Source organism: Myxocyprinus asiaticus, chromosome 6 (assembly GCF_019703515.2).
Source record: "Myxocyprinus asiaticus isolate MX2 ecotype Aquarium Trade chromosome 6, UBuf_Myxa_2, whole genome shotgun sequence".
NCBI lineage: Eukaryota > Metazoa > Chordata > Actinopteri > Cypriniformes > Catostomidae > Myxocyprinus > Myxocyprinus asiaticus.
The window spans coordinates 48,914,433-49,183,612 of record NC_059349.1 but is presented as its reverse complement, the minus strand read 5'-3'; the positions used below and the strand labels follow the sequence as shown (position 1 = coordinate 49,183,612).

At 38.5% G+C, this 269,180-nt stretch overlaps 2 protein-coding genes across 3 annotated transcripts; both read right to left on the bottom strand.

The window, feature by feature from the left end:
* Positions 1–53,612: 53,612 nt before the first annotated feature.
* LOC127443190 (semaphorin-6B-like) lies at positions 53,613–233,054 on the bottom strand. The gene is made up of 17 exons (XM_051701780.1): positions 232,642–233,054; positions 127,521–127,644; positions 124,710–124,824; positions 121,224–121,284; positions 121,001–121,063; positions 109,453–109,551; positions 105,136–105,226; positions 103,740–103,859; positions 101,081–101,169; positions 97,292–97,509; positions 84,669–84,800; positions 83,038–83,187; positions 80,441–80,620; positions 74,675–74,815; positions 71,936–72,013; positions 71,573–71,631; positions 53,613–59,487 (listed from the first exon to the last, which is right to left on the bottom strand). The coding sequence occupies exons 2-17, from the start codon at positions 127,624–127,626 to the stop codon at positions 58,571–58,573; spliced, it is 2,619 nt and encodes an 872-aa protein (XP_051557740.1). The 5' UTR covers positions 127,627–127,644; positions 232,642–233,054; the 3' UTR covers positions 53,613–58,570.
* Positions 233,055–252,202: 19,148 nt separating this feature from the next.
* LOC127443172 (alpha/beta hydrolase domain-containing protein 17A-like) lies at positions 252,203–263,576 on the bottom strand. 2 transcript variants are annotated; one of them, XM_051701751.1, is made up of 5 exons: positions 263,401–263,576; positions 261,596–262,015; positions 261,213–261,407; positions 258,816–258,995; positions 252,203–256,630 (listed from the first exon to the last, which is right to left on the bottom strand). In XM_051701751.1, exons 2-5 carry the CDS (start codon positions 261,982–261,984, stop codon positions 256,411–256,413), a joined length of 984 nt encoding a protein of 327 aa, XP_051557711.1. In that variant the 5' UTR covers positions 261,985–262,015; positions 263,401–263,576; the 3' UTR covers positions 252,203–256,410. The 2 variants fall into 2 exon arrangements, with proteins under 2 accessions (XP_051557711.1, XP_051557712.1); XM_051701752.1 differs by having other exon boundaries at positions 261,596–262,005.
* Positions 263,577–269,180: the final 5,604 nt, after the last annotated feature.

The window sequence follows — 269,180 nt, the reverse complement described above, 5'->3', positions numbered from 1 at the left end:
ATTTAAAAAAAAAGGAAAAAAGAAAAAGGTATTTATATTTGCTTTTTTGCTTTTTTTTTTCAACTTGACCTTAATTACTGTAGCATAAATGGCCTTTCTGTGGATCTTGCAGGAACAATGTTTAATTTCCAGCAATTACTGCTGCATGCTTTTATTTTTGTGTGCATTTTATTAATAAACTTTGACTTGACTTAACTTGACTTGAGAATTCCAGCATTGAAGGATATCACAATGAAACATGATCTGGGTAATTAGGAAATGTACAGTAATTTGATGTTAGAACAGATAAAAGTTAAAATCCCAGCATTTAAAAAATAATATAAAAAATAAAAATAGGTGTTGTGTATAATCCACTATTATGCAAGCTGTTGACATATCCAAATGTCTTGCTGTGACATTCTTAAAGCAATATGCCAGGTTCAGTTCAAGTTAAGCTCAATCGACAGCATTTGTGGCATAATGTTGATTACCACAAAAATGAATTTTGACTCATCCCTCCTTTTCGAGGTAACAGTGAGACACTTACAATGGAAGTAAATGGGGCAAATTTTTGGAGGGTTTAAAGGCAAAAATGTGAAGCTTATAATTTTATAAAAGCACTTACATTAATTCTTCTGTTAAAACTCATTGTAACAGTTCAAGGATGGGCAAGGAGGAGGCAGAAACGGCTGAACAGTAAACATAAGGTTTAATGAAAAACTCAACTTAAAACAACATAAAACATAAGACAAACAGACACATACAACGCGGCCGTGTGCGTCTCTTTCTCTCTACCACTTAGCTCTCCCGCTGATCAGCTGATTCTGTGCCGGCTGTGCTCCATCACGGCCTTATTTGAGCTGTAAAGTTTTTTAAATCATAATTTTTTACAATCGTATTAGGGTATTGGGGTTTGTTGGCATTACAACATCATGGCAACAAATTTGTAAAATTGGCAACATCTTTACACAGAAAAGGTTAATAAGCGACTTTATCGCACTAAAATCATGTTAACACATATTAGTTATGTCATGTGTCTATACTTTTGAAATGGTGAGTATTTTAACATTTACAGATTGGACCCATTCACTTCTGTTGTAAGTGCCCCACTGGAACACAGATTTTGGCTTTTTTTAAAGGAGGGACAAGTCAAAATACATTTTTGTGGTCATCAATATTATGCCACAAATGCTAACAATTGAGATTAACTTGTATTGAACCAGAATATTCCAGCTGTAATAAAACGGACCCATTTAATTTCAAACGGTGGTTGAAAAAGTGATTTGAAAATATGCATTCAAATTGCACACAATGATACATTCAAGTTGGTTACTTAAACAATTCAATTATATCCAACATCTTATCAACATCACCGATTTATATATCAATGAGCTTGCTGAATCACTTGTTGTGTACAATACACTGAAAACATTCTAAATGTCATATTTAAATGTGTTTAAATGTCACATTTAAGTATCTGAAGTTGTAATGGAACACAGGTGTGTGAGTAAATGGCGGGAGGAAAGGGATTCTGGGAAATGTAGTCCGGGAAGGGGTTAATACTCAGGGGAAAGGGATTTCAAGTTTACAGATCTAGAGGATGTGACAGTACTCCCCCCTTTAGGGCCCCCTGTGAGCTTCCGGGGGGTCGGCCCTGAGGTCTAGGGGCTGGGCGGTTAGGGTGGGCTAAATGAAATTCAGTGATGAGAGAGGGGTCTAGAATGTCCTCTGCTGATACCCAGGACTGCTCCTCTGGTCCATAGCCTTCCCTATCCACCAGATATTGAATGAGTCTGCCCCGATGTCGAGAGTCTAGAAGAGTATTTACTTTGTAGGAGACATCCCCATCGAGGTCGAGGGGAGGTGGGGAAAGGTTGTCGGCAGAGGCTCTGGATGACTCAGCCACCGGTTTGAGGAGAGACACATGGAAGGAAGGAGAGATGCGGTAGTGAGGGGGCAGTTGAAGTTTGTAACAGACAGGATTAATTTGTTTGATGATCTTGAAAAGTCCAACATACCTGGAGGAGAGTTTTTTGCAGGGTAGCCGCAAGCGGAGGTCTCGAGTGGACAGCCACACTCGTTGGCCAGGACAAAGAGTAGGGAAAGGTCGACAATGCCGGTCGCCGTGTATCTTCTGTTAGTGGATGGCTCTCTGCAGGTGAATGCGGGCTGATTCCCAGACTTGGTTGCTGCGCTGCATCCAGTGGTTCACTGCTGGTAACACTGACGGTTCTCCAGACCAGGAAAAGAGTGGAGGTTGGTATTCCAGGACACATCGGAAAGGTGTTAAACTAGTAGATGAACTGTGTGAGAGACAAAAGGTGCAGAGATGGCGACCTACTTCTTGGTTGAGGCCTTCCGTCTGACCATTAGACTGAGGATGGTACCCGGATGTCAGGCTGATGTTGACATTTAGAAGTTTGCAGAACTCCTTCCAAATCCGTGAAGTGAACTGAGGTCCTCTGTCAGAAACGATGTTGTCTGGCAGACCGTAGAACCGGAACACATGATGGAAGATGGTCTCAGCTGTTTCAAGAGCGGAAGGTAGTTTCTTGAGAGGGATGAGATGGCAGGCTTTGGAGAACCTATCCACCACTACCATGATGGTTGTGTTCCCCTGAGACACAGGCAAATCTGTGAGGAAATCTACAGCAATGTGAGACCAGGGTCGTTGCGGAATGGGTAAGGGGTGGAGAAGTCCTGCTGGAAGAAGTCCGAAAGATTTAGTTTGGGCACAAATAGAACAAAACTTTACATGTAGAGCAACATCTCGGGACAGAGAAGGCCACCAGAATTTATTCTGAACCAACTGAGTGGTGCGGTTTTCACCTGGGTGACCGGAACTCAAGGAGGTATGGACCCATTGCATGACTTGAGGACAGAGCTGGGCAGGGACGTAGACATGGTCTCTAGGGCAAATGGGAGGGGGTCGTTCAGTCTGAGAGGCCTACTCTATGTCCTTCACGATGTCCCATTGAACAGGAGCAGCAATAACTGATTCGGGCAGGATGGTCAGAGTAGACTCAGGAAATTTAGGGGAATAAATCCGAGAGAGAGCATCAGCCTTAGCGTTCACTGACCCAGGAGAATATGTCACAGAGAAGTCAAACCTGGTAAAGGATAAAGCTCATCGAGCTTGTCTCGTGTTGAGTCATTTGGCGGAGAGTACATACTCCAGATTGTGATGGTCATTGAGGATGGTGAAAGGATGTTGTGAGCCCTCTAACCAGTGACGCCATTCCTCCAACACATCTTTCATGGCCAGTAGTTCACGGTTCCCCACGTAATAGTTTTGTTCAGCTGAATTGAGTTTGCGAGAGAAGAAAGCACAGGGATATATTTTGGCAGGGTTACCGTGTTGTTGGGAGAGGATGGCTCCAATACCAATGTTAGAGGCATCCACCTCCACGATAAAAGAAAGGGAAGGATCAGGATGATGAAGTACAGGTGCAGTGGTGAATCTTTCTTTAAGATCCTGGAAGGCCGTTATGGCTGGTGGGGTCCACTGGAGAGTTTTAGGTTTTCCTTTGAGGAGAGAAGTGAGGGGGTCTGCAATGGTGCTGAAGTTGAATCACCTGTAGAAGTTAGCAAAGCCCAGAAAGTGTTGGAGTTCCTTGGCAATAATCGGACGAGGCCAGTACTTGATGGCATCCACTTTGAGACTGTCCATGTGGGCCCCCTCAGGGCCGATCACATAACCCAGAAAGGTTGTGGTGGTGACATGAAACGCACACTTCTCTGCTTTGACGAAGAGGTGATTATCCTAGAGGTGTTGCAGAACTTGGCGTACATGCAGGATGTGAACTTCAAGGGAAGGTGAGAAAATCAAGATGTCGTCGATATAGATTATGAAGCATCGGTGCAGGAGATTGCAAAAAATTTCATTCATGAAGGACTGGAAGATGGACGGTGAGTTGGCAAGGCCATAAGGTATGACCCGATATTCGTAGTGAGTGATGAAGGCGGTTTTCCACTCGTCCCCTTCCTTGATGCGAATGAGGTTGTAAGCGTGGCACAAATCCAGTTTAGTAAAGACCTTGGCATCCCGTAGTTGTTCTAGTGCTGCTGGGACTAGAGGAAGAGGGTAGGGAAATTTGATGGTGATGGCGTTAAGGCCTCTATAGTCGATGCAAGGACGGAGTCCGCCATCCTTTTTCTCCACAAAGAGCCAGCCTGCTGCTGCTGGAGGGGTGGAGGGTTGAATGAAACCCATTTGCAGTCCTTCCTCAATGTAATCCTCCATGGCTTGTGTCTCAGGGATAGACAGGGGGTAGATATGGCTCTTAGGAGGTTGAGTGCCAGGCAGGAGGTCGATAGAGCAGTCAGTAGAGCGGTGAGGTGTTATTTGAATAGACTTAGCCTTAGTAAACACTGGCAGGAAGTCTTGGTAGACCACAGGGATGATGGGTAGCACAGAGGATTCAACAGGGCTGACACTGGTGGTGTGGAGAGAAATGGGTTGCACCGACTGCAAGCAGGAGGTAAAACAAGAGGTCCCCCACCGAGTAATTTCACCGTCAGTCCATGAAATGTGAGGATCGTGTCTTGCGAGCCAAGGGTAACCAAGTATCAGGGGATTCTTAGGAGTGTTGGTGACTAGAAGCTGTAGTGTTTCATGATGAAGGGCTCCCACTTGCAAAGAGACGGGTTGAGTGATGTGAGGTTTTGAGCCAGCGTGAAGTGGGTGACCATCTAGCGCTGTAACAGAGAGAGAAGGAACACAAGTGGCAGTTTCCAAAGATAACAGATAGCAGAGGTCAGAGTCAATGAAATTGCCTGCAGCCCCAGAGTCAATGAGAGCTTTGACGGAAATGGAATTCTGAGTGGAACTGATTCTTACTTCAACCAATAAATTCTGTTTTCCAACAGATAAGAGTCACAGGTACTCACTGGGGTATTGGTTGGTAAGGAGGGACGTGAAGAACAGGGGGATAGGAAATGGCCGGGCTCTCCACAGTACAAGCACAGTTTATTAAAGATGCATCTCTGACATTCCTCTCTTGACAAACTCGAGCGACCCAACTGCATGGGCTCATGTGGAGACGTTGTGAAAGAGGATGACATGGGAGGTGATTTTACAGCAGCCGGGGTGCGGCTCCGTCTCAAGTTGTCAAGCTTTATGGAGAGATATAAACTGATCAAGGGAGAGATTATCATCTCGGTTGGCCATCTCCACTTGTAGTTGGTGCGTGAGTCCATTGCAATCAATGGTTTTGAGGGGTGTATCAGCCCATCCTGTCTGTGCTGCGAGGGTACGAAACGTGAGTGCGTATACAGCGGCAGTGGAATTCCCCTGTGTGAAACGAATGATATGATCGTTCATGTCTTCTCCACCCACTGGTTTCTGAAAGACACCCTTAAAGTGAGAAATGAATGCTTAGAGAGTTACGTATCTCGCTATTACGATTCCATATAGCCGTCGCCCAGTCTAATCCATCACACTGACCTGGCATGCCCTTAAATTTCTCCGGGAGGGCGAGATGAGGGGCTCGGAAATTTTGCCGAAGTGGAGATGCCTCTGGGGGAGCGGTCAGCGATGGTGTGGGGGCTGGACTAGCAGCTTGTGCGGGTGACCTGGCTGGGGCAGCCGTACATAGATAACTCAGTACTTCCTCCATGGCAGAGGAAAGCTGTCCCAGTTGACGATGGTGTGCTGCCAATAATTCAGCTTGTGAAGAGAATGCGGCTTGTAGTGAAGAAAACTCAGCTGGATCTGAAGATGGCAAAGTCTTCTGTAATGCATCAGAGTTAGACACTGAGGGAAGATCCATGTGCAGAGATTATTAGCAGGGTAGTTAAACAGGTAGAGGTCAAACCAGGTAAGCAAATCCACACAAAGCAATAAATCCAATATAAGAGGCAAAAGGGTAAATCCAGGGAACAGGCTAAGGTCATAAACAGGTAGGCGAACAATGTAGATAAACACTCAGAAATGCAAGACAACAGGGTGAATTGGCAAGACTTCGCAGTGAAGTGAAGCCGGAGCAGAGAATATATACACAAGGGAGCTGATGAGTGAATGGAACACATGTGTGTGAGTAAATGGCGGGAGGAAAGAGATACTGGGAAATGTAGTCCGGGAAGGGGTTAATACTCAGGGGAAAGGGATCTCAAGTGGACAGATCTGGAGGATGTGACAGTAACAATTTTCATGTAATATTATATTTTTTTTTGCCAATGTGTGAATGGCTTGTAACGCAACTTAAAAAATGAGCCTTTCCCGGACTTCCTAAGTTGCCTATTAAAGCCTGTAGACTGATTTTCATGTGAAGGGAACGGGTTGGTTTTGCCGGGAAAATCCAAAGGATGCGACATTTATGCACACTCCTGAGAGCCTTGCCTCAGAGAGTAATAGCTTCTCTTCCTCTTTTCAACAGTGACAACAAACAGTCTGCAACACTAGGTAACGTTATCTTAGAGATGGAATCCAGCAAACGGCCGGCTCCCAGCACAACACTGACTCCTACACAAACTCAGAGTAAGTCCAAAAAAAAATAAAAAATTAGCTACTGAATCCCATCTGGCTAAGCAGGAACATTATCGTGGTCGAGCGAAAACTAGAGTGAACATCGGCAGGGCATTTGATTTTTGGTGGGACCTTCATTCGGTTTTGGGGATCAAAACCGACCCTGAACTGGCATTCTTCTTATTGGACAGGTAAGCTTACATAACTGAAAAGCATGTGAAATATAGTGCCATAAGGATTGATCTGTGTAATTTTAGCTAAACTACAATAGCACATGAAATGAATGCTAGACAATGTTCAAGATAATGCAAAAAGTCCCATTCATTAGTGTAACGTAACATGGTTTTACAGAAAATATATACATTCTATTATTATAAAACAATAGCGCATCGATATATCAAAATGACAGTTGTAATGGAATCACATCAATACTGAATTGTGTCAACATATTTATAATGTACAGTCTATTTCATAAACAGCTACTGTCATCATCCACCAAATTTAGCTAACAGCTATTGATAAAGCTGGCTAGCTAGCTAATGCCGAAATAGGCTATCATATAAATGCAGTCAATGTATCATGCAAAGAAAAGTGATTACTTCAAACTACAGACTTGCATAGTCAGACGTATATCCACACTTTGTTTTAGCCCTGTTTCAGCATCGGAGATTCAAATATAATATACAATCACAAAGTTTGTAGTAAAACAATCATAACTGTGTAATTTTAATTATGCTACCTCATCTGTCAGCATGATGTCGATGAATCATGTTCAGTCTCTTTGTATGTTACATCATTGTTTTGGCCGATGCTTGCTCGCTCGCATACCTATGGAGTGTTTGCACGAGCGTGAGCACAAGCAACAGGTAGCTGGCTGCAGTTCACTTAATGGCCAATGGTGTCATTAATAACAAGGGTTTCTGAATCTTACAACCTGCAGCTTTAACGAACAAAATAGCTTTCAACTGTGTTTGATATAATGGCAAGTGATTTTCTAGTACCAAATTAGCAATTTTGCATGATTACTCAAGGATAAGGTGTTGGAGTGATGGCTGCTGGAAATGGGGCCTGTCTAGATTTGATAAAAAATGACTTTTTTCAAATAGTGATGGTGCTGTTTTTTTACATCAGTAATGACCTGACTATACTTTGTGATCAGTTGAATGCCACTTTGGCGAATTAAAGTACCAATATCCTTCTGAAACATCAAAATCTGTACATTATTCTAAACTTTTGGCCACCAGTGTAAATGCATGCTCAAAGACACCCACTGAGGAGACATTTGAAGCTGTTTCTGCAAAGTGACTATTTTTTGTAATCAAACTGTACAGAGAAATATTACTAGGCATTAAAAATAATCCTGTAATAGTTATGGCGGATGGTTATGTAATCCTTGGAGGCCTGCTGTAGGCTTAAACAGACTAGTTATTCATTATTCATTCATTTTGGGGGGCCCATTAATCCTTGATTTGGCCCATATCTTTTGTGGCCCTTTAAACATCTTAAGGGGAAAAAAATGACGCTACATTGATCAAATTTTCACATTTCAGACAGCCACAGAATTTTTCCAGACACAAAAACCGAAGTCTGTCTGTTCTGCACACCAGCAACACAAGCCAAGCGTCTGAACATCAAATGATGAGCCAATATGTGAGAAGAAAATGAAAGAGCACAAATCCACATGTGTTTCCATGTGCATATGATTTGTGTGTCTTTCAAACTCATAAATGGCAGCAGTGAAAAGACGGCAGCGGCTGAGTGTGGAAAAGCTTGGTGATGCAATTCTCTGGCAGGGGCTCTTATGAAACACTGAGGAGATTACAGTAAGTAGGTTAGTGGAACAGCCAGAGAGCACACAGCATGCTGCGCTCTCCACTGCTCCCTATTTACCCCTGCTCCCCACCCCCAGTTGTCGCAGTCATCACTTTATCTCCTCTGCTCCAACAGTTTCATCGCTCTCCGTTTCTTGTGTCCATCTTGAGTCCTGGGAGATTTGCTCCTCTTCTTTTCCTCATCACCTCTCTTTTTGATACAACCTTATTATTATTACTATTATTATTTATGTCATTATATTTATGTAAAATTGTTACGCAATCTAAATTATTTGCAAAATTATTGTCATTTTTTGGGGGGGCTATTTCTATTTTGTTAGCAAAATGCATCTCAACATGATGAAATGTCATGTGTTGTGCTGGGATTTGCAGAATTCTTTGAATGACTATGTTTATTTCTATTCATTCAACAGACTGACCTGTTGCACCCCCTGCTAACTCTGTCTGTCTTTCATCTGTAACTGGTCCTGCTCGACTCGCTCCAAATGGGACTCGAACCGACATCTCTGACATGGGAGGCGCTAACAAGGAGGCTAAATGCTACAGCCTTTAGCGTCAGTCACTAGTGCACCTCTTGAGGCCAGGGGAGTGAGGTTTACACACTGCACAGTTACCTACCAGCTGGCTACCATTACACTCACCCCCCCAAACCTCACTCCCATCCAGGTCACAACACCACCGTAACCAGTTCTGCTTGACCTGCTCAGAGCAGGATTTGAACCAGCGTCTCTGGCATGGGAGGTGGGCGTACTAACGAGGAGACTAAAGGCTACACCTCTTGAGGCCAGGGGAGTGAGGTTTACACACTGCACAGCTACCTACTAGCTGGCTACCATTACACATCTGTCCACTCATCCTATCTCTCTGTCTGACTCTCTTATGCAATAAACATCAAGAAGCTTATCTATGCATACCATATAACAATTTTGTACAACTCTAATGAATGCCATTTATAAAGCGCTTTTAAAATGTATCCACCGTTCACCATTGTTACATTTAACAATGTCTTTTGTCCCATTAATGTTGAGTTCTCTAGCTTTTCTACATTCAACCTTTCCTGTGTTCTCTCATGCGTGCTCGGTAACTAATAGCAACAGCCGTGACTTTCTGACCCTAAACCTACGTAAAACGCACAGTTACAGAAAGGGTGGGGGCAAGGGCTCTGAGTGAATCCAAACGCATAGACAGGCTTTTATCTGTAGAAACAGGCAGAAAACAAAATGCACAATTATGATTCATGGTAAATGGATTTAAACAATAAGAAAATGTTTTGAAAACTGAACTGCAGCTGACAAGAAACATTTTCATAAGAACATCTGCAAAGATGTGTTTTGTTCTAACAATAAGTAGTTTCCATTGAACATGGATTGAATACATGACAGGCCAAAATTTTAAAGAGAGCTGCAATGAAAGATAAATAGAAGATAAAAAGATACAAAATATTGAAAAATAACTAAATATCACAGCATGATACTTGATGTAAAAAAAGTTTATTTTATACTTCTAAAACATTTTTTTCACTTCTGTTTTTGCAGTTCAGAACAACAGAACTCACATTTTACATGTGTATTGTATATAGTAGAACATCACAAATTCATATTATGTTGGGCAATTCCATGGAAATGTCAGCCACATCAATTAAAAATAAAGTTACCAAAGGAACAAAACGCCCTTTTAAAATTTATAGCGGTGTAATAGATAATGGACAATGTCGCCCAGACCGCTTATCTCTTGCTTACACAATGCTGTCTGAAGCACTAACTGAAGAGCTAATTGCAGTCTATTTTTAAATGCAGCCTTTCAAGCTTTTGTAATCGTGCAATTGTGATTTCAAACTTAAAGGTGCTCTCAGTAACTTTTGTCTTTGGGTCATCTTGGACTTACACTGACACCTAGTGGCGTGGATGCAGCATCATTCAAAATCAATAGTTTTCAGTTTCAGATGCCATTGTAGAAATGTAGTATTCACAGTCAGCCATGATTACTTCAATCAATGAGTGAAAGTGTCAAATAACAGGACGGTTACTGAGATTAAGCGAGTAGTATTCGGCTGGTCATGTGATTCTAACATGGCTGCCCCCATGTGCGGACCCTCTCCATGTAGAATAAAACAGCTTTTATAAGGTTACTGATATGACTAGAGTCTTCATTTTAATGTGAGTGGTCATGATTTCCTACATATATCGCAAAATATAAAAACAATTTGTTTAATGAATAAAAAATTACTGAGTGCATCTTTAACTCAATCAATCATGCAGCCTTAATGAATACCATACCAATATCTCAGAAGTCAAAGTTTGCTGTTTTTAAAGCATTTGGATGGTTTTACCTCATCATGTATAGGTAAGTGCCACTTTAACAAGTGTCACATAACAACAGTTTTTCATATCAGCGTTTTCATGCTTAAACTGATTTGCCGATGGTTTTAATTTGGTAATTAACTGGCCTATAAATTTTGGTGGCAGATACATCAATGCATCCCTACAAAAAAATCCCATTTCCCATAGACCCTCTGAAGACGTGACTCAAGCCATATCTTGGAACCAATATATCATATAAACTTAATTGGCCTTTAGCAACCATCTATCAACCCCTAGCAACCAACCAGATCACCACAGCAACCACAAACAATTGAAACAACATTCAGAACACCATTGAAACCACCTAGCAACCACCCAGATCACCTTGGCAACCACATAGCACCATGTTAACAACCACTCATATAATCATAGCAACCACAGAGCAACACCCTAGTAACCACTCACAACACCCTAGCATCTGCCGTTGAGTTTTGCCCTGACAAACACCACTCACATTTTCTAAAACGTATAGTGTAATAATGCAATCCTGCGACTTTTGTAAACGGGTTAAAGAAATATTAAAATAAAGGACTAGTTCACCCAAAAAATTAAGATATGACTTTATTTCTTGACTGGAACACAAGGGGAGATGCAGTGAAATTGAATGAGGATGCTAACTTTTAGACAGAAATTTAATTTTTGGGTGAACTATCCCTTTAAAAGTTGCAAAGAGCCCTTGATCAGTTGAGTGAGTGGATAGATTGAGAAACTTGATGTTGTGGGGAATAACGGATCGATGAAGTGACTGATTGGTAAACCCTCAAACTCGCTCTCCCGGTAACAAAGATGGAGGTTTGAGCCTTTGCAGGGATTATGCTTGATCCTGCCTTCGCATGGCGCCATAATCCGGCTCCCTCCTGCTCCTCTCTATCTCTCCCTCTAATCCCTTGCTTTTCTATGATTTCAAAAGCTTTCTAATCTCCACTGGCTTGAGCCTGCTTATCTGATGTGACTCCAGGCAACATACTACCAGGTCGGTGTGTCAGTGAAAACACACACTCTCTCACCTTGTGTTCTCTTCTCACCTCCCATGCTCTCTCTTATCCTATCCCCCTCTTTCCTTTCCTTTATTCCTCTCTGCATACCACCTCCCTCCATCTCTTTATTTTTGTTCTTTTAATTATAATGCTTAATTTCCACCTGTTTGCAGATCATGTGTGTGTAATGTTAAAGGGATAGTTCACACAAAAATGTTGTTATCATTTACTCACTCTCATTTAGTTCCAAACCTTTATGACACAAAAGGGGATCTTAAGCAGAATGTTAGTCTCAGTCACCATTCACTTTCATTGTATGGAAAGAAGCAATGAAACTGAATGGTGACTGAGGCTAACATTCTGCCTAACATCTTTTGTGCTCTACAGAAAGTCATACAGGTTTGGAACAACATAAGGGGGAGTAAATAATGAAATTATGAAATAATGAATTTTCTTTTTGAGTGAACCATCACTTTGTAATATTTTCTCATATCCCAGCTTACAGTAATATGCAGAGACAACTATAAGATAATCATTGGTAGGTTAATTTACCTGGAAGGTAAACATTGTTGTGCTATAAAAAACATTGCTTTGTGTTTTTGAGCATTCCAACCAGTCCAAAATTGGTTCAACCAATAGCATGAGTTTGGGGTGGGAGTATTTTTTTAACCAATAGCAGATGGATGAAGAGTTCTGTAAACCTGTTTGCAAACAGTAATTAAAAAAATTATGTTTGTAATACTTTTGATGTTGACATACTTTTTGCAATTTCCGCTTAATGTGCTGAAACAAATATAATATAGGCTCTCTGATGCTTTCTTTAATAAAAAAATTGTTTTTGTTGATTTTCTACTCTTTTATCCCTAATTTGGAATGCCCAATTCCCAATGCGCTGTAAGTCCTCGTGGTGGCATAGTGACTCACCTCAATCCGGGTGGCGGAGGACAAATCTCAGTTGCACCCGCGTCTGAGAGAGTCAATTCGCGCATCTTATCACGCGGCTTGTTGAGCGCGTTACCGCGGAGACATAGCGCGTGTGGAGGCTTCACGCTATTCTCTGCGGCATCCATGCACAACTCACCACGTGCCCCACCGAGAGCGAGAACCACATTATAGCGACCACGAGAAGGTTACCCCATGTGACTCTACCCTCCCTAGCAACTGGGCCAATTTGGTTGCTTAGGAGACCTAGCTAGAGTCACTTAGCATGCCCTGGATTCAAACTCACGACTCCAGGGGTGGTAGTCAGCATCTTTACTCGCTGAGCTACCAAAGCCCCCATTCTCTGACACTTTCTAAACATTGCTCTGTTTGTATGAGTGGCCCAACATGTGAACTTCTGACTCGAACAATGGAATGAGGAGGACAGTGTTTGGTAAACCTGTATAATTTACTACGAAACAGTTTTTTTCTACGTTTTTAAGTTTGCAAATTGCTTAATGCAGTTTGACATTTGTAGTTTGTCTTTGAAAGTTTTATATTTGCCAGGAAACATTATTAGCTGTATTTCCACGTTGCCGAGCGAGTGTGGTTTGAGTGTTAGTGTACATGCTCTGATGCATTGAGCAGTAGTCCAAATGTGATGCTTAAATTCTTCTCAGATCCACCCAAGCCATCTCCCCATCATTTTCTATTATCTCTTGACAATCCCATAATAAATAAATTTCAGCCATTTGATTAACTTCTGCCAGACTTTGCCACTGAATTAGACTGCCACCATTGCCTAAACCACACACACTCTCTCCAAAACCTCACCATACAAAGACATGTTAGAAAACCTGAACATACATAATGATTGACCCACAAAGAGCATTTCTGATAAGAAAAAATGCATGGACCGCTCCTCTGAAACCTTTCTTTCACCAATTCCAACATACGTATCTGTCTAGTAATACATTTTATGCATGGTATTTAAAAAAAAAAAAATCATTTACAGCAAATTTAATGATTATAGATTGAAAGAAATAAAAGAACTACAAGGAAAAATTGGCATAAAATAACATCTATTTCTTTCCATACACTACATAAAAACAGCGTGGCCTGGATACACCTTTGTGAATTAACTCTAAAAACACCACTGCACATTCTGATTCAGACTTTACACTTGTTAAATAACAGTAGCATTATCGTTATGTAATCACTATTTCAGACATGAAATACACCAACTCTGCAGCTGGGCAAAGCCAAATATGCTAGTTTGAGCGGTGAGGAATGATCTCTTCTGGCACTAGTTTAGATTAACCTCACCTGCACTACAAAAAATAGCTCTTTGGCTGAACTTGACTGAATCATTGACAATGATTCCAATCCACATGTTTGAAATAAGTTTTCCTAACTTAAAATCACTATGTAATTTCAACACAAACACTTTGTGTAAAAAGAACCTAGCTGAATTGGGTAAACCCAACAAAATTAGACATGTCATGTAGCTCAAATAAATCTCTTTTATTTCTTTATATACTTACTAGTGAAAGTGAATGTTAGCATGCTAAATACATGCTGGTTAGAAGCACTACAGAGTAATTGAGTAACTATGGTTAGCACAGCATTTGCTCAGTGAAGAGAGCAATCAATTTCATGTGTGACAGCTACCTGTCCTCATTGTTAGCTCAAGCTCCACTCTTCCCCATAATGGTAACTCCCAAAACTCCAACATAACAACAACTCTTCTAAATCTCAACATAACAAAATATTTAACACCAACAAGTATCCTCCTTAATATTAATATAAACACATAAAATAACACTTAATTTTAACATTTAATATAGTCCCATGCAAATCAATGCTACATTAACACCACAAAGTATTGATGTAGTCCCAACTCAAATGGATGAACTAAACTTGTATTTAAAAAATTGAAAGGTGCACTCAGTAATTCTTTCCTGACTAAAAAAGTTTAACTACTAAAGACATGAATTGTAATTTTGCAATATATGTAGGAAATCATGACCACTCCCATTAAAATGAAAACTCCAGTCATATCAGTAACCTTATAAAAGCTGTTTTATTCTACATGGAGAGGGTCTGCACATGGGGGCTGCCATGTTAGAATCACATGACCAGCTGAGTACTACTCTCTTAATCTCAGTAACCATCCTGTTATTTGACACTTAAATAATCATGGCTGACTGTGAATACTAAATTTCTACAATGGCATCTGAAACTGAAAACTTTAACTGATAATTTTAAATTATGTTGCATCCAAGCCGCTAGGTGTCAGTGTAAGTTCAAGACGACACAAAGACAAAAGTTACTGAGTGCACCTTTAAATGGGTAGAATGCAATGAAATCAAGTTGTGACAAAATGTTCTAGAATTGTACTTTTTAGTTAATTTTAATTAAATTGAACAGGCAGCAAAAAAAATGTTTTCTAGTGTAACACTGATTGAAAAATTGTTCAGTTTCAAAGTGAAACCAGCCTCATGAGACAAAACACATTTCTCTTATTAGCTGGCCACTGCAAACTTCCACAGAACTAGATGGTAAACAAAAGTAAACAGGATTATTTAAACATCAAAATGAGATTGCATTGTTGTAGGATTTGTAGTATGTCTGGCATTGCGCTTCAGTCAACAAAGGCTTTTCACAACAACAGTGCCTAAATTTCTTCTACCTTTAACTTTTCAAACAAAACAATACATATACTTTATAAATACAAATAACGGGAAGACAAAAATGAGGAAAGACATGGCAGTCACACCCATCGAAGGAGAGAAATCGAGCGAAAGACAGAGAATGAGTGAGTTTCGACACATTTTACAAACAGCAAAAACACAATATGTCACCAGAAAGGTGAACAAAAGCGTGATGATGTCTGCTTTGCAAGGCAAATTTCCCTGCAAATGTTCCGGTTGGCAGGAGAAACCAGATGCTTGCTAAGCCATTGAAAACACGTAAAAGGGCAGGAATGATGTTGCCGTGGAAACGGGTGAGTGAATCTGTTTACCAGTATTGAGTCACCCAGCATGTCATGCCATGTGAGACTGACCCATATAACAGCTTATTTTTTTCCCCCATACAATGAAAGTGAATGGTGACTGAGGCTAACATTAGCCTTCAGGTTTAAAACAACATGAGGGTGAGTAAATGATTACAGAATGAACTATCCCATTAAGATTCATCGTGAAGGCAACTTCTGCATGGGAATGCACAACCACATGTTATTCATGTTTTGTACTTGTTGCTGGAAACTTGCTGCACTGCATCTAGGCATGTAACATCACAAGAAGACAAAGAATTTGTAGCTATGATAAAATAAATAAAACTATGGCTCTTAAATCACTGAAAGGGAGAGAAAGAGACAGAGCAATATATAAACAGAAAGCAACTGGATCTAATATAATCAAGATATCATGAAACAAAGGCCATGGAAACAAGCATTCATCCATTTACAGATGAACTAGAAAGATGACAAAACTTTCTGTTTCATCTGTATCTGGTGGCCTACTTTTACTGTAACCCCCAACAGACCTGCTCTCACCCCCTATAGACAGCCACCATGGGGGCTCTAACTCACCCCTCACTGTTTTCCTGTCTGTCTGTCAGTCTCTTGTATGTGTATTAATTAAAAAACTCAGTGTTAAAGTAAAAAAAAGGCTTTATTGAGATGATTGTTGCCGTTTTTTAAGTGGCAAAGTTTCAGGTCTGTGTAATGCTTTACAGTTCATTTTTCAGACCACACCAATGCAAATGCAAAAAATAGAAAAATGGTTTGAATTAGATTTTTTTTTTTCCAGTTACTTCAAGAATGGATAACTGTCATTTTCTTCAATTTTACTTTTTCAAAATTGTGACTTTAGAAATGACTAATCACCAATTTTAAATTTTTTTGTCTTGCAATTTGTGCTGTGGGCTGTACCAGTAGTGCGGGGGAGTGGGTTAGGGAACGGACTGCATGTACATTGAGGAGCAGTTTACAAGGCATGCCCAAGGGTCAACAACCAAAGGCACACATTCCACCTTTGTCACATGGAGGGGTTGGCACGCGGGCAATAGCAAGAGAGTGGACAAAGCCAAGCGTGTCTCTACACTTTAAGTGGGTCGCGCAAGCATAACGTGTCTTGCTTTGCGTTGTTCGCTCCACTCAGTTTGATCTCTCGCTGGCTAGCAGAAGCTGGTACTGACGAATCACATCTGTGAGAGTCCTCCTGCCACTTGATTTGTTTGTATCAAGTTTATTTACAAAGCATAGGATACTAGCAATAAACAATGGTGACCTCTTCTGAAATGCTTTTCATTTCCTTTTAAATTTAGGGTTATTAATCTTTTCTTATGCATTAAAGTCTTTAAATGGAGTTTACTTGTCAGAAGGTGTGAGAGACAGGACCCAAAAGCAGAGGTAACAGTTCAATCAGATTTATTAATCAACACAAAGTTCTCTATTCAAACTAAGCATGCCCAGGAAATGTTTCTCCCCCGACATGAGGGCAGAGACTGAGGAATCCTCCTCTATAGGAACTGGGTGACGATCACAGGTGAAGCAGAAGGTAACCACACTTCTGAAACAACACAGCACCAAACATTAACATTGGCAATCACAATAACAATGATCCGACATCAGACATGACACACGAGGGGATTTAAATAAGTGGGAAACAAACAAGGGTCAGGTGCCGCTCGCAGCTGAACGTTGTAATGATCAGGGTTCCTATGGAAATGCTGATTCAGCATGCCAGTGGCACCTGAAACAGATGAGGGAAAAACATAAACACACTTTGACAAAAACAGACAAGGGACGATGCTACCACGGTCCTCATCAGACAAAACCCAACCTGACGGGTTGACAGGACCATGACATCATCGGAGAGTGCATGGTGGTAACACGTGCACGATGGTCCTAAACAGCCGGACCTGTGTGCTCACACAAAAGAGGTACACAAAACACAGAGGCAGGCCGATACTGTCACGGTCCCATCAGGCAGAATCCCAACCTGACAAGGTGACTGGACCGTGACAGTACCTCCCCTCGAAGGGACACCTCCTGGTTTCCCAACGGGAACATCAAACAAAAGAAAAAAGACAAACAACATGAACACTTAACAAAGAACAAGAAACGGGAAGGGAGGGAAACCAGGGAGGGAGTTCAAGGAAAAGGGAGGGGTCTGGTGGCCTGGGAGGGGGCCTCAGGGCAAGGGCAGGGTCAGGCAGCCTGGGGGGAGTCCTCAGGGTGGAGGCAACACAGGAATGGATGATGGCCACTGGGCAGGGGGCAAAGAACTGGGTGGCAACTGCTGAACAGGGTTCAGGCTCAGGGGGCGGAGCCATGGACAGTTCAGGTGTGGATGCTGATAGTGGCAAGGGAACGACCTCTGTGGTCGTGGGCACTGGCAGTGGCAGGGGAGCACCCTTCATGGCTGTGAACACAGGCAGGGACAGGGGAATGACCTCCATGGTCGAGGGCACTGGCAGTGGCAGGGGAACAGCCTTCAGCTGTGAACACAGGCAGGGACATGGGAATGACCTTCATGGTCGTGGGCATTGACAGTGGCAGGAGAACAGCCTTTGTGGCTGTGAACACAGGTAGGGACAGAGGAATGACCTCTGTGGTCATAGGCACTGGCAGTGGCAGGGGAACAGCCCTCATGGCTGTGAATACAGGCAGTGACAGGGGAGCAACCTCTGTGATCGTGGGTACTGACAGTGACAGGGGAACAGTCTCAGTGGCTGCGAGTGCTAGCAACGACTGAGGAACAGCCTCCATGGCTAGGAGCTCTGGCAGAAACTGGGGAATGGCCTCTGTGGCTGTGGAAGCTGGCAGCAGTAGAGGAGCAGGCATCTGGCTCCTCCTCCTCCTATATATATAACCACCTCCGCAAATCCAAACATTTACCATCTCCAACAGCCCGATTTGCCATCACGCAAGTATCAGTATGCAGCAACAGGTGAAAAATTGCTAACAGCATAGAAATTAAGAACTAAAGACAATTATAAATGTAAAGATAATTATAATAATCATCATAATATATAAGCCTAATAAATTCCCTTGTGTTCCCAAAAAATGCTGCCAAATGTGTGTTCTTATCAAATGTGTTTGTATTGCGTTTGTTAATACAGTTAATGCAGCCTAAAGAAAAGAAAATATAACTAAATTTTAGGTTCAAGGTGAACGTGTCTTGTATTACTTTATGATTTAATCACTTTCGTCTTTCTTTCTTTAATATGTTGTGGGTAGATGAGCAAAATTATTCGCGCATGAAATACATTTGGACAAGGAGCTCGCGAACTGGATTGAGCCTCGTCGCATTTTATGGATGGCGGGTGCTATATCACAGCCTGGGTGCACATAAAAAAAATGAACATTCATAAAATCGCTCGTAGAAAATGCTTTTAACAGCTAAGATCAATAGTTATTGGGAAACGAGTCCCAGAACTCTATGCATATGCATGTCTAGGAGAAGCACTTTCATTGCACTCATGAACAGCAGAGCTCACTGCGCACATATAAAATCAGTTGCGCATCGGCGGCTTTTCTTTCGTCTGTTCTTCAAAATATAATCAAGTTTCATCAAACACGCATCTTTGTTTCTAATTTCTTGTAATATATCACTCCGAGAAGTCTTACTGGTCGCCTTCCAAAGTGGCTGGTACATCAGCAAAATATTCTGCATGAAAAATCCGCATTTGGCGGGTGTTCATTTCAAACCTTGTTCACCAGAAGTAGGCTGTACGACAAATTCAGAAGAAAGGAAATCAAAATAGTGTCCTTGACTTCAAGCTTTGCAATCACACCCACACTTTCTGCTGGAAAATTATCTCTAGAAAGTTTTAAACGATCATGTGTTGGTGAATGGTTAGACACCCAGCGAGCCACTTGATTTATAACAAAGAGCCACATAGGTTCCCGACCCCTGATCTAGAGGATCAGGTGCATGTCGTTAAAAACACAAACATTTTGGCTTTCTCAGACAGTATTAAGTTGCTAACGTTAGTTGCCTTGCTAGATTAGGCTACGCCGGTCACAGTGGTCCGAGTCCGAGTCCGGAGTGATTCCATCCGACTCAGGGTGGAAAGCCATCCGGCCTGCCCACTTTTCTGGAGAGGAAGTCCGCGACAGTCATCTGTACCCCCAGCCTGTGGACCACCTCAAACTTAAACGGCTGAAGAGCCAGATACCAACGGGTGATCCACACATTGGTATCCTTCATGCGATGGAGCCACTGGAGTGGGGCATGGTCTGAACATAGGGTGAAAGCCCGTCCCAGGAGGTAGTAGCAAAAGGGTGAGGACCGCCCACTTGATGGCCAGACACTATTTTCTCAATGGTGCTGTACCTCACTATCTACTCCTCCCCCTCAACCAGCTGGGACAACATGGCTCCCAACCTCCTGTCCGACACATCGGTCTGTAAAACAAAAGGGAGAGAAAAATCAGGAGAATATAACAATGGCCCACCACAAAGCCAGCTTTCACCTGCATAAAAGCCTGTTGGCACAGCTCCGTCCACTGGACCGGGTCTGGGGCTCCCTTTCTAGTGAGATCAGTCAGCGGGCTGGTGACATCCGAATAATTAGGCACAAACCTTCTATAGTAGCCAGCCAGCCCCAGGAAATGTCTCACCTCCTTTTTGGTCTTGGGTCTCGGGCAGGCTGCAATCGCTGCGGTCTTATCAATTTGGGGATGCACATGCCTGCGCCCAAGTGGAACCCCAGATACCATACTTCCACCCATCCAGTTACACACTTCTTAGGGTTTGCCGTGAGTCCCGCCCATCAACTCTGTCCATAAGGTGCTGAAACGTAGCCGAGGCTCCAAACAAACCAAATGGTCACAAATTGGTGTAAGCCAAACGGTTTCCCCAAAGTGTGGAGTTTTGCTCTCAGGTCAAGAATGTTTTGACTTTCATTCTTACTAGTCGAAGGTGCCTCCTCCCAATTTTCTCTTAGGATGTCTAACACACATGCGGCTGTTGCCCATACAGAAGTTCAAATGGGGAAATTCCTGTGGAGGTTTATTGGTCCTCTCAAACTGCGAATAATAGGGGTTCGAGCTGCTTGTCCCAATTCTTAGCATCGTCGTGAACAAACTTACAAATCATATTTTTCAGGGTCTGAATAAGTCGTTCGACCAAGCTGTCCATTTGAGGGTGATAAATGCTGGTATGAATCAATTTAATCCCCAATAATTTGTACAGTTCACGTAGTGTTCGTGACATAAATGTAGTGCTTTCGGAATCCCCACTCGGTAGATTATTCTGAAGAGTGCCTCCGCAACACTACGTGCGGAGATGTTGCGCAGAGGCACTGTTTGTGGATATCCCGTTGCTTAGTTCACCAGAACCAACACAAAGCAATGCCCACGTGCTGTCCACTCTGATGGCCCAATGAGGTTTATACCAATTCTTTCGAAGGGGACCTCGATCAATGGAAGCGGGTGCAATGATGCTCTTTGGGTGGACGGCATTAGTACACCACCATTAGTACACCACCTGTGGACATCCCCGCGAATGACCGGCCAATAGAAATGGGCCATTAGGCAGTTCAGTGTTTTCTCTTGTCCTAAGTGACCCGCCATCAGATTATAATGAACCATCTGGAATAGCATTTCATGACGGCTCTTTGGTATTAACAATTGGGTTGTATCCTCCTTTGTCTGAGCATCCTGCGTCACTAAATACAACTGATCCTTAATAATCGAAAAATACGGATATGAGAGTGCAATGTTTGGCTGAATACGTTGACCATTAATCACTTTCACTTGGTCGAAGGCGTGCCTAAAGGTTTCGTCTCGCATCTGCTCCAGAGGGAAATCCCCTGCAGGGAATCCTCTAAGGGCAAAACTTCCCCCTCCCTTGGGTTAAACCCGAATCCGCCAAGGCCTGGTATGTACCCCCCTTAATACTCAAAGGTATGGAGTACATCCCAGCTCTTTTGGGGGTGGCTTGCGGCGTGTTATGGTCCCAGACCAATGTCCCCACCTCCATCACCGGGCATTGGTCCTGTAAATGCCCATGCTCCGTGCAGCTCCAGCAGGCCAGCCCAGACTTCACACCCGCGACAGTGGATTCATCAGCCTAGGAGTGTGAGCGAAGACAGAGAGGGGGAACTGGCAAGTTGTGCAGTCCCCGAAGCCGGGGAGCCGGTTTGGGGGGATCAGGATGGGATGAAGGGGAGGGAAGAGAAGGAGGAGAGTCAGGAGAGAGCAAGAGAAGGATCCTGGGGCTCACCAGCTCCCGAATATGCCGCCATATGGTCCTCTACCAGCTGGATGGCCGTCTGGAGCGACGCCGGGCGATGTCACAGGACCCACTCCGCCGTCAACCTCAGAAGCCGAGTAATAAACTGCTCCAGCACCACCAGCTCGATCACAGTCCTGATGTCACGTTTTTCAGCCAGCAACCACCTCTGGCAGGCGTCCCGGAGCTGCTGGGTGAAAGCAAATGGGCGGCTGTGCTCACCAAGGGTCAGTGAGCAGAAGCGTTGGTGCTGTTGCTCTAAAGTCTGGCTGACCCGCTGCAAGATGGCTTTCTTCAAATCTGCATACATCAGGAGGTTCTCCACTGGTAACTGCTGCACAGCGAGTTGGGCCTCCCCGGGCAACAGTGGTACCAAATGGACTGCCAACTGGATGCTTGGCCAACCGCAACCCATCTTGATGAGTGGAACATGGGGCCGCAGCCCTCTCCTTGGGTAGCAAGCTCCGGAGCGCCTGCCAGTCCTCCTCTTGGGTCTGGAAGGCGCGATGAACCACTGTTCTTGCTCTGCATGCAGCTCGAGGGGGGCCTGATGCTGTGACTTGTGGATGCTTGCGAGGTTCTTGAACACTTCCTCCAGAGGTGAGGATTCCATGCCGGCGTTCTTCCTCCTTCATCCAGGGTTTTGGCACTAGTGTAACAGGTTCGTCATTATGATGTAAGGAGGAAGCGAGAGACAGCGAGGTCCAACACAAAAGGTACTTTATTACTACAACGAAGGAAACTCGCTGAATTATTAACTCTCAACGTCCGTCTCTGTCTGCGTGCACACTCTCTCTCCCTCTCTGGCATCTCTTAAATCCATCTCCAACTCTCAATTCAATGACAAACAGCAGTTAGAGATAATCAATAACAGGTGATGATCCTCACTGTTCTCATCTCCTGATCTCGCTCTCCATTCACAACTTAACCACGCCCCCACCTCCACACTAGTCTTTCACACTTTAATGAAAATAATATAATGGGTCATTCCGACTTCTACATTTTCTCTCAGGGGATACCTCTGAACCCCTTGTAGTATCATTCCTCAGTCACAAGGGCTTCTTTGCCCCCATACTTTTGTATCTGAATGTAAAAAAGATATAAAAAATATGTAATCTGAATGTAAACATTTTCATACAAATATTGGACTGATGTTATTAAGCTTCAAAACTAACAGATGGCCTTTTAACATTCATATCCAACTGCACTCAATTGATAAACTCCATAAAATATTTTAATATTTTGGTAGAAGATCCCTCAGACTTCACTACTTTGTCTGTCTCTTGGCCCCCAATGCAGTTTTTTGGAGTATTTTACTTTTTAGGATTTATTTATTTTTTCTTCTGCCAAATTGGAAATAAAAAAACCTGCATATTGCAAATGTGAATATATATCGTGATAAATATCGATATCGAATGATTTGAAAAAGAATATCATGATAATATTTTTGGCCACATCGCCCAGCCTTAGGTGAAAATAAACTAATCAATGGAAATGTTCCTTTATCACTGAGGACCTTCATATAATTCCTGTCACCATTAAACTCCATGTAAACATCCGCTTTAATAGCCCTAAGAAATCTCTTACTGTAACATCTAGTTCTGAGGGCTTTAAACAAAACAGATATTGCTTCTTCAATATCCTGCAGTTGGGAACAAACCCTATAAAATCTGATCAATTGGGATTTAATAATTCCTCTAAAAGTATGTTTTGGGTGAAAGCCCCAAACATTTGTGCAGAAGTGCATGTGTGTCAGTCGATTTATAAAACTACCCAAACTTTTAATTCTCCTGAAAGACAGACAGCTAGATAGATAAATAGACAGACAAATGTGACAGATTAAAAAATTAATTTAGATACAAATCATGGTTTAATGTAATAAATCTCTCATCAAAGTAATACATTTCTATTTAAGGACAGACATTAAAGTTCCTGCTCTGTTTCTCTATGAATTTATTTCTGTCTCTTTTCCTGCTTTCTTTCTTTGCTCTCTCTCTCTCTCTCTCTCTATCTCTCTCTCTCACCTTTTGTTCTCTCCTGTCCTTCTTTCATACAATAGCACTCTGACCTTAAAAAAATCATCATCTTTCCATTTTGTCAGTCTCCATGGTTACAGCCTTGTTCTCTTCCTTTTATTACCATCATTCTCTTTCAGTTAAGACACTCTCCATCTCAGTATTCCCCCCCTATCTCTTGCTCTCGTCTTGAGACTCTCAAACTTCAGGGGTCAATCCGGGGTTACACTGTTTCATTTCATTATCCCCCCACTATCAGATTCAAGAGAATCACTGAATTCTATATGAGAGTAAGCAAGAAGAGAGACAAGATATTGGTGGAAAACAGCAAAGATCTAACGAGTCTCTGTGGTCAAGCCTTATGTAACAACCCTCTGCAGTGTGAGCACTAGGTTAGCATATGCACACAGTACTTGAGCTAATAGACTCCAAATCAGTATTCACAGTGATTGGTGCATACAGCAGGGCCATGTGAGCAGTCACAGCATATATGATAATCACCCGATGCTCTCTGACAGTGAGCAGACTGTTTCTACAAGAGAGAAAGAAAAACATTTATAACCCGTCAGCAGGAAAACACATATGGCAAGGTGAGTGTGTGATCATTTACAATGACACCACACAACACAACTGCACAAGATAGAAAGATAAATAGACAGACAGATGCATTGACAAGCAGATACACGAATGGGTAGACAGACATACATACATACAGACAGACAGACAGATAGACAGACAGACAGACATACAGACAGACAGGTAAATTAATGGGTAGATAGACATACAGACAGACAGACAGACAGTGAGAGAGATAGACAGACAGACAGAAAGACAGACAGAGAGATAGACAGACAGACAGAAAGACAGACAGACACACAGGCAGACAGACAGGCAGGTAAATGAATAGGTAGATAGACAGACAGACAGATAGACAGACAGACAGACAGACAGACAGACAGAAAGAATGACAGATATATAGATAGCCAGACAGACAGACATACATACATACAGACAGACAGATAGACAGGCAGGCAGACGGATGGACAGGCAGGTAAATTAATGGGTAGACAGAGAGAAAGAGAGACAGACAGACAGCCAGAAAGAATGACAGAGAGACAGACAGAGAGACAGACAGACAGACAGACAGTTAGATAGATAGATAGATAGATAGATAGATGTCTGTGATGCTAAGAACCTGTTAAATGCTACTGTAAATAAATCATTTCCAATAACACAACACAACTGCACCAGATAGAAAGAAAGATAGACAGACGGGCAGACAGACACAAAGCCAGATAGACAGACGGAAGGACGGGCGGACAGAAGACAGACAGATAGATCAAACTGTCAAATTCCTTGTATGTGTAACTTGTCCAAAAAACTAATTTTAAACTTCAGCTGAGCAAAGGAAATTCAAATAAATGTCAGATCTTGGATTTGCAGAATGGGAAAAATAGTGAAGCCTGTTCAGCAGATGAATCAAGTGAAACAGAATCAACAGGTGGTCAAAATATTTAATATGGATTTTTGGTGCTGAATTGTAGTTCTAAAAACATGAACTAATAATATGGCATAAACTCCTAAAATTTACATTGTGTAAATACTATGTGAGAGTGTTTTGAGAGTCTCTGCCCTGTTAAGCAATGGAAAATGGAAACTATCTTAAAGCAGCTTAAAACATACGTATGTGTAAATTCCTCAAAAAGAAAGTTGAGTAGATTGCAGCAGATTAGATGCTGAGAAACACAGAAGTAGCATAAATTAGCATAATTGGACTCAAGATGGCGGCGAGTATGGCTGCTGCGTTGCGAGCTCCGACACAACATTGTAGTGGGTTTTTTTTTTTTTTTTTTTTTTTTTTTTTTACAATTCTTATGTTTTTTGTATTGGATGTTGTCTGCCTTATTGTCTATGACAGACAAACACTTTTGGACATTGGTTCAGCAATTACACACCGTAAACCGGACTTCAAATTCCTCAATGCCAACCCGCTGTTTACAAACACACCAGCGGAGCCCAAAAGGAAAAGGGGAAACAGAGCCGGCGTTCTCATCAGAGTAAGACGTCGCGCAAATCGACCCCCACTACCCAGTATTCTACTGGAAAATGTTCAGTCTCTGGATAACAAGCTCTGCGAGCTGAGAGTGCGGCTCTCATTCCAACGAGAGATGAGGGACTGCTGCATTATGTGCCACTGAACCCGCGGGGTTCTCCGTGCACCGAGCGGACAGAGCGAAAGACCTCTCAGGTAAAAGCAGAGGTGGTGGTGTATGTTTTATGATCAACAAATACTGGTGTGATCAGAGGAACGTACATTCTATCAAGTCTTTCTGCTCTCCTGATCTGGAATTTCTCATGCTTCTGTGTCGACCATTCTGGCTACCGAGGGAATTCACAGGGGGTGAATTATCACTGCTGTGTACATCTCACCACAAGCCGACACAGACCGGGCACTCAAGGAACTGTGTTATAAGCAAGCAGGAAACCGCGCACCCTGAGGCCGTGTTCATTGTGACCGGGGACTTTAATAAAGCCAGTTTCAAATCAGTCGCACCAAAATACCACCAACACATCAGTTTCAACACACGAGGGGACCGGGTTTTGGACCGTTGCTACTCTCCCTTCCGGGACGGCTACAAATCCCTCCCCCACCCACCATTTGGCAAATTGGACCACTCTTCCATTCTGCTTCTGCCCGCTTACAGGCAGAAACTGAAACAGGAAGCACCCACCCTCAGAACGATCCAGTGGTGGTCAGACCAATCAGACTCTACACTACAAGACTGTTTTGATCACGTGGACTGGGAGATGTTCCGGTCTGCCTCTGATGATGACATCGAGCTTTACGCTGATAGCATAACTTGTTTCAACAGAAAGTACGTAGAGGACGTCGTTCCGACCAGAACAATACGGATCTACCCGAACAAGAAACCTTGGATTAATAGCAATGTTCGCGCGGCACTTGATGCGCGGACCTCTGCTTTTAATTCCGGCAATGCGGAGGCCAGTTATGCCCTCTGAAAAACAGACAGAACAGCAAAACGTCAGTACAGGAACAAGATTGAAGGACAGTTTAACACCACCAACTCTAGAAGCATGTGGCAGGGAATTAACATCATCACAGACTTTAAAAGGAATATAAACTCCGTTGCCTCTCTCCCAGATGAGCTAAATAATTTTTATGCTCGTTTTGAGGGAAATAACACTGCCCTCGTGGAGAGAGCTCTCGCAGCCAAAGCTACAGAGGTTAGTTCACTCTCCGTCTCTGTAGCGGAGAGTGCATTCCGGGCCGCGTCATCAGAGTGTGCACGAACCAACTGGCTGGTGTTTTTATGGACATTTTCAACCTTTCCCTCTCTTTGTCTGTAGTCCCCACATGCTTTAAAACGTCCACCATTGTGCCTGTTCCAAAGCAATCCAAAATCACTTGCTTAAATGACTGGCATCCTGTTGCTCTGACCCCCATCATCAGCAAATGCTTTGAGAGACTAATCAGAGATTACATCTGCTCTGTGTTGCCTCCCTCACTAGACCCATTGCAGTTTGCTTACCGCAACAACTGCTCCACTGATGATGCCATTGCATCTACAATACACACTGCTCTCTCCCACCTGGAAAAAAAAGAACACTTATGTGAGAATGTTGTTTGTAGACTACAGCTCAGCATTCAACACCATAGTGCCCTCCAAGCTAGATGAGAAACTCCGGGCTCTGGGCTTAAACAGCTCACTGTGCAGCTGGATCCTGGACTTCCTGTCAAGCAGATGCTAGGTGGTTAGAATGGGCAGCAACATCTCCTCATCACTGACCCTCAACACTGGAGCCCCACAGGGCTGTGTTCTCAGCCCACTCCTGTATTCCCTGTACACACATGACTGTGTGGCAACACACAGCTCCAATGCCATCATGCAGTTTGCTGATGATATGACGGTGGTAGGTCTGATCACTGACAATGATGAAACAGCCTACAGAGAGGAGGTGCACACTCTGACACACTGGTGTCAGGAGCACAACCTCTCCCTCAACGTCAGTAAGACAAAGAAGCTTGTGGTGGACTTCAGGAGAAGAGATAGAGAACACAGTCCCATCACCATTAATGGAACACAAGTGGAGAGAGTCAGCAGCTTCAAGTTCCTGGGTGTCCACATCACTGAGGAACTAATATAGTCCATCCACACTGAAGCCGTTGTGAAGAAGGCTCATCAGTGCCTCTTCTTCCTGAGACAGCTGAGGAAGTTTGGAATGAACCACCACATCCTCACACGGTTCTACACCTGCACTGTAGAGAGCATCCTGACTGGCTGCATCTCCACCTGGTACGGCAATAGCACCTCCCACAACCGCAAAGCACTGCAAAGGGTGGTGCGAACTGCCAGACACATCATCGGAGGTGAGCTTCCCTCCCTCCAGGACATATATACCAGGCGGTGTGTGAAAAAAGCTCGGAGGATCATCAGGGACTCCAGCCACCCGAGCCATGGGCTGTTCTCACTGCTACCATCAGGCAGGCGGTATCGCAGCATCAGGACCCGCACCAGCCGACTTCATGATAGCTTCTTCCCCCAAGCAGTCAGACTTTTGAACTCTTGATCTCCCATGATCAAAATACATCAGCACTGCACTTTATTACTCTTACTCTTATATCTTACTGTCATAAATATATTATTATTATATTATATTCTCTCTTAACTACACACTGGCAACTGACTATCAATCGGCAGCCTGAATGTCAATGCAGTACAATACAACCTACTGTACATTCTATATATACTATGTATACTTTTTTATTGTATAATGTGTATTCTATATTGTGTGTATTGTATACTGTACATTGTATGTTATTATTTGTATATTGTGTTGTGTGTAATTATGTGTATATTAGATTTTAAATTGTGTTGTAAATCTGATGTTTATTGTAAATTGGTATATGTCTCATCACTGTCACGACTTCTATGTTGCTTGGAACTGCACCCAAGAATTTCACATACTATTGCACTTGTGTATATGGTTGTGTGACAATAAAAGTGATTTAGATTTTTTTTTTTTATAACAAACCCATGTAAAAAAAAAAAAAAAAAAAAAACCCTCCAGAGGAAGGGATCATTTGAAACATGCTCCCAAAACAGAAAACACTATAAATGCTTTTCTCACAGCAGGCACACGTTTAGTAAATATATCTTGAGCAGAGGCTTATGTTTTTTTTATTTTTATTAATAATTCTTTATTGATTCAATGCATCAAATCAAATAGACACACAGAAAATACAAAATCAAACCACATGAAATCACAACTTTTCCCCTCAAACGTGTTCAGGAAAGATTACATCTTTTTGTTTTTTTTGACCAGTTGTCATTTTCTGCAAATAAATGCTCTAAATGACAAAATTTTTATTTGGAATTTTGGGAGGAATGTTGTCAGAAGTTCATAGAATAAAACAAAAATTTTCATTTTACTCAAAAACATACCTAAATCCAGAGAAACTAATAATTTTGCAGTGGTCTCTTAATTTTTTTTATACATATATATATATATATATATATATATATATATATATATATATATATATACAGTATATATATATAAAACGTTAAATCTAACTCTCATTATACTGTAGAGAGAATCTGATTGGACAAAAATCTGTGTAGTGCAAGATGAGTCATCAATATTTGTGTTACAATTTCCCAGAGGAGAAAGACTAAATTTTAAATGTGTTTATCTGCAAAAAGTTTGTTTTGTCAACTTTTACGTCAATTTTTCAGAGTCCACTACGTCATATGGGTGGCCTTGAAACAAACACACATGGACTAAAAGCCACAAACCTCCTATTTTAATTTTATGGGATGTGCACAACTGATGATGAATAAAACTACAGTTATCAACACAATATTACGTCCTTTTTATCAGATTTGTTTTTATTTTTATTTTTTTTTATTTATAAAAGCAATACACCACAAGAGTCTGTGCCCCTCAGTGAAAGAAAAAAAAAATCTTCCACTCTTCTACCAAGTAATATTGTTCATCAATGGCTACTGTGATTCCCAAAGCAACTTGGCACATTAATCTAAAAATCAAATGATAAGTAGCCACTTTTGTGCCTCTATTGGCTATTTTACAACAGCTTTGAACATGCCTCATGCATTCAGAATGTAAAGCCAGAACAATCTGTTTCATAATAACTTTTACATAAATACAAGCTCATCTTGACATTTGGCTGGACAATGCCACAAAAGTAGCAATCTAGCTCCAGGCCCTACATTTGTGGAGTATGATTGAGGTCCAAAATGCTCCTCTACCCCACTTTTACCTTACAATGACACACTGACATACCCCAAACAACAATATCACATTGATGGATATATAGGCAATTTTATGTACCTGATTCTCCTAAATAAGTGTACAGCTGACCTACTTTAGATGTTCTGTCCACGAGAATAGATGCAGTTCAGCAAAGGTCAGTCCTGAAAGACAGAAATTCGTCATCCATTTACACCCTCTTTCAATCACAGAGACCCCAGAGTCTGACCCTAGACTATGTCATAATTATTTACTGCTTTTTTCCCTGGCATTTCTAAGGATGAGAGAAAAGCAATTTTAGAAAAGAATAATAATAAAAAAAAAGAGTGGCTTGGAAAAACACTGCTTTGATTCACTACATTCAAACTGGAATGTGGCATAGGGACAAAATAAAGGAGAGAGAGAGATGGAGACAAAGAGGGAGTGAGAGAGAGAAAAACAGTTTTAGAAAGAAAGAAATTATGTTGTACTGTCTGAGGGGGATGTGTATAAAACTGACTGTAATTCCTCATGCTGCCAGCAGGAAGCGTTAGTGCCCTGATTCGAAGGTTTAAAAGGGATAGTTCACCCAAAAATAAAAATTATCTTATCATTAATTCACCCTCATGCCATCCCAGATGTGTATGACTTTCTTTCTTCTGCTGAACACTAACAAAGATTTTAGAAGAATATCTCAGCACTGTAGGTCCATACAATGCAAGAGAAATGTTTGCGAAAACTTTACAAAAAGGTCCAAAAAGCACATAAATGTAGCAGAAAAGTAATTCATATGACTCCAGTGGTTAAATCTGTCTTCAGGTGCGATATGATTGGTGTGGGTGAGAAACAGTTAAACATTTAAGTCCTTTTTTTTCACACTCTTCTTCTTTTGTTTTTGGCGATCCGCATCCTTTGTGCATATCGGCACCTACTGGGCAGGGAGGAGAATTTATAGTAAAAAAGTACTAAAGTTTTTATCTGAATTTTCATTTTTGGGTGAACAATCTCTTTAACTACTCTGCATCTTTCAGCCTCTCAAAAACATTTATTATTATTTTTTATTCTCTGTCCAATTATTTATTCTAAACACATGTTTTAAAAAATAATTCCCCTTTTAATTCTATATGTAGTTTTTTAAAGGAAGAACAAGCTTTGAGCTATTCACCATGGTGAGTTGTTTTTTTGTTACCATTAGTAGGAAAAGAAAGAATAACTGTCAAGACAATAAGTGTCAAGACAAGATTTAAAATATATATATCTATATATTTAAAAAAAGAAAAATTGTCTGAAATACTGCAGATATTGCTGACTTTTATGTGACAAATTGCTTGCTATGCTCCTCATTTGTAAATGTAAAATGTAAATAACTGGAAGTATAATAGAAAGAAAGAAAGAAAGAAAGAAAGAAAGAAAGAAAAAGAAACAAGAGACAGAAAGATAATTTAAGTAGCAATCAACCTGGTTTTATTAATGTGACATCTGAAGGTTTTTAAATTCTAAAGAAATAGAAGGATGGTTTACAGATTTGGGAATTCAATTATTTAAAACAGCTTAACTGGTACAGTAATATTCTTATACAGGACTTCTGTAATACTATTATCTTTTCCAATTTAAACATAAGAACAGCAGCTCACACACAATCATATTCATGGATAAATACTTTAAAAAGCACCATTAGGTAATGTAATACTTGTATTGAGACTGTAACACAACAATGGTACTGTTAATCATTATGAAAGCAAAGCACTTTGCTTTGGATTTATGGGCTTGAAGTAAATTATTATTTTCTATTTTTTTTTTACATAGGCCTACATAGCCTGCAAAACATACAATTTTTTTTTTTTTTCACATAACAGTATATTTAATGGACAATTGACTAAGGGATGTCGAATTTTGTTAATCAACTTAAAATAATCATTACTTATCTATGGCTACTTGCATCTCAAAATTTTAAGATGCTCTGATAGACTGCCTCAACACAACACTCTATGTTAAGACTTCCTGTCCTTCATTTAAAGATACATGACTGATTTTAAACCATTGTGTGTTTTAGCAACAGCACATTTCAACATGCTCTCTATCTAGCTTATTTTTCAGTGAAACTAGGGTGCCGCCATTATCAACCTTGAATGTGGACCACATCCGGTATCAGCCACTTCCAGCTATTTTAGCGATACAAAAATACCACATTATACTGCTGTATATTACAGGCTGGCAATAAATGTCATCATATTATTATCATTAATTATGATTTTCATAAACTCATTGGTTTTGAATGTATAGTAAACTGACACGCATATCTCGCATTCAGTATGGCTTATGAACATCGCCTTTGGAAATAAACAAATAAAGGCATCATCGGAGGTTATGCAGGTACATATAAATGGAGGTTTACATGAAGACAAGAAACACTGCATCTGGTAAACAATCTCGATAAAGAAAGAAGCAGATTTTATTATCGTCTCTTCGGTACAACACACAGCAACAAGTGAATGATTTACTTACTCTGTAACTATGAATGCTGAAGTTAGAAAGTTATCCGACATTAGGCCATCATTCTGCTGTACATCCTGTGGTTGTGTGATAGTTTATAAATTATATCACTAAATTCTGGTATTATTATCCTTCTGTTTATTTACATTGCAGTCAATAACAGTGGAACTTTTACACATTCGCCAGAAATGCAGCCGCTGCTTGCTTCTGTGTTGCAAAATATGGTGGATACACATGTGCACAGGTTGCAGACTCGTTCTTTACTGTAGCTACTGCAACATTTGATCAGTGGAGAAGAAATTACACACTTTAGCATTAAATGGACAGACACATTTACACTAAATACTATAAAAAAAAAAATAAAAAAAATACATCCTAATTTATATAACTGGGTCTGCATTTTGTTTTTTTGTTTTTTTAAATTATAAACCGGAACCCAAGGTCCTACTTGAAAAACTGACCGAACCCGGCGGACCTCTAATGTGAACTGCTCTGAGAGCGCTGTCAACAGTGTATTCGCGCGTGTACCCAGAACAACATGTTACTCCTCCAGCGGTTTGCTCCCGATCCACCCTCATTCTGAGGGACGATTCAGCCTCCCACGCCCTCCCAACTGCCTCTTGTGTGACTCCCGAGGGATCACACAAGGAGGCACGGTGGTGCCGTGAGGTCGAGCAGGATGAATTTGAGGTGGATCTCATGCTGGCACATGCCCCGTGAGCCCCTCAATCTCCATATACTGCGTCTATCCTGGTACAGTATGTGCGTGATGAGCTTCGGCCCTCTGCAGGAGTGCACGGCCTCATCATGTTCGGCGGTTCTGATGCTGGGAATGATGTTGGGCGATGGAGGGCGAGGAGCGTGCACGCACCACTGACAAAGGAGATGCTTCGCGTCCTATCAAGGGCGGTCGAAGAGCTCGGTCTTGAGTGGTCTTCTCCAGAAGAACCTAAAAAATCTCGCCTTGATGAATGGTTCTTGCAGTCTGGATGCCATCAAGCGACCGCATTACGCAGATTTGCCCCGCTCTTCCCGGAAGTTCATAACGAATTTACAAAATCCTGGCGCGTGCCCTATTCAGCTCACTCGCACAGTGATTCCACTCTCTTCAATAAAGTGGACCACGGGAAGACAAAGGTTATGCCCATCTGCCCCCTGTGGAAGAGGCGGTAGCAGTACATCTACCCGGGGAGTAGCAGGACGTGGAAATCACGCCCCATTCATCCTTCCAAGCAGTGTGGACTGACGTCTGCACTGGCTGTAAAAACATACTCAGCGGTGGGCCAAACTGATTCAGCACTCCATGCATTGGCAGTGCTCCAAGTTTTCCAAGCTAAGCTCCTCAAACAAATGGATGAGCAAGGCTACGATACAGAGACATTCAAAGAGCTCCGCACCGCTATGGACTTTGCGCTGCATGCCAAAAAAGTCACTGCACAAACGAAGGCAGCCGCCTCAGCACAAGCCCCGTGCCGAGGGGAAAACGTCTAGGTGATGTATGTGTGCAATCAGGGTTTGGTGAGTACATCACCTAGACATCTATCTGATGTGTTTGTTTACATCTGGAAGACGTGTATGTTGTTTGCTAATTTGAAACACGTCTATAAGATGTTTCATGAAGTTACTAAACATAAGTTTGGGAGGAGCGAACCCATCTAATCTTTCAATTAACAGCCAGAGTATATACTGTAATGAGCTGTTTACCTCTCTCCAGTCTCAGCTGTCTCCAGCATCCAGTCGTTCTATTGTCAACAGCTTATGTCAAGCCCTCTCCAGTTCTGGAAACCCTTTCTCCTGTAGATCTTCAAAAATTCAAAAATGTTCGAAAAGTTATACGAACTTTTCGTGAGTTCCCATAACCATCAAAACATTCCTCCTAAGAGCAAAACTCAGCTCTCATCCACCTCTTTCTCTCTCCTTTCTTGATGCTCCAGCTCCAGCTTGCTTGCCAGCCCATGCACTCACTTCTCCAGCTCCTTCCCATGCACTCGCCTTGGAACCACATCCATTCTCAACACACCTCCGCTCCCTAATCCTATCAGGTGCTGACCTAGATCTTCCTGCTCTGCTCACATCAGTCCCCACTAATTAATACCATCATTCCTTTGACTGCAGCCCCTTAACCATCAACCTAAAAAACCCAACCCCTTCTACAAAACGAGTGCTCACTCTCACAGAATTCTGCATAGATTTTGGTAGATTCATCGAAGTAATATGCTCTATTTTTCCCACAAGACACAAGGAGCTAAATGATTATCTCTCCATTATAGCAGAGCTCAGTCTCTCCTTCGAAGGCAGTCACTTTTACACGTACCATAAACTTTTCGCAGCAAAATGCGCCGCTCGCGTCGCCCATTGGAGCCAATGCCCATATTGGGGGGCACTCGACCTAGAACTCTACAGTAGAGTTTTCTTAGGATGTCGAAGCCTCTCTTGCGCCATCTGCAGATCCATAGTTCACACAACTTTGCTATGCCCCCAAATCAACCCAGATCCACCAACCCTTTCAGCAATGCCCCAAGCTCCTAAGTCTACCTCATATGTCCCCCATTCCCGGAACGACCACAACCAGACTCTCACATTTAACTCAAGCAGACAAGTGTGCAACAGCTTCAACAACTAAGGCTGCACCAGACAAAGGTGCCATTTCCTTCACATTTGTAATTTCTGTGGCGGAGCCCATGCCCGCTTTATTTGTCCTGTACGTCGCTCCTCTGCTAATCTCAATAATAAAAAAAGTATCTGTCTTCCCCTATTATTGATTCCACCTTAGCAACTGAACTAGAAAATCATCCAGATAAATTTTTTTACTTGTTTCAGGTCTGAAAAAAGGTTTCGACCCCAGCCTGGAAAGCCTACCCAACTCCAGTTTGACCTGCAACAACTTGCAGTCCACGACAGCCGAACCTGACAAAGTATAAGCCCTCATCAACAAAGAAATAGATTCTGGATTCATGATCGGTCCTTTCGATTCCCCACCCATTTGAATTGTACCGCATATGTCCAATTGGATTAGCCACTAGGAAATTCTCTGGTAAAAAAAAAAACGCTTTATCATCCCAGTATCAACAGTCTAATTCCACCAGATGAATTCTCCCTGCAATACCACAATATAGACCAAACTACCACCCTCATTTAAAACGCCGGGTTCGGAGCTTGGCTAGCAAAACTAGATATAATGTCAGCTTTTAAAGTTATGCCCATTCACCCCGATTTCTGGCATTTGTTCAGCATTCGCTAGCACAATCAATTCTACTTTGCAGTTGTTTGACTTCCGGCTGCAAAACAGTCCCAAAATATTTGACATGCTCTCTGAAGCCCACTATTGGATTCTACAAAACAATTATGCAATCCCCTACCTCATTTATCTCCTTGACGACTTCCTCGTCATTTCCCCAAGCCATTTTCCTGCAGAAAAACATTTAACAACCGTCCGAAAAGTCTTCTCTGAACTAGAAGTTCCCCTCTCTCCCGAGAAAACCTCAGGCCCATCTAAATCCCTGGAATTCCTCAGAATCCTCCTAGATTCCATCAAATTCCAAGCCTCCTTTCCCAAAGAAAAATAGACAGAATAATCGCCATTGTATCAAATCTGTTAGAAGCAACCAGGTGAAGAAAGCGCGATTTGCTTTCTCTCCAAGGCCACTTAAATTACGCTATGCGCATGATTCCCCAAGGCCGGCCTCTCATTTCCCACCTGCTTACATTCGCTACCTCAGCTCCAGGTCTAGACGACACCATTAATTTAAGCCCCCACTGCCAGGCAGACTTGAAACTCTGGACAATGTTCTTAAAGCAATGGAATTGGCTAACCTTTTTCTATGACAAAATTTTGTCATAACCTTGCGACGTTACCATGTTTACAGATGCCGCCCCATCCATACGTTTCAGAGGTTACCACAAAGGATGCTGGTTCGCCTCGACCTGGCCATCTGTGCTCACTTCTCCCCCCCAGTCTGCTGAATCGACTGCCCTGTTTGAGCTGTATCCCATCCTCGTAGCAGCCCATCTATGGGGTTCCGAATGGTCAACAAAAAACATTTAGGTCCATTGTGATAATTCTGCCACCGTCCACTGCATTAACAAAGGCCGTTCAAATACTTCAAAAATCATGCTCCTTCTGAGACGCCCTATTTGGATTTCCGCCTGCAACCAATTCACCATTAAAGCTGAACATATTCCAGGTAACCAAAATCAAATCGCTGATGCCTTATCCCATTTTCTCATTCAGAAATTCAGAACATTGGCTCCGGAAGCAGACACCAACCCAACTCCAGTTCCTCCCTATTCAGAGCTCATATTCCTTTAGACCACCCTCTTAGACATCTCCACACCCTATCTGTGGGTTCAGTACCACAAGCCGTCTCTCCCAGAACACTCCAAACTTACTGGACAGCTTGGAGTTCCTTCAAAAACTTACACAGAGCATACAACTTAGTTTTTCCAGATTTTTCCCTCCTCTCCATATCCTCTTTCATCTCTCACCTCCATAATACCAAATCAATTCAGCCAGGAACAATCAAAGTCTACCTCAGCGGTGTAAATTTCTTCTTTAAACTCACCCATGGCCAACAATTCCCTACCATTACAAACCCCCAGATATCTCTCCTTATCAAGGGTTTACAAAAAATGAATCCCACCCGTCCCAACACCAGACAACCACTAACCATCAACATCCTAAGCAAATGTCTTGTTACTCTTCACTCTGGTTTATTTTCCCCAAACAAAACAAGAACCCTAGACGCTATGTTCAATTTGGCTTTCTTCGGCTTCCTCAAAGTCTCAGAACTCACCATCAACTCCACTTTCAACCCAGCTATCCATCCCACCTTCTCTGACCTTCAATTCCTAAACCATGACACAATCTGTTTCAACATCAGATCAGAGTAAAACCGATCAATTGAAATGCAGACAATCAGTTTTAATTTTCAATCTGCCAACCCCCATTCAGCCATACTAGTTCCTGGCCTTTTTTCTACTCCAGAGAAACTCTCAAATCACCTCTCTGCTCAATCCTCTATTTGGTGATGACAAAAACTTCCCAGCGTCTAGACATTGGTTTCAAAAGAATCTAAAAATTATCCTCAACAGATCCGGCATTCCTACCAAACATTTCTCTTCCCATTCCTTCCGCATAGGGGCCGCCACTTCAGCCGCCCAGAAAGGTCTATCTGAAAACCAAATTAAAATGCTCGGTCGGTGGTCATCCCACACCTTCAAAATTTACATTCGATCCAACCTCTATCACATCAGGCAAGCACACCAAACACTCGCATCTTTTTAGACTCAGACCACACCTCCCTACTATTACGCACCTCGCCACTAGGTGGGGGGGGGGGGGGTTGTACTTCAGAGCTCAAGTTGAAACTGCTTCCTCAAGCCCCTACACCGTGGACAGCAAGCCAAATAAGTTTAACCTTAATAGCTTAAAGATTATGTGGGCAAACAAACTCGTGAACTCTCAGATGTCAATAAAATATTCGTCAGATGTCTTTGAAACGTTTATGATTTTGAATATCTGCAAATCTGATCTTTTTAAGATGTTTAGCAGATCAATTAGTCAATTAGATTGTGATGCTTTCCAAATGAAAAGATCTAAAACAGACATCTCGGACATATACGTGCGCTACAGGCCTACTTTAGTGAAACAGTAGTGAGTTACAAGAAAAGCTACACTGGCGGCCAGAAGTTTGGAATAATGTACAGATTTTGCTCTTATGGAAAGAAATTGGCACTTTTATTCACCAAAGTGGCATTCAACTGATCACAATGTATAGTCAGGACATTAATAATGTGAAAAATTTCTGTTACAATTTGAACAAAATTTTCTTAAACTACTTCAAAGAGTTCTCATCAAAAAATCCTCCACGTGCAGCAATGACAGCTTTGCAGATCCTTGGCATTCTAGCTGTCAGTTTGTCCAGATACTCAGGTGACATTTCACCCTATGCTTCCTGTAACACTTGCCAGATGTGGCTGTGCTGTCGGGCACTTCTCACACACCTTACAGTCTAGCTGATCCCACAAAAGCTCAATGGGTTTAAGATCCATAACACTCTTTTCCAATTATCTGTTGTACAATGTCTGTTTCTTTGCCCACTCTAACATTTTCTTTTTGTTTTTCTGTTTCAAAAGTGGCTTTTCTTTGCAATTCGTCCCATAAGGCCTGCACCCCTGAGTCTTCTCTTTATTGTTGCACATGAAACTGGTGTTGAGCGAGTAGAATTCAATGAAGCTGTCAGCTGAGGACATGTGAGACGTCTATTTCTCAAACTAGAGACTCTGATGTACTTATCCTCTTGTTTATTTGCACATCTGGCCTTCCACATCTCTTTCTGTCCTTGTTAGAGCCAGTTGTCCTTTGTCTTTGAAGACTGTAGTGTACACCTTTGTATGAAATCTTCAGTTTTTTGGCAATTTCAAGCATTGTATAGCTTTGATTCCTCAAAACAATGATTGACTGACAAGCTTTTGGAGAAAGCTGTTTCTTTTTTGCCATTTTTGACCTAGTATTGACCTTAAGACATGCCAGTCTACTGTATACTGTGGCAACTCAAAAACAAATACAAAGACAATGTTAAGCTTCATTTAACGAACCAAATAGCTTTCAACTCTGTTTGATATAATAGCAAGTGATTTTCTAGTACCAAATTAGCAATTTAGCATGATTACTCAAGAATAAGGCGTTGGAGTGATGGCTGCTGGAAATGAGGCCTGTCTAGATTTGATCAAAAATGACTTTTTTCAAATAGTGATGGTGCTGTTTTTTTACATCAGTAATGTCCTGACTATACTTTGTGATCAGCTGAATGCCACTTTGGTGAATTAAACTACCAATTTCCTTCCGAAACAGCAGAATCTGTACATTATTCAAAACTTTTGGTCGCCAGTGTATTTTAAAAAACCATTATCTCTAAACATATGAAACCTCTGCAAGCGGCTTCCTCAATGAAACAACTTCTAACCATTTTCACATTATGTTTGGCTCTCTTGTAGTTTGTGTTCAGCTGCAATGCTGTGTTGAACCACACAGACACAGCGCAGTGTCTGTTTGAACTTGTGGCCTACGCGCCTGTCTTCATTGTGGGCCTTGCGTTCAACATTACGGCTCTCTGCATATTCTGTTGCAACAAACACCAATACTGGACCGACATGCACATCTACATGCTCAACTTGCTGGTCGCCAATTTCTTAGCCATACTCTTCCTGCCATTCAGGATATTTGAGGCCTTCTGTCCTCTAGACAGGGTTGGGAGGGTTACTTTTGAAATGTATTCCACTACAGATTACAGAATACATGCTGTAAAATGTAATTTGTAACGTATTCCATTAGATTACTCAAGGTCAGTAACGTATTCTAAATACTTTGGATTACTTCTTCAGCACTGATAGATTTTTTCACTTGTATTGATTATACAAACTCTGCCAGTACAGTAAGACAAAATACACATGTTAAAAATACATTCGCTGTAAAACCTAAATATCTTATGCAGTGTTGTTTCTAAAACAAGATTATCAAATTGATCTTGTTTTAAGGATTTTTTGATATTTTTACAGGAAAACAGTACAAAAATTATTATCAAGAATAAGATTTTTGTCCTAATATCAAAGGTCTTACTAGAAAAAAAGAAATTATGATCCAACGTGAATTTTCTTTATAAAACAATATGATCGTGCCTGGTAACATGTGCATGTAAAATGGCTAGAAATAGCATTTTAGCTTAGCATAAAGCTGACAATTTACACAAGGTTTATTTCTATTTCTTCCGCTCCAAACTTACTTCAAACGTACTTCTCTGTCTGCTCGTATGAATGTAACACATCATAAGATGTTTCACTGCTATTCAAATGCATTTTGGATCGCATCATTTATATACAGTGCATCCGGAAAGTATTCATAACGCTTCACTTTTTCCACATTTTGTTATGTTACAGCCTTATTCCAAAATTGTTTAAATTCATTATTTTCCTCAAAATTCTACAAACAATACCCCATAATGGCAACGTGAAAGAAGTTTGTTTGAAATCTTTGCAAATTTATTAAAAATAAAAAACGAAAAAAATCACATGTACATAAGTATTCACAGCCTTTGCCATGACACTCAAAATTGAGCTCAGGTGCATCCTGTTTCCACTGATCATCCTTGAGATGTTTCTACAACCTGATTGGAGTCCACCTGTGATAAATTCAGTTGATTGGACATGATTTGGAAAGGCACACACCTGTCTATATAAGGTCCCACAGTTAACAGTGCATGTCAGAGCACAAACTAAGCCATGAAGTCCAAAGAATTGTCTGTAGACCTCCGAGACAGGATTGTATCAAGGCACAGATCTGGGGAAGGGTACAGAAAAATTTCTGCAGCATTGAACGTCCCAATGAGCACAGTGGCCTCCATCATCCGTAAATGGAAGAAGTTTGGAACCACCAGGCCTCTTCCTAGAGCTCAGTGCCCGGCCAAACTGAGCAATCGGGGGAGAAAGGCCTTAGTCAGGGAGGTGACCAAGAACCCGATGGTCACTCTGACAGAGCTCCAGCGTTTCTCTGTGGAGAGAGGAGAACCTTCCAGAAGAACAACCATCTCTGCAGCACTCCACCAATCAGGCCTGTGTGGTAGAGTGGCCAGATGGAAGCCACTCCTCAGTAAAGGGCACATGACAGCCCGCCTGGAGGACTCTCAGACCATGAGAAACAAAATTCTCTGGTCTGATGAAACAAAGATTGAACTCTTTGGCCTGAATGGCAAGCATCATGTCTGGAGGAAACCAGGCACCGCTCATCACCTGGCCAATACCATCCCTACAGTGAAGCATGGTGGTGACAGCATCATGCTGTGGGGATGTTTTTCAGCGGCAGGAACTGGGAGACTAGTCAGGATCGAGGGAAAGATGAATGTAGCAATGTACAGAAACATCCTTGATGAAAACCTGCTCTAGAGCACTCTGGACCTCAGACTGGGGCGAAGGTTCATCTTCCAACAGGGCAACGACCCTAAGCACACAGCCAAGATAACAAAGGAGTGGCTCCGGGACAACTCTGTGAATGTCCTTGAGTGGCCCAGCCAGAGCCCAGACTTGAACCTGACTGAACATCTCTGGAGAGATCTGAAAATGGCTGTACACTGACGCTCCCCATCCAACCTGATGGAGCTTGAGAGGTCCTGTAAAGAAGAATGGGAGAAACTGCCCAAAAATAGGTGTGCCAAGCTTGTAGCATCATACTCAAAAAAAACTTGAGGCTGTAATTGGTGCCAAAGGTGCTTCAGCAAAGTACTGAGCAAAGGCTGTGAATACTTATGTACATGTGATTTTTTTCATTTTTTATTTTTAATACATTTGCAAAGATTTCAAACCAACTTCTTTCACATTGTCATTATGGGGTATTGTTTGTAGAATTTTGAGGAAAATAATGAATTTAATCCATTTTTGAATAAGGCTGTAACATAACAAAATGTGGAAAAAGTGAAGCGCTGTGAATACTTTCCGGATGCACTGTATATAAATGTTTTCCATCTGAAAGGACTAAACATTAAATGAAACAAATGACAATAAAATGCAAAGTAATCTCTTCAGTAATCAAAATACTTTTTGAATGTAACCGTATTCTAATTACCAATTATTTAAATTGTAACTGTAGTGGAATACAGATACTTATATTTTGTATTATTAAATACGTAATCCCATTACATGTATTCCGTTACACCCCAACCCTGCCTCTAGAAAAGAGCATACCTGTATTCTGAACGTTTTTACTGTGCACCCGATACTCCAACATGTATGGCAGTATCTTCACCATTACAGCAATCAGCATGCCCGTCATAGCCGTCAGGTTCCCGATTCTGACAAAGCCCATGGTCATCAAAGGTAAGACAATTGCTACCTCAGTGTGCGTTCTCCTCTGGCTAATTATCGTGGTGGTCTGTGCAAGTTTCCATAAAGATCTTCTCCCAACACACTTAGAAACCTGCTATCACATAAAGCTGCAAGATAAGCTCGAGCCGACCATACAAATAGCCATCATCATGTTTGCTCATCACAAACAATTTACATCCTTGTGAAATCCCTTCAGCATTCAGCAGGGAAGGAGTAGAATGGAGAGGAGAAATATTGGTGCTGTTATTACTGCTAACATGTTCACATTCATAGTTCACTTGTTTTGATATTTATCAAAAGATTTCAGCAATAACTTTGTAAATACATTTCTTTCCATTGCTGAGTGGATAACTGCTACCAGTTGCTGTATGGATTCTATTGGATATTACTTTTTGCTTAAAAAAGTTAATAAAAGAGACTTTAGTTTGTCCTGATTGCTAAGAGACAACCAGAAAGCAGTGTCATTGATCAAAATCCAGGGTTTGAGACCAGGGGTCTGGGGACCCCTAGGGGTCTATGGTGGCACTGCAGGGAATCAGAAGAGGAAATATAAAACAGAGCATTTTCTTGAAAACTTATAATGACATTTCTAACTATTTGATTGAATAATAGCAAATGATCTGTTAAGAATTATATAATGTAATACTTTTGGTTAATTGCGCACATTTTTCTTTTTTCTGTTTGTTTGGTTCTGGGGGATGTTCAGGTTTTGATGGTTGCACTAATGTTGGAATGTGGTCTTTATAATCTTGTTTTTGACACACAATCTATTTTTTCTTATATGTCAAAATGTAAAATGTTAATATGAGTGGATTGTATCTCTCCACGTGGAATGTGAATGGGTTGGGGCACCCCATAAAAAGAAGGAAGGTTATTTCTCTTCTTCAATGTAAGAAATATGATGTAGTGTTTCTTCAATAAACGCACCTTTCTCCGCAGGAAACTAAAAAATCTGGGAAGATATGGGGTGGACATTTTTTTATAGTGCTGGCTCGAGTAAAAGCAAGGGAGTCATTACGCTGATAAGTAAACATCTACAATTCAAATGTCTCAAACAGAGTAAAGATAAATTAGTAAGAGTCATTATTGTTTTAGCTGAAATTCAGGGACAAAGTCTTATTTTGGCTAATATTTATGCACCTAACATTGATGATCAGGGCTTTTTTATAGATCTTGAAGGGATGTTGCAAGCCACTGGTACCCCTCAATATATAATATTGGGAGGAGACTTTAATCTTTTGATGGACTCAGTCCTTGATCTTAGTGAAGCAAATGTGTGCAAGCCCCCTAGAGCAACATTGACGCTTCACAGGATGTGTAAAATCTTGGTCTTACAGATATTTGGAGACTTTTTGATCTGGTAGGGACTATACATTTTTTCATCAGTCCATAAGATTTACTCTTTTTTTTTTTTTCATATATATATCTAAGTCCCTCATTTAATCTGTTGCTGATTGCTCAATTGGAAACATTTTATTCTCAGATCATGCCCTGGTGTGTTTAGAGGTGTTGTCACATACAGAGAAAAATAAATCATATAGTTGGCGCTTTAATATCCCTTTTGCAAAATCCTCAATTCCAACAAATGCTAAAGGCTGAAATTAATATCTATATGGAGACCAGCTGGTCCTCAGTATCCTCTGTGGGCGTGGCTTGTGAGGCACTCAAGGCAGTTCTTACCGGCCGGATCATTCAGTATGCCTCATTCATCAAAAAATCCAAAGCACAAGAACTTGTGGAATTGGAAGGGAATATTAAAAGTGCTGAAGCAGAGCTAAAGCACCGAATGTCATCTAATGGCCTCAGGGAATCGACCCGATTGAAATACAGATATAATACTATTTTGTCACGGAAGGTGGAGTTTTGGAAATTCAGGGCAAGACAGTCATACTTTGAATAAGGGGAAAAGCAGGGAAACTTCTGGCTAGATAAATAAAACAGAGAGAGTCTTTTTCTACCATTCCCTCAGTGAAATCTGCTGGTGGTGAAATATTTACCTCAGCCATTGATATTAATAATGCTTTTAAAGAATTGATTGTGATCTCTATAGTTCCACGTCTTTGTCTACTGATGAAGATATTAGAAACTTTGTGGAACCATTAGAACTTCCTAAACTGATGACTGAGCAAAAAAATCCTCTTGATTCTGAAATAAACTTGGAGGAGCTTGGCGAGGTAATTAAGGCCTTGCCTATAGGCAAGGCTCCAGGGCAAGACGGCTTTGCCGCTGAATTTTTTAGATCTTATGCTACAGAACTGGCTCCACTTTTGCTAGAAGTTTATACGGAATCATTAAAGAATGGAAAGCTTCCGCCAACCATGACACAAGCCTGAATCAGTCTGATTCTTAAAAAGGACAAAGATCCAAGCGAGTGAAAGAGTTACTATCCAATTTCCCTAATCCAACTAGACGTTAGAATATTTAAAATAATGTTATGTTAAAAGTTATAACATCTCTTATACATATAGATCAGGTGGGGTTTATTCGGGGCCATAGCTCTTCTATTAACATTAGGCGTTTGAATCAATATCATGTGGTCAGTGGCGAATGATCAGACTCTGGTCGCTGCCATCTCACACCAAAAAGGTGTTTGATATGGTAGAATGGGATTATTTTTTTAAGATTTTGGAAATGTATGGGAATACTTTTATTGGATAGATTAAGTTACTTTATAGACACCCGGTAGCGTCGGTACAAACAAATGGATTAATTTCAGATTATTTTACTGTGGATAGGGGCACCCGGCAGGGTTGCCCACTTTCCCCATTATTGTTCTGTCTTGCCCTGGAACCATTAGCAGTCACGATAAGAAAGGTGGATGAATTTCCTGGGGTGATGGCAGAAGGTGTGGCGCATAAGCTTTTGCTTTTCACAGATGATATCTTGTTATTCCTCTCTGACCCCACTAGATCTATGCCTTGCCTCCACAGAATTATTAATTCCTTTTCTAAGTTCTCAGGATACAGTTAATTGGTCTAAATCCAAAGCTTTGGCTCTGACAGCATACTGCTCGGTAATGGCTTTTCAGCCGTTAAAAAAGCAATTTTTGGGGCATTCCAGTGGCCCAAACAGGGCATTAAGTATTTGGATATTTTATTCCCAGCAAACTTGCATGATTTAGTTAAAGTTAATTTTGACCCCTTCATAAAAAGTTTTTCAAGTGATATGGGCAGGTGGGCTTCATTACATTTATCTATGATTGGGAAGTTTAATGTTATTAAAATGAATTGTATTCCAAAATTCATTTACCTGCTACAATCTCTCCCTATAGATGTCCCCCTCTCTTATTTCAAGCAATTTGATAGCATAGCGAAGTCCTTCATTTGGAATGGTAAATATACCAGATTACATTTCAGTAAGTTTCACAGGCCGATTGACAAAGGTGGGCTAGGCCTACCCAAGATTTTGTTTTATTATGATGCATTCGGTCTCAGACATTTGGTTCATTGATCGCTTCCACCTGAGAGAGCCCCTCCCTGGTTTTGTATTGATCAGGAAGTTCTTGCCCCTATTTCACCATTGCAAAGCCTCTCTATCAACCTGAGAAGTTAAGTTACACCCCGTTATCTCGCATTTGCACGTGGTATGGACAAAAGTGTCCAGAGTGTTTAATTCATACATTTATTTAAATGTTGCTTTGAGCATATAGCTGAACCCAGAGTTATGTATTAATAAGTCCCCTTTCTGCTGGACAGAGTGGATTGTGAGGGAGATTAATACACTTGGTGTCCTATATGAGAGTAGAGTGTTGAGATCCTTTGAAAATATGGTTCAACGTTTTGGGATTCCCAGATCTCAATTCTTCAGGTATTTACAGCTGCTCCACCAGCTCTGTACTATTTTTGGGAGTAGCATACACCCCCCTAGAGCGGCAGATACTCTGGGAGAGATGATTACTGCTTTTGGAAAAGGCCATGAGGCATCGGTGTGTTACTCCCTGCTAATTCAGAGTCTGAGGGATGGAGCTTCAATTTCTCTCAAGAGATTATAGTAGAAAGATTTAAACTTGGTATTGGAGGAGGGAGTGTGGGCCAGGATTCTAAAAAACATCAAGTCTACATCTAGAGATGCAAGGGTGCGCCTTATGCAATTTAAGATTTTACATCGATTCTATTGGACCCCCTCTAGATTGTATAGGCTTGGTCTTAAAGACACACCCACCTGCTGGCAATGCCAATCACAAGATGGGGACACAACCCATGTTTTTTGGTGGTGTGTTAAGATCCAATAATTTTGATTGAGGGTTCAGAGTTTTATGTGTGATGTATTGGGCACTCAAATTTCATTTTACCCCAGACTCTGTATTTTAGGCAATGGGGCGGTCATTAATATAGGGGATAAATGCATAACAAACTGGGGTAATCACCCCAGTTTTCAAGCATGGTGAACCAACCAATGTTTTCAACTATAGGCCTATTTCAATCCTTTCAATAGTTTGCAAGATAGTAGAAAAGATAGTAACAGAGCAACTTACTAATTTTCTTAATATACAAACCAATTCATTTTTTTCCCATGCAATTCAGGTTTTGCAAACATCATTCAACGGAATCTGCTGTTTGTTATTTTATTGAGCAAGTAAGATTAAAATTAGACAAGGGTGGAGTTGTAGATGCCGTGTTCCTTGATCTACGTAAGGCATTTGACACACTGAACCATAATATACTTTAAACTAAACTATCACTCTTTAATCTGTCAGCTGATGCAATAAAATGGATTGAATCGTATTTGACTACGAGAAAACAGTGCACTCGGATTGAAACATATATATCCACCTTAAGAGATTGTTCAACTGGGGTCCCTCAGGGGTCTACACTTGGGCCCCTACTCTTCAGTTTGTACTTGAACGATCTTCCACATGCCTGTCCGGATGTACATACTCAAGTGTATGCAGATGACACTGTGATTTATGTACATGCCAAAACTAGTGAACAGGTGGTGCTCAAATTATCATCTGCAATGACAAAAATTTTTGATTAGCTTACACAGTGCTGTTTTACTTTAAACGTTCAGAAATCAGCATGCATGTTTTTTACTAACAAAAAAAAAAAAAAAAAAAGGTAGAATCAACTTTTAATAGATGCTTCTAAAGTATTTTTACATTCGATGATATTTTCTCATTTCTCTTACTGTATAACATCGTGGTCACACGCAGGAAAAACTACCCTTAGACCTTTACACAGTTTATACAAACGGACATTACAAATATTTGATAAAAAACCAAATACATATCATCATTGTCATATAATTACGAAGTATATCTATTTTTAATTTTGATAATTTTGTTGATTTTAACATTTGTTGCCTAATGTACAAAATTATTAACAAACTTGCTCCACCACCTTTGAAAGAATTTGTGTCACTGCGCTTGGAAAACACAAGAAAAAACTAGAGCCTCTTTAAGAGGAGATTGTGAAGTGCAATACAGAGCCTCAGACTTTGGTCATTCAGCTTTCTTTATAAGAGCTGTCAATATTTGGAATACATTACCAATTAATATAAGACAATGTCCTACTCTTGCACAATTTAAGTTACATCTGAAAATATGGTTAAAGACAAGCCAAATTTGTGAACATTGAATAATATGTAATCCGGTAATTTTTAATCATAATTTTGAGCAGTTTTTAATTTAGTAGCTCATGTATTTAACCATGTAATGTTATTTATTATTGTTATTAGTACTGTATTTTTACTTTGGGTCTTATGTTTTTGTCTGCTGTCTATTGAGTGTTTTAATGATGCTTTTGTAATTAATTTTTTCTGCCCAGGGACTACAGATGAAATTTAGCTCTGTAGCTAATTCTGGGGCAGTCATCAACTGTCCAATGTCCCTGTCAAATAAACTACTAAATAAAAATAAAATAATAATAATAATTTAATAAAAAGGGGGCAGACATTTGACCTTTTTGGAGGGCTCTCGGGGAGGGGCAGTGGAGAGAGAAGTGGAGTTTTAAATGTAAGTGATTATTATCTTTTTTAATATATATTTTTCTTTTTTGTGTGTTTATACTCAAGTTTGACCACAGGGATATTTGTTGAGGGTCAGGGTGGGGTTGGAGATTGGGAGGGGGAAATGGAATAATGGGGGTTAAATGTTGATTCTGTATATGTTTTACTTTTCTGTGTCAATTGTGTGAATCAATAAAAAGAGTTAATCAGAAAAAACATTAAATAGACTTAGCATAACCATACCCTTAACCCATTTCAAAAGCTAGAAACTCCCGTGTGGTCCACTAGTCAGTAAACACAGATAATAGGCCTACTTCAGTTTGCACTAGATGTCATGCAAGGTGTCTCTGCCCTCTTGTGGTCATGTAGTGCACCAAGCCCAGTCAGTGCAGTCACAAACTTGTTGCAGGCAGCCGGAGAGGGACTCATCTGAACTGAAAATTACACTAGTTTTAATGTCTTAACAACCCCAGATAGATCTAAACGTGCCAAAGTTTCTAAAGTTTCTTCTTAATGTGTTAATTTTGTATGTTTAGACATGGTACCGCGGTAATACAAGGTTTTATTTTTATGATAATAATAATAATTATTATTATTATTTTATGTACCATGGTAATGCCATAGTATTCCTTATATTATGTCCATCAAAGTAAACAGTATTTGCTCCATCATTCTGAGTCACTCTGACCCAGAAACACTGAGTTTTGAGTGTATTATTGTAAGAAGGAAAGTCTAAGCTTTCTAATGATATACTATTATGTTTCTCCTCCAAACCGTTGTCGAGACATAATAATAATTTAAAGGAATATTCCGGGTTCAGTACAAATCGTCAGCATTTATGGCATAATGATGATTACCATAAAACATTTGTTTCGACTTGTCCCTCCTTTTAAAAAAAAGATTAAAAAAAAAAATTACTGTGAGGCTCTTACAATGGAAGTGAATGGGGACAATATTTGGATGATTTAAAGGCAGAAATGTGAAGCTTATAATTTTATAAAAGCACTTGCATTAATTCTTCTGTTAAAACTAGTGAATTATTTGAGCTGTAAAGTTGTTTAAATGATTATTTTTACAATCATTTTAGGGTTTGCTGACATTACATCTTTACACAGAAAAGGTTAGTAAGCAATTTTATGCCACTAAAATGTTAACACACTTATTGTTTACATCTTGTGGCTATACTTTTGAAACAGTGAGTATTTTAACACACACACACACACACACACACACACACACAAAACTGGCTCCATTAACTTCCGTTGTAAGTGCCTCATTGTAACCCAGATTTCTGCTTTTTCTAAAGAAAAGGAGGGACAAAATTAGGTTTTTTTGGAGACAAATATTATGCCACAAATGCCGTCGATTGAGCTTATCTTGTACTGAACACAGAATATTCCTTTATTATAATAATTTATTTTAGTGCATAAAAAATCAACATAAGTTTCTGGGTAAAAATGACTCAAAGTGATGGAGCAGGTCACATATATAAAAGTGCAATGTTGCCATCTAATATGTCATCATCAATGTACCATGGTACTGCCACAGTACAAAGATTTTTACAAAAGTTTTACTTAGCAGTGTTGGTCTGGAATTCTAAGCAAATGTTGCAGTGTATTCTGATGTTCTTCTTTTTATTATAAATAAAATAATGTTTGCACTATTGTAAGAGAAGATTGACTTAACTAATTGGAATGAAGCAAGTAGAAAATATAAGTATAAATAATATATATGTACAAATCTGTTATATACAGTGCATGGGAATGTAATGGCAGAAGAGGTAGGATATGTTAGATAAATATAAACAGACTAGGCTGTGTATTTCACATAATTATTGCTCAATGGGTAAGTTTTATCTTTTTAAGAATATGTGATATTTGAAAGAAAGCACATCAACTGAACTTTTAAGAAACATCAGCATTTTTATGATAGAACTTATAATTCTAATAATTAGAAATAGATGTAGACACCATGTATAAATGTAAATTTTCATATTAAACAAAATAATTATCATGTAATTTAATGACTGTCAAACATTTCAAACACTGGTCCAGTCAGCCAGAACCAAAAAATCAAAGCATAAAAAATATTCCTTAATGTCCTTGTCAAATATGATCTTACCTGAACAATTTCAGAAGCTTGTGTCACCTCTCTGTCTACACTGTTAACTTTGTCACTGTTCTTTTTTTTTCTTTTTTCTAAAATAGATATGCCACAAACATCACCATTACCATAAATTTAAATTCAAAATAATAGCCGAACAAAAAACATGGAAAAGTCAAAGAACAGTATCATTGTTTAGATGTATACTATGACATTAGATTATTGTTGTCATACACATAGCCCTATTAAAGAAATCCAGAATGTTTGTCTGCTTTAGTTTTTTGGCTGGTGGTTGTACATGAGACATTAGTGGTCATTTAGTGTTTCAGTAAAATAAGACAAACAATAAAGAGGTCCGAAATTAAAAACTCGCTAAAATCTGTTTAACAACATTAACTTACAATAATCAAAGATGACTTTTCTGTTTGCTCACATCTTGTCTCACATATGGGGCTTTTCCACTGCACGGTACGGCTCGACTCGACTCAACTCTGCTCTGCTCGCTTTTTGGGGGTATTCCAATGTGGCTAGTATCTGTAAAGCGAGCAGAGTCGAGTCGAACCGTAACGTGCAGTGGAAAAGTGCCAATAGATTGCCTGGCAGGCTGTTGGGCTCATTAATATTAATCACATTGTCTGCGTTCACTCAAACTGATTTGCGGAATCAAAACGTGGATTGTAACATGTTCCGCCCACTGCAAAAGCAACCAGCTAGCAGAGGTTTCTGCTGGTTCTTAAAGGTTTCATTTTAAGTAAACGCTGCACCTTCCCCCACACCCCCCGCACTACAATTTAGCAAAATAAAAGTATTCAAATTTAATTATTATTTCTCAAAAAGTGGTTATTATATAATTTAGTTATTTTTAGTTCCTACAACCCTGATGGAAAGTGATATTGAGGACATAGGAAAAATATATAAATTGATGCTAATGACAACAATATTTCCAAGAAAGTATGTTTGGTTTGAAGTATATTTCTGATTACACATACAGTGCGTCCGGAAAGTATTCACAGCACTTCACTTTTTCCCCATTTTGTTATGTTACAGCCTTATTCCAAAATGGATTAAATTCATTATTTTCCTCAATTCTACAAACAATACCCCATAATGACAATGTGAAAGAAGTTTGTTTGAAATCTTTGCAAATTTATAAAAAATAAATAAATAAAAACACACACACACACACACACACACACACACACACACACACACACACACACACACACGCACGTACATAAGTATTCACAGCCTTTGCTCAATACTTTGTTGAAGCACCTTTGGCACCAATTACAGCCTCAAGTCTTTTTGAGTATGATGCTACAAGCTTGGCACACCTATTTTTGGGCAGTTTCTCCCATTCTTTTTGCAGGACCTCTCAAGCTAACTTCAGGTTGGATGGGGAGCGTCGGTGCACAGCCATTTTCAGATCTCTCCAGAAATGTTCAATCGGGTTCGAGTCTGGGCTCTGGCTGGGCCACTCAAGGACATTCACAGAGTTGTCCCGTAGCCAATCCTTTGTTATCTTGGCTGTGTGCTTAGGGTCGTTGTCCTGTTGGAAGATGAACCATCGCCACAGTCTGAGGTCCAGAGCACTCTGGAGCAGGTTTTCATTAAGGATGTCTCTGTGCATTGCTGCATTCATCTTTCCCTCGATCCTGACTAGTCTCTCAGTTCCTGCCACTGAAAAACATCCCCACAGCATGATGCTGCCACCACCACCATGCTTCACTGTAGGGATGGTATTGGCCAGGTGATGAGCGGTGCCTGGTTTCCTCCAGACATGGCGCTTGCCATTCAGGCCAAAGAGTTCAATCTTTGTTTCTCGTGGTCTGAGAGTCCTTCAGGTGCCTTTTGGCAAACTCCAGGCGGGCTGTCATGTGCCTTTTACTGAGGAGTGGCTTCCGTCTGGCCACTCTACCATACAGGCCTGATTGGTGGAGTGCTGCAGAGATGGTTGTTCTTCTGGAAGGTTCTCCTCTCTCCACAGAGAAATGCTGGAGCTCTGTCAGAGAGTGACCGTCGGGTTCTTGGTCACCTCCCTGACTAAGGCCCTTCTCCGCCAGTTCACTCAGTTTGGCTGGGCGGCCAGCTCTAGGAAGAGTCCTGGTGGTTCCAAACTTCTTCCATTTACGGATGATGGAGGCCACTGTGCTCATTGGGACCTTCAATGCTGCAGAAATGTTTCTGTACCCTTCCCCAGATCTGTGCCTCGATACAATCCTGTCTCGGAGGTCTGCAGTCAATTCCTTGGACTTCATGGCTTGGCTTGTGCTCTGACATGCACTGTCTGTGGGACCTTATATAGACAGGTGTGTGCCTTTCCAAATCATGTACAATCAACTGAATTTACCACAGGTGGACTCCAATCAAGTTGTAGAAACATCTCAATGATGATCAGTGGAAACAGGATGCACCTGAGCTCAATTTTGAGTGTCATGGCAAGGCCTGTGAATACTTATGTACATGTGATTTTTTCCGTTTTTTATTTTTAATAAATTTGCATGGGGTATTGTTTGTAGAATTTTGAGGAAAATAATGAATTTAATCCATTTTGGAATAAGGCTGTAACATAACAAAATGTGGAAAAAGTGAAGCGCTGTGAATACTTTCCAGATGCACTGTAGGTGAAAATATATATATATGATGAAACACCTAAAATACAGTATTTTAAAATAAACTGCCAATTTTTCATTGAAGCTAATGCATAGCACCTGAGGACATGGCAATATCTGCTCAAAACAAAGAAATTCACCTGTATGTTCATTTAATTTTGATAAAAGAAAACTAATATTCCATTTTTTTATTAGTTTAATATTTTATACAATATATTATGTATGGTAGAAATATGAAAATGTTCAGCATAGTAGGAATTATCCCACTGTACTCACAATATAAAGTGCCTTTTTGCTTTAGTGAAACAGCTTACTATAAATATTAAAGACACACATTTTCATTAAAGTGTTATTTATATACAGGTGTTTCATATTATAGCTGTTACTGTAATGTGTATTTTTGCATGACTGGAATGCTGTATTACATCATGTCGCATCACGTCTTTAATACGCAATTGCTGTTAATTTGACATATTTAACAAGAGACAGAGATGAAACAATCAAATGTGTTTATTAGAATGATAAAATCTCCATGTTGCTTGATGTTTGAAAATAAGTGTGTATTCCAGTATTGAATAGTGTGTGTTCATGTACATGTTTGAAACAAGTGTGTATACGTATATACATGTGTGGTTATTTAAAAACCAACCAACAAACAAAACAATTTTCACTGTATACCGTCCCTCGCATTCTATACACAGGGATATTACATCATCGCCCGTGGTGCAGTGGAACTATTTGAGCTATGTACATTGCAGCTGAGTCCAGGTCCATCAAGCAGACCTGGTAACAAACTCAACATAACACTGATTCAGTCATACACACAGCCCTTCGTGACGAAGGCAAATCTGTGTCACCATAGACATCCTCTTAGAAAAAGTTGTCCATTCAGTCCATTTATCAAGAGATCAGAAATACTTCTTCGTCCTTAGCAAAATCTGTGAAAACCAATGTGATCATTTGTTGCATTTAAAAAAAAATACAATAAAAAAATAGGATTGATAAATTGTGAAAAGGTAAAACAAATTATATTGATAGTTCACACAAAAAATGAAATTGATGTTAGGGCCAGAAAGTTTGGTCCTGACAGTCTCAGTCACCATTAACTTTCATTGATCTTTTTTCCATTTATCTCTTTTTGTGTTCCATGGAAAAAAAGAGTCGAACAGGTTTGGAACAAAACTAGGATGAGTAAATGATAGAATTTTCATTTTTGGGTGAACTGTCCCTTTAATCTGGCCTTCATTACTGTACAATATTGTGCTTGTTGCAATGTTGTCAAAGATAAAGACCTCTCAGTAATGATAGCAAGTGCTTAATGGTAAAGACTATTAGAATACATTCACAGTACATTCAACACTTTCCATTGATAATAATAGACCAGAATTAACTCAAAGACACTGTGTGAAAATCAATGCCACTCAGTGTCACTTAAAGGCATAAGAACACAAGTAATAATCTGAACTAAAGAAAAAATATGTTGAGGGGCAAAGTCATGGAAATTTAAAGCCATTTTACACCAAGTGACACAAAGGGACTTCCTCCTAAACAGGAAGTTCACTTTAGGCACTGCATTTTCAAGGTAATCTGTGGACAATTTGTCATTCAGTTTTTAAATGAAGGCAATTTGTGTGGCATTTCTTTAGGCCTGAAAGAAAAAAATAGGAATTATTTTTATTAAATAGCCTATATACATGTCTACTTAATAAGGCTATGGGTATCAAGAAAGTAGCAAAAAGTTATTATTTTGAATATTTTGTAGTAAATATTTTGGTATTTTTTGCTGCCTTCAAGCCATGTTGGAATAATTTAATGATGTGACAATGCCATAATTTCCAGTGAGGAAACTCAGGATTTTGTTCGAGCCCCAAAAGAAAGCACTGTGCCAAAAGAAAATTAGTTAATGCCATCATCAAGTTTTCATTGTGAATACTGCAAGCACAATTTAGTGTACTGTTTATGAAGAATAGCGATAAAGCTTGCCAAAAATACTACTTATTTAGCTGGTTTATGAGGCACGACAAAACTAATTTTGCATCATTCTTTGTGGCAACACAAGTATTTTAAAATACATAAAGGATCGATTACAAATCTAATGCACATCCTTTGCACTTTTGTTGTACTAGTGCAAAAAGGCTTGCTTTCTGTGTCATGAAGTAAATAAGAGAGAAAGGAATGTGCATCCGTTTTATTCTGACCAAAATCACTTTAAAGCACATCACATTATAATTATGACTAATAAACTAGTAAGCAGGAACTTGAAGGCAGCATTTGTGATTGCAAACTTATACATATCTAATGAAAAATAAAGTTATTTGGCAAACACACAGTAAATTAATATAGATATGGCTGAGGTTTGTTACTGAACAAACTTACTTTGCTGCAGTGATATGTTATCAGCCTGATACAGATGTCTTTCTTCACATATGGATTTCACATTAGCATATAGCAACATTTGTTACTTCCTGAATTTGATTACTTGCTTGAGTTCCCTTGACCTACAGGTAAGTGGCTATATCCTTGCATTTCCTGTCTATTGGCATCTATTTCCTGTGTTCTGGATCCTATTTCCTGCCTGGTGTATCTTCACTGTGTGGGATAGAAGACATAAATACATATACACATTCATTTAAACACAAAAATACACACATACAGAGGCAGCTCAATCAGGCATGACTCTCCTTTCAGATGGATTTATGAGCTAATCAATGTCCAATCATCCTTTGCACATAACTGCATGCGCGTGTGTTTTCTGAGTTCAACTGCAATAGCATGTGCGTGGTCTGTAAGACAGTGGACTATACTTAAGTTACGCGTGTAGCATTTGATGCACGTCCAAGCACGTGCTTTTAATAAGAGACATCTTGCAGGTGCATGAGAACCATTATTAAGTGTGTTCTTGTGTACTAAACTGTGTTTGTGTTGTAATCTATCAGATAATAAGACATCTGCTTTCAATATCTCACAGACTGATGCTATTAGCCATTTAATAATAAAGCTAGCATATGTGGAGGCTAGCTTGTCATGTGTATGGGTGAAACAGAGTGAGGGAAATAGATAAAAAGAGAGAGATAGTAAAAAAGAGTCTATTTTCCAAACCCAGTGAGCTACCTCATTATCTACTGTCTACATAGACAGCATGCCAACTAAAACAGAAACTCAGAGGCAACAACTTTTTTACCAGTCATTAATGTGCTACACAATTAACACTCCTAATTTTGAAACATAAAAGAGGCTTTACTACCTCTTGCAGTGAATTCCAGTAGTTTGATGTTAGCATGTTGCTAAGCTAACAACTTGACACTTTCAGCACACACAAAAAAAAAAAAAAGAAAAAAAAAAACTAGGTAAAATAATACATTTTTAATTTGATGGAAAAGTTTTCTACTGATACCTTTTAGAACTGAATTCAACAAACTGTTATATTTAAAATTGGATGTAAATTTTCAATTAACTCCTTTCAATGCATTCTAAGATTAGCTATGATATAAGCTACAGGCTATGCCTTTGAATTTTGTCCACATCTTATTCTTCTGAGACTTATTCTTCATAATTTTGCTACCTATTGCTTTCAATCATCTTTTGCGTTAGGAACATGCCCACAGTGTCTCAAAAATGCTGTAGTAGCTGGGCAGCTAACTAGGGTTTGGAATAGAACCAAAGAGTGTTTTGGTGAAAATGTGATCATGCCAACCTTGTCAGATTCTGAGATAACAATATAATGATCATAGGACACACACTGATTTACCCTAGGCAGATGACTGGGAAACACCACAGATTTCATGATCACTGTGAACAACAGACATCCAGATGGATGCAGTTTCAGGCCCTATTTCTAATACCGATGTTGATTATATAGAACTTTCCAAAAAGCATACAGAGAAGAGGACAGGTATACACAGTAGTTTCAAGAAGGGTTCAAATGAAACACAAATCATGGGTTCCATGACTTAAACCAAAACAAATTTGCAGAAGTGTATTATCGTGGATAATGACTGGTCACTTCACAGACACACAAACACCCAAAGGCATAACACATTGGTTTTCCATCAACTGGCCTTCAAGTCACAAGACTCTTGTGAATCTCTTGACTTTGTAGTCCTTTAGTTTGCCTTAGTTCTCTCATCTTGATCTCTCTTCTCTAGTTTTCTCTTCTTGTTTGCTCTCTCTTTCAGAGTCCAGAAAAATCAAAAGGGGAATCAGACTGACATTATTGTCTTCAAATGGCAAATAATTGCTAAGAAGAGTTCAAATGTCCTCAAGACAGTTTCTCTCTCTTTCTTTCCATCTCCCATTGTGTCTTTCAGGAAAACAGCAGGTGTATTAACCTTGATTCCTTATTCCATGTCTTGTCATATTGCATACAAATACTGTACAAAAAAAAGATGTTGATTCCAGCTCGTTCATAAGTTCAGTCTCCATACAAAGCTACACAGAACACAAAATTTATGTGGTTGAGGCCGTGAAACACATCTGACCAATGTTTTCTCAACTTTTCTCTCTCTTTATCTCTATCTCTCATCATTCATTGTAAAGTCTGGATTTAGGGCTGAGGTAATATTGAGAATAAGTTCGTAGCTCACTCAACAGAGAAAAAAATACAGACAACACAAACACAAAGTCACAATCACAAAAGCTTTCCAAACATACCACAAAAGGGTTTTTCTACTCTCACATTTTGGTCAAAGCAATGCATAAAAACATGTTGTTGTATTTAATCTTGTACAGAAACGTCAAGGTGTCGGTTTGTGCACTGAAACCAAGCCCAAACTCCACCCTGAGAGTCCTATGACCTTAGCTGGAACCAAACCCAACTGGATCCAAATTGGACCAGACCAATCACTGGCGACAACTCAATAATGGTTCCAAAATGTGGTTGAGACTTGGGTACATATTCTGCTCTTGAATCATTGTCCCAGTTCCCACCCCAATTCTCAAATAAAATTCTGTAATCAAATATACAAATCTGCTGAAAGTGTAAACCTGCTAAAATTAGTCTAACTTTGAACAGATTTTGGAATAGATAGAGTGTTCAAGACAGCTGGCTGCAGTTCTTTCCTCCATCTGATAAAGATGCTATAATGTTTGGTCAGCCACACACATAGTCAGACACTCAGCAAGAGTGGCAGCCACTGGTAAAAGTACATCCTATGTATTTTTCTATATTTGTGAGTGATAAAGAAAGAGAGAGAGAGAGTTGCAGTTGGAATGGCTGCTTGTCGCTTAATCAACGAGGTCCAGTTTGTCCGTCCTCATGCAATGTGTGACAGCAGTTCCAAATGAATGAGATCAGCATAAAACAGAACAACGGTCAGGTAAAGAAAGAAAAAATGTAAGACAAAGAGAGAGAGAGAGAGAGACAGAGAGCTGCTGTGGTTGGCCAGGACGTGCCGACACCGCAGTCGATATGAGGATTCAGCCTCTAGCATTTCTACATATTCCCACTCCTCACATCCATCTTTCTCTTCGTTCACTGGCCAGTGGGTGTCCGATCACTCCCTCCTTTGCCGAGCAGGTGGCTGAAGTCGGCCAGGTCGATCAGCCCCCGGGACCCGTGGAGCACGGTGCGTGTTAGTCCCGTAGGATGCTGCGACGCTGGGGTGTAGTGGTGGCCCGTTGGGGGTAAGCCGTGACTGCTGATGATGTATCCTTTATGGGTCCAACGAAGAGGCTCTCCACTGTATTCAATCTGGGTGCTGGGAGCCGACACCACCCTTCGTCGGTCGGGCGAATCCTGGGGAGTCATGGGGTAGTTGTATTCGCCTGCTGACTTGCGAAGCAGGGTGCCTGGGCGTATACCCTGATCACGGTACTTGGAGAGGGACACGTAACGTTGCCGGTCAATTCCAGTTTCAATGGCCTCCTCATGGCGTCGCCCAGTGCCTTGTAAGAGTTTAGAGCTGAGAAACAAGGTGGAGGAAGGAGGTGGGCACTGTGTACCCACCGAGCTCAAGAAGGTCTGACTTTGGTCCCAGCTGGATCCGGAGTCGGACAGGCGTAACCCGCGTTTCTGCTGCAGGGGTGTTTGCTCGGGTGTGGGCAGTAGACCAGGATCCAGGTCGCCCGCTTTTACCCATCCATTGGGCATGACGAAGAGCGTCTCACCCTGCGAGCGCGGGTGGTCTGCACCGCTATGTCGTGATACGCTCATGACGGAGCCACTCCTACTTTGTCCCATGATGCAACGCTCCTTCTCGCTCTTCCGCTGCCCACTGGAGGAGGGGGTGTTGCTTTGCGAACGGTGGCGGTGTTTCTGGCCCATGATCCAGCACACAGCCAGACCGGAAAGCGCAGCCCCAGTGGAGAACGCCGAAACTGCAGCGACCACCAACAGGTTCAAAGTAACAAGACTTTCAGGTTCATCCATGAAACTTTCATGTAAAAGGCCTGCAGATAGAAGAATAGAAAACAAAACAAGAAAGAAGAGGTAGAGAGCAAAATATGTTACAATTCCAGAGTAGCAAATCTCTATTACATACTACTACAAACACAGAACTCAACAAGTGGGGGACTCACAAATGTATTGCGCTCGCTGATAGCGTCGTTTATTTAGACATGTTGTTTTAGCACCTGATTAATTGTGTCAGAAAAATAGCACTGACAGTAGTAAAATCTGGCAGATTTTATATTAAAAATGAATTTTCATAGAAAGGATGCATGTTTACCCAGAAAATAATGATCATGGTATAATTTAAATACGCATGTTGCAACGTTATAACATAAATAGTGCTTGGTTAAGTTGGACTGTGAGTGGTATGTGAATAAGGCAACATCCACACTAATCAGTTTTTGTTTGAAAAATCTGTTTTCAGTTTCCTAATGTTATCGTTTTCTTAAAAATAAATCGTTTTCGGAGAATAGCGTTCTAGTGTACATGAGAGGCATAAAAATAGAAAAATTAATGCACTTTCAAACTAAACTTATTAGTGTGGACAAAAGCGCTACTAAAAGAAAAACGGCATCATCTACAACTATTGACTATGTTAAGTTCATTCGGACCAACAATTCAAAAGTTCACACTTGAAGGGCTTACAAATGCATCAAGGCAGCCCCTTCGTAAATTATGAAGTGTTTTGAAATTGATCTATTGAGTTTCTGTACATTTCAGCCCCAACAATTGATCACAAAGCAGATTGTTGACTACAGCCTCTACTAATTCAGTCCATCAGATATAGTGTGTTTCAGCAGATACAAACAAGGCTGCTCTTTAAAAGAAACATGACCTTAGAAACCTGAACTCTAATGTGCTCTAAGCAATTTCAGGCATTTTGCCGACTTCTGCAAAACTTCTCAAGACACCTATTTCAGTACTCTTTGTCAGATAGTAGGGACATGTTATGCATGTTAATTAAAAAGTACCTTGAAAGTCCTGCCCCAAGAACTATATGAAAATAATACCCACTAAACACTGTCCTTATGTGACCATAAGCAACCTGTGCTATTCCGGTTTATCCTGAAACCCTTAAGACTGAGTAGATGTTAAAAATAATAGAAGTAGACCAGTCTAAAGATATCAATTGCATTTTCAAAGAATGTAACAATTCCCAGAGCTAATGCCTAAATTACTCATAGGATGCTTATGGTCACATAAACCGATCGGGCCGAACGGTTTTCAATGCGAAACCGTGCTGTGGGTTTCTTTTTCCACTGTGGTTCTGCGAAATAAGGATCAGGGGCCGGATTCACGAAACTTTCTTAAGAAGAAATTTCTTCTTTACTACCATTTTCTTTTTAATTTGTAACAAGAAAAAAGTTACGAATATTTTGTATTCCCGAATAAACTTCTTAAGAAATTTCTTATCTTTTTTCTTACGATTGTTCTTAAGAAAAAACTTAAGAAGCATTCAAATTCTCAATTTTTTTTTCTTAAATATCATCATAAATAACATCTTAAATCCTAAAGTTGTCTTAAATCCTAAAAGGTAAGATGTTTAATGAATTTACTGGGTTTCTCATGTTGAGTCTGAAGTCGCAGTGGACTGTTTAAGTAGAAATGTTATTTTAGACCAAAAAAAACCAAAAACAAACGTTTTTGGCTGTTTTGTGTTTAACTATATTTTAATCTTCAGCTTGTAAGCCATGTAAATGTTATCAACAAATTCAAACAATAAATGTTGTTTTGAAGCTTCTTAATGTGGTGACCAATCATGCTAATGGATGTGCTGCATATAGCGCTCTCTCTCCACGATCTTTAGAGTTCATAGAAACATAATAATTATAACATTAGAAAGCTGAGACTTTCTTTTTCACCCCCCACCCACATCCCTATCGGAGTTGGGCACAGCGGAGACAGCCTCCGCCACCTTTTCCCATTTACCTGCCTCGTACTTTCTGACGTGATGTTATTATCAAGCTTCCCAAGGAGAATTTCCTTGCAGAAAGTTCCTCAGCTCTTGTCTACTGAAGTTTTTGTTTCTTTTCCTCCATGTCAAATTAAAAGTTATCAAACGGTTAGCAACAAGTAAATTCTCCTTTGACGGTTAATGATGTTAAACTAACACATCTCGTGCACTTTACATTAAAAAAAATTATTGTGGGGTGCTTGCTACTTAAATAAATAAATTAATTAATAGATACATTTATCATTACAATTTACCATTGTTGAAGTATTGAATTTGTTGTAGGCTATTAGACAAGGCAACTCCATTAGCAGGCTGATCAGACAACATCAAAGCCTGTCTTTTTATTCTTAAGAAAAAAATTAAGATGTTCTTAAGAAAATATTTGAGAACTTTTTCATGAATTGCACTTAGGAACATTCTTATGAACTTCTTATAATTTTTCTTAAGAACATTTTCGTGAATCCGGCCCCAGAATGTATGTAAAAAATGTCAGTTGTCGACGCCGTGAGAGGTAAACATTGGAGCGAGTGAGATATGGAGGACGATCACATTTTCCAGTTTATAGGACTGCTTTTTACTCTGCTAAAGTACAGGAGAGACACGGCCCATGTCACAAAAAGGAAAACAAAGAGAAAAAGATTTACCATCTAATGCTGAAGGGTTGTGTATGCCACCGGACACGAACACACAGAAAGGTAAATGTTCCCAGACAAGCTAAAAAGGAGATTTATTGAGTAATATATTGATATATTATATGAGCTTTAATGAGCTAGCAGCATAATCTCCCTCCCCGACGAAAAATGTACCTTATATAAACTTCACCCAAATATTAGCGAATTTGGCCAGCTACCTAGAAACAACTGTGTCACCTTGGCATTAGTAAACTGACAATCGTGAGTCGCCACATACTAAAGCCATTCCAGTCCTTCCTCTGTTATCTTTTCTCTCTTTTTGACGCTGACTATTTCTTTTCTAGCTGTAGCGTTTATGTGTGGGCTGTTAGCCATCTCAGAAATGAGAAGCTGTCAGAGTCTCTCTGCCTCACTATCCAAACTGGTAAATGTCTTGACAGTGAGGGGAACTTTAGCTCATTGTTTGGTGAATCACTCTTTTGGTTTTTTAAGAATATTGTTTGCAATCCTTACAATTAGGACTGTAACAGTGCCATGCTACAGTGATGATCAGATGGCAACACCATGGTACTTTGATAAATACCATAATACTGTTTGATTACCACATTCTTACACCATGGTATTTTTTTATATTAATTTAGCCTTTTTTATGTGTAGGACAACTAAATAGACAGCTACATCTAAAATGACACAAATTCATAGAAATACACACAAGCACAAACAAACATTAAAACCCCCTTTTTAGATCTCTCTCTCACTTTCTCTTTTCTGCTATTAAAATTGTCAGCTGGGAATCTCAACTCTCATTTTGTTCAAGAGTCCAAGAGACACTATAGTCAATTGAACCCAGTTTCCTTTGCACATTTAAGTACAATGCCTCAAGACTGCTGTTAATGTGTGTTTGTCCTCTAGGTTCACCTCTGAAATCCACACAAACCCCTGGAGCGATTTTAAACACACTCTGAACAACCTCAGATCCCTTCTATGTTGGCGTTCAGGGATATACACTCTTCTCGGCTGTTTAAAATATACTAGAACTTCATGTATGCAGGGAATGGTGTGAGCAAGGAGAGGAGAAGAGAGGGGCGTTTGATGTACACTACCAGTAAAATGTTTGGACACACCTACTCCTTAATTATTACTATTTTCCAAATTGTAAAATATTAGTAAAGTCATCAAAACTATGAAATATGTAGTGAAAAAAAAAAAAAAAAAACTCTAGCCCAAGTAAAATTGTAACCCTAATTACAATTCCCCTTCTGTCACTCGACGTTGTGTCGATGTAGTGACACTAGGGGTCGCCCTTGGGAGCACACATCGCGTGGCCATCATGCCAATCTTCCGCCACTTGTTCAGCCCTTGGACAGACCTTGCATTTCTACGGGCAGGAGTTCCCAAGTGTCCAGCAAGTGTCCAGGTGAGTCGTCATTACGATAGACGCCTCCAAGCGAGGCTGGGGCGCCATGTGCAATGAGCACGCAGCCGCTGGCTTCTGGACAGGACCGCAACTGTGTTGGCACATCAGCTGCCTCGAGTTGCTGGTAGTATTGCTCGCCCTGCGGAGGCTTTTGCCGTTGATCCGGGGCAAGCATGTGTTGGTCCGGATGGACAACACAGTGACAGTAGCATATATAAATCGCCAAGGTGGCTTACGCTCACATCGCATGTCGCAACTCACCCGCCGTCTCCTCCTATGGAGTCAGCAGCGACTGAGGTCGCTGTGGGCCACTCACATCCCGGGCAACCTCAGTGCCACAGCGGACACGCTGTCGTGGCAGGTGACGCAGAGGGGAGAGTGGAGATTCCACCCCCAGGTGGTCCAGCTGATTTGGAGTCGGTTTGGCAAAGCACAAGTAGACTGGCTGCGCAAGTATGCATTCCCCCCAGTGATCCTAAGGTCAGGGAGGATAAGGAGCAGGTCACCCTTGTGGCCCCGTATTGGCCCACCCAGGCTTGGTTCTCAGACCTCACGCTCCTCGCGACAGCCCCTCCCTGGCGAATTCCCCTGAGGAAGGACCTTCTTTCTCAGGGACGGGGCACCATCTGGCGCCCACGCCCAGACCTCTGGAACCTCCACGACTGGTCCTTGGATGGGACGTGGAAGACCTAAGTGGCCTACCACCAGCAGTGATAGACACAATCACTCAGGCCAGAGCTCCATCCACGAGGCGAATTGGTGTAAGCATTAGTTTTTAAATTAAAATGTTTTTTTAAGATTTTGAGAAATAAATTAAGTAATTTGTGTCCAAGCATTTGACTTAATGGGCTCTATTTTCATAAGTGTGCAAAGCGAAGCACTACGCGCTAAGACCGTGTGCAACATCTTATCCAATTTTCGTGCCAGCGCAAATCACAAGTGGGTGTGGGTGGGAGTGTTTGCGCTATCTGTGGGTGTATGCGCAAAAACTGGGGGTGTATTGTATGTAAATGAAGTGGAGCAAAGCGCATTTCACTATTTTCTGAGAAATAGGTAATTGCAATAAGACGTTTCAAAAGCAGGTCTTATCTCAGCACAAACAACAGTTCCTTTGCAAAGCTTGAATCATATTATGACTGGTTCACAAGCAATCCACGTTGATATGAGCCAAAAAAAAAACACATTTCACAAACGTGAAATGACGCACGCGCACTGAGGTGCACATTGCTGGAAACACATCAAAGTGGTCAAAGAACTCCATCTAGTGCACACATGGGCAACTTACGGCCCATGGGCCGGATCCAGCCCTCCACATGGTTCAAGCTGGCCCGCGGCTCATTTATCCTAAAAGCTTTTTTTTTCATTGGATATTTCAGTTATCTGCATTGGGACCTAACGTGCCTCCACAAGCATTTAACATGCTCAGGGTTGCCAGATAAAAGATGCAAACCCCCCAAGTACAGATTTATCCTTGGGCAAATTTGAAAGATTCCGCCTAATGTTATACTTACAGTACATTGTGAAATCTGGCAACCATGCATGCAAGTGCGCTCTTTCTAGCTCTCGCTTTCCTCTTTGAACAAACTTAGTGATCTCTTGTGCGATATTCTTCTGCTCAAGGAAAAGTGTGATACGGCCACTCTGTGTCCATTCTTGAGGCTGCTTGTTCTGTTTGGTGCTGCTTAGTTTGCGAGCAAACCTCCTCAGTAATGATCTTTAATAAAATATAAACATAGATCTCGGCATCATTGACACGCGGGGGGGTAATCAAGTCATGTGGCCTGTTTTACTCAGTTGTGTGCTGAATGGAAAGCCAAACCATCGACGAGACCCGCATCATGACCCTTTTAGTGCGTAAATGGGTAATGTTTTGAGAATAAAATAAGTAAATTGGCCCACTTTGTGACAAACATTTAAAGTTCTATAATTTTATATATACACTACCAGTCAAAAAATGTGAAAAACTTACTCATTCTTTATTATAATTTTTTTCACATTTTAGAATAATAGTTAAGTCATCAAAACTATGGAATAACATAAATGGAACTATGGGAATTATGTTCTGACTAAACAAAATCCAAAATAAATCAAAACTGTGATATATTTTAGTATCTTCAGAGTAGTCACCCTTTGCCTAGAATTTGCAGACATGTACTCTTGACATTTTCTCAACCAACTTCTTGAGGTATCACCCCAGTATGCTTTTTAAACAGTATTGAAGGAGTTGGGCACTTATTGGATGATTTTCTTTATTATTTGGTCCAAGTCATCAATTTCAAAAACTTTTTTTTATTATTATTACATTTTAGTTTTATAATGAAATAAATTAATATGGTGGCACAAATACATTTTTGTCTACCAAACTAATTTCAAACATTTAAGCATTCGCCTTCAGATCAAAAGATTTTTAAGATCATGAGAAACATTCAAGTGTTTCAAAAGTTTTGACCGGTAGTGTATATACAGGTGCATCTCAATAAATTAGAATGTCGTGGAAAAGTTCATTTATTTCAGTAATTCAACTCAAATTGTGAAACTCGTGTATTAAATAAATTCAATGCACACAGACTGAAGTAGTTTAAGTCTTTGGTTCTTTTAATTGTGATGATTTTGGCTCACATTTAACAAAAAACCACCAATTCACCATCTCAAAAAATTAGAATACATCATAAGACCAATAAAAAAAACATTTTTAGTGAATTGTTGGCCTTCTGGAAAGTATGTTCATTTACTGTATATGTACTCAATACTTGGTAGGGGCTCCTTTTGCTTTAATTACTGCCTCAATTCGGCGTGGCATGGAGGTGATCAGTTTGTGGCACTGCCGAGGTGGTATGGAAGCCCAGGTTTCTTTGACAGTGGCCTTCAGCTCATCTGCATTTTTTGGTCTCTTGTTTCTCATTTTCCTCTTGACAATACCCCATAGATTCTCTATGGGGTTCAGGTCTGGTGAGTTTGCTGGCCAGTCAAGCACACCAACACATTGGTGCTTTTGGCAGTGTGGGCAGGTGCCAAATCCTGCTGGGAAATGAAATCAGCATCTTTAAAAAGCTGGTCAGCAGAAGGAAGCATGAAGTGCTCCAAAATTTCTTGGTAAACGGGTGCAGTGACTTTGGTTTTCAAAAAACACAATGGACCAACACCAGCAGATGACATTGCACCCCAAATCATCACAGACTGTGGAAACTTAACACTGGACTTCAAGCAACTTGGGCTATGAGCTTCTCCACCCTTCCTCCAGACTCTAGGACCTTGGTTTCCAAATGAAATACAAAACTTGCTCTCATCTGAAAAAGAGGACTTTGGACCACTGGGCAACAGTCCAGTTCTTCTTCTCCTTAGCCCAGGTAAGACGCCTCTGACGTTGTCTGTGGTTCAGGAGTGGCTTAACAAGAGGAATACGACAACTGTAGCCAAATTCCTTGACACGTCTGTGTGTGGTGGCTCTTGATGCCTTGACCCCAGCCTCAGTCCATTCCTTGTGAAGTTCACCCAAATTCTTGAATCGATTTTGCTTGACAATCCTCATAAGGCTGCGGTTCTCTCGGTTGGTTGTGCATCTTTTTCTTCCACACTTTTTCCTTCCACTCAACTTTCTGTTAACATGCTTGGATACAGCACTCTGTGAACAGCCAGCTTCTTTTGCAATGAATGTTTGTGGCTTACCCTCCTTGTGAAGGGTGTCAATTATTGTCTTCTGGACAACTGTCAAATCAGCAGTCTTCCCCATGATTGTGTAGCCTAGTGAACCAAACTGAGAGACCATTTTGAAGGCTCAGGAAACCTTTGCAGGTGTTTTGAGTTGATTATCTGATTGGCATGTCACCATATTCTAATTTTTTGAGATAGTGAATTGGTGGGTTTTTGTTAAATGTGAGCCAAAATCATCACAATTAAAAGAACCAAAGACTTAAACTACTTCAGTCTGTGTGCACTGAATTTATTTAATACACGAGTTTCACAATTTGAGTTGAATTACTGAAATAAATGAACTTTTCCACGACATTCTAATTTATTGAGATGCACCTGTATATATATATATATATATATTTTTTTTTAGTAAAACAGACCCCTGATGTAGAAAGTGTTAAATTGAATAATAAATGACCAGGGAAGTAAAGATGGTCAAATAAATAATTTATAACTACACACTCTCACAGCGAAATCGCAAGGATTCATACAACTTTTCTAAATTTGGCTAATTCGTATTCTATCGTACAACTGCACTCGTATGAATTCGTATGATTTTCACTACAGCCAATGATGTCACTGGACATCGTTTCCATCTAATACGCGACAATTACTTGCTTCTGTCACACACAACAGCTTCCTATAATTTTTACACACTCTACTGGTAGGTTAGGTTTAGATAAGGGGTTTGGGTAAAGGCATAATATTCATAAGCATGTCCTTAACACCTTGTGCGTGAAACTTGCACTTACTTCCGCATTAGACATCTGGGCATTTGCATGTGATGAAATCGTACAAATTTATTTGAACAAACTCGTACGAAATCATACGAAATAGCCAACTCATAAAATATGTATGAATTTTCATGAGACTGGGTTGTTTATAATTATGCTCAGTCTTTATTCGTTTTTTTTTTAATGCCTGATAGAAAATTATCTACCTTTGTTGAGCAATACAATACATTAGGCAATTGCAGAATAGTCCCATCCGTCACATATACACTTAAGAAAATTGTGTACACAACTATTTCTGGGTTTAAAAGATACAAGAACCAAATGAATGCAGAACATTAAATCTCAAAAGGAGTAGCTACAATGTGGCCCCCTATGCACTACTTAAAGCTCGATGTGCCCCTGTACCAAAATACAAATAGCGCAGATGTGCGAAATAACTCATCCAGGATAAGTTTGTGCTCAAAACAGCAAGAGGCAGCAGCTGAATGACAGAAAATGGCGCCTCCTCTTCAGAGTTGTAACTTGATATTGCATCCAAGCAGCGCTAAATACATGACAATGGTCAAGGACGTCTGTCTAGTGCATGTTTATATACAAAAATAATTAAAAACCATCCAGATGGGTCCCCTTTGGTGTTCAGGAATAGTTAGCCACTCTAGGCCTGTCTGTCCTGCTCTCTCGAACTGAGCACCAGTGGGCGGGGCCAAGGGTGCGATGACGCATGTTTTGGGATATGTAAATACAAATGAGCAATGTCTCATGACGTCATGAAAGCACAGATTTCAAAGCAATATGTTTCAGCAGGGTGGTAACTGTAAATGCTCTTTTTAGACTGGGGAGGAAGTTTTGAGTTCTGAAATTTACAGTATGTTTTTATAGTACAGTTATCTCATATGTCTAAACATTGAGGAAAATGTTATTCTCCATTTCATGACCCCTTTAAGAAAGCTTTTCGCTAGTTTGAAACCCAGGGCGTGCAAGGTGACTCCAGCCGGGTCTCCTAAGCAACCAAATTGTCCCGGTTGCTAGGGAGGGTAGAGTCACATGGGGTAACTTCCTCGTGATCGCTATAATGTGATTCGCTCACAGTGGGGTGCATGGTGAGTTGTGCGTGGATGCCGCGGTGGATGGCGTGAAGCCTCCACACGTGCTATATCTCAGCGGTAACGCGCTCAACAAGCCACGTGATAAGATGTGTGGGTTGATGGTCTTAGACGCGGAGGCAGATGAGATTCGTCCTCTGCCACCCAGATTGAGGCGAGTCACTACGCCACCACGAGGACTTAGAGCACATGGAGAATTGGGCATTCCAAATAAAATAAAAATTTAAAAAAAGAAAGCTTTTCCCATATAGACATGGTGTCTACTGCTGACACTAACCACTAAGCAACCAAATTGGCCCGGTTGCTAGGGAAGGGTGTGTGACTCTTCTATCTAAAAGGTTTTATTTTTTTATTTTTGAGTGGCATAAATCTTGCCCTTTCTTTTCATTTTCTCTCGTTCTGCCTTCATCATCATTTCAATGTGTCTAGATGTTTTTCAGAAGGATCTCTTCAATTATCTCTCATTCACCTCTTGATGTTGTGATTTCTTGCTGGGGCTCATTATGTTCTCTGTGTTAATTTTGCTCCTACCTCACCTTTGTCTGTAAATACATCCATCAGCCTCCAGCTTTGAACACTGAATGTTACAGTAAAGTCATTTTAATGATCAGGTGTTGGCTCTCTCTCTCTCTCTCTCTCTCTTACTACCTCTTAATTCGTTTCATTCTCTATCTACAGTATATCTTTAGAGTAAATCACAAGTCAGTTTTCTTGTAAGTACAAGTTTAAGCCAGTGTACATTGTGCGATTTTATTTGTCCTTTACTAGCTGCTTGTCAAATCTTGGGTAAAAGCCAAGGCAGACTGTGCAACATCAGCTGTCTTTTATTAAAGAATATGCAATATACATATTAGCTACGACTTTGGTTATGATTGATGCCGTTGACTGGTATTTTGCATATTAAAGGGATAGTACACCCAAAAGTAAAAATTCTGTCATCATTTACTCACACTCATGACATTTAAAACCCATATGACTTTCTTTTGATTGAATGTCTCAGTCACAATTTACTTTAATTGCATGGAAAATAAATATGCAATGAAAATAAATGATGAGTGACACTAACACCGTCTAATATCTCCTTTTGTGTTCCACAGAAGAAAAATTGTCATACGGGCTTGGAACAACATGAGGGTGAATATATGATGACAGAATGTTTATTTTTTGTAGAACTATTCTTTAAATCTGTCATAATGTGACATCCTCACTGAAATGCTAAACTGAAAATGTACCACACAAACCCAGACAAGCCCTTCCACAAATTTAGGCATTTTTGTCTTGTTTTCCAGTAAAAATATATAATCATCCTAAAAAAAAAAAAAAAAAAACACATTTACTTGAGAAATAAAAAATACACAAATATTAAATGTTGTTTTTAGAGAAATCTATCAAAATACTGTATAGTGACATTTATGCTAAAAATATTTGCCAATAAACTTAATTTGAGGGAAAAAGATAACACTTTACAATAAGGTTCCATTTGTTAATATTAGTTATCATCATTAATTAACATGAACTAACAATGAACAATACTTTTACAGCATTTATTTATATTGGTTAATGTTAATTTCAACATAATGTATACTAACACATTTTTTTAAATCAAAAGTTGTATATGTTAACATTAGTTTATTAACTATGAAAAAACATGAACTAACAATGTATAACTAATTAACTAATTCATTCTTTTAAAAATATATTGTTCATTGTTAGTTTATGATATCTAATACATTCAATAATTTTAACGAGTGGAACCATATTGTAAAGTGTTTTCAGGAAAACAAAATAATTGTTCTTACCCCACTGGCAAAGAGTTTTTTCTTGTCAAGCCTGAAATTTGTCAGCTGGCAAAATCGTGGCAAAAATCATATAGTGTGTACTCTGCTTTACTTGGCCTGTGACATTGTGATTCATTCTGCCCTATATGACTCTATATGAATCTGTACGTCTGCAGAGATTTCCTCTGCTCTATAAACCTTGTCCATCTGCACATCTGCACCAGCTTGTTATGTTCAAGTGTCGGGACTGCTGTTCCAAGTACTGCTGGACTAAATCAGACCTTTGGAACATATTTAAGCTGTTCTTTCTGGACCGTGAAAACAGCAGAAAGTGTTTCATTTGTTGCCAGACGGCCAGTTTTGTGTTCCCGGCTTTGCAAATGCCATTTAGAGCAGAATGCGAGTCTAAGCTTTATGCTTCATTGAATGTGAAAAAACAACAACACAGTTTTCAAGTTCATTCTGCATCTTCTGTTTACAATTCGTTCCACCTTTTTAAAAGCGTCAAAACTGCTATGGCACAGAAATGCACAGACACGGCATGTAGATGGATTCATTTGTATTTCTATATCTCGCCTGATTCAACCAGTTGACCGCTTAAACTAAACTTTCAAACCAGATCAGAATGGACCTTCTCTGTCTCTTGCATCTGTGTTGCTAAAAGCTGCTGGAGTATTATCTTGTGGTACAGGGTAAAGAACAGACACATTGGAGGCAGACCTGAAAGCTACAGGGCACATTTTTATCAGACATCCCAAACAAGAGCACAAACTCACCATCACAGTCTCCGAAATGTGAGATGTTACCGTATTCAATGTCCTGCACAAAAGGTAATCTGAAAAACAGGAGAAAATGTATTTGAACATAAAATGCACAGATTCACAGATTAGATTGGCAACGTAAGCCCTGAAAAAAAGAATTTCCTGCACAGCTATTATACAGTGCCATGGTAAAATAAATCACATTTTAACATAATACTAAGTTGTGAGCTTGCAGTCTGAATTGAATGTAATAAGTTGTTAATAAACTGGCCAAATATTCACTTCTTGTGTACAGGTATAGTATGTTTCCAGCCTAACAACGTTTTAGAGTGTCAGTGCTTTGTCTGTATGAGTGTTTGTGTGTGTTTAATATTTAACCTGGTGCCAGGCCTCAGGAGTGAGCAGGTGCTTCCTCGGGTCCAGCCGCAGTATGGATCTCTGGACGCAATGCAGTTTCTACACAAACACAACATACATACAGAGGGTTTCTCTGTGTTATTGCAGATGACAATTAGAGGTGGGTAAAAATATACATTTCCAGACACAGCGCAAGCTTCATTTGAATGATCTTACATTTTTACATTTGGCAGATGCTTTTATCCAAAGCAATTACAGTGCCCTGATTACAGGGACAATACCCCCTGGAGCAACCTGGAGTTAAGTGCCTTGCTCAAGGACACAATGGTGGTGGCTGTGGGGATTGAACCAACAACCTTCCACTTACCAGTTCAGTGCTTTAGTCCACTACACCACCACCACTCCATCTTGATATTGATTCTTAAATCCCAAGATCAATCTTTTACTCTCTGTGTAACCCACCACTACAATGAGAGGGAATCCTTCGCATTTGCAACCAAATTTTGCACTGTGCGACTACAATGTATATACTTGGCAACTGGCTGGTAAATGTTTACATTTCACTCACAAGTAATTGTGTAGTATAGTGTTAAAGTATTCAGCAGCGAGATCCTTTCACTGCGTGTTGAGAGTAAAAGTTGTTCCGTGTAATGTGTGTCCAAAGACGAGATCCACGCAACCCATTTGTCATTGAATAATGTCTCTTTTAGTATCCTTTCTGTTCTTTACAGTCAGTTGTCGATCAAAAACAACAAAAATAAACATTTAATTCTAATCATGCATGGCACAGATGAGATAAAGCCATCCGAGTCATCTCTCGTTAACATGCGCACATCTACAGACACTCCATACAGAAATGCCAGTTTTGTTAAAAAGACAGTATGTCTTTAGCACGAGTTACAAATCAAAGTAAATACTTGTAAATAGTCCAAATTATGCAATTAAACAATAAACATGTAACGTGTAAATATAATATATATTTTTATTGATTGAATACATGGATTTGTTCATTTCCGAAAAGCCCAAATATGACCAAAATCGAGTTGCGAGCTAGTGAATCGGAATCGAATCAAATCAAATCAAGAAATCTGCATCAATACCCAGCCCTAATGACAATACCAACCTCCTCTATACTGAATACACAATACAAACGGACAATAAAAATTGGGATTCACAGAGATTTAATGTACAGGGACTGCATGAATTGAAGAGAGAAAAAGAGTAAATTCATGACTTGACAGAGGTTTCACTGTCGTCTCATATTCTCTCATATCTGTCTCGTTCTCTTCAGCTCTGTACTATTCAAGGTTAAATGCTAAAGACAGCAATTTGTGTATGTTTGTGCCACCCTCGGCAGTGTAGGTTACTGATGCAAAACACATAGTCAATTTGCCGTACACATGTTGCACATGGTGCTGCCGACTTACAAACTACACCGGAAAAGGTTGTGTTGGTGCAGATGGTTTAATTGAGCAGTACCACAATCCCTCATGATGAGAGAATGACAACCGACTCAATCAAACCATTCCATTAATCACAGCTCAATTACAGCAGAGCTTTACTGCATCACAGGAAGAGACTGTTCCAAATGTGCCATACAGGACACATGCCAACAGGAGTGTGTGTGTGTGAGAGAGAGAGAGAGCATGTGTGAGTGTTTTGTCTAAAGGAAATTGTAAAAGCTGGGTCACAGTAATTTCAAAGCCACTGATGAAGCAGCGTGTGTTTGGGTGGCACAATTTAAAATGGGAAGAGGGAGTGTGTGGGATTGAGAGAGTGTGTGGAATTGTGTGTTAGTGAGTGTGTGTATTGTATTTGATGTATTTGTATATGTATTGTATTATATGTATTGAATTAAAGTAAATCTGTGTGTGTGTGCATATATGCGGAATTGACTATGCTTGTGCATATTTGTGTAGAGGGGACACATGGGTTAGTTATCAAACTTATAACTTCATTTCTCAAAGAAGTTTTCTTTTATAAAGTAAATTTCTGTATAAGCACAAACCTTAAAGGTGCACTCAGTAAATTTTTCCTCATTAAAAAAGTTTAACCTCTAAAGACATGAATTGTAATTTTGCAATATATGTAGCCTATGAAATCATGACCACTCACATTAAAATGAAGACTCCAGTCATATCAGTAACCTTATAAAAGCTGTTTTATTCTACATGGAGAGGGTCCGCACATGGGGGCTGCCATTTTAGAATCACATGACCAGCTAAATACTACTCACTTAATCTCAGTAACCGTCCTGATATTTGACACGTTCACTCATTGATTAAGTAATCATGGTGTGAATACAAAATTTCAACAGTGGCATCTGAAAACTATTGATTTTAAATTATGCTGCATCCAAGCCGCCAGGTGTCAGTGTAAGTCCAAGATGACATAAAGACAAAAGTTACTGAGTGCAGCTTTAAAGACCTGGCTTCGAAAACTCTTTTTTTTTTTTTTTTTTTTTTTTACCGATATTGCCCAGAGAAAAACAAAATACAGTTCATTGAACAACTTTTGTTAAAACTTACCCCAATAGCAGAGTATTTTGTCAAACTATATAACACTATATAAGCTGTTACTGTGGAACCTGCCATTAAACCAGTGGCACAAGTTTCATGTGAATATTTGAGGAGACACATTCCTGATAAAAATGTGACAATATGCGACCCCACCTGATCAAAAATACCTTTGTCCTAAGAACACAATTAAACCGTAAATGTGTTGAAGTGTGTGTGTGTGTGTGTGTGTGTGTGTACTTACTTCATGCATCTGGAGTGCAGTTGGCAGCGTGCGACAGGAACTCTCACCACACAGGAATGGAAGGCCACCAGCAGGGTGTGACTGGGTTTATCCAGGGTCAGAGAAAGAGGCTGCCGAGCCTGTATGGAGTCATCGCCACACCTACACACAAATTAAAGCCATCAATATATTCACTCATGCACTTTCATTAATAAACACTTCCCAGAATACATTTCATATCAACACACACTCATTAGCACCCAACATCTACAAGTTTACATATCAACGGCTATTTGTTGCTCAGCAACTTGTGGGGATGTTCTAAATGAAGACTCATGTATGGTAGAATGTAGCCATATGGCAACAATTTATTTTCTTTCACTTTTTCACCTTTCAGAAAAGTTCAAACATAATGTATTATTGGAAATTAAAGGGCAGTCTTCTTCTTTTTTTTTCTCTCTCCCCTTTTTGGAATGCCCAATACACTCTAGGTCCTCGTGGTGGCGTAGTGACTCACTTCAATTCGGGTGGCGGAGGACGAATCACAGTTGCCTCCGCCTCTGAGACCGTCAGCCCGTGCATTTTATCTTGTGTCTTGTTGAGCGCATTACCGCGGCATCCATGCACAACTCACCATGCGCCCCACCGACAGCGAGAACCACATTATAGTGACCACGAGGAGGTTAACCCATGCAAAAAAATTGGCCCTAGCAACTGGGCCAATTTGGTTGCTTAGGAGACCTGGCTGGTCAGTCAGCATGCCCTGGATTTGAACTCGTGACTCCAGGGGTGGTAGTCAGCATCTTTACTTGCTGAGCTACCCAGGCCCCCCTAAAGGGCAGTCTTTAAAGTTTTCTGGGGCCACTCTTACAGTGGAGACACCTGCTGAAGTGCCCTGCAAATTGCTCTATTAAACACATTTCTGTATGTTTCTTCTACATGATGTTTGATGTTTTTGTTTTGTTTTTGTTTTTTTGCTGCATCTTTGATAAGTTAAATAGATGTTGTTTTTAACTAATCAACAAAATTGTGAAAATATGAACGTTGCCATATGGCAACACTGCACAACAATGGAAAAATGCCTATATTGCCATATGGCAACTCTGTGCTACAATGAAATTGCACTAATGCATTTTCTCATAGGGAAATTTTGTAGATAGTGGCATCAGTTATACTATTGCATTTATTTCTTCTTTGCAGACAAAAATTAACAATGCAATCAGCGTATGAAATTAACTTTTTTTTAGTGAATGGCCAATTTTATCAGCCACTTTGATATAATTATACCAATTGAAAATATGAAAATTGAAAATATGAAAATTGAATATATGAAAATTGTTGGCCGATACCGATTTTAACAAGTAACTATTGGCCGATACAGATGCCAATACCGATATTTTGCCACTTAACTTATTTTGTCACGTGATCACTGTTTTACTTGGGTATTATGCTTTAAAAACATACAAAGAGGTACAAAAGCTTTTGTTCTAACAATAAGTAATTTCCACTGAACATGAATTAGATCTGTTGAACACATGACAGGGCAAAATTTTAAAGAGAGCCACAATGAAAGATAAATAGAAGATAAAAAGATTTTAAAAAAATATTGAAAAATAACTCAATATCATAGCATGATGCTTGATGTACTACAACATTTTGCACTTCTTTTTTTGCAGTTCAAAACAACAGAACAAACATTTTACATGTTTGTACTGTATATAATAGAACATCACAAATTCATATTATGTAAACATATTATGTTGAGCAATTCCACAGAAACTACATCAATTCAAAATTAAAAGGTACCAAAGGAACAAAACACCCTTTTAAATTCTATAGCGGTGTAATGGATAATATAAAATGCTGTCCAGACCGCTAGAGGGTGCCGCTTGCTTACACAATGCTGTCTGCAGTCTATTTTTAAACGTAGCCTTTCAAAATTTTGTAATCATGCAAAACCTTATTGCGATTTCAAACTTAACTCAATCAATCATGCAGCCTTAATGGATGCCATATCAATGTCTCAGAAGTAAAAGTTTGCTGTTTTCAAAACTTTTGGATGGTTTTACCTCATCATGTATAGGTAAGTGCTGGTTTCACAAGTGTCACGTAACAAAGTTTTTTCCTCATTAATGTGAGAACGCGAATGATTAAAAATTAAATATTGCATGTTCTTAGGAGTGCCAACCCTTCTACATTCTGTGGCTAACATTATTTCTGGATTGAGCACTTGAATTCAAAGAGTTTTTACAAAGTGTGATGATGATAATTAATTATAAATGAACCATCGATTTTTCATATCTGCGTTTTCATGTTTAAACCGATTTGCCGATGTTTTTATTTTGGTCGTTAATTGGCCGATACATATCGGCAGCTGATACATTGGTGCATCCCTAATATATATACTGTATATATACTGTACAGTGGCAAGAAATAGTATGTGAACCCTTTGGAATTTCCTGCATTTATGTATAAATTTGTCTTAAAATCTGGTTTGATCTTCATTTAAGTTTCAATAACGAACAAACGCAATTTGTTTTAACTAATCATACGCAAATTATTGTATTGTTCTTGTACATATTGAATACATCATTCAAATATTCACAGCGTAGATTGGAAAAAGTATGTGAACCCCTAGGCTTATGACATCAACAAAAGCTAGTTAGAGTCAGGAGTTGGCAAACCTGGCATCGAATTAATGAAGCGAGATTGGAGGTGTGTGTTAGAGCTACTTTGACTTATAAAAAGCATTTTGAGTTTGCTATTCACAAGAAGCATCTGCTGAAGTGGACTGTGCCTCACAAAAAAGAGATCTCATAAGTTGTTGGATTAGAGGTCATAAAATCAAATGGGAACAAATGTTCCATTATTAGAACTTAATGTATACCATACAGCTTTAATGAAAAGTTAAGCCAATCATTACAGCGCTGCTTACATACAGAAGTCTTAAAGGTACTGTAGCCAAAAAGGGTCAGATAGAGCAAATATATCGGCAAGCAAAAAACCGACAAATCTAGACTAACATTAGAAACGGAATTCAGGGGGAAAACGCAACAAAAGTGTACAATATGGCCCCTTTAAAGACATAATGGCACACTTTGTGACACATACAGAAGCATTTCCTCATTCACAAAGTTCACAAACATTCAGTTGAAACCTTACTATACCGAAAATCACAACAAAATGTTTAAAGTCGTGGCCTAGTGGTTAGTGCATACATGTGCTCTATCCCATTCCTCTTCTATCAGTCTCTCTCCTCAATAACTGCCTGTCCTCTCTCAACTGTCTATGACTATAAAAAAAGTGGCAAAAAGCCCAAAATATCCCCACTAAAAGAGTTTCAGTCAGAGTTGGCCTGTATCCAGCTCACATTAACTGCCATGCACCTAACGGTGCATTACATTACTGCAAAATCTCTGATTAAATGATGACACAGGTGCCTTAAAGATGCTCCAGAACAGTAGCTCCAACAATATCAAACATCTGCTGCAAACAATGATAAATACACTAAATGGCAAGAGATTGGGGATTACACTTTTCTGTTCCATCATGACAATGTCCCTGTGCACAAAGCGAGGTTCATTTATTGAGTCTGGTGTGGAAGAACTTGACTGGCCTGGACAAGGTCCAGATGTGAACCTCATTGAAAAACCTTTGGGATAAGTTGAAACACCTAATTGTAATATCAGTGCCTGACCACAGTGGTACTCTTGTGTCTGAATGGTAGCACATATCTGCAGCCATGTTCTAACAACCAGTTGTTAGGAAAGACCAACTCCCTATTAATGCCAATGGTTTTGAACTGAAATGCTCAACAAGCAAAATGGGTGTGTGTTTGGGTGTCCACATACTTTCGTCCAAATGCAGTAATGTTTAAGTTGTGTGAAAGTCTGGATGTCATCCAGAGAACAACTGAGGTAAAACAGAAGGTCAACCAAACACAGTCATCTCTTTCTTTCAGGTGTGTGTGTGTTCCAAGTGCCATTTCCTGCTGAGAACCTTATCTCTACTGCCGCACAACTCGGCTCCATCTCCCAGCATGCATCTCTCTGAACCACACTGTTCTTCTAGACAGGTAATGCCTTTCATCTTCAAAACCCCAGCCATGTTTTCATCCACCAGACTGCTACACAGACTCACACTCAAATAATCAGCTAAACACTGTGGGATCGTTTTACCACCTTCTGCTTTTGTAGGCATTTTCAGATGCACTGTGTTTGTTTACAGATAAATCGTGGATTTATCTTTTCCATTGCATTTGATGTTGGATATCTTAGATATCTTTTACTGTCTTGAAGTTTTTATTCCACTGCTAAACGTCAATAAGTGTAAACAACCATGGGGCACTGCTTTGATAAAACAAAAGTAAAAAAGTACATAAATAATGTCTGGAAGCAGAAAAAGAATGTTAAATACCAAAGCTTACAAAACAACTTCATTTCCACTTCTTATATTTTAAAGATATCCATTAGGGATGCACAATATATTGGTATCTGCTGATATAAGCTATTTTTAATTGAATCAGAATCCATCTGATTAAGATGATAAGATGATAGTGAAAGCAAATAATATGTAATGGATAAGGTACAGTCAGCCGGTCATTATCGCAAAACAAACCCTGAAACAGAACAGAGGGGTCTTGTATCATTCTGAAGAGGTTTATTTTGACTTAATCTTATTACACTTATTACATGGCTACTTACCAATTAAATGTACATTAAAATTTATTTGAGTTAAAGGTGCAATATGTAAAATTTTTCATGTAATATTTGCCTTTTTTTTTTTGCCAATGTCTGAACGGCTTGTAACGCAACTTAAAAAATGAGCCCTCCCCGGACTTCCTAGGTTGCCTATTAAAGCCTGTAGACTGATTTTCATGCGAAGGGAGCGGGCCGCTTTTGCCGGGAAAATCCAAAGGATGTGACGTTTTCCGCACTCCTGAGAGCCTTGCCTCAGTGCTTCCGCTATTTAACAGTGTCAACAGACAGTCTGCAACACTAGGTAACGTTGTCTTAGAGATGGAATCCAGCAAACGGCTGGCTCCAAACACAACATCAACTCCTACACAAACTCCGAGTAAGCCAAAAAAACAAAAAAAACATTTACTGAATCCCATCTGGCTAAGCGGGAACATGCTCATGGTCGAGAGAAAACTAGAGTGAACATCGGCAGGACATTTGATTCCTGGAGGGACCTTCATTCGGTTTTGGGGATCAGAACTGACATTCTTCTTATTGGATAGGTAAGCTTACATAAATGCAAAGCATGTGAAATATAGTGCCATAAGGATAGATCTGTGTCATTTTAGCTAACTTTACCTTGCCTGCTAATGCTGATGAATTGCAAGCTTCGTAACTTTCAAATAATTTCAACGATCTTCTCTTTATACTAAAAGTCAGGTATGCTGATTCACAGTAACTGAAATAATGTTCATCTGTAATTATTCAGCAAGGTAAACTACAATAACACATGAAATGAATGCTAGACAATGTTCAAGATAATGCAAAAAGCTCCATTTATCAGTGTAACATAACTTGGTTATACAGAAAATATATACATTCTAATATTGTAAAACAATAGCGCATCGATATATCAAAATGACAGTTGTGATGGAATCACATCAATTTCTCATTGACTTCTCATTATCCTGCTTACTACATGACTTTTTGCCAAATAAATAAATAAGTGGACATTGTGTGTTGAAGAAAGAAAGTCAAACGAAAAGTCATAAAAGTCATGTTCTTGGTGTATACATCTTAAACTAGTTTCTAGGAGAAATCCCATTACCGTTCTATGTTGTAGCCCTCCAGCTCTTCCAGAAATATATCACTATTGGAATATGGAATCTCTGAGCTGGGTGTGATGAGGAACTTGAGAACGGTTCCCCTGGTGGATCCAAGAAACACCACAGTCCGGTTCTGATGGGGGCCTGCCTCAGTGTCCACAACCATAGTGTTCAACTGGTACCTTAAAAGTGAGGAAAATAAAGCAAGAAGCACCATTTTATAGAATCTTATAGAGATTAAAGTTTAAATACTATCTCTGTTGAAAATCATGAAGATTAGGTTTTCTGTTCATTTAACAAGTTTAAAAAAGCTTATTTGGATTAAATCATGCAGGCACAGAGAAGTGTCACCAATATCACTGATGGCTTAAATCAACTTTCCTTTTTAGTAGTGGCAAATTCTCAGGGCCAGCAAAGCCTTCTCTGCTGGACTAACATGCCAAATAAATACATATTTTTCATCCTTTCGTTCTCAATCACCTTTTTGCCTATGTATTTTTAATCGCTTTCCACTCTTAATTAATCTACAAACAAATAGAGAAAAACAAAAAGTTTATCCAGTCAGAATTTATTCCTTGATGCTTACAAGCGAAGTGTGACAGCTGTTTCACAAATCGCATCCCCCTCAGGCCTTCAGAATTTCCACAGAATCCCTCAACAGTGCAAATGAATGGGCAACTAAAGTCAGACTGTCAGATTCATCAGCCAATCAGATTGATTTATTTGTTCTTGGTGGGTGTGATCTTTAGGATACGTCCCGGTCGAGGCCTTCTAGCTGGCCTTGAGTGACGTAATCACACTTTAAATGATGTACGTAATTTGAAAGTGAAGAGCGTGAGATCGTCATCACTGCTGCTATCGCCATTGAGAAAGAGATCCTTATGGATTTAAAAACACAAGATGTTCTGCGTGACCGTGTGATTGCTTAATTTATTAAACAGGAAATGAGGACTGATTTTGACTTCAAGTAAACTGGTAAGTGCTTTTTGCATTGTAATAGCAACATCAGGAGTTTTCTAAGTGTAAATTAGGCTGCTTTAGCATTCAGTGTCAGATCAAGTTTTGAGAAGTAGTGCTGCGTTCCACTCAACCCGGAAAGTCGGATTTTAAAACTTCCTATTAGGAAAAGTGCAATGGAATGCATCTTGAAGTCAGAATTACAACTTGTAGACTCGTGCAGAAATTCTCAACTCCGATTTTGCCGAGATGTAGGGGCATGATGTCACACAAACATGTCCACACTCAGGGAGATATACAAAGTAAGTGATAAACATTCACTTTATTAAGTAATATCGATAAATGAGTTTGTTTCCACATTACATGATATTAAATCTTGTTTAACAAATGCCTGCAGAAACAGGTGTATAAAACATTATAATCTCTTTTTATAATCGCAAACCTGAAGCACAAATGCTAGCACTGCATCCTTGTTTAACAGTTGGGTTGCTAGGAGACATCTCTAATGAGAGTCAAACCACTGCTAAGCTAACAGGAGCATTGCAGTTCCGAATATCGGGAAATGGAATGCATTTATGGTCGGAGATATCAAGTAAGAATATTCCACATCCAACTTGAATGGAACGCAGCATAACCGTGTACCCTGACGAAATGAAATTTATTGCAAGCAACATTTAAATCGCAAATATTATTAGATATATTTTTCCAGGTATTATAGTCCTCCTTGGTAGATTCATATGAAAAATTATGATTTTTGACATTCATTTCACAAAACAGTCATGCTGCAGTTAAAATTAGGCTTGCTTGAGCATTAAGTGTCGTTTCAAGTTCTGGCTTTCGTGCGAGGACGTGTTTTAAAAATGTCAGTTGGTATTATTAGTTGACTGCCACATAATGTATGATAGGCATAGTGTCTTATTCATTGTGAAACTGTGTTTTCTTAAATGGCATGAATCACACTGAAGGCCTAGACTTAAAATGCATGGCCCACGGCTGCTTTTTAGTGTACTTTTACTTTGTTCTATGTTAGAAAACTGGCTAGGCTTATTCTATTTTTCTTCAAGCCATTCACTAACCTTTATTCATGATGAATATAGAGTCAGAATGGTCTGTTATTGATTCTGAACCAAATGTGAAAAAATTTTCTCTCAAGAAAACCACAGTGCCACTTTCCTGTGACAATTTACCTCTAGTTATCTTGAAGGGGCCTTGTGGCCATTTCAATCAACTTTTAAAAAGGAAGACGATTTATAGCTACTTTTCCTCCTTTTATTTTGAAAAGTTTAGTTCACGGTTACTCTAGTCTGAAGGCCTCAGGCAATTTGTTCTCTGCAGAAGCACTTCTGGGGTGCAGATTTCTCTAACCTTGAGAGACACTGCAGGAGCACTCTAACTGAAATGTTCACAGAATAATGTCCTTTGTGTATAGTGTGCTAAAATTAGCTACACTACAGTAGAGCTTAGGCTTTGATTCAAGATTTCTCACCCAATTTCAGTCTAAGTAGCAGGGCTTTCAGAAAGGCCTTGAGAATTATTTTTCACCTTTCAATTCACAGAAACATGCTCCATATATCAAGCACTTTGGGGTTTATTGATATTTCAACATAACACCCTGGCTTTCTGTGCTTAGTATATTTCTCACCGGACCATGGTCTTGACTATCCAGGGTCTATGTCCCAGCAAGGGGACTGCTTCGTCCATTAGAGGATGAGTCTTGATGAAATTCAGCACTTCATCTGGAAGGGTGTTGGAGGAACTGAATCTAGAACCCTGGACAGCACAACCTCCCGGCCTGGAAACATAAAAGATCCACATTCACTTTGCAAATGCTTCGGCACATTTTCAAAAACACTGTGGTGGTCATTGCACAAATGTGCTTTGAATCAAGTGAATTTAGAGTTATGAGTCAGTTCTTAACTTTTATTCTCACTTGGCTCTCCAGCAGGACCTTTAGGCCCCACACATAAGCAGTGACCCCCCAGTAATTTATTTAATCAAATATACAGTATAGAATGTGTAGGCCCGAACTAGCATCTACTGTACCTGTGGCTTTGGGCAAAAACTGTAAAATCTCCACTAGCAAAATATTCTTGTGATTAATGGCAAGAAATATGATCTATGTGTAAACTGGGAAATTTAGATAGATAGATAGATAGATAGATAGATAGATAGATAGATAGATAAAGGGAATGATAGAACGAACCATAGAACAAATGATAGAATGAACGAAAAATAGAACGATCGATAGAGCAATTGAAAGAACGAATGAATGAATGAACGAATGGACGAACAATAGATTGAATGATTGCTAAATAAAAAGAACGATAAAATGAACGAATGAATGATAGAACAAATTATAGATCAAACGAACAATAAAACAAATGACAGATATGTAGAACAAAAGATACATAGATCAAATGAATGAAAGAACAAACAATAGAATGAACCATAGACAGATAAACGATAGATAAAAATAATTATAAAACAAACTAATGATAGAACAGATGATAGATAGATAGCCAGAATGAATGATAGAACAAACAAATGAAAGATAGACAGATGAATGATAGAACAAACAAATGACAAATAGGCAGAATAAACAACAGAACAAACTAATGACAGAATGAACGATAGAACGAAAGACCAATAAATAGATAGAACAAATGGTAGAGAAATGGAATGATTGAATGAACATTAGAATAAACAATAGAATGATCAAGAGCAATCGATAATTCGAAGGAACGATAGAACGAATAACAGAGGTAGAATGAACGATAGATAGATAAAACAAACAATAAAATGAATGAACAAATGGACGAGTAATAGATCAATAAAATGAGCAATAGAACGATTGATAGAAAGAACAGTAGAATGAACAAACAAAAGACAGACAGATGATAGATAGATAGATAGATAGATAGATAGATAGATAGATAGATAGATAGATAGATAGATAGATAGATAGAATGATAGAACAAACCATAGAACAAATGATAGAATGGATGAAAAATAGAATGATTGATAGAGCAATCGATAGATCGAACAAACGATGGAACGAGTGACAGATAGGTCAAACGAACGAACGATATATAGATAAAACAAACAATACAACAAATGAACAAACAAACGATAGATCGATAAAATGAGCAATAGAAAGAACAATAGAACGAACAAACAAACGATGGGTACATCGATAGATAGACAGACAGACAGACTAATTGATTCTGAGACAGGACAGAAGTTGTATATTTGGGGTCAGTCCCTGACAGATACCTGGGTTTAGGTATCAGTTCGTCAGGTACTGGTGTCCATATGGATTCTGGCGATTTCTGCTCCTTGAATCTTCCCTCAAACACACGTGCCAGCTGCTGCATGTCAAACGCACACACTGCCGAGCCAGGGATGCTGGGTAAAATCACAGAGTAACAACAGGGTCAAGACATGCCACTGATCCAATCCACACCTCTAACAGGACGTCAGACATATACGCACACATTTTCAAAAAGCACACACACTGTCACTATAGGCCCAAGCCAAAGCGATGTGAATAGACACAAAATAACTTTTTTGTATCCAAAGCAGACAGACTAATCGACCAATCTACCTCAACTTATAGAGAGTCTCGACAGCAACTCACATCACTGATAAAAACTCAGGTTGATGTAAACACAAATGTCAACTAAATATTGAAAATGGAGTCACCATTTTTACATGAATCTAACTAGCCTGATACAAATACTCTTAGCTCAGTTATGCTTCATTTCCACCTTGTCTCAGATGTTTCTATAAAATAGACCCAAATGAGAAAATTGTTGACATACTGTTTTACAGCCTAGAGCATAGAACTATAAAATGAACGTTGATAGCAGAGCTCAGATCACTGGTCTTGGAAGAATTTAATGTGAAATGTTTTAGTTCATATAGAAATCTCTGACTTTTGATTGCAGACTTTGGCATCTTTGCAAATCTAAGCACAGTTTGTAAAATGGATTAGATCTCTTCTGAAACTTTTCTGAAATCTCTCTGGATAAAGTGATAAAGTGTCAATGAAATTGTACCACTGAAACACTATTGGTACAGTATACGCTCTGTGTTATAATTTTATATACACAATCATTAGGAGTCAAAAGCAAAACAGATATTAAGACAATCAGTCTGATGCTTGGTGCACATGGCAACAAAGCACCTCATATCAGACAGACACTGCAGCGGAAACTGTAAAATGAACAGACAGGATCTGGGCAAGTGAACAGACTGCACAGCCCAATGGGTTTGTGTGTGGTAAAGGATAGAGTCTGTTCTGGTCTGCAGGTGTTCACCATGTGTTCTCCAAACGGTGGGGGGTTGGATGGACAGTTGAGGAAACTTGGTTTCCCTAATCTGTCCAGATTTCAGTTTTCAGGCAAAGCAAGAAAACAAATCATGTCTATTACTTGACTGATCGTATACTTTCATTTTGAGAACATTTTTGACAGTGCTAAACCATAAGCATCATATAAAATGATCTATTATGGTATGTTCTAATGCAAACACACATATCAGGTCAATTACACTAAAAAAGAACAAAGTGATTTTTCTTTTTATTTTCTGACTCCAATCGATTATTTTGACCTATGATTTTGTTCAGGACTAAAATTTGTTAATAACTAAAAAGTGTTTCTCTACTATAAATTGAATATTGTTGCAACAGATAATGTTTTCTTTTTTTTTTTTTTTTTTTTTTTTTACATCAATATACTGTATATATACTGTTTAGTGCTTAGAAAAATAAACAATTATTATTATTTTTATTTTTTTAAGAAATAAATAATATTTATTTAATCTCCTTTACAGAAGACCTCAGGACCCAGTTACTATAAACATTCTGGTATTTACATTCTTTACATTTACTTCTTTAACATTCTGCAACACTGATTAAAAAAATAAATAAATAAATTATATAACAATGTATATATTGCATAGTTTTGAATGCACTCTAGTAAACATACAGTATACAGTCTGCATTTATTGTGTTCAGTCATAATGAGTGTTCTGAAACACTTTGACACAGAAATCTCTTAGGAATATCTCATATCCTTTTGCGTGGACATTGTATTTTGGTTCAGCTATATGCAACACATAATTTAAATTCATTTAAACTGACTGATCTTAGTTCAGAAAATTCTGGGCTGTCAATAAAGGGTTAAACTTTCAATGTACGGAGTCATGTGACAAAACAACATGGTGCCGATCACAGCGGAGTTTGTGTTTGGGAGAAATGTCAACAAAACTACATCTGGAAAGAAACCTAATTAAGTTTTTACATTAAAACCTGTTTGAGTCAAAAGATTAGAGTCTCTAGCTTCATCCGATATGCCATTTTTATATATTTGATGAGTACTTTATCAAAATTGTTTCTTTGAAATCCTACATTTAATGTGCATTTTCACATTGAGAATCAATGGTTTCATACAAAAGCTGAAAAAGGTTGATTTCAGAGGCTTTATATGGAGCTAGCATAAAAATAAGGTGCATTTCAAATGGTTCTGAGACCAGTGCAGACAGACAGCACACTGGAGGTTAAGTCATTCACTAAATAGGGAACAAGGGAGCATCCTATAGCTTTCCTATGCAACTAGGTCCATTCACTCCTGAGTCCTAAAATCTGACCAAAAGTTCAGTTTCCGGCTGCAGATTATGTTTGGACCACTCAACATGTTTGGCAGACATGGGACAATGGTAATCAGTACATAGATTCAAAATGCATAATGTATCATTTTATTTTATCATGGTTGGCATTGATTGGATAATGCTGGCCATTACTTTCAGTCAGAATTAGTTATGCTAATTTCTGATGTAATGTCTGTAATGTCTCAAAAACATGAATAACCAACACTACTGGAAACATAATAAAGAATTTTATTTAAAAAATCTGACTTTCTATAGCTTGGTATTATTTACATTTTTACAACTTGGTCATGCTGTCCACATACTATGTGGACATCAGTTTTTTGGAAAACTAAATATTTATTTATTTTTGCATGTTTATTAGGTTCTACTAGTTACAAATCAAAAAGGGAAATTGAAAATATACACAGCAGTCACACTTGGGGCTCAGGAGGATATATTATAAAAAATATGAATTTTGTTTTTATTTTATTATTTATTTATTTTTGTACATTTCACCTGTAGTGTCACCCAATAGGTGAAGAAGTTAATGTCCTACTTCGAAAACATAAAATTATTCTTGAGATGTTTATTTACAGGAAAAAAGTTGAAAATCTATCAAACATAACAAAATAAACGAATTTTTATTGCAAAATAATATGCCTAATGTTCTTCTTTCCATAAACTGTGCTGGATTGAGATATCAGACATGTCTAAAGACCTAGGAAAGGAAGTTATTAAACTCCCAATTATTTGGTATCTCTGAAAGGCCCAGGCTGTGTTCTTTAAGATAAACCAGTATTTATGGTGGCATGTATGGACTAAGAGAAAATTCAATAATAAAATGAATGGCTGGGTCTAAGGAGGATCTTGTTTGATCTGAATGTTTGGATACAGTCGAGAAGGTCAGGACATCCAAGATGGGATGGACCAAAAAACCAATTATTTATCTAATATCTAAAAACATACAGTCTCTAATACTTCTTCCTATAAATATATATATATATATATATTATATAAATATATATAATATATATATATATTAGGACACAAATGTGTACCCTATTCATGGGAAATGGCACAAGCTGCAATCAGCATCTTTGGATGAGAGAAAGAGAGTAAAGATTGGTGTAGACAAAATTCTGTGTGTGTGGGGGGGGGACAAGAGTAGGCTGTTGGGGTGTGTCAGAGTTCACCCATGGTCTCTCATCTATGCTCTGAGGGCAGATTTGGCTGCTTCTGTGTGAAGTCCAGCTGGTACACAGAGGAGATATCTTGTCTGCACTCCTCAGCTGACACTAAACCTGCTGAGACAACAATGGCCAACATTTGACCAATAGTGGGCCAACACTTGATCAAAGACAGGAAAACACTCATCTGCCAAACCTCACTGTCCTTGAATGACGATGTCGTGCCAAATCAATGTCCCTGTCTAAATCCTACCACCCTAGAGTTAACTGTATGTAATGCCTGATCAAAAAGCATTTCTCTTTATATTGTTGTAGTAGCTGGTCAGATAAATAAATAATTAAAACTGCACTTTAATGCAGATAATATGACTAATATATTAAACATAGTTTGTCTAGACATTATTTTGACTAACTATCTACTGTGAAGCTTAAAATAACAACAGAAAAAACATCCTTGGACAATTAAACACCTTATATGATTTAAATTGTCTTATCATTTAAAAACCAGTTAGCCTGCTAACTGAAAAGAAAGAAAATTTTTCGTTTGTTTCAAGAAATGTTTCATTTGCAGTTTTGGTTATATAAAGTCAGCTGGTGTTTCATTTTAAAGGACATTAATTTACATATTTGACAGTGACATTAGTCTCACAAAGCCAGAAGTTTGCAGTAATACAGTATATATATATATAATTTAGAAAAATTTGAGCAATTATTAAATGGCGAATCTGGTAGTTTATCCTTAGATCAGCTATCTATCTAGTATATAGTTATTAAAAAATATTTAGCTTAATCTGAAAAATATAGAAAACAAGGAGTGATATTGTGGTAATGGGATACATTTTATTTGTACTGAATTAGATAAATTAATCTTTTTTATTTTTTTTTATTTATTTTTTTTTAGAGCCTGTACCACATCTTAACATGATAATTTAAAAACTATTTTTATTTTTTGAAAAAATAATCAGCTTTTAATATTTTACTTCTAGGTTTTTTGTGTTGAGATAATGAGAATTTATCCAGACTTACTATAGAAAATGTCATTAAAAATGTGGGGAAATGTTCAAATGTCCTGATAATAGTTGAAAATGTTAACTTTAACAAAAATCTTGTGTAGCCTGAATGAAATCAGTTTTTCGTGAGAATAACCCAATTAGCATAAAGTCTAGTCTACTTTGCAGCATATACTGGCCAAGAACTTGGTACTCAGTTCAAATAACTATTCATTTTATCTAATATTCAAACAAAACTTTAAATACATTTCAAAGATTCAATGTCAAAAACCTTGAAAACTTTGGCAAACCCAGTGATTAGTTCTATTGACGAAAACCTGTGCACACTGATTCCCAGAGGTTGTATAGCAATCTGATATGAGCTTGTGATTTTCTCAAGTGGTTGCTTTTTTTGTGTACAATATGCATCAGACAGTGAACAGACTGTAGGCATCCCATGGGCTGAGACTATTACTACTTAGATTAACAAGTTGTATTTTTTGGATTCCTAAAATATAGAATACCCTCAAACTGTTCTTTCAGCCAATGCAATCGTTTATGGGCTAGAATCTGGCACGACACCAGCTACTTCACCCTGTGCGTGCAAGCGACAGAAAAGATTAGCCCTCACACTTTCCACATAGTGACTAAGTAAAAAATAAACTAGATGAGACAGTTCCAGAAAAATCTGCCCATTCAGATATAAAGAGGTCTACTCATTCAATTGTAATCATTCAATTTCTGCTCAATTCTGTTAATATTCCCCACTAATAGTTACAGGGTGAGACAGACAGGGTCTGATCTGTTAAAGATGAGCTTCTGGGTAAAGTCTGTTGGTGTAATTGAAGGGCTTTGGGAATGAAGGGTCTCATTTGGAAAATGGGAACAGACTGGTGGCAGAAATAAGGCAGTGGGCATGGTGTTAATGGACTGATTTTGAGATCAGCTTGAGCATGCTGCCTGCCTCCCGTATGGAGGGCATCTGTGCCAAAGATTACACCGAGTTAACAGAGATGTCCTTGAATGGAAGATTCCTCTCTCTCTCCTTCACCATCACTTTCGATCTTGTATACTGCTACCTTAGTATCTCAACCATGTAATTACCTCAACAATTTAAAAGTAGGGACAAACAACACATTGATTGTGCAAAGGCTTTAATTCATGGTAATGTTGTTCTACTGGAGGCATTACTGAACTGACACCTTGCTCTTTTGACCTCAGCAGGTGATGGTAAAATGTAGGTGATTAAAGAATAACAAGTTCTCTCTGACTCCTTTTTCTTTAGACTGTCACTATTATTATTATTGCTCCTACTTAAAGGGAAGGTTCACCCAAAAATGAAAATTCTGTCATTATTTGTAACTCACATTTTGTTCTTGTTTCTTTCAAAGAATATTAGATGTTAGGAAGTATTTTAGTCTCAGTCACCATTCACTCTCACTGCATCATTTGACCATACAATGAAAGTCAAAGGTGACTCAGGCTGTCATTTTGCCAAACATCTGTTGTGTTTCACAAAAGAAAGTTAGTCATACAGGTTGGGAATGAAAAATAATGGAAGAATTTTCATTTTTGAGTGAACTATCTTTTTAAGCTGGGATAGGAGAAAGTAAATATTTCATACCATTGGTCATATAGCGATTTGAATTTGATTAATTGTAATATTGTCATTTATTTTACCCCAAATTTGGACAATTCTGTAAAAATTACGTTTTTCACTCAAAGCATTTATTTTTTATGACTCAATTCCGTGATTCTGTCTGCATTTTCTGCATCGCAAAAATCATAGGGATCTACTCCTTCAACATAAGTATTGGAAATTGAAAGTTTTTTCCACCTTTTTTCCACCTTAAACCTGTGAATACGTGGAATTTGGTAAAAAATAAAAACATTTTTTCTAGGGGTCCTAAAGGAGCAACCCAAACAATATCAATTGTTGGGAATATCATAGAGACTTGGGGGTGGAGTATTTTGACTAGGGCCAGTAGGCAACCACCCAGAATGCCCTAAATGCCCACCCTAGAAACCACATAGCAACACACTAAAAAACCCTTTAGATCACTTAAGCAACCATATGAGCTTTGCACAGGCAAGCACCACTCTTATAAAAAAACTAAAATAAATAAATAAATTCAGTTTGATCCGTGTTGTTGGTTGATAAAATTGTAAAAGCAAAACGGGCAGATATGTAGATAATCACCTCATCACACAAGCTCTGCGGCAAAGCCACTCACGTCTGTTTGAGAGGGAATGCCACAAGGGTCTGCGAAATGAGAACTAAATGAGAAAAATGGACACGGCGGAAAGCAGGGGGGACTTCATGCTGGTTGTACTTTGGCACAGACCATAACTCTAGATAGTGTAACATGCCTGAACTAGGAAGACAAGAGCACTCCCTTACTTGCTTGTTTTGATTATTGGTGGGGTTACCTCCCCCACATCCTCCCTGGAATCTACACCCCTGGATACAATACAGATTATTTTTGTGTTTAAATGTCAGATAACCGATATGCATAACCGATTTTTAATTCTTGTTTCCTCTTTTAGGCACATATACAACTTAATTGTTTAATACAAACCTCTGGTGAACTGCTTTACAAAACGAATATTGCGCACAGTCTACAAATAATTAATTTGTCCGGTTTTAGTTTCAATATACACTCACTGGGCACTTTATTAGGAACACTATGGTCTTATTAAAGTTCCTGATGTGGTCTTCTGCTTTTGTAGCCCATCTGCCTCAAGGTTCAACATGTTTTGCATTCTGAGATACTATTCTGCTCACTACAATTGTACAGAGGGGTTATCTGAGTTACCATAGACTTTCTGTCAGCTCAAACCAGTCTGGCCATTCTCCATTGACCTCTCTCATCAACAAGGCATTTCTGTCCACAGAACTGCCGCTCACTGGATATTTTTTTTTTTTTTGGCACCATTCTGAGTAACCTCTAGAGACTGTTGTGTGTGAAAATCCCAGGAGATCAGCAGTTACAGAAATTGTCAAACCAGCCTGACTGGCACCATCAATCATGCCATGGTCCAAATCACTGAGATCACATTTTTTCCCCATTCTGATGGTTGATGTGAACATTAACTGAAGCTCCTGACCCGTATCTGCCTGATTTGATGTATTGCACTGCTGCCACACGATTGGCTGATTAGATAATCCCATGAATAAGTAGGTGTACAAGTGTTCCTAATAAAGTGCTCAGTGAGTGTACACTTGTTCAAAGCCCCTTACACAATTAATAATTAAAATGTAAAGTCTTCAGTGTCCCACTTTATCGGTAAACCTGATATTAAAGAACCTTAACTGATTAAGTGGAAAAGTGTAAATATCGGTTAAAAATATAGGTCAAACCCATTATCGGTCTATCTCTAACCATAAACAACCTACAGTTGGGCTGATGAATTATATTAACTGGTGGAAGAATTGTTTATTGTGATTATTCTTATTATTATTATTATTAAAGGTGCACTCAGTCATTTTTTCCTCATTAAAAAGGTTTAATTCCTAAAGACATTAATTGTAATTTTGCAATATATGTAGGAAATCATGACCACTCACATTAAAATGAAGACTCCCGTCATATCAGTAACCTTATAAAAGCTGTTTTATTCTACATGGAGAGGGTCCGCACATGGGACCTGCCATTTTAGAATCACATGACCAGCCGAATACTACTCGTTTAATCTCAGTAACCGTCCTGTTATTTGACACTTTCACTCACTGATTAAAGTAATCATGGCTGACTGTGAATAGTACATTTCTACAGTGGCATCTGAAAACTATTGATTTTAAATGATGCTGCATCCAAGCCGCTAGGTGTCAGTGTAAGTCCAAGATGACACAAAGACAAAATTTATTGAGTGCACCTTTAAGGATGCGATAGATTTAACTTAAATAGATTTAACAAAAGTCTGTGCCATTAAATTGGATGTGTCATTATTCAGGAAAGTTGCTTTAAATATATAGAATTTTTGCTCAGCAATATTCTCTTCAGATTGTTGCTATGTCATGACAGTTGTTGAATTGAAAGAAAAAACTCACGGTAAAAGCCGACAGTCTGCTAAAGCGCCCATTCTGGCAACATTGAGAATGCATCGCACGCATGCGTTGTGTTCCGAATAGCGGTCTGACATATTTTGGAATGCAACAACACACAAAATCAATCTTGCATACCTAGAAGTGTCTGCGTTCATGTACTTGGGTAAAGTATGTTTCAGCCTTAAGTGGGTTTTAGAATATTTTATTTCTTAATACACAATCCTGATCATATTGTGAGAGATACATCAGTTCACGTTATCTCAAAAAAAAAAAAAAAAAAAAAAAAAATTTCAAAATGTAATGAAAATCAATCCGCCTCTCAAACGACTTTGCTTTTTGAATGACATCACCAAGACCTCTTATTTTTCAGCCCCTCCCCTCCAACCACCTGCCACATTTCTGTATCCAATCAATTCCTGATCGATAAAATTAAGTCCCCATTTTTTATCATTGAATATCCCATTTCACTCTGTCACATAAGGTAGTAAAATTGGTTGTGAATGCTTTTTCATGTTGACTTAAACTGGTAAAATCCCAGTAACAGACACAATACATGTGTCGTGTACATGTATTATTATTGTTTTACTCTTTATTCCTGTGGAGAGAACAAAATGTAAACCAACAGTAGCCAAACACAATTTACACATAAATACTTCTATATTCCAGAAAACATTGACACATATACTGTATACAGTATGTTCAGCACATATAGCACCAAAGACATTTAACTGTAAGCTGATGCCAAAGCTCATTTCTATTCTAATCATACCAGCACAATGAGAGGTAATCTACAGAAAATGGCTCTCATCATTTGTCTGATGGACTACAGTATATTATACTGAACATACAGTCAATGTGTACTTCTGCTGAGGCCTAGATGAGTTTTCATAGACGAGCCCCTACATTGTGTACCGAGATCTCGGGACTTACACAAAGAGCTGAAAGAACAACATTTGGGCTGGTTTTATGATGTACTCGACTGTTTATCCATGTAGTTCAACGCAGAACAGGCTGATTCATTCTCTATCATAAGCTCAAGAGCTCGGATTATTGCTTTGTTAGTCATTTTGTCTCTGTGCTATCTTCCTAGCAATCTCTTTCTGTCTTTCTTCGTCTCGTTCTACCCATTTATTGTGGGTTCACAGTATGTAAATGTCTGTCCTCTGTTGGGAATTATTTCATGTCTGTGAGAACAAAATGTGTCTGCTGTTTCGGGAGGCATTATGTGCCAAAGTGGCGTATTCAACGCAAGGTGGAAACGAACCACAAAAGCTTTGTTTCATGCTTATTTTGGTAGTAAATGTTTTGCTGTCTCACTGTAGAACTACTCTGTGATAGTGCTTGGTTTCCAAGGAGACATTTTACACATCTATGTGTCAATCATACATTGAGGATTCAGGTATTTGGCAGCCATTTTTATTTATTTTTCTATTTTTGAGGTGTTAGACTTGTGATCTTTCAGTTTCCAAGAATATATCAGAGTTCAACATAAAACAGTCATAATGGAGGTATGTGTGTGTAAGGAGATATTTATATGTTGAATATACAGCACCACCTTTTCTCCCTAACAAAAACGAACTGTGGCAGTACTATGATTCTGTTGTGGTATCTGATGGTAATATCATGGTACTTTGATATGCTACAGTAACAAGGCTTAGTAACCACTATCATTGGAGGGATGTTTTTAGAAATATCTAAGGTCATATCCGCACTCATACATTTAAGTTTGAAACCAGTTTTCAGTTTCCTAACATCATTGTTTTCCAAACTATGCGGTAACAGAGAGGGTTTTTTCCAAGTATCACACTGTTCCAGTGTAGAAGAGAGGACAAAAACAGCAAAATGTCTGCGTAGAGGTCTGCTATGATATATTTTGATGGTAATGCCATGGTACTTTTTTGTAAATGCTGAATTATTTCTAGCACTCTGAGAATTATTTCTAGTCTCTTTGCCTCACTCTCACTCTTTTTGCACATTGTGATAGATGTCACAACTGCTATTGTAATCTGCACTAAAATGCGAGCTAGCAATTTCCAACCTAGTGGAAAGCAGATCAGTGTTTTGCCCATTGTTAAAATGTGTTTTTGTCATTTCTTATCAACCCTGATAACAGAATTTTAAATAGTCTTTCCCCCAAGGCAATAAAATTCACACAACTGCTGTTTTTGTTTCCCTTCTGGAGAAAGGAAGCTTTTTTAGGCACCATACCAAAAGGACAAAATCCAAATTGCCTTGAAATTGGATTCATTCGTGCTGCACGGGTTCAAAACAGATTAATAAGAAGCCAAATCACAGCGGTGTGCGTATATGTATGTGTGTGTTCAGTTTAAAGCCATTTTCCATAGTAGTTTTATTATTTTAGTTTGATATTCTTAACCCATTTACAGATGAATCTCACTAAATTTTGGCATATTTTACTCCAAAGTCAAAAGAAAAAAAGGATGTTATTTTTTCTTGAAAAAAACCCGAAGCCTATTTTAAGGACCATTAAGACTGTTTTGCATTGTGACATTGTTTTTATGACATATAAGCGCATTTTCCCACAAATGTCCCCGTAATGTGTCTAGACATTTTATGCAATGATGATTCTCATTATGCAATAAAGTATTTTGTTTAATCAAATCAGCATAAACTATAAGTAGCACAACAAATACTACCAAAATGTATAGAATTTATTTTTCAATAATTTGCATTTTATTTAAAATATAATATAAAATATAAAAACTCAAAAATATACTTTAGATTTATATAGAGATAATATTAAATATTATATTAATTATATTAAATATCATCATTAAATAAATATAAAATGTAACATAACATATTATTATTTTTTGTGAAAAATAATTATATGTATATAGAGTCAAAATATACTTAAAATGTAATATTTAAATAATATTTCATTTTTAAAAAATGTTCTTGACAGGTTTTGTGAGACATTTCAGTGGCTTTAAATATAAGTAACCAAACAAATTCAGATCTCAGAATGGATAACAACAAGAAAATAAATTATGCCAATATCATTTTAGGCAATAACCTTTTAAAGGGTATTTGTCCTTATTTGCATCAGGGCTGTTGAATCACATTACTGTCTTATCTGCGTTCATCTCTCTCTCTCTCTCTCTCTCTCTCTCTCTCTCTCTCTCTCTCTCTCTCTCTCTCTCTCTCTCTCTCACACACACACACACACACACACACACTCACACACATGTTGGTGTGGCTATCGTTATGAGGACTCTCATAGACATAATGATTTTTATACTGTATGAACTATAGATTCTATCCCCTATCCCTACCCCTAAACCTAACCCTCACAAAAAACTTTCTGCATTTTTACATTTTCAAAAAAACATTGTTTAGTATGTTTTTTAAGCGATTTGAATTATGGCGACACTAGAAATGTCCTCATAAACCACATTTATAGCATAATACCCTTGTAATTACCTAAACAATTGTCCTCGTAAACCACCCAAACCCACACACACACACACACACACACACACACACACATATTGGGTTTTCATGTTTTATGAGGACTCTCCATAGACATTTTATACTGTACAAACTTTATATTCTATCCTCAGACCCTAACCCTAAACCTAACCCTCACAGAAAACTCTCTGCATTTTAACATTTTCAAAAAACATAATTTTGTATGATTTATAAGCTGTTTTCCTTATGGGGACTAACTGATTGTCCCCACAACATCAAAAATTTCAGGTTTTACTATCCTTGTGGGGACATTTGTTCCCCACAGCGTAGGGAATACTTGGACACACACACGCACACACACACACACACACACACACACACACACACACACACACACACACACACTGTTTCATTGCCTTCAAATACTTTATAAACACCATACTTTCTCACATCCATTCTGTGAGGCAGGAGACATAAGCAAAAGCTCCATTTGATCTATAATGAATCTTACTGTTGTCTAGGAAAAACACCTGATATCTCAAAGAAATCTCTTTAGTGATTTTTCTTCCCTATGGATGTGCATGTATGTACCTGTTTGAGGGTGTAGAGAAGACACCCAGTATGACGTCTCTGCCCTGCATGCGTATGATTGGGCTTGTAGACTGCAGTAGGTTGAAATAGAAGTGTGAATCGCCAGGGATTGAGCAGTTCAGACGTGCCTTCAGAAACGACGTCCACTGACGCTCTAACACACGCTGAGATCCGCCCAGATCACCTTTACACACTCGTGCCACACGGGACACCATCACCTGACACACACACATTTAAAAAGAAAATAATTCGGTTTACTTTGCACTCAGCTTCTACAGCTTCAAAGCAACCATTCATCAGAGAACTGCTTTTGAACTTAACACTTCAATTGTAAGAATTCTTCTGACAATAGTGTGAAATCTTAAAGGGGTTTTATTCTACACTTTTGAAGAATTACATTTTTTTCTCTGAAGTCCCTTTATATGTTAGTCAAAGTTTTTTTGCAACAAAAAAGCCATAATGTAGTTTCAGTTGACCGTTTCTGTCTAAACGATAGAATTATTCAGACTGTTTTTGTTACTGTACTTTTAACACTTCTATATATGCTTCTACACTGCCTGGACAAAAAAAGTTGCACACTCTAATATTTAGTTGGACTGCCTTTAACTTTGATTACAGCACGCATTCATTGTGGCATTGTTTCGAAAACCTTATGCAACATCACAACATTTATTTCCATCCAGAGTTGCATAAATTTTTGGCCGAGATCTTGTATTGATGATGGAAGAGTCTAACCACTCTGTAAAGTCTTCTCCAGCATATCCCAAAGACTTTCAATGGGGTGAAGGTCAGGACTTTGTGGTGGCCAATTCATGTGTAAAAATGATTCCTCATGCTCCCTGAACCACTCTTTCACAATTTGAGCCCGATGAATCTTGGCATTTTCGTCCTGGAATATGCCTGTGGCATCAGGGAAGAAAAGATTCATTGATGGGATAACCTGGTCATTCAGTACATTCAGGTAGTCAGCTGACTTCATTTTATTGCCGCATAACATTGCTGCTAGACCTGACCAATTGAAGCAACCCCAGATCATAACCCTGCGTCCAGAGGCTTGTACAGTGGGCACTATGCATGACGTGTGCATCGCTTCATGAGCTTCCCTTCTTACCCTGATATGCCCTTCGCTTTGGAATAGGGTAAATCTGGACTCATCAGACCACATGACCTTTTCCATTGCTCCACAGTCCAATCTTTATGTTCCCCAGCAAATGGAAGTCATTTTTTTCTGATTAGCCTCACTATCAAGTGGCTTTCTTGTGGCCACACAGCTGTTTAGTCCCAATCCTGTAAGTTCTCGTCGCAATGTGCGTGTGGAAATGCTCTTAATTTCACTATTAAACATAGCCGTGAGTTCTACTGTCGATTTTGTATGATGTGACTTCACCAAAAATGTTAGCAATCATGATCATTCAAGATTTTTTCCTGACCACATTTCTTCCACAAGGCTGACAGTTCATCACCATCCTTCCAGGTTTTAATAATGTGTTGGACAGTTCTTAACCCAATTCCAGTGATTTCAGCAATCTACTTAGTTGTTTACTTTGCTTGATGCAGGCCAATAATTTGCCCCTTCTGAAACACAGTAACATCTTTTCCACGACCATGGGATACGTCTTCCGACATGGTTGTTTAAGAAATGAGAAGCTACACACTGCATCAGTTAGGGTTAAAAGAATTGTTGCCAGCTGAAACATATTAATCACTGCAATAATGATCCAATCATAGTCTCTTCAGTATCTGCTTATTTAAATCCAAAAGGCGACTTTTGTTTTGGCCAAGCAGTGTATATCGTTGCCTTTGAAAGAATGCAATGTGAAGGTTGTACAAAGTAAAATTTATCTTTAACAATTTTACAAAGTGGATAGCAGGCACAAAAATACCATTTGAGCAGTCATTTATTAAAGGAATAGTTCAACCCAAAATGTGTAAGCATGAATGAGATATTTTAATTACAGCGGAGGGCAAGATTTTCATAGAATATATACACTACCGGTCAAAAGTTTTGAAACACTTGATTGAAATGTTTTTCGTGACCATAAAAATCTTTTGATCTGAAGGCGAATGCTTAAATGTTTGAAATTAGTTTGGTAGACAAAAATATTTGTGCCACAATATTAATTTATTTAATTATAAAATTAGAATTTAATTTAAAAAAAAAAAGTTTTTGAAATGGATGACTTGGACCAAATAATAAACAAAAGCAGCCAATAATTGCCCAACATAGATGGGAACTCCTTCAATACTGTTTAAAAAGCATCCCAGGGTGATACCTCAAGAAGTTGGTTGAGAAAATGTCAAGAGTACATGTCTGCAAATTCTAGGCAAAGGGTGACTACTCTGAAGATACTAAAATATATCACAGTTTTGATTTATTTTGGATTTTGTTTAGTCACAACATAATTCCCATAGATCCATTTATGTTATTCCATAGTTTTGATGACTTTACTATTATTCTAAAATGTGAAAAAAAAAAAATATAATAAAGAATGTGTAAATGTTTCTATATTTACCAGTAGAGTAAATATATTTTTTTATTTTCTCCCCTTTTACTCCCCAATTTGGAATGCCCAATTCCCAATGCGCTCTAAGTTCTCAAGGTGGTGTAGTGACTCGCCTCAATCTGGGTGGCGGAGGATGAATCTCAGTTGCCTCCACGTCTGATACAGTCAATCCATGGATCTTATCACGTGGCTTGTTGAGCGCGTTACCGCGGAGATGGAGCGCGTATGGAGGCTTCACGCTATTCTCCGCGGCATCCACACACAACTCACCACGCGCCCCACCGAGAGCGAGAACCACACATTATAGAGACCACGAGGCAGTTACCCCATGCGACTCTTCCCCCCCCCCCCAGCAACCGGGCCAATTTGGTTGCTTAGGAGACCTGGCAGGAGTCACTCAGCACACCCTGGATTCGAACTTGCGACTCCAGGGGTAGTAGTCAGCATCTTTACTCGCTGAGCTACCCAGGTCCCCCATAGAATACATTTTTGATTGTTCCTCATCTTATGACTTCAGAAGAAATGGTATATATAGAACGCAAGTCGTATGAACTAATTTTCTTGTACTTTCTGTTCTTTTGGAACTTGACAGGCACTGGTCACTGTATAGCAGCTTAAAAATGCTTCAGAACATCTCTTTTTGTGTTTCAAGCAGGAAAGAAAGTCATATGGGTTGACAGGTAAGTACATTTTCATATATTTTTGAGTGAGCTGTTTCCATAATGTGCCCATGATTGTAAATCGTCAATGCTATGACGATGTCTGAGGGACGAAGCTTTGGTACATCAAACTTAAAAATAAAATAAAATCTATTTACTATAAATTCTCCTCCCTGCCCAGTAGGTGACAATATGCAAAAGGAATGTAAAAATGAAAATGGAGATTTATCATAAAAAAGGACATAAATATTGATCTGTTTCTCACCCACTCCTAACATATCGCTTCTGAAGATATAGATTTAACCACTGGAGTCTTATGGATCATTTTTATGCTGCGTTCATATGCTTTTGGGACCTTCAAAGTTCTAGCCACCATTCACTTGCATTGTATGGATCTACAGAGCTGAGATATTTTTCTAAAACTCTTTGTGTTCAGCAAAAGAAAGAGAGTCATACACATCTGGGATGGCATGAGGGTGAGTAAATGATGAGAGAATTTTCATTTTTGGTTGAACTATCCCTTTAAGGCAGTCATCTATCATGAAGCAGATACAAAACTGTATCAACGCCACCAGCAGACTATCAAGAGCTTTTAAACTCTTTTTCTCTCTTTTTTTCTCTCTCACCTTCTCCAGGTAGTTAAATTCCATGGCCATCTCTCTGAAGAAAAAGTAGATATGAGACCCCCATTCAACGGCACTTACAAAATAGGGCTCTGTAAGATACACACACATACACGCATTCATTTTACAGAGCCTTCCTATGGAGAGTAAATTACATATTGCAAGAAGCTCAAATAAGTAAACATTCATCACTCATTATAAAGGCATTTAATCTGAACAAACAACATATGCACAGTCCCAGATGGAAGTGGAGACACACACACACAAACACAAACATGGAGAATGGCATACGTAAGTACGAGTGAATGAGGCAGAGAGAGTCTTCATAAAACATGCATGTCTTCTTAAATAAAGAAAAGAGAGTGAAGAGAGGACATTCAGAGGTGTTGGCCTCTTTCTCTCTCTATCTCTGTGTTTTATAATGCAGGCCTATTTCTCTGAGGTTCAAAATGGCTGTCTGTCTCACTCACTGGATGATTCTTTTATAGATATATTCATCTCATATCTCTTCAGCATTCGAAGTTCAAAGAGAGCTCTAAATTATACACACAGATCCACCTATTCTAATCTGAATGGGGCTCTGAGAGCGCTGTTCAGTTTCCCGTGGTTACGAGATCTCTGATATTTGTGAAAACGACTCAGGTAAGAAGAAAGTCCCATTTGGTTTTGTTAACACTCTCAATGTGTCTGGTGTTAAATCACACTCAGAAATCAGCTGTGCAGAGATCTGTTACCTTAAGCTAAAATTCACAAAACAAAACCCACTTCAGGTTAACAGGTAAATTGTATACAGTACTTTAAGGAGTGATACAGATGCCACCTATCTCACTAAAAACTCAATTTGGTAATTTTAAATGTAATTTGAGCTCAATTGCAGCACATGTGACATGCTATTGATTACCTCAGAAAATTATTTTGACTCGCCCCCTCAGTATGTAAAAACAAATGAAAAGCACCAATAACCAATAAACATTTAAAATATAAAATTTTCACAGTTTCATAATAATTTAAGAGCCTGCCATGTCAATTTCTGGTGCAACTATTGCTGTGAGTTTGTCGCAGGACTACCTGTGTAAGTAAACAATGGCAGAGAGAGTGTTTGGGAAACAGTCATTATTTTTTGCAATGTCGCATGATGCCGCAAGTGGCATAGATATTACACACTGCAGCTTTTAACATTATACAGTACATGGTAGCATGAAAATGGTGACGTTTAATACATTTACATGACCACACACATTGTTGGCTTATTTAGAATAATTGGTGTAAAAAACATGTATGTAAACTCAAATAAGAAATAGTAGTAATAGTTCTAAGAAGCCCCTATTTATAATGCATGGTAAAGGCATTTTAATGCATTAGCAATGTCTCATAATTGTAACGAAGCTCAGCAATGACAGGCAGACGAAGACGATGATGATGTAGGAACCCAGGTGCAGTTTATTAAAATGTGAGTATATTCCAGAATGTGAAACCAAAACATGGACATGGACATGGACATGGACATGGACATGGACATGGACATGGACATGGACATGGACATGGCTACATTACACCAAACAATACCTGACAAACGACAATGGCAAATATGAGGTCTTAAATACAAGGACATGGGTAACAGGTAAACAAGACAACCAATCACAAGACTAAACTATAAACAAGATAACAAGACTAAATTAACTTTAACCAGTGAAAGGACAAGACTAATAACAAGGTAATCTAACAATGAACCAATGAAAACAAGACACATGAACAGGGGAAAGACATGACAAGATCACATGAGGGAACAGGAAATCACATGACATGACACCACATGACCTGAGTAGGAACAGGAACTAAACTTTAAAATAAAAGACATAAAAACAAGAACACATAAACGTGACAATAATACACCTTATAATGTGTTATAACTTCTCATAAATAACTGTAACCACAAGTATAAAGCATTATACAGTATAATACTTACCTATTCATAGATATATCTTAGAGTTAAATGCATTATAAAACAAGCAACATCCAATTTTATCTGCAGAAGTTATAATGTATTATATACAATATATATAATGGGTATGCTTTAAGTAAAGTGACAAAAGCAATGTCTTCTTATAAACATCCATAAGATATTTTTAAGTGGTTATAAGATATTACAAGTCATGGAAGTTATATACATTACACATACACAAAATACAAAATAACACCCATTCAATGTAAATTCTGAGATATTAAAAAAACACTTGTAAATCTACAAGGTTAAAATATATCAGAAAGTCTCTCTTAAGAAAAAAAATATATGTATGTTGATCAGACATGTAGCCAATCTTCTAACTTATTATAAGGTGTATTATGAGACATTATGAATGCAGTATAATGCCTTTACAATGCATTATAAATATTGGCTTCATTGAAAGTGTTACCGAAATATTTTAACAAATTAATTAATGTAAATGCTTTATCAAAAATATAGTGCTTTACTTTTTTGCTTTTAAACCATCCAGAACGCTTGCCCTATTGTGAGTGCATTATTATAAACACGCTTTCAGCAAACTGAGGAACGAATTAAAATGATTTATGTGGTAATTGACAGCATGCCACAGATGCTGTTGATAAAGCTTCAGTTGTATTTAACCCAGAATGTTTCTTTAACATGAAATCTTAAATGTACCTCTGAACCATTTGGAATCGTGCTTGATAGTCCGCAGGGCTGGACTTTCTCCCAGACTCCGGTAAATGACGGCATCGATGGCTAGGAAGTCAGTCACTGTCCCTGTGAACAGGCTGCCCTCTGGGGTCAAAGAGCAAAGGTCTGCGGTCAATAACCAGATGTTACATTATGCCATAATGATAGATAGCACATAGAATCTGAATGAAAAATCCTTCAGTGTAATGATGTTTGTAAGAGGTTGTTAAACATTTCAATGGAGGAAAATGTATTATTATCAGTCTTCCCACACCTTTTGGCCAATTAATTTTCCAGTGAATTTTCCATGACATTTCAAATGTAATATTTTTTAACTGAGCATAACTACAAAAATGTACTTTATTCACCATAGATTTTCTAAAACTTTTTATGATTTTATTAATTTCCATGAATTTTTAAAGGTGCTGTACACGATTTAAGTCATTCTTGAATTTCGACAAGCAGAGCTGTTGGACTACCCAAGCCCTCTCTTTCCAAAACCCCGCACTCCAAAGATACCAAATTAGCTTTATTCACACCGACACGAGCAGAAATGGTTGTCAAAAACAACAACGGCAAAATAGCGCACTCAACTGGCAACTGTTATGAGGAACATGGCATAAAAATGGCATTATGCTCAACATTACGATTCAACTACAATACTATTAGAATGCACAAAATGATTGACAGCCAGAAAGCGTCATTGTCCACAGTCCGCAGACACATTTTTGTTTGCTGTTTACAGAGTCTAGAGCTGTCACAGAGACCGGTGAGATATCTTAGTACACTTATTTCATTCATATCTTTTAGGGAGTAGTACTTTTTTTTTTTGCATACCTTCCCATGAAAAAAATCGCTTACAGCACCTTTAAATTCCCTGTTTTCTTTCCAGTTTTGTGGGAACCCTGTATAATATTGTGTAATGTTACTTTGTGTAAGGCTGCTGTTAGTGATGGGTAAGTTATAAATAAAAAATAAAAAAAAGAATTCACTATGATAATAATAATGTCTATATTTCCTCCTTGTTCATGACTCGTTAGGGGGTGCACGCCATTCAGCAGTCACAAAATGCAACAGATGTGCAAATTAACGCAATTAATTATTTAAATGTATTCTACATATATGATGCTATTTTAGTACAAATATGTGTACCCAAGTAAAGTAATTCAAAGTAATTTACTGAACGTCAGTAACTGTAATCTAATTACAAGAATTTGAAATTAAATGCACTACACTACTTTTTGTACTAAAAATTGAATAAGATTACAGTAATAACTTTGTAATTATATTACACTCAACACTGGATGCTAAGAGACATAGACAAATCTGTAAATGACATTAGGGTAGAACCATTATATGGTAGGAAAGATGTGAAAGTTACCTGCAAATAGGGCCACATTAGCATGTTTAGGGTCATAAGGACAGCGGGCCATTCCACTGATGGGCTCTCCAACCAGTTCCAGAGTGTCTCTCTGAACACACACACACACACACACACACACACACACACACACATTTTGTGAGGATGGATCTGTCACTTTCCGAGAGACAGACAACTGTTAAAAACCACACATTTCTCCAAACACATTCAAAATTGCTGCTATCATTTCTGCACGATTCCAGGAACAGTGGAAAGTGTGAGTGTGTGAGTGTCATGACGGCACTGGGCTCTCCCTCACCGCCAGTCACTCGCTCTCACTCACCTAATCACTCACACCTGCAGCTCATCTTCACCTCGTTTGGACACGCACTTAAGCCGCACTCTCACCCTCAGTCAAAGTCTAGCCTTATTGTAGGCATCATGGACTCTCTCTTGGCTCTGACAATGTGACTTTCAACATCTCTGCAATTTGCCAACTTGTGCTTCGACGCCCTGTTCAGTTTCTCAAGATAAGTGACTTTGTATATACCGAGTGTATGGCATTCCGGCTTTACTAGTATTCGCCCCATTCGTGTGTTGATGAACTGCTTGCTCTTACAAGATTAACGACTAACATGAAGCCTGAGTGATTCCTACATATTGACATTTATGAATGACTCCTTGCCCGAGTGTTACTTCTGTTTACTCTTCACCCCGCTGTGTCTATGCTGGATATGTGACTTTGTTTACATTGTGTGAACCTCAAGCCTTGTAATTTATACCAACCTCCCTGCTGAACGAAGTAACTCACCTTTATGCCAGCTTGAAGCTTAAGTTCTCTATTTTCGGCAAGTGCCGTGTTTTGTGTTTCCTGTTATGGATCCGTGCCTACTACCATTGCCCTGTGTCTGACCTGAGTCTATTGTCAAAGACTTTATTCCTATCCTGTGATTCCCTGTATACACAACTTACCTGTTACTCCTGAGTTTCCTTTAAATGAACTCCCGCATTTGGGTTCATCACAACTCTCGCATTGGTGTCATTACAGTGAGAGATTGTGTGTGTGTGTGTCTGAAATATTGTTAGACCGTTTCATCAAACACATCTGTATTGTTTGTCGGTTTACAACTCCCACAACTAAAACTCTCATAGTTTGGATAGTCCACACAGAATCCAAAAGGTTTTCTGTATTATGTTTCTCAATGTTATACATATATTCTTTGCTAAGATAAAAATATTTAAGATTTTACCAAATTCAAAAAATGATCTGATTACATTACAAAAAAACACATACTTTCAGCTCTACTCTTAAAATGAGCATCTCTTCTGAAACCTCACTGGATACTGTACATACATCTACTTACTGAATTTTAATCAATCAAGTGCATTTTACTTTCATCAAAGTTAACCAATTCTAAAAATGCATAAACATTTATACTCTAGTGATGTCTGATTAGTGACCGAATCATTCTTTTAAAACTCATTCCTTTTAATGATTCAGTTTAACTGATTTGCAAACATTTATAAGTCACAGAGAGAGAGAGAGAGAGAGAGAGAGAGAGAGAGGAAGTTTTGGAAGTTAAAGGGATACTTCACCCAAAAATATCTCTCGTTTACTCACCCTCATGATATCCCAAATGTGTATGTCTTCAGCTGAACACAAAGATTTTTAGAAGTATATTTCAGCTCTGTAGGTCCTTACAATGCAAGTGAATGGTGATCAGACCTCTGTAGCTTCAAAAATCACAAAGGAAACTTAAAAGTAATCCATATTTTTTTCCAGTGGTGAAATCCATGTCTTCAGAAGCCATATAACAAGTGTGGGTGAGAAACAGATCAAAATGTAAGTGCTTTTTTACTCTAAAATCTGAAAGTGTGAAAGTGCACCTAAACAGGCACCACATATGGCTTTCAGATGTAAAAGTGAAAATTTAGAGTAACAAAACAGTTACATTTATATCTGTTTCTCACCCACACCTATCATATCACTTCTGGAGAAATAGATTTAACCACTAGAGTCATATGGATTATTTTTGTTTCCTTTATGTAATTTTTGGAGCTACAAAGTTCTGATCACCATTCACTTGCATTGTAAGGACCTACAGAGAATTAAATTAAAATGTTGTTTTCTGCTGAAGAAAGAAAGTTATACACATGAGGGTGAGTAAATTATAAGGTTTACATTTTTTGGGTGAACTATCCCTTTAAACTGTGAGGTGAATGACAAACAACACAACATTAAATGCTTTCTATGTAACTTAATAAAAACATAGTGATAAACAGTAGTATTAATTGATAAAGTAATTCATATATACTATTAAAATTATTTGTAAAATGCTGCAGTAACTTTTGGGAAAACTTTTGAATGACTGACTCAAATGAATCAGTGAACTGTTTTTTGAACCAGTTCATTGAAATGAACTGTACGAATGAACCGATTCCCTAAACTGAACCAGACTTCTCAATGTTTATACTCCATGTTCATTTAAAGTTTGTGTAATGTTTAATGTGTGCATGTCTTTTATTTTGAAAAGTTTAGTTCCTGTTTCCTAGTCATGTGATGTCCTGTTTTCCCTCCATGTTCATGTGTCTTTGTCTTCATTGTTTAATTATCTTGTTTAGAGTTCTGTTTGTTCATTGATTTATGTTCTCCCATGTCCATGTATTTAAACCCTCATGTTTTCCATTGTCGGTTGTCAAGTATTGAATGTGATTGTAGATGTTTATGTCAAGCCATGTTTAAGTCAAGTCATCTTCATGTTTAGTTTAGTTCACGTGTAGTTAGGGTTTTGGATTTCACATTTATTTAATAAATTGCACTTGGGTTCTCACTTTGTCATCGTCATTGCCTATGCCAGCTACAATGTTACAGAATACTTGACGACTATGGACCCAGCAATCCTGCTCCTCCGCCTACGTCAGGGTAATCATCCTCTGGAGGACTATGTGGAGGACTTTTGCGCTCTGGCCTACCAGGTGGATTTTAATGAGGTGGCCCTCAAGGACTGTTTCCGATTTGGACTTTATGAGCCCATCTCTTCTTTGATGCCAGGCGGTAAGAGTACCCTCACCCTCGCTCAGTATATCGACCTTGCCCTGCAGATCACTGGTTCTACGTTCACTGTGGGGGAGGCAGATGCCGAGCCGGAGTCCCACGACGTGGCCGCCGCCGAGCCGGAGTCCCACGACGTGGCCGCCGCCGAGCCGGAGTCCCACGACGTGGCCGCCCAGCTTGAACCATCTTTTGCTCCATGTCACAGCAAAGCCTCAGCCTAGTTTTCCATTGTCGGTTGTCAAGTATTGAATGTGATTGTAGATGTTTAAGTCAAGCCACGTTTAAGTCAAGCCACGTTTAAGTCAAGCCATGTTTATGTCAAGTCAAGTCCTGTTCATGTTTATGTTTGTTTAGTTTAGTTCACGTGTAGTTAGGGTTTTGGATTTCACGTTTATTTAATAAATTGCACTTGGGTTCTCACTTCGTCATCGTCATTGCCTATGCCAGCTACAATGTTACAGAATACTTGACGACTATGGACCCAGCAATCCTGCTCCTCCACCTACGTCAGGGTAATCATCCTCTGGAGGACTATGTGGAGGACTTTTGCGCTCTGGCCTACCAGGTGGATTTTAATGAGGTGGCCCTCAAGGACTGTTTCCGATTTGGACTTTATGAGCCCATCTCTTCTTTGATGCCAGGCAGTAAGAGTACCCTCACCCTCGCTCAGTATATCGACCTTGCCCTGCAGATCACTGGTTCTACGTTCACTGTGGGGGAGGCAGATGCCGAGCCGGAGTCCCACGACGTGGCGGCCGCCGAGCCGGAGTCCCACGACGTGGCCGCCGCCGAGCCGGAGTCCCACGACGTGGCCGCCCAGCTTGAACCATCTTTTGCTCCATGTCACAGCAAAGCCTCAGCCTAGTTTTCCATTGTCGGTTGTCAAGTATTGAATGTGATTGTAGATATTTAAGTCAAGCAATGTTTAAGTCAAGCCACGTTTAAGTCAAGCCATGTTTATGTCAAGTCAAGTCCTGTTCATGTTTATGTTTGTTTAGTTTAGTTCACGTGTAGTTAGGGTTTTGGATTTCACGTTTATTTAAAAAATTGTACTTGGGTTCTCACTTCATCGTCATTGCCAATGCCAGCTACAACATTACAGTTTGAGACTGCAACCAAGATCCTAAGACTGTGAAAGGTAAATTCATGTTGGTTAAATTCTAAATATAGTGGGATGAACTGAATTAAATCTTGTGATGTTTGTGTAGTATATGCTCTACATGTTTGGCAAGGGTAAACACTGGTGAGATATTGAAGGCTGCAGGCATCATGAGAACACTCACCGTGTAATTGGCACACAGCGGGTTGAAAGCATTCGTCCCGCACACAAACAACCCTCCATCATGACTCAACAACACCTTAATGTAATTTCGACACTCCTCCTAAAGTAATGAGAAACAAAGAGAAAGAGAGATTACTTTTGCAGTATGCTACATCCATTAATTTTTTTGTTAAATTTGTTGATTGTTCTGTCAGTTTAATCAACACTGTTCTTTTATCCCTTACAGAAAAGCACTGTGAAGTTATCAGAAAATAATATTGTGGTACTCTGAAATATACCATAGCAGTAAATAGGTACACCAAGCTATTTCAAAGAATGGTATTACAATGTCACCATGTCCAAAAAAATAATTTTTAAATAGTTTTTTAGTTTTATTTTGTTTTTGCTAATATTTCTAGTATGCATTTACACTCCTGTTATTTGATTTGATGGTAACACTTTACAATAAGGGTTTTAACATTAATGTATTAGGTATCAGGAACTTACCATGAACAATATTTTTTACAGCATTTATTAAACTTTTAATTTATATACAGTAAATGAAACATTGTTCATTGTTAGTTCATAATGCATTGACTACTGATGATATATACAACTTTTAATTAAAAAATGTATTAATATATATATATATAGCAATAAATATTAACCAACATCAAAAAGTTCTGTAAAAGTATTGTTGATTGTTTGTTCATGTTAATTTATGTAGTTAACTAATGTTAACAAATACAATCTTTTTTGTGAAGTGTAACCTTTTTTTATATTACTAACATATTTTTTTGAACAACTAAACTGCAAATGCTCTGGCAACACAAATATACTATAATTTTTCATCTCAATAATGCCTGTGTTATGCATATTACATTACTATTATTATTTACTATAACAATAACAGTATGTAAGCAGCTCTACAAAATAATTACACATTAAATACATATAGTTTATTAGTATTACTCAGTAGTTACCTATGTAAATACACATTAATATGAATACTGTGAAACAAAGTGTGACCAAAAATGTTTTATATTTTACATGTAATTATGATATCTCTGTGCATAAATAATTGTGAAATTATTATTCCTTATAACATTTGTATGGAAAGAGTGGTGATGATATCAACTCTCTGTATTTGCTGTTCAGGCCTGATCTTCTTTGAATCACAATGACTTGGCAGCATTTGACTAATATTATTTCAACAAAGTCATTTTAATCTTAATTAAAATTTAACTAATGGAGAGAGAACCAGACAAAGAGAAAGAGCGAGAGAATAGGTCAGACATGAAAGTACACAGGTCGAGTATAGTAAGATGGACAAAAGAATAAGGTTGCAAATATTTAAACAGATTCACAAGCCATTATTCCCCAGACATCATTATTTTGAGAGCTCTGTTTGTTCATGAACACAGACACATGAAAAGTGAGACCCAGCGTGCAGCTCCGTCACAGAGCCCATACTACGGCCATCACCCTAAAACTCACAATGGTCCAATTTTCTCCCCATTATTGAATCTTATTGACTAGATATGCCTCATTTCTTTCAGTAGCAGAGGAACAGGAAGTAGTCGGACTTGAAAGCATCACGACATGAGTCCAGCTATAAAAGCAGTCCTGAAAGCTACTGGGTAACCAGCTGCAAACACTCATGCATCAGGAATGCCTTTGTTCCCTGACGGACATCAATGGAACATTTTGAAGTGGTTTTGTGTATTTTGTTGAAATCGCAGCATGTGGGGCCCATCGCGCAGCTCCACCATAGGACCCATTCACAGCTGGGCCATTGAGCTTAACTGGGCCTCCTGGTGGAGCTGAGGCCAGAGGGGTTCAGCACTGAGGTCAGGCTCTTTGAGGTGATTAGCAGGACTGCCAAGGGTCTATGTGTTGTTACAGATGCAGGCCCACTGTTCACTGTGTGTGTGTGTGTGTGTGTGTGTGTGTGTTTACACAAGAGATGTAGATCTGAGTAATATAGATCTGCAAATGCATTCAAGCTGCTCACAGCATTAAACACACAATCCCTAGAGATATATTAACTTACAGTGTGTGTGTGCATGTGTTTCTATGTTTGATGAGGAGAATGAACAGAGATCTATACATTTCTGATATGCTGAAGTGTGTGTATGTGTGTGGCTACACTTGCAAGGGCATAATAAAATAAATAAATCCTCACTTCTATAAAGAAACATGACGAAAACCGACTTGTGAGAACATATGAAGTGTACCTCACTATTTGTTATGCTCACAAATCATATTTTGATTTAAATCTTATGTCATTTGTTGTGCTGCATCTAGCCTTTTTTTTAATGTTCTGTCTATGTAAACAGCCCCTTTAAATGAAAAATGTCCCCCCTTATTACTGTGTATATTTCCACTTGGATGGTGAAATATACTCTATAATTCCTGCATCATCAATGCCTCTTTCCACCCTCTGTGTGTTATTCTTGGTGACGATAAGAAAACAATGCAAGTAACAGCAGTGAAATTAGGCAGCAATTTGCCTGTAATTATCAGCTAATTACAAGACAACACAGCTGATCTTCAGCCTAAAACTGAACCAAGGCAGAAATGTGTGTTTAAAGACAGTATCAAACACATTCTAAAAGCATTTAACTTCCGAAATGTGATGTATTTGGGTTTTTCTTCAACTTGAGGACATTTTAGCTCTGTGGACTTCTAGAAAGTAAAGTCTTATTACAACATTGATCTGATATTTAGATTATCATAGTTTCAAACATGTAATAATTTGTTGTATTTTTAATGTATTTTCATAGGCTACCTCCTTTGTCTTGCAAAAGCTAATTTCATAGCTAACATTTTATGTATCCTGAAATACACAATCAAATAATATTTTCGTATAATTTGACAAAATTACCATGGGACAAGTAATTGAAAAACGGATCATTTTTACACAATAAATATTGAAATGGTTTATGTTTATTTCACACTTTATTTAGATGATCATAGTTTTAAACATGTAATCATTTGTATTTTTAGAATGTATTTTTTTAGTTTAAAATGTAAAATTGAACAGTAAAATCTATACATAAAAATAATGTAAGTGGTACATTAAAATGTCTGATGTTGAAGTAACAACCATTTATAAGTGAAACAGAATATTCAGAAGGAAATAATGTAGGGCGCTTTTATGAATTCGGAATTGATTTGATTTTAAAAAGCAGAAACGTCAGGCTAAGATATAATTAGTGGTGCTTGCTAATGCGAGCAGCACTATCGCTGTGTCCCAAATGACGCACTATACTCTAAACACTGTATATCACTTATAATATAGCAACCTAATCTCATAGAATGAATGTTACTTTAACAACATTTTTGCAAACTGACTTTTACATGCCGAATGCTATGTTTCGATGCAGTTTCACACTAGAGGCGCTACAACAGCTGTGCGTTTTATTTACTATCACACAAATCACGACTACAACAGCTGTTTATGACTTTATAAACACTTATTTATTTTTTTGCTCTATTACTCACACACTGCTATGTTATGATATCAAAACGCCTTTACTACAACGCATCATTTGAAAAACGAAGCACATTTTTTCGTCACAGTCACATAATATTCATGAGACCGGCCTGCAATATACACTATGCACTCAGCCATGTAGTGTATGAATCTTTTAAGTGTAGTACCGTCAAATGGAACACTTAACTATTTTTTACTACACGGAAGCATTCGCTGTTTAACAGTTGCTTCAGTTGCAAGTGATGTGTTGCGGCTAGGTTAAGCACGTTAGCTAACCTCAGTTCAACACTTGTATCTCAAACAATGTACATATTCACACAGTGTGGGGTGATGGTAAAGCATTCAGCTTACATTTGTAAGGTACTGTCTTCACTGAGGTTTCACTAGTTGCTACATTCTCCATTATTTATAACTGATTTTTCAGACCAGCATCACAGCCAGGTAACTCCACTCCTTCTGCTAATTACGGCAAGCTGCGAGCACTAAATGCATGAAGTGTTTGACATTCCACACTCCGTTTTGACGGTTGAAGTAGTGCATCATCTAGTACTCATAGTACACTTCTTTTTGTTGCATTTTCAGTTTTAACATACTACTTGCACTACTTACACTTCAAAATGACATAGAATAGTGCAGAAGTGTGCGGTTTGGGATGCACCACATTACTATTACTCATAAAAATTTTAGCATTGTGGCTGCAAGTTTTGCAGGTGCAAGCACCACTCACCTTTTATTTAGAAAACATTTCAATCTAATTAGTTTATATTGTTTTTCTAAGCTGTGTGACATTGGTTTTGTCAGCGAAAAAAAAAGTTATTTTTCATAGACGTATACATTATAATTAGAAATATTTATTAATTTGCTATTTTCTGATTTCATGTTGTCTTGAACTCCACACTGCCTCTTCAATTTCACTATAGACCTACTGCTGGCTCACAGGTGAACTTCAATCCGAAAACGCACACTAGAAATGTGAGCAAAACAGTCCAGCTGTGTCAGTATGCTGTAAACTCACTGCAGGACTGGGGATATCTGACGTTCCGCTTCATAAAATGGGAAAATTGAATTCATCAGTGATGCAGGGTGAGTGGGTCGATCCATACACCTCTATGGAAGAGCACATGTGGTTCAGGCTCTGTGAAACGCCATCAAGAAAGTGTCAAGATTTATCTTTCAGATTAGAGCGTGACATCATAGAAGTTCTCATATCCCAGCGGACTCCTCCATTGTTACTTTCTACTCTGATCAAAGTCTATCCTCACCTCCCTTACTGCCTTTTTCCCTCCTCTCTTTCTTCTCATGTTCCTCACTCTCTCTATACCTCCTTGTTGTTTCTTTGCACGTCTACTTTCGCTCCTGTTCCTCAACTTCCTCCCACTCGAATTGCTTTTCACTTTCTTCTGCACCAAAATCGGTCTTTCATTTCTAATTCTTTCTCTATTTAGGGTATAGAGGCGTAACTGCAGCTTCTGTACTGAAACACACAGTTCTGACTCTCAAAAAGTTACAGAGAGAAATCAGACAAAAGAGAAAGAAAAAAATTCTGTGAATTGCAATTTGAAAATGGGCATCACTATTTCCTTCGAACTTATGAGGGCAGAACACTTGCAGAGTGTACTACGAAGGGTGCAAGGTATTAGCATCCCATATGTGCCTTTTGGTAAACCCTATATCAAGACATTCGCCTAAGGTACAAAAGTAATACTTGCTTTGAACAAAATGTGCGTAAGAAAAATGTGCAAATGAGTAAATAAAAGTAGTGAGTAAATTTTTTTCCATTGTTTTTTTCTGTATAAACATGCACTAGACAGAGGTCTTTGACCATTGCGCCGCATCCAGCTGTTTTTCAGTGTCCCGTGCAGGAGTGTCATGCTTTTTAGATGCCATGGCAGGTAAAAAAGAATGTAAAATCTTCAGATATAGACTACCGAATGAACGCGTTTTTGTACCCATCTGCGCTCTTTTTCCATTGTTTTTCTATGTAAACATGCGCCAGACAAAGTATTTGACCATTGCACATTCAGCTGCTTTTTAAGCATATTTTTGTTATATGCCATGGCAGGTAAAAAAGAATGTCAACTTTTAAAAACACATTTCGAGACACCTGCATTCGATTATTTTCGTTATTAGCTTTTTTTAACGCAATAACACATTCGGTCTGAACGGGCCTTGAATTCTTAAATGGTAAAATTTTTAGATACAGCAGTATTACATGGTTTAAATTGAATTTTAAGAATGATAGTCTGACCCTTGCTAATGTAAGTGACATGATCGATTTAAACCAAAGACATTCCGATTAGCAGTCGACCATTATGATTATTTCAGTGATTGAGTCTAGAATTATCACATTCGATCCCCCACCAATACTGAATATGTGTGGTTACATCCTTATTCGTAACAAACCTTCAAAAACAGTTCCTTTTCAACAGTGTTTTTCAAAGGCATAAAAATTTAAAATACTCAAGACAGTGTAACCGATCTCATTTGGATGGGCAGGTGAGACTATCTATTAATGCCTCAAACACACACATTTATACACTCTCATAGGAATATAACAGGTTGTTGTTGTTGTCACTGCTGTAGAAAGCTGTTTATCTCTCGAGTCATAATTGTGAATCGCAGAAGTACACGTGACAGCCAGATGCTTTAATTCGACTTCTGCATCTGAAGAACCTTTATATGAATTATGAATAATCCATTTATCTAACTCTGAAGATTTTATTGTTATTTGATGTGTTCTACAGCCGTAGCTGCACTTCAAGATGAAACTGTATGTTTAATAATGTTTTGATTTGATTTGAGCTGGTCACTTTTACACTTTCACGCTTAAACAGGGTTATGGTTTGATGTAACAATCACATTCACTTACCAATGTCAAGTAATTTTTCTGTCCAAACTGAAAGTAAAATGCTGCACAAAGCAACAAATCATAGTCATACAGAACATATTTAATGTGAAATAAAGCGCAACAGTGCCTGCCCATTTTTTCTGCCATTTTGGTGCCGGAAGTATTTTTCCCATTCATTTTTTCCAAAGGGATTTCATTCAAATTTGACATAAAAATGCCCTAAGCCATGAAGCAGGCCAATCAGCTTCAAGGTAAATCACATTACAGGCTTTGATTTGAAGCAAAAAAAGTATTTGAAAATCAAAAAAAAAAAAAAAAAAAAGGTACAAGACTGTGTACTTCACATCTTTCATAAGAGAATGAACTACAATCCCATGAAGCATTGTGAATGGCGCAATCAAATTAAAAACTATGGAAAAATACTGTATACAAACATCGATTTAAAGTTGTTGGTTATAAGTATGGAAAAATATATTACTATTTTATTTAAAATTATTCGAATAGATACGAATATATAAGAAGTTTTATAGTGTATGGAAACTGATTTGATTGCGTTATTTACATTGCATCATGGAAGTGGACACAGCTGAGCTTGCTGGCCAGCTTTGTTTATCGTGACTCTCTGATTGGTGGACTCTCCCCTCAGGATCACGAGTAGAGTAGTTGTTCACCAGGAATTTCACTATTAAACACAAAAAAATTCATTTGAAATAACGTGAACTGATGGCTTCAACAGAATCATATGCCATCAATTAACAACCTCGGAGCTCATGGTAGGTCTGTCTTTTAAAGGGATAGTTCACCCAAAATTAAATTTCAGTCATTGTTTACTCAACCCTGTGTTGTCATAACCCTATATGACTTTTTTATTTTTCTTAACACAAAGGGAGAAATTGGTGTCAATCGACTGTTGATCTCTTGTGCGCGTTCATGGTAGGGCATGAGAGCAACAGTTCACCGGCATGGGGCGAAAACTCGTTTTATTTATCTAAAATCAGGTCCACGACAGTGATAATAGAACACACAGCTGCACAAAAACCTGTTCTGTAAGTTCAGAACAGAACTTACTAAATATGTCTGAAGAGTTTGTAGTCGAAGAATTTATGCATTTCTATGCCCAGCCTTATTTTTTTGAATGTAGTACTCGGAAATCAAACAGAAACATAGAGGAGGCTACAAGCAGCCACAGTTACACAATGTCCTAACCTGACAACAAACGACACGCGATATAAGGTATCTATCCTATGCTAATCAGAGTTTTATCCTAACCAGCCGTGACGAGCGATGGTACATTCTATCGATTGCTTGTTTTCTATTTCAGCATCGCACGGGTAACTCTGTCCGCTGTGAACTGTGATCTCTTTCTGTGTGACTGAGGACTCCAGTTAAAAAAAAAAAAAATGCATCTATTCTTCGAATACAAACTCTTCAGACATGTTTTAGTAAGTTCTGTTCTCTGGTTTTTGTGCGGCTGTGTTGTGTTCTGTTGTCACTATCACTGTGGTGGACCTGTTTTTAGATAAAGAAAATGAGTTTTCGCTGGGATTTTTACTTCTGGAACCCGACTGTTGTGCTATACAGCTATGTGTAGTGAGATTTTGGTCCAATGATATTTCACTATGGGCTGAGCTACCCAGCATGACCCAACCCACTGACTGCGATTTGTATGACCTGTAACTTCGTGCAGTTAAAAGAAATTCACAGATACATCTCTTGGCTTAATGCAAAGGATACAAACGTCAAATTTTTATGGGTTGCATTTTTGTGGAAAAGCAGACTCTATAGATTCTTTTTTACAGTTTGGATTTATTCATATTTGTCATTTATAATTCATTATTTATTGAAAACAGAAGCCCTAGTGCGTGACATCATATCATGTTACCCATATTTATAGTGACATCATTTTGCATACTTCTTCGTGAATGTGTGTGTGTATTCGTGTGTTTAAGAAGACATGCATATTGGGAATAAGATTCCATTTGCATTTTGCTGAAGTAGATCTTCTCCGTAGACCGTGTGTATGCATGTGTGTGTGTGTGTGTGTGTGTGTGTGTGTGTGTGTTAATGGGAGTTAGAATAAAGATATTGAATTTCCTCCCTCATTTCAAAATCATGTCAGCTTGTATCAAGCAGCTAGAAATATTTAATTAAGACAACAATTACTGAGGGAACACACACGCCTGCTCCAACACAACTGTGTCTCCTCAAATCACCTGACATCACTTACAGTCTATAAAATTTGACTCCAGAGCATATGGAAGTCTAAACCTGATCCTGGATCAGTAATATCAGTTTAAATTCAACATGAAATAAAAATTAACCTTTAAGAGTCTAATTTCTGCGCATCTAATGACACTTAACGAATTTTCAAAAATAATTACCGTTTTCAAAATGGTTTTCCAGTCACCGCTTACTGTATACAGAGACCACTTTTCATAATCTAATCAATTCCTAATGGATATAATCGAGCCCCGTCATATTTTTTTTCCTTTAACCTTATACGAACACATGTGTGGACATTGTATTTTGGCTTCGCTTTACGCAACGCATAATTGAAATTAATTTCAACTGACTGAATACCGTTCACAACACTCTAGACTGTCATTTAAGGGTTAAACTTCTGCTCCAACAGTTCTGCAACAGTTCTGGAAACATAATTAACTATTTGATTTAAAAAAAATCTGTCTTTCTATAGCTTGGTATTATTTAAAATTTCACAACTTAGTCCCGCTGTCCACATACGTGGAAATACATTTTTAGGAAATCTATTTGCTCTAGAATTTTAATAATGCTTGTTAATTAGGTGCTATTAGCTACAAATCAAAAAGGGAAATGGAAAATGCCCACAGCGGTCACGCTCGGGCCTCAGAAGTTTAACATCCTGTTTTACTCGAAAGTAAATGAAAGTAAATGGGTTATGAATATTGTGTTATGTTGACTTCAAGCTCTAATATCACTGTATCTTGTGGAAATTACTCAATTCAGGCATGCAACTCTGAATGTTTTTATCAGCTCATGTGTGATGCCAAGCCAATCGGCTTGACAAATACTGTATGTCTAATTGTGTAGCAGCATGTCGTACATGCTTGGTGCAGCATGTCTTGTGTTTCTCTAAGTGTGCACATATCCACATGTTTAACTCATTATCTCTATATATGTTCTAGCAGTAACAAGTCTCTGTACTTGCTCTGCAGAAGCAAGATTGAAGCAGATCTAGTCCGACAAGACTAACATACTATCAGTATGTCATACCCAAATAAACATGCTTAATCTTTCAGAGAAAGCTTATTTTTGTCCACTCTCTTGCTCTTTTCCTCCCTATATCACTCCTTCTATCACTTCTTCTCATAAAATTAGAGGTGAACTCTGTGAAAAGCAGTTTATCGTTTATGAGGTAATTAGTGATCATGGATAAAAAGAACACTAAAAGAGCAACAAGGAAAAAGTGAGAGAGAAAGAGTGCTGGGCACTGTTGCAGAAAGTGCCGGAGGCAGAGATTCACAGGTGCATGTTTGATGTCTCAGATTTCTGCAAACATGTAGGTGGGTGGCAGGCAAGTCTAATTTGTGAGCTCCCTCTTGCCAAACAATAATCTTTGTCCGGGTTTGGCATTTGGTCCCTTGAAGTTCTCTCCCCTGCAGTCATTCACATCTATTAAAAAACATGCTGCTTGACGAAAGAGAGAAAAGCAAGACTCCTGCCTACATTATGAAAGTGGGCAGAATGCAGAAGGTAATTAGCCTTTGAACTAAAGGATAAGAACAGGTTTATTACAAAACTATCAAAGAAAAGACAGAATTCAAGTCTGAATCAGACCTGAAGACTGAACTCAGCGCAACTATGGTTCATTTGAACAAGTGTGAACTCTGCTATCCGAATCTTGGTGCGCACCAAAAAAGCGGACCGAGACCTCCTGAATAGTGGGTCTCGGTCCACTTCCAAACGAACTCTGATTGATATATGAACGCAGCATGGACCAAAGACGTCTAAACGGACCAATAACAGGAAGTAATTTGCCTTTAATATTGACCTCAAGCATACCTGGTTCTTCTCATCATAGGAGCTATGTTGCCCATTACAGATCGGTATAGGCGTCGGAACCGCCGTCAGCTGTCCTTGCAGCATACCTTCGTTTGTGTGTGCATCGGAGGAATTCCTGGCACTGTTTTGACTCCTTTACACATATTAGCTCTTCGTTTCTTCTCAGCTGGTAAAAATACCTCCACATATACATAAATCCAACAAGCGCATTTAGCCCAGCAGCCAGAATTGTTTTGGATGTTCGGCAATTTCCGTCGCAATATACGTCATAAAAGCTGTCCAATCAGGTTGTGACCTTATCCTTATGGCTTTTGTTTTGCATCTTTAGGTTCGGTATTAAAAATGCCAGTGTGAACGCTAAGCGAACCAGGACTAAATGTATCATTTTATTTTTTGGTCCGGACCAAGAGAACCAAGAGAACCGAACTACAAGTGTGAACACACCCAAAAACCCGTTTTACCAGCCAATTCATTAAAGGACCTGTGATCTGATCACAATTTGTGTAAATAAGTAAACTAAAATTCTGTTTAAATAAATAACATTTTGTTTTACACCACCTTTCCGTGGACAGTAATAACAATGTTAAATGCATCAAGCAAATAGCGCTACTGTTTGTGAATCTGGTGCATTACCTAAGCTTCACTGCATAGAAAGGAGGCATGTTTGCTCAGAAAATACGTCAAAGAATGATCTAAATATGGATGGTGCAGTTCTATACCAGCACATATAACGTCAGGCTAAGTTATATGTGTAACATCATATATGACAGTAACATCAATTTACTACTCGCATTAAAAGTTTTCTCATTAAAAATACAAACAAAATCATGTAAGAAGTCAGTGAAAGACATTAGAAGACAAGCTAGCCTTTAAATCCTCAGAAACAAGGTTTAAAAATCAGTCACAAAGAAACTTGGTTCTATGGGAAAACAATACTAGAGTGACGTTTCTTTGTGAGACTAAGAAATTATGTACCAAATCCTGACATACTTGTATGGTGTATACTCTCTGGGAAAATTTTATAAGTATGTAATTGCATCCAGCATTGTCTTGGGTTTGAAACATTGTGCTCTTGGCAACAGTAAATCACTTAAATTGCTCTCAGTGAATTTCCTCACTCAGACAGTGCTAAAATGGCTGTGTAACGTAAAAACCTCTTGCAATTTGCCGTGGAACACGCACCTCATGTTTGCCCTTCATTCTACAGATCCTGATGTCATTCTTGTTGGATTCCCATGTCCTTTTCTGTAGGATGACAAGAGGAGAAAATCATCATGATGTTCAACAGAGGATAAGTGGAGAATTCACATATACATATTCACATTGAGTGTATGTGTATGTGTATGTGCATGAGTGAGAGAGAGAGAGAGAGAGAGAGAGAGAGAGAGAGAGTTACAATGCTCACTTTGCTGTAGAACATTTCATCTCCAGATACATGGTCCAGTTCCACTCGATAAAGGTCATCTCTGCACCATGAGACATACACACACATTGCATACACAGACATATTATTAGTAAGAAAATATGGGTCTTAACACAAATGCTGCATCCCAATTCACATACTATCTATACTATTTAGTATATAATTTTCAAAAATCATCTCAAATAATTGTGCATTGAAAATAGGATCCCTTACTAAAAAGTACCAAAGTATTACCATGCTTTTTTGGACGCCACCATTATGGCAATACCATGGTATTCTTGGAATGTGGTAATCATGGTATTTATCAAAGTACCGTGACATTAATATCTGCTTCCATCACAGATGCACAGATGGCATACTGTAGAATGCAACAGTCTGGTTCAGTAAAAATCCCATTCATTTTTTTCCATAGGGAATTTATTTTTTTAACAATAAATTATCAACCTTCAAAGACAGACCAACCTTGAGCTCTGAGGTTTTTAATTGGTTGAAGCCATCAGTCTGCATTGATTCAACATTTTTAATAAATCACAATTAATAGCTGAATTTGTGAATAACTACGCTACCCATGATTCTGCAGCCACCGGCCACTCCTATGATGCACTGAATGACACAATCAAGTCAGTCTCCTTACACTCTCAAACTACTTACATATTTATATATACTGTACGACAAAGGGACTGTGCTGTGAAGATACTGCCATCCTCTGTCTTACTAAATACACAAAAGTATGTACTTTCCCATTACCAGCAAAGTACATACTTTCAGTGTACAGTAAAATTATGAGAAATGGGATGCAACCAAAACATGCAACTTTATAGGCCACGTCCACACTAATAAGTTTTCATTTTAAAATGCATTCATTTTGCTATGTTTTGGCCTTCCGTCCACACAGAGATGGTGTTTTAGTCCACACTGAGCTTTTCAAAAATGCTCTCTCTCGCTGTCTGCGTATTGTAGTGTGGAGAAGGAAAAAGGAGATATTCGAAAACGATGACTTATTTGTTGTCATGTGACGCAGTCATGTGATCAATTCAACCCAAAGCAATTAAGACGGCGGCCCATTCTGTAGCTGCGTTATTATGCCTACTACTCACTTTGATAGCGATGTTAAAGATAAATGTTAATTTGTACAACATTTACATTGCATTCCTTTAAAGGCAACTGGAAGTTTGCTCAGAATTGTTGTCCGGCGGTGGAACACAAAGGCAGTTGCATTTCAGACCGTACATGGAAATGATGCAGGGCCATGCTTCTTATGTGTTCCACATGCATAGTAAAAGGATTTAAGTGTTTTCTTTTGGAAAAAGTTTGAAAACAGCAGTGTGAATGAAATCACAGTTTTCAAATTTATCCAGATTAATCTAGATGTAGCCTAACAGAGTGTTTGTAAATAAACGATTTTGATCTTTTTATGGATTTTATCAAGAAAATCCATCAACCTGTTCAAATTGGTTTTGTCTGTGATTTGAGAAAGTCTTGAGGAAACACAAGTCTTACATCGAGTTTTTTGCAGGTCTTGAAATGTCAGTCTCATAGTTTTGTGGTGACAGCTACTGGTTTATAAGAGATTCCACTTTCCAGAGCGAGTTTATAAGAGTGACAGACTATATTTGTTCTCTTGCTTCAGAAAAACGAAGCGTTTAAGCTGTTTGACGTGTAATAGATGGTGTAAAGGTCAGGGAACAGGGGTTTAACTTTCAACTACCACCTAACCAGGACCACATGTGAGCTGCGCTGGGAGTCTAAATCCTCCCAGCTCTGAGTTTAAAGGGCTGTTCATGTGAAGGATTTCAAAGAAGTAACTAAATGTTACATCAGTAAAAATGGACAGATTTTCCAAAACATCCACAAGAAACTCACACACACACAATGGCAGCGTGTAAGGAACACAGACCAGAGCCAAATTGGGTTTCATTGCGGACAGTAATGTTTCCATCTTGGCTCACTGTGTTGAGCTATTAGGAAGGGTGTGTTAATGTCAGGGCTTTGAGACAGTAATGGCATTTTCTCATTGTGTAACTTGTCATTTCCGTTTAAGACCAATTAGACTCGGAGACGGTTTAGTGAAAGAGAAAGGCATTAATAAGAGAAAGGATATCCTATTAATTTTATACTAATTTGTAATCTAAAACCAAATATGCTGTAATAATAGAGTGGGCGTCATTGTTAACATTCATTTTAACACCTTAAAGGTACAGTAAGCAATTGTATTTTTTTATACTACACATATAAAATTCCTACTACATGACGAAGGGTCACTGAAATAGGTGTCTTGTGACAGCCCTAGGGGCCATTCACACAGAACACTTCATTTTTGAGTCAATCTGCACTGATTTTATGTTGTTTTTTGGGCTGGGTATTAATACAGATTTCCCGATTCGATTCAGATTCACAAGCTCTCAATTACAAACAACATTACAAACTTTGATTTGAATTCCAATTCCATTCCATTCCAATTAATTTGGGTATATTTCATTGATAACATCCATTTTGCTAAAATATGAAAGAAATTCTCTCAGCTAGTGCTTTAAACTATACAGGGCACCATCTAAAGTAACTAGGTACATTACGAAAATATACATTATACAGTTTTATTTTATCATTAGTTTTTCATAATTTTGGTCACATTTTAGCTTTTAAAAAATGTACAAATCCATGGATTCCCTCTATAAATATGATGTCTTGAAATTTCATATGCCCACAGAAAGGCAGTTCCATATTGTAGAACGCATCTAAATGCTAAATGTTCAGCGGGAGACGCGTATATAAACACGGAAACAGTGCGCAACAGCGAAAGCTGTCAGGGTAGCGCACGTTGGTGGAACATCTGACCAACCCCCCTTTCTTTTTTGGTTGTTTTTGGCCAACATCTGAATATGATGTATTAAAAGAGACATTATTTCATGACAAAAAGCGTGGATCTCGTCTTTGGACTGAAAAACCACACTTTTGCTCTCAACATGCAGTGAAAGTATTTCTGTATTAAACTTCTTCACTGTAATATACTATTCAGTCACTGGTGAGTGAATGCGAGTGGCTAATCACAGACATTTTTAATCACATAGCATGAAATTTGACCAATGCCCCATGTCTCGCTGTTTCTGCAGCGTCTCGTGCAGCACACTATGTGAAGCTCAAAATAACTTCAACTGTTTAAAACTTGTGACACCTGGGTTTTGTTTAATTTGTTGCGCTGAAGGTCTGAACGGCCCCCTCTAGGGTCAGTAAACAGCAAGAAAGAGTCAGGGGGGTGCCCTTGCCTTTTTTTAACCAACAAAGCCAAGCCAATAAATTTGCTGATATAGGGTTGGCTGACATGTCATTGGAGGGTGTGGTTTTGGAGAGAGGGGGCAGTCTAGTGATAATTCACCAAACTAATTAGGTCTAGTGAAAGTTAGCCAAATTGCTTATTAAATAAAAACATATTTTTCTTAAAGTGTCTGTTTAAATGCAAGTGGATGTTACCTGGCTCCGATGTAGAGTGTGCGGTTGACTTTAAGAACTGTTTGAATGTACAGTGGCTCCTGACGTGTATACGAGCGATGCGCTCGGCCCACAAATACTGGATATCGTCTCACCACTGAAAGAGAAAAAGACAGAGAGAATTAAAAAGTGGAAAAACAGATCAGAGTCAAAATGTGACATCAAGGGCTCACAAGAAAAAGAGAGAGGAAAAATGGATGATGAAGGAGAGATGGATGAAAGAGGCACATGAATATGTCCAGGACTATGTCCATCATTTTTCCACAAGTTACAGACAGGAAAAAGGATAACAAAACAAATTTCAGTGCTTCAACACAAGGTTGGTGCATAATGTCAGTTACCACTGGAAATAGTTTTGATTCAACCCTTAGTTTTGAGGTGGTTAGAGTAAGACACATACATTGGAACGGAATCCAGCATCCAGAGGCTTTAACCCTCAGAGACCCATCCAAGCATTGATAATGATGATATATTTTCTTTTTTACCTCCTTAAGAGTGTTTAAAGGAAGCCGATGATCATAAAAAAAATCTAGATTTTTAAACATACTTTTCTTTGTCGTGAATTTTGTGACATTCTCCCCATCAAAACTGTCGCTGTGATACAGTTCAGAGCATAAACTAAAGTTATTTATAGATTTATTTTTCTGTTTTTAATAAAATATAGGTATTATTTAATTGCTTCAAACAGACATTGCAATTCTACTATGCTGTGTCTCTAAGGGTCTGAGGCCAAACTGTGAAAGTCATATTTTTCTTTAAAAACTTACATTAATTCTTCCAAAAATATACAAAATCGTCCAGCTATAGAGCAAATAACTGATTTCACTGATATGCCAATAACTGACTGATATGCCATCAATTAACAACCTCGGAACTCACTGTAGGTTTGTCTTTAAAGGGGTCATGACATGAGAAATACAATTTTCCTTGATCTTTTGACATATAAGAGGTGAATGTACTATAAAAAAACATACTGTAAGTTTCAGAACTCAAAACTTCTTCTCACTGCAAAAAGAGCATTTGCTGAAACCAAGCTGCCCAAATGACTCGTACTTTACTTCCTCTATATTGTGATGTCACACTGTGGTAGAAAATTGCATCTGACCCCCTCCACAACAACACATCAACGCCTAATTTGCCTTATCACTTCCGTAGTTGCCCAGTAGCGGTAAGCAGTGAGACGACAAGAAGAGAGCAGGTCAGTCAAGAGCAGAGAGCCAATCATAACAGTGGCCATTTACTGTCAAGTCTTAAAGAAGAAGCACAACCAAAACCGAGCGTTTCTGACAGAGGGTGGGAAATGATCATGTTTTACAAATATATGACTGTTTTTTGTTCCAAAGGTTTATACTGTAAGTTATCGCAATAAATGTATTCGCCTATGGAGAAAACGAATGGGATTTTTACTTCCGGAACCAGACTGTTGCACTCTTTTATCACATGCATTGTCAATCCCCAAACTTTTACGTTCATTCCTACATCCCTGCATAAAAAACTCTGTAAACATTGTTGAAAATAATTGCTAGCAGTTCAAACTTTATGCATTACAGATAAGGAAAACTGCTTTCCAAATGCCGTGGAAGGGGGGATGAACCATAATTAGAAAACTGATTTAAAATTTAGAGTGAGACACAAAGCCACAGACAGCAATGTGTCCTCTGTGCACAGTTAGACAGAGCAAGTTTCTGTCTGCTCCATCTGTGGGCAGAGAAGCCTGAAGACAATCACAAGTTTACTGTGAATGCTAATAATATTCCTTACAGTTTGGGCTAGTAATTAATTCCACTGTATAACAAAGACAACAGGAAAGTGACACCATTGCTGCTGGCTTGTTTTGTTGCCTTTGGTTGTTTGGACACATTTCACAAGGTTTAAATGTTTTTGTGCTTAATAAAGAGCAATTAGCTGCAGCTTACTTTGAGAAACCCTTAAGAAAAGTCACGTTGTCTCACTTTAATTCAAACACACACATTCCAGTTCTTAGATTGTGTAAACTACACTGTGCTAGTTGACCTTTAACCCTTGGTCTCTACTGGATCATTAGAGATGCATGAGGGGCTGTTCATCAATATCACTGATCCTGGATTCGTAGGGACCCGGAGGGATACAACCCTCACACACAAACAGTTTGTTCCAGCACCATTAAGTGACAAGACCCTTACAAATTTACAGCCATATAGTGCATTTAATCCATCCATGAGCAATAATGTATAAAACTATTTAGAAACAGTGCAACACATCATATGTCAGCCATATGTACATGTAGAAATTCAATTTAAAAAAGAATAGTCTGGAACTTCCTGCACAATAGAGGTAAAGCAATAAGCTCTGGGAGGCCATGTGTTATCCAAATGTCACCATTGTTAAAGGGTTATGATAGGCTTAACGTAAAGATTTTTCATTAATAATCTCAAGTCCACATCAAAAGTTGAACTGGGGTTCAGTTCAAGTTAACTCCAGTTTGGTTAGCAATTGGTTTTAAAGCAATTTGTCCTTAACGCTAAAGCTGCTTGTTTTGGGCTAAAATGTCTTTGAATGCGTCTTATACAATCAGAATTTAGAGCCAGAACTATCTGTTTTATAAATCACTCATAAATGACATTCTGTGTTGAATCTAACACTCTGTGTTGACTCTGAAAGTTTTTGAGCTGACAGTGGTGCTATTGATGTGCTTGCTGATTGTGCTATAATGCTGTACATGTACATAAATAAAAGGACATATATTTGACATATGTGACAATTAAAAACAAACCTGCTGATAATGCTATAACAGGAGAAGGGGTGTGTGCTTACCCTCAGCAGGGGCAGAGATTAAAGGACCAGGTTCCTCTGGAAATGAACAGGCAGCCAATTGGAAAACAGCAAAGATCCATAAGACGGAGGGGGTCAGGGTCACCATGGCAGCGACACACCAAAGCTTAGAAGGGAAGAGGAGTGAAATGATGTTAAGTTATAAAAATGAACACAGAAGTGAACACATATAAGCTTTGTTCCAAATGCTAGTGAGCTGCCTCGCTGTTCACTGTCTACATAGGCAGGTACCATCTTTGCGTCAGTCTGCGCAATTTGGGAAATGTCTTTAAAAAAATTTAAAAAGTCAAGAAATAATCATGGAAATGTTATGGTGAATATACATTTTTTCTAATAAATGGAACATTTCATCCGCTAGAAATTGTTCTTTGGGAATGCAAACTATATAACTGATTAAAAAAAAAAAGAAAAAAGTATCCTGTATCCTAGCAAACTATTAAAAAAGCACAAAGCCCCTTAGAGGACATAGTGTGAATTTATCTTCTGAAATAGTTTTGCATTACCTCGCAATTATTTTGTGTTCCCTCGCAATACATTTTATATGGTTTTACTAGAGTAACCATAGTTGAACTATGGTATTTGTAGTAAAACCATAGTATATTTACCATGGTTTCACTGTAGTAACTGTACAGTAGTTTAACTATGGTATTTAAAAAAAAAATCATAACCACAAAATGTAATATGGTTTTACTACAGTAGTCATATTTCAACCATTATATTTACAGTAAAACCATAGCAATAAAACAGGAAAATAAAAACTATGGTAATATAAAAAAATTCACATTTTGTGGTTACTATGGTTACTGTAGTAAAACCATGATTAACCCTTATGAAAATTACCATGGTTTTACTAGAGTAACCAATAACCATGGTATTTACTACAATATTACTAGAAAAAACATGTTTAACTGTATTCACACACACCATGGTTTTCACCCAAAAACATGATTATTACATTCTACAATATTACTATAGTAAAACCATGGTTCGTCCGAAGAAAAAAAAAACATACAGTCATGGTTACTACAATGTTACTATAATAAAACTGTTTGCCGCTAAAAAACCATGGTCACTACAGTAATATGGCACTTTTCCACTGCACGTTATGGTTCGACTCGACTCGACTCTGCTCGCTTTACTTTTCTGAGCTTGCTTTTCCACTGCAGTTTAGTGCCGCCTCAACTTGGGTGGGATTTTAGGCTGATCGTCATAGTTGCGCCGCCTCTACTGCTGTGAAATCATCTTAAATGCGACACAAACTTTACTGACCATAAACGATAACACGACCGCTAGCTGTTAGCTACTAGCTCATTGTGCTGCATAAAGCAGTTGTTGCATGGTGATTTTACACAAGTGTAACAGTTAAATTGGCCTGGTTGTTTTAGAAGCAAGCTTTCCAGTAGCTGGTCAACTAAATAAATTGAAGCTTTCAAGCAGAATATAGAGTTAACGTAACAATGTACCATCCTCCATTGTGGACAACAACGGCGAGTCCAGTGCACTCCCTCCCATTGCTCGCCGGTCTATTGCCACAGATAGCGTCCATTTGGTCGAACCACTTCCACTTTCTTCTGTTTGAACCACTCTGGCTGTTGTGGTCCTTGATGGTTCTGTAGTCACTTTTAAGTTTTTTTAACTTTTTCCTACACTGTTGGTAGGTCCGGTGGTAGCCGTGTGCGGCCAACAGCAGAGACACTTCCTGAAAGACTTTTTCGTTTCGTGTCGTTTCGGTCGTCGCTAACGATAGGAACGTCTCCACCTCGTTTATTGACCGCGGCATAGTTTTGCGCACAGCCAATTCTTTTTACAATTCGAAAGTCACGTGAACAAATGATATTACTGTCACTGTTGCTAACTTTAAAACTGCGGGTTGATGTCCTGTGTCGCAAATCCAGTGACGCTGGTAGTGACGATTCTCTCTGACCAATCAGTGATCTGCAGGGTTTTGACGTCACATTTAGTATCGGCTTGGCTCGCTTGGAACCTCGCCCGAGGTGGTACTAAAAAAAGTAGCAGGTACCAGGTACTATCCACAGTGGAAAACCCCCAAAAAGCGAGCAGAGTCTAGTTGAGTTGAGCTGTACCGTGCAGTGGAAAAGCCCCATAAGTACTACAATAATACTATAGTTTCAGAAGTTTAATTCCCTCCCTGTCCTCTAAGTTGCTCCGTAAAAAAGTCAAGGAAAGGTGTGGGAACCAACATTGTGGCCTCCAAACTTCACTCTGGAGTACTCTGAGTTCGGTTGCTATGCCTGTGTAACCGGTCCTGCTCGACCCACTCTGAACGGGATTCGAACCGGTGTCTCCGGCATGGGAGGCAGGCACGCTAACAAGGTGACTGAAGGCTACAGCTCTAGTGTCTGTCACTAGTGCCCCACTTGAGACCAGGGGAGTGAGGTTTACACATACCGTACAGCTATCACTTACCTTACTTTCATAAATGAGGCAATATATACATGTAAATAAAATAAATAAATGTGGAAATAAATGAATAAATACATAAATAAGGAAATAAAAGTTTAAAGATACATTTGAAAACGAATTTGTCTATTTCTGTTTACATTTTTTCATTTATTTGCACATATATTTCTTTCTTTTTTTCTAATTTTGGCAGACTTAGTCCTCCATAATCATCTTGGATTAATTTTCTTTGCTGCACTCTAGGATTCTCTAATCCATTGGAGGATGCATACAATGCTGCCTTAGATTTTGGCCAAAACAAGGTATCTTACAAGGCAACATAATTTTGTGTACTGTTTGGAACAACCTTCACATAAGGCAAACATCTATGATAAATATTGTCTAAGCAAGCAGCAAATTAGGTTTTGGAACAGACCTAATAACATCACATCACACTCAATAAAAAGATCAAGGCACAATTACACACAGGAGCACAATTACACACATAGAGTGTGTATGTTCTTACGCAAGTCTCGTGCCTTTATTCAGTTGGCAACATTATAAGTGCACAGACTACTCCACATGAGCCTGAGGCAAAACAGAAACCCTCTGAGTTTTATTAACTCACATTTGACATTCATTCAAGCATTTTATAAGAAACAGACGATTTACAAAAACCACAATACCTGCCTGTAAAGCAAAGCAGACTTACACAATTTTAACGGGTGTTAGGAAGCCGTCTGTCTATGAGTGAGTGTAAGTGGGGCATAAAACTGTTTAACAAAAGCTTTCATCTCAGACAATCTGCTCTTCCTTTAGACAGAAACCAGATGACAGCCACGAGAGCCTCTTTTTCATGGACAACCCACAATTACCGCAGAGTCCTGAGACCACACACACATTCAAAGACACACACTGCAATTTATCTTCAGCACACATTTCATTGAGTCTATAGAGGAAGGAGTGACCAGTGGCTAAAGAGGAGGAGAGAATGATGCCACCATCTGTTCTTTTCTTTTTCACATTCTTTTTTCAGTGTGTCCCTTTTCTTTTTCGCAAAGTACGGTTGCTGTAATTGGACAATTTATGACAGTGGGTCAACCCTCTTTTTCCAGTTTATTACTGACACAAATACACATTAAATGGGATGAACCATGGTCAAACAGCAAATATGATGATCAAACAGCATATATGAAGAAGTTGAACTGCGCAGCACATGACAATAGTCCTAGACTTTTGAGTATCGGCAAAAAGTCTGGTCCAATTTGCATCTTATGCAGGCAAGAACCGGCCACTTAGACTGGAAGAAACTATTTGACTAATATGTAAGCCCTGACACAGCATTTGATGTATATGAATGGTATAAACAGGCTTGGGGAGTAACAGATTACTTGTAACAGCGTTAGGTAATCTGGATGCAAAAAATAGGTAACTGTAATCTGTTACAGTTACATAAAACCCATCATAATCAGATTAGTTACATTTTCAAAAAATTGGGATTACTGACAGGATAACAAGTTTTAATTTCTGACAAAAGAAATAGAGAATTTTCCTGATATAAAGTGATACAAACAACTGTTTGTTTAGAGTGAGAGATCGTTTAGATTCTCTTTAGTCAGGAATGCCTTCTGCTGTCACATGCGCAAACAACACCTGTCTCACATCAGCACTCTGCTCTTGAGGCAAACAGCTGCTTGGCCACGGAAGAACATGCATTATTTTCTTGGAAATTTCGACATTATTCGCTCTTTAAAAGAGAAAAGCAAAACAACATTAAAGCTCAGTGGAATTTATGCCTTCCAGCTGTGAAGATGCTTTCATTATCCAAGGACCTGAGAATTTGAAGGTAATAAGAGCCACATAGAAATCACATTAGCTTGGTTAGCTAAAATTGGTTAATATTAAAATGTGTTAAAATGAGTTAGCCTTAGTGCTCAAAGAAATTTGCGGCCCTCATCATTTGGCGGGAGCAGGAATAGCTGACAATACTTGCTGGTACGGCATAGAAATCCCCTGATTTGCATGGTTGCAAAAGTGAACTGTACTATATTAGCCAGGACGTCCTGCATGTTGTTCCGTTCCATACTGAAGCTGATAAAATGACCCCTCCCCTAGGTGAACAGTACTTAAGCCTTAATCATTTAAGAAAAAAAAAAGTTTTGGGGGCCTGGGTAGCTCAGCGAGTATTGACGCTGACTACCACTCCCGGAGTTGCAAGTTTGAATCCAGGGTGTGCTGAGTGACTCCAGCCAGGTCTCCTAAGCAACCAAATTGGCCCGGTTGCTAGGGAAGGTAGAGGCACATCCTCGTGGTCACAATTAGTGGTACTCGCTCTTAATGGGGCGCATGGTAAGTTGTGTGTGGATCGCAGAGAATAGCACGAGCCTCCACGTGCGGAGTCTCCGCGGTGTCATGCACAGCGTGCCACGTGATAAGATGCACGTATTGACGGTCTCAGAAGCGGAAGCAACTGAGACTTGTCCTCCGCCACCTGGATTTAGGTGAGTAACCATGCCACCACGAGGACCTACTAAGTAGTGGGAATGGGGCATTCCAAATTGTGGAGAAAAGGTGGAGAAAACGTTTTGAATACAACAATACAAAACTCAACTGAAAAAATGTAAAACTTGCTATGACTTTCTCTCCTTTTTCACCTCTCATGATTTTGCATTCCTGATCATTATTAACTAATCCAAACTGTACACATAAATACCAAATTAAAAAAGTTAAATGAAGAATTTATCTGATTTTGATAAATTATTGTTGAGAACAGTACAAATGTCTGGGTGAGGGAGACATTCGGGCAAATGTAGCATGTTCAACACTTATAGTAATTAGGAATAAGTAAAAGTTTAAATCTGTTTTGATCTATTCTTTAAAACCAGATTTTGTTTTCTTTTTGGAATCAAAACTTTTTCCCCCTTTAAAATCCTCCTTAAACAGAAACATAAACATAGAAATCAGCCATAAACAGTTAGCTGGTGATGTTTGACTTTGGATCATGAGCAAGCAGAGGAAAGACACTCTCCAGCATATTAATATGACAATAATAACGATGATGATGATGATAACATGTGATCTACCTATTTAATACAGTCTGAAGTTAATGAATGGTGCAAATTACAATTGCCTATACACACTAACTGCAATCCATTTTGAATCTGAGGTATATCCTGTCAGATTTAGTTTAATGTTAACCAAGACATAATTCAGTGCGTCTGTTCTTTAGGTATTTGCTTTATGAGAAATTTTCTTTTTCTGTAGCAGACTGAGTACTCACCTGATTTCTTTAAAAATACTGAGTTGTTCTACATTAACAGCTCATTATCTGTTTTCTTGGTATGTGCAGTGTACATGTTTCTTTTCATTAGATATAATAACAGCTACAACAGTACTCATAATATTACTCAGAAATGTTCTGTTTGCATTCAAGGCATAATTGAAAGTTTTAGAGATCATATTGATTTGATCTTGTCTTTATTTACATATGAGCCCTTGTGGTAATCCAAAAGTAATCAAAAGTAATCTGATTACATTACTTTACTATTTCTTAATCGGATTATGTTACTGATTACATTTATTTTTAAGTAATCAGTAATCTGTAACTGATTACATTAAAAAAGTAACCCTCCCAACCCTTGGTATGAATGATGAAAATGTTTGTTGACAAAGGGTTTTTGATTTTAGCAATGGTAACAAAGACGATTTTAATTAAAACATACAAGAAACACCTAGAAAAATAGATTCATCTAATCCAAAAATCCAGTATGTTGGGTATTTCCCCGCTTGAGCTGCGTAAACACAAAGAGCTGAACACCGGCAAAATTAACCGCTTTACAAACAGGTTAATTACCTCCCTCAAACGCATTCTATTTATACATGAGATTAAACACTATATCCACAATATATATGTAATATTACAACTTACATCTGTGCTGACAATGAAACGAATGAACAGGTGAAGTCGAACCAAGTTAGTCAGAATGCGTAACTTGCATTGTGAATATGCTATTTCCATAAAAACAGGCTACACGTAAATGCAATATCCTAAACTGCCTAGAACATGGACAATTAATAATACAGTAACCTGAAAAGTAGTTAATCCTTCACTTGTTAACTAGAGCCGTTGAAATTAACTCATTAACGCATGCAGTTCATCTAAAATGTTTAATGTGTTCATTTTTCCTAATTGCGATTACGCATTTACCAATTTTCACATTAGACTGACATTTTATTCAGCTCCGTGTGAGTGCTGAACACTGGTTGGAATAGGGCGGAAACTATGCGCTGTGTCCAAGGTCATAACACTGACGCACACTACAAACACACATACAACAGCGATTCTGTGTCAATGATCAAGTGATGGTAACACTTTACAATAGGGTTCCATTTGTTAACATTAGTTAATAACATTAGTTAATATGAACTATACTTTTACAGCATTTATAAATCTTGGTTAATGTTAATTTCAACATATAGTAATACATTTTTAAAATCAAAAGTTGTATATGTTAACATTAGTTAATGCACTATGAACTAACATGAACTAACAATTAACAATTGTATTTTTATTAACTAACATTAACAAAGATTAATAAATGCTGTAAAAAATACAGTATATTGTTCATTGTTAGTTCATGATACCTAATGCATTAAATAATGTTAACAAATGGAACCTTATTGTAAAGTGTTACCAAAAGTCCTTTACTGGACCTCTTAAGTGTAATTTCTTATACAAAGAAAACCCAGATGGGACTTAAGATAAGCCGTATTTTGGATGAAGTATCATAACGAGAACAGTGCCAGCACTACAGTAAAAGCAAAACAAGATGTTCTCTGCAAGCGCTTTTCATGTGGAGTTCAAAGCAGCAAATCATGTAAATGCGGCTTCAAAAGTGCTGTAGCAAAGTGGATAGCAACTATTAGTATTATGGAGGATCTGAGTTTAACAGATTTAATGCCTGTTGCAAGGAAAAATGCAAACTACAGGGACTAGATATTTCTATTATTCAATCTCCAATGTAGACTTTGGGAAACGTTTAATGTGACTTGAATTGCAACTATTTTAGTGCATTTCAATCTTTATACTGTGGAATACTTTGTTTGGAAAATGTGAATAAAACATTACTGTTACATATTCTTTTCTTTTCTAAGAAGGAACTAAATGCATTTTACAGGAAAAGAAATATATAGAGAGAGTCTAATTTCAGCACTTTCAAAGCACGCAATTTTTCATGTTTGAGCGAGTCATAAACATCAAATAGTCTGTAGGCTTCCCATCTGAGGCTACAGTCTGAATGACACTATAGAAAAGATAATTATATTATCAGTAAAACCTAGAGTCCAACAGAACTGTTTTTTATGACAGTGACTGTGAGTGTATTGCCTTCAACAGAGATCCCTCTCCATTATCTCATCCTCTGCTCTCAACAGGCCTTGAACAATGCATTTATTTGCACTTACTGTAAATGAGATGAAACAATGAATTATGTAATTAAGACATCCCTCAGGACAGGGAGAACACGAATGAAAGAGAGTAAACAAAAAAACTAACTGAAAGAACTGTGGATGCCTTCAGTGAAAAGTTTTTTAATATTAATAGCAGCCTTTTGAGGGTTCCAATTCATAAGCCAGAAATGATTCTAAAAGGCATTAGTGAAAGAATGAGAGTCTATTACTCCATTAGCACAACATGGGCTTACACACAAAACGTTTATCCACTTTAAAGGGACATATACTACACTTGTTTTATCTATAGTGGTGCACGCGTAGGCAAGCATTTCTATTAAAATGGCTCTCGTATTTTTTTTTGTTTTTTATTTTTTATTTTTTCAACAAACCCCTAACCCTTCTTTTCAAAGCCTGGATTACACTGTGACTGGTTCAGAAAACAATATGTGCTGAAATATGACAATACAACCATGGAGATGTCTGAATGAGCCACTTTTGCAGCTTAGTTTCAATAAATAGTCCAGGTGTACTGTGAATTAAGTTTTGGGCATTTTGAGAAATAATGTAGTCGAGTACTCTAACACATAAAAAAAAATGAATAATTGATTACTTGAAATTTAGAATTCAAGTTACATTTATGCATTTGGCAGATGCTTTTATCCAAAGTGACTTACAGTGCCCTGATTACAGGGACAATCCCCCTGGAGCAACCTAGAGTTAAGTGCCTTGCTCAAGGATACAATGGTGGTGGCTGTGGGAATTGAACCAACAACCTTCCACATACCAGTTTAGTGCTTTAGTCCACTACACCACCACCTTCAACATTTGAACCAGTTTTTCTTATAAAAAAAAATGAGCACTTGGGCCTGGGTAGCTCAGTGGTAAAGACGCTGGCTACCACCCCTGGAGTTTGCTAGTTTGCTAGTTCGAATCCCAGGGCGTGCTGAGTGACTCCAGCCAGGTCTCCTAAGCAACCAAATTGGCCTGGTTGCTATGGAGGGTAGAGTCACATGGGGTAACCTCCTCGTGATCGCTATAATGTGGTTCGTTCTCGGTGGGGCATGTGGTGAGTTGAGCTTGGTGGATGGCGTGAAGCTTCCACATGTGCTATGTCTCCATGGCAACATGCTCAACAATCAAAATCAAATCAAATCACTTTATTGTCACACAGCCATATACACAAGTGCAATGGTGTGTGAAATTCTTGGGTGCAGTTCCGATCAACATAGCAGTCGTGACAGTGATGAGACAGTACCAATTTACAATAACATCAAATTAACACAGCACAATTTAAACATCTGATATACACATAATTACACTCAACAATATACAAATAATAACATACACTGTACAGTATACAATACACATTATTCAATAAAAAAATAAAAAATAAAAATATATAAAAAAGTATATATAGTATATATAGAATGTACAGTATTGTACTGTATTGACATTCAGGCTGTCGGTTGATAGTCAGTTGTTAAGAGAGAATATAATATAATAATAATATCATTTATGACAGTCCGGTGTGAGATATAAGAGTAAGGGTAATAAAGTGCAGTGCTGATGTATTTTAATCGTGGGAGATCAAGAGTGCAGAAATCTGATTGCTTGGGGGAAGAAGCTGTCATGGAGTCGGCTGGTGCGGGTCCTGATGCTGCGATACCGCCTACCTGATGGTAGCAGTGAGAACAGCCCATGGCTCGGGTGGCTGGAGTCTCTGATGATCCTCCGAGCTTTTTTCACACACCGCCTTGTATATATTTCCTGGAGGGAGGGAAGCTCACCTCCGATGATGTGTCTGGCAGTTCGCACCACCCTTTGCAGTGCTTTGTGTTTGTGGGCGGTGCTATTGCCGTACCAGGCGGAGATGCGGCCAGTCAGGATGCTCTCTACAGTGCAGGTGTAGAACCGTGTGAGGATGTGGCGGTTCATTCCAAACTTCCTCAGCCGTCTCAGGAAGAAGAGGCGCTGATGAGCCTTCTTCATGACGACTTCAGTGTGGATGGACCATGTGAGATCCTCAGTGATGTGGACACCCAGGAACTTGAAGCTGCTGACTCTCTCCACTGGTGCTCCATTGATGGTGATGGGACTGTGTTCTCTGTCTTTTCTTCTGAAGTCCACCACAAGCTCCTTCATCTTACTGACATTGAGGGAGAGGTTGTGCTCCTGACACCAGTGTGTCAGAGTGTGCACCTCCTCTCTGTAGGCTGTTTCATCATTGTCAGTGATCAGACCTACCACCGTCGTGTCATCAGCAAACTTAACGATGGTGTTGGAGCTATGTGTTGCCACACAGTCATGTGTGTACAAGGAATACAGTAGTGGGCTGAGAACACAGCCCTGCGGGGCTCCAGTGTTGAGGGTCAGTGATGAGGAGATGTTGCTGCCTATTCTAACCACCTGGCGTCTGCTTGACAGGAAGTCCAGGATCCAGCTGCACAGCGAGCTGTTTAAGCCCAGAGCCCGGAGTTTCTCATCTAGCTTGGAGGGCACTATGGTGTTGAATGCTGAGCTATAGTCTACAAACAGCATTCTCACATAAGTGTTCTTTTTTTCCAGGTGGGAGAGAGCAGTGTGTATTGTAGATGCAATGGCATCATCAGTGGAGCGGTTGTTGCGGTAAGCAAACTGCAACGGGTCAAGAGAGAGAGGCAGCACAGAGCAGATGTAATCTCTGATTAGTCTCTCAAAGCATTTGCTGATGATGGGGGTCAGAGCAACTGGACACCAGTCATTTAAGCAAGCTATTTTTGATTGCTTTGGAACAGGCACAATGGTGGATGTTTTAAAGCATGTGGGGACTACAGACAAAGAGAGGGAAAGGTTGAAAATGTCCGTAAAAACACCAGCCAGCTGGTTCGCGCACACTCTGATGACACGGCCCGGACTGCCGTCTGGGCCCGTGGCTTTGCGGATATTCACCCGTCGGAAGGATTGGGTTACATCCGCTACAGAGACGGAGAGTGAACTAACCTCTGTAGCTTCAGCCGCGAGAGCTCTCTCCACGAGGGCGGTGTTATTTCCCTCAAAACGAGCATAAAAAGTATTTAGCTCATCCGGGAGAGAGGCAGCGGTTTTCATGGCAGAGTTTTTATTCCCTTTAAAGTCCGTGATGATGTTAATTCCCTGCCACATGCTTCTAGAGTTGGTGGTGTTAAACTGTCCTTCAATCTTGCTCCTGTACTGGCGTTTTGCGGTTCTGATAGTTTTTCGGAGGGCATAACTGGCTTGTTTATGCTCTGCGTTCCCGGAATTAAAAGCGGAGGTCCGCACATTAAGTGCTGAGCGAACATTGTTATTTATCCATGGTTTCTGATTCGGATAGATCCGTATTGTTCTGGTCGGAACCACGTCCTCCACACACTTTTTGATGAAACACATTACGCTATCAGCATAAAGCTCGATGTCATCATCAGAGGCGGACCGGAACATCTCCCAGTCCGTGTAATCAAAACAGTCTTGTAGCATGGAATCTGATTGGTCCGACCAGCACTGGATCGTTCTGAGGGTGGGTGCTTCCTGTTTCAGTTTCTGCCTGTAAGCGGGCAGAAGCAGAATGGAAGAGTGGTCCGATTTGCCAAATGGTGGGCGGGGGAGGGATTTGTAGCCATCCCGGAAGGGAGAGTAGCAATGGTCCAAAACCCGGTCCCCTCGTGTGTTGAAACTAATGTGCTGGTGGTATTTTGGTGCGACTGATTTTAAACTGGCTTTATTAAAGTCCCCGGTCACAATGAACGCGGCCTCAGGGTGCGCGGTTTCCTGCTCACTTATACTCCCATACAGTTCCTTGAGTGCCCGGTCTGTGTCGGCTTGTGGGGGAATGTACACAGCTGTGATAATGACCGCTGTGAATTCCCTCGGTAGCCAGAATGGTCGACACAGAAGCGTAAGAAATTCCAGATCAGGAGAGCAGAAAGACTTGACAGAATGTACATTCCTCTGATCACACCAGGATTTGTTGATCATAAAACATACACCACCTCCTCTGCTTTTACCTGAGAGGTCTTTGGCTCTGTCCGCTCGGTGCACGGAGAACCCCGCGGGTTCAATGGCTGAGTCTGGAATCTCCGCAGACATCCAAGTTTCCGTAAGGCAGATAATGCAGCAGTCCCTTGTATCTCGTTGGAAAGAGATCCGTGCTTTCAGCTCGCAGAGCTTGTTATCCAGAGACTGAACATATGCCAGTAGAATAGTGGGTAGCGGGGGTCGATTTGCGAGGCGTCTTACTCTGATGAGAACGCCGGCTCTGTTTCCCCTTTTCCTTTTGCGTTTCCGCGGCCGTGCTGCCCAGACAAAGGGCTCCGCTTGCGTGTTTGTAAACAGCGGGTCGGCATTGAGAAATTTGAAGTCCGGTTTACGGTGTGAAATTGCTGAACCAATGTCCAAAAGTGTTTGTCTGTCATAGACAATAAGGCAGACAACATCCAAGACAAAAAACATAAGAATTGTGAACAAAACAAACAAAACACTACTATGTTGTGTCGGAGCTCGCAACGCAGCAGCCATACTCGGCGCCATCTTGAGCCAGTGGTGTGAGCCACGTGATAAGATGCGCGGGTTGATGATCTCAGACGCAGAGGCAACTGGGATTCGTCCTCCGCCACCCAGACCGAGGCAAATCACTACGCGTCCACGAGGACTTAAAAGCACATTGGGAATTGGGCATTCCAAATTGGGGGAAAAAAAAAGAAATGAGCACTATGCATAAACAAAAAGATCTAGATTCAAAAATGAAAAAATGAAAAAACATTTGCACTTACACATAGAAACATACTTTCCAAGTTTTCTGAAGCAATACAATCACTTTAAATAATGGCAGAATTTTCTTTTTGGGAGAACTAAGGTGAATGAAGGTGAATGAACCTGTTTCAATGTTGCCCATTGCAGGTAAAGGCACAAAGGAAAATCAAATTGCAATATTTGAGTAATGCTTTTACTAGTAGAATATTTAAAGCTGAATAAATACTCGATTAATCGATTACTTGTGCACATCCATAGCCTATATAGTACTCTTCTACTTCAAAACAACAAGGAATATCCAGTTTTCCATTATACAACCCCTTTACATTTAAAAACAAACAGAATTCAACAGGATGGTGTGTGTGTATATGTGTGTGTGCTCACAGGCTGTTTATAAAGGACAAAGGGACTGGTGGGCACTCAGAGCTCCTAAATGCTCCTGTATATCTCCTTAAGAAACCATTCTTTGTCCTCTCCCCTCCCTCTCTCTCTCTCTCTCTCTCTCTCTCTCTCTCTCCATAATCTCCCCCATCCTGCTCCAATCTTAACCCCAGCACCCAGAGGAAAGGTCAAAGGTCAGGTTGGTACCCTCCCATTGGGTCGTGTAGCAGAGAACGTGCCTCTAGTATAGAACACGTCTGTAAATTGGTTTAAAGAGGTCGTGACCAAGCCACAGACACATTGAGTTTGGAGATAGCTCTAAATTAAACCTAACAGGCAGTGATACCACCTCAATTGTTCCTTGTTAATGGAACATACACAATACACACACTCACAAACTCTCTCACTTCCTTCCTCTCCCACACACACTAAGCGACGAGATCTGAATAACACCAGAAGTCTTTGTTGGCAGGCTCATGGTGCTAACAGCCGTTAAAACGAAAGCTTTAAACAGCGGTCAGAGACACGGTGAATGGAAATCCCTTTAAGATGCCCATCCAAAACAAATGATGTCTGCGATTTTTACACCGAACAATGACAGAAATGTTTTCTGCTATGCTGAGAAACTTCTAATCCACAAGTGCATTGAAAGTTCCCCCATCCCCACTGGTCAAAACATCCTGAATATACCCTAACCACACAATACATAGCGTGATGACATTCAGTGATAATACTAAGGTATTTTGATACATACCACGGTACTGACTGAACTTCCATAATCATATACCATGGTACTCCACAATCCAAAATGACTACAAAAATGTAAATTATACCTCAAATTGTGTGGTTTCGCTGAGGCGTTGAGGTGTGCTATAATTTTTTTAAGCCATCAGATTTACAACTTTCATCTGGTGGATGGTAAAACAGATGAAAAAATCCCATTGACTTACATTGAAAGAGGGACCCGAACCATAAAGTCTTAGGGGTGGGGTCTTTTGGACCAGTAAGTACCACATAGCAGCCTCCCAGATCACCTTAGAAACCACCTAGAACACACTAGCAACCGAAAAACAACACCCTAGAAAATAAAAAACCTGGTGATATTTTAAGGTTTTTAATAAACAAGTGGAGACACAACACATCTCTTATTTTGATTCAGATTCAAGCTCAGAAACTGAATCATCTGATTTTGATTCAGATTTGCGAATCAATTTGTGTGATGAATCGTTCAGAATGCTGTTCTAGTCGTTTTGACCAATTGAAAAGGATCAAATTGTTTAAAACACTCAACTCATACAATTTATTTTGAGCATCACACATCACTATCAGCAAGCCGCATGCAGTTTACATTTGCAACTGTGTTATAAAAGTAACGAAAGGTTCTGGAGAAATGTATCTGAGTAAAAGTATTAATTTTATCTTCAAAGTGTAGTGAAGTAAAGATGAAAGTCAAATGATATATTTGTGCTTAAGCAGAAATGTTCAAATACTGTACTTAAATACAGTAACGAAGTATCTGTAATCCATCGTAACTATACACTTCTGTATATGTGTACTCAAGATCACCTGACTAATCCAATGTATATATTTTGCACAACTTTATAATTTTGACTCACAGACTCACCACAGCTAAAACTAAATAAACACTTGACATACGCCAGGGACCAAAATGTCTGCTTTTATCAATACCCTCTTGATAATTACAATGACCCCTTTCTAACCGTTTGCTTAGAGCACCAAACTCTGAAATCTTCAAAAACATGTCTCATGGGTCAAAAAGTCAAAGATTAACATTTGTCAGACAAATAAAACAAACTACGGAGACTGGTGCACTGACACCCCACTGTCCACAAACAATCCGGAGAGTTTCGGATGGCATTCAAACACAAACCAGGAGACCTCGATATTTCCCGATCAGCTCCCTTGAGACTTCATCTCAGGCCTCCAAAAATACACACAGGATGTCGTATTTCAGTCGGGTGTATGCTATCTCTCACCCAGCTACCAGACTCGGCGCTGGTGACCTCTTTACGTGGTCTGTGGTAGGTGAGATTTAACGCTGTAGAAACAACCACAGCTCAGCGTTTGATAAAGAATGAGAGGAGAGAGAAGGAGAGGTAGGCTCCTGTTCTTGTTTTTTTAATGAAGGAATAATGGATAGAACGAGATGGTCTGGTGAGATATGTTGGGCCTCATGTATTCAGATAGAAGACAAAGGCAGGCCTAACACAGTCATAAAAACCTAACTCAAGCCCCCACATTCCAAGTCGTAAATTATACTGATAAAAATTGCGCCAAAATCAAACAAAGGGAGTCCAAAACAGACTACAAATCCCATGAAGCCTTGCTCACTAAAGGATCGAACTCTCAACTCCAATTGGATGAGGCACACAACAGAACGCACCGCAAACCATGACATCATCAGGAGTTGAAATACCTCTGAAATGCTTTCGGGATTTGCTTCCAGCAACTTTGCTTGCAGTGTGTGGACGCAGTTCATCGCTGCTCTCTTGTGCAACCTCGTGGCACAAGGAAGTAATGTCCGACTTGAAACTGTAGCCATAAAATCTCCATCTCGCTGGACGAGTTGAGATTACTCTGTGTTCAACCGAACACTCTAACGGATCCGAAGGAGACCGCCGAGCAATTCGCATCTTCATCCGTTTGCCTACAGAAGTGAAGAGATTAAAGATTTCTCTTCCATCTTCAATCAAGTCGACATTTCTGAGTTCTCCGCCAGCCCGCCGAGAATCAACAGCCGTACCGCCCGCCGACAGAGCGAGGAAACGGCCTCCCGTCATCACCCGAGCCTCAAGGAACCGGGTCAGAGTTAAAGGACGGAGGAAAACACATTCTACCTGTGTCCTCATGCGATTCAAGTAAGAGGTTTACGTCTGGGCAGAGATAGAATATTATAGTGTGTTATTCTTGTGTTTCAAGGTTTTTGCTTGTACAGTTTACGGACCGCCATGTCCGCTCATGATTAATACTCAGGGTATTAATTATCACGAATTTGTTTTGCTGTATTGTGGTCCAACCAAATTGGATTGTTGTGCAATTTCGCCATCGCGGGTGAGACAGCAACCAAGTTCATCCATTAAAGAGTCAAATAACGCAGGAATTTTACGAGCCGTCCACCGCGTCTCTGAGTAATAAACTAACAGCTGCTTTCTCTCCCACGATTGCGAAATCGGCTTTAGGGCTGTCACTTAATTCTTTCTCTCTCTCTCTCGTACTAACCACACACACACACACACACACACCTTATGTGTTATAGGATTATTTTGATTTCCATATCTAATCATATCACTGTTTAGTTTGTAGTTGTAAGTCGGAAGTTTATTGACTGCATTGTATTAATTATTAATTGATATTACTGCATAAATAAACTTTGTTTATATTACAAAGAGAAGTGTTTTGGTCTGTTTTGCATACGCCTGTGTCATGCTGACGGGATGTCAGTGCTCGGACTCAAACCTTCATTCATTGTTTTTTTTTTCAGAAAATCGATATTCTTCGGATGTCGATTTTCCTAAGAAAACAATCTAATTTTTAGACTGTTTTACTATCTGGTTATTAGTCCCTAATTCCAGGGTGGTGCCCCGTCAATGTTAATCCTTATTAATATTCTATTGATTTTTGATAATTGATAATTATCTTTGATGATTGTTAAATTTGAATGATCAATAAGCTAGTGTTAATTTTAATTAATGTTTCATCGATGTTAACAATTAACGATTATCTTTGATAATTATTAATTATTGCTAATAACCAAACTTGCTCCTAAACGTAGCACACTACATTTACTGGAGCCCCATATGAGTTAGATTCAATTAATTAATTTAAATATTAATTAATAACTAAAGAAATAATTATTAATTATTTCTGATAGTAACACTGATCTAAACAACCAGTAAAGCCCTACAGATATTACAGATGAGGAGAAAAATGAGGTACGGGGACAAGATGACAATGCGTACAATGCACTAATCAGATCAGACTACATGGTGCTTCTGCTGTACCCTTCCCCCATTACATACTCTATTTTTATACCCACAGGAAAAGGTAATTAAAAGTTAAACAGCCTAAGGAAAACAGCGTTTGTATCATATGAGTCACTTTCTTAAGTGCATGTATGGTGTAAATGGGGTCAAAAGTCATAATAGAATGAAAGATGTAGAATTGAAGATATGTATGGAATGAAAGAAATAGAATCGTCGGCGCAGTCAAATGAAAATTAACACCACAAACTAACAAGAAATTATGCTTCTAGCCACAAGTGGCAAGCTGTAGTTCCAACCACACAACATTGCGATTATGTTTGTGAATGTTTGTTGTAACTATTGTTTCAGAAAATAACAAATTGTTGAACTATGTTGGTAACGATGGAACCTGTGACCAAAGTTGGCTCACAATGCTTTTGGGAAACACACCCCAGTCGGGATGCAACAAGCAATAAAAGCATCCCTGACATGTTAATCTGAAGGGGCATTCATACGGCAGTTTGCAGTGACAGAGCGAGCTGAAGTCATTGATTTTCAAAAAGAGTTGAAGATTTTTGCCCCTTGATACAACTGCATATTGCAGTCGAGTCAGAACAGCCCTTGATTTTCTGTCTTAACCAGTCATGATGTGCAACAAGACATTTTGGTTTCTATATCTTTTGCATAGCACTGGGTAGCCTTGCCCACAGTTAAATTAGTCCAAAATACTGCTCCACACACATTAGCTGTATGTTAAATACCAAATATGTTTTGATTGGCTCCAAATGCCGCTTTTAGTTCTGGACAGACAAGTGAGTTTTGTTGCTGCCATGTAAAACGTATGGATCCAATTTGGGTGTTTAGAAGCAGAATTATTTCCTCAATAAATTCAATACATTTTTCAATATGAATCATCAGTGATCCGAATGTTAAACTGCGAATGTGACTAGCCATCTGTGATGAGCGCATTAGAATTGTTTCTAGCACAGGTCTGTCACTGTCTGAACTCACTCAAATTAGAGGCACATTCAGTGAGTCATACCGACTGATACATTGATAAACAGGGATGATTGCTTAAGAGGGGGAAGGTATTGGAGCTTGTGAGAGAATAGAAAATGTGGAATTGCTGTACTGCACATTTGCAGAGAACACTAACAAAAAAGTACCAAAAATGTATGACTGTATTATTATGGTTTTTAGGGGTGCTTGCTAAGGCACTCAGTTTTAGCACTCAGAGTGCTAAAAAGCCCTTAGAACACATTAGCAACTGCATAGCAATGCCCTGGAAACCACCCACAACACCTTAAAGGATTAGTTCACTCAAAGATTACAATTCAGTCATTGTTTACTCACCCCTGTGTTGTATAACCCTAAATGACTTTCTTTTTCTTAACACAAAAGAAGAAATTGTAAAAAAAAAAAAATTGTGCTCATTGATGTCATAGAGTGGCAGTTTATGGTGTCCACCTCTTCAAGCTTCAAAAGAACACAAATGTATAATTCAGAAGTCTAATACATTTTTCCATGAGACTCATGATTGTAATGAAAGCATCCGATAAGGTTTGGTGAGAAACAAACCGAATTCTAATGTATGATTTAGTGAAAATGTTCACTGGCCGTTGATCTCCTGTGCACATTCATGATATGGTTTGAAAGCAATATTCCTCGCAACATTGGGCCGTTCACGTGAAAACTCATTTTATTTCAATCAGGTCCTCCACAGAGATAGTGACAACAGAACACAACATAGCTGCACACAAAGCAGAGAACAGAACTTACTAAACATGTCTGAAGAGTTTGTAGTCAAAGGATTGATGCATTTCTATGCCCAGCCTTATTTTTTGGACCAGTCCAAATTCACAGTGGACGGATACCTGTGCGATGTCGAGAATTGAAAACAAGCGATTGTTAGAATGTACCGTCGCTCATCACTGCTGGTTGGGACAAAAACTCTGATTAACATAGAAAATATACCTTTTATCGCACGTTGTTCCCCGTCAGGTTAAGACACGGTGTGATTGTGGCTGCCTGTAGCCTCCTCTATGTTTCTTTTTGAAAAATAAGGCTGGGCATAGATATGCATCAATTCTTCATCTACAAACTCTTCAGACATGTTTAGTAAGTTCTGTTCTCTGTTTTGTGTGCAGCTGTGTAGTGTTCTGTTGTTGCTATCGCTGTGGAGGGCCTGTTTTTAGATAAACAAAACAAGTTTTCGCTTGAAATTTTGCTGTTAGTTCAACTAAAATGAAAATGTTGACATTATTTAAAGTGATTATATCGCTTCAGAAGACTTGTTCAGAGAAGAAACATACAAGAATGTATGTTTCTATGTGTGAGTGCAAATGTTTTATTTTTATTTATTTTTTTCATTTTTTGAATCTAGATCTTGTTGTTTATGCATAGTGCTCATTTTGTTTTATAAGAAAAACAATTCTAAATTTCAAGCAATTGATTATTCGTTTTTTTTTTTTTTATTTATTTTTTATGTGTTAGAAGACTCGACTACAAAATTACTCAAAATGCCCATCCCTAGGTAATACCATGTTTCAGTTCTAACACTTATTAAAGTTTTTTTTTTTTTTTTTGAGGACCATATAAATAACATTGTATATGAATATGATAATCATTCAGTGCCATTAAATAACCATGTAATACCATCACTGTACCATGGTACCGCAACAGTACTTTTTTTAAGGGAAATGTGTGCATGACTACATCATCGCTACTGTTTTAATACAAAAAGATACTAATGAGGAACCTCATCAAAGACAGTGTGCATATTTAAACAAAACATTCGATATTTGGAGTGGAAAAAAGGAAGAAGAAAACACCTCTACAAATGAAGAAAAGGCTGAGGCAAACCAGTTTACCTGTCAAACACACACGCACATAAACACACACACACGCACGCACACACACACACACACACACACACACACACAAATACAGTTTTCCTCATCAGTATACTTCAAACGTACACACCAACACACCATTTCACCTTTAGCTTCTGACCGCTGTAGGGAATCTGTTAAAAGCCTGTAGAGCAGAAACCTTCACACACACATACACACACACACACACACACATACACACACACACGGTACATTCCAATTGCCCAGTAGTGTCCTGTAATTCGGTCATCTAAACAACTAATTAAAAATACCCATTTTATTTTCAAAATGATAACTGGACGCCACTAACATGCAATGTGATGAGGTCATGTGACAACAAAGTAGCATACTACAGTTTGAAACATCATTGCATAATGCCTGTGTTTAACTTATTATTTTTAAACTTTAATAGGCAGTATAAAGTTTAAACTATGCAATATTTAGTAAGTAGTAAACTAGTATTCCATTCTAAAACAGCCTATTTTATGGTCATACACAAACTAAACATTTTCTGATTTGTCAGTCTTGATGAAGATCCTAGTAGACAGCCACTTTCTAACACACCTGTTATGATCCGTAACTCACAGTTATAGTCTACATTCATATGCAGTTATGCATGCTCCTCTGTATTCAATAGGACAGTCCCAAGTCTCTATACGGGGTTTAATGTGGCACATATATGATTTATGAAGTCATATTACAGCACAGCTCACAACCTAGATCACAGTGTCTGTTATATAAGCTTCATTAATATACTTTATGTAATATTGGACTCTCAAAGTACATTTTAATAACTAGCCTGTCATTTTATGTTGTGGATATGTGTGAGCAAAACAATAAACCTGAGAACGTTTACAGCATAGTGACTACCACAACCAGCAGCTAAGACAATGAAAACTTCCCAATAAGCACATTACAGATATTAACCATGACTGCAAATGTGACATGGGCCACCAGCAGACAAACTGGTTAAACAGAACGTCTGCTAGCTGCCTTGAGATGCCACACAGGTCACATAAACTAAAACACATAGAGACTGTATCACCTAGATATCATATAGAGACTGTGTCTGTTCCCCAATCTACCAAACACAAAACCCCCACTAAATCATTTTAAGGACACACTTGAACAAAACCAACAAATTAAAGATAAACATCATATAAAGATAGGGCTACTAAACATTAGATCTCTTTCTACCAAAACACTAATTGTAAATTAAATTATTACAGATCATAGTTTGGATGTGCTCTGTTTGACTGAAACCTGTCTTAAACCGGATGAATATATTAGTTTAAATGAATCTACTCCCCCAGGTTATTATTACAAACATGAGCCATGAGAAGGAGGTGTTGCTACGATTTACAGTGAAGTTTTTGGTGTTACTCAGTCTTTTGAACTGATCATGCTTAATGTAACACCGTCAGACATAGATATAAATAAAATAAAAACTCTGTCGTCTTTTACCCTTGCTACAGTATATAGATCACCCGGGCCTTATTCTGATTTCCTTGGTGAATTTGCAAAAAATTTTATCAGATCTTGTAGTTACTGTACACAGAGCTTTAATTGTTGGTGACTTCAACATTCACATAGATAATGAAAATGACACATTGATATTAGCATTTATTCTCAACTCTCTTGGAGTCAGACAAAATGTAACAGGACAAACTCATCACCATAATCATACGCTAGATTTAATCTTGTCATATGGAGTTGATGTTGATAATATAGAAATTCTGCCGCAGAGTGATGACATCTCGGATCATTACCTCGTCTCTTGTATGCTGCAATCAGCTAATGTTACTCAATCTACACCACACTATCGTTCAGGAAGAACTATTCATTCAACCACTAAAGATAGCTTTACTAATAATCTTCCAGATCTATCTCATACACTCAGTAAACCCCAAAGCCTAGAAGAACTTGATGAAATAACAGAAAATATAAACACAGTCATCTCTAGCACTCTTGATAGTGTCGCCCCCCTTCGATTAAAGAAAATTAAAGGAAAAAGCCCCACACCATGGTACAATGATCACACTTATACTCTCAAGAGAGCAGCTCGGAAAATGGAGCGCAAGTGGAAGAATACAAAATTAGAGGTATTTCGTGGTGCATGGAAGGATAGTGTCTGTAGCTACAGACAGGGACTAAAAGCTGCCAGATCAGCATATTTGAGCAAACTCATAGAAAATAACCACAACAATCCTAGGTGTTTATTCAGTACTGTGGCTAAATTAGTTAGGAATAAAGCCTCAACAGAACCAGATATTCTGTCGCAGCACAATAGTAATGATTTCATGAATTTCTTTACTAATAAAATTGAAATAATCAGAAATAAAATTGGAATTATGCAATCATCTGTCACAGTACCTCAGAAAACAGTGTCTCATAATTTTCCTCACGTGCAACTTCAATCCTTCGCAGTCATAGATCATGTAGAGCTAACAAAACTTATCGAAACATCAAAAGCCACAACATGTTTGTTAGATCTAATACTGACTAAGCTCTTAAAAGAGGTATTCCCTGTAATCTCAGAACCTCTTCTTAATGTTACTAACTCCTCGCTATCCTTAGGACATGTCCCAAGAAACTTTAAAATGGCAGTTATCAAACCATTTATTAAGAAGCCACAACTTGATCCTGGAGAACTGGCTAATTATAGACCAATTTCAAATCTCCCTTTATGTCGAAAATACTAGAAAAGGTAGTATCCTACCAAATATGTTCATTTCTACAGAGAAATAGTATATATGAACAATTTCAGTTAGGATTTAGGCCTCATCACAGTACAGACACTGCACTTATCAGAGTTATAAATGACTTGCTCTTATCATCAGATCGCGGCTGCATTTCACTTCTAATGCTTTTAGATCTTAGTGCTGCATTTGACACAATAGATCACAACATTCTCTTGAATAGGCTGGAGAACTATGTTGGCATTTGTGGAGTTGCATTAGCATGGTTTAGGTCCTATTTAGCAGACTGCTACCACTTTGTCTATGTAAATGAGGAATTGTCAAACCAAACAAAAGTAAAGTATGGAGTGCCACAGTTTTAGGGCCTCTGCTTTTCTCCTTGTATATGCTTCCCCTGGGAGAGATTATCAGGAATCGTGGAATAATTTTCCAGTGTTATGCCGACGATACCCAACTTTATATATCTTCAAAACCTGATGAGATTCCACAATTCTCCAAATTTCAGAGTGTATCAATGAAATAAAAGATTGGATGGCCAGAAATTTTCTTCTACTCAATTCCGACAAAACAGAGGTACTAATTAATGGACCAAAAACCTTTAAAAATAAGCAGCTAAAATATAATTTGACTCTCGATGGATGTACTGCTGCATCATCTTCAACAGCGAAGAATTAGGTGTTATATTTGATATCAATCTGTCCTTTGAAAATCTAATTACTAATGTTTGTAGAACAGCATTCTTCCACCTAAGAAATATTTCTAAATTACGACACATGCTCACTGTTGCTGATGCTGAAAAACTAATTCATGCGTTCATGACCTCAAGACTAGATTATTGTAATGCATTACTGGGAGGATGTCCAGCAAGATCAATAAATAAACTTCAATTGGTTCAAAATCCAGCAGCCAGAGTGCTGACGAGAACCAAGAAATATGATCATATTAGCCCCATTTTATCATCGCTACATTGGCTACCTGTTAAATTTCGTATTCATTTTAAAATTCTGTTAACTACGTACAAAGCTTTGAATGGTCTAGCTCCGCAGTACTTAAGTGACCTTCTACCATGCTATATTCCATCACATTCATTACGATCACAAAATTCTGGCCTGTTAATAGTTCCTAGAATTTCAAAATCCACAAAAGGAGGTAGATCCTTTTCATATTTGGCTCCTAAACTATGGAATAGTCTCCCTAACACAGTTTGAGATGCCGACACACTCACACAGTTTAAGTCTAGACTAAAGACTCATCTATTTAGCCAGGCATACACCTAATTTATCCTTCAACTCACAATTAGGCTGATTTAGTTAAGTCAGCCGGAACCAGAAACGGTGATCATGATCTATAACTCTGCAATAAATTGAATGGCATCTATGCTAATATTATTTTATTTGTTTCCTGATCTCAACCTCAGGACTCCTATCCTGAGGTCACCAGAACCGGCAGGATCCAGCTCCATTGCTGCTTCGTGTTGGACTCCACTGCTACGTGTCACTGTGTGATGATGACTAATAGCAGCCAGTGCCAGCCAAACATCACTTCAGTCTATTACGATGGACTTCAGAGGATGAACTGATGCCAACTCCAACCATAAGACATGGGATACTTCATATGCCATTACCTTAACCATGGATTTATGATAGACCTCCCCAAAAATACCGGCTAGGTTGAACTGTGATGCACCTAACTGATCTCTGCCTGCATCACCTCAGTCTAATGATGGACTACACTCTTGAAATGGAATACATAGACTATCAATTAATTGCCAACAAAAGCCTTCATCAGCCAACTAACAAGGACAATTGCATATATGTGAATTTATGCAGTTAATCCAGGATAGACTTCAAAGACATTAGTCATTAATCTTACAGTTCATACAAAATCTTTGTTTTAAACACTGACCCTTAACACTTACTTAGTTTAATAATTTTAAACCATGACTTGCACTATACATAAGTAATACTGGCATTATATTCATGTTGTTTAGCCAGAGGGGAACTGGCCCCCACAGTGAGCCTGGTTTCTCCCAAAGTTATTTTTCTCCATTAACCAACATCTTATGGAGTTTTGTGTTCCTTGCCACAGTCGCCTTCGGCTTGCTCACTGGGGTTATAAATACAATTATTATTTAATTACTTATTTTTAAACACAATTCACAATCGTATTTTATCAAACTACACAATTATCACTCTAAGACATTATAGATATTACAGTTTTATCTTCTGTTAATGCATGATCTTCTGTAAAGCTGCTTTGAAACGATGTGTGTTGTGAAAGGCGCTATACAAATAAAAATGAGTTGACTTGACATCGGCCTGGGTAAACAAATACAATCAGTCCACCTGCATTTGCTTGTGATGCACCCTACAGTCTCTGAATATGTTTGAAATGACATATTATCATACTACTCATTCTATTTTTGCTGTATGCAGTATGTACACAGTGCTAAGTATGCACATTTTTTATATGTATGAAATGCCTGGATGATGTACAGTACTATTTTGGCCAAAATGTAGAACAGTATACAACCAAAGTACACTGTGGGGAATACTGTATGCCTGACTGTAACAAATAACACACATACTGCATTTTGCTTCACATATTGTATTTTAAAACAGCTATTCTCCACCCTCAAATCACACTCTAATTAGACCTCAGACTCTCTCCTTACATGGCCTACTAAAACACATTGATTCAACATCCTCATTAGAAGCTTTATTGACTAATCTGTGAAGGTTAGCATTAGCATTAGTGCTAGTCAAGGGCCCCTAGCGATTCATAGCAGACCGCGCTTAACCTAAACAGAACTTCAAAGCTTTAATCCCTGCGGCGCACGGCCTTTGATCTAGACTAAATCATTGCACACCCACCAATCAAACTAAAAAGCACAATATCACTAATGGAATAGAGAATGAAAGAGACGGGGATTGGGCCAGGAAATGCAAGTTTGTAGCTGCTTTTAAAACACTTGTAAGAGTTTAGCAGTTTCCTAAGGACGTGTAAAGCTAGAACATCTTTTTAATGGACTTTTTGAGTTTGGTGTGGGGTGGGATGTTCTTGTTATTCTTGTACTACCATCACTCCGCTCCGGGGGAAATTTACTAAGAATTACTTGCGCCTGCTGATACACTGCAAAAACAGTTTTCTTACTCAGTATTTTTGTTTTGTTTTCCAGTAAAAATAACCTATATCTAACCCTTACCCTAAACAAAACACATTAACTTCAGAAGCAAAATGACATAAGACAATAAGTCCTGTTTTCAGATAAATCTCACAAAATTGATCAATATTTATGCTTAAAACAAGAAAAAAAGAAAAAAACTATTTGCCTTAACCCTTAAACCCTCACAAAATTTGGTGCGATTTTTGTCATTGAATGATGCAATTCAGTAAATGGTGCAAACATGCCCAAAAATTTTGTGCCAAAGGCATTTTAGTGCTGAATGCATACATTTTTCGTGGAGCAATTCCAGATTTTTTCGGTTCTAAGTGCTACATTGTGGAGGATGCAGCAGACCATGATTGCTTCACTGTAGGACTGTAAACAGGGACTGAGAAATTAAATTCAAATTTTCACTTAAGTATTACAAAAATTAGAATATAGTCATATTATATTATTTTTAAATGAGATTTTTATTTTAAAAGACATTATTTCAGTTAGGAGGAAAAAGCTGCAAAACAGAATGCAAAACGTATTCACACAGCCTTTTCCAGAAAATTACTTACAATTTCCAGTTAAGAGGTCAAATGTGAACACGACCCTTTTGAAAATACTGTTAAATTTTGCTCTGGCAATTCTCCTTAATGCGAAATTATATCATTACCTATAAATTTCCATACTGATGGTATGTGTGAACAGAGCCACAAGATTACCACTTTCGGTTCGTATGAGGTCAGGGCACGCTGTTGAAAGAATGTTCAGACGGAGATGACGAAATGACTCCGGTTAACACCGGTTACTCAAGTAAGAAAAATATCAACAAACTGGTCAGATAAACTATAGCACTTCTCTTCATCCGAGCGGACGAAAAAATTTCCTGACAGCTGAAATAACAGTTAGTGATCTCCCATGTATTCTCTGATGAACCCATGTTCTTCGTGCAGACCTCTGTGTAGTGAAATATGTATATATTACTGTGCTTTTCAGCCGCAGATAGTGTGTTCGCTTTTGGATGCTAGCGACAGCATTTTGTTTTATATAGTTCAACAGTCTCATTTGAAGTCATCACATATGGTGTCGTTGTGTCTTGAGCAGGTGCATAAATGAAAACATTTGCAAAAAAAACCTAAAAAAAAAAAAACACCAACATTACTGACCGCATACATTCAGCTACAAAATCATACCCGCCATGTTTTCAAACTAAAAGCCCACATTTCCGGTGCAGCCGTGTTGAGGTCATTTCCGGCAAACAATGTCACATAGTTTAACAGCATTTGGTGCTGATGTGTGAATGGTAGCAAAACGGAAAAAGACGGAAAGTAGATTCATGTATGAACGGCACATTTGTTACATTTACCAGTAAAGGCAACCCAACGATTTTCTTGTCATTTACCTGGTTGCACATGTGAAAGAGGCTATTGTTTATTGCAAAGAACATCCCTGACTGTTGGGGGCAGTGGTGGCTCAGCAGTTAAGGCTTTGGGTTATTGATCAGAAGGTTGGGGGTTCAAGCCCCAGCACCACCAAGATGCCACTGTTGGGCCCTTGAGCAAGGCCCTTGACCCTATCTGCTCCAGGGGTGCCATATCATGGTTGACCCTGTGCTCTGACCCCAGCTTTGCTGGGATATGTGGGAAAAAAAGAATTTCACTGTATATGTGTGATAAATAATATATTATTATTATCCAAAGTGTATTAAACTAAAGTCCATACAATTATAAAATTAAAAGATTTTGCCAGTTCACATTCTCAAATGTTCAGTAAAAAGGTAAAACGAGAAAAGAAACGCTTCATTAGACAGTTCTATGTTAACTATGTTTGCATGGTATATGTGTGCCACAGGGGTACTCTGTATTTCATTAATTACAGTTGCATGTGCAGTGATACTATTCCCAGAAAGTAGTGGTATTCAGTTGAACTCGGTATTAGGGTTTCATTTCATGAAATGAAATTTGTGGCACAGACTCTACCTCACCGCAGTAACAACATATATCTGGGCACGGTGAACTCCTTTCCTGACAGTGTTTTAAAATGCATTGCTTATGCTGTGAGATGCTGATAAGAGAGAATAGCGTAATGACCAAATACCTCCACCAAAATCACTGGCACAGTTTTTTTTTTTTTTTTTTTTTTTTAAATGCATTTTTATGTTAAATTAGTTGAATAATCAAATTTCCTATTTTGATTTGACACCCTTACTTCACCGCTGTGATCCAGGCACCTGAATCTGCTCTCTAAAATGCTGAAAGTATGCTCCACTGCACTTCCCAATTGTGCTGAGTTTTGTGAATAAACCACAATTTATGAAAATAAGCTAATTTACATAGAAAAGAAGAGTGTTTGCGCTGAAAAAAATTACAGTGACTTAAATATTTACATTTATAAACTCACGGTGCAGAATTATTTTAATGCATTTAACTTCTGGTTAAATAGGATTCTGTGTGGTAAGTGATTAAGATGCAGGTTTTTGTGCTGCAATAGTACATTTAGTACATCCACAATTATGGGTTTCTTGTGAGCTAACATCACAAGTTTGACCTGTGTTATTATAAATTTAGTGAAGCAGATCAATGAAGCACCATTTCAACACTGCATGTCACTGCAACATGAGGGTAGCGCATGAGTTTAAAGCTCACTTCACACAAGGTCTTGGGGGACAGACAGTAAGGAAATGAATCATGGACATTTTTACAGAGTCAGCTGGTTTCTGAGGGCAGAGGGGGCACATACTGATGAATAAGGGAGAGAGTGAATATCAGCTACTGAGAAGAAACAGGATATCAGCGCTACAGATATAGATGATACCTACACTGCTTACATTAATCTGATATGGAAACTGTTGCCACTGCATCTTACGTAAAAACAAAACAAAAAATAGCTGCCTATTTTTATTTTGATTAGTTTCAACATTCTAAAGCATTACTCAAGCTGTGTGTACACTGTTTAAATGTACACAGTGTAATATTTCAGGAAAACAAAATACTGCTTAACATTAATGTTACATTATCAACAGAGCAGCATGGTACAGAAAACATGACTGTTTCGGACTATTTTGAATTTAGTTAAGGTTATTGAGAGCAAAAAGGATCCTATAGTAACTGGTTACAAAAATGCAACATGGCAATCATAGTTTCAACCAAAATTAGAGTTATTTAATATGGAATTTTCTTCAAACAGTCCAAAAAGCTTTCAGAATCTTTTTGCAATTTACAGATTATAGTGGTGGCTAGAAGTATTATAGCAATTGTAACTGTACTAATTATGGTATTTTGGTGGTAACTATGGATACCATGTTACATTTTAGATTGGGGAAATATAACACAAAATGTACCAATAACACCATGGCACTACCATAACTGTGGGGAAATATACCATGTACTATGGTGTATATCTAAGAGCTGCAGTACTTTTTTGTACAGGAAGTGGGTTACATTTTTCAAATCAATGACCTTGACTGTTTATGCCATTACTTTAACACAAAAACTGAAATGCCATGATATCATTTTAGGAGCCATTCATGCAAAAACTCTCAAGCTTCTAAGAACTTTCCATACCGACCCCATCAAGACACTTTTATTACTGAAGAAAAAAAATAAAAAAAAACAGGGTAAAAAACATTTTCTGCTGCAGCTGGAAGACCTGCTAGGACTGTGAAGATGAGAGTAATAAACCTGTTTATGATGCAATGTTTTATAAGGGGTGACAGAGGGGCCCTGGGGACAGATACTGTCACTGTTAGCCACTGTTGCTTACTAACATTTATTAATACTTTACATCACAACAAAATAGCTAACTTCATATGAGACATTTAGCAGTTTAAATACAGCTGTCTATGTCACTTTAATGTGATGCACGTCAAAGAACAGAATTTTTTGTACATTTTAAATATCGATTTTTGGACATTATGAAGTTGATTAAGAAGTATGTAATCTCATGCACACTTGACTACTGGATGGATGGATGGATGGATGGATAGGTTGGTGGATGACAGACAGACAGACAGACAGACAGACAGACAGATAGATATATAGATAGATAGATAGATAGATAGATGGATGGATGGATGGATGGATGGATGGATGGCAAGGTTGGTGGATGGATGGATAGCAAGATTGGTGGATGGATAGTTTGGTTAATTAATAGATAGATAGATAGATAGATAGATAGATAGATAGATAGATAGATAGATAGATAGATAGATAGATAGATAGATAGATAGAAACACAGAAAGAGTGATAGATAGATAAACAGAAAGAGTGATATATAGATTGGTTAATGGACAGACAGACAGACAGACAGACAGACAGATAGATAGATAGATAGATAGATAGATAGATAGATTGGTTAATAGACAGACAGACAGACAGAAAGACAGACAGACAGACAGACAGACAGACAGACAGACAGACAGAGATAGATAGATAGATAGATAGATAGATAGATAGATAGATAGATAGATAGATAGATAGATAGATAGATAGATAGAAACACAGAAAGAGTGATAGATAGATAAACAGAAAGAGTGATATATAGATTGGTTAATGGACAGACAGACAGACAGACAGACAGACAGACAGACAGACAGATAGATAGATTGGTTAATAGACAGACAGACAGACAGACAGACAGAGAGATAGATAGATAGATAGATAGATAGATAGAAAAACAGAAAGAGTGATAGATAGATAATCAGAAAGAGTGATATATAGATTGGTTAACGGACAGACAGACAGACAGACAGACAGATAGATAGATAGATAGATAGATAGATAGATAGAACCATAACCATAGATAGATGACGAACGGACAGACAGACGGATAGATAGATCCTACCTAAAGGCATTCATAACACAATCATAACGTACAAAGAAATCAGAAAGCAATTTTTGTCTACACCTCTAATTCCTGCAAATAAAAATCAGCCAATCAATAGAGACAGAAAATGCTAGTTTTGACAAGCCTTCAATCAACAGTGTGTTCAGCTTACAATGACAAGATATTCAATCCTTATGGGGATCATAGCTGCTGCTGCTGCTCTCTCTTTCTCACACTCTCTCTCTCTCTCTCTCTCTCTCTCTCTCTCTCTCTCTCTCTCTACTGATAGAAGGCTGAAAATGCAGCATGAATTGAAGTGAAATAACAAAAAATGGGAGAGACAGAAAGAGAAAAGGAGAGCTAGGCTACATTCAGAATAGCATACCATCCTATTCATATTATTTCTGCAGTGTGGAGTATAAATACTGTGCACTGTATGTGTCCAATTTGACAAATTAAATGATTGCAACACAGATTTTTAACATTTTCTTCTTGACTTGTCTTGAGTTATGACATTTTTACTCAAAATTTAATTAAAATTACAAAATTACTTTATTTATTTATTTATTTATTTATTTATTTATTTCAGAGGTAACTGGATGCACCTGACTAAATTTAACCATGCAATGTGTACCTTTTAACATATTATATTTTCAAAATATTAGGCAGTATGCAGTATGCTATTATTCCATTCCAATCACATAGAATCAAGGTCTGCGTTTGGCATTGAGAAATGGACTCTGTCTGGACAACCAAGATGTCTTACTTCCTGCTGCACTATATGCACTGGTTGTTTTTTAAAAAAAAATTTTTATTTGAAGCCAGTGTGATTCTAAAGCCAAGAATTTGCATGAGTGCAGCAACATTTGCATATATGACAGCTTACAATCTCGAGCAGGCAGTAAATATGCACAAATACCTGCACATAAAACACAAATGAATGTGAGACATTTTAAATAAACAATGCTATCAGTCAAGATTCAGTTCTGACACACAGATAAAAGGTGAGCTTTCTTTGGTACAGAAATGCTGTCACCATGGAGAATTAATTTAAAGTGTTTGTACTCGAGTTAAACTTGCATACAGACTTCATATGCACTCCAATCTTCACATGTGTTAGTGTGAATAAGGAAAGAGCAGATTTTTCACAATAAATTGTCTAGGTCATTGTTCACCCCAAAATCAAAAGAAAAAAAATAAACAAACAGCACTGAGCAAAAGTTGTAGGCACTTGTGAAAAATGTTGCATAGTGAGGATGTCTTAAAAAATAATGACATAAATAGTTTTCATTAATCAATTAACGTCATACAAAGTCCAGTAAATATAAAAAAAGCTAAGTGAACACTTTTGCCTTTAAAACAGCACCAATTCTACTAGGTACACCTGGACAGTTTTTCTTGGTTGTTGGCAGATAGGATGTTCCAAGCTTCTTGGGGAATTGGCCACAGTTCTTCTATCTATTTTGGCTGTCTCAATTGCTTCTGTCTCTTCTTGTAATCCCAGACACACACAATTTTCAGTGGGGGGCTCTGTGAGGGCCATGACATCTGTTGCAGGGCTCCCTGTTCTTCTATTCTAATCTTTTCTATTTGCAAAAGTAATGTTTGGGAGTCTAGCATTTATATTTCCTATTGACACACTAAAGCTGAAGATATAAATAACCATCTTAAGACAAATGTTTTTGTGAAGCATCTTATGTGCCTAAGACTTTTGCACAGTACTGTATATATTTTGAATATAAAGAAAATGATCCTCTGTGGGACTATTAAGAATTTTTGCATTGTGACATTTTCATGACAATTAAGCACATTTCTCCCCCAAAATCACGAAAATATATTTTTCTCATTACTGTCATAGTCATGAAAATCATACTGCTCCGACACAATGTTCTTTCTAAATGAAAATTATGCAGCAAATTCTACCATGATGTAAACTTACAATCGTACTTTACAATGGTTCTAAAGCAGACTTTGTTTGCTTTTTCAAAATATATTTTTTTATTTTTACTTTTAATTTTTGGGAAAATACAACCTTGACAGTTTTTGTGAGATTCACCCAATTACTCACACACACACATGCATATATACTGTATACAGCAATCTGTCAGTCCCTATTTCCTGTTTATGTGTCATCTAAAAATGTCGTCGTGAGTGTGATGTTTAAATAATGAGACAGGTTCAGATCTGTGACTTCGTTTAATAATTAATGAGTGGAGGCTAATTACCAGAGCGCACGCTGAGTGCAAGAGGAAGAGCCGAATGGAGTCAGAGACGAGACTCATTACTCATTCTTTAGATAAGCGCTGTATGCTGTTAGATGGTGGGAGAAACTTCAAATAAATTCTGCTTAAGTAAACATTCAACTTTGTGTACAAGAGATGGAGACTAAACTGTGATCTGTCACATGGTAATGGATTTCTCTGGCACTCTTTGTAAAACCCACTCACATATCCACTTGTATTCACACTAGTGTGCAGACACTAAGTTCTACTTAAAAGTGAAGTGAGACATTTTTTTATGCTGAAATACTAAAAAAAAAAAATGTGTATAAATATTTTCAGATTTTTCATGATCATTATTTACACGATGCATATCTGATTCTTTAAATCGCAAGATCAATCTTTTACTCTATGCCAGGGATGCTAATCGCAATAGACCAGTCGATCGCAAGACAATCAATGGTTGAACTCATTATCAGGCCAAAAGAAAAAGCAAGAGAGAAACAAAACAAATAACGAGAATCTTGAAAATCATTTTTTATTTCTTCATTTCGGTACCCACATTCTATTTGACTGACTGACAAGTGGCTAATGTGTGCGTGTTTCTAATGTGCACGTGTGCTCTGAGCGTGCTCGCGAAGTTGTGGTAATGCAAGTACTTCAAAATTACATCAAAATCCCTGTCTTGCTGTGATAATAATGTAAACACAGTAATTTGCATGTAAAGTGAATGTAAACAGTAAGACAAAAAAGCGGATTTGTATGAAAATATTGGACTGTAAGTGTAAATGCAGCCTAATAGACCTGCCGGTGTGTAATATGTCGATAATATTAATCAAACAACAATAATAAGAACATAAAACAACTTAAGTAGCCTTAAAAAGTAGTAATGTATTATAATCATACAGTAAAGATCAGTTAAGTAGTTTTATGTTACATTACATACTTTGTCCTATTGTTTTTATTTGTTTAATTGCTTGTTATTTGTTTAGTTGGTCTTACATTACTGACTGTTTAGTTGTCTGGAATAATTACTTGCTATTACGGATGCACTGATGTATCGGGTGCCGATATGTATTGTCCAATTATTGACCAAATTAAAACCATCGGCATATCGGTAATAAGCATGCAAACAGCGATATGAAAAACCGATGGTTTATTTATAATTAATTAGTAATACACTAACACTAATTAGTAAAAAACTCTGTGAATTCGATTGCACAATATATTTAATTTTCATACTTTCTTATTCTCATGTTAATGCGTAAAAAATGCCATAAATGGACGTGACACTTACCTATAGGTAACATTATGACAGAAACAATCCAAAACACTTTGAAACCAGCAGAATCTGACTTCTGAGATATCGAAAATGATTTACACTAATGAGCCAAATCATAATGATCACTCACAGGTGAAGCGAATAACATTGATCATCTCCTAACAAGGCCACATGTCAAGATCTGGGTAGATTAGATGGTAAGTGAACAATCAGTTCTCGTAGTCAACATGTTAAATGCAGGAGAAATGGGCAGGAGTAAAGACCTGAGCAACTTTGAAGAGGGCCAAATTGTTATGGCCAGATGACTGGGTCAGAGCATCTCTGAAATGGCAAGGCTTATGGGGTGCTCCCGGTCAGCAGTGGTGAGTACCTACCGATAATGGTCCGCGGAGGGACAAACCACAAACCGGTGACAGGGTGTTAGGCGCACAAGGTTCATCGATGCACGAGGGCAACGAAGGCTCTCCCGTCTGGTCCGAACCTACAGAATGTCTACTGAGACCCACGGAAAATTGCAATGATGGTTATGGGAGGAATGTGTCACAACACACAGTGCATCGCACCCTGCTGCGTATGGGGATACATAGACGCAGACTGTTCAGAGTGCCCATGATGGCCCCTGTCCACCATCGAAAGCTGCTACAATGGGCACACGAGCGTTGGTACTTGACCCCGGAGCAGTGGAAGAAGGTCGCCTGGTCTGATGAGTCCCGTTTTCTTTTAAATCACGTTGACGGCCGTGTATGTGTGCAGCGTTATCCTGGGGAAGTAATGGCACCAGTATGCACTGTGGAAAGACGACAAGCCAAGGCAGGAATGTAATGCGCTGGCCAATGTTCTGCTGGGAAACCCTGGGTCCGGCCACTCATGTGGACATCAATTTGACACATGCCACCTACCTAAACATCGTTGCAGACCAGGCACACCCCTTCCTGGCAATGGTATTCCCTGATGGCAGTGGCCTCTTTTAGCAGGATAATGCGCCCTGTCACACTACACACATTGCTCGGGAATGGTTTGAGGAACATGACAAAGAGTTCAAGGTGTTGCCCTGGCTTCCAAATTGCCCAGATCTCAATCTGATTGGGCATCTGTGGGATATGCTGGACCAACAAGTCCAGTCCATGGCGGCATCACCTTGCAACTTACAGGACTTGAAGGAACTGCTATATATATATATTGGAAATCATTTTCTTTGTAAATTTTTTATGCATTCCTAAGTAAAACAGTTATCTGAATGTAAAAAAAAAAATAAGTTATGTGGCAAAATATCTGTATTGTTATCAGCCTATAGTTCTTTGTTAAAATCTGTATTGGTCAAAAAAAAATTTAGTTGAGGTATCGGTATTGGTAATCATTAAATTGGTTTCATGTGTAAGCAAATTAACATTATAACTGAAATATACCCAAATTAATCAGAATAAAATCGAAATGAGAATCAAACTGAATCAGCAAATTGGTCTTGATACCCAGCTCTACTTAGAAACTGAAATGCCCAAGCAACAATGCATAATACCCTGGGATTTTGGTATCAATCACAAGCAAGCACAACTAACATTTACACATCTAGTTAACAATCTAATTATTTTTGCGATTCCATTTGGTGCCATTAGTGGCACAGAAGCTACAGACAGCAGATTCCATGTTTATTTTAGTTTCTGGCTGACCATTTCAAAAATGTAAAACACATTTCTCAATTTCCCCCTTTGGTATAACGGTAAATGTTCACATCAGGTATATTCATGCCTCATTTAAAATGTTAGTTTCTTAAAAGTTTATTTGTGGTTAATAATTGTAGCTGTGAGTAGGCCATCTCCCATAACCTCATAAGAAACTTTAAACTTAGTTTTCCACTCAGACACCTAAATGTGATAAATGTAGAGGCTTGAGTCACACTGAAACGTCCCCCTCGCTCCCAATGAAAGCCAGAAGGCTGTTAGTTCCTCTCTGTCACTGCTTTAATGTAATAAGCACAGGCAAAGAAAGAAAAGGAGAGAAAGGAATAAGAGAGAGGTAGACAGGTAAAGAGAATGAGAAAGACTAAATGCTGCAGAAGGACTTGGCTCTATCTTCCTCTCACACACATCTGTCTGCTGTGGCTTATGCCTGTTGATTTATGAGCATGGCACAGAAAGATCGCAGTGTTCTTGTAATTCTTATGGATCAGAACTCCACCGACTATTAGTGCAGCTAACCACAACATACACAGCCAGGGCACTTCACCAAATCACACTTAAACAACAACAACTGAATCAACAGTCAGTGGCCCTGTGGCCTTTCTGTCCGAATCTGCCTTAAAAGGCTGTTAGATGGTTGCTCTGTGGAGACCTTGTACGTAGAAGATCTCAGTGTTGTTTTGATAGGTCTTCTATTGGGTTAAAGTGATGATTCATTGGGATAGTAAATTCTGGTCCGCATTGTATCATTCTGGCCAAAAAATGCCCACTTAGATAAGGCTGTAAAAAAAAAAGAAAAACAAAAAGACAAATAACAGGCTAAAAAAGGCTAAAAATAAAATCAAATAAAAGGCTGTTTGACCACAAGAATGTGACCAAATATTTAATTGGGGGGAGCCCAATTGCAGAGGTTTAAGAATCAGTCATTGAAAACTCCATATTGATCAACCACTATTCCAGATATTAAGAGGGACATTTAAATCTAAAGATGCGCTCAGGGATGTCTAGCTAAAATCCTCCAACAAAACTCTTAAATATGTTTCAAATGTGACTCAATGTGGTGAATCTCACAAACACTGGCAACTACTTGGCAAAATCCGGCAATTACTTCTACCTCTAAAGGGCTTATTGGGTGCTCATACAATGCAGTGCAACAATTTAGGTAAGAATTATAAGAATTATTTCTTTCTCAGTCTAAATTGGTGAACCGTTTGATAAATCTCAAAGCAATCAATATGTGGAAACTCTCCTACATTATTATCTTCTGTTCACTTTTTTCTTTGATCCCATGTTTGTTGGTCTTTTAATCGAGTCGGACCAAGCCTGCGAAAATTGCTATTCAGCACTGATCACAGGCCAGATTCAAACCTACATCACCCACATTAGCACCACAGCTCCAAAAACACTGCACCACAGCTCTGACCCTTTTTAAATGAGAACTGTGTAGGGAGAGTAATTTGATTCAAACTGCATTTGCTATTTTCACATACAGTAATGGTCACAAATTACAATTTAACCTGAATATGAACTCCATATCTCAACCAGAACTGGACAACTTTAGAATATAATTACACTTTAATAACACACTAACTAACACTTTCTTTACAGCTAACTTGTAGCAAAAAAAAAACTCTAGTAGAGAAAAAGAAACAAAGCTGAGAAACATGAATGTTAAGTGGAGGCAGAGGAAGACAGCAACAGCAGAGCCAGACGAATCTGTTCCTAGTGTACTTTGCCGGAGGGCAGATATATGATGAGATGTCTGTATGTGTGTGTGTGTGTGTGTGAGGGAGAGAGAGAGAGAGAGAGAGAGAGAGAGAGAGAGAGAAAGAGAGAAAGATTGCCGCAGTGTCTGAAGCGCATACCTTTCTGCTAACTCTTGGTCACCCTGTGTTATTTTTTCCATATCAAATACACTGCTAAAACACTGACTAAGTAGCATTCTACCATACTACGGTACTGATACTATTTTTGTAGTATGCAGTAAATGCTGTAATTATATGTATGCATGGAATACCTGAAGGACCAACTACATTTGCAAAATGTGCAGTACTCAACCAGAGCACACTGCACAGAATATGGAAAGATATTTTAAAGCTGCACTACGTAAGATTTTTTGGTTAAAAATTAACAAATTGTACATAAACAATCAGTGTTCCAAACAATGTCCTTACTTTACCCCGATTTACTATGGTACGCCTATTAAAATGATTTGTATTTTGAGCTGTCGTTTAGGATTTGCCGTAAAATCGCTGCCTTATATTTTCATGTTTAATAAAGGATATGTTATCCCCATCATTACTTAATGCTCATTTTATGTTTTTAGTTTACGGTGTTATTGTGTGCATTGCATAGACATACTATTGTATTATTAACTTTTCACTTGCATTATCAACCAAGGATGTACAATAAAATATAATAATAATAAAGTCTTCCATTGGACTCCTATCAGCTATATCACGAGTTTCACCTCTTAAATTGAAAGTGTAGCACAAAACAAACACTAATAGTAGATAAAACACTTGAATATTAAAATGTACTGGTAACTGAGGGTGGTTGAGGAGATTCTCTTGTTCTCTATGGAAATGGGCTATAAGTGTAAAATTAATTAATTCAAAATATGTTAATAAGATTTTTTTTTTATCTTCAACAAAGCAAGTAATACTTCAATTTTAAATGTTTAATCGTATAACATAATATCAACATGAAAATAACAAGTTATGACTCCGGCTCTGAACATCTCCCAGTCACGATCACACACAGGCGATGTCCCAGTATAAGCTCAAATCATGAGATTCATCCGCCAGAAGAGCAGAGCTGAAACACGGCTGACATGAAGTGTTCTTCAGCAAATTGCTTGGAATTTTAAGTCTCAACCACAGATGTTGCTAGATAGCACAAAGTTACATAGTGCAGCTATTCACCATATGCGCCACAGAAACTAGCGCGCAGCCATCTTGAAAATTTTGTCTTTGAACTTCCGGTCTATTGGTTGCTATATAGAAATCTATGCTGTTGGTGTCAAAGTGTAATTAGCTTTCAAAGTGGATTTACAGATAATAAAGTTGCCAAAAGTTATCATGAAATAACAGGAGCTGTCAACTCCACATTTAAACACAAATTATTAACAAGTTGATACCTAAAAAAATAAGCAGAATTACACTTATAACAATAAAACGCTTGTATCATGAAAAAGTGCAGTGTGTCATAGCTGTCTGAATGTGATCTGCCAGGTCCAATTTATCTCTCCATGTATCGAAAAAACAAACATTTACAGTGACAGAAAAAACACCTCACTAGCATTTTCATGTAGTAGAGGGGTTGTGTAGACTCACACTATTAACTCTTGGTGAAAAAAACTTTCTGTGCTCCCACACATAATCCATTTTGATCGACTCTTCTCAGTAGCTTCAGTGCAAACCAGAGGTTAAGAGACAAAACACTGAAGAGTGGAGCGCTGAAAAGGGGCAGGGCTGAATAAGGTGAATAACACAAAACTGAATATATAAGATGATAACTGGACACCACTTGCTGAATTAAAACATGCACATTAAGCAGGTCACATATGATAATGTAGTATATTACTGTTTGAAAATTTTAGCATTGAATAATTCATACTGTTTCAGATCAAATTTTTACAGAATTTTCAACGACGCAGCGGCATTGCAACACTGCTAGCACGACCAGTGTAGTCCGATTCCAAAATAAAAGACTTATATAAGCCAGTTCATTTGAACGTCCAATGCAAAATATACAGTGCGACCAGAGTAGTCCGATTTCCGAATGCGTGACTCTTATGAGCCGGTTCCTTTGAATCTACAGCGCGAAACATGCAGCATGACCAGTTTAGTGTGATTCCCAAACTAATAACTCTCATGAGCCTATTCTTTTGGATCTACAATGTGAAACACAGTGCAACCAGTGTAGTCTGAATCACGAATGAATGACTTTCATGAGCCGGTTCATTTGAATCTACAGCGCGAAACACACAGCGTCACCAGTTTAGTCCAACTCCTGAATGCATTACTCTTATGAGCTAGTTCATTTGAATCTTTAACACGAAACATACAGCGTGGCCATTGCAGTCTGATTCTAAAACAAATAACACATATGAGTAAGTTCATTTTAATCTATAACACGAAACATACAGCGTGACCAGTGAAGTCAGATTCACGTGTGAATGACTCTTATGAGCTGGTTTATTTTAATCCACAAACGTAAAACGTACAGCGCTTCCTATACGAATGACTTTTATCAGCCCATTCTTTATAGTGTATCAAAAACTTGCTGAACCACAAGTAATTAAAGTTACACAGTAAGAATTTTGTTGGTATTTGTGGTATTTTCAACCCGATCTCTTGAAAATTTTTACATAATTTATGAGTTGGCTATTTCATATGGTCTCGCACGATGTTGTTCGCATAAACTCGTACAACTTCATCACGTGCAAATTCCCGGATGTCTAATGCGGAAGTAAGCGTGAGTTCCGCGCACGAGGTGTTAAGGACATACTTATTAATATTATGCCCTAACCCAAACCCCTTATCTAAACTTAACCAATCAGTAGAGTTTGTAAACATGATAGGAAGCTGTTGTGTGTGACAGAAGCAAGTAATTGTCATGTATTAGATGGAAATGATGTCCAGCGACGTCATTGGCTGTAGTGAAAGTCATAGGAATTCAAACGAGGGCAGTCGCACAATATCATACGAATTAGCCAAATTTGGAGAGGTCGAATGAATCCTGATGATTTTGCCGTAAGAATGTGTTGGGTATTTTGTAAAAATGTATCAATTTATAAAATATCTTAATTAAAAAGTCTGTTTACACACCTCTTGCAAGAATCTGTTCTGTTAAAATACGAAATCATCTCATCATTTGTTAACAGGCTGCTGAGTTCAGTAAAGAATTGCATTTCTTCTTTCCTAATATTTCTTCCTCAAAGGTACTTTCATTAATGGAACCGCTACCGGAATTGTAGGAACCGGAATCATAAAAAGAAACCTTACGATTCTCATCCCTAGTATATACTGCAGTATATATATTTCTCTTTTGTCTCTGTACGTCTTTATATGATTGTCTCACACAAATACAATTAGTCTGACTCACATTTTTACCAATCCTGATGTGCGACCAAAAATCAACTCACTCCAACTCACATACACACACAAACTCATACTGTTGCATGCTGGGATGCAGTCGTACTCATTTCATTACAGAAGTGGAACCTATTATAGAGTCATTGTTTCACAGATGCCCAGCCACAGTTTGAGGGCCCCCCACATGCTGTTGAGCCAATGAGCTGGCAGCCGTTTGGCCTGATTTTATGGTGAGTGGGCAGCCTCAAGTGATGTTGTTGCTAAAATGTCCGAGTGAACCTGTAAAATGGGTTCTGACACCGAGACTAGTTGCAAATTTTGAACTACACAATCAGGATGGTTGGCTGGCGGTGATGAAATTACATTTGCAAAACAGAACAATGGCTTGGAAAAAAATGAAAAAGAGGATGTGTATTCTTTTTCCTTCTCTCTCTCATTGTCAGATATGAAAGGCAAATGAAATACTCAATGTCATCGATTCCCCGCTAGCAATTAATGTCCTGCTTAAATGCTTAAGTCAATCAACGCCTTTTAATTTGGCTAATATGAAGATCTCTCTTTTGCTGCATTTGCAAGATACTTAAAGGGGTAGTTCCAACCTCGTCCCGTATTGAAAACGTGACTCTATATACATTTGAGCAAAACTTGTTATATGTGTCTCCAGGCAGTGGCGCCCCTGCCTGTATGCAGAGTATGCACACTGCGTACCCTAACATTACCAGCATTTCAATATGAATTCTCTGTTACATAATTTATAAATTAAAGGTGATGTGTGTATTTTTATGTTAAAATACATTGAGAAAAATAACCACATACTAAAATAACAAAATTATAGTACACACCAAATAAAATACAAACTGAATAAAAAATACAAAAATACAAACAAATAAAAGGCGGTCAGACATTTCAAACCAATAGCGAAACTCGAATTACTTTTGAAAGAATGTGATTGGCGGGATGCTTGATGTATTTGGTTGTTAATCTGGAGTTGACAAGGATAATGTAATTGTAATAACGTTTCGTGACAGCCTCTCGTTTAACAATAGCTGGGTTTCCATCGAAACGTTTCGCATTTTTAAGCATGTTTCTAAAAATGCATCTAAGGAAAATACAAATTATTCCATGTTTCCATCCAATATCTTGATCTATCAATCGCATTATCCTGATGGAGCGCGCCTTGTCATGATGGAGCAGCTGAATAACTTCCTACAGGGAAGTACAGAGTAATGATGAAAAAAATGTTTGTCTTCTGTGTACCATGGGTCTGAATCCTGTGGGTGCCCCTGTCTCAGGGTACAAATCCCTGCAGTTTCCAGGTGAAATGAACACTAGAGGCACTACAACAACTGTATGTTGTATCCACGTGGTTCAAAACCAGACAAGAACTCAAGCTGACAGGTGACATGAAAACATGTGCTTCTCATTTTGCTTCTGCATTTTAAAACACTATCGGCTAAGGTTAGGTGTTGGTTAAGGGTAAGGATGTATGTTTTGTTAAACTCTCATTTCTCTTTTTGGACACTATTGGTTAAGTTTAGTGTAAAGTTTTAGGTTAGGGAGGTAAGATTTATTAAAACCTCTAAAATTCACCTTAAAAACCTTGTCTGATTACAACTTCATTTCACTCTGTTTTGGCGCCCCCTGCTGGACATTTCACTTGAAAAGTGCAGCCAAATGTGTTATCAAGCACGTAATTTCAGTTTTGCAAAAACTTTGCAATGTTCACGTATATTTAATGAGACCAGGCTGGATACTTCACCCATTCTCATCCACATGTTGTTCTAAACCTGTATAATTTTCTTTCTTCCATATATTAGGCAGAGATTAAGCAGAATGTTCACACTGTTCTTTTCCATACAATGAAAGTGAATGGTGACCAAGGGCTTTCAAGTTCCAAAAATGCCCAAAAAGCACCTTGAAAATCATAAAAGTAGTCCACATGAAATGTGCACTATTTTCCATGTCTTCTGAAGTCATATGATATTTTGGTGTGAGGAACAAACTGAAATTTAAGTTGTTATTCACTGAAAATCATCCTCTCCAATGTAGAACTGAAATCTCATTGGTGAGATTTGAATATGCACATCAGTTTTGATACACACAAGAACCAATGACATTTGGCATCACTGATGCCATACCTGTTATGACACATCTTGACGTGCTATTTTTAAATGTATGTGAACATAAATAATATTTTAGTGCTGAAGCATAGAAGATTTTTATTGAAAAACCACTTAAATTTCTGTCTTTTCCTCTTAGATTACAGCGCACACGTCATATGGACTACTTCTATGGTGCTTTTTTGCCATATTTGTAGCTTGACATCCCCTGGTCACCAGTCGCTTTCATTATATGGAACAAGTAGCCTGAGCGTTTCATGTTCCACATAAGAAATAAAATTGCATAGGTCTGGAACATGATGAGAGTCAGTAAATAATGACAGAATTTTTATTTTAGGTGAACTATCCCATTAACCAACATGCCAAATTGACCCAAGTGAGATATTACATCCTTCTCAAACCATTACACAGGGATTTGTTTTTATTAGTATCATAAAAAGGATATTTTGCAAACCAGCAAATGCAGGTAACGTAGTCTCCCTCTCTCTCTTACGCACACACAGAAATAATAAAATAAACCTATGAAAATTTCTAACACGACTACCCGCTCTCCCTATGATTTTTTCCCTCTGCTTCTGTTGCCGTGGAAACAGTAAGCGATGTTCAACAGGGCTCTTCTCTGATGGAGAAAGAGAAAAAAATATATCGCCACCAGTCTCATATTCACCCACAGAGAGTATATGTGTGATCAAATATTTGACTTTTGTTTGACACATATCTGTGTTCTGGTTTGCCTGCCTATGGGCTGATAAGGTAACGATAGTTTCAATGTGTGACTGAAGGTTTCACACGTGCTGAAAACCTGATATATAGATGATGGTGTGATGTATACTTGACAGTGCACAAAACCTTTGTATAAGGAGAAATGACCACATAGAAGATGTAAATGCATTCATACCGCCTTTGCTTTGGGAGTCAGCATGTGACAATTAGGGATGTATGATATATTAGTCGACCATATCAGTATCAGCTAATATCAGTTAATGCAATGGATATGTTGAACAAAATATTTTTGCAGCATTTATTTATCTTTGTTGATGTTAAGTTTTAAATATCCAATTGTTAGTTCTTTGTTTATATTAGTTCACAATGCATAAACTAATGTTAAAATTTATGACTTTTAATTTCAAATATAGCTACAAGTGGCATTTATCTGGGTCCAAGCACATGTGAAGAGAAGATAACCAAAATTATAAAATTTGACAGAATAGATTGTGTCGATCCTATGGACAGTTATTTTGGTGTCAAATTTCAATTGCTGTGATCACAGCTGCACAATTAGGACTTCCTTAAGTTATAGTGCCCCCTAGCATCGTAAAATGATGAAATTTGGCATGAGACCTCAAAATGTTCTGTTGTCCAGGTGTACTACGTTGGAATAAGTTGGAATATTGTGCTCACAAAATACAGGCCAATTAGTCATTATAGGCCCCACAACCAAAAAGGACGAGTTTGAAAAAGTAGGTTTTTCCAAAAAAGTATTAGAAAAATGTTCATGCAGAAATGGAAATTCACACAACTTTATGATTCGGGGGCACTGAAAGATTCAGAGGATATAAACTTTTTATTCTAGCCCATATGGTTCCGGACTCATTAGCAAAAAAGTACAAATTCACTTATTATAGCACCACCTTGTGGTCGATTCGCACAAAATTTGGTGTACAACCTAATTTTGGCAACCTGTTAGTAATAATAAAGATTGGCTATTCACAGCGTAACTTATTAGCTGCTGAAATTTGATTGGCTGAAATTTGATTGACTAATGTAGTGAACTACTGTAAACAAATACAACCTTACTGCAAAGTGTTACAATTGTTGCAATAGAGATTTGAGGGTGGGCTCTTTAAGGGCCATTAAGTATCCACCTTGGAACCATACAGAACACCCTAGCAACCACCTAGCAATGCCCTTGCAACCACCCAGAATACCGTATCATCCTGGCATCAAGTTTTGCATTGCCAAGCACCACTTACATTTTCTTCAAAAATATAAAAATATTTTTTGTAATGTATAGTGTTTCCATGCTTGATTTTGCATGCAACATTCTATCTTGAAGCTTTAGTGTACAAAACATACAGATTTAAGGCATGGTCACACTACACTTCACGCTCTATTCACTCCCATTCAAATGCAGCCGAACGCGGGAGACCAGAAATGAAAGCTCATGCAAAGAAATGTCTTACTCTGCTGCAAACAAGAGTTCAAGTTTGGCAATCTCTAACCTGCGAATCTGTATGACGAAAGGACACATGACCAATAGAAGATCGAAACGTCACACACTGACCACTCAATACAAAGGATACATATTTGGAAATTTGCGAGTTTTATTGTCGCAGGAAAGTGAGTAGACATTTTAAATATCTTATTATTTGTTATTTGTGATGTATTATTTACTTACACCAGAAGCCCTCCCACATGACATCATATCCTGGTCCGTTGTGTTGTCTGAAAAAAATTACCCCTTCATGATAATGGCCAATATAATTATACATTTTTGTGCGTCAAATGTTTCAGTAACACTTTAAGGTTCGTTTCATGGCGTTTCAATTTTGGAGCCCTAAGCGAGATCCCTATTGCCACCCCCTGGCAGCGCCTCCTCATTGGCATTTATTTATGTTGGTTAATGACAGGCTTTTGTAAAAACCCAATTGTTCATAGTAAGTTTATGTTAGTTCATAATACATTAAGCAATGTTAACATGCACAACTTAACATTTTAAAAATGTATATGTTGAAATTACCATTAACTAATATTAATAATTTTAACAAATAACTAATGTTTACAACGTAATTGTAAAGTGTTGCCAAATTTTATATCATGCATCTGTAGTGACAACATTCAGAGCTGCACTTATATTAGACAGATTCATGTCTGATGTAAGTTCTTGCCAGAGCATGACACACACAAATACACACAATCAAACAATCACATTTAGCTTTCCTCCCAAATTTTGGCATTTACTCTCTCCGCCGCAAGTCACATTTCTAAACAATCACATTTGTAAACCCGTTCCTCTTTGAAACACTAAATAATTACACTTCTATATAATTGCATTTCAAGCCTTCTGTGACGTTGATGGTTTCTTCCGGTTCCACTCCTGAGGCCATGCAATAGTTGACGATCCCTGATGCCTGCCAAAACCGTGGCAACCATCAACTCATTATCTCAGGACAAGACCCCCATGGCAACCACGAAGGAAGTCAAATCAAATCATATCATAAATGTTGGCTGGGGAGAAGCATTTAAAAACACTCTTAACCAACTCATTAATGAATCATGTTACCACGCACTTCATATTGTGGCCGTTAAAAAGCAATTACAGCGAAACCATATTTAAGCGAGATAAATACGCCCAGCTAACCACAACATGGGAGGCCGCGTTGAGCTAGCTGAGGTTTAATTATGTTACACAGAGATGCTTAATGATGATTAGCTTATCAGACGATCAAACATTTATGCATGAAAATCGATTACTAATGCTGGAGTTCTCATTTGCTACAGTGTAAATCTTTTTTTGTATAAGGTAAATGGGCAAGAGTCTGATTGGCTGAGCTACCTTGAATGCTCCAATCAGTGATTATGTTACTAACGGAAACTAACTGTAAATAAATTCTGCCTTTGGCGAGACAGACAAAAATAGACTCATCATCCATATTGTTTCATGACTAGCATAAAAACAATTAGATTAAAATTGGTACAAGCAAAACTCATTTTCTAAAAGAATTCATCATAATTAGTGGCGCTTGCTATTACCATTGCTCATCCCTAACCCTAAGCATTAAACTTCAGCGCATAGCTTGTCCCGCACCATTTGTGCTACAGACATGAATGATACCTTAATTCATGTGGTATACTTTATCTGAATTTTAAAGGAATGTTCCAGGTTCAATACAAGTTAAGCTCAATCAACAGCATTTGTGGCATTATGTTGATTTCCACACAAAACAATTTCAACTCGTCTCTCATTTATAAAAAAAATAAATAAAATTAAAAAAACAAAGATCACGGTTACAGTGAGACACTAACAATGGAAGTGAATGGGGTCAGTCCAAAAATGTTAAAATACTCACTGTTTCAAAAGTATAGCCACAAAACATAAACATTATACATGTTAACATGATTTTAGTATGATAAAATCAGGGATTCACCACCATTACAGCATTACAGATCAGATTACAGGGTTTATGGCATTGCGTCGTCATGACAACCAAGTTGTAATATTGGATATAACTTTACACAGATAAGGTTAGTAAGCAATTTTAGCACACTAAAATGTTAACACATATAATGTTTACATCTTGTGGATATACAGTACTTTTAAAACAGTGTATATTTTTATGTTTATGGATCGGTCTCATTCACTTCCATTGTAAGTGCCTCACTATAACCACAACTTTTGCTTATATATATATATATATATATATATATATATATATATATATATATATATATATATATATATATATATATTAGATTAGGGATGTCCTGATACTGATACTGGTATTGTAAACGGCTCCGATACTACGTTAATTTACTTGTACTCATGCTCGTAAAAATGTTCCGCTACCAAAAACCAATACCATCTGACGTACGAATGTCATTACGTACACATTCAGCGCACAAATTAAAATCACGTTATGTCCCAGTGTGACTATTAAACCGCAAAGGCTGCATTTTAATGAGATGAATTTATAGTTTGATTGTGCTACGCGCTTCAAATGTGAGCACTTGTGAATGTGTGGAGACAGTGTTGTTCTGACGACTTGGCTCATACAGGGAAAACACCGTCATGAGCATCGAGCACTATGTTTGTAGCAGATGACAGTGAACAGAGCACTAATTCACTTTGTCGCGCAAGGCATATACAGATATATAATCCCTATTATATATATATATATATATATATATATATATATATATATATATATATATATATATATATTATATACAAGGGACTTGTCAAAATAATGTTTTGTTTTAATCGACATTATGCCACAAATGCTGTCGATTGAGCTTAATTTGAATTGAACCCGGAACATTCCTTTAAATCTTTGCAACTTCTGTTTCATACATTGCATATGTCCATACATTACATTACACTGCATAACATACATTACATAATTTGCATACTGTAAATGCAGTACAAAGTGAGACAAACTATAAATAGATCAGCCGCGCAACAGGGATTTTTGTGCCGATGATGTGCTACAAGCAGTCTGCGTGGGATTTATGTTTTTTCTGCCTCTTAACAAAGACATATCTGCCTCTCTCTCTGCATGTGTCATTTTGACAGTCTTGTAAGATTAACCATTTAGTTAAGAGCTGCGACTGTTTGCTTGTGTGTGTGCGTGTGACTGTTGGTGCCTGAGTGTGCGTATATACCTTCATTGTTGCCTGCAGTGATTTCTGTTGCTACAGTGAGTGAGCAGTTAGTGGATTAACTCAGTCCTACAGGGAACCGTGGGTAATATTGCGCTGTACTACAGAGGTAATAAAATATATGAGCCGTCTTTAGTAACAATAAAAGATGTTATGCAGAAACAGGTTTCTTTAGTACCCTCTAGTTCTGTTGTTGTGATTAGGGAATGGGAATATTGATGTGTCGTCCGCCCGAGAGTTGACAACAGCCATGTTAGGATCACATGACCAGCCGAATACTACTCGTCTAATCTCAGTAACCATCCTGTTATTTGACACTTTCACTCATTGATTAAAGTAATCATGGCTGACTGTGAATATTAAATTTCTACAATGGCATCTGAAACTGAAAACTATTGATTTTAAATGATGCTGCATCCAAGCCGCTAGCTGTCATTGTAAGTGCAAGATGACACAAAGACAAAAGTTACTGAATGCACCTTTAATGTCGATTTATCTATTACTTGGACAAGCAGCCGGCATTATCTAAAGTCAGACGGTCATTATCGCAAATTAAACCCCTTTAGGTGATACAAGATATCTCCACGTAGAGATCACCCTTTTGTTTGTTTTTTGTTTTTTGGGGATAATGACCGGCTGACTGTCCTATTCTTTAGTTATAGGATGCAAGATGAGGATTAATGCATCCAAAATCATAGTAGCTTAAAAAAAATAGTAGCCTGAGTTCCCTGAATGGAATACGATTTCCAGTGGATTTTCAAGCATTATTTGTATGCTTATGTTGTGCTAATATTTCATGTAAACCCTTGCACTATGCTTGAGGATTGTTTTTTCGACACTTCTCTGATGACGTATCAAGAAAATTTTATAACTTCATAGTATGTCCAAATACTGCCTTACTGTCTTATTGCATACTGAAAAGTATGTACATTCCCATCATCAGCGCAGTATGTACTTTCCGTACTTTTTTTGCCTATATGCGAACTTGTATTCAAAGTTCAAAGTTTGAATATACTTCTGCAGTTCGCAATAACCTTGTCAGGGTTTATTATGCAATAATAGCTGGCTGACTGTTGAATCCCTTAGTTACAGTATGCAAGATTAGGATTAATCCTTCCAAAATCTTTGTATTTTCAATCATAGTACGAAACAAATGGTATACTATTTCCAGTGGATTTTCAAAGTAGGCATCCAAGCATTATTTTTATAATATTCAAAATATAGCCCATTACACTCATTGTACTACTGTATGCAAACAAATTGATTTTGCAACATTTCTCTGATGCCATATCAAGATGCAATTTTATAATGTCATTCTATGTCCATATACTAAAAATATGTACTTTCCCATTACCAGTGCAGTTTGTACTCTCCGCAAATGATGCAAATGTCGCAAAATGTAGCAAACACTATTCATCATGAAAGTACTGGATATAATTCTGCAGCAGGTTTCCATTTCATATGCAGATCCAGTCACTTCCTGTAAGCATTGCCAGGCTTTACGATCGACTTGTCGGCCGCTGGACACATGAGATGCTATTCAAAGAAGAGAAAGCAACAGTCAGTTTGAATACAACTCTATTCAACTGGATCACAGCTGATCACAGCTAATAGGGTGGACCGCACACACAACCCATCTGAAATGCAATCAGACAGATGAGTGGCAGAGAGAAAGAAAGAAAGAGAGAGAGTACGGTCAGGTATGTGGAAATCAGTATTCTGAAGTCATGCCTTATAACTGCGACAGCTAAGGGCAACTCAAGAGCGCCACAAATACTGCACACACACACTCACACACACTATCATTTCTTATTGCTAACTGTGCTCTCCCAGTCTGCCCTCTCTCTCACCTGCCAACTGTCATCACAAACACACACCAACATAAATATTTACTCACTCAATTCATCTCTCTGTATAAATATATTCAGATGAGAGGTTAAAACCATTGAATAAAACAAGAGGGCCTAAAGCTGCACAATAATCTAGGTCACCTTCACCTCAATCACACATACTATCTGGCTCCTCGACTTTGTGTTGTGGGCCCATTCATCATACTCCTAATACTTCATATTGAATTGTGGCAAAACAAACCCGGAATCCTTTCCAGGCTTAGACATGATATAAAAGTGTTTCTGTAAGTTTGTCTGAACACAGGGGAGCTTAGCTAAAGTGTCCTCTGCAGAGACATTGGCAGAATGGAATCAGAATGGAATAGCATACTGCATATTGTGCAGTATATGCTGTATAATGCATCCTATTTTTAAATAGCACGTGGAATAGTATGCAGTTGCAAAAATAAAGATTCCAAATAGTTGCATTCTACACTGTTGTCACATGACATCACTGTGTTGCAGGTTTAAAGGAAATGTATAAATGGAAAAAATGAACACTTGAACTTTTCAGTCTGTTCATCATAAAGTGATCGTATGCCTTGGATTATGATGTCGCATATGGACTATTAATATGACACTTTTGGGTGCTTTTTTTAAGCTTTAAAGTGAGTCAATATATCAACTGATATTTTATGGAAATCAGTATGTTATGGGATACAGTACTCCATGTAATTTCCTCTGATATACTATACGTTTTGCCAGATAAGAAATATGCATACTAAGCACTCTATACATACTGCGAAAAACAGTGTAGGGAAAGCTATTTTAAAACTGTAGATTCCCAAGCAACTCATAACTTTAAATAGTTAAACTACAATCAAGCTACTCTATTAAATAAGTAGTAAGCTAAACTGCAGGCTACTAACAAAAAGTAGTTAACTACATTTCAGCTATTTAAATAAGAACAATACATTAAAAATACATTTAATTCTGCAATAAGAATTTATATATTTAGGTAGGGTGGCATTAAACATTTAGGGTGAAAACAGTAGATTTATATACATTTATTTATCTAAAAACATATACATTACAGTATATTCATATATACTTAAATATTATATAAACATATTTATGCTAAATATAAACTAATAAAACTAGAAAAATTGTTATTTATATAACTAGTCAAATATAGTGATAAACCATAAAAAATTAAAAGAAGTCAAAATGAAGTTATAAACAAAAATAAAATTATTAACTAAATATTTAATTAATAAAAAAAAAGACTACAGTGCCTTGATTTAGTTCACCCAAAAATGAAAATTCTCTCATCATTTACTTACCCCCATGCATCCCAGGTTTTTAGAAGAATATCTCAGCTCTGTAGGTCCATACAATTCAAGTGAATGTTGGCCAGACCTTTAAAGATCCAAAAATCACATAAATGCAGCATATAAGTAATCCATATGACTCCAGTGGTTAAATCTATATCTTCATAAGCGATATAATAGGTGTGGGTGAGAAACAGATCAATATTTAAGGTCTTTTTTTTACTATAAATTCTCCTCCCTACCCAGTAGGTGGTGATATGCATAAAGAATGCAAATCAACAAAAACAAAAGAAGAAGAATGTGAAAATGAAAGAAAAAGTGGAGGTTTATATTTAAAAGAACTTAATATTGATCTGTTTCTCATCCACACTTATCATATCACTTTTGAAGACATGAATTTATCCACTAGAGTCGTATGGATTAAGTTTATGTTGCCTTTATATGATTTTTTGAGCTTCAAAGTTTTGGCCACCATTCACTTGCAATATGTGGACTTACAGAGGTGAGATATTCTTCTAAAAATCTTCATGTGTGTTTAGCAGAAGAAAGAAAGTCATACACATCTGGGATGTATGAGTGTGAGTAAATGATGAGAGAATTTTCTTTATGGGTGAACTATCCCTTTAAGTGAATTAGTGAATCATTTATGTGAACTAGTTCATTTACATGAACCGTCCAAACAAGTTCTCAACGCTAAATATAAGTGAATCATTTATTTTAACTGATTAGTGTAGATGAACTGTCCGAAAGAACTGATTTACTTAAATTATCTGGATTACACATAAGAGATATGAGAGGCATATTAGAGGAAGAGGATAGTTTGAATATGTACTGCTGCAATCGCAATACAATTAGACAAATGTCGAGTTTTGTGACACTACAGCACTACTCGTTGAACATTTTGTTCATTACTGGAAAAGCTACACTATTGAGAAAATAGCTGAGCTATTGTCACACTATTAAAAGTAGTTAACTATTTAAAGGTGCATTCAGTAATTTTTTCCTCATTAAAAAAGTTTAACTCCTATAGACATGAATTGTAATTTTGCAATATATGTAGGAAATCATGACCACTCACATTAAAATGAAGATTCCCGTCAAATCAGTAACCTTATAAAAGCTGTTTTATTCGCATTGGAGAAGGTCCGCACATGGGGGCGGCCATGTTAGAATCACATTACCAGCTTAACAAACCTACACACACAAAGCTTTACAAGCTGGTGAATGAATCAGATCCCGTCTTTATTTGATCAAAAAGACAGCCTTATTGGATAATATGCTCTTTCCTTAAGAGCTTATCTTTCTAGTCATTTCTCCGTAAAGAGACTTAAGGCAATACTGAAAATTTTTTTAGGGGGTAGTTATACATCGTGATGCACTTTTCAATTTTCTGGCCAATTTATATGCTAATTAGGAGGGTACATCTCCATTAGATTGGCTGGCGGACAGCACAGCGATCAGGTGATTTCTTTGCTCTCTTTCCTTCTGTGTAATTAAAGGGGCCGGCTAACTGCTCAACATGGCTGCACAACCCAACCCCATCACCTCTCTCTCACTTTCTTTCTCCCGGGGCGGATTCATGGGAGAGAACTGCTTTGTATGGATAGTGTGCTGCTCGGTTTAATGGGTCTAGATGGTCTTTTTAAGGCTGCTGGAATGGGATTGCTATCAAGGGAAAGAAAAGCTCAGTATCTGTTGCCTTCTCAGAGTATCTCGATGTATTCTCTCTTTCCCTCACGCATTCTCTATCTCTGTGGCACAATGTAAATAATGTCTGCAAAAAGTCTGGTCCACATTGCAGCTTATTATGTCCAAGAACCACCCACTTAAACAGGAAAGATTGTTTGAATCAAATATAACGTGACAAATCAGTTCACTATTCCTAAACATAACATTTATGGGTGGGTAAATCTGAAATCAAACATAAGCTCAGTGGAATATACAAAAGTTCTCAATATATCTAGTTTATTTGCTAAAAAGTGCCTCATACAAAATGTCTTTCAAAGATTCAATGCCATGATCAAAACAAGCTTTGGCACATCCAGCGACTAGTTCTTCCTTGGAAGCACCTTTTGTTGTAGCCTGAGAACTTGTAAACTTTAAAGACTTTAATCAGTCAAAACATTCCCTGGGAATTGAACCAATAACGTTAGCATTGCTAGTGCTAAATTCTACCAGTTGACCGACAGGAACACTAATGGATGATTCAAACTAAATGTTCTGGTAATTTTTAACCCGAAATCAATACAATAAACATTAAAATATATTTATTATATGAAGCCTAAATTCAGGGCCATTTAGATATTTTACATTGTGACATTATTTCAGGACAATTAAGCACATTTTACCCCCCATTTCTCATTACTGAAACGCATCCAGGCATTTTACTATTCCCATTGTTTTCAATCATTCTCATTACCGTTTTTTTAGTGTATTACAGAAAAATAAAAATGCTTTTGTACAATTATTTTTTTTAATATATTAAAATCAGTTCAAATGAAAGGCAGTTCCAATAACTGTGTGCTTGAATAAATTATGTATGTTTGGATAAAACAAGGGAACTTATGTAGAAAAACAATAACTGTTACTTAAAAATGTATATAGTTTTAATTATGACTATTATTGTTGTTTTGTTGTAGTTGGTTGATAGTTGTTATTTGTGTAAAGTCACCATGAGGGTGATTAGTGTTATCTCTGGTGAACTTGGAGCCTGAAATTTAAGCCATTCTTCTTACTCAATTGTACTTTGCAAAAGTGCAGATTTATGTGCACACGGAAGTAGAGGTAGACCGATATATCGGTTTTACCAATTAATCTGCGCCAATAGTTGCTTTTTGGAACTATCGGTTATCGGCAAAAATCTCTGCCGATAGTTGCAGAGAGTTTTTTTTAAATCCTCATCAATAAACCTCATCTTGTGAAATAAATACATATATATATATATATATATATATATATATATATATATATATATATATATATATATACACACACTTTATATACTGTATACATAAATCTTCATCTAGTGAATACATATGCTATAAAAAAAGCTTAATTTGGTAAATACTTACATACAGTGCATTGAAACGAAGCCAAGTCCCCAGTGTATTTTCGATTAATACGTTATCGGCCTTTCCACCATCTTGGTTATCGGTATCTGCAAAATCCTCTATCGGTCAACCTCTGCTAGAAAGTACTGCAATGTGCTATATGGCTAACTGAGATTCCAGTCATAATTTCCCTGATACTGTATAAGACGTGCTCTGACTTAACGTAAATAATTAAATAAAAACAATTATACTTTAATCACAGATGAGTTAAGTTTCCTTCTAACTAGTTAATCTTACCTAAAAAAATTAAGTTCAGTTTACTTGAGACAAATAAGTAAGTTTACTTAGAAAAAGCATGCAAACCGGTTGCCTTGAAAAATCTAAGTAAGGCCAACTAATTAGATTTTACGGTGTAAATAATAAATTATATAATTAAATTATATATATATATATATATATACTGTATATATGTGCGTGTGTGTGTGTGTGTACATTGCAGTACTGAAAATATCATAATGAGCATCTTTTTCACATTGTGGTAATGAGAATTGGGTGATAAAATGTGCGTAACTGTCATGAAAATAATGTCACAAAACATTTTCTATATACAAAATATAATTTGTAATTTGTTTCTTTTGATCATGGAGTAAATAGGATCATAACATTTTATTGACACCCATAAAATAAACCCCATGCACCCTGACTCCCAGAAATTTTGTGAATCCAGCCAATCAGATTGAAGCTTGCTGTTTTGATAAAACTCTTGGCATTTCAAATCAAATCACTTTATTGTCATTCAACCATATACACAAGTGCAACAGTGGGTGAAAGTCTTGGGTGCAGTTCTGAGCAACATAGCAGTCATGACCGTGATGAGACATATACCAATTTACAATAAACATCAAATTTACACAACACAATTTACACGTCTAATATACACATAATTACACACAACACAATATGCAAATAATAATATACAATGTACAGTATACAATACACACAATATAGAATACACATTATACAATAATAAATAGTATATATAAAATATACAATAGGTTGTATTGTGCTGTATTGACATTCAGGCTGTCGGTTGATAGTCAGAGAATATAATTTATCTCCAGTGTGAGATTAATAAAGTGCAGTGCTGATTATATTGATCGTGAGAGATCAAGAGTTCAAAAGTCTGATTTCTTGAGGGAAGAAGCTGTCATGGAGTTGGCTGGTGTGGGTCCTGATGCTGCGATACTGCTTGCCCGATGGTAGCAATGAGAGCAGCCCATTGCTCGGGTGGCTGAAGTCTCTGATGATCCTCCGAGCTTTTTTCACACACCGCCTGGTATAGATGTCCTGGAGGGAGGGAAGCTCATCTTCGATGATGTGGCTGGCAGTTCGCACCACCCTTTGCAGGGCTTTGTGGTTGAGGGCGGTGCTGTTGCCGTACCAGGTGGTGATGCTCCATTGATGGTGATGGGGCTGTGTTCGCTGTCTTTTCTCCTGAAAAGCACCACAAGCTCCTTTGTCTTACCGACGTTGAGGGAGAGGTTGTGCTCCTAACACCAGTGTGTCAGAGTGTGCACTTCCTCTCTGTAGGCTGTTTCATCATTGTCAGTGATCAGACCTACCACCGTCATATCATCTTCAAACTTAATGATGGCATTGGAGCTGTGTGTTGCCACACAGTCATGTGTGTACAGGGAATACAGGAGTGGGTTGAGAACACAGCCCTGTGGGGCTCCAGGGTTGAGGGTCAGTGATGAGGAGATGTTGCTGCCCATTCTAACCACCTGGCATCTACCTGACAGGAAGTCCAGGATCCAGCTGCACAGTGAGTTGTTTAAGCCCAGAGCCCGGAATGCCATCTGGACCTGTGGCTTTATGGATATTCACCCGTCGGAAGGATCGGGTTACGTCTGCTACAGAGATGGAGAGTGAACTTACCTCTGTAGCTTCGGCCACGAGAGCTCTCTCAGCGAGGGCAGTGTTATTTCCCTCGAAACGAGCATAAAAAGTATTAAGCTCATCCGGGAGAGAGGCAGCAGTGTTCACAGTGGAGTTTTTATTCCCTTTGAAGTCTGTGATGATATTAATTCCCTGCCACATGCTTCTAGAGTTGGTGGTGTTGAACTGTCCTTCAATCTTGTCCCTGTACTGGCGTTTGGCTGCTCTGATAGATTTGCGGAGGGCATAACTGGTTTGTTTATGCTCCTCCGCGTTCCCGGAATTAAAAACGGAGGTCCACGCATTAAGTGCCGCACAAACATCACTATTAATCCACGGTTTCTGGTTTGGGTAGATCCGTATTGTTTTGGGTGGTACCACGTCTTCTATGCACTTCCTGATGAACCACGTTACGGTATCAGTGTAGACCTCGATGTCGTCATCAGAGGCGGACCAGGAACATCTCCCAGTCCGCGTGATCAAAACAGTCTTGTAGCATATAATCTGATTCGTCTGGATCGTTCTGAGGGCGGGTTCTTATGGATTTGTAGCCATCCCGGAAGGGAGAGTAGCAATGGTCCAAAACCCGGTCCCCTTGTGTGTTGAAACTGATGTGTTGGTAGTATTTCGGTGCTATTGACTTGAAGTTGGCTTTGTTAAAGTCCCCAGTCACAGTGAACACGGCCTCAGGGTGCGTGGTTTCCTGCTGATTTATACTCCCATACAGTTCCTTGAGTGCCCGATCTGTGGCGGCTTGTGGCGGGATGTACACAGCTGTGATAATGACAGTTGTGAATTCCCTCGGTAGCCAGAATGGTCGACACAGAAGCATGAGAAATTCCAGATCAGGAGAGCAGAAAGATGTGATAGAATGTACATTCCTCTGATCACACCAGGATTTGTTCATCATAAAACATACACCACCTCCTCTGCTTTTACCTGAGAGGTCTTTCACTCTGTCTGCTCGGTGCACTGAGAACCCCACGGGTTCGATGGCTGAGTCTGGAATCTCTGCAGACATCCAAGTTTCTGTAAGGATGTCTGAGGAGATTCCAGACTCAGCCAGACTCATTATGTCTCAGCCTCATTACAGCATGAGACTATCCTTGACATAATATTCCTTATTTGCCACATTCGCCACCTAAAGATAAGACACATTTGGCGCTTTGTCTTTCATTGTTGACAGCTATGAGAAAAGCTGACAGTGTGTCATCAGATTTATCACCACAACCAGCTGACAATGTCATAATAATGTCAACCCAAAACAAGAGGAACACATTTCTGTAGCTTTATAAAGGGCTTGTAATATTCTGCCGGGGTGTCAGAGAGACAAAAACATTGTGATACTCCATCAAAATACAATGCTGATTGATGAAACAAGCTCTGCGGAAGACCAAAGAGACAAATACTCATATATACAGTATCCGGTATCTGCAGAGTGAGAGATCCTGCTGATAAGAGCTACAAAACAGCCTGAGGCAGTTTGCTGGTCTTAAACTGGCCATCATGCTGCTTTTCACTGGCAATGCTGGTCTGGTTTGATTGTTTTAGAGGGGTTTTGGCAGTTTTTAGATTGGGAAACCAGCTTGATTACTAGCTAGCCAACTGAACACCAGCATTAGCTAAATTAGCTTAGACAAGCAAACAACCTTAAGCTGGTCTTAGCTTGTTTTTCATCAGAGCAGAAAGACAAAGAGGACAGAAATAATGAGAAACAGAAAGAGGGAGGATAGCTAAAAAACAACAACATCTTAGACCAGTCTAAGGTGGTTTGCTGGTCATAGCTGGTTTAAAGGAATATTACGGGTTAATTACAAGTTAAGCTCAATCAGCAGCATTTGTGGCATAATGTTGATTACCACAAAAATTAATATTGACTCTTCCCTACTTTTCTTTAAAAAAAAGCAAATATCGAGGTTACATAGAGTTACTTACAATACAAGTAAATGGGGCTAATTTTTGGATGGTTTAAAGGCAGAAATGTGAAGCTTATAATTTTATAAAAGCACTTACATTAAGTTTTGTATTGTTAATACTCGTGTATTATTTGAGCTGTAAAGTTGTGTAAATCATCAGTTTTAGGGTTTGTTTACATTACATCGTCATGGCAATGAAGTTATAAAATTGGCTTTACATAGAAAAGGTTGGTAAGCGATTTTATATCACTAAAATCATGTTAATACACATTTTGTTTATGTCTTGTGGCTATAATTGTCAAACAGTGAGTTTTTTAACATTTACAGATTGGCCCCATTCACTTCCATTGTAAGTGCCTCACTGTAAATACATTTTAGCTGTAATTAATATTATGCCAAAATTGATGTTGATTGAGCTTAGCTAGTACTGAACCCGGAATATTCCTTTAAGCCTGTCAAGCTGGTCTTTAAGTCTGGCCAAGCTGGACTTTAGCTACTCTAGCAGGTCTCCCAACCTAGTCGAGCTGGTGTTTAGCTGGTGTTTAGCTGGTCGTCCAGCTGGTTTACTAGTCTGACCAGCTGACAAGTGCCCAACCTCTCTCTAAAACCAGCAATCAAGACCAGTCTGGGAGACCAGCTAACCACCTGAGGCTTTGAGAGTGGCAAATGGATAGAGAGAAAGAGAAAGTGAGAAAGGAGGAATGAGATGGTGCAGGAAAGGTTTTGGATAACTAATTAAGCAATAATCCTGAAGATAATTAGAGATTTCAAGTTTGATTGAAAAGGTGAGAAATTCTGATGGCTGTCAGGCATATGACAGTGAGTCACGGTGATAATAAGAGTGACACTTGATTCTCCAACTTGCAAACTTTAAAAAAAAAAAAAAGTATTAAATGAATATATGAATTAACAACAATCTCATTTGCAGTCTAGCTTTTTTTTAAACTATTTTTCTCACATTTTCATAATCTAATCTCTTATGTTAATTAAAAGTGAGGTCACTTTTTCCATGCACTTTCTCTTTTCACAGTTTAATGTGCAGAAGAAAACTATAAATAAGGCATTTGTAAGTTGGCTTCTTACATGTAAAAACATATGTTTGTTTGAGCATTCGTTTTGTCTGGCATTTTAGCTTATGGTTCAGAAATTACACTCTTCATCTTTAAGGACCAAATTATCAAACATTCATGGCACTTTTGGTAAATTTGCCCAGAGGTTCAGTATTCTGCCTGTACCTTCATTTCGGGTCCCGCTCATTATGTAAAGCAGTGTAAGTTCTCAATACAGTAATGGGGCCCCCTGGGGCCTCCAAATGCCCAATGAGAGAGCTTAACTTTTTAATAACATAACATTTGCGCTCTTAATTACTCTATTTGCATATTTATCATCATATTCATGGCTGTGAGCGGTAACACTACTCATCTGGTTAATGTTATCCATTTAAAGGTATCCTTGGCACGTCTTTGAGCTTCATGTGAAACTCTCCCGCAGCAAGGAACAGATAGACCTCATATTTCTGATCTCTTTAATGCAGTGTTTCCCAACCACTGTGCCGCTGCACACTAGTGTGCTGTGAAAGATTGTCAGCTGTGCCATGGAAAATTATCAAATTCCACAAAATAAGTAAATGTATTAAAAAAATAAATAATCATTTCAGGGATCCTCACTCCTCACTGTTTGGAGAAATTTGCCGTTTTGAAACCATAATCGGTCACTTTTGTGATTGTGAATAGCAAAGATTAATGTGCAAAAGTGACTGATATTTATACACATTAAGTGTCTTTCACATGACTCGCGTCAGCGTTGCAGAATACATTGAAGTCTATGAAGTGACGCCACTTTACACCAAAGTGTTTTTCACACATACATTTTTGCTTCACCAATAATGTCTTTGAGAGTACTAAGCAACAAGAAATATTTCAAAACTGTCCAAATTTGTGAAGACATTGAATGTCTCATAATTTCTTTTAGTTAAATATTACCATATCGTTTACGAATATCAGAGACCCCAGTTATTGATCTAATTTAAATTCACCAAGAAAACGCTTAGACCTAAACATAAACGAGTCCTTTTATTACTTTCTGCTAACAATGCAACTGCAAGCTTTTTTCTCTCTTCCAAATACATGTGTTCAATGTTTATTGTGCGCAACTCCCGCTTTTTTACGTGGCAAACTCGTAAACTCGCCCCTCTGTGATGCTTTATGCAACTCTTGTCATGTGGAGGGCAATGCGGCGCTTGATGCTCGACTCAACTCATGTGAAATGAGCTTTACAATGATGAGAGAACATTTTTGAAACTCAAAATTATTATTATTTGCCTATTATTGTGGTCTTTTCTGATAAAAGCCATGCTCGGCAGTTTTAAATAGGCTACTGTAGGAAAATGATACCGTAGATCTGCTTTGTGTTTATAATTCTTATACTGAAGTCAGTAGATTTGTAGCCATGCAAGTTTTAATAAAGGAGAAGGTAAGGACGTTATTGAAACTCATTATTATTCGACTATTATTGTTGTCTTTTTGGATGAAAAATAATACTCAGACTGAAGGAAGACTATAGATCTGCTTTGTTCTTTTAATGCTTAAACACTATAAAGTGTCTTGGTAGATTTTGGTCATTTATGACTCAAAATGATTCACTGACTAACTCATAGCACATAAGACGCTCATTTGTCACCACCTAGTGACATTTCCAGAAGGGGTCACTGAACTAATCAGTTAATAAAATTGAACAAATTTATGAAACAGAAGCAAGCCTCAACAAAATACTCTTTATTTTGCAGCTAATTCTGCACAATTGTAAACATGAATAAACTTGAATCACTAAAATAGCTGGAATTGGTGCTTTTAGCTTATTCTTTAAAAAAAATATCCCCAGAAAAAATGTTCGTTGACCAGTGATTGTCTTACCTTTTTCACCCCTCATGAGTTTGCATCCCTGTAATTTGTTGTGGCATTGCAAGAACAAATCTACAAATTAGAAAAGCAAACTTGTTGTTTTTCATTACCCATTTAGCACTCTTGCCACCTGTGACCTCACACAGCGTAGCCTACCTATGTGACTATTTTTTTTGTATTTATTTTGTTTTTGCATAGCCTAATTTCAAACATTACAAGTAAACACGCTACTAAGACGGACAGAAAACATGGACAAGTTCTTGAAAAGGAACAATATTGACGATGGTTAGCCTATGTGGGATAGTGGTGTGCCGTATAATTTATTAGTCGTAAAAAGTGTGCCGTGGCAGAAAAAAGGTTGGGAAACACTGCTTTAATGCACATCACTGGGCTACACCACTGTGGCAGCACAAATACACAGAGTGACACACATAAGGCACTAGTGAATGCTGCCAGTGTTATAACTGTACAGGGAACTCTATGTATTCCATCATTGGTAACCTTGGCCTGTCAAATGGCTGAGGATGGACAGAGATGAGCAGTACAGCTTCAAACTCATGTTTACGGATAGACTCTAGATGTTTTTTAGAGGGCAATCATCCTTGAAAGAAATAGCAGTCTTACACAGTGTCCTAACTACTTGTTACCAAGTGCCAATTAATTCTGAGATTCTTCTCCGGTTATTCAACGTCTGTGTTATATTATATAGTCCATTCCCTTAAGCACCAATAATTTAAACAAAGACACCACATTAATAAGAAGTTGGTAGTGTAAATGGACTGTACGCAATGTATTAGAAGAACTGAAAATGACGTTCTTCTGTGCATTAACTGCGTCCTTAATGAATATCAGGCATATTTGAAATATATTCCAGAATGTGAAATCCAAATGTGAAACCAAAACAAAACATAAACATGAACTTGACTTAACTAACATTACACCAGACAATACCTGACAAAAGACAATGGCAAACATGAGGGCTTAAATACAAGGACATGGGCAAACACATGACAATGACAACCAGTAACAAGACAAAACTTATAACAAGATAACAAGACTATCAAAACATGAACCAATGAAAAGACAATACTAATAAATAAGATACTCAAACAATGAACCAATGAAAACAAGACACATGAACAGGGGAAACACATGACAAGAGGGAACAGGAAATCACATGACAATAAAACAGGAACTAAACAAAAAAAAATAAAAGACATAAACACAAAACATGAACAAAACACATTTAAATGTGAGAGACGAGGAACCCCAGTGAAGCCGATAGGCTGGAGGACCGCGGTGCAGCCGAGGGAACATAGAGCCAAGGTGATGTCGAGGGATCAAACGGCCAAAGCAGAGTCCAGGGCTCGGAGGGTCTAGGTGGAGTTGGAGGGTCAGAAGCTCCCCTTGTCTGAGATGTCACAAGGGGCGATGGTCAAGCCAGTGACTTGGGGGGAACCGGCTGATCAGGAGAACTTAGGGTGGGCACAAGGGCGGGAACCAACTTCAGGTCTAATAGCCCATTGAGAGCGGCCTCCGGGATGGACGAGGCTTGGAACGCTGGCACTAGGACAGACGAGGCTTGCAATGCTGGTTCATTGGCCGTGGCAGGCTTGGCCTTTGGCACGTTGACCGTGGCAGGTGTGGGCATTGGCTCGTTAACCTTGGCAAGCATGGTCATTGGCTCGTGGACCAGAGGTGAGCCTGTGACATGGCATGGAGAAGACTGAAGCTTGGCTGTGACATAGCATGGAGCAGACTCAGGCGTGGCTGTGACATGGCAAGGAGCAGACTCAGGCGTGGCTGTGACATGGCAAGGAGCAGACTCAGGCGTGGCTGTGACATGGCATGGAGCAGACTCAGGCGTGGCTGTGACATGGCATGGAGCAGACTCAGGCGTGGCTGTGACATGGCATGGAGCAGACTCAGGCGTGGCTGTGACATGGCAAGGAGCAGACACAGGTGTGGCTGTGACATGGCAAGGAGCAGACTCAGGCGTGGCTGTGACATGGCATGGAGCAGACTGAGGCGTGGCTGTGACATGGCAAGGAGCAGATTCAGGCGTGGCTGTGACATGGCAAGGAGCATACTCAGGCGTGGCTGTGACATGGCAAGGAGCAGACTCAGGCGTGGCTGTGACATGCCAAGGAGCAGACTCAGGCGTGGCTGTGACATGGCAAGGAGAAGACTCAGGCATGGCTGTGACATGGCATGGAGCAGACTGAGGTGTGGCTGTGACATGGCAAGGAGCAGATTCAGGCGTGGCTGTGACATGGCAAGGAGCATACTCAGGCGTGGCTGTGACATGGCAAGGAGCAGACTCAGGCGTGGCTGTGACATGCCAAGGAGCAGACTCAGGCGTGGCTGTGACATGCCAAGGAGCAGACTCAGGCGTGGCTGTGACATGGCAAGGAGCAGACTCGCGCGTGTCTGTGTCATGGCATGGAGCAGACTCAGGATCCGGGGCAGAAGGTGGCGCAAGCTCTGCAACAATGATGTGGGACCCTGGCTCAGCGTCCATGACGTGGGACCCTGGCTTGGTGACCATGACGTGGGACCCTGGCTCAGTGACCATGATGTGGAAATCTGGCTTGGCGGCCATGACGGTGGATGGCTCTGACATGGCAGTCACTGTAGGAGTGCATAGTTCCTCATCAGCCACTCCTATAGTGAAAGATGAACCGCTCAGTTGTAGGGTTAAATCCATGTATTGAGGGTAATCCGACCATCAGGCATCATGGAGGAGACCAGCTCATTTAGCCCAAAGTGGAAACTGTCTTTGAGAGCAATATCATTAAAATCCACCATGTAGCAAAGTCCACAAAACTCCTCAACATAATCCTCCAGGGGACGATTCCCCTGACATAGGCGCAGGAGCTGAACTGCTGGGTTCATAGTAGGTCAGTTATTCTGTAAAGTTCGATGGCAATGACAGGCAGATGAAGATGATGATGAAGTGAGAACCCAAGTGCAGTTTATTTACAATGTGAAATATATTCCAGAATGTGAAATCCACACGTGAAACCAAAACAAAATATAAACATAAACATAGACTAGACTAGACTGGACTTGACTTGACTTGACTTGAACAACATTACACCAAACAATACCTGGCAAAAGACAATGGCAAACATGAGGGCTTAAATACAAGGACATGGGCAAACACATGACAATGACAACCAATAACAAGACAAAACTAATAACAACATAACAAGACTACTAAAACATGAATCAATGAAAAGACAAGACTAATAAACAAGATACTCAAACAATGAACCAATGAAAACATGACACATGAACAATGGAAACACATGACAAGATCACATGAGGGAACAGGAAATCACATGACAATAAAACAGGAACTAAAATAAAAAATAAAAGACATGAACACAAAACATGAACAAAACACATTTAAACGCGATATGGTCAAAATCTTTTATTTAAATCCAAACATTTTAAAAATCACTCTATGACAACTGGTGGAAAATTACTAGTCAAAATTAAATCATAAAACAATTGTAAATATACAAGAATATCAATACATATAAACGTAACAATAATAATAATAATAATAATAACTGGAAAATAAACCATGGCCTCTAGAAAGTTTAACACAAATCTCTTTGTGAAAAAAGATTTTTTGTTTCAACAAACGGCTTCAACATCAATTGAAGGGACATAATTTGATGTTCTGTACTTTCAGAATTTGGACATGAACTTTATTATCACCTGCTGGTGAAATCTCCAAACTGCAAATGCAGGAACCATTGTGCGGCACTTTGCGCACTCACGAAAATAGAGCCCCAAATCGTTGAACTATGTTGATAGCGATAGAACTTGCGACCATAACGATGCTTGTGGGAAACATACCCCTGGACTAATCTAGATCACTCCCATAATAATAAAATATATTCTAGTTGATTTAGTCTCTCTGCGCAGTATTTTCGCTCTTTGTGTGGATGCTAAAAACTTCTTACAATGTGACAAATCTAGATTGCAGCCATAATAATAAACAAAGCGGTCTACATTGCAAGTGCGAAATGTAGCTACCAGTATGTTGATTATATTGGGAGTGATACAGTGTTTCTGTGTTGCGTCTCTCAGCTTAATTGGAGAATAAACATGGTGAAACCTCAGACAATTTAAAAAATAACTCCTATAGAAAAGTGAAAAAACGAAAATACAGTAATGACAAATCTTCTTTTATCTAAAGCGACTCAAGTTATACATGTTTGCAATACGCGCATTCTCTGGAAATCAAACCCAGGATCTCATATTGATAGATCCCCTTGTTTAAACCATGAAAAGATAAGCTTGTTTGTTGACATATAGATTTGGAGTGTAAGTAACATAACAGCTGTTTTCCTTGCACTTTTTCTGTTTTTCCAGTATGTTTGGATCAGTGTTTTATGACAAATGAAAGAAGCGCAGCGCTTAAGAATACACAATCACAGTAGGAGAGAAGCGAGAACTAGACAAGGACAGACAGAGAGAGAGATGAACGAGTATTAACGTAAAAGCTATGGAACCACTGCACCATTCTCAGGCTAATTTTATGTGCTGGAGAGAGCAGCTCTTCATAACTGACAGGTGAGAACATTCAAACAGCTCTCTAATTACAGCTAACACAATAGAGCACAACTGTGCCTGCCCACTTTTTCAGCCCTCTAGGTTCCGGAAGTATTTTTCCTATTCATTTCTTGCTTAGGCTTTTCATAAAATCCTACATAATAATTTGTAAGCCATGAACCAAACCAACCAACCAACTCCGAGGTAAATCACAACATCACAAACTTTGTTTTGAGGCAAAAAAAAAAGTATATGAGAATTGGACATAAAGAAAAAGGTACAAGGCTGTGTACTTACCGTCTTTAATGAAGGCACAAAATACAATCCCATGAAGCATTGCGAATAATGTCATTAAATACAAAATTATGTGAATATATTGATTTTAGGTTTTTGATTATAAGTATAAAAACAATATATTTTACTTTATTGCAAAATATTCCAATATGTACAAATACAGTATATAAGTAGTTTAAGGGGAAAGGGAGACCAGCTTGTTTGCACATTCAGAGTGCATCATGGGAGTGGGCGGTCGCTCCAAGGCACATTCCACGGGTTTCCTTGGGCACAGTTCTCTGATTGGTGAAGCTTTCTCTGTTGGACCATGGTAATGTAGTTGTTTACCAGGAATTCTGTTATTAAACATTTTTAGACAATGAAGTTGAAATAACGCAGACTGATGGCTTCAACGAAAGCATATACCATTGATGAGCAACTTCAGAGCTCACGGTAGGTCTGTCTGTAAATGTTTATAATTTATCATTGAAAATCAATTTGTCTATGGAAAAAACAAATGTGATTTTTACTTCCGGAACCAGACTATTGTGCTCTATTGAATTGTTTCATTTGACATCACTGTATGACTGTGCCGCCATGTTTGTGACCAAAATTCCATTTACCTTCAATGTGCTGCGCTGTGGGATGTGGCAAATGTCAGCAAAATACATTTGTAATTTCTGAATGAGAGATGTTTATGGTGATGCATCTGTAGGTGTGTGTACTCACAGGTCACACAACAGACTCGCCGCCATACAGAGGTAAATCATGGATAAAATATATTTAAATGTCCGTGAAAGTCAAATTTGGCAATATTTGTGCTGACCTCAAATTTGTATACACCTTTCCTGGGACTTGGCATAGATCAAAAGCATTTTTTGAGGTTTTTCTTGATATCGTTTTATGGATGTTTTTCCATTCACTGCCATTGTTTCCTCCCGCTGATGGTCACAAATATGGTGGCTGCGGGGAAAAAGTGACATCACTGAAACAGGTCAATTGTCATCACATGTCTACTGATGGCTGATGACAGACAGTGATTTCATAATGGAGCACACCAGATAACATGAAAGAAAATCTGCGATAGAAGCCACCTATATGTAACCGGACCTACTCAAACCGCTCTGAGCGGGATTCAAACTGGCGTCTCCGGCATGGGAGGCGGGTGCACTAACAAGGAGGCTAAAAGGCTACAACGTCAGTCGCTAGTGTGCCTCTTGAGGCCAGGGGAGTGAGGTTTACACACTGCACAGCTACCTACCAGCTGGCTGCCATTACACTCACCCCCCTAAACCTCACTCCCATCCTGGTCCAGGACCAGTTACAGCTCCACTGTAACCGGTCCTGCTCTACCCGCTCCGAGCGGAATTTGAACCAGGGTCTCCGTCATGGAAGGCAGGCACACTAACAAGGAGGCTAAAGGCTACAGCCCCTAGCGTCAGTCACTAGTGCGCCTCTTGAGGCGAGGGGAGTGGGGTTTACAAACTGCATAGCTACATACCAGCTGGCTACCATTACATACATGCTAATGCACTCCTAAGAGATAAACAAGTGTAAAAATGGCACTGAGGAAGGCTTTTGGCTGAAACATTTGTTTTTAAATCCCCAGCTAATAAAAAGATTCCTTTATAGAGATATTTTCAAAGTACAGACATTCTTTTATGTTCACTCCTAAGAGTGGACAAAACTTTCTGCTGATATAGACATTTTAATTTTACTGTCTGTCTCTTCCATGAAAACGGGCCAAAAATACTGCTAACTTATCTTGCACTATGAACTTTGAAATTGAAAACCTACACTCCACAAACACAACCACCAGGCAAAAATTCTGCATCCTTTAAACTGGTATGTACGACTCACAGTCTAGAAATATCTCCTGCTGATGCTCCCTCAGATGAATGAATCGTTACTGTCTGACTCACTGATTGACATCTTGCGCCTTAAAATCACTTAATTAACTGCCGAGCTCTCAGTTGTCAGGCGTTCCGGATGGCTGCAAATCAACATGGTGCTCTAAAATACTAACAGCTCACAAACGACCAAGCATGTCTCTGTTTATCTGACTAAAGAAGCTTTAATGTGAGTTGGCAATTTTACAATTCTGTGTGGCGTAGCAAAGGTTCCATTCATTTCTGTAAATGTATTATTAACTTAAACAAAAGGCTATAACACAGGCACATAAGCAATAAGCTTAACATTGACAAACAAACAACTTCAACTGTATTAGTTGTTCACTGATACAAAAAAGTGCCATAGACTAAAATTGAAGGAGGGTCTCCAGCCATGTCTACAGACAAGAACAGAGACGTAGGTGTGGGTTCTTTTGACTTGGGCCAATAAGCAACCACCTAGAAACCATCCAGAACACCTTAGCAACTGCATAGCAACATGCTAAAAACACTCAGAAGACCTTAGCAACTACATGGCAATCACCCACAACTGTTTTTACACTAGTTATCTAGTTATTTACAGTGCGCTGTATTCACTGCACACTACAAAATACTGTAAAACAAACATTACACATTTTCGGTCTCATGAAATCATACTATATGAACAACTTGTATCTAGTGTGCATTTTTACTATTATCTGTAGATGGTCTTCTGTTTCCAACCCACTGTCGACTGAGTCATCACACCTTGTGTAACACTTATAGCGCTTCTGGTTACACATGCATGAATATGGAGGTCATCTCGATGGAACAGTTATATTGGAATTTGCAAGTACTGTATATTGCTCAGCAGATCTTAAAAATGATGAATTAAATTGAATTCACCTGTCAAATCCAATTCATCACTTTGATAGCCTGGGGTTGAGATGTGCTGGACAGATATTTCAAGTTTTGTTTGAGGCACTAAGTAGCAAGTTAACTATATATATTCTGAGCATTGAGTCTTAACACATTTTAGGCCATTTTTCTTTCAAACCGTTTGTAAATACTACTGCCTTATTTACATTATATATTTTTTCCACAATGTTCTGTTATTGTAGTATCAACTCTTTCTGATAATCCCACCTATAAATGGCACGTATTTGCACAATGAAACTGTGATTGGTTACCAGTGTTGTAGTCTCGGACTCGGTCTCTAGACCATATTTTTAAAGTCTTGGTCTAGTCATGGATTTGATTTTGACTCGGACACGAACAAGTGTGGACTCGGACTTTACCCCGAGACCAGTCGAGTTTCTTTGAAAAAATATATCATGTGCACTCTGACTTACAGTATCTGACAAATATTTCTCTGACTGGCAATATCAGCGATTTTGATGTGTTTCCCATATTTCTGTTGGCTGTGTAGAATCAGAACTTGTGATGTCCGATTCACATATTAATTATTCTTTTGAGTTGGTTCTTTTCAGTGCATTGGCCAAACGGGTTAGCAAAAAGGTCTGACTCGATTCACTACTCAGACCAATTCATTCAGACTGCTATCTCACCGAATCATTTGCAGCGGTTTCTTACTCAGTATCAGTAACGGGATATTTAAGAACACGGAGATCAAACCAAATGCAGGATGAAGTGAATATTTACCAACAATCATTAGAAACAAAAAGCAATTTTTTTGAAAGGTAACTTTAAGAAACATCAACTGATGCTGTGTCATGTGAATAAAGGACCGTTCACACCAAACTTGTTTTTGCATCCATCCATGCTGTTTTTCAGTTGTTTTTCTATGTAAACGTGCTAAATGCAGGGGGACATGTAAGGGAGACATGTTATAATGGTTCCTTCGCCCCTGAAAAACAACTGAAAAACAGCATGGATGAATGCAAAAACAAGTTTGGTTTGAACGATCCTTCAGTTGTTTTTTTATGTAAACGTGCTAAATGCAGTGGTGTAAGAACCATTTAACCATTATCACTTACGTTGAAGAGGCAGTCACCATAAACTGCCATTGTATAACATCACTGAGCACAATATTTTTTCACAATTTCTCCCTTTGTGTTAAGTGAGTAAACAATGACTGAATTAAAATGTTTGGGTGAACTATATATTATTTGGTTTTTAGGTCCATTTTAGTTATAGTACAGTAATACTGTATTTTGTATAGCATAAATGTTTACTTGACATACAAGGAATGGTATAATAATAGTACATTGAAGCTGGTAGTTTGTATTGCATTGCAAAGCCACATAGGCCCTTTGCACCTTTAATTTGTGTTTTTCACTGACTGACAATGTCATTGTAATACAATTGTGTTCACTTAACCTAGAATGTGGTTTAATTTTTATTCTCGACAAGTAATATTGTTTAACCAACATAAGCTTAAGCAAATAATATATGTGGTATATTTGATATTTGAGCCTAGAGTCAATAATTGTTTAAAATGTAACTGTAGTCTACAACGGGGCAAAAGGCTCCATGGGGTAAAAGGGTTCTTTGATTTATTTTTATCCCAAAACACTAAATAGAATCAAAAATTTCCTTAGTACTTTCCTAAACACCTGTTTGTCACTATGAACTGCACATTTTTCCTCTCCCATGAGATCGCTGTGTGTAACGTTTAAAGGTTGATTTTGAGGCAATTTGATCTAATATTTAATATTTTTTTAAATGGTGTAAATGTATGTAGCTAATGAACATCCTGGGAATTTTTTTTTTTTTTTTTTTTTTTTGAGACAAAATATTTATTTGTCATTTTCAGTTTTGTTCAAGGTGATTATATCAAAAACATTTTCAATAACTGTCCAACAAGTGAAAGGATAGAATTTGGGTTAAAAAGCCCCCCTGTTGCAGGGGCTAAAGGCCTCTGTAAAACGCATTGTTTTTCTTAAGTGGGGCGAATCGATTTGATATGAAAAATGTTCAAATTAGGCTCACACTGACTGATCCAATGACAATGGAGATTAATTTGTTTGTAGAATACTTAAGATGTAATGAAATGTCAAATGTGACTGAAATAAACAAGAAATGATGCATCCTTTTCTGAAGTGTTTATTTTTCATAAGCATTATCTTAATTTGTAACAAAGAAAAACATCTTGTTGTCTAAAAAGTATATGCATAAATTGACAAATTGTGCACTACAACTTTTGCCCCTGTATGTATCACCATTACAATGACACTGGTAAATGAAAACTTCTGTTTTTGTGTGATGCTGCATCTACGCAGCTAGTTGTCAGCACATTATAAACGTGAATATTACCGAGTGCACCTTAAAGATTATTTAATATAATCCCACCCCTAAATGGCATGTAAAAACAAAATGAAACTGTGATTGGTTGTTCACATGTCAGTCAGAAAAACTCTTCCTGTCTAAGTATGCATTCTTGGCCAGAATAAGCTGCAATGTGGACAAGACTTTTTCTTGTTTAATCTGGCTATGCAAGTGCACGTGCACCATGACATTTTATCCATAAAGCACAACATCCCTGGCGTTTGCATGTCTGTCTCACACTTCCATGAACTAAATTCCTAAGAGAACCCAAACGCAGCGGCTGATCCAAGCTAAAACCACATACACACACACACCCCTTCGGCAGCTCTATCCTTGTCTCCTGGCAACCACTTGAAGCTCCGCCACCTCCCTTACGGCCCAGGGACCGGTCCTCTCCGGAGCCTTGCGGCTAACTGCTAAACTGCTACTTTTCACTGTCACAACGGCTCTGACATTAATTCTCCACAGACAGGCAGACCTATTTCCATCATGCCATCATAACCAAGTCACAAACGCCTCACTGTAAAGGGTGCGAAATGAAGCGAGTCGCTCAGTTAAACTTTACAGTGCCTCTCACTCAAAGTCATTGGGAGAAAATAAAACTGTATTTCACACACTGCCCCATAATGACTATTACTTTCTGCTCGCCACAGTCCCACTGGAGGGTAATAACTAGAATTTGTTTCCAGACTCTGAATTTCCCTAATTCTACATTTCCAGCCTGTAAATATCTAACATCCATTAAACAGCAGGCCTGGAAAATGGATGTGTTTGCTAGAATGCACTAGTATTGAAGAGCAGGGACTGAGCTCAACTTCTATGAGCCTATTTCAAATTGAAGGGGGGTATATGACCTTAAATTAAATGATAAAATGTATGTGCACAATTTTTGATTAGTTTCTCATTAGTTGTACTTGCTGGGGTGCATTCATACTCAAAAGGAAAGGCTTGTTTATTTATACAACTGCGGGGTGATCGCCTTTGTACCGCAACTGCAATCGGGTCCTTGAATAATGTATAACGTGCGAGGAAGAGCAGATGGTGGAGTTTCATGTGCCACCCTAGGGTAAGATGGTGCCTCCTAGGGAGCTGGTGCCCTATGCAGGCTGCGTAATATGCATATAAGGAGCAACAGTATTGATGACAAGTCTTAATAATAGTAAAATATGGCGAAATCGTAAGAAATTGGCTCGAACAAAAAAGTATGACTTTTACTCCCATAGAGAAAACAGGACGGTGATAACAGAGGGCCAGGGGGGCATGACAGGTGCTTCGCAACGGGCCCCTAAGATCGAAATTACACTACTGCCCAAACCAGGGACTAAAAATGGTTCAATGTATTAAAATGAACAAAAATTTTGCAGAATGTAACTGATAACGGGAAAAGTGATTTTCAATTGTTCCGAAGGTAAAACGTTATTTTTAAATGCTGGTAATCGGTTATAAACGGTTCATTTCGTTTCATTAATTTTTTTCATTAAACTAAAAGCTACGGGTTTATCACAGTACATTTTTGTAACTACACCACTTCATGTTGCCCGTAAAAAACATAAGCTTTGATCCTGAAGGAAACCACTGCATCACACACCCGTTATGGATGTTGTATTCAGTGAATGAAGTCCTTTTTAACAACTATGTATAATTACTACATATACATCCACGGTAAATCCAGATATAAGGAAAAATATAGAGGTAAAAAGTAAATTTCTCAGTTCTTTATAAGTCTTAACTGAATTAATGTTAGATATGATGCATTAATGCAGATATGATGCTGCAGGTTTTGACTGAGAAGCAGATTTGTAATTAAAATTATACTTAACTGTTATTAATTATTAATGAACTTGTATGCTTGTTATGATTTCTCTGCTGATAAATCCACCATACAGGGAAAAGAAATAGCTTATTTTCGCTTATTTTGGTGAGGCAAGTGGCTTATTTTGAGCTTGTTTTTCCTGACCAGGTTGCTTGTTTCTGTTGCGAGATCTGACAACATGGTAACTGTTATTTCACCCACCCTTAGCGCAGAGTACTGTCATTTTAAAACGAACGTCATTAACCTTTCTTTTATTTTGTTCTAACTGGTAACCATTTGGAAAGGAGGCTGGGGAACTTCTGAACCAGAACGAATAGATAACATGATACCACAGCTTGAGCTTCCCTTTTGCTTGTGAGATGGGCAAGGTGTGTGACGTTGGCACCAGGGCAGCGTATTAATGGCGGGTTTTAGGGCAGTGCTGTGGGGCTATTGGCCAGATGGTTGGAATGCAGATCGATTTTGGTCTTGCGGCTCGAGTTCCGAGGCTATTGGCCTCAGCTAGCCAGTTGATAGCCCTGGCTCGTACTGGCTCGATAGTGAAAAAGCGGCTATTCATGAGTGCCGCCATGCAGGCACGGCTCCAGCTTTAAGATCTAAGGTGGGCCATATGTCTCTAAGGGTGGGCCATTCAGTAACAATGGCAATAACAACAACAAAATAATAATAATCTGTTGTTACATTAGCTTGTTGTTTTTTTTTGGTTTTTTTTTGGACATGGTAATAGTGATGGGTAAACTGCTCAAAATAAGTAATCCAATACAAATTAATAACTGCTTCTCTAAAAATATAATCAGATTACTTTACTGATTACTTAATCTAAAAAGTAATCACATTACTAATTATATTTCTTTTAAGTTATTATCTACTATCTACTACTTTTCCTAGAAAACCTACTTTTCCTAGTTTTGTTTTCCATTCAAATTCAACGTCTATAATTCCTCATTTATTGTGGCACACCCTTCAGCTGTCACAGAAATGCTAACAGACATACATAAGCATTCATATTTTATATGTATTATACAGTACATATTTCTTTAGCACAAGTAATGTACTTAAAAGTAATTACTGTAATTGAAGGTCAGTAACTGTAATTTGATTACAAGAATTTAAAATTTAATGTATTACATTATTTTCTGACTAAAAAGGTAATTAGATTACTTTGTAATCGGATGCACCCAAAACTGCATGGTAATACCAAATATTCTTTAAACCATCTTGGATTCCTATGTAAATACCGTGGTACAAGAATAATTCAGTAGGTAGTTATATACAAGGGTATTCAATTTAAGTCTCTGTATTTACTGTACATCCCAGCATAGGTCCAGACAGTAGCAAATTAAACAGTTTCAGAAGCCCATATGACTTGTATGGCTGTAAAATGATATAAGCAATGTTCATTTTCTGGAAGACATATTTTAAATTAGAAAATGTAAATTATGCGAATAGCGCGTTACTATCATGTCATCAGTAAACAAGAAAACAACTTCTGTTTTTGCATGATGCTCACAAGGTGTCAGTGCAACATAAATATGAATATTAATGAGTGCAACTTTACAATTATATGTAAATTATCTCTGTTTTGATTGGCTAACCAGGGTATACCATAGTCATAGTTTGCATTTTCGTTCATTAGAACGGGCCAATTTTCTAAATAGGCGTAGATATGAAAATGCCGGTGATCATTTGTTAATGAGCTTATGGTTGTGAAAATTCGGTGATGAGTTGAGTCATGACAAGAAACTGTACTTGACATTCTGCGAAGATCTGAATGAATGAAAACCTTCACAGACTTAAATGAAACAGCTGTTTAATGAACAAAGGAGCCTGGGAAACTGTAGCCCATTTATGTGACAAAAAAAAAAATCTTCAAAGACGAGCTATCTGTGCATCCCCCAAATAAAACCAACTCCAAACAGATATTATAAACAAGCTGGCATTTAGAATCTGACACCTTGCCAGGTTTCTCTCTGTCTCACTGTGGCAACACACATATGCTCGCCAAGCCGCGCAGCACCGTTTGAAGTGTTAAACTTAATCCTTCCAAAATCCCTCACACTGAAAAATTTAATCAAAGCAAAAAATGAATGATGAAGCACCCATGTTGCAGGAGGGATGAAAATGAAAGGAAAGCTGTCCTCTAATTGTGCAACACCATTTCCAGTGTTCAGTCCCAACTCTATGGTGGTCCATAACTAGTGTCCTCTGTTCCTGATGAAAAGCGTTATAGGGAAAACGCTCCTTAGACACTGACATTTCTGTGTTTAATCCTGTTTAATGAGGCTAAATTTAGCCAGCGTATTGCCCTCTGAAGGTGACTAGTACCCATAGGAGGTCTTTAAAAGATGTGAGGGGAGTCAAATATCTGTCCTCACTATCATTTTTGAAATTTCTGTCATTATTGGACTTATTACAGGCAGAAGAATATTAATGGGAGAAGAATATTAATGGGAGAAGAATATTATTTCTCACATTTAAAGCACAGCTATACAAGCCTCACTGATTTTTACAACTGCTAACAACCCATTCAGAGTGCGTGGAAGATCTGGTTTAATTATGACAATGGTAGGTGGAAGTGAGCTAGCAACACTTCATAAAATTGGCTGCATAGAATAGTGCAGTATTTACAATAAACATGTCACACCGTAAACTCAGAGAATAAACAGGAAGTATAAGGTGCTAAATGCTTTTAATATTCATAAGTTTCACACAGCCCCATATGTTTGCAAGGAGAATAAGCAGGAAACAGATGGTGAACTCTTCGTTTAGCAATCACTTTCCTCTAACCCTGAGACCAGACACATAATATTATCAGAACCCTTCCACATAAGGGAGCCTACAAGCATAAAACAGCATAACATTGCAGTCCCAAAGGTATTCTATGGGCGGTACACTGGCTAGGAGACAAGAGACCTTTTTTTTTTTTTTTTTTTTTAATGGATGTCTATGGAGGAGATGCTTCAGTGTGCTGAATTAAATGCTTTTGTGAGGAAACAGCTCATCACTTAGTGAATTGACTGCCTATCAGCTAATCTTCAGCTTGTTTTACACTAAACAATCCTTTTGGAGTGAACTTTGTGTGGAGTTTACTACATTAAAACTGCTGTTTTATAAGATAATTCACAGATAATTTTGTGACAGGTAGGTGTCAGTTTATGGCTCTTCCCCAATTATTTGTGTGGTATCCGCAAACAGTTACTTACTGTCGTAAAACACTAGATGACCATTAGGCTCTCTCTTATGGTAAAGCGTGTAGGTTGTTATCTCAGTAAATAACAGAATCTATGATATTATCACTGGCACCTCTGTGTTCACCACAATGATGTAATGAGGTTGATTGGTCCATTTAACCATTCTTTCATTCATCCATTCATCCACCCATCCATCAGTCCATTTTTCCATTCTTTTATGCATCCATCCATCCATTCAACCATCCATCATCCACCCATGAATCATCCATACATCCATACATTTTTTCACCATCCATCCATTCTTTCATCCATCCATTCATCCATCCATGAGTCTATCTACCCAATCTTTCATCTGTCCATCCATCCATTATTTCTCTTTCTTTCATCCATCCATCCGTCCCATTTTTATACATCCATTCATTATTTCTCTCTTTCATCCATCCATCCATCTATTTTTATTATCTATCCATCCATCCATTCTTTCTTTTTTCATCCATTCATCCATCCATTCTTTCTTTCTTACATCTATTAATTTTTTCCTTCAGTAAAATTTTTTCTTTCATATATACATACATCCGTCCATTCACCCACCCATCTTTCCATCTATCCATTAGTCCATTATCCATTCTTTTATCCATCCATTCATCCAATCATTCTTTTATCCATCCATTCATCCATCACTTCTCAATCAATCATCCATCCAGTCCATCCATCCATTTCTTCATCCATCCATCAGTCTATTTATCTATCCATCAATTCATCCACTCTTTCTGTTTCTTTCTTTCTTTCTTCCATCCATTCTTTCATCCATCAATCCATTTGTATCATCCATCCATTCTTTCTTTCTTTTATCATCCTTAAATCCATTCATAAATCCATTCTTTCCTTCAATCCATTCTTTCATACATTCATCCATACATTACCCATTATCAATAATGAATCCGTCCATCCATCCATCCTTTCATACTGTACGTCCATCCATCACCCCTCCAATCCATTCATTCGTTCATTCATTCATCCATCCATTATTTCATTCATCTATTAACTCATCAGTTCATCCCCCTGTTCTTTCATTAATCCATCTATTCATCTGTTCATTGCTCCATTCTTTCATTCATCCATCCATCCCTCCCTGTAAATTCACACAATCCAATATGTCCTGTGGTATTTTAGCAATAAAGATCTTTAAACTGAGGTATAAACATTCACCCTCTGAAGTATATCAACTCACCAAAAAATATGACAAGTTTAATGCATTCTAAAGATGCATAATAATTCATGGCTCATTTGAGCTGGTTATAAATTAATGATTGTATTGTAACTTGTCTTGTGTTGTAATTATTTATTTATTTATTTGTATTATTTATTTATTTATTTCTTCTGTGGATTGAATTATGAACTATAAATGACAACCCAAATGAGTAAAGACAATTATGAATTAACAAAAACTATCAGTATAGAATGAACTGTCGAGTTCTGCAATGTTTTGGCATAATCACAATTAAGAAAGCTATTAATCATATCTTATCACATGCAAGGTTATAAAAACAACAAATACCCATTTTGAGGATGACATGACAGTCTACACCAGGAATTGGATAGCCTACTTTGTCACAAAAGCCACCAGTTAAATAAATTAACTTAAACTGAGGTTAAAAATACATTTCAAGGTGTTGTGTTAAAACACAAAAATACTTGGTTTGTTTTTATGATGGTTCTCAGATAAGCTAATGATGTCAATTTCATTCCAAACCTTCATTGCATAGGTCAGTGTACTTATAAAGCCTATGAATTTCCCCAGTGGGATCAATAAACCACTTCCATTAAACCAGCATAAAGGCCACATTCATCCAGACATTGTTAAGAGAGTCAGATAAACACGTCTATAGCAGGAAGAAGGAAGAGGTTTTAAATAAGTATGTTTCATGAAAAACATTCCCTGCTCTGACTGTCAGGGGTGCAATAAGCTTTAATCTGATGGAAAGAGAAACTTTCAGACTCCTTTTTTAAAAACAACCTAAACATTTGCCAGGAAAATGAAAACTAAAAAAATCAAGAGGAAATAACTCAACATTTTGCTGATTGCTTCTTCGGAGGCATAAAGCACACAGTGACATTCAAAGGATCTGGCAGAAGCCGGAGATAAAGAGAAACTGTGGAGCGAGCTGTGATCACCAAACACATGGAGAGTGAATGCCGGTATAACTGAGACTGACTGTAGTCTTATCACAGTGAGACACCATTGTAAACAAATCCATCATATCCTGTTTAAAGCGAGCAGAAGCCGTAATACAGCATTATGGATCCGAAATGATGACAACGTTCTGTAGATCCACATTTAGACTTTTTTTTTTCTGTGATGTTCCATGCAGTCTTAAAAAAATGTCTAGCTGGTTAATCTAATACCCTCTCAGAGTGCAAAGGAAATGCAGAATAATTTTTGCTTCTTGGAGCAAACAGAATAATTCATGCTACTCATGTGAATCTTGGGTTTTTGCTTAAAACGAGAAAAAACTATTTGCCAGTGGGGTAAGAAAAATAAACTTAATTCAAAATATATCCTCTGAAAACAAGTTCTAATATCTTATTCATTTTTATCTTGTTTAAAGGATATTTAGATGTTTATAATAGAAAGCAGCACAAAAATTTTTTTTTGCAATGTGTGGAATCCTGGCAGTGAGAAAAGTGAATGCATTTGTCATTAACCACAAACAGTGGTTTGCAATGCTCTATTTAGAGCAAAAATCCACAGCAGCAGCCGCAGACTATATTTAAAGGTTAAACAAAGCGAAATCCAAAAGAATAGTAAAGGAAGAGAGCGAGATCAATGTCTGGGCCAAGGAAACTTTGTGAGGTCAGCAGTACTGAAAATCGGCAGTGTTATCAACAAGCGCAGCACTGCTAGTCTTTAAAGAGGTCTGAAAGATAGAGGTTGAGGGTTAAACTACAGCTCGTCGGCAAACAGAGACATGCTCTGTAAAAAACCTGACTCCAAACAATTTCCTGCGAATACATGTATGTCTGTGCACAAGTGGTGGACAGTACCAGCAAGTGTTTTAAATAAGGGAAGTGTCTAAATCTGCTCCTTAGTTCAGAAGTAAGTATGTTTTCTAGTTAGTCAGCCATTTAGAGTGCACTGAAACGCTCACTCCTTATAACATCTCAGAATGCATTTTAAAAACAAGTGAGCACTAACCAGATATGCCATCATGACTTCTTCAGTATTTTATTTTATTTTATAAAAAATATATAGTAAATAAAACAAATATCATCCTTTCTTTTTTTTCTTTTTACTGCATATGCTACATTTTTTTTGAGCACAAAAAATCCCAGAAATGACAATTATTAACTGTTATTATCAATGTACACATTTTTTTTTATCCCCTTTTCTCCCCAATTTGGAATGCCCAGTTCCCACTACTTAGTGGGTCCTCGTGGTGGTGCGGTTACTCACCTCAATCCAGGTGGTGGAGGACAAGTCTCAGTTGCCTCCGTGTCAATCTGCGCATTTTATCACGTGGCTCGCTGTGCATGACACCTCGGAGACTCAGCATGTGGAGACTCATGCTACTCTCCGCGATCCATGCACAACTTACCACATGCCCCATTGAGAGCGAGAATGTCCTGGTTACTTCCGTAACCTCCGTTCCCTTATGGAGGGAACGAGACATTGTGTCGATGAAGTGACACTAGGGGTTGCCCTTGGGAGCCCCAAACACCTCTGATCTTTAAAAAAAGGCCAATGGGAATTGGCGAGTGGAATTTGCATGCCACTGCCCCCGGACATACGGGTATAAAAGGAGCTGGCTCGCAACCACTCATTCAGGTTTTGTGCTGAGGAGCCGAGACAAAGTCCCGGTCATTTCAGCGGGTAGTTCAGTGTTGTGGCAAGAGGGACACAATGTCTCATTCCCTCCATCAGGGAATGGAGGTTACGGAAGTAACAAGGACATTCCCTATCTGTCACTCATTGGACGTTGTGTCGATGTAGTGACACTAGGGGTCCCTATACGCCACAACTTGTTGAACTGTGTTACGTGGACTGGTGGTGCGAGACGGGCAGACCACTGTGTGCCTCATAGCCAGCGCACCAGGCCGTCACGTAACCTCCCCCAATGCTCCTACGAGTGTCGCACGGTCCCCAGCACCTCGGGGACAGGACGACTGCCCAAAAATAGGGACAGGCCATAGCCTCTTCTCTTCTTTTTCTCCGCCAAAAAAGATAATTTATTTATTTATTTTTATTTTTTGACCGACTGGGGGCCATAAGTGTCCGCGTTGGGGGGATGTCCCTCCCAAGGTGAAGACACCGCGGAGACCACACCCTGCCCGAAGGGAGGACAGTGAGTGGAAATACGTCACATGGTCTCACCGAGCTGAGTCGGCAGTGCCGCATTTGGAGAAGTCCCCACAGTAGGTCGTACCCAGAGGACACGAAGCTCTACAAACACGGCGACCGGTGGCAGAGGGGACTCTGCCCAAGGAAGAGGTGGGTTTGCCAGCAGGGAAACCGTCTCGTGGAAGATTCATCACATGGGGTTACTAACATGTAACCAGCGCATGTGGAGCACCTACCCCAGTACAGGGCCTACTATCACACATACTGGGCTGGCATCGAGTTTCTCCATGAACTCGCCTGCCACAGGGCTAAGAAGGAAGGACATCCAGGGTCCACGACTTCATGAACATGACTGGGGGTAAAAAGCGCATGTATTCGCATCGGGGGGGGGGGGGAGTGCTGTGCAAGCGGTACACCCGACCAGCTGTCCCGTACACTTACCTGTTCGTACCTGACGAAACCGGTTCAACCCCAAGATTGTAGAATCTCGCAAAGGTACTGGGTGTCGCCCAGCCCGCTACTCTACAGATAAAAAGAGGCGCCATTGGTCAGGGCCCAGGAGGCTGCCACACTCCTGGTAGAGTGTGCTCGTAGCCCTAAAGGAGGCGGCACATCCTGGGTGTGATATGCCAAAGCGATGGTGTCAATGACCCAGTGGGCGTTCCTCTGTTTGGAGACAGCGCTCCCTTTCTGCTGTCCTCCAAAGCAGACAAAGAGCTGCTCAGAGCATCTAAGGCTCCGTGTGCGATCCAAATAGATGCGCAAAGTGCACACTGGATGCAGCAACGACAAGGCTGGGTCTGCCTCCTCATGGGTCAGCGCTTGCAGGTTCACCACCTGATCCCTAAACGGGGTCGTGGGAACCTTGGACACATAGCCTGCCCGGGGTCTCAGGATCACGTGAGAGAATTCCGGACCGAAATCCAGGCACGTGTCGCTGACAAAGAACGCCTGCAGGTCCCCTACCCTCTTGATGGATGTGAGCGCAGTCAGGAGGGCAGTCTTCAAGGAGAGTGCCTTTAGCTCAACTGACTCCAGGGGCTCAAAGGAGGCTCCCCGCAGGCCCCGTAGGACCACGGAGAGATCCCACGAGGGGATGAGGCGCGGTCTGGGAGGGTTCAGCCTCCTCGCACCTCTAAGGAACCTGATGATCACGTCGTTCTTCCCAAGAGACTTACCGTTCACTGCGTTGTGGTGCACCGCTATAGCAGCCACATACACCTTCAAGGTGGAGGGGGACAGCCGCCCCTCCAGCCTCTCCTGCAGGAAGGAAAGCACCGACCCGACTGCGCATCTCTGGGTGTCTTCATGTCGGGAAGAACACCACTTAGCGAACAGATGCCACTTCAAGGCATACAGGCGCCTCGTAGAGGGGGCCCTAGCCTGAGTGATCGCCAGATGGTGCCCCGTCCCTGAGAAAGAAGGTCCTTCCTCAGGGGAATTTGCCGGGGGGGGGGCTGTCGCGAGGAGAGTGAGGTCCGAGAATCAAGTCTGGGTGGGCCAGTAGGGTGCTACTAGGACGACCTGCTCCTCGTCCTCCCTGACCTTGCCCAGGGTCTGTGCAAGTAGGCTCACTGGGGGGAACGCATACTTGCATAGCCCCGGGGGCCAGCTGTGTGCCATCGCGTCTGTACATGCAACGGGAGCGCAGGCCGCCTTGGTGGTTGATGTACACTACTGTCGCCGTGTTGTCCGTACGGACCAACACGTGCTTGCCCTGGGTCAATGGCTGAAGCCTCTACCCAGCGAGCAATACTGCCAGCAACTAGAGGCAGTTGATGTGCCAACGCAGTCGCGGGCCAGTCCAAGAGCCGGCGGCTGCGTGCCCATTGCATACGGCACACCAGTCTGTCTTGGAGGCGTCTGTCATGACGACGATATGCCTGGAGACCTGCTCTAGGGGAACTCTTGCCCGTAGAAACGCCAGGTCCGACCAAGGGCTGAAGAGGCGGCGGTGACAGATCGGCATGACGACCACGCGATGTGTCCTGTGGCGCCATGCCCATCTCGGGACTCAAGTCTGAAGCCAGTGCTGAGTGTCTCATATGCATCAACCTGAAGCCATATGCCCCAGGAGCCTCTGAAATTGCTTCAGTGGGACCACGTTCTCCGCCTGAATGATTTCAGGCAGTTCAGCACCGACTGTGCACGCTCGCTCATGAGACGCGCCATCATCGAGACTGCGTCTAACTCCAATCCGAGGAAAAGAGATGCTCTGAACTGGGGAGAGCTTGCTCTTTTCCCAGTTGACCTGAAGCCCCAGCCAGCTGAGGTGCCTGAGCACCAGGTCCCTGTGCACACATAATAGATCCCGATAGTGAGCAAGGATTAGCCAGTCGTCGAGATAGTTGAGGATGCGGATGCCCACTTCCCTTATCAGGGCAAGGGCTGCCTTTTGTGAAGACATGAGGCAACAGGGACAGACTGAAGGGGAGGACCATGTACTGGTATGCCCAGCCTTCGAAAGCAAACTGCAGGAAGGGCCTGTGTTGAGGTAAAACTGAGACGTGGAATTACACGTCCTTCAGGTCTACCGCCGCGAACCAATCTTGATGCCAGACGCTCGCTAAGATGCATTTTTGCGTTAGCATCTTGAATGGGAGTCTGTGCAAGGCCAGGTTCAGTACTCGCATGTCCAAGATTGGAGGCAACCCACCGCTATTCTTCGGTACGATGAAGTAGGGGCTGTAGAACCCCTTCTTCATCTCGGCTGGAGGGACAGGCTCTATCGCGTCCTTCTGCAGAATGGTTGTGATCTCCGCACGCAGGGCAGAGGTGTTCTCGCCCTTCACCGAGGTGAAGCGGATGCCGTTGAACCTTGGCAGGCGCCTGGTGAACTGAATCATATAGCCGAGTCGGACGGTCCGGGTCAGCCATCGTGACGGGTTGGAGAGCGCAACCGCAATATTGCCATAGTTATGTTCTCGCAGTGAGGACATGACCTGTCCACGAACGCTGTCTCCGCGTGGGCAGAGCCCAAACACGTAAGGCAGCGATCGTGGCTGTTGGAAGCTGGAGAGGTAACGACCGCAACCAGGAATTACACACAAACAGAAAGGCATCTTTAAAAAGACGCTCCCGTAAGTGCCACTCTTTTAGAGGAAAATAAACTCTTTCAGTGGAAGAATATACTCTTTCAGCTCTACTCGTGCATGAGGGGGAGAAACTGCTGTAATGCACCGTAAATCCAACAGCTCTTTTAGGTGAATGGCTCGGCAGAGTGATTCAGCTCAGTGAATGCGACTGCTCGGCTCCGAAGAGAAAATCTGAACGAGTGGTTGCGAGCCAGCTCGTTTTATACCCGTATGTCCAGGGGAGTGGCATGCAAATTCCACTCACCAATTCCCATTGGCCTTTTCTCAAAGATCAGTGGTGTTTGGGGCTCCCAAGGGCGACCCCTAGTGTCGCTACATTGACACAACGTCAAGTGAGTGACAGATAGGGAACCACTAATCACGACCACGAGGAGGTTACCCCATGTGACCTCCCTATCAACCAGGCCAATTTGGTTGCTTAGGAGACCTGGCTGGAGTCACTCCGCACACCCTGGATTTGAACTCGTGACTCCAGGGGTGATAGTCAGCGTCAATACTCGCTGAGCTACCCAGGCCCCCTTATCAATGTACACTCTTATATTTTTGTTTTGTTTTTCACCTTTCTATTTCTTGTTTCTCATCTTTTCCATTATTGTTCTAAAACAATTAAGATATTATTTGCAGTAAAAAAGAATAATCCAACGTCTATGGCATATGTGTTAACATGATTTAAGTATGATAAAATCTCGTACTAATCTTATCTGTGTAAAGTTACACTCACTGAGCACTTTATTAGGAACAACTGTACACCTACTTATTAATGCAATTATCTAATCAGCCAATCATGTGGCAGCAGTGCAATGCATAAAATCATGCAGATACGGGTCAGGAGCTTCCATTAATGTTTACATCAACCATCAGTATGGGGAAAAAATGTGATCTCAGTGATTTCAACCGTGGCATGATTGTTGGTACCAGACGGGCTGGTATGAATTTCCATAATTGCTGATCTCCTGGGATTTTCACGCACAACAGTCTCTAGAGTTTTCTCAGAATGGTGCCAAAAACAAAAAACATCCAGTGGGCAGCAGTTCTGTGGACTGAAACGCCTTGTTGATGAGAGAGGTCAACAGAGAATGGCCAGACTGGTTCAAGCTGACAGAAAGGCTACGGTAACTCAGATAACCACTCTGTACAATTGAAGTAAGCAGAATAGCATCTCAGAATCCACAACACATCAAACCTTGAGTTGGATGGGCTATAACAGCAGAAGACCACATCGGGCACTTTATTGGGACCATAGTGTTCCTAATAAAATGCTAAGTGAGTGTATATACAATATTACAACTTTGAGGTTATGACAATGTAACATCTGTAAACAAAGTAATCTGGTGAACATTGTAATGCTGGTAAATCCCTGATTTTATTACAGTTAAATTATGGTAATATACATAATGTTTACATCTTGTGGCTATATTTTTGAAACAGTGTGTACTTTAATGTCTATGGACTGGCCCAAATCACTTCCATTCTAAGAATTGTTATAATAAAAGAAGAATGAGTCAAAATAATTTTTTGTTGTAATAAGTATTGAGCTTATCCTGTATTGAACCTGGAACATTCCTTAATTATAAAACAGTTGTTATAAATACAGGATCAGTGCATATTTCATAATAATGCTGTACTTTTTAACAACTACAACAAAGAACCCCGATAAACATAACAAATGATACCAGAAGAATTTGTGTTCACAATTTACCGATTCACCTCATAGGGAACTAGGGAGTGGAATGAGACACACCCAAGACTTCATCAGTCGGCAAAAGACAGGACAGGAAATTCAAATCAGAGGCTAACGTACAGATGTCAAATTATGCAATTCTCTTAAGGACCCTGCATTCAATGAGAAAGCATTAGCATAGGCCGCAGGGCTTGGGGTCGGGGGGTCTATTCAAGACTGATGACCAGAGTGGATGTTGTTTCAAATCCCATGAGACTTGCCATAGGAAAAAAAATGAATTGGTAACAAGAACCTAGGTTGAGAATCAATGCAGCAGGCACCAGCATTAGAGCTGTTTGAGGGGTAGGCTATACCCAAAATATAGGGAGAAAGAGAGACTTGATTAAACGGTCTGATTGCAAGCCACCTGCACACTAAAACACGTGCTACCAAACCGATTAAATGATTAATGAGCCCAACTAAACACATTAACGACCAATCAAATGCCAACTTCAGGGGGCCATGTGTACTGAGAGAATAAAATGAAGTAGATTTTTAGATTTTTGGTAGAAAATGTGAGTGGTTCCTGCCTGTGCAAAATTCACTGCCACAAAGCTAAGGTGTTGCCATGGTGTTGTTGTGTGGTTCTTAATACTTTTGTAGCTTTACTTAATTTGCATTAATGTGCACAACACAAAATTTTAATGATATGGTGAATAGAGTGATACATAAAGTAAAAGAATAACTTTGATTCCTTGAACTTCTTTGGCTACAAATTCATAAAATAAAGATTTTAAATATTAATAACTAAAATAGTCAAGTACAGAACTGAGTTTGTGGGGAATGTCCATAAGCCCTTGTGCTTGACACATTTGTTTGGTCAGAAGGAACTTATTGGGGCATATAATTGGTTGTTTTTAAGAATTTATAGAGATTTAAGCTCTTTTTAGTATTGTTGATGTTGTTTTACTGTAATTAGTTGTTTTGTGTAAAGGCACCATTAGGGTGATTAGTGTTCCCTTTGGTGAAGTTGGATCCTGTTCAGTCCACGTAATTTTTCCTTGCGCATGTGAATATGCGTAGCTGAAGTGCAGCTTTATCAGAACTTCTTTAGGGAATCAATTGTTTAGTGACTAACCTCAGTCATTATTTGTTTTGAGCCGATCAAATTAGGTAGAAACAATAATATTAAAGGGGTCATGACATGAGGAATCAGATTTCCCCTGATCTTTTGACATATAGGGGTCATTGTACTGTAAAAACATACTGTAAATTTCAGAACTGAAAACATTCTCCTTAATAGAAAAAGAGCATTTATTTAAACCAAGCTGCAAAAACGGCTCATTTGGAATTCGTGGAACTTGTGACATCACAAGGATCAAATACATCTGCATATGCAACACCTATTTTTCGTCATTGGACCCTTGGCCCCACCCACAGGTGCACAGTCAGTCACACAGGTGAAGAGGAGAGAGGAGGCCTGTCATAGGAGATTCATCCAAAGTGGACTTACACAGGAAACCTTTATGTACCTGTCTGGATTTAAATGTTTTTTATCTACATAAACGTGCATTAGACGAACGGCTTTGACCGTTATCTTGCACCGCTTTTAAAAGATGCAATGTCAAGTTATAACTCTAAAAAGGATCCCCCATTGTGTTTCATTTAGCTACGCTGTCTTGCTGTTGTGTCGTTTGAAAGGCATCCTGGACCGATTTTGCACCCAACTGTGCTATTTTTAATTGTAAACATCTTTGATCGTTTTAATGTGTTTCCGGCAATGTGCACCACGTTTTAAGAGGTACAAGCACAACTTTCAAAAACGCATCTCATTCGGCTGCTGCCACCGACTGGGAGAAACACATGCAGTTCTGTGTGTAAACAAACCAGGAAAATATGAGATGTAAAGACCAGCATCTCTGCTTTTGCATGTTGAAGCTGGTTGAAGCACCCAACATCATCATGTATTGTATTACGTTTGTGTATTCAGATAATTTCAGTGTGAATTACTTGTGTAACAGTCACAATATGATTCAAGCTTTGCAAAGGAACTGTTATTGAAAGATGGGGCAGTAAAATTGGACTATTGAACGAAAAACTGTAAGTAACCAATTTCATTCATGAATATTTCATACAGTATGTCATGACAGTTTGATAGTTTATGCTGTGCTTGAGTGAACAGTTTGATACATTCAGATGCAATGTGTTGGGTGTATGTTATGTGTTAACCCTGAAATGTAGTTTTTATGTTGTGTAGAGTTGGTTCATTTTCTTTGGATTGCATTTCAAATATGCCTGTATTGGAAGGGCTGCATGATGTTAGCCAATCACAACAGTGGGCATTTACGTTGAAGTCTTAAAGGGCCAGGCAGCTTAAAACAGAGCGTTTCAGACAGAGGGCCAGAGACAGGATGGGAAATTATTATATATGAATAAATTATGACTGTTTGGTGCAAAAAAAAAAAAAAAAAAAAAAAACTTTACTAACATTCAGTAGTAGACCTCAGGGAAGATAATAAAATTATTTTAAAAAGTGTATGTCACGACTCCTGTGGCATGGGCGGCGTGGTCATGTGTCAGTCTGTGGGAGAAGGAGAGCGGTAAGGCTCGTCACCTGGGTCGTAATTATCTCTAACACCTGTCTCACATTATAGTGATGACAGAGAGGGACCTGAAAAGGCTCACCAGAGCATCAGAGAGAGAAAAGAGTGACCAGCAAACACAACATCCACACACAGAGAGAGTGTTTGCCATTACTGATAAACTGTTTATTTGTAACGATGGTTACCGTCGACTGTCTCTAAAAAACTGAAAATTGAAAGACTGACCTTGAACCTGCTTCGTTGTCTCCTGACTCCTCCATTGCCCACAAACTGAGATCCTTTACAACCCCTTTAAAATTAATTTGAAACACTGTGCTATTAGTTGTTAAATCATATTTGTATGACACTTTTTTAAGTAAATTGTTGAATGAACTGATACATTTGTGTATATCTAACAAAGGTTTTCTAGTTATGTGGACATAAAATTACCATAAGTTGTTATCTGGTTGCTAGTGTGTTCTGAGGGTTGTTTTAATGGACCAAATCAAAATTCACATCCCCAAGTCTCTATAATATTCTGGACCCGAGATATGGTTCGGGAAGCTCCTTCGATGTAAATCTAAAGGATTTTTCATCCATCTTATCATCTGCCAGGTAAAAAACTAAGTCCAATATCTTAGAAAAGTATACACCTCTCTACAATAAGTTGCATGATTTGAGGTATTATTTGTGTCTGTGGCACAAATGGCAAGCTACGCACCAAGTTATGGAAAAGTGCTGCTTGCATTACCAAGTCCAACCAATGTTAATGAATTCTGTGAAATTGTACATACATAGCTGGCGATGATGAAAATGATTCATTTTTCAAATAAGTATTGATAAAAAGATCAAATTTGGCATAATTACCCATTCCTGCGTGATAACGCATTCCATGAGTCCCAAGTTCCAAGTGGGGAGTGGATGTTAGGCTGTTTTTTTTCAACAAGCCCAAAAAAGGTATAAGGAGCTGTGTAAAGAACTATACCAGATTACACATAAAGCTAAATTCAATCATAGAAAGCTTTACCTTTAATGAACTGGGTTTAATTTAAATAAATGGGTCTTTATAGGGCTTTTACTGACCTTTCTGTTTCAATTAGATGGAGGTTTGATTTTCAGAAGATTACTTTGAGATATGTCTTGCAACTCCAAGGTCAAATGTCTCCTGTGTGGTTTTTCAAATGAATATAGACATTGTTACCCTGACCCTTCGGTTGCAAAACAAACAGATATTTACATAAGTCTAACTATATAACAGTGACTTAATGTAAATTTTAATACATCAAATTGCAGTTGTTAGAATTTATTGAAAGCTCTGACTCTACACCTCCTCATTACAGGATATAGCTCAGTTCCAAAACCTAGTGAGCTGCCTACCTAGACAGCATTTTAAGGCATCATAGATACACTCCCGAGTCCCAACGTTAAGGCAAATCCGGCATAATTTCAGCCAAAATACGGGATATCCCGGCCAATACGGAACAGTTGGCAACCTTAAGCTAATGCCATACTCTACTGGAATCAACTCTGCGTCAAGTCTTCCGTGCACTTCACGTTGGGAGCGCACATTTGTGTGCCATGTAAACACCAGAGCTCTACATCGGTCACTTAAGAGGTTCCATTTCCATTAGGATGCTGCTTTGGAAGGTAACTGCCTATGTAGACAGTAAACGGCAAAACAGCTCACTATGTTTTCGAACTGAGGCACTATTGTGGAAAATGTTTCTTTGTCTTTAAGTGTTAGTATTGCCATTTAAACTGAAAATGAATTGCAAAGCTAAACATCCCAGCGATATGTGACAACATACAGATGAATTTCAGGACATTTATTTTCAAAGGCCCATTCAACCGACTCACTCATTAATCAAGTTATGACTTCAGAAATGACATCATAATAATCAAAGCGACCCAAGTTTCTCCCTCTTTGTATTCCTCTGCCATGTGTGCTATGAAGAATACACCCCCTGCCGCCTGTAAGTCTGGTGTCTTGGAGGGAAGGTCACTGGACTGATGCCCATCTCCAGCAGAGCTTGTGTGATCTAAGTCTTCATAGATACTGCCACTTTGCAGGCGCTTTTCAAAGAGGCATTTACTGCTTTCAAAAAGATGTACAATAGCATGGTGGGGCATCTAGCTTTCTTGTCCTAATCATAACTGCACCAGCGTAGCAGTGCGGTTACTTTCAGCATGCATTAGGGAAAATAACTTAAAATGTTTATGATGATTTATGACAAGAATATTATAATATTTGGATTAGAAAGTAGGGATGCAAAAATGTATCGGCCACCAATAATTATTGGCCAATTATTGACGAAATTAAAACAAACAACATATCAATTCTAAACATTTTATACTGTAATTAATTACGTAAATTCATTGAGTTTTATAAAGTTTTGTATAAAGTTGTATTACATTTTTTTCATATATATATATATATATATATATATATATATATATATATATATATATATATATATATATTTAATTTAAAGAAACTTATCAAAATGAAATCTGAAAAAGTAAAACATGTAAAATGCATAATATGAATTTGTTATGTTCTATCACAATAAGTAAAATGTAAATTCTATTTTTAGAACTGCAAAAACAAGTGCAAAAATATTTTAGAGGTGCAAAATAACTTTTTTCATGTTCTCATATAATTTTCATATGTTTTTTTATCGTTTTATCTTTATTTATCTTGTATTTATCTTTCATTCTGGCTTTCTTCAAATATAGGCCAGTCATGTGTTTAACAGTTACAATCTATGTTCAATGGAAATTATTATAAGTAACGTTTGTACCTATTTGTAGATTTTAAAAGCATAATTCGTAAGCAAAACAATGATCTGATGACAAAATAAGGCAAATAAGTGGCAAAATATCTGTATTATCCTATAGGTTTTTGTTAAAATCGGTTTCGGCCAAAAACTGCCATAACAGTGCATCCTTTGCAGAAAGAAATCACGTGTCATATTTAAGGATCAAATATTAAATTAGCACAGAATCATCAAACAATGTGGGGGCCTTTCATTAAAACTGTGATAAGTTTTGGTGACCCACACAACATAAAAAATACAAATCTGAAATAATATTGAAATACTTATATAATATGAAATAAGTTGGCAGCAATGATTTAAATGGAGAGAAAATTCATATTTTTCCTTAAATATTCCACTTCTCAGAAGTTTCTCCTCAGAAAAAAACAAAAAAACAAAACATTAATCTCACACGTGTCTCCTCTAGAGTTTCAGAAGAGATCTTAACAATATCTCAAACTGTGCCCAGATTAGCCAGGATGCCAAAGTCTGCAACTAAAAGTCAGATTTCAATATAAATGCAAGCCTTTATCATCAAATTCTCCCAAAACCAAATTATATGACCTATGTGATCCAAATTAATTTTATAGCTCTGTACTCTTAATGTCCACAATTGTCTCATTTGTATCTATTTTAATTTCTCCAAAGGCATATTAGGAGAAATATCTAAGACAACGTTGATACTTAAAATAAACAACTGAGAATTTAATAAATTCTCCTGGGCTTTGAAAGAGCAACCACTGAGCAATACAATTTTCCTCTGGGATGTTGTTGGCATCCTCCTATTAAACAACCTCCTTCCAAGTGTTTCAATAAAATTCATGAATGGAAATTTCAATATGGCTTTGAAATTATACCATATCACTTTTTTAGCAGTAAAATCAATTTAGAAAAGCAAAGGAGTGCATCACACCAATGTTTGCAACCATACACACTTTTGGCACAATCACACAGTGTGCAAACAGCAGTGTGCACAAAGACCAAAAACTTCCTAATGGGTGAAACCCAAAAGCAATTTGAAACCTGCAGTTTTGGACATGCTGATGTCAACATAGACACCCGAGGGAAGTAAGGTGAAGGAGTAATATTTCGTTTCGCATCAATGCAAGCACTGTTTTCGTTTAATGGCACTTTATTTGTTTTCCCAACGCCAGCCACACGGCATGAATTTATATTCAGATAAGAGGGAGGTGAGAATTATGCAGACTGATATGGTCTTCTTGTTCACCACAAAACAAAATGAGAAGTCAAAACCTGACTGGTCAGAATGTAATGTTAAAAGTACTAATTGAAATTACATAGCATTAGCATGTGCTTAATGTAGATTATTGTGGCTGTTAAAAAATAATTAAAAACGTAGACCTACAGGGTGACATTACTGTGAAGGTTAACTCAAATAAAGATTTTGGAAGGATAGAACATTGTGTGTTTAAATGCTGATGAAATTAAGGAGCTAATTGGTGGCTAATTGCTTTTAAATTCGCCCTTACTGTATGCCCAGTTGTGTCTATTGAATGTCATAGCCCTGTGAACGTGCTTTTATGTGGCGAGCATTGGGTAATGTATATTGCTCCCAACATGACATATTTCAATAGTTTCCTCTCATCTAGCCACGTTGAACCTGTCAGAACTCAAATTACTCTCCGAGTCATAACACAGCAGTTAGCACACATGCTCAACACGTGATGATGGTGCTCATGGGGTTGTTGTAAGTTTGAGTCTCATAATAACTAATAACTAGATAGGTAAAGTTGTCAAGACAAACTTTGATGTTGCCTCGACAAAGCCTTGTCTAAAAGTTTAAACTAGTTTTAAAAGTTTGATGGTTATACAGACATTACAGAAAGACAAATAACAAGCTAGCTAACTAGCAAGCTAGATAGAAAAGTAATCAGACAAACTGTCACTTAGTAAGACAGACAGACAGACCGACCGATTGATTGATTGTCTTATTATCTAACCATCATTCGCAAGCCAAATTTGTCTAACAATTATATAGCATTGCTCAATTACATGTTTTGACTGTTCTGACTTTCTGTGCATTTCCAGAAATCAAGTACATTCTCATATGTTATAATATAATGTTATGGTTTTTCTTCTATAACTGGCTTGATTTATGCATGTCTGTGGAGCTTGTTAGCTCACATTCAGATAGCTACTAACACCTCAGATGACCCAGTTTGACCTGTATGTGAACTTCAAAACGGCAGATAGAGATAATTGAAGCCCTCTCGACTGTGCTGTTTTAAGCACATCAGATGGATACGAAATATGGATATGCTCCAACAGACAAAAGCTGGTGAGTGAAATTTATATATATATATATATATATATATATATATATATATATATATATAGGTTCTTCAATGGTTCAACTTAAGTTCAGCAAAGAAATTCTTTTCTTATATATGTATATATATATAAATTTCACTACATAGGGTTCTTGAGTTGACCATGTTTTTTTGGAAACTCAGTTGTTACATTATTCGTTTTTCAGATTAGCGTTTTGGCTATGGAAACCTTGGAAGTGACATATACCTACTTTATTGCTTGTCAGAGAAAATCACTGCCTAACACTGTGTCCAAACCAGGTGCATGTTTACAGCTACAAGCAATCTGTCCACATGAAAAGCGAAACAGATGCACGACATGGCACAATCAAAAGATATTTGATTTTTAATTTACACTCACTGAGCACTTTATTAAGAACACCTGTACACCTACTTATTCATGCGACTATCTAATCAGCCAATCGTGTGGCAGCAGTGCAATACATAAAATCAGGCAGATACTGGTCAGGAGCTTCAGTTAATGTTCACATCAACCATCAGAATGGGGAAATAGTGTGATCTCAGTGATTTTGACCGTGGCATGATTGTTGGGGCCAGATGGGCTGGTTTGAGTATTTCTGTAACTGCTGATCTCCTGGGATTTTCACGAACAACAGTCTCTAGAGTTTACTCAGAATGGTGTCAAAAACAAAAAAACATCCATTGAGCGGCAGTTCTGCGGACAGAAATGCCTTGTTGATGAAAGAGGTCAACGGAGAATGGCCAGACTGGCTCGAGCTGGCTGAAAGGCTACAGTAACTCAAATAACCACTCTGTACAACTGTAGTGAGCAGAATAGGATCTCAGAATGCACAACATGTCAAACCTTGAGGCGGATGGGCTACAACAGAATTAGACCACGTCGAGCACTTTATTAGGACCATAGTGTTCCTAATAAAGTTCTAAGTGAGTGTACAGTAATGTTGAGCAGAATTTTGGACAGATTTTACAGTGGGCGGTGCTATAAAGCACTTTGCAGCAGACAAATATCTTGTCACTCATCCTGTTAGGACAAAGACTAACATTTTAAAGAGTCGCACCTGGTTAGTCGCATCTGGTAAGGATAGAGTGTTACAGTTAACCTATTGCGATGTCTCAAGGAAGTAGTGAGAATAATATTTTAGGATCAATAATATGTCAAATGAAATCAGGAATTTTCCCTATATGTGTTTGATGCACTCCCATAATTATGTACCGGCTCCAGTCTGTCAATATTTAGTGATTTACTATTAGTCTACCCTTGGCCTCTCAAATGAATTATGATAGCTGCAACATATTGGATCTTAAAACAAAAAGAGTCTCTGAAAATAACAGAAGGCAGAAAACAGCCTTCCATTATTTTAACTTACAAAATACAGAACTGCTTAGATGAAGGAAATTACTGTTCTACCCTCTTAAAGGATGGAAAAATCATAAATAATTATTACTGATTGCTATAATTCTATTTTATTTGGTGTTCCTGAAAAACAACTTCGCCGACTGCAGTTAATTCAGAACTCAGCTGCAAGGATTGTTAGCCATACACGTACTTCTGACCATATTACACCTATTCTTTTTCAACTCCACTGGCTTCCTGTTCGTTATCGTGTCCATTACAACATTTTGTTGCTCACCTACAAAGCTCTTCATAATTTGGCTCCTCTTTATCTATCAGACCTTCTTCAACTACACATTCCTTCACGTTCTTTAAGATCATCTTCTGCAGACTTATTGACTGTTCCAAATTTTAAATTAAGTTATTTCGGTGCTAGGGCTTTTAGTTGTTCTGCGCTGAAATTATGGAATTACTTAGCACTGCATATTCGCCAGTTGGATTCTATTTCCCAGTTTAAAATTCAGATTAAAATGTATTTGTTTGTAATAGCTTTTATTGATTTGATTGATTGATTTATATATATATATATATATATATATATATATATATATATATATATATATATATAATTGTATGTTTGTGTTTTTTTATGTTTGTATGTTTGCTTTGTATTTAATTGATTTGCATCTATGTTGTAAGGTGTCCCTGAGTGTCTTGAAAGGCGCCTATAAATAAAAGGTATTATTATTATTATAATAATTATTATAAATGAGATCTCTCTTTAACATCAAATATACTGTAATTGTTTCTTCAAAAAAGAAATGAAAAAATGGAGAGCAAATTTTGACTTTTTCTTAAGTCAAAAAAGATAACAGTACTAGCATAAAAAATAATTATGTGTTTCAGTAACATCTATATGTCATTGTAATGTGTGGTCATCACTCACTTTTATTAATAATTCTTCCGGCCCCTTTTCTTGTTGAACAAGATTGCTGAAGTGAATGAACGATTTGCCTCCTCCACTCATTCAGCCAATCAACAGATCATTCATGAATGAGATGACTGATTCATACATTTTGTTCACGAACGAGATGTCTCGTTTTGTTCAGACTCAAATGATTGACTACTAGTTTAGTGAAGTGGTGTATTCGTTCAGTGGATGAAACCAATGATATGCTCCTCACAGCCAGCATTTGAATGCTACTTTTATTCATTTTGTACTCTGGCCTCTATGTCTGTGCAGAAAATGTTGTTACATTCTATAAATCGATTTAAAAAACTATCAGCTGATTAATCGGTTATCGGCATTTTCCACCACCTTAGTTATTGGTATCTGCAATATCCAATATTGGTCGACCTCTATTTACGAGTATATTAAACAATTCACAAATCCATACTAAACATACCCTGAATGTATTAAAAATTCACTGAATGGAAAATATATTAAGTATATAATTATACAGTACTTAAAAAATATATTATTTCTTAAGTGTATTTATTTAAATGATATTTAAACCATAGGTTACATGCACTTTGGTGCCTGTTTCATGTTTTCACATTTCCTTCTACAGTAAGGAATTTTTGTCTGATGCAATGTTGATGTTTTTCAAGTTTACATTAGAATGGTTGGGGCAGTAAAAAATCAAACTTTGTATAAATAAAATGCATCTTGTATTTTTTTTTTTTTTTTTTTTTTTTTGAAAGAACATTAAAGAGCAACCTCTGAGTAATACCATGAGCATAGTTTTAGATTTCAATTTGAACTCAAACATTTCCTATCAAATTCTTCTGAGACCAAATTATCTGCTATATCCATATAAATTGTATAGATCTACACTGCATTACAACATTTAATTCATTTGTTTCAATCTTTGTTGGGAATTTTATGAGTCACATCTCAAACAATGCTGATACTCAAGTGACATAACTGAGAACTTTATTAAGTCTCCTGAGCTATGAAAGTCAAGAGCAAACTCCAAGCAATAAAATGTTCAGTTAGGCTGGGCTCAATAACACAAATACACACACACAAACTTTAATGCATCCGAATAACACCTTCAGCTCTAAATCCTCCTACATTGTTGAAAAAGAGAGTAATTCTACGGTTTGCGGACCACAAAAAAAGGACACAGCCGGCCATAACAAGCAACAAAATACGGATAACAACCAGACGTCACCCTTGGTCACCCGAGCTTATAGTGCATGGGGGAGGAAAAGGGCACCTTGGTGTTCTTGGTCCCCAGCGATGGGTGCTCGGTCCCAGGAGAGATGGAAAGGGTAGAGGGTGGGGAGCTTAGGGAGGAGTATGTGTATTAACCCGAAAAGACACCTGCTATTTTTGTGCAGCACCTGCCTGGCTAGCCTGCTGTGCTGCTGTCTGTGTGCACAGCAGAGATAACAGGAGGGCTATTCACTGCTTGTCACACGGAGAGAGTCAAACCCTCTCTAGCTTTCCTTGTGTGTGTGCATGTGTGTGAGTCTTACACTCTCACACACATCGTTTCCCTCCATTTCTCTCAAATAAACACACACTCTCCCTTCACACACATACACACACACTTGAACAGACACATAGACACATAGATGACCAGAATATCATAGAGGCTTGGGGGTGGGTGGCCCACAACCCCCTAGCACCAACACAGCAATGTGTTGAAAACCATTCAGAAAACTTTAATGACCACATAACAACTCCATGGTAACCTCACAGAATACTGAACTGAAGCATTGTCCCGGTGAGTTGTGCACAGGTTAGTACCACTCTAGTTTAGGGTTGCCATCTGTCCAGGATTTTCCAGGATTGTCTCAATTTTTTGCCATCTGCCTTGGACAAATTTATTTCCATTCCAGGTTGCAAAATGTCCCAGAATTTCAATATTTTCCCAACATGTTCACACATATGAACCCATGTTTATAAGCACACTATGCGAGGAGAATCCAGTGTATTCTTATATGAATCATAAGAAAGTCCGATTCATTTTAGGGAACTGGTTTGTTTTGGTGTCCAGGAATTTTACAGCGCCAAAGCAGCCTGGTCTCATGAAATTTACGTGAGCATTGCAACATTTTTGCAAAACTGAAATTACGTGCTTCATAACACGTTTGGCTGCAGTTTTCAAGTGAAATGTCCAGCAGGGAGCGCCAAACCCGAGCGCAATGAGGTTGTAATCAGATGGGGTTTTTGTGGTGAATTTTAGATGCAGGTTGTAATAAAACAAAGTCACATGGGTAAAAGAATGCCTAAGAGCACAAAGAAAACACGTCAGCAAAAAAGAGGCAGGCGCAGGCCAGCTTGCTTTGCAACACATTGACATAGGGCAATTCTGTCTCTTTCAGGCAGTTGCTGTGTAATGGATAGGTGTGCTAACCTTCTTTTGGTGTCATTCACAAGAAAATGAACATGATCATATTTGATATTGCCATTATTAGTGCTTCACTTCAAATGACTTAGGAGCCATTGGCTCCTAAACTGCAACATGAAGGAGCCAAATGGCTGCTTTTAGTCACCAAATCACAGAGTTGCTCTATTTAGATTGCTGTTCAGAAACAAGATAGAAAGCCGAAGAAAAGGAAGACAGCTGATAACCCATTAATTGGAGGTTCAACAAACAGCATATATAGTTGAGAAGATAAGTTTGCATTCCCTTTTGTCTCATAAATGTTCACACTCCTTTCATAATTTATACAAATATAATAGATAAAAGATTTTTTATTTAGTACTGCTTTTCAGAATCTACATTACAGATAATTACATAAAGTATAGTATGCATATAGTAGTGTGTTGTCTTCTTGAGCATCAATGAATGTTTGCACCTTGTGTAATAGTTGTGTACAAGTCCCTCAATTGTTCTAAGTGTCAAAAGCTTGATCTCATATAATATATATATTTAAGCAATATCACACTAGCAAGAGTAGCCACAGGTAATCACAGCAGTGCTGATTTAGGGCCATATAGCACAGAGCGTGTGCGATCACCTGTTGATGATGCTGTAGTCTGTTAGTCAGCTTTCTGAAGATAATGTAATTTTGGTGAAATGCATCCTATTTTCTCAGTGGAAAAATAGCTGTCCACTCTATTCCACTCTATATCGCGGTAGCCAGTGTGCAACAGTCTTTCACTATAGAAACACAATGTCCTCCGTCATTTTTTCCTCTCCAATGTGGAAAGTCCGGTAAGAGGTAAGCGCCTTGAGCTTGTGTAATTAATCAGTCTGTTGTGTCTCTCAGCTGTGATGAGCCTTAAGGCTGAAGTTGTTAGTTTAAAGCCATTTAAAGCTATTTAATAGCTTTAGTAGTGTAGTAGTAATACAAGCGATCACAGAGTGCTGTTGAACATAAACACTTACATAAAAGCACCTGTTTAATATTGTGTAGGTCCCCCTCGTGCCACCAAAACAGAGCCAACCCGATTCTTCTCAACACCATTGTACAGAGTGTTATCTGTGTTACCGTAGACTTTGTCAGCTCGAAACAGTCTGGCCATTCTCTGTTGACCTCTCTCGTCAACAAGACATTTGCATCTGCATAACTGTCCCTCACTGGATTTTTTTTTGTTTTTGGCACCATTCTGAGTAAATTATAGAGACTGTTGTGTATGAAAATCCCAGGAGATCAGCAGTTACAGAAATCAGCCCATCTGGCACCAACAATCATGCCACAGTCCAAATCACTGAGATCACATTTTTTCCCCATTCTGATGGTTGATGTGAACATTAACTGAAGCTCCTGACCTGTATCTGCATGATGTTATGCACTGCACTGCTGCCACATGATTGGCTGATTAGATAATCGCATGGATGATTGTTGGTGTCTGACAGGCTGGTTTGAGTATTTCTGTAACTGCTGATCTTCTGGGATTTTCACACCCAACAGTCTCTAGAATTTATTCAGAATGGTGCCAAAAACAAAATTATCCAGTGAGTGGCAGTTCTGTGGATGGAAACGCCTTGTTGATGAGAGAGGTCAACAGAGAATGGCCAGACTGGTTCAAACTGACAAAGTCTACGGTAACTCAGATAACCGCTCTGTACAATTGTGGTGAGAAGAATATCATCTCAGAATGCTATTCTGAGATGCGGGTTGGCGCTGTTTTGTCGGCACGGGGGGGGTTCTACACAATATTAGGCAGGTGGTTTTAATGTTTCGGCTGATCGGTGTATACTGTAAATAATTTTTTTAATTTTTCATTTATATATCACAAATAATAGCCTATTCTGTTATATTTCTCACAAAAAGCACCATGGTAATACACTTGTTTATTTATTTATTTTCAGACATGGTCTGTGATAACCCCATGTTTATGACATGTGTCATAGTAAAACTGAACTGACAAAGTCCATGTTAACTCAGATAACTGCTCTGTACAACTGTGGTGAGAAGAATATCATCTTAGAGTGCTATTCTGAGAAGTGAGTTGGTGCTGTTTTGATGGCACAAAGGGCACATACACAACGCTGTTTGGGCTGTGGCCATGCACGAGCAGCTCTCATGGAGACAGACTGCCCTCACTGCTAGGGCATGAATCTCCAGACGTTGTGCTCTAGGATCGACCTCGTTCTGAGGGAAAGTCCAGCTTCTCATGCCCTCCCACCTGCCTCTTCTGTGTTAAGTCCCGAGGGACCACATGAGGAGGCACGGCGGGGCAGTGAGGTTGAACTGGATGTCTTAGAGGAGGATCTTATGCCAGCGCAAGCCCTGCGAGCCTCCCGTATTTCCAATCTAGCATCCTCGCTACTGCAATATGCATGTGATGAGCTCCGGCCCTCTATTGGAGTACACGGCCTCATTACTTTTGGCGGCTCTGACGTTGAGGATGATGCTATGTCACTCGCAGCTTCGGTGGTTCACGGAGGATGTTCACCCCTGAGAGGGTGAAGAGCGTGCACATGCCACGGACAAGGAGCTTCTTCGCGTCCTCGCGAGGGTGGTTGAAGAGCTCGGTCTTGAGTGATCCCCTCTGTACTGTGTATATCTATATGGTTCAAATATATCCTAGACCACATTCATTTCCATCTGGCATCCGCCATGTGGGACTATTCATATACACTTTAATATGACTCATAAGTCATCGGCCTGTGGCCTGTGACTCCTTATAATTTCTCTATTTAGTGTTTTAACTCTGGGAGTGTAAAGTCACGTAGTGCAGCGTGATGGGATTCCGTTCCCCATAGTGCTTACTGCAATGTCGAGTGAACTGAATTGATAGGGAACATCTGTGGTTACACATGTAACCTTGGTTCCCTCAGATGAAGGAAACGAGACATTGCCAAAGCTGGCCGCACTACTACTTCAGAGTTTCAAAATCGAGTGACTCACTCTTGTCCTTCAGTCAGAAAATTCTGAAGAAATGGTGACTGAGCGCCCGCTTATATAGGCCTAATGCATGCCTAAAGGGGCGGGGCTCAGACACCATTGCCAATCAGAGGATTGGCGTGATTGTATAAGGATTCAAAAAGGTTGTGTAAGGACACTTCCTCCATAGTGCTTATGGCAATGTCTCTGTGGGCATTTTCTGACCAGGATGGGCTTTTCTAAACTATCCAATAAAACTATGGAATCACAGTGTAGAAATCAGTGGGCGTTCTCAAACCGGGATGGGCGTTTCTAAACTATCCAATGAAAGTAGGGACTCTCAATGGTTTGAAAATGCCCACTGATTAGGAAAAGCCCATTTTTGTTCTGCAGAGATGTAAGTCTCTTTTGTTTTTTGGGTGATTCATGAAAAAGACCCAGTTCAAAAGAGTAATTTGTTCACGATTCTCTCGCGCTGGTTTTGTTGTTGCGTGCGGTGCAGCGAGCTCATCACAACAGAACGGGTGAAAAGCGGCGCGAGACACACTGGTGCGCACTCTAATGATTTATTCAATAACTCACAAGATGATATCTGACAAAACCGCATATGAACGCACACAACCCGACTAGATTTTAAATGATTGTCGCAATCAATTATTTTTGGTCGCATTTGCGACCATTTTAGTTGCAGTCTGGAGCCCTGTACCATAGTAATGCCATGATTGTTTTGGACATGTCACCATAATAAATCTTACTACAAAAAGTCCCATGGTACTACCATGTTTTTAGGATATAATACGATAGTATTCTTTGAAGTGCCTTGGAGAAAAATATAGCAGAGGTTTTTTTACTTTTTGATGCCAAGGACCTTGCATTAAATAAAAAGTCAGCTATACATTTTTGTGTATAAAGACTAATTATTAACTGTGAGAAAAAATAATAACCATGATAGTATAAATAAAACATGTTTTTTGCTAAATCAAATAATTTTCATTGTCACTAATATTTGTCACTAAATCTAAAACATATTCAGTTAAATTAAAATATTATCTGAGAATGTTTCACTTTGTAATAAATTGACAGTGTATCTTTCATAGAATAAAATACTTTATGATTAATGTCATGATTTCTAACCAGTCTTTAGAAAGAAGAAGGAACCTAGTGTCATAGAATAAACATTACTATAATAACTAAATTTTTCCAAACTGACGTATACGTTTCGCTGCAGTTTTCTGGTGAAATTAACACTTGAGGCACTACAACAACTGTGCAGACGAACTAAATTAACAAGTTAACTTTGCCCTAAAATATGCATTATGTAAAATCTTCTTTATTCTTTAATATGCTACACTTCTGGGAATATTCGGACCCTAGTTTGAAAACGCCTGCAATATAGTATCCTTACAAAAACATCACCATGGTAACCAGTTTTTACCTACATACTGTACTAGTTAATACAGTTATAGTTACTGCAATAAACTTGTAGTAACTTAGAATTGCCCCAACTGACAAGATTCTGAAAGCTTTTACGCTGAAGGAGATACTAACTACTTGTGATTTTACTGTAGCAACAATAATTGTAGTAACTGTGGTATTTTGGAAACCATATATGGTAAACCATTGTGAAGGTAGCCATTAAGTGCAATAGTGTGTGTGTGTGTGTATATATATATATATATATATATATATATATATAGATATATATATATCAAAGTACCGTCACTTTACCGTGATGCCACCACCATATTTTTTAAAGGGTTTTGTACAGCAAAGTTTCGCTCATAAAAGGTTAGGTTTCCTAGAAAATAGGAGAACCAGTTTGACCTTATAAATTATGCAAACTTACACAAGCCACATAAAACCAAACAATCATCATATATAAAGCTTAGCACAATAGATTAATTCATTTTGTGATAGCATTTGAGTCATGCATGCAGAGGTGGCACTAGGGAAGGGCTAGCGTGTGCTTCAGCCTCCACATGAATGTCCATAGCAACCCCGTTGCACCCCCAGCAAATGTTTCTAACAGCCAGCAGATTATCCTCTGTATGAAGATCGTATGAAGAAACATTTTCAATCATGCCATGTGTCCCATATTTCTGTCGCCTGTTAAGCATCAGAGCTATGATTTACAAATGAATTACTCATTTGAGTCGATTTCTTCAAAGAATAAGTCAAACGGTTTAGCAAAATGGTCAGAATCGTTCAGACAGCTCATGCACTGTTTAATTTGGAGCGTTTCTCACTCCGTAAAAACAGAAATGACATAAATAGAACAGAAAACGATCAAGTGGAATATTTACTGTCATGATACACAGAGCAGATGAGGAGTTAAACTTAACTGTTGATACTTTATTAAGTGCACTCCAACTGCATGTCTCACAACAACTCTCTCTCAGTAATGGTGGAGCAGCCCCAGTAACATAGCGAACCCGGACCCTAACAACCAGAGACCTTTTACCAAGGTGAGGCAGCAAAGTTAGCATAAAAAGCATAACGCAGCGGTCCCATAGACATTCTTATGGCGGTTTACTGCCGAGGAGACAAGAGACAAGAATAATAAACTGCTTTTGTGAGGAAACATCACATAACTTAATGAATTGGCCACCTGTCCACTAATCTTCAACGTGTTTTACGCTCAACAATCCTATTGGAGTGAACAATGTGTGGAGTTTACTACGATAAAACTGGCTGTTTTTTAAGAGAAGTCACAGATGATTTTGCAACATGTAGGTGTCAATTTACAGCTCTAGCCTTTCATACGGTGACGACGATATTTTGAATCAAGACCTGCGGGTGCATATTTCGTTTGGCAGTGATGAATAATGCCTTTATTAAGTTCAACACCTGCGTGTGCAACTTTTGAACAACTCAAGGTAAAGCCATTTTCCAACCAAACAGGTATAAGTAAAAGTATCATTGCATGTTTTGCCACAGCAGGCTATTTTTTATTTTTATTTTTATTTTATTTTATTTTTTTAAAGGTAGGTGATTTTGAAAAACACTAACTAGTGCTGGATGTGCTGTGTGAATAAGTCTTTTAGCAAAGCTTTGTAGCCTGTAGTTACATTAATTGCTACACAAGATATATACTTGTGAAAAGGTAAAAATGCTGCTCCTAAAGTCACCAGAATTAAATTCTTTAGTGCAGTTTTTGCAAAACGTTTCTCCCGGGGGAGCATGTCCCTAGACCCCCAATAAGGGTACAATGTTTTGCTGTACCTGTGCTTCAGACAGTACTGTAAAAAGCTGAAAACACCCCTGAAAGTGTGTTGCCTGTAATATTGAGGCTGCAGCGTAGAGATTTCACTTGTTGTCACCACGTGCAAACTGATATTAATAAAATCGCTTGGCTATGCCGGGTTATGCATATATTTAGTGATCAAAGCTCAGCTCCCCCTGTCCATGATTTAGCACCTCTTCAGCACCAGCAATCAAAATTCACTGGTGCCGCCCCTGCATGCATGTATACCCCAAAGCTCAATCTGACGTGAACCTCCAATCCTCCAATATCCGCCAATATACAACAGCTTTGTCTTCAAACACACCACTGACATGCCAAATATGCTTTACATAAGCCTGGCACTGGAGAAGGTTTGTTTATTACCAGCAAGAGGCGTATATTTAACATCAGTGGACCTGAGGTGTGCATGCATGCACAACAATAGAAGGATTTGCATTGCAACTACACCGCAGCAGACCTTTCGTGCTCTGCACGTGAGTGAATTACAAACTAAAACAGTTTTGCAAGATATAGGTCTTCATGCATGATCTCTAAGACATACTGCTGGAAACCAATAAGCCTTGGGGGAAAAGAAAGAGCCCTGTATATAAAATCCAAATAAGCCTGGAAAAATTATTATACCTTAAGTCAAAAATCCAAAAGGAATGCATACTGGATTCATGATTTGCAACCCATCCTAAAGGTTCCTGACTGGATTTTTCTTAGAATTCCAACATAACACAGATAAGCTAGATCTTTTAGAATACATAGTTCCCAACAGGACTATTATTATTATCAGTAGGGAAAAAATGTCTCTTAGCACAAGAAATTTAAAGAAAATCTTCCAGGATTTTAAAACTCCTAGCTCCCCTATGTAATTGAACTGTCCAGTAGCATTATTCCAATACAAGTAGAGTTTACCACAGATTGCACCATATCTAAAAGGACTCTGAAAATGAAATAGAATCTTATATGACGGATCTTTTTGTATTCTTAAGTGAGACTTATTTGCTCACATTAGGATTGATTCCAAATGACGATAGAAATTCCTATAGGAACATTCCATCCATTCAGTTCACATTTCTTTATGATTTTTTGACCACACTTAATATTTGTTGAAGAACCCTACTTTAATTCCTTATTGTGCATTTAATAATATTCAGCCGCAACTGACTGGCTCACCTGGTAAGTTGGATGTCGGTGCGTTTAAATCCTCCAGGTGATGCGTTTCTTCTTGGCGCAGGATGCGGGACAAAGCTGCGCTCGCCTTCGGACGAATAAATTCCTCCTTCTGTTCACCTGCCTCTCCTTCAGACTTATCACACACACCGGGCTGACATCGGTCCGACACGGGCGGCTTTGAGAGGATCGGGTGCGCACCGGGCGTTTATAGCGCAGTTTTTCCACCTGCTCACGGAGACACAATGTCCTTTTCTGGATGAAACGGGGATCCGGTGCGGACACTGCTGTAATTCAGGGAGGATACCAGGAGTAGGTGTGGTTCGTTGAACGGGCGACGGACGGAGACCGACGGAGACAGACAACCGTGGCACGGATCCAAAAGAGCAGTCCAGCGTTAAGACGCACAGCGCAGTGAGTGTGTGTCCGCTGAAACGCTTTAAAATGGAGAAAGATCAGTTGCCTATGAATATATGAGTGTCGTTTTCCATCCTTAAATGGTTTAGGATGTAATAACCTTTGTTAATATCTCCACGCATCCTCCCACTGCGCGTGTTCTTGGCGTGGAATGAGAGGGGCTCTTAAGAGGTTCCTTTAGCGATGCTCGTGAATCAGTCTGTTCGTGAATCGATTCTGCTGTCGTGCGCGTTTCTGTGAATAAACAGATATGTACATCCACCGTTGAGACCCCGCGCACTGTGTAAACACAAGCATCATTCAGGGGTTTTAGACTGAGGCATCCAAACCAAAGTCAAAACCATCCAAAGAGGGGGTCACTCTCTCTCTCTCTCTCTCTCTCTCTCTCTCTCTCTCTCTCTCTCTCTCTCTCTCTCTCTCTCTCTCTCTCTCTCTCTCTCTTCTGCTCTCTCTCCTTCACACATGCATACATTCAATTCAAGGCAAACGCATTCAGGCTTGTTCCCAAAACTCATCACATCTCATTAATATCTCAAATGTTTCTCTAAAACAGCAATGAGATTCAATGGAAAGCAAACTGAGGTTTTGTCTTAAGTCTCCTGCTTTTCAGATTTTTTCTCTAGAGAACAAAAGACTCACATGTGTCTCCTTTCAGAATATATCTCAACAATGTCACAAACTGTCCACAAATTTGCCCATACACCAATGTCTGCAATCAAAAACAGACAGTTTTATTTGTTAAAACCCTTTAAGCTTGGATGGGCCCGGCCCGTGTGAAAAAATAATTGTCCAAATATTTATAACTACAGTCATGACCAACACTAAATAGGTATGGTTTGAAAGCTTAGAAGCTGCACTTTACAATGCATATAGGCATTATGACCAGAACTGAGCAAATGCTTTGAAATTTGCTGACAAATCAGAAGTGTTCCGTTTTAATAATTTATAAAAACAAAACAAAAAATTTGCACTGTAGCATACATATTATCACAATCAGTAAAAACATCAGACTCATCAAACAGACATGTGTCATATGTTGTTGGAAAGCTCTCACAGAGTAGAATACGACCAGCCTACTCCCTTGTTTTACTCTCAGACAAAAATATAGGGAGTTATAGCTAGGTATGTGTCTTTCACACTTACTGTATGTTTCATGTGAACAAGTGTTGCTTGTATGTCACGTTTAAGCTTATAACTTCACAAAAAAATAAACATAACATAAAATATCACATGCCATTACTTAGAGGAGGTGATTATCTTTCAAACAAGCCCACACACAAGGTAATCAGATGCATAGATCATTAGATAATCCACACGAAGCACAATGTGCACACAGCATCTGGCTATCTGGCTGAAAACACTTTAGCTTTCCTGGATCGTATGAAGTCTTTGGGAATGATGTTGTGTTTTGGCAGACATACATGTGATTGGGGACTGTTACATATGGCCACCAGGAGATGGTGCCAAATACATGACACAGACTCAATGATGACACAAATGGCACAGAATGAAACTCATGACGCTACAGAATGAAACTCTTTCTGTGAAATCTCATTACTAAAATCATGTCTGCATTCTATGCAAACCTTTAGTCAACGTTATGTTTATGTATGTAATTAGTTCTTACGTACAATTATTATGTTTTATTTGTTTGGAGAGGCTTTTGGACACTTAGAGACGTTTTTGTACACTAGGATAAATTATCCTTGTAATGTTATAACTTTTGATTGCTTTGTCATATAAACACAAAAATAGTTGCCCTGGTGTGGAGTTATGCTCTCAGGTCAAGAACGTACTGAATTTCATTTTTGATCTGTGAAGGTCCCTCCTCCCAATTTTCCTTCATAACGTCTAACATGCCACAGGCTTACGATCATATAACAATTCAAACGGGGAAAACCCAGTGGAGTCTTGAGGGACCTCTCGCACTGCAAATAACAGGGGTTCGAGCCACTTATCCCAGTTCCGAGCATCTTCATGCATGAACTTATGGATCATATTCTTTAAGGTCTTATTAAATCGTTCAACCAAGCAGTTCATTTGTGGATGGTGCACACTTGTCCAAATCGATGTAATCGCCGCACACCACCGGCGAACATCCCCGTGAATGCTCGGCCAATAGAAACTGGCCACGAGACAGCATAGTCTTTTCCCCTGTCCCAAGAGACCTGCCATCGGATTATAATGAGCCGCCTGCAATAATATTTCATGATGGCTCTTTGGTACCAACAACTGGGTTGTATTTTCATTTGTCCGAGCGTTCTGTGTCACTCTATACAACCGATCTTTTATAATTGAAAAATATGGATATGCGAGGGCGATGCCTGGCTGAAGACATTGACCATCAATCACTATCACTTGGTCAAATGTGTGCTTTAGGGTTTCGTCTCATGACTGCTCTAAAGGGTATTCCTCTATCGGGAATTCCCTAAAGACAGGGGAGGATGACACCTCCCATTTCCTGGCATCAGCCTGATGTGAAGTAGACGCAGACGGCCCAGGCCACACCTCCCCAGCCAGCACTTCGCCCATCTCACACCGACAAGAGCAGGCCAATTAGTTCCCAAAATTAGTGGATGGGTGAGGCGAGGACTAACCACTGCCTCGACATTATGCTTTTGTTCCAGTACATTATAGTGACAGTCACTATGGGATAATCCTGAATATCCCCATGCATACACCTCACCCTCACCCTGTTATTTGCATCCAATGCCCCGTTTTGAACCAAGTATTGCATAATGGAGGTTTGATTACAACCTGAATCCACCAAGGCTTGGTATGTACTCCCCTTGACACTCACCAGTATCTGGTTCGTCCCTGCTCAATCGGGGGTGGTGTGTGGAGTGTCGGGGACCCAGATCAAGGCCCCCACCTCCATTACTGGGCACAGATCTCGGACATGACCCAGCTCCCTGCAACTCCAGCAGACCGGCTCAAGCCTCCCACCCACACCTGTGGCAGCGGGTTCCCTCACTTGGGATGAAAAGGGGGAGAGATGGGGTTTGGTGGTACAGGGAACCCTCAAGTACGGGGAGCTGGTTTCGGGGGAAACATAACAGGGCAGAAGGGAGGAAGGGGAGGGAGAGCTGGGGATGAGACAACAGGGGGGAAAGGGCGTGGGGCGCGTAAGCCCATGGATACACTGCCAGATGGTCTTCCGCCAGCTGGAACTCTTTGTCCAGCGACGCTGGCCAGTGGCACTCGACACACTTGGGCATCCCCTTCGGCAGCCGGGAGATGAACTGCTCCAGCACCACCAAGTTGATCATCTCATCGGCATCGCTGGTCTCCCTAGCCAGCTCCCACCAGAAGCGGAAGTGCTGGCTATGTTCTTCTGGGCTGCGGCCGACCCGTTGCAGGATGGACTTCTTCAATAACTCATAGTCCAGGAGGTCGACAACCGGAAGTTGTTGTGCCACACTCTGGGCTTCCCCGGTCAGCAGCTGCAGCAGATGTACCATCCATTGCTCTTGCGGCCATCTCAGGGCTTTGGCCATGTGCTCAAAGGGCTCGAGGTAGGCCTCCAGATTATCTTGAGGGCCCATCTTTGTGAGCAACACGTGAGGGCTTGCTGCTGCCAGGGAAAGGGTGGCGGCCGCCCCCTACTGGGGTACTAGGCTCCGCAGCACCTGCCGGTCATCCTCTTGGGCCTGAAGGAGCACCTCAAAACGCTTCTGCTGCTCCATCCATAGGTCCAGCAGGGCCTGGTGTTGGGCCTGGTGGATGCTTGCCAAGGACCTTAAGACACTCTCCAGCAGTGATGACTCCATGACAGCATATTCTCTTCCTTGTTTTCCCTGCTTTTGGCACCAGTGTAACAAGTTCACAGGAATGAGGAAGCAGGAGATGATGATTTTCAAACTCAAACCTTGTCTTTTAATCAGAAGACATGCTCTCTTAACAGCGAAAAACAAACCAATGCAAATAACAATAAATCCAAAAGGGGGAATTAAATCAGGGCAGCGTTCAATATAATGGCAAAGGCCAACACACAAACAGCTTGATTGCGGGGCTCTCTCTCCCTCACACTCTGAGGACTCACCCTTTTATTTCCCCTGTTTCTCGCTGCGAACACAGAAACAAGCAATTACCAGAAATTAATCTCAGGTGAGAACCCTTACCACTTACTCTCTTCCAGACGAACGCTCAACCATGCCCTCGCCTCTTACACCTTTAATTTTGGGGATGCCACAGAAACAGGAAATCTTTAAAAACACCCTCAGAGATTAAAGGGTTAACATTAGCAAATTCATTATGATATCATGAACTAACAATCCCATTTAGTTAATTGTAAACAATAATTTATTTACCTTGTTAACTGTTAATTTATGAAAATACAATTGTTTATTGTCAGTGTTGGGTGTATTTGATTACAAAATAATTAGTTACTGTAATCTAATTACTTTTTAATAAAAAAGGTAGTGTAATGCATTCAATTTTAAATTCTTGTAATCAGATTACAGTTACTGACTTTCAATTAAAGTAATTACTTTTAAGTACATTACTTACGCTAAAGTAATATGTGTAATACATTTAAAATTTGAATTTATATGTATGTCTATTACCATTTCTGTGGCAGCTGAGGAGTGTGTGACAATGAATGAGGAGGAAATATTTTATATTTGAGTGGAAACCCAAAAACTTTAATAGGAAAATGGATTTAGAAAACAGTAAAGTAATTTGATTACATTTTAGAGAAGTAATTAGTCATTTGTAGTTGATTACTTATTTTGAGCAACTTACCCATCACTATTTATTGTTAGTTCATGTTAGTTCAAAATTCATTAACAAATGATTCAAGTTTTAATTAAAAAAATATACTAGTTGGCTATATGATAAATTAGTATTAACCATGATTAATAAGTGCTGTAAAAACCTTGTTCATTGTTAGTTCATGTTGACTAATGTAGTTAAATGATGTTAACGAATGCAACCTTATTTTGAAGTGTTACTGGGATTTTAATATGAACTCAAACATTTCTCATCACATTCGTTTAGCATTACATTTTCTGAGCTATCCCATCCACATTTGTTTTATAGCTCTAAACTCTTACTGTGTCAACAATTAAATTGACTGTGTCCATTATTAGTTATAGGAGAAACATCTGAATTTATTTATTTTTTTACGGAAAAATAGCCTAACAGCAGCTGTGGTTGCCGTAAAAATTATGGTGACCATGTTTCAGGCTTTACGGGATGTCATTTTGATGCCTGTATATTTTACAGTTCACTACCGTTTATGAAATTATATAAACCTGATTTACTAACCTTCTGGAACTATAAAAGTCTGCTTTTCACTTTAAAATGTATTGTTAATCAACATAGTAACTACAAAAGGCCACAAGATGGCTTAAAGTTTATCAACAGTGACCCTTCAAGGAGCATTAAAGGTGCACTCAGTAATTTTTTGAATATGTCATCTTGGACTTACACTGACATATAGTGGCTTGGATGCAGCATCATTCAAATGCAATTGTTTTTATTTACCAATGCCATTGTAGAAATTCACTATTCACAGTCAGCCAGGATTAGTTTAATCCCTGGGTTAAAGTGTCCAATTACAAGGCGGTTACTGAGATTAAGCGAGTAGTACTCGGCTGGTCATGTGATTCTAACATGGCAGCTTCCATGTGCAGACCTTCTCCATGTAGAATAAAACAGCTTTTATAAGGTTACTAATGTGACTGGAGTCTTCATTTTTATGTGAGTGGTCATGATTTTATACATACGTTTCAAATTTACAATTAATTTCTTAAGAAATAAAACAATTTAAATGAGGAAAAAATTACTGAGGACACCTTTAACTAATACACATGTAGAAACAGTAGTGTCACTCACACAAACACAAAACACCATCAGAGTAACACGTGACCCACACACAAAAAAAGAAGCAATAAACATTAAATAAATTGCTAAATATATAACACAGAATACCCCAATGTACTTAACTGATATTAAAAATACGAAGAAACACAACTATTCCATAAAATATAATGAAATATGATAGGTCATGCAGGGACTTCTTGGAATTTAAACAATATTGTACCGTAAAAAATTAATGTATTCTATTGTTAAGCATAATATAAATGTTTACCATTAATTGTATGGTAAATTCATACTTTGTACATCTAAAAAAAATTATATTTTAACAATATTTTACCACAAAATGTATTGTCTTGTTAAATATATTATCATGTTTTACCGTATATGTAAAGGTAACTACAAGTTAACCAATTAACATTTTTTTTACTGAAGCATTGTTACATTCTTGTATTGTTAAAATGACGAAAATGTTTTATAGTCTCTAAAGTAAAAAAATAAAAATAAAAAAGGATCCCCTGAGCCAATACATTTTCTTCTTTACTGAGGACCACTAATAGATTATTTTGTTCCTAAATTAAGCAAATTATAGCCTATTTGTTCTATTTCTTACACTGGAAAAATAAAGATTCCAATTAGAACAAAAGGCTTTGAAGCCTGATGCCATTTAGGAGTAACATTTAGGTTCACCAAACAAATTTTTATTCTCTAGTCCTTTAGAAATCCATATAAAGTATGTATATGAGTCCCAGAATGTTGATATGAAAAACATATGTCATAGTACATCAAAAACTTTTTGAAATGCCAAAGAACAGAGCCAACTCAAGAAACTTATGCAGATTTTTTTTAAATTAATAAATAAATTGTTCTGTAAATTCTTTGCTGAAGGTGCTGAAAATAACCAGAAAAGATCTTTTAGATGTATACCAAACCATACCCCAAACCATTCTGTATTTGTAACGGGGTAAAAGGGAAAGGAGGAGGTGAGAACCGGCTAGACAATATAAATAATAATTTAATGATTAACTTAAAACAAAAACACACAAACATAAACACATACAGGGCAGCTGCCTGTAACTCTCTCTCTCTCTCTCGAACTGTTGCCTCCAGCGGCCCTTATCCCTCTCGTCGGCTTTATTAGTCTGATTAGGGGCCGGGCGTGCATCATCACGGCCCGGCCTCGCCCTCCTCCTTGCCACCACACTCCTCCTTCCTTTCCTTCAGGCCGGGGAGCCCCCCGCCTTCCCGGACCTGGGAGGGAGACAAGGAGAGGGAAAAACAACACAAAAAAAAAGAGAGGGAAAGGCCAACATGTAGCGACAGCAGGAGAGAGAGAGGAAAGAGGAAAAAAACGTACTCGCTGGTTCTCTGATACACCGTAGCCTGGTCCTCGGTCACTCCTCCACCCTCTAGTGGATGACAGCTGCTCCTCCCCGGGTGGATCAGAAGCAGTCCTTCCGGCCCCTGGCGGACGGAACACCCCGCCGCGTTTTGGTGGATGGTAGGGGTCTCCTCCACCCCTGGCAGTGGCCCGACCGCTGCAGGCAGTCGGTAAGGAGCCCCTCCTTCCCTCGCAGTCGGCGGTCATTCCTCCGCTTTCAGGCGACCGGGCTCCTCCGTCCCCCGGCGGATGGGCGCGGCTGCTACTTTGGGGTGGATGGTAGTGGCGAGGACTCTACTACTGCGCATCCCTCCACCTTCCTGGGTTTCGGCACCAATGTAACGGGGTAAAAGGGAAAGGAGGAGGTGAGAACTGGCTTGACAAATAATAATTTAATGATTGACTTAAAACAAAAACACACAAACATAAACACATACAGGGCAGCTGCCTGTAACTCTTTCTCTCTCGAACTGTTACCTCCTCCGGCCCTTATCCCTCTCATCGGCTTCATTAGCCTGATTAGGGTCCGGGCGTGCATCATGACGGCCCGGCCCCACCCTCCTCCTTGCCACAGATATGAAATATAACACTATAGAAATTACTCTCTATATTTGTGAGGACATTTGGAGATATTTGGGCCACACAAATGGGTGATTCTCACAAAATAAGAAATAAGAAATTATATTTTGCCATTAGATTTATAAAGTAATTTGCCATTATTTTCAAGGCCATTAAGATTTGTTTACATTGTAACATTATTTTCATGACAGTTGTGCACATTTTATTTCCCAATTCTCACTACCACAATGCGAAAAATATTAATAATTATTTATACATCATAATAGTTCTTCATTGGTACTGCCTTTAATTTTAGCTGATTTTAATAAAGAAAATCTTTGTACCAAAGTATTTTTGTTATTGTAATAGAGTATATAACGACTGCGTTACGGTAATGAGAATCATCATTGAAAACAATGGGAATATCAAATGTAAAATGTCCGGATGCAATATGGTAAAAGTCCTGAAAATACTGTCACAATACAAATAAATAAATACATTTAAAATAAAAATGTAATGGTCTTTAATGAAGGCTTCATTTGCTTTATGCAAAATATCATTTAATATTTTTTTTGTACTGATTTGGGGTTAAATTTGACCAGAACATTTTCTTGACATGTGTTGTGAGAAGAAATACACATCTTTTGTCATAAGCGAGCTACACAAAACAAGTTCACATAAACCCACAACAGAATCTTTAGCACATGTGCAAATATATTTGAATAATAGTCACACAATTATCTATGTGTAATTCACAGAGATTTTTGGGTGCCACATCTGCTGAAGCAACAATAGACTTGAGTTCACTGAGCCTGTTAACTCAAGAACACAGAATAATTGCCATCATTGTGATCTCACCTCAGATAGAGGTCACCAAACTGACATGACCAATTTTTTTCTAATATGTACAGTGGCCCCAAAAAGGATTTGAATACTTAAGTCACTTTTAAAATGTATGAATGACATTTATTTATAATTGCCATTTATAACACATTTTTCAAGAAAAACATTAAAAAAGTAAGTTTGTAAATGTATGCTTTCTATACAACATTTTGTGATTCTGCTGCATAGGCAATACTGTTTCTTTCTCTTTTGCTCTTTTTTGCTCTCTCTCTCTCTCTCTCTCTCTCTCTCTCTCTCTTTTCTCTCTCTTTCTCTCTCTCTCTCTCTCTCTCTCTCTCTCTCACACACACACACACACACACACACACACACGCACAAAAGTTTTTCCAGATGGATTCGCAACTGAGGTTCAAAGTCTGACTGATAGATTCACCAGTAAAACAGATCAGGCTGAGTAAAATGAGATTCATAAGTTTAAATACACTTAAAAGACTATGAACACTCTGAACCACAGGATCAAAAGATTTTGTCAAGGGTATTTCCACATCACAAAACAATGCTTAAAGGAATAGTTCGCTCATATGTGCCTTTCAAATGGTTTTTGGAAATATCATAAATATCATTAAGAAAGTCACACCTTTACTGTTCGGCCATAGGAAATTAATGGAGAAGACAAAAAAAGCAGAACAAACACACACAGGTATGAAGGGTGTGGGGGACTATAAAACATGCAGAGTGCAAAGCATAGCCAAAATCTTTACAGATAATAGTTTGATAATGTCTAAATATATATTCAAAGGCATAACTTGTGATAAAATTAAGAATTATTACACAGTTGGTGGCTGCATAGAACACTGCAGCCATCTACTGGCTATTATTGTCCTAACATGTTTTTCAAGTCATGTTATTTTTCTGTTTTCACCAGATGTCAGCAATCTGCCCCCAGTACATGAGATATTCTCATATTTTTTTCATTTGTCAAATTATAGAAATGTAGGTTTTACTGTAGTGAAGTTACTTAAATTTGCTTATTTGCATATGCAAATGAATGGTGACATCGAGGAATCTGTATATCAATAAGATCTAAAAAACATAAAATCCCAAAAGAAGTGCATAATTTTATTGTTTTTACTTCAGGGAAGAAGAAATGTTATAATTTCTTTAAACAAAAAAAAAAAATTACACCTGTATTGTTTCCGGTCAAAAATTATCGCGAACAGTAAAGTAAGCGGCCCTTCTTCAACAGAATAAAATGGTTAAATGCTGCTGTACATTACTGTTTTCGGCTCATTTATGTAAAATTTGGTGTGTTCTATTTTTTAGTTGTATTTAGAGTACATTTATCTATTCCAGTTTAAAGCTGTCACCTAATACTCTTTAAAGAAAGAAGATAAGAAAGGAAAACCACAGTACTTCACAGCAATGAAACATTCTTTCAGGATCAAAAACTGAAAGTTCTGAAAGCTCAGTTTTCATAATAGCCCTCAAAGGCATTCTGAGCAGAGAGAAAGAGAAACTCTTTTTTTTTAGTAATACTCCCATCAGGCAGGTTTTCATCACCCTTGCCACTGTTGCTTAGGAGATGAGCATCAGGAAACCATTACTGGTGATATTTAAGGCGACCAGTCAAACAGATGCTGCTTTGATATTGAACGGGGAAAAAGTGTCCAATTCTGACATCTACAAACTGGATACAGGTCAGTGGCAAATCACTCTAAAAAGTGTTTTTAGCACAGAAAATGGCAAAGCCACACAATGTGTGCAAATTCTCAGTGACAAACCATCACAAAAGACAGGAAGCCATGCCACTCAGCATTGTGGGAAATCAATTTCAACAGAAAATGGCTATTTCAGAAGCTTTTCAGCCTCTGGACATAATATGCTTTTATTGTATCAAAAAGAGCATCCTGGACATTCTGCATAACATCTCCGTATGTGTTCCAAGGAACAGAGAAAGTCATTTGGAACAACATGAGGAAATGGGGACAGAATTCTCATTTTTAAGTGAGAAATTGATTGAAAGCAGATTTAATTTTTAGGGACTCGTTTAATCAAATTATCTCTTAAAAAGCCTTAAACCATTTGGGGCGGGGGGGGGGGGGTGGAATGCTACAAAGCAGGTAAAAATAGATGCAAACATATTATGGTATCCCAGAAGATGGCGTTCAAAATCACAAACAGGTTTCAATGAATAAATGTGGGGTGTCTAGAGATTGCCAAGAGGCTAGTGACTGCAGATGGTGCAGTGTCTGAAGACAGAGGGCTTTTTTGCCATCTAGTGGTGTTGGTAAGTAGCGGCGTAGGTGGGCAGAGAGACTGCAGTAACCTTCACTGAGGCAAAGCTCTGTCTGTTTGCAGTCGTATGGCTACTTGCTGTACAAAGTCTTATTTACATGTAGATTCCTTAACAGTTCTAGGATTGGGATTCTTATTCTCAGATGCAAACCCCACAACTATAGTGCTTTAATTTGCTTGGGCACACTGAACAAGGTCAGTGTGTTTGGTGTCTTTCATATGTTTCATTGGCTTGTCAATCACTGTAATCCCAGATCAGTGTCACTGAAATATTTCTGTGAATTTTGAGTAAATATTTTGCACGATGAGTGTTAATCTCATTCCAGAAACTTTGTGTACAACTCAGTTGATGTCGTTTAATTGTATTTTTTATGTTCTAATTGAATAGCTCCACTTACAAAAATAAAAAGCTTTGGTTACTCTGTACTACAACAGAAAATGCTCAAAATACCTTTTTAAAAAGTATACATTTCTCCTCTAATTAAATTTATACTTATTTTATGAAATGACATTTTGACACTTTGATCTCTTACAAACATTTATCTATTAATCTTTTTCTTAAAGGTCTAGCTCATCATCACTGATAGAACCAATGCTGTACTGTTTTTCTTGCCATTTCTATTAAATATAGCCTATAAAACTATGTAACTATGCACTGAAAATGTTTTTTGTTGGTTTAACTTGATTCAATTCTGGACATTGGTTCCACACAATGAAAATTAGTTTCTTTGATATAAAATTGAAATGTAGGGTTTACTCAAATATTTTGTGTAGCTAAAACCTAAATAATTTGAGTAAACCTAACTTAAATTTGATCTGTTCAAAAAACTCTATTGAAACTTACAACTTGATGCTAGCTAATGACAAACATATTAGTATATATATATATATATTTACATTTAGCAGATGCTTTGATCCAAAGCAACTTACAGTGCACTTATTACAGGGATAACCCCCCAGAGCAACCTGGAGTTAAGTGCCTTGCTCAAGGACACAATGGTGGTGGCTGTGGGGATCAAACCAGCAACCTTCTGATTACCAGTTATGTGCTTTAGCCCACTACACCACCACCACTCTGTACTGTATAGCAAAGATAGTGCTGCTGAGAGTTTACAGATCCCCAATCAGTCATTATACTGAAGATCCCTCAGTACTTGCTTCATGAGAAAACCAATACACATTGATTTTTCAGTAATTATGTATCCAACCTTGACCATTAGCTGCACTGTTCTCCACTATGGTAACCTCCATAAAAATTCAACATGACAGAAACTCCTCTAAATCCCAACATAACATTAAACACGAACCAGGGGTGTAAAGTAGTTGAGTAAAAATATTTAAGTATTATACTTAAGAATTTATTTTTTGGGATTTGTACTTGTACTTGAGTGCAATTAAAACAGAATACTTGTACTTTTACTTACTTACATTTCCAAAGAAAAAACAGTACTTTTTACTCCTTACAATTTTATTTAAACTTGAAAAGTACTCATTACATTTTTGCAGATCATTTTCTTTCGTCTTACTGGATTGAAGCCGCCTTTTCACTGTATCTGACAAACTACAGACCAGAGGTCAGTCATTTCAAATGGATTGTCGCACGGCAGCTGTGTGGAGTTCCAACCATATGCAGAGGCGGAATTTCGGATCTGATCTGAGCTTCGGATACGTTGAAATATTTGTGAGACTAGACCATATGTGACCAGCCGACTGAATGTGATGTAGTCATTCAAAACTATGATCACGAATTGGTATGAACACTGATGGTTTTTGTCCTAAACTTTATTCTAAATCCTGCTACTTTTACAGATGGACATGCTGCAAATATATATATAAAAATAAAAGGCTTTTATAATTAAATGTGTAAATGTCATATATTTCTACACTTGCCAAACAATTCACAAAACCGGCAGCATTACTAACTTTCCTCAAAACTTAATTTAATTTATTTTTTTATTTTTTTCTCTTTCTCTATGTATCAAGGGGTTGGGTGCTCAGACATTGCAATTCATGAGTGCCTTCTCCCATGCAACGAACATGGCGTGACTGTGGCAACGTTTTTCTAAATAAAATGATGTGGTTTATTACACGTCTCAGGGCAGTTCTGAAGTGAAATGTCCACTGTGTGGTGCTAAAATAGAGTGAAATGTTTTAATGTTTTTTTAAGGTTAATGTTCTATAGAGATTTAAATCAACAAAACCGAACTCCCTACCCTAAACCTTCAACCTAAACCTAACCAATAGTGTCAGAAAAAGCAAATGTGACAAGAATAACACAATTTCTGATGACACTTTCGGCTCACGTGCTGACTCGCGTTCTCTTCAGGACTTGTATCCTGGTCCTTTGTATCGCAAATGCAACACTCTATCAGTTGAGCTACCACGCAATTTGATCATACTTAAACAAGCTTGTAAATGTACAGTAGTTGGTTATGTAATGCAAATGTTAAAATGAGTCATGTGCTATATAGTAAAAGTATTTATATGTCATAAGATAGAACAGAGCAAAACTTTTAACTTTTATGATAATCTGTGGTTTTACTTGTGATTTGAGTGAAAGGGGATAAAAGTAATTGTTGTTTTTGCACCTCTGGTGTTCATTTCACCAGGAAATTGCTGTGTTTCATACAGCAGGCCACATAAAAATCATTTTTCTAAAATGTAGTTATTGTAACATGATTCTATGACAAGGTTGCAAATGTGGAGGAATATGACAGTCGTCAGAGACAGTAAAATGCGACTTAACACACCAATCGAATTTAACAACATTTTCTCTCAAACAATCTCCACTTTTGATTTCATTCTAGCTGGGAAAAAAGTTACTTTTTTAATACTTCAGTACAATTCAATGTGAATACTTTTTTACTTTCACTCAAGTATGTTTTTGGCTAGATACTTGGACTTTTAATTGAGTACAATTTTCAATTTTCAGTCAGTATCCATACTTTCACTTAAGTACTCTAACAAGTATCCTACTTGTTTCATTTTGAGTAGAAATACATTAAAATATCACTTAATTTTCAAATGTACTCTTCCAATCCAGTTTCATGCAAAGCATGCTGGGAACTGGAAATCCCCTGCCCGGTTTCAGCAATACATTAATGCAACAAATACTATTCACATACTCCCAACACAATTATATTAAGTGAGCACAGATGCATTGTACACAATGAAATTAAGTTGAGACCAAATGCTAAATAATTGTGTTGCATTAGCTCATTTTAAATAAGTTATTTGAGCAAGCAGTAAAAAAGCACATTGAGTGAACACCATCCGTTAGAACAGTGCTTCTCAACCTTTTTGACTCCAAGGCCCCCCACTGTCCAAGACAATATTTGAAGGCTGATTAAAATAATGAATCATAGATAATTTTTTATTCTAGAAGTTTCAGAAAGAGTCTGTTTATAATTGTGGGCATACATCTTAAAGTATTTTTAGTATTTTAATTAAGTTGGGTTATATTGATTATTTTAATATTTCTTATTTTAAATTAAGTTGAAGTCAAATTGAGGCCCCCCTTGGAAGTGTGCTGAGGCCCCCTAGTGGGTCCCGTCCCCCTGGTTGAGAACCACTGCGTTAGAAGACTGACTACATGCATTTGAACATTTCATAGCCAAGTGATCACTTTTTGATGAATGTGTTGAATATCACTTGGAATTTATGCAATATATTTATGTTCTCATCTCAAAAATAAATGCATTAAGTTGATTTCAAATGTAGGCTACTGGTGTAGTAGTTTCAATTGAACTGCTTTCCCTTTTTTCCAGTGTGTTGACGAAGTTGATCTGAGGACAACATGTAATTTAATTAATCAAATGTCACATGGGTTTAAAACTATATTTTATAAGTTTATTTAACCCTTTAAAGCCTGACATATGAAAGAATTGTCTGAAAATTCACATATTTTTATATTAAATTGCTTTTAGTACCTTTAGACAAACTATAAAAAGAAATTGTGAAATCAAATACAAATTTGCAGTTTTTTTTTTTATTATTATTATTATTATTATTTTTTTATGTATCATATTTGATACATTGGGCTTTAAAGGTCATTATCCTCCTGAGGCACAGCAACTCATTTTGTATAGGACATTTTCTATTTAAGTTTTTCTTAGCCCATACATACTACAGTGTTAAATCTTGGGGTATTATCAGAGGACTCCCTGGGCTTTTCTGAGATACCAAATATTTGAGAGTTTGGCCATGACAACTTCCTCTTCTTGGTCTATAAATATGGATTGAAATGTATCACAGTTCAGTTCAGCACATCAAATACAATATGATTAAAATATATATATATATTTTTTTTTCTATTTTTTTTTTATTTATTTTTTTATCATATGTATTTTATGCACCAAACACTATACTGACATTTAAAAAAGGAAAATTTTAAAACTTTTTTCACTGGGTCTCAGGAACTTATGGTAAGGTGACATCATAATAGCTTGTAGTGTAAAATAATGAGACCTTCATATTGACAGAGCAGGCTGCATAAATGAAAATACACAGAAATATTAGTTCACACTTTAAATATATCTTGTATATGTCAGAATTTTCAAAGCTCTGTGATTTGTTTTGTGGTGGGCATGAATGGAATGGGGATTGAGAGATATACAGTTGTGCTCAAAAGTTTGCATACCCTTGGAGAATTGGTAATATATGTACCAATTTTAAAGAAAACATGAGTGAGCAGGCAAAACACATTTCTTTTATTTCTTATGGGATTCATATTCAACTGTAGGTTATAACAGAATGGCACAATCATAAAACAAAAGATGGCAACAAAGAAAAAAATGAAATTACCCCTGTTCAAAAGTCTGCATACCCTTAGTTCTTAATACTGTGTATTGCCCCCTTTAGCATCAATAACTACGTTTCCATCCAACGCAATTTATCGCTAAAATTTCACAAGTTTCGACATAATATTTTTCCGTTTAACTCTAGCGCATAAACTTTATGTCGATACATCAAAAGTCGCGAAAAACTGGTTTGGAAACTCTTTTTGTCGAGAAAACTGGCATTAACGCAAAAATGTAGTGTCACATGACAGAATATACACCAATCGTTGCCTGTGTTAATCATGATGACAAGGTATAGGATCCTTGAAAGCCAATTTATTGTACGTGATTGTGGATTAACTGAACGGCATAAAGATCCGATCACTGCAAATATGACACTTCCAGGAGTGCCAACACAAATATCTCATATCATGCACATGAAACACATGAATGGCCACTGTTTGTGATTAATTTAATCGCGGTAGACATCCGTTTATTTATTAAAGTTGCTTTTTCACACCAATCAAAATAATAGACGGCAGTCACGGAATTAGCCCACAATACAAAAAAACATATAATTTCTGTGCACATATGTTTTAAATTAAAAATAAATACACAGTACTAGGAGAAAAGATTTAGTGTGCTTTTTTGGAACACTAACATATAGCCCAATTTTATTAAATTATTGTTTATACTTTTGAAAAAATGCTGGCAAAATTCCCTACATTAAATTAAATAAATTGCCAAACGAAAAACGCATTAAATTAAAAAAATAAATAAATATAACAAAATAAAATAAAATAATTACCAAACGAATTTTTTTTTATTTTTAGACCTACATATGCTTTTTCTTTACACAAATTTAAATTAGCCTTACCCTGTTCTGCAGACTCATAAAGTTTTCTACACTTCAGACACTAGTTGTCCAATGCGGAGTTCACTTTCAGAAAACGAGCTTTTGAACATTTTATAACTATTTTAAATCTAACCCTCTTTACCTCGGATCGCATTTGCTGAGCTTCTTCTGAAAATGTAAACTGTATTATGACACTAAAAATAATTTGAGATGACAATCAAGTTCAGTTGGGCATTAAAAGTTGCTGGACAAATATGCGGGACATAATGCAGCTGTGATGGCAATGCTTTAGATTAGATGATCGTTCAAAATAGCCTGTTGAATATCAGGAATGTATCATATGTAAACCCTGAAATTAGGGACATCTGGGAAGCGAATTAGCGATAAACACACATTTCTGAATGGAAACGTCTTCAGGGCAGATTTCTTTTGTGCTAAACCAAAACTTATGCGACAAAGTGTTTTTTTTAGGCATGACGTCATCACGCACACCATATTTTTTTTTTTTTTTTCGTTTAAAGGCCATTTCAATGGAAACAGGAAGAAGACGGCAAATTTTTGTTTACGCATTTTCACTTTGTCGACAACAAAATGGATGGAAACTAGGCTAATGACAGCGTGCAGTCTTTGGTAATAGTTGTCTATAAGGCCCCAAATTCTTGCAGGTGGTATATCTGCCCATTCGTCTTGGCAAAATGCCTCCAGGTCATGCAAAATCTTTGGTCATCTTGCATGAACCGCACGTTTGAGATCTCCCCAGAGTGGCACGATGATATTAAGGTCAGGAGACTGTGATGGCCACTCCAGAACCTTCACCTTTTTCTGCTGTAACCACTGGAGGGTCAACTTGGCCTTGTGCTTCGTGTCATTGTCGTGCTGGAAAGTCCAAGAGCATCCCATGCGCAGCTTTCGTGCAGAAGAATGCAAATTGTCTGCCAGAGTTTTCTGATAACATGCTGCATTCCTCTTGCCATCAATTTTCACAAGATTCCCCGTGCCTTTAGAGCTCACACACCCCCAAAACATCAGTGAGCCACCACCATGCTTCACAGTGGGGATGGTATTCTTTTCACTATAGGCCTTGTTGACCCCTCTCCAAACATAGTGTTTATGGTTGTGACCAAAGCTCTATTTTGGTCTCGTCAATCAAAATTACAGTGTGCCAGAAGCTATGAGGCGTGTCAAGGTGTTGTCAGTCGTATTGTAACCGGGCTTTTTTGTGGAATTGGCGCAGTAAAGGCTTCTTTCTGGCACCTCGACTATGCGGCTCATTTTTGTTCAAGTATCGTCGTATTGTGCTCCTTGAAACAACCACACCGTCTTTTTCCAGAGCAGCCTGTATTTCTCCTGAGGTTACCTGTGGGTTTTTCTTTGTATCCTGAACAATTCTTCTGGCAGTTGTGGCTGAAATCTTTCTTGGTCTACCTGACCTTGGCTTGGTATCAAGAGATCCCCGAATTTTCCACTTCTTATAAGTGATTGAACAGTACTGACTGGCATTTTCAAGGCTTTGGGTATCTTTTTATATCCTTTTCCATCTTTATAAAGTTTCATTACCTTGTTACACAGGTCTTTTGACAGTTCTTTTCTGCTCCCCATGGCTCAGTATCTAGCCTGCTCAGTGCATCCACGTGAGAGCTAACAAACTCATTGACTATTTATACACAGACACTAATTGCAATTTAAAAAGCCACAGTTGTGGGAAATTAAGCTTTAATTGCCATTTAAACCTGTGTGTGTCACCTTGTGTGTCTGTAACAAGGCCAAACATTCAAGGGTATGTAAACTTTTGATCAGGGCCTTTTGGGTGATTTCTATTATCATTATGATTTAAAAAGGAGCCAAACAACTATGTGATGATAAATGGCTTCATAAGATCACTACCCTTAAATAAAAGACAGTTTTTTTGCATGATCAGTCATATTTTCAAAATCAATGCCAAAATTTCACAATTTCTGCCAGGGTATGCAAACTTTTGAGCACAACCTTACCTCAAAAGCCTGTTGTATCATATTTGATAGATGAATTTAAAAAGGGGGTTTTACAATAAAATAATATTCACATTTTTAACCAAGCACAAGTTGCTTATATTCAGCAAATACTAATTTTAAAATATCAGTAACAATATAATCATTACTGTCACTTTTACTTTATTAAAACAAGCTGCTAATTATCCCAACATAAGTCACTTTTTGCGCAAGTCCGCCTCCATTTAAAATAGATCGATATAAACATTTAAACCACTTTTTTCATAAATAACCACTACATGGTGCCATAAACATGTGAACCGTACATACCATAGGTTGTTTGGCTCATCAGCTTGAACACAGAGTGAAACAGGAGCCTTCAAATGTTGTGTATCATATTTGATACACATGGCGTTATAGGGTTGAAGACTGCCATTTTAATTCCAATAATGCAATATGCTATATATATTTTTCCAAATAGCAAAAAAAGTGAAGGAAACATTGTCAATACCACACCATAGAAAAATAAATGAACATTACACCCTGCTTTTGTAATTTCGATATCAGCATCTGCCATTGAAAAACTCATATTGTTGAAGCACCGGTCTCCTGTCAATCTGTGAAAATACAGTTAAAAGTGCCATTGTGACTTTAAAGCTTTTCTTTATTACTCAATCACAGTACATCACATCTTTCAGCTAAAAAAAATCTTTACCCAACACGCACAAAGCATCTTACATCATAAGGGGGAAACACCATAACCTCTTTATACAGACATGTAAGTTGAAATATACAGTAATGTTTTTTGTAGATCTCGATACAATGCAGTGTGATCTAGTGTTAATGGAAAAAGAGCAATTGAGCTTAAAATCACTATACAAAATTGTGACTGTGCATACAGTAATTTAACTTTTACCTTGAGCAGCTGATCTGCAGTCAGTTATATCAGATAAACTTGTGCTATGTCACTTAATGAAGTGCAAACCCTCCTGATGATCATTATGTGTTTTTTGGGAGTCTAACAGTAAATCGATGCTGTACAGCTCTCACAGTCAAAGGTTTGACGTTATTGCTCAGAGATATACTGTAGATCCAAGTTCAGAAGTGAACATTCTAACCATTTACATTAGAGCTCTAAAAAGTAAATAAAACAATTAAAGTAACATCCTTTTTTCATATTAGCCTAATGTGCACTATTTAATTAAAAAAAAAAAAAGTCATAATATACACTGAAACACGCTATTATTAATCCATTTTCATTCCAATGAATATCTTACCTACTGTATTACCAGTACATGCATACTGCTGGGGCACACCACCTGTTTTTAACAAAAAGTTTGCTATGCTTATTATGACACTAGTGTCAAAATGAATAATGTTCTTTTCTTGAGGTCTATGTTTCCTTCCATTTTATTTAACTTGCAGCAGTTTTGTAAAAACAAAAAAATGTGGTGTGTTATCAGCAATGCTTTTGCCTTTGAAAAATTCTTTGTGAAACATGACAGAATGCACTTTTACTGAGTACACACTGCATTTTGCTATGAGTCAGTCACTTAAAAGGTTTCAAAGTTTAAGAAACAAAGACATCAGAATAAGGTGTTAAAGAGACTGTAATGTCCCATAAAAGGAATAATTCCCCCAAAAATGAAAATTCTGTCAACATTTATGCACCCTCACCCATTCCAAAACCATATGACTTACTTTCTTCCATGAAACAGAAAAAGACGTTTTGAAGAATTTCTGAGCTGCTCTGTTCCATGTTAAGCTTCAAAAACTGACTATAAAAACACCTTAAATGTATTCCATATGACTGGGTACTGTATTCCAAGTCTTATAATGCCATCAAAGAGCTTTGTGTGAGGAACTGGCCAAAAATCTTTATTCATTGAATATTGTAGCTATAGCTCTCAAATGTCTTTTGCACATTGAATCACAATGGCACTGAGAGAATCAATGGCATCATTGAAGCCAAACCAAGTGCAACACGTCTTCATATGATATATCTGAATGGTAGTTATTTTCTGGTGTTTCAATGGTGATTTTTTGGAGCTTGACATCGTTCAGTCCCCATTTACTTTTACTGCATGGAAAAGTGCAACCAACATTCAAAGTCTCTTTTGTGTTACACAGAAGAAAGCAAATCAGACAGATTTGTGTGTGTGTGTGTATGGGGGGGACCTTCAAGCAAAATGTAAAGAACATAAATGTATAGTCTAAAAAGACAACTATCCCTTTAAAACTGGCTCTTAAACAGTGAAAGATTTGTTGTTCTTATAGCAAAGATTTTGTCAACCTTATAAAAATAGATCTGAAAGTTCATGTTAAATACCCATAGAACACACAAGAGCATATCTATTAAAGCAAGGCTGTTTACAAGAGAAATTACAGCTATAAATAGCTCAATATACAAACTTTTATGGAAATAGAAATAGCAAAAAACAGCAAAAGAAAACAGAGGCACTGACAACGTGTCTTGATGACCTAACATGCGGTAATATTACAAAAATCTGTCACAGTTCTTTCTCTCGCACACAAACACACAAAAGGTCAGCGGTGGATGGAAGTCATGACCCCATTCTGGAACGGCTCAGAAAACTGTCAATCACAAGTCAGGCTGGGGTTGACTTAAGTGTTATGGTCATTTATGCACCATTACATCAATGCGCATTTTATATGGAGAGACAGAAACGAATGACATAAAAGAGCAAAGGTGAGGAATGTGTGCATAATTAATCAGAAAAAAATATTAAGATTACAATCACGGCTGCTTGCAATTACCCAATTGTGAGAAGTGCCAATTACATTTAGGTTTGTTTCATCTGGTCAAAATGTTCAACCACGTGTTTTTTGCAGTGCTCGGGCATTATAACCAATAACAGGCATGTATGTTGTGTGCATGAATGCAAATGTTGATCAGAAGCATTTAAATTAGTATATAGTCCTATCAGTAACAACAACCGGTTCAAATGATGTCTCACATAAACACGGTTCTCAGTTTGTTTTGGTTGTGTAGCCAAAATAAGGAATTTGCAGTTGCCCTACACAAAAGTATTTTAATGTGAATTCTATTCATCAAAATTAATAATTGGGATTAAAATATCGAGGGAAATAATAAACAATTACTATTTTTGTCATGCGTCACAGTGGGCAAAATTACATCTAGAGATCTCTGACAAAGCTCCATTTGTAGGGACACAGTGGAAAAAAGGATTATAAAGCCAAATATATACAAATTCTGTTCCCTGTATGTAAATAAAAACAGTGTTTGGCAGACACGTAAACAGATTGACGGATGTCAAGGAAAAATGAAGAATTTGGCCTCTCTTTAGGCATTTAGGCACAGTGGGGTCCAAAAGTCAGATTTTAGTGAACAATGAACCTTATTCACAGTAGCGCCATCTTTAATTTTTATCAACAAGGCTGTGAGGGACAGACTTTACAGTATCTTCAGTGGGTTTTACTGTTGTTTAAAGTGTTTTGGATTGAAAATAAAAAAAACATCTTTCCAACAAAATGAGATGTGATGTGATCCAAGAGCTTTATACAGCTTTATACAGTGGATGCCATTGAAAAAAAACTATGTCGATCCCTCACTGCCTCATTTTCATTCAGGTCAAAAATCAAAGATGGTGCTACTGTGAATAAGGTCATTTAGTTAAAAATTAATTTTTTAATTTTTTAATGTAAATGTGAGTGGTGCTTGCCTGTGAAAAACTCACTGCAACGATGCCAGAATGTTTGGAGAGCTTGCCAGGACATTATTGGTTAATTAATTGGTTTCTATGCAGTTTCAAGGTGGTTGTTTACGGACACAAGTCAAAAGAACCCAGTCTGTATGACTTGCTGTGGCTCGAGTCCACGCTTTAATCTGCATCTATGGGAGTTAACATGGTCACAAATGTCACAAATTTTCTTACAATTGATTAGTGATCTTCAAATAATTCATTCTTATTTTGAACTCCAATAAAGATCAAGATAATGGACAAATAAAGGGCGTGTTTTTGCGTCTATCTGCACATTTTTTTTTTATTTTTATATATATATAGATTACATAGTTTTTCTATTTAAACATAAGATGGGCTTCTTTGACTGCTGCACCACGTCTTGTTATTTTTTCAGCATATCGCGTAGGAGTGCAGTGTTTTAAAAAACGTGTCGCAAGACACAGAGGTTCCATTTGTTGCACCGCTTCTACCTTTTTTAATGAAAAAACGTGTTCAGTCTGAATGAAAACAGACACAAAAGAAGGTTGCAATGAAAAACACAAACAGCTAACAGTCTAAAAAAAGGTTAGGGTTACAAACACGCACGCAAGCACACAGAATCTGTCCAGCAGAGAGTTCTTGTCTGAAAAGGAGGTAACGCTATTTTTAAAACAGACTAGTTATATGCTCATCCACGATCCAACAAAAGAGGAAGTACATAAACACCAACAAGATATTAGCTTCAAAAAGAGTTATTAGTTAGTCCTGTTCAGATGACCTTGCGTTTGTGCTGATCACAAAAACCACAATCTAAATCAACCAATCATATGCGAGAAGCAAAGATCTGAGGTTTTTTACACGACCGACACTCATATATTGTGATCTTCTGGGTCTGAAGTTGAAGGTCTTCTTGGTACTAAACTCAGCTCCTGGCTGATAGAAAACAGAGTCGACAGCTTATAGAAGAACAAACTCTCCAGAAATGAAGTCTGTTTGTTTGTTTTCCATACACTTCTACCATTTATTCATGTGAGCACAATCAAGTGTTCACATGCTGATACCAGGCCTGTAAGATCTGCCATTCTGAGCTGTGATATTACGGAGATTGCTCCTGAATTGGTAACCTGGCAGGAGAGGTTTTGAAGGGGCGTGTTTACTGCGCAGCTACTTCCTGGCTGATGAAGCGGCGCAGGCGCTCCAGGTACTGGCTGTAGAGCTCGATGTCGTTGTGTCCGGCTCCCTCCACCCACAGCGGCTCCACAGCCTTTGGGCATCGCTCGAACAGGGCCAGACCATGAGAGAAGTCAATCACTTCATCCTCCGTCCCGTGAATTATCAGCACTGGAGATGTGATCTTAGACACTTTCTCGATGCTAAGAGAGCAAAACAGGAAAGGAAAAACTGTAAGAAAAATATAGGATCATGTATAGAATTAAAAAGTATAGAATTAATCACAGCACTATGGTAGCTTGCAAAATTAACATTTTGGTGCTATGACAAATGCCTAAAGAATGTCATTAAACCAAAACGAATGTTCGTTCCGAATGAGCTTTTGTACGGTAACAATGGATTCCGATGCCGCTATTCATACCGAGTCCGACAAAATCATCCTCTGACAAGCCGAAGGTTTTTTTTTTTATGGAGAGTGTTCTGATTTTTTGCGATGAAAACTGTCTGACCAATGAGATAAGAGATTTTTTTCAGTCACTGCAGCTGCTCACTCCAGTGTGTTGGTGGCGCTTATGAACTGGCAAACACCAGCATTGGACGTGCACCTGATACACACCAGAAAATTATATACTTAAAAATAAATAGTTGCATGAACCCTTGGTACTGCAAACACAAACACATTCTATTTTGAAAGTCTGCTTATGGTGTTTTGTCATAATGAGCATTATTTAATATGTATATCACTGTGTCGGTTATATTCTCATGGCATTAAAAATAGCAGCGAGGTTCAGCAATTCGTTTGCACTAAGCTCATAGTAAAATCCCATAAGATTTGTTACATGCAATGTTTTAGATAAATGAATTGCAGAACCAAACTGCTATTTCTATTGCAAGGATAATATAACAAAGTATTGCAATAATTTAAATAAAAGGCAGTGAGCATAGTTTTCTATTATATTATTTTTTATATATATTCATCCTATTTTATACTAAACTGTTATTCTTAAATGTACCTTATTTCACATGTATTTATATCACTGTAACTTGTGTTATATTATCCAGGCATTATAAAAAGAGAAGTTAGGTTCTGGAGTCCGTTTGGAAGATATTCGTAGATAAATACATGTGCAAATATAAATACGACATATAATTATGTGCTCTTTACTCATCTCGCATTAAAAAACACAGATTATATTCTCCTCAAAATGCATCAACACCATGGAACATAATGAAACAGTTAAGCCGAATTAGGTAAATAAATGCTTTAGCAGTGTTCAATATATTAATCTCTAACAGCTGAAGGTTCAGGGAGGAGACTGGTAAACATGTTTAGAACAGCAACAGTGCCATCTAATGTACAGGAGTGAAATAGTTTTTCATTGCATGTTTTTCGGACTCCGTGTGAATAGACCTTCCGTCAGAGGTTCATCTCGCAAAATCATCACAGGTTTGGTGTGAACAGGCCTTTATACAGTACATATGGTGACAGTACGCAGTTTCGGACGCTGCTATTAAGTTTGCCAATTTGTGTGGGTGACACTCATAACAGATTTATGCGTTTACTTCTCACTCGCACAAAATATACTACAACAGATTCTTTATTTCTCAAACTGCATTATAACACAGGAATTGAGAACACAGAACTCAAACCTGCAATGATTTAATTACAAAATAACTTTTTCAACACTATGCAATATTGTGTTAAGATGTGGCTCATCTGGGCCAAGATCAGTTTTTAGAGATTGCACAGAACAGAATCAAAAAGTAAGAATGTCAAATTGAATAAATGTTAAAGGAATAGTTCACCCAAAAAATGAAAATTCTCTACTGTACATCTTGCCATTGCAGTTTCTAGTTACGATCATGAATTCAAGTTAGATTACACTTCCTAGTGCTTGACTCACGTGCAGACCACTAGCCGGCGGTAGGAAGTGTAATCGAACTCGTAGTTATGATCTCCAAGGTGACTGAAGATATCAAGATTTATTGTGAAAAAGGAGTTATATTTTGGTCTGTTCTCACTTAAAACAGATTATATTGCTTCAGAAGACACTTTATGCTCACTTTATGTGCCTTTTGGAGCTTCAAAGTTTTGGTCACCATTCACTTGCCTTGTATGGACCTACAGAACTGAGATATCCTTATAAAAATCTTTCTTTGTGTTCAGCAGAAGAAAGTCAGTCTTACATATCTAAGACTGCATGAGGGTGAGTAAATGATGAGGATTTTAATTTTTGGGTGAACTATCCCTTTAATACATTATTTCAACAGCTCTAGTTAAAAAATTAGATATAAAAAAAAAACAAAAAAAACAATTAATATACATTTAATATAAATGCAAAACACAAATAACTGAAAAGAACTTAAGTGACATAAGCATTCACTGACTTTGGGAAGGCATCAAAGCAGTAAGTCTTCTTGGTGTCAGGGAATGCCACTCTCATCCCTGAAGTGAGGGGTGAGTGAAGTACCACGGCAGCACACTCATAACGTGATGCCAGATCCACAGTGGGCACGGTGCCAATGCTCTGCCCATAAAGGATTATATTCTCTGGGCTGATGCCATACCTGAGACAACATGGAAATTTAAGTCATTAAAAAGAAGTACTAACAACAAAACAAATAACGAAAAAGCATCTCCCCCCATTTACTTGGACATGCTTTTGCTTTGTGTCATAGCTTAAAAAACAAAACAAAAAAAGTAAAAAGCACAAAACAGGCCTTTAAAAAAATCTGCCAATGTCTTCATTTAATTCCTCATTGTGAGGAAATCAGAATCTCAATACAGTATCACAGAGGTCACATCCTTTGAGGCAGGGTACCAAATTAACACATGCCAAACACCAAATGAGACAAAAAATATGGCTTTGGCTTGTGAATAAAATGTTCATGAAAAGCCAGCTGGCCTTTTTAGGAACACAGGCCTAAAACATGGTTTAAATCAGGAACTATGTTTTTCATTTTGGTTCGTTCTGAGCAGAAACTGTATTTTTTTCATTCTGGTTCCAGTGTTCTACTGCCTCCTTCACAATTAATATAAAATAAAGTCTTTTCAATAAACATATTCTTAATATTAAATACATCCCCAAAAATATTTAAAATACTTCAAAAATACATCTGGCCAATTAAAATCAATTAATAGACAAAATCTCTTTCTCCCGAATGCATGCACACACTGCTTGCGCGTGTTTGGACTAAACGTCATCTTATGCGGGTCAAATCATTTTATTTTAAACATTTAATAATTATTTTATATTAATTATTTGTTTTAATTACAGATCTGCTTCTCATCAGAACCTGGTGGCATCAATGTATCATACCTAACAATAATTCAGTGAAGACATGGAAACATCTGATAACACTTTTTACCTCCATATTTTTCATTGTATCTGGATTAACCATGCATGTATATGTAGTAATTATATATAGTTGTCTAAAAGGTCTACAGCATTTCACAGAAGGCTACATCCACAACATGCATTAAGGCAAAGAAATGTGTGGTGCTCAGCAGTTTCTTTTAGAATCAAAGCACATGCTTATGTAAAAGAGAGAAGCCAAATATTTTGGGCAATAGAAAGTGGTGTAATTCCAAAAATGTACTGTAATAACCCATTTAGAATTTGGTTTCATGAAAAAAAAAAAAATTATATTAACCGGTAGGCATATCATAAAATACCGATATATTGATTATTGATCTGGACGTTATTTTATAGATATATTATTAAGGCATCGATATATTAACATTAGCCGACATTTAAATTAGAAGCCTAATTTGCGTGCTTTCCAATTCACTCAGTTGAGCTTCGTTTTACTGTCTGGCGTAATAACGTTGGGAGACCACAAGGGGGTGATATAACATTTACTTAAGCAGGTCGCAAGGCACAGGTATCACAACACAGAACGGGTAATTTAGAGCTCCTTGCACAGGACACATTAGCACGAAAGTTACGAAGGCTTTTGTACTTCAAGAATGAAAGTGATGATTCGTTTGCAGGTTAACGTATGAAACTGGTTTACCTACGGAAACTGAACAATTAGAAATTATGCAATTTCTCTATATGTATCTTGAATTGGTTTCTTTTAAGCTGTCAAACCCCAAAAAGACATACTTGTTATTGAAAATACATTGTGTAGGCTATATGAAAGATATGTACACACAATATATCATCCACTGATGACTAGAGTAAATAATCTTTGTCCTTTGATAATGATTTGGGTCAAATTTAAATGGAAAACAATGCGAGTTGCGCTCCGTGGCGCTGCACATTGTTTAGCAGCCTCCGGAGATGGCGAGCCTGCGCTGTGTATGTACCATAGACATTTGTTTTTTCAAAATTTAGAATACGGCATGTCGTCTATTGTGCAACTGGTAGCCCTATCTATCTGAATAATCCCGGGATCTCGATTGATCCCAAGCCTATTAACCGGTTACCACCATTTGAAAATAAAGTTTTCACTCTGGAACAATTGAGAGTGACTTTGTTCCCGTTTTCAGTTACGTTTTGCAAAACATTTGGTACATTTTCGGTTTTTGTTTTCTTTCCTTGGAACGTTTTCAGACCCTGGTTTAAATTGCATAGGAAGGCAAAAGTTGCTGCCATAGTTGTAACTTTCTTGGTGTTAAGCCACCAAACTGAAAATATAAGGAACACAACATCAAGATGAATATCATAAGATTTGATAGTTGGCATTTCATCAGGAGAGACTGGCTTGAATAGGCTGCCAGTGACAAATAAATGCTGCAAATTTCTGGACTCTATTTCAGGTCTCTGAATTCAGATGTACCTTGAGCGCAAAGCGTGCCATGCAGCATCAATGTCTGCGTACAGATTCTTCTCGGAGGGCTTTCCTGTACTGACCCCGTAACCAGAGTAATCATAGGAGAAGATGTTGCAGTTGATGCGAGTGCCCAGACCAATGTAAAAGCTGCTCATCTGACCCAGATCCACAGCATTACCGTGAGAAAAGAGCACAGTGTACCTGCAGCCCAAAACACGGGGGTAAATTAGACAGAATGCTTTTGAAACTGATGGTGAGTTGCTCTGTACAACAGGACAGTGTAAAATAATGATATTTCTTGATTGAAAGGAAGAGCATTTTTGGGCAATCTATTCATTTAAGAATGTCATATACTTAATTCTTAATGTCTAAATTTGCTCTTTCCTCACCTTGCAGACGGTGCACAGCGGATGTACATGCATCCTACTTTGTTGCCACGGCTGGAGTGAGTGAGGAAGACCTCGGTTCCGTCCAGCTCCCTCTGAGAGTACTGGAACTCCGCTCGCTCAGAGAGGTGCAGCTTCCACCGGCTCTCTCCACTCCGGTCACTTAAACCTCCTCCTCCTCCTCCTCCACTCCCTCTTCTGCCACCCCCACCCAAACGAGAGCGCAAACCTGAAGCTCCCAGGTTAGAGGTCACAGGTGAGGTGGACTCCAGATCCGGCAGAAGAGCATAGGTGGGTTCCGGGGGCAGGAAAGCCAGCTTCGCTGCAATCCGGCTCGGACAGGGCGGGCAACAGAACAGGCCACATAATTCGCTGATTGACAATCCGTTCATTTTCTTCTGCTGAAAGTTAACCTGGAAGAGACTGCATGGGTTTTAATAATCATAATTCAAAATCATTCACATAAGCCAAAGCCAACAAAGAAATCCAGCCAAGTGAGAATGTCATTTAATGTTAAGGAGAGCTGACATTTACATTAAAGGAAACGTTGATTTGGTCATTGCAGGACAGTGTGATTAACTTTCAGAGAAACCTTTAATGGGCCACAGATATTAAAGCTGTATTCAGGTTCATCGCTACAGCAAGGCTGATGTGAGGAGACATTATCAAACCAGATTCAATCTGCCTATTTAAAAATGAATCGCTCCTTCATTCAGAATAAATTTATCTTTTCAGACAGCAGCTAATATACACAAGCCAAAAGTTTGGAATAATTAACAGATTTTGCCTTTTCAGAAGGAAATTGGTACTTTAATTCACACATTTGAAACTGAAAAACAAAAAGAAAAGGTTAGAGTGGGCAAAGAAACACAGACATTGAACAACAGATAATTGGAAAAGAGTGTTATGGATCTTAACCCCATTGAGCTTTTGTGGGATCAGCTAGACTGTAAGGTGTGTGAGAAGTGCCCGACAAGACAGCCACATCTATGGCAAGTGCTACAGGAAGTGTGGGGTGAAATGTCACCCGAGTATCTGGACAAACTAACAGCTAGAATGCCAAGGATCTGCAAAGCTGTCATTGCTGCACGTGGTGGATTTTTTTAATGAGAACTCTTTGAAGTAGTTTAAAGAAAAATTTCAAATTGTAATAGTAATGTTTCACATTATTAATGTCCTGAATATACATTGTGATCAGTTGACTGCTACTTTGGTGAATAAAAGAACCAATTATTTCCATAAGAGCAAAATCTGTACATTATTCCAAACTTTTGGCTGCCAGTGTGTGTGTATGTGTGTGTGTGTGTGTGTGTGTGTGTGTGTATATATATATATATATCATAGTACTATGGTGTTCTTTGAAATATTTTGGAGTAGCATGTAAATACTACTATGTATTAAAGTACCATATTATTATTATTATTAACATCAACAGATACCATCACTGTACAATGGAACAGACACAGTATTTTTAATAAGGGTGGGAATTTACAGAGCAACAGCAGCCATATATAATCAACACTGTACGGTTCAACAGACATTACAATAAATACAAAAATATTAAAGAGAATGCACCATATTTACAGTACAACACACCACTTAAGACGATACACATTGGTATCTATTGTACACAACATGTACCTAAATGTTTTTAAAAGCGCGTTACTTTGGTTTGTAGTATTTTTTCGTGAAAACTATTTACATGAAAAGTAAATAACACATTTAAATAATCCAGCTAAGATGTGTCAGTTTATGGACCGTTAGCACTAGCTCGATTTCTCTCCGAATAAACCCAAAATATCACTTACCACAAAAGGAATTGGGCTAGAAAATAGACTCTGGCTACTTATAGACCAAGTAAACGCTAACAGTTTGATATATATTGGTTGTAAAAATGCAGCAGAATGAAAAACATCTTGCTGAATGTAGCAGAAATCAGACCGGCTTTAGCAGCAACACTAATGTTTTCATCTGTCGGCCAGAAACGAAGGCAGAGCCGGAAATGCCGCATTTTATAATAAAAGCCCCGTTTACAATACAAAATAAAGTTCAGATCTAAAATAAAAACGAATAAATAATAATAATAATAAATCATTGAAACTGTATTATTATTATTATTATTATTATTATTAATAATTAATTAATTAACTAAAATAAAATAAAAAACAAATCAAATATTAGCTATTAAAGAAACTAGAATAATACCTAATACACTGAACTAGATTTAGTACTGAACATTCAAGAAGCTTTATTGGTGTATAAAAAGCCATATATACACTGGCAGCCAAAAGTTTGGAATAATGTACAGGTTTTGCTGTTTCAGAAGAAAATTTGTACTTTAATTCACCAAAGTGGCATTCAGCTGATCACAAAGTATAGTCAGGACATTACTGATGTAAAAAACAGCACCATCACTGTTTGAAAAAATTCATTTTTGATCAAATCTAGACAGGCCCCATTTCCAGCAGCCATCACTCCAACACCTTATCCTTGAGTAATCATGTTAAATTGCTAATTTGGTACTATCGCTTGCCATTATATCAAACACAGCTGACAGCTATTTGGTTCATTAAATGAAGCTTAACATTGTCTTTGTTTTTGAGTTACCACAGTATGCAATAGACTGGCATGTCTTAAGGTCAATATTAGGTCAAAAATGGCAAAAAAAGAAACAGCTTTTTCTAGAAACTCATCAGTCAATCATTGTTTTGAGGAATGAAGGCTATACAATGCTTGAAATTGCCAAAAAAAAAAAAAAACTGAAGATTTCATACAAAGATGTACACTACAGTCTTCAAAGTCAAAGGACAACTGGCTCTAACAAGCACAGAAAGAGATGTGGAAGACCAGATTTACAACTAAACAAGAGGATAAGTACATCAGAGTCTCTAGTTTGAGAAATAGACGCCTCACATGTCCTCAGCTGACAGCTTCATTGAATTCTACCCGCTCAACACCAGTTTCATGTACAACAGTAAAGAGAAGACTCAGGGGTGCAGGTCTTATGGGAAGAATTGCAAAGAAAAAGCCACTTTTGAAACGGAAAATGAAAAGGTTAGAGTGGGCAAAGAAACAGACATTGGACAACGGATAATTGGAAAAGAGTGTTATGGATCTTAACCCCATTGAGCATTTGTGGGATCAGCTAGACTGTAAGGTGCGTGAGAAGTGCCCGACAGCACAGTCACATCTATGGCAAGTGCTACAGGAAGTGTGGGGTGAAATGTCACCTGAGTATCTGGACAAACTGACAGCTAGAATGCCAAGGATCTGCAAAGCTTTTGTTGCTGCACGTGGAGGATTTTTTATGAGAACTCTCTGAAGTAGTTTAATAATTTTCCACGATATTAATGTCCTGACTATACTTTGTGATCAGTTGAATGCCACTTTGGTGAATAAAAGTACCAATTTCTTTCCATAAGATCAAAATCTGTACATTATTCCAAACTTTTGGCTGCCTGTGTGTGTGTGTGTGTGTGTATTTGAGTATATATGAGATATGCTATTCTTTCTTCAGGCGGTTAATGAGCTTGCTAATAGACAGTATAGTTTTTTTTTTTTTTTTTTTTTTTCTATAAGAAATTGAGAACTTCTGAAAATGTAATGAGAAATTGAGAATTTAAATGTACTCAAATCTTATATGTCATTTGGTCTGTGTTTATCCCACAGTAAATTGAAACCTAATTTAAGTTGATTGTTGACTCCGTCATTTGACTGTGATACTGTGTTCAGTCACGTGGTCATATTTTCATTCATCACACTGATCATTTGTTTGTTTGCACAGCCACTTGATCATGGTGACAAATCTGCCTGGTGAAGACTTATGATCTTTTCATCATACATACAAATGTTTCTTGATTTTATTTACTGTTATTGTTTTTAATTCAGTTATATATTATAATTAAATAAATGGTTAGTGGTAAATAAATTGCAAATCTATCACTGAATCTGCTTATGATAATAGAGACTCCCTGAAGTAAACTAAAAAATGCCCATGTTGCCATTCTATGATATGAGAGAACAAAAAGAACAAACTGTTCAGTCATTTACTAATCTTTGACATTTTGGTCCTGGCTTTGACTAAATCAGAGTAAAAGAATCAAGAGCTGATTGTAAAATTAGATGAACACTGAAACACACAGTGGTGCCTTGATAGTGTTTTAGTTATAATGATAACCCCCAACGAGTAACATCCATTGTTGCATCTGAATAATGTTGCTCTTCACCAAAACGTCTCTTCCTTGTTTCTTGTGTGATTTTATTTTGTAACTACCTAGACCATTAATCCATAACTTGATTGACATATTCCATTGTTCCACCTGAGGAATGAGAACCGAAGTATCGTGGCAAATGCACACCGATGCTGTCAAAGTTTTGTCTCATCTTATTCAGTGCATTTTGCCTATTATACTAATTGTACAGTACGTTCACATGGGACTCTGCTACTATATTACCTTGAATTTCTACCTTGAACTGATACTGTGACATCACAACTTTGACCAAATATGGAATGGAGTCCCAGTGGCTTTACTAGTAGCTTTCTAAATTATCCTTTCAAGTGTTTTTTTACACAAGCAAAAAGTATTGCCAAAAGTATTCGCTCACCCATCCAAATAATTGAATTCAGGTGTTCCAATCACTTCCATGGCCACAGGTGTATAAAATGAAGCACCTAGGCATGCAGACTGCTTCTACAAACATTTGTGAAAGAATGGGCCGCTCTCAGGAGCTCAGTGAATTCCAGCGTGGTACTGTGATAGGATGCCACCTGTGCAACAAGTCCAGTCGTGAAATTTCCTCGCTACTAAATATTCCACAGTCAACTGTCAGTGGTATTATAACAAAGTGGAAGCGATTGGGAATGACAGCAACTCAGCCACGAAGTGGTAGGCCACGTAAAATCCGGATGCTGAGGCGCATAGTGAGCAGAGGTCATACTTTCTGCAGAGTCAATCGCTACAGACCTCCAAAGTTCATGTGGCCTTCAGATTAGCTCAAGAACAGTGCGTAGAGAGCTTCATGGAATGGGTTTCCATGGCCGAGCAGCTGCATCCAAGCCATACATCACCAAGTGCAATGCAAAGCGTCGGATGCAGTGGTGTAAAGCACGCCGCCACTGGACTCTAGAGCAGTGGAGACGCGTTCTCTGGAGTGACGAATCACGCTTCTCCATCTGCCAATCTGATGGACGAGTCTGGGTTTGGCGGTTGCCAGGAGAACGGTACTTGCCTGACTGCATTGTGCCAACTGTGAAGTTTGGTGGAGGGGGATTATGGTGTGGGGTTGTTTTTCAGGAGCTGGGCTTGGCCCCTTAGTTCCAGTGAAAGGAACTCTGAATGCTTCAGCATACCAAGAGATTTTGGACAATTCCATGCTCCCAACTTTGTGGGAAAAGTTTGGGGATGGCCCCTTCCTGTTCCAACATGACTGCGCACCAGTGCACAAAGCAAGGTCCATAAAGACATGGATGAGCGAGTTTGGTGGGGAAGAACTTGACTGGCCTGCACAGAGTCCTGACCTCAACCCGATAGAGCACCTTTGGGATGAATTAGAGCGAAGACTGCGAGCCAGGCCTTCTCGTCCAAAATCAGTGTCTGACCTCACAAATGCGCTTCTGGAAGAATGGTCAAAAATTCCCATAAACACACTCCTGAACCTTGTGGAAAGCCTTCCCAGAAGAGTTGAAGCTGTTATAGCTGCAAAGAGTGGGCCGATGTCATATTAAACCCTATGGATTAAGAATGGGATGTCACTTAAGTTCATATGCGTCTAAAGGCAGATGAGCGAATACTTTTGGCAATATGGTGTATATAGAAATACACAATAAGACAAAAAATATATATACGTATGTAAAAATACAAATCTGTTATTTACAGATGCAAGGGAATGTATGGCAGAAGAGGTAGGATATGTTAAGCTGTGTATTGCATATAATTATTTCTCAATGGGGCAGTTTTAACTGTTCATGAGGTGGATGGCATGAGGGAAAAAACATTTCTTATGCTTGACGGTTCTGGGGCTCAGCGCTCTGTAGTACCAGCCAGAGGACAACAGTTCAAAAAGGTAGTGGGCTGGGTGAGTGGGGTCCAGAGTGATTTTTCCAGCCCTTTTCCTCATTCTGGAAGTGTACAGTTCTTGAATCAGAATCAGAATGAGTTTTAATGCCAAGTATGCTTACACAGACAAGGAATTTGTCATGGTGTCAGAAGCTTCCAGTGCAAGAGAATGCAACGTATATACTTACATACAAACATATACATTTAAACATATATACATATAGTGACATTAATAATAATAAAATACAATATAACAGATAAAAAAAGAGAAATATACAATAGCGCAATAATGTTGTTAGAATATTTTATATACAGATATACAGTTATACGCAGGTGATTTGATTTGATTTCACTTTATTATCAGAATTTCTTCCGAAATTTGTCTTGTGTCCCAAGATGTACACAGTTTCACATCAATAACATATACACAACATTTACACAACATTTAACCAAACAACAGAAACAAACACTACAACATATATTACGTCAGACATTACAAATAACTGGCTGCGGTGCATCAGTTTAATCACTTCCTTCAGTGTTTTGTCCACATAGGAACAGTGATGTACTGTATTGAAAAAGAGGTAGGATCTGTTAAAGAATATACAGTAAATGAAATATGGATGTAAGTAAGAATGGATGGATTGAATATTGCACATGGTTGTACTGACCAAAGGAAAGTATTTGAGGGCAGTATTAACTGTTCATGAGGCGGATGGCCTGAGGGAAAAAACTGTTCCTGTGCCTGGGTGTTCTTGTGCTCAGTGCTCTGTAGCGCTGGCCAGAGAGCAACAGTTTGAAAAGGAAGTGTGCTGGGTGAATGGGGTCAAGAGTGATTTTATCAGCCCTTTTTGTCACTCTGGATGTGTACAGTTCTAGTAGGGTGGGGGAGTGTCAATAATCCTCTCAGCAGTCCGAACTATACTTTGAAGTCTTCTGATGTCTGACTTGGTAGCTGAACAAAACCAGACAGTTATAGAAGTGCAGAGGACAGACTCAATGACTGCTGAGTAGAACTGTATCAGCAGCACCTGTGGCAGGTTGAACTTCCTCAACTGGCGAAGGAAGTACAACCTTTGCTGGGCCTTTTTCAAAATTGAGTCAATGTGGGTCTCCCACTTCAGGTCCTGTGAGATGATAGTGCCCAGGAACCTAAATGACTCCACTGCTGCCACAGTGCTGTTCAGAATGGTGAGCGGGGTTAATGTTGGGGTGTCCACTATCATAAAAGACGAACTGAAGTCAACAAATAGTATCCTTGCATAAGTCTGTCTAGATGTTGAAGTATGTAATGCAGTCCCATATTGACTGCATCATCCACAGACCTATTTGCTCTATAAGCAAATTGAAGAGGATCCAGAAAGGGTTCAGTGATGTCCTTCAGGTAGGCCAACACCAGTCTCTCAAATGACTTCATGACCACAGACGTCAGAGCGACGGGTCTGTAGTCATTAAATCCTTTGATCTTGGGTTTCTTTGGGACGGGGATGATTGTGGAGCATTTGAAGCAGCAGGGAACTTCACACTGCTCC

What these genes read in the sequence shown, in the direction of transcription:
- LOC127443190 (XM_051701780.1), bottom strand. Translation starts at nt 127,626, where the DNA reads ATGGTGACCCTGACCCCCTCCGTCTTATGGATCTTTGCTGTTTTCCAA. An exon ending in AATTTAACTACCTGGAGAAG is followed by an intron (nt 97,510 to 101,080) that starts GTGAGAGAGAAA and finishes TGTGTGTGTCAG; the next exon opens with GTGATGGTGTCCCGTGTGGC. An exon ending in GAGGGCTACAACATAGAACG is followed by an intron (nt 74,816 to 80,440) that starts GTAATGGGATTT and finishes ATTTGTGTGTAG; the next exon opens with GTGTGGCGATGACTCCATAC.
- LOC127443172 (XM_051701751.1), bottom strand. Translation starts at nt 261,984, where the DNA reads ATGAACGGATTGTCAATCAGCGAATTATGTGGCCTGTTCTGTTGCCCG. An exon ending in TGGCACGCTTTGCGCTCAAG is followed by an intron (nt 258,996 to 261,212) that starts GTACATCTGAAT and finishes ATGTTGTCTCAG; the next exon opens with GTATGGCATCAGCCCAGAGA. An exon ending in TGCTTTGATGCCTTCCCAAA is followed by an intron (nt 256,631 to 258,815) that starts GTCAGTGAATGC and finishes TTGCTCTCTTAG; the next exon opens with CATCGAGAAAGTGTCTAAGA.